The sequence below is a fragment of the Nematostella vectensis genome, chromosome 13 (genome assembly GCF_932526225.1).
Source record: "Nematostella vectensis chromosome 13, jaNemVect1.1, whole genome shotgun sequence".
Classification (NCBI taxonomy): domain Eukaryota; kingdom Metazoa; phylum Cnidaria; class Anthozoa; order Actiniaria; family Edwardsiidae; genus Nematostella; species Nematostella vectensis.
The window spans coordinates 419,071-706,294 of NC_064046.1; the positions used below are offsets into that span (position 1 = coordinate 419,071).

At 40.7% G+C, this 287,224-nt stretch overlaps 15 protein-coding genes and 1 long non-coding RNA gene across 36 annotated transcripts in view; 8 read left to right on the forward strand and 8 right to left on the reverse strand.

Annotated features, from left to right (window-relative positions):
* Positions 1-354: 354 nt before the first annotated feature.
* On the forward strand, positions 355-18,622 carry LOC5521470 (guanine nucleotide-binding protein G(s) subunit alpha). Its single transcript, XM_001641206.3, has 13 exons — positions 355-655; positions 753-828; positions 975-1,029; positions 1,153-1,272; positions 1,537-1,634; positions 5,710-5,764; positions 10,948-11,021; positions 11,144-11,202; positions 14,012-14,082; positions 14,982-15,031; positions 15,536-15,666; positions 15,907-15,974; positions 16,694-18,622. Exons 1-13 carry the CDS (start codon positions 517-519, stop codon positions 16,838-16,840), a joined length of 1,143 nt encoding a protein of 380 aa, XP_001641256.1. The 5' UTR covers positions 355-516; the 3' UTR covers positions 16,841-18,622.
* A 10,763-nt stretch (positions 18,623-29,385) lies between these two features.
* On the forward strand, positions 29,386-67,287 carry LOC5521472 (Golgi apparatus protein 1). Of its 2 annotated transcripts, XM_032366610.2 has the most exons (30): positions 29,386-29,642; positions 29,771-29,851; positions 31,474-31,536; positions 32,160-32,362; positions 33,071-33,100; positions 33,912-33,998; positions 34,066-34,296; positions 35,604-35,861; positions 37,232-37,282; positions 38,407-38,551; positions 39,233-39,578; positions 40,677-40,778; positions 51,658-51,805; positions 55,585-55,722; positions 56,474-56,560; positions 57,049-57,111; positions 57,607-57,717; positions 58,117-58,205; positions 58,317-58,431; positions 59,467-59,559; positions 60,600-60,671; positions 61,338-61,403; positions 61,725-61,804; positions 62,609-62,652; positions 62,986-63,116; positions 64,331-64,438; positions 64,550-64,651; positions 64,888-65,008; positions 65,468-65,571; positions 65,855-67,287. In XM_032366610.2, the coding sequence occupies exons 1-30, from the start codon at positions 29,522-29,524 to the stop codon at positions 66,020-66,022; spliced, it is 3,558 nt and encodes a 1,185-aa protein (XP_032222501.2). In that variant the 5' UTR covers positions 29,386-29,521; the 3' UTR covers positions 66,023-67,287. The 2 variants fall into 2 exon arrangements, with proteins under 2 accessions (XP_032222501.2, XP_001641258.2); XM_001641208.3 differs by lacking the exon at positions 29,771-29,851.
* Positions 67,288-67,689: 402 nt separating this feature from the next.
* On the reverse strand, positions 67,690-73,954 carry LOC116604396. Its single transcript, XM_048721019.1, has 3 exons — positions 72,824-73,954; positions 71,688-72,518; positions 67,690-68,075 (listed from the first exon to the last, which is right to left on the reverse strand). Exons 2-3 carry the CDS (start codon positions 72,303-72,305, stop codon positions 67,770-67,772), a joined length of 924 nt encoding a protein of 307 aa, XP_048576976.1. The 5' UTR covers positions 72,306-72,518; positions 72,824-73,954; the 3' UTR covers positions 67,690-67,769.
* Positions 73,955-74,046: 92 nt separating this feature from the next.
* Positions 74,047-81,938, reverse strand: LOC5521473 (protein LSM14 homolog B). Its single transcript, XM_001641330.2, has 7 exons — positions 81,694-81,938; positions 81,408-81,583; positions 80,471-80,969; positions 80,014-80,177; positions 79,700-79,821; positions 76,381-76,684; positions 74,047-75,263 (listed from the first exon to the last, which is right to left on the reverse strand). Exons 1-7 carry the CDS (start codon positions 81,812-81,814, stop codon positions 75,240-75,242), a joined length of 1,410 nt encoding a protein of 469 aa, XP_001641380.2. The 5' UTR covers positions 81,815-81,938; the 3' UTR covers positions 74,047-75,239.
* Positions 81,939-82,563: 625 nt separating this feature from the next.
* On the forward strand, positions 82,564-89,930 carry LOC5521597 (type 2 phosphatidylinositol 4,5-bisphosphate 4-phosphatase). Its single transcript, XM_001641209.3, has 7 exons — positions 82,564-82,731; positions 86,441-86,625; positions 87,275-87,381; positions 87,497-87,611; positions 88,156-88,202; positions 88,522-88,646; positions 89,034-89,930. The coding sequence occupies exons 1-7, from the start codon at positions 82,596-82,598 to the stop codon at positions 89,138-89,140; spliced, it is 822 nt and encodes a 273-aa protein (XP_001641259.2). The 5' UTR covers positions 82,564-82,595; the 3' UTR covers positions 89,141-89,930.
* Positions 89,931-90,518: 588 nt separating this feature from the next.
* Positions 90,519-91,815, forward strand: LOC5521474. The gene has a single exon (XM_032366749.2). The coding sequence runs from the start codon at positions 90,534-90,536 to the stop codon at positions 91,284-91,286; it is 753 nt and encodes a 250-aa protein (XP_032222640.1). The 5' UTR covers positions 90,519-90,533; the 3' UTR covers positions 91,287-91,815.
* A 789-nt stretch (positions 91,816-92,604) lies between these two features.
* LOC125559168 lies at positions 92,605-95,801 on the forward strand. Its single transcript, XR_007306401.1, has 2 exons — positions 92,605-92,725; positions 95,458-95,801. It is a non-coding gene; the product is annotated as an uncharacterized LOC125559168 (long non-coding RNA).
* Positions 93,323-95,942, reverse strand: LOC5521475 (protein SPATA45 homolog). The gene is made up of 2 exons (XM_001641331.3): positions 95,573-95,942; positions 93,323-94,165 (listed from the first exon to the last, which is right to left on the reverse strand). The coding sequence occupies exons 1-2, from the start codon at positions 95,925-95,927 to the stop codon at positions 94,116-94,118; spliced, it is 405 nt and encodes a 134-aa protein (XP_001641381.3). The 5' UTR covers positions 95,928-95,942; the 3' UTR covers positions 93,323-94,115.
* A 2,258-nt stretch (positions 95,943-98,200) lies between these two features.
* On the forward strand, positions 98,201-128,579 carry LOC5521478 (adhesion G protein-coupled receptor L4). Of its 2 annotated transcripts, XM_001641212.3 has the most exons (24): positions 98,201-98,375; positions 98,458-98,494; positions 107,904-108,059; positions 108,553-108,657; positions 108,736-108,909; positions 109,752-109,804; positions 110,162-110,332; positions 110,966-111,046; positions 111,407-111,506; positions 116,062-116,196; positions 117,072-117,165; positions 117,686-117,794; positions 118,175-118,224; positions 118,425-118,551; positions 118,930-119,036; positions 120,146-120,248; positions 120,705-120,858; positions 121,073-121,139; positions 125,195-125,261; positions 125,587-125,675; positions 126,787-126,913; positions 127,252-127,293; positions 127,508-127,570; positions 127,993-128,579. In XM_001641212.3, the coding sequence occupies exons 1-24, from the start codon at positions 98,322-98,324 to the stop codon at positions 128,080-128,082; spliced, it is 2,355 nt and encodes a 784-aa protein (XP_001641262.2). In that variant the 5' UTR covers positions 98,201-98,321; the 3' UTR covers positions 128,083-128,579. The 2 variants fall into 2 exon arrangements, 1 of the variants encoding a protein (XP_001641262.2); XR_004291042.2 differs by lacking the exons at positions 125,195-125,261; positions 127,252-127,293; positions 127,508-127,570; positions 127,993-128,579.
* A 1,087-nt stretch (positions 128,580-129,666) lies between these two features.
* LOC5521479 (sodium- and chloride-dependent transporter XTRP3) lies at positions 129,667-146,169 on the reverse strand. Of its 9 annotated transcripts, none has more exons than XM_048721008.1 (12): positions 144,809-144,974; positions 141,705-143,810; positions 140,671-140,732; positions 138,624-139,461; positions 137,428-137,820; positions 136,797-136,885; positions 136,341-136,454; positions 135,218-135,586; positions 134,533-134,740; positions 133,180-133,336; positions 131,842-132,004; positions 129,667-130,685 (listed from the first exon to the last, which is right to left on the reverse strand). In XM_048721008.1, the coding sequence occupies exons 4-12, from the start codon at positions 139,390-139,392 to the stop codon at positions 130,344-130,346; spliced, it is 2,604 nt and encodes an 867-aa protein (XP_048576965.1). In that variant the 5' UTR covers positions 139,393-139,461; positions 140,671-140,732; positions 141,705-143,810; positions 144,809-144,974; the 3' UTR covers positions 129,667-130,343. The 9 variants fall into 9 exon arrangements, with proteins under 9 accessions (XP_048576965.1, XP_032222666.2, XP_048576964.1 ...); XM_032366775.2 differs by having other exon boundaries at positions 138,624-139,406; positions 144,809-144,973; XM_048721007.1 differs by lacking the exons at positions 141,705-143,810; positions 144,809-144,974 and adding an exon at positions 145,886-146,169 and having other exon boundaries at positions 138,624-139,406.
* A 5,321-nt stretch (positions 146,170-151,490) lies between these two features.
* Positions 151,491-172,951, reverse strand: LOC5521598 (sodium-dependent neutral amino acid transporter B(0)AT3-like). 7 transcript variants are annotated; one of them, XM_048720945.1, is made up of 12 exons: positions 172,758-172,949; positions 172,405-172,506; positions 167,326-167,376; positions 159,584-159,981; positions 158,363-158,841; positions 157,850-157,960; positions 157,094-157,295; positions 156,071-156,276; positions 155,689-155,890; positions 154,814-154,973; positions 154,189-154,351; positions 151,491-153,687 (listed from the first exon to the last, which is right to left on the reverse strand). In XM_048720945.1, exons 3-12 carry the CDS (start codon positions 167,352-167,354, stop codon positions 153,295-153,297), a joined length of 2,343 nt encoding a protein of 780 aa, XP_048576902.1. In that variant the 5' UTR covers positions 167,355-167,376; positions 172,405-172,506; positions 172,758-172,949; the 3' UTR covers positions 151,491-153,294. The 7 variants fall into 7 exon arrangements, with proteins under 7 accessions (XP_048576902.1, XP_048576906.1, XP_032222655.2 ...); XM_048720949.1 differs by lacking the exon at positions 167,326-167,376 and having other exon boundaries at positions 172,758-172,951; XM_032366764.2 differs by lacking the exon at positions 172,758-172,949 and having other exon boundaries at positions 172,405-172,617.
* A 5,533-nt stretch (positions 172,952-178,484) lies between these two features.
* LOC5521481 lies at positions 178,485-227,654 on the forward strand. 4 transcript variants are annotated; one of them, XM_048720868.1, is made up of 33 exons: positions 178,485-178,693; positions 183,083-183,159; positions 184,018-184,048; positions 184,364-184,437; positions 184,797-184,895; positions 185,212-185,328; positions 186,300-186,531; positions 187,143-187,230; positions 188,885-189,139; positions 189,385-189,561; positions 196,984-197,120; positions 197,800-197,954; positions 198,922-200,413; positions 202,140-202,513; positions 204,338-204,511; positions 204,911-205,026; positions 205,662-205,772; positions 207,118-207,458; positions 208,307-208,575; positions 209,172-209,336; positions 209,550-209,633; positions 210,801-210,926; positions 211,568-211,789; positions 213,591-213,854; positions 214,252-214,786; positions 217,459-217,799; positions 218,067-218,291; positions 218,830-219,094; positions 219,649-220,849; positions 221,094-221,310; positions 223,397-223,565; positions 223,931-224,235; positions 224,996-227,654. In XM_048720868.1, exons 2-33 carry the CDS (start codon positions 183,136-183,138, stop codon positions 226,448-226,450), a joined length of 9,840 nt encoding a protein of 3,279 aa, XP_048576825.1. In that variant the 5' UTR covers positions 178,485-178,693; positions 183,083-183,135; the 3' UTR covers positions 226,451-227,654. The 4 variants fall into 4 exon arrangements, with proteins under 4 accessions (XP_048576825.1, XP_048576823.1, XP_048576824.1 ...); XM_048720866.1 differs by lacking the exon at positions 178,485-178,693 and adding an exon at positions 182,788-182,936; XM_048720867.1 differs by lacking the exon at positions 178,485-178,693 and adding an exon at positions 182,796-182,926.
* A 543-nt stretch (positions 227,655-228,197) lies between these two features.
* LOC5521599 (colipase) lies at positions 228,198-229,967 on the reverse strand. Its single transcript, XM_001641334.3, has 3 exons — positions 229,765-229,967; positions 229,296-229,421; positions 228,198-228,984 (listed from the first exon to the last, which is right to left on the reverse strand). Exons 1-3 carry the CDS (start codon positions 229,855-229,857, stop codon positions 228,844-228,846), a joined length of 360 nt encoding a protein of 119 aa, XP_001641384.1. The 5' UTR covers positions 229,858-229,967; the 3' UTR covers positions 228,198-228,843.
* Positions 229,968-233,691: 3,724 nt separating this feature from the next.
* Positions 233,692-240,962, reverse strand: LOC116604427 (proton-coupled folate transporter). Its single transcript, XM_032366751.2, has 6 exons — positions 240,695-240,962; positions 238,702-239,014; positions 237,318-237,863; positions 237,041-237,124; positions 234,652-234,811; positions 233,692-234,157 (listed from the first exon to the last, which is right to left on the reverse strand). Exons 1-6 carry the CDS (start codon positions 240,923-240,925, stop codon positions 234,058-234,060), a joined length of 1,434 nt encoding a protein of 477 aa, XP_032222642.1. The 5' UTR covers positions 240,926-240,962; the 3' UTR covers positions 233,692-234,057.
* Positions 240,963-241,337: 375 nt separating this feature from the next.
* LOC5521600 (pyruvate dehydrogenase [acetyl-transferring]-phosphatase 2, mitochondrial) lies at positions 241,338-244,912 on the reverse strand. Its single transcript, XM_032366750.2, has 2 exons — positions 243,578-244,912; positions 241,338-242,760 (listed from the first exon to the last, which is right to left on the reverse strand). The coding sequence occupies exons 1-2, from the start codon at positions 244,593-244,595 to the stop codon at positions 242,165-242,167; spliced, it is 1,614 nt and encodes a 537-aa protein (XP_032222641.1). The 5' UTR covers positions 244,596-244,912; the 3' UTR covers positions 241,338-242,164.
* Positions 244,913-245,775: 863 nt separating this feature from the next.
* The window catches only part of LOC5521603, a 69,747-nt gene continuing 28,298 nt past the window's right edge, over positions 245,776-287,224 (forward strand). The window contains exons 1-54 of one of the 2 annotated variants that reach the window (XM_048720713.1): positions 245,776-245,959; positions 248,498-248,641; positions 248,958-249,230; positions 249,510-249,584; positions 250,008-251,093; positions 251,446-251,694; positions 252,276-252,494; positions 252,783-253,142; positions 253,480-253,671; positions 254,116-254,281; positions 255,052-255,221; positions 255,633-256,250; positions 256,415-256,633; positions 257,492-257,914; positions 258,234-258,425; positions 258,834-259,010; positions 259,470-259,646; positions 260,015-260,191; positions 260,422-260,592; positions 261,172-261,342; positions 262,399-262,575; positions 263,230-263,406; positions 264,036-264,212; positions 264,910-265,092; positions 266,241-266,378; positions 266,804-266,980; positions 267,104-267,112; positions 267,565-267,763; positions 268,451-268,603; positions 268,832-269,124; positions 269,290-269,331; positions 269,574-269,759; positions 270,142-270,324; positions 270,482-270,577; positions 270,681-270,782; positions 272,227-272,322; positions 272,909-273,001; positions 273,237-273,416; positions 273,861-274,052; positions 275,032-275,073; positions 275,256-275,632; positions 275,998-276,286; positions 277,235-277,525; positions 278,605-278,741; positions 279,064-279,202; positions 279,830-280,105; positions 280,906-281,193; positions 281,513-281,533; positions 281,650-281,896; positions 282,235-282,361; positions 283,340-283,628; positions 284,738-285,034; positions 285,914-286,192; positions 286,792-287,060. In XM_048720713.1, the coding sequence (XP_048576670.1) occupies positions 248,545-248,641; positions 248,958-249,230; positions 249,510-249,584; positions 250,008-251,093; positions 251,446-251,694; positions 252,276-252,494; positions 252,783-253,142; positions 253,480-253,671; positions 254,116-254,281; positions 255,052-255,221; positions 255,633-256,250; positions 256,415-256,633; positions 257,492-257,914; positions 258,234-258,425; positions 258,834-259,010; positions 259,470-259,646; positions 260,015-260,191; positions 260,422-260,592; positions 261,172-261,342; positions 262,399-262,575; positions 263,230-263,406; positions 264,036-264,212; positions 264,910-265,092; positions 266,241-266,378; positions 266,804-266,980; positions 267,104-267,112; positions 267,565-267,763; positions 268,451-268,603; positions 268,832-269,124; positions 269,290-269,331; positions 269,574-269,759; positions 270,142-270,324; positions 270,482-270,577; positions 270,681-270,782; positions 272,227-272,322; positions 272,909-273,001; positions 273,237-273,416; positions 273,861-274,052; positions 275,032-275,073; positions 275,256-275,632; positions 275,998-276,286; positions 277,235-277,525; positions 278,605-278,741; positions 279,064-279,202; positions 279,830-280,105; positions 280,906-281,193; positions 281,513-281,533; positions 281,650-281,896; positions 282,235-282,361; positions 283,340-283,628; positions 284,738-285,034; positions 285,914-286,192; positions 286,792-287,060 (11,433 nt within the window). In that variant the 5' untranslated portion in view covers positions 245,776-245,959; positions 248,498-248,544. Of the gene's footprint in view, positions 245,960-248,497; positions 248,642-248,957; positions 249,231-249,509; positions 249,585-250,007; positions 251,094-251,445; positions 251,695-252,269; positions 252,495-252,782; positions 253,143-253,479; positions 253,672-254,115; positions 254,282-255,051; positions 255,222-255,632; positions 256,251-256,414; positions 256,634-257,491; positions 257,915-258,233; positions 258,426-258,833; positions 259,011-259,469; positions 259,647-260,014; positions 260,192-260,421; positions 260,593-261,171; positions 261,343-262,398; positions 262,576-263,229; positions 263,407-264,035; positions 264,213-264,909; positions 265,093-266,240; positions 266,379-266,803; positions 266,981-267,103; positions 267,113-267,564; positions 267,764-268,450; positions 268,604-268,831; positions 269,125-269,289; positions 269,332-269,573; positions 269,760-270,141; positions 270,325-270,481; positions 270,578-270,680; positions 270,783-272,226; positions 272,323-272,908; positions 273,002-273,236; positions 273,417-273,860; positions 274,053-275,031; positions 275,074-275,255; positions 275,633-275,997; positions 276,287-277,234; positions 277,526-278,604; positions 278,742-279,063; positions 279,203-279,829; positions 280,106-280,905; positions 281,194-281,512; positions 281,534-281,649; positions 281,897-282,234; positions 282,362-283,339; positions 283,629-284,737; positions 285,035-285,913; positions 286,193-286,791; positions 287,061-287,224 lie in introns of both variants that reach the window. The other variant, XM_048720712.1, reaches the window with a different exon arrangement.

The following is a 287,224-nucleotide window of genomic DNA, read 5'->3' on the forward strand; positions in this document are numbered from 1 at the left end:
TAGAAAATTATTAATGCTTTGTAAGCCTAGCCTACTATATTCAAAATATTGATTAGAAAGCTAAAACTAAATAAAATATGCAAATATTCGAAATAATAAAAAAAATTACAATAAATTAGTAAAAATGATAATGACATGTAAACAACAATACTAATAACAACAAAACAAATAACTCCAAAGGATATCAACTCATGCATGAAGAAAGAACGAGATACTAACATAACTCTCGGCGATAAACTGAGAGGTTTTTTAAAAATCCTTGACAATTATTTTAAAATTGTGATTCATAAAAAGAAAAAAAATCTTTCTGGCTCTTAGATGAGGCTGTACCCAGAGTGCTGTGCGCGGTAGCGTTGCGCGAGGCCTGGGAGCTAGCCTGGCCGGGCGTGTCAAAGTTGACGGCGCTCTCTGTTGCTGTTACAAAGTTTGCAGCTTTCACCCTCGCCAAAAAGAAACTTTTTATTTGGGTGTACAACGGGGGTTTTTTCCCTCGTTTTGGCGTCGCACTTTTGTGCGATGGGGTGTTTTAGAAACAGCCTAACCGAAGAGGAGAGAGAAAACACGAAGAAACAGAAAACAACGAACAAAAAAATTGAAAGGCAATTGAAGGAGGATAAGATTGCATACCGTGCGACTCATCGTCTTCTACTGCTTGGTAATTCTACCGATCTCACTGGAGGTTTCTTTCGGCTTTTACCTGCTATTTGTGTGGTCTGATCTTAAGGGTAATACCTTATTTTTGTCGTGTTAAGGTGCTGGCGAGTCAGGGAAAAGTACAATCGTCAAGCAAATGAGAATTCTGCACGATGTCCACGGCTTTACAGAACTGTGAGTGCTTGTCGAGTTTGCGATTGAGCGAACTATTGTTACCTTCGCTTCGTGCGAACAGCCGCGAAATTCTACATTATAACACCACACAACGCTACAGGGATGATTCATCGACCTAATACTTCTATTTGCTTCGTTTCTCGCAGGGAAAAGAGGCAAAAAATAGAGGATATCAAGAAGAACATTAGAGATGCAATATTGGTAAGACTAACCTATTTACTCGTCTCCCACCCACATTTCAAACGCTCTTCGCTCGTAGATATCTCTTGTGTTCGCTTATTTTCGCTTCTAACGTCTTTCAATGTATTCTTCGTTGGTATGTAGACCATTACTGGCGCTATGAGCACTCTCACGCCGCCAGTAAAGCTTGCAAATCCAAACAACCAGTTTCGCTTGGATTATGTCCATGAAGTCGCTACGGCTCCAGATTTCGACTATCCGCCGGTAAGAAGGATTGTTTGATATTTTTATGCCCTGTAGTTTGATTTCGAGTTGGGTTGTTCGTGTGATTTGTCTTGTGTTTAATCTATAGTCGGCCTAACCAACACCGAAATCCTATTTCGTAGCTTTATATAGCGTAATTATGAAGGTATGGTTTGAAAGCCAAGCGAACGCTGCACAGAACAAACAAAATACAGTGTTTCTGCGTTCTGGCGATGTGGCCTCGAATTCTTACTAATTCCCGCTTATTCGGGGCTTGTTTTGTAGGAATTTTACGAGCATACTAAGATCCTATGGCAAGACGCTGGTGTATTGGAGTGCTACGAGAGATCCAACGAATACCAGCTCATCGACTGTGCTCAGTAGTAAGTTTTTCTTGTTATTTAGTCTGTTGGGTCTTTTTCTCGGGCCAAATCCACAAGGACACCTTAATTTCGCTCTCTAATCGTCAGCTTGGGACAAAAGCGTGCTTTCGTTCGATTGTCGATCGAAGATTCTCATGTTTTGCGAGAAGAGAGCGAAGTAACTAGGTGAACGTGTTCGATGGAAGACCTCTGTATGTTTACAAATTAAGTTAGCCGGGCGAGAGATCACAAGAACTAGTATTTTGTACGACTATTGCCGGTACTAAGCTGGCTTGTCGATGTCATGGTTATTGTTATATACCCCTTCTACTGAATACTCTAATATTTTGGTTAAACCGGCTTCAAACCGTCGTTCTATAACGCTTTGCTGTTGAGCATGTCACGCTTCGCGTAGGGAAGCCGTATCCTCACTATTCGTTGTATGTTATGGCCGTGGCTCGCGTTTCTAGCCCCCAAAACGAATCGACTCAGCCCTTAAAAAAAGACGCTAAATCGATCAAAATGGACGAATAGTCCTCGCAGTGGCTTTTAATACCGAACACACTCACTGTATTTGTGAAATGAGACCAAATCGCCAGGAGTGTGAATAAATGTTTCGCCCGGGGTCGAGCCGAGACCGACTAGCGAGCAATTTGATAACACTCAAGCCAGAACTCGGCTCCATACACTTTCTCAATTCACCAAAAACTATCACTCCTGCCTGGTTGCGGTGTCTAAACCATGCCAGTGTAGTTGAAAGCAGTATTTTTACTAGGAGAAGTGCCGGTTGTGGGAGCGAAGTTTAAATGGTCGCTTGGGCAATTTTGATTATTGTGTTTAGTGTTGGTTTCCATGAGAAGGTTTTACAGTAGGCTGTGTGCGCACGGCTCAGAATTCCTCTCTCCTGTACTCGGTATTTCTCGCGTAATTTATCTCCCCAAAACAACAGAATTGTCATATTCAAATCGCCAATAATCTGTGGCTGGTATGTTTTTGGTTCTTGTTTGGTAATTCCTAAGCTGTGAGTGCGTTTATGTGAATGTAGTGTGCGTGTGTGTGCGGTTATAAATACGACTGCAACCCATTCGACTGCCGCTACCAACTTACTGCACTTTGGCAAGCGCCAAGCGCACTTTCCCTACATTCACAGACATACCTAGTTCATGTTTAGCAAGGCGAATGAAAGGCAGAAAATCTCAACGTCTAACATTTAGTTTCTGTTCTGCAGTGTGATACATAGGCTAGTGAAATAGTAATGGCCACATTTGTGAATTTGAACTGTATTCTGTGTTAAAAAAATCTCATGAAGGAAATTGACTTTACTTTTAAAAGAAAACTATCCAGACAATTTCTATTAATGTTTTTTTTAATGTCCAACGTTGTTTTTATTTCTTGTACCCAAATGTATTATGGTGGCACAAAATATTCTGATTTCTAAAATTAAAATATCTGTAGATTTCTGAAATTCCATATAAATACCAGGTTTTTCCTACTCAAAACTCGCTGTATTTTTTGCTTGATAGTTTTTTTGGTACTGTATATTATAATCATAGAATATATTAAGGTCTTTCCTGCCTAAAAATTCAAAATCACAAAAAGAGTGGATTATGTGATGTTGTGATAAATTTGTTAGAATAGGCACAAGATTTTAACATCATTGCCTAGTTACACAGGAAAACAAAAACAAAAAGAGGACTATGTAGTATGTGCTCTTACATGATTATTGCCCATCTCACAAGTTCTGACAATTTAATGTCCAAATATGTATGCATGAAATATGCATTTCTTTTCGAAAAAGGAAAACATTGATTCATAGTTGGAAGAAAATTAAAAAGACTAAAGTTGTCCAACATTAAAGATCAGACATTTCAATTTTCAACATAATATAGAAAAAACTTCTAGAATTCACAAGGTAATGTGCAGTATTAGGAGAGGACTACTCAGTTTTTTCTTCATCCCATGCGAGGTAATCCATGGGGGAGGCATCAGGGGTAATTAGCCAATGTGTAGCCTAAACTATAACTTACTCAACCGGTAGGTTATATTTGATGAGACAAAGTTTGTCTGCTCATTGTTGAGAAATAAGGACATTAAATGCTACTTGGAAAGAAATGTACTCTATTTCAAAACCATGAGATTGAATTGTACATCACAAGGGGTGTTTCTATGTAACATCACAAGGGGTGTTTCTATGTCACATCACAAGGGGTGTTTCTATGTCATATAACAGGGGTGTTTCTATATCTCATCACAAGGGGTGTTTCTATGTCATATGACAAGGGGTGTTTCTATGTCACATCACAGGGGGTGTTTCTATGTCACATCACAGGGGGTGTTTCTATGTCATATGACAAGGGGTGTTTCTATATCTCATCACAAGGGGTGTTTCTATGTCATATGACAAGGGGTGTTTCTATATCTCATCACAAGGGGTGTTTCTATGTCATATGACAAGGGGTGTTTCTATGTCACATCATAAGGGGTGTTTCTATGCTACATCATAAGGGGTGTTTCTATGTCACATCACAAGGGGTGTTTCTATGTCATATAACAGGGGTGTTTCTATATCTCATCACAAGGGGTGTTTCTATGTCACATCGCAAGGGGTGTTTCTATGTCAGATTATAAGGGGTGTTTCTATGTCACATCACAAGGGGTGTTTCCATGTCACGTCACAAGGGGTGTTTTCATGTCACGTTACAAGGGGTGTTTCTATGTCACATCACAAGGGGTGTTTCTATCTCACATCACAAGGGGTGTTTCTATGTCACATCATAAGGGGTGTTTCTATGTCACATCACAAGGGGTGTTTCTATCTCACATCACAAGGGGTGTTTCTATGTCACATCATAAGGGGTGTTTCTATGTCACATCACAAGGGGTGTTTCTATCTCACATCACAAGGGGTGTTTCTATGTCACATCATAAGGGGTGTTTCTATGTCACATCACAAGGGGTGTTTCTATGTCACATCACAAGGGGTGTTTCTATGTATATAGGATGTCTTGTAAGGGGTGTCTCTGACTGAAATCAGTTTTTCGTGTCAATTTCACAAATTGCATCTCAGACATGCCTAAATACCATCTTAAAATAAGTTCAAGAGCTGCTTGACAAGCCTCCCATTCTGATCTTTTGCTCAAATTATCACTTTTAACGACCCTTTTAGCCTCTTTTGTCATTGATCCTTGTTGGATTCTTGTTCCCTATTATAATTTGCTTTTAGAACAAAACGCCTTGAGTTGATTTTTTTTTTTTTAATTGTTTTGTGACGAAATGTAATTTTAAAAGCTTCCCTATAAACATCTGTTTTGGTTGGTAGGAAAGAGTTGTGAAAAGTATTCTGATTGGTTAGGTTCACAGTGAGTCATGAATGAGTGACGCCCGGCCCAAAAAAAAGGGCAAAATTTTGAAAGAAAATTCTTAGAGAAAGTTAAAATTCATTTTGCTTTTTTGAAAGTGAGATGCAACTTGGTTGCCCGCACGACAATAACTTGCTAAGGTTTGAAGAAAAAATTTCAATAAGAAAAAAAATTCATGTGTAGAAAACACAGGGATAAAGGGGTTACTATGAATGATCTAAAGAACACCCCTATCTAATAAACACACTCCAAAGCCTACAAGTTTGTATTGAACGCCCTCTAACAATCGCCCCTATCAATTAAACACCCTGCTCTGCTCTATTCCAGCTTAAAAACGAATGACATAGGATTTCTTGTAGTATAAATCCAATTTAATTGCCTTCTTGCTTAATCAATGTGTAAGCCAGTAGCATCTTGCTCAATGTCAATGCTCTATCAATTTTGTGTGACAAAGTTATTCTTGTCTGGTATCTTCTTGTATAAGCAACAGCATTTGGGTCATATTGTTTGCCTCGGCCTGCTTATTCTTTTTGAAAATTAGCGAAGAGCCAGGCAAAGATTGTGACCTCACATTTCCAATTCTAATCCAATTCTAATCAGAGTGGGTGTTGCTATGGTGGGATACTAGTTGGTATCCAGTTTACCAGTTTTATGTACCAGTTCTATACATTCTATGAAACAATCTTCAAGCAAAAGTAATAACAGTACTAACACTAAATACTTTTGCTTGTCATCAGCTTTCTAGATCGGGTGGACACAATCCAGCAACAAGATTACCTACCAACAGAGCAGGTACTAGTCTTACTAGCCCTACCACTCTACATCAATACACATTTTCTTATTACCCCCTATACACTTGCTTGTATGACACACGTCTTCACTATACACTTGCTTGTATGACACACATATTTCCCCTATACACTTGCCTGTATGACACACATATCTTCCCTATACACTTGCCTGTATGACACACATATCTTCCCTATACACTTGCCGGTATGACACATTTCTCCTCTATACACTTGCCTGTATGACACACATATCTCCCCTATACACTTGCCTGTATGACACACATATCTTCCCTATACACTTGCCTGTATGACACACATATCTCCCCTATACACTTGCCTGTATGACACACATATCTCCCCTATACACTTGCCTGTATGACACACATGTCTCCCCTATACACTTGCCTGTATGACACACATGTCTCCCCTATACACTTGCCTGTATGACACACATGTCTCCCCTATACACTTGCCTGTATTACACACATGTCTCCCCTATACACTTGCCTGTATGACACACATAACTCCCCTATACACTTGCCTGTATGACACACATGTCTCCCCTATACACTTGCCTGTATGACACACATGTCTCCCCTATACACTTGCCTGTATGACACATGTCTCCCCTATACACTTGCCTGTATTACACACATGTCTCCCCTATACACTTGCCTGTATGACACACATGTCTCCCCTATACACTTGCCTGTATGACACACATGTCTCCCCTATACACTTGCCTGTATGACACATGTCTCCCCTATACACTTGCCTGTATTACACACATGTCTTCCCTATACACTTGCCTGTATGACACACATGTCTCCCCTATACACTTGCCTGTATGACACACATGTCTCCCCTATACTCTTGCCTGTATGACACACATATCTCCCCTATACACTTGCCTGTATGACACACATGTCTCCCCTATACACTTGCCTGTATGACACACATGTCTCCCCTATACACTTGCCTGTATGACACACATATCTCCCCTATACACTTGCCTGTATGACACACATGTCTCCCCTATACTCTTGCCTGTATGACACACATATCTCCCCTATACACTTGCCTGTATGACACACATGTCTCCCCTATACACTTGCCTGTATGACACACATGTCTTCCCTATACACTTGCCTGTATGACACACATGTCTCCCCTATACACTTGCCTGTATTACACACATATCTCCCCTATACACTTGCCTGTATGACACACATGTCTCCCCTATACACTTGCCTGTATGACACATTTCTCCCCTATACACTTGCCTGTATGACACACATGTCTTCCCTATACACTTGCCTGTATGACACACATGTCTCCCCTATACACTTGCCTGTATTACACACATATCTCCCCTATACACTTGCCTGTATGACACACATGTCTCCCCTATACACTTGCCTGTATGACACATTTCTCCCCTATACACTTGCCTGTATGACACACATGTTTTCCCTATACACTTGCCTGTATGACACACATGTCTCCCCTATACACTTGCCTGTATGACACAGGTCTCCCCTGTACACTTGCCTGTATTACACACATGTCTCCCCTATACACTTGCCTGTATGACTCACATGTCTTCCCTATACACTTGCCTGTATGACACACATGTCTCCCCTATACACTTGCCTGTATGACACACATGTCTTCCCTATACACTTGCCTGTATGACACACATATCTTCCCTATACACTTGCCTGTATGACACACATGTCTCCCCTATACACTTGCCTGTATGACACACATGTCTCCCCTATACACTTGCCTGTATGACACACATGTCTCCCCTATACACTTGCCTGTATGACACACGTCTCCCCTATACACTTGCATGTATGACACACATTTCTCCCCTATACACTTGCCTGTATGACACACATATCTTCCCTATAGACTTGCATGTATGACACACATGTCTCCCCTATACACTTGCCTGTATGACACACATGTCTCCCCTATACACTTGCCTGTATGACACACATATCTCCCCTATACACTTGCCTGTATGACACACATGTCTCCCCTTTACTCTTGCCTGTATGACACACATGTCTTCCCTATACACTTGCCTGTATGACACACATGTCTCCCCTATACACTTGCCTGTATGACACATATCTCCCCTATACACTTGCCTGTATGACACACATGTCTCCCCTATACACTTGCCTCTATGACACACATGTCTCCCCTATACACTTGCCTGTATGACACACATGTCTCCCCTATACACTTGCCTGTATGACACACATATCTCCCCTATACACTTGCCTGTATGACACACATGTTTCCCCTATACACTTGCCTGTATTACACACATATCTCCCCTATACACTTGCCTCTATGACACACATTTCTCCCCTATACACTTGCCTGTATGACACACATGTCTCCCCTATACACTTGCCTGTATGACACACATGTCTCCCCTATACTCTTGCCTGTATGACACACATGTCTCCCCTATACACTTGCCTCTATGACACACATTTCTCCCCTATACACTTGCCTGTATGACACACATGTCTCCCCTATACACTTGCCTGTATGACACACATGTTTCCCCTATACACTTGCCTGTATGACACACATGTCTCCCCTATACACTTGCCTCTATGACACACATTTCTCCCCTATACACTTGCCTGTATGACACACATGTCTCCCCTATACACTTGCCTGTATGACACACATGTCTCCCCTATACTCTTGCCTGTATGACACACATGTCTCCCCTATACACTTGCCTGTATGACACATTTCTCCCCTATACTCTTGCCTGTATGACACACATGTCTTCCCTATACACTTGCCTGTATGACACACATATCTTCCCTATACACTTGCCTGTATGGCACACATATCTCCCCTATACACTTGCCTGTATGACACACATATCTTCCCTATACACTTGCCTGTATGGCACACATATCTCCCCTATACACTTGCCTGTATTACACACATGTCTTCCCTATACACTTGCCTGTATTACACACATGTCTTCCCTATACACTTGCCTGTATGACACACATGTCTCCCCTATACACTTGCCTGTATGGCACACATGTCTCCCCTATACACTTGCCTGTATTACACACATATCTCCCCTATACACTTGCCTGTATGACACACATGTCTCCCCTATACACTTGCCTGTATGACACACATATCTTCCCTATACACTTGCCTGTATGACACACATATCTTCCCTATACACTTGCCGGTATGACACATTTCTCCCCTATACACTTGCCTGTATGACACACATATCTCCCCTATACACTTGCCTGTATGACACACATATCTTCCCTATACACTTGCCTGTATGACACACATATCTCCCCTATACACTTGCCTGTATGACACACATATCTCCCCTATACACTTGCCTGTATGACACACATGTCTCCCCTATACACTTGCCTGTATTACACACATGTCTCCCCTATACACTTGCCTGTATGACACACATGTCTCCCCTATACACTTGCCTGTATGACACATGTCTCCCCTATACACTTGCCTCTATGACACACATGTCTCCCCTATACACTTGCCTGTATGACACACATGTCTCCCCTATACACTTGCCTGTATGACACACATATCTCCCCTATACACTTGCCTGTATGACACACATGTCTCCCCTATACTCTTGCCTGTATGACACACATGTCTCCCCTATACACTTGCCTGTATGACACATTTCTCCCCTATACTCTTGCCTGTATGACACACATGTCTTCCCTATACACTTGCCTGTATGACACACATATCTTCCCTATACAATTGCCTGTATGGCACACATATCTCCCCTATACACTTGCCTGTATTACACACATGTCTCCCCTATACACTTGCCTGTATGACACACATGTCTTCCCTATACACTTGCCTGTATGACACACATGTCTCCCCTATACACTTGCCTGTATGACACATTTCTCCCCTATACTCTTGCCTGTATGACACACATGTCTTCCCTATACACTTGCCTGTATGACACACATATCTTCCCTATACAATTGCCTGTATGGCACACATATCTCCCCTATACACTTGCCTGTATTACACACATGTCTCCCCTATACACTTGCCTGTATGACACACATGTCTTCCCTATACACTTGCCTGTATGACACACATGTCTCCCCTATACACTTGCCTGTATGACACACATGTCTCCCCTATACACTTGCCTGTATGACACACATGTCTCCCCTATACACTTGCTTGTATGACACACATGTCTCCCCTATACACTCGCCTGTATGACACACACGTCTCCCCTATACACTTGCCTGTATGACACACATGTCTTCCTGTACACTCGCCTGTATGACACACACGTCTCCCCTATACACTTGCCTGTATGACACACATGTCTTCCCTATACACTTGCCTGTATGACACACATATCTCCCCTATACACTTGCCTGTATGACACACATGTCTCCCCTATACACTTGCCTGTATGACACACATATCTCCCCTATACACTTGCCTGTATTACACACATGTCTCCCCTATACACTTGCCTGTATGACACACATGTCTTCCCTATACACTTGCCTGTATGACTCACATGTCTCCCCTATACACTTGCCTGTATGACTCACATGTCTCCCCTATACACTTGCCTGTATGACACACATGTCTTCCCTATACACTTGCCTGTATGACACACATGTCTCCCCTATACACTTGCCTGTATGACGCACATGTCTCCCCTATACACTTGCCTGTATGACGCACATGTCTCCCCTATACACTTGCCTGTATGACACACATGTCTCCCCTATACACTTGCCTGTATGACACACATGTTTCCCCTGTACACTTGCCTGTATGACGCACATGTCTCCCCTATACACTTGCCTGTATGACGCACATGTCTCCCCTATACACTTGCCTGTATGACACACATGTCTCCCCTATACACTTGCCTGTATGACACACATGTTTCCCCTGTACACTTGCCTGTATGACACACATGTCTCCCCTATACAATTGCCTGTATGACACACATGTCTTCCTGTACACTCGCCTTTATGACATGCTTTATACACTATGTATGTACGATATATGTGTTACTTATCCATATTATGTCTCACTTTCGCATGTGTGTTGCTTATTTATGTTTCTCTCTTTGTGTTCCAGGACCTGCTAAGATGTCGTGTATTGACATCAGGGATTATAGAAACAAGATTTGAAGTTGACAGAGTGAAGTTTCAGTGAGTAAACAACAACCTTATAGAAATTTACTCAGGGTGGGGTGGGTTGTTGTGGGGTTGGCTGCTTGATAAACTTGGAGGTTGGCGTGATTGTTTGACGGAATAAAATTTTATTTTAATAGCATGTTTGATGTGGGAGGCCAAAGAGATGAAAGAAGGAAATGGATACAGTGCTTTAATGGTATGTACAAATGTAGTTAAGCTGTTTTTTAAGTTCTTAAAAATGCAAATATTACCACTACAGAACATCCTTTAGTTTTCTATTGCCTTAAAAAGAACGTGACACAAAATTCTCTTTTGCTTATTTTTACAAATTGACGAGTTAGTATAGTAGCGTTATATCCCAACAATAATTCCTCCAATTTTCGATACTTGATTTAAACGGAAACCTGATTTTTTAACCTTTTAAAATGATCAATTTTGGCAAATTTTCGCATAAAACCGGCGACATCTAATAATATATCTAATTTGCAAATTACTTGTGACGTCAAGAGTTGTACAAGTGGGTGATGAACATTAGACATTCCCATACAAAATAGGACGCTCCCACCCAAAATACACATATAATTGATCGTGGAGCCCGAATCTTCCCCAGAAAATAGCTGAGTGTAACCTGAGCAAGGTATCCAAATGGAATCTTGCAGCAATTGGAGTAGTGATTTTTATTAATATTTTTTATAAGCTTTTGAACACAATTTGTGCACGAATCACCCAACGTTTCGGCAAAAGTCACTCGATCACAATTGTGATCAAAGCAATAAGATATACGCTGGAAATAATTGCGAAACGATGTTACAAGGCAAAAGTAATGCATCTATATTTCCGCAAAGCAGAATGCATATTTTGAAAGCGTTTATGCTTTCAAATAATACAGAGAAAAACATGTTTATAATTTGTTATGTCCAATTTATTGCGATTTGTCACAAGAACAAAACATGCTCTTAGAAAAACATTTTTATGCACTAAACAATGCACTAAATAATAAAACCTATAGATTACAAGGGAAGCAAGCTATAAATCATCTACACAAAGAGATAAAAACGTCAAAATATCAAACTCAAAGAGAAACGACTGGAAATCTAGAATCTAAAAAGTAGGTTGAGATGCAAGGACTAAAACTCATCAGTGAGTGAACGGCAAAAAAAAAACTCGGAAAAAAAAAACAAGCCAAAATAATCCGGTTGAAATTCATCTGCTTGAATGAACCGATCGACTCGAACTGGTAAACACTCCAGAGATGTTTTACATTCCATTTACTTCAAGGTTTCAATTAAACCCCTATCTTAGTGATAAAAAAAGTTGTTCTTGGATCCATTGTTTGAACATTGTAATCATCTTTCTTTACCAAGTCTTGAAAAGCGAGGAAATAAAAAAAATACAAGAGATATGCTTGCCTCATCTTTACAAATTTACAGTGTCTTAAGCCAAGTTCGACTGGAACCCCATCAAGTGTGTACAACTCTTGATGTCAGCCAATCAAAAAAAAGTCGCCAAGACAAGACATTTTCAAAACACGATTACAAATATTCCTATAATCAAAACGCGCAAAGGCATTTTTAAAACCAAACATCGATATCTATATTTTGTTATAAAAGCTTATGTATTTTTCGTGTCATGGTCTCTTTAAGCCTCTCCAACTGCCCTTTAGTTGGCTATTGCCCTAGATCTGTCCTTTAGTTGGCTATTGCCCTAGGCCTGTCCTTTAGTTGGCTATTGCCTTAGGCCTGTCCTTTAGTTGGCTATTGCCCTAGGCCTGTCCTTTAGTTGGCTATTGCCCTAGGCCTGTCCTTTAGTTGGCTATTGCCCTAGGCCTGTCCTTTAGTTGGCTATTGCCTTAGGCCTGTCCTTTAGTTGGCTATTGCCCTAGGCCTGTCCTTTAGTTGGCTATTGCCCTAGATCTGTCCTTTAGCTGGCTATTGCCCTAGGCCTGTCCTTTAGCTGGCTATTGCCCTAGGCCTGTCCTTTAGCTGGCTATTGCCTTAGGCCTGTCCTTTAGCTGGCTATTGCCCTAGATCTGTCCTTTAGCTGGCTATTGCCCTAGGCCTGTCCTTTAGCTGGCTATTGCCTTAGGCCTGTCCTTTAGTTGGCTATTGCCTTAGGCCTGTCCTTTAGCTGGCTATTGCCCTAGGCCTGTCCTTTAGCTGGCTATTGCCCTAGATCTGTCCTTTAGTTGGCTATTGCCCTAGATCTGTCCTTTAGCTGGCTATTGCCCTAGATCTGTCTTTTAGTTGGCTATTGCCCTAGGCCTGTCCTTTAGTTGGCTATTGCCCTAGGCCTGTCCTTTAGCTGGCTATTGCCTTAGACCTGCCCTTTAGCTGGCTATTGCCCTAGATCTGTCCTTTAGCTGGCTATTGCCTTAGGCCTGTCCTTTAGCTGGCTATTGCCCTAGATCTGTCCTTTAGTTAGCTATCGCCTTAGGCCTGTCCTTTAGTTGGCTATTGCCTTAGGCCTGTCCTTTAGTTGGCTATTGCCCTAGATCTGTCCTTTAGCTGGCTATTGCCCTAGATCTGTCCTTTAGTTAGCTATCGCCTTAGGCCTGTCCTTTAGTTGGCTATTGCCCTAGATCTGTCCTTTAGCTGGCTATTGCCCTAGATCTGTCCTTTAGTTGGCTATTGCCCTAGGCCTGTCCTTTAGTTGGCTATTGCCCTAGGCCTGTCCTTTAGTTGGCTATTGCCCTAGGCCTGTCCTTTAGCTGGCTATTGCCCTAGATCTGTCCTTTAGCTGGCTATTGCCCTAGATCTGTCCTTTAGTTAGCTATCGCCTTAGGCCTGTCCTTTAGCTGGCTATTGCCCTAGGCCTGTCCTTTAGCTGGCTATTGCCCTAGGCCTGTCCTTTAGTTGGCTATTGCCCTAGATCTGTCCTTTAGCTGGCTATTGCCTTAGGCCTGTCTCTTGATTGGCTATATTTTCCTAATGTTTCAGTGACATTTTAGTCATGGCTATTTTAAAAAAAAATTAACCCTAACCTATTTTTGGTCATTTTGTTTTCAGATGTTACAGCTATAATATTTGTGGTTGCGTGCAGTAGTTACAATTTGGTACTCAGAGAAGATGCTAGCCAGGTAAATAGTTTAAGGTTGTCTTTTTTACGTAAATATACACCTGCAAACACTATTTTTGTAAACTAGCATTATTGATGTTTTGTTTCATGCCAATAAAACCTGCACAGCTTGATAAAGGTAAAGCATAGATATATATTGATTAGTGCCAATTAATGGTATTCTACATCTACTATGTCGTTCAGTTTTACATTTTTTCGAAGTTTAGAAAACACTGGATTATGCAGGATTTTGAAATATTTAAAAAAAAGCTATATAAATTGATTAATGACAAAAGATTCTGAAGCTCTGTGATCAAACCTTTGATAGCAAAATATTTTCCTAGTTACTTTCCTATGTAGGGAGGAAAATAATTTAAAAATGCTTCCTAATACTTTTCCATGTCTAATGAAAAAGGCTTTCTAGTACTTTTTAATGTCCAATGAGAATTTTTCAAGTCCTGCGGTATTTTAATAAAGCAAGGTAATGTGAAAAAGATGTAAAAAATGAAAATGGCTGAACACTGAGCTATCTACTATACAGCACCTTACAAGTAGATTAGCCATGTTGCTATCATTTGGTGTATGACTTAGTATTGATTGGGAAGAGTGCAGAAATAGACATTATGCAACTGACAATTTGTACTGAATTAAATGTTAGAAGAGATTGATAGACGTAGGTAATGCACAATTCCGGTCTGGACCTGTATTTCTGGAGTGAGCTAAAAAAAACATTTACTTGATGTTGACAAACCCTCTTATTATTTTTGCTTATAGAATGAGCATTTTTGATAAATAACGTAAAAAGTACATTAATTAAAAACCCAGACAGTCCTTTTTTTGAAAAAGGTTAATTAAAAACTATGATTGACCCCTGGCCCTTAAGCCAACAAGCTCCTAAACATGTTAAAAATTCTCTTCCAGAATCGGTTGAAAGAGTCACTTGAATTGTTTAAAAGTATTTGGAATAACAGGTAGGGGACGTCACTTCCATGGCCATAATAATAATTGTATCAATTCTATAATAATCATTTTATTATTATTTATTTAAATCATCTTATGCGCTTAATTAGCTCACTTCCCTTTCCATAGTTCCTTGTTTTTAGTAACTAGGACCGCAGTGTCTCTGATTTATATCTTTAGGGGCTATACTCAATGGATTTATATCTTTATGGGCTAAATTCAATATTTTTTAAGGGGTAAAATAAATGATTTATATATTTTAGGGGCTCAAGTCGATAAATTTATATCTTCAGTAACTTTTTAGGGTCTAAAATCAGGGAATTGGTATATTTTTAGGGTCCCAGTGCCAAAATCAGCAAATTTTGTTAATTTATTTAGAGGCCTTTTATAAATGATAAGCACTTTTATATTTTAAACATTTTGCTATTTTTTTCCTAAATTTTTTTAATGCTTCGCTTCAGCCACCTTCAAACTTTGTTTCTTCAGATTCGTGAATAAATGTTTTTTTTTTCCAGATGGCTCAGGACCATCTCTGTAATTTTATTCTTAAACAAGCAAGACTTGTTAAAAGATAAAGTCCGTGCAGGCAAATCAAAGATCGAAGATTACTTCCCTGATTTTGCAAGATACAGAACGCCTCCAGATGGTAAGTGGCACTGTACATCGAAACAGTAGAAATAGTTGCTTCAGTTTGTTCGGAGTGCGCGTGCACGGTATTAAGTATTTCACCCGCGCTTTCTTAGGGAGGCATTGGCCAGCTTTACTTGCCCTAACAGTCGGTAACGCCACGAACACCTCGCTGAAGTGTTGAATGAAAAATACGGGTGTCTGTTATTTTGGTGCAGAGAAGCCTTTCGCAGGGGCTCATTCTTTGTTTGTTTTGTAGCCACGGCAGAGCCGGGAGATGAAGAGGCAGTAACGAGAGCTAAATATTTTATTCGAGACGAATTTCTTGTAAGTATCTCACAGAATTATCTTTTCTTATGTTACTGTACATCCTTACCCTTGATTCACCTCACCACGAATTACGTTAGCGTACACTTCACTTAACCTTTTTCAGGGGCGCATCTAGCTTTTCGCTAAAGGGGGGGGGGGGGTTGGCTCAGTGACAAAGGGGGGAGGTGGTAAAAAAGGGGGGTTTAAACACCCTAAACCCTCCCCCTAGATCCGCTACTGTTTTTCACCTTTCCTTTAAGAGCCCTTTTTAGTCACACCTTTGTTATTGTTTTCATTTAATATTGGAAGGCACACAATGTGTTGAAATCTCAAAATTACCAAATTCAATCGAAACTATCGTACTGGCTACCCAAATCAGCCGATGGAAATGGATGCTTTGCCAGGATGACAAAATGACCGGCTGGCAGAGGTTGTTTAACTCACTTGACCGGTCCATGAATTACTTGACCATGCTTCATCGTACTTTAATTAAATGACCTCAACATACCATGCTACGGTTAGCTCTCACTAAGACGCGAGCGTAAGCGCAACACAAGTGAGAATCGGTAAAACACAAGCGCAAGCGCAAGAAAATCAAGCAGTTGCGTTCTCTTGCGCTTGCGTTCCAGTGAAAATCGATAAATGACGTGCGTCGCGCTTACGTCCAAGTGAGAACCAGCTGTTAATAAGGAATAGAAGCTCTTCAGTTTATCAAGCCCTTGTAATTCATTCCCCAGCGGATCAGTACCGCGAGTGGTGACGGGAAGCATTACTGCTATCCCCACTTCACATGCGCTGTGGATACAGAAAACATAAGACGGGTGTTTAATGACTGCCGGGATATCATTCAGAGAATGCACCTCCGGCAGTACGAACTCCTGTGACGTCATCACCTCCCACCGTCCATCCCCTCAAATGGCGGCCTGTAGTTACTCGCCCTCAATATGCCATTGTCCAGGGCAGTATTCAAGAGTAATGATGGCCTTACTGTACCTCCCGGACACGCCCACTCAGCCGCTGATTAGGAATTTTTCTCATGAATTTCGAGCTCTCGTTGTTGCTTTTTAGATAAAGTATCTCTAATTTATTTCTCTTATGAAGTCAAACAGTCGAAGGACGAAATTCGTTTAGTAGTTCATAGCTAGACCCGACAGGCCATTTAGAGAACGTGGACGCAAAGTGGGCAACTCCGCGCGTGAATTACTGCCTTGGAACATTAGACTGCCTTGGGACCCGTCGCGTTCACCCTAACTATCATTACGGCCCATCTAAAGCACTTGAGCTCTTGTGCCAGACAGGCGTTGAAGGCGCTCTAAAAACGGCCCAATTTGCGCCATGGGCCTGTTTTTAGTATCGTCTTCAACCAACACCTCCAACAATCTTTATGTTTGTTCTTGGTGGGGTCGAATACTTTCGTCAGGTTTCGTTGGACCGTCTTTCGCGTTTCCTGTCGCTAAACATTTCAATGAATTCTTGCGTTAGCAACAATAGAATAAATAGTTATCATTTACTTCTTATATGGCATGTGTGACGTCACAATGGCCTGTGTGGGCCGCGAAGGGTGACGAGGATCTTTGGCTCCCGTGATCCTTTTCGACCCCATTTTGCCGGAAACGATTTTTTGAAAATCGGCAAAAGTTAACAGGCATTTGCAACAGAAGAAAATGGCTTGTGATTGGTGCGCGTGTGCTCAGTCTGACACTTGATTGGTTAAAAGTATTTGCACGTGACCGGTGATTGTTTTCGTGAGATGTCTAAATTGGAGCCGCGCAACCGTCACGGCTTATTATAAAGTATTAACGATATTATAACAAACAAGAGAGAATAGAAGAATTTAATGTCAAGTAGATGTTCCCATGGAATTTTCTGAATATTTTTAACCTGTCGTTACTGTCACTTCGGTCACGAATGCGCCAGGTAGCCATGGAAACCAGTGACGTCACACTGCTACTGCCTCATATCATTGCCTTGATTACTGCCCTTTGGAAGTGTGAATAAGTACATACGATATAATTAGATTTATATTATAAACATGAAAGGACATTTTAACTCGATTAGTGATAGCAAATCAATGGTTAGCCTAGGTCATCGTCCAACTTCGGTGGATTCTCCGAACAGCTTCGTTTGATCGAGATTTTTTGGCCATTTAAGGCCGTTCTTCAGAGACGAAAAATCCTTTCCTGGAGTTTGGTTTGTAGTTCCTAAAGAAACCCCTTCCCTGTCATGTTTAAATGCCTAAAAAAATCAAAATACTAAGACGAATGTACAAAGCCTGGCCAATTTCTTGTCGTAGTCGTCGTGTTAATAGTGTAGAGAAAGTAGTTATGTGTTTTGTGGTAGTTTAGAAATGGTACCTAGTAGAAAACAAAGTAGCGGAAGAATCATGAACAAAGCCTGACACATTAGGTCAACCAGTCTCCCTTCTCCTTTGAGGCGCGTCGTCGATGGAAAGGCCTCTAGGAACTCCAACAAATGTATATTGGTAATAAACATCTTCTAATTTTTGGGAAAGCGAAGCGGACCTTCGGGATATTCGCTCACTGTCCACCCTTCCAATAGAAAGCACGTGTCTTTCACGTGTCTCTGTGATTAATAAATACTAACGTAAGGCTTCAACTCTCAACTGTCATATTAAGTTTTATGTCAAAAATAAACATTACTCCGTACTGCTGTGTGGTGGTGATGATGATGAACATTACTCTGTATTGATGGTGATGATGAACATTACTCCGTGGTGATGATGTTAAACATTACTCCGTAGTGATGGTGATGATGTTAAACATTACTCCGTAGTGATGATGATGAACATTACTCCGTAGTGATGATGATGAAACTTACTCCGTAGTGATGGTGATGATGTTAAACATTACTCCGTAGTTATGATGACGAACATCACTCCGTAGTGATGATGATGAACATTACTCCGTAGTGATGATAATGTTAAACATTACTCCGTAGTGATGGTGATGAACATTACTCCGTAGTGATGATTATGATGAATATTACTCCGTAGTGATGGTGATGGTGATGAACATTACTCCGTAGTGATGATTATGATGAACATTACTCCGTAGTGATGATGATGGTGATGAACATTACTCCGTAGTGATGATGATGGTGATGAACATTACTCCGTAGTGATGATTATGATGAACATTACTCCGTAGTGATGATGATGGTGATGAACATTACTCCGTAGTGATGATTATGATGAACATTACTCCGTAGTGATGATGATGGTGATGAACATTACTCCGTAGTGATCGTGATGAACATTACTCCGTAGTGATGATGATGAACATTACTCCGTAGTGATGGTGATGATGAACATTACTCCGTAGTGATGATGATGATGAACATTACTCCGTAGTGATTATGATGAACATTACTCCGTAGTGATGATGATGGTGAACATTACTCCGTAGTGATGATGATGATAAACATTACTCCGTAGTGATGGTGATGATGAACATTACTCCGTAGTGATGATGATGATGAACATTACTCCGTAGTGATGATGACGATGATGAACATTACTCCGTAGTGATGATGATGAACATATTCCGTAGTGATGGTGATGAACATTACTCCGTAGTGATGATGATGATGAACATTACTCCGTAGTGATGGTGATGAACATTACTCCGTAGTGATGATGATGATGAACATTACTCCGTAGTGATGATTATGATGAACATTACTCCGTAGTGATGGTGATGATGAACATTACTCCGTAGTGATGGTGATGAACATTACTCCATGGTGATGGTGATGATGAACATTACTCCGTAGTGATGGTGATGATGAACATTACTCCGTAGTGATGGTGATGATGAACATTACTCCGTAGTGATGGTGATGATGAACATTACTCCGTAGTGATGGTGATGATGAACATTACTCCGTAGTGATGGTGATGATGAATATTACTCCATAGTGATGGTGATGATGAACATTACTCCGTAGTGATGGTGATGATGAACATTACTCCGTAGTTATGATGATGAACATTACTCCGTAGTGATGATGATGATGAACATTACTCCGTAGTGGTGGTGATGAACATTACTCCGTAGTGATGGTGATGATGAACATTTCTCCGTAGTGATCGTGATGAACATTACTCCGTAGTGATGATGATGAACATTACTCCGTAGTGATGGTGATGATGAACATTACTCCGTAGTGATGATGATGATGAACATTACTCCGTAGTGATTATGATGAACATTACTCCGTAGTGATGATGATGGTGAACATTACTCCGTAGTGATGATGATGAACATTACTCCGTAGTGATGATAATGATGAACATTACTCCGTAGTGATGATGATGATGAACATTACTCCGTAGTGATGATGATGAACATTACTCCGTAGTGATGATGATGAACATTACTCCGTAGTAATGATGATGAACATTACTCCGTAGTGATGGTGATGAACATTACTCCGTAGTGATGATGATGGTGATGAGGAACATTACTCCGTAGTGATGATGATGATGAACTTTACTCCGTAGTGATGGTGATGAAAATTACTCCGTAGTGATGATGATGATGATGAACATCACTCCGTAGTGATGATAATGATGAACATTACTCCGTAGTGATGGTGATGATGAACTTTACTCCGTAGTGATGGTGATGAAAATTACTCCGTAGTGATGATGATGATGATGAACATCACTCCGTAGTGATGGTGATGATGAACATTACTCCATAGTGATGGTGATGATGAACATTACTCCGTAGTGATGGTGATGATGAACATTACTCCATAGTGATGGTGATGATGAACATTACTCCGTAGTGATGGTGATGATGAACATTACTCCGTAGTGATGGTGATGATGAACATTACTCCGTAGTGATGGTGATGATGAACATTACTCCGTAGTTATGATGATGAACATTACTCCGTAGTGATGATGATGAACATTACTCCGTAATTATGATGATGAACATTACTCCGTAGTGATGATGATGAACATTACTCCGTAGTGATGATGATGAACATTACTCCGTAGTAATGATGATGAACATTACTCCGTAGTGATGGTGATGAACATTACTCCGTAGTGATGATGATGGTGATGAGGAACATTACTCCGTAGTGATGATGATGATGAACTTTACTCCGTAGTGATGGTGATGAAAATTACTCCGTAGTGATGATGATGATGATGAACATCACTCCGTAGTGATGATAATGATGAACATTACTCCATAGTGATGGTGATGATGAACATTACTCCATAGTGATGGTGATGATGAACATTACTCCGTAGTGATGGTGATGATGAACATTACTCCGTAGTGATGGTGATGATGAACATTACTCCGTAGTTATGATGATGAACATTACTCCGTAGTGATGATGATGATGAACATTACTCCGTAGTGGTGGTGATGATGAACATTACTCCGTAGTTATGATGATGAACATTACTCCGTAGTGATGATGATGATGAACATTACTCCATAGTGATGGTGATGATGAACATTACTCCATAGTGATGGTGATGATGAACATTACTCCGTAGTTATGATGATGAACATTACTCCGTAGTGATGGTGATGATGAACATTACTCCATAGTGATGGTGATGATGAACATTACTCCGTAGTGATGGTGATGATGAACATTACTCCATAGTGATGGTGATGATGAACATTACTCCGTAGTGATGGTGATGATGAACATTACTCCGTAGTGATGGTGATGATGAACATTACTCCGTAGTTATGATGATGAACATTACTCCGTAGTGATGATGATGATGAACATTACTCCGTAGTGGTGGTGATGAACATTACTCCGTAGTGATGGTGATGATGAACATTTCTCCGTAGTGATCGTGATGAACATTACTCCGTAGTGATGATGATGAACATTACTCCATAGTGATGGTGATGATGAACATTACTCCGTAGTGATGGTGATGATGAACATTACTCCATAGTGATGGTGATGGTGATGATGAACATTACTCCGTAGTGATGGTGATGATGAACATTACTCCGTAGTGATGGTGATGATGAACATTACTCCGTAGTTATGATGATGAACATTACTCCGTAGTGATGATGATGAACATTACTCCGTAGTGATGGTGATGAACATTACTCCGTAGTGATGATGATGATGAACATTACTCCGTAGTGATGATGATGGTGATGAGGAACATTACTCCGTAGTGATGATGATGATGAACTTTACTCCGTAGTGATGGTGATGAACATTACTCCGTAGTGATGATGATGATAACCACCACTCCGTAGTGATGATAATGATGAACATTACTCCATAGTGATGGTGATGATGAACATTACTCCGTAGTGATGGTGATGATGAACATTACTCCGTAGTGATGGTGATGATGAACATTACTCCGTAGTGATGATGATGATGAACATTACTCCGTAGTGATGGTGATGAACATTACTCCGTAGTGATGGTGATGATGAACATTACTCCGTAGTGATGATGATGATGAACATTACTCCGTAGTGATGGTGATGATGGACATTACTCCGTAGTGATGATGATGATGAACATTACTCCGTAGTGATGATGATGATGAACATTACTCCGTAGTGATGATGATGATGAACATTACTCCGTAGTGATGATGATGAACATTACTCCGTAGTGATGATGATGAACATTACTCCGTAGTGATGATGATGAACATTACTCCGTAGTGATGATTATGATGAACATTACTCCGTAGTGATGATTATGATGAACATTACTCCGTAGTGATGATGATGAACATTACTCCGTAGTGATGATGATGAACATTACTCCGTAGTGATGGTGATGAACATTACTCCGTAGTGATGGTGATGAACATTACTCCGTAGTGATGATGATGAACTTTACTCCGTATCGATGATGATGAACATTACTCCGTAGTGATGATGATGATGAACATTACTCCGTAGTGATGATGATGAACATTACTCCGTAGTGATGATGATGATGAACATCACTCCGTAGTGATGATAATGATGAACATTACTCCATAGTGATGGTGATGATGAACATTACTCCGTAGTGATGGTGATGATGAACATTACTCCGTAGTGATGATGATGAACATTACTCCGTAGTGATGACGATGATGAACATTAGTAATGATGATGGTGATGAGGAACATTACTCCGTAGTGATGATGATGATGATGATGAACATTACTCCGTAGTGATGATTATGATGAATATTACTCCGTAGTGATGATGATGAACATTACTCCGTAGTGATGATGATGATGAACATTAGTGATGATGATGGTGATGAGGAACATTACTCCGTAGTGATGATGATGATGATGATGAACATTACTCCGTAGTGATGATTATGATGAATATTACTCCGTAGTTATGATGATGAACATTACTCCGTAGCGATGATGATGAACATTACTCCGTAGTGATGATTATGAACATCACTCCGTAGTGATGATGATGGTGATAAGGAACATTACTCCGTAGTGATGATGACGATGATGAACATTACTCCGTAGTGATGATGATGAACATTACTCCGTAGTGATTATGATGATGAACATTACTCCATAGTGATGACGATGATGAACATTACTCCGTAGTGATGATGATGATGAACTTTACTCCGTAGTGATTATGATGATGATCATTACTCCGTAGCGATGATGATGATGAACATTACTCCGTAGTTTTGATGATGAACATTACTCTGTAGTGATGATTATGATGAACATTACTCCGTAGTGATGATGATTATGAACTTTACTCCGTAGTGATTATGATGAGCATTACTCCGTAGTTATGATGATGAACATTACTCCGTAGTGATGATTATGATGAACATTAATCCTTAGTGATGGTGATGAGGAACATTACTCCGTAGTGATGATGATGATGATGAACATTACTCCGTAGTGATGGTGATGAACATTACTCCGTAGTGATGATTATGATAAATATTACTCCGTAGTGATGATGATGATGAACATCACTCCGTAATGATGATGATGAACATTACTCCGTAGTGGTGATTATGATGAATATTAATTCGTAGTGATGATGATGATGAACTTTACTCCGTATCGATGATGATGAACATTACTCCGTAGTGATGATGATGATGAACATTACTCCGTAGTGATGATTATGATGAATATTACTCCGTAGTGATTGTGATGAACGGTAGGGAAGGGGCTCCATATAAAAGTAGAGACGGGGTGATCATCCTTTTTTTCGGGAAAAAACTTCTACTAGGTGTTATCTCTTAGGGCGTGTCACACTCGTAAAGAAACCTGCAGGTCATTTATATTGAAAGAAGGCGAAGATACCACTGAAACACACATACTTATAATCTAAAGCAGGGGCAGCGGAGAGGTCCCACTGAGGGGGTGGGGGTGGGGATATGGGGATTGATGGTTGAATGGATTGTGTTTTTGAGGGAGAGAGGGTTGCCCGGTTTTGACTACTGAATACAAAAGTGAAGAAGTTTTAAAAATGTATAATATCGCCTTTGGGTGTATGCAAGACGCGCGTTATATAAGAATGGATAATCAATTTTCATTACCGCAATTCACTCCTTTTACGTTTCTTGTTAATTTGACTTTTAATGGCGCTTTAACTCAAGTACAACTAATCCAAGATGGCGGACTACAGGAACTTATGGTCTTGTACATATCACTATAAAGGGTTGTACCCGAGAATCTATGTATCGTAACCCGCGGTGGTTCATGGGTAAGGTATAAACGGCTGAATCCTTGTATCTGAGAGCTTGTATCTGAAAAATGTGAATAATCGTAAGATCAAAAACAAGAATTCTTTAGCTTTTAAAACCTGGATTTGTATTTTATTTACGCTTATTTACTTTATACCCATGAAGCACTGCGAGTTACGATACTCAGGTTCTCCGAGTGCAACCTTTGTTGAAATAGGGTTATGGAAACCTCAACACAGGGATACCATGACACTCCCATTCCATAGTTTCAACTGATCGAGCTGACGTAGTGCAGTCTAGATGTTTAAATACCGAACAGCTCAAGAAAGACGAGCTCTGTCTTCATTCTTATTGGCTGGATCGTGAACGACATTTCCACTTCAGAACGAGCCAGCTCCACGTAACGCCAGCTAGTTTCCGACAACACCCTACGAAACATCTCCTCCGACCCGATCTCAAACGAGAAGACTATGAACACCCTAGTGCGGGAGCTCTTCATAAAAGCCTTGACTCCGAGGATGAAATCCCTGAGCCCTCTGTAGCCGGGGTCCATGAGTCCCTTCTCCAAGAAACTCACGTCTCTGTCAGGGGTGATGTCGGGCTTGAAGGGGATGAATGGGTGCGACCAGAAAATAATATCAAACGTTTTTCCCGCTAGCCCTGGCGCTTTAAACACATCCCCAGTCGCGGTTCTCACTTGGTTGTCCACGCCGTGCAACTTAGCATTCTCTGCAGTATTTTTCACGGCGGAGGGATTGACGTCTGTTGCCCAGACCTGACACTTTTTGCTGTAAAGTGCCGCCATAATGGAAGTCAGACCCGTTCCACAGCCAATCTCAAGAAGGGCAAACGCCTCTCCCGGTTTTTTGTCCATTTCTTCCGCGAGAACTCTCAGGAGCTCCGTGGTGGAAAACGCCGCACCTTGCTCCGTGAGTTCGGTATCAAACACGGTGGGGTACTGCCAAAGGCTTTTGCTCATGACAGTGATCTTTCGCTTGTCTTGTGTCCGTGCCTTCATCTCTTCTATAAGCATATTTAGAGGGCTCGGGCCGGCAGCGCCGTTTTCCATGTCAAGCAGTTTTGACAAGTTCTCGCACACGCTTCTGTACAGGTGAGACTAGCGACTAGTTCAGGCTGCTTTAAGTTGAGACGCAGGGCGAGACGACGCTTATCAAACATTTATATAGCCGTTGAAAATAGTTTTCGGTCCCAAAATGAGTAATCAATTTGACTCCCGTCGTGCAAGGTTGGACGTCTAAACACTTGTGTGAGATTTTCAGAGAAAATTCTGACATAAATAAGAAACTTTTGATATTATTTTATTTACACAGCAATAAAGACAGCCGGGGTCCTTTTTTCTCAAGTCGGGTTGTATGGGTTGACAAAATTTGAGACCCGCGGATTCGATAATTCTTTGAGAAAGAAAATTGGTTCTGTCTGTGAAAAATTAAGGTCAAATTAGCTGAACAATAAGATAAAATCTCAACAAAAAACTATATTTGTTCACATAGGTTAGTGCACTTGTCTTTGCCCCCCCCCCCCCCCCCCGGGGGCAGCATGTGGCATAGACGTGGAGAAAATGGAGATTTTGCTAAAGATAATGCTCTACATATAGGGGCCAAAAGAAACATGACATTTGTTTTCCTTGCGTAAACGAATTCTTCATTCTCATCAATTCTAGAAGGGTGCGGGCTGCGTCCGTGCTTTTTCCTATCTCTGTCCTCCGCCGCTAGCAAGTAACTCGCATTCGCACTATGGAAAATCAAAGCCAATCATTTCTACTTAGACACGATTTTGTGTGCCCATGTTTCCCATTTGAGTAGATATGAAACGGCCACAAATCGAAATGAAAAGTGCATTATAGACACGAGTCACAGTTGGGTGCTCTCTGCTCTCGTTTATTTAGATTTCTCACAATCATAAATATTAGTATAAATCCACTCAAATACTATCACGAATCTCGCAAATTGATGGGTTCTCGTACTCACTATCTATTGAGCCATAGATAGTATAAGCCGAAGTTTTCGCGCCAAAAGCGGTTACTTATTACTGAGAATTATTAAAGTCGTTTTTTTTTTCGAAGTACTATCTATTGACTCATAGAAAACTCGAACTCGTAGTCTAAGACCCCGTCCAAACGTATACGGAATCGAATGAATCCGCAACTTTTTCTTTTCGGATACGGCTATCGTCCACACACGACGATAACGCTGGCGTAACTTTTTAAATCCGCAAACGAAAGCGGAACGAAATGGATACGCTACGATTCGGTATACGTAGGAACGGTCGAATCCGAAACTTTTCGATTACAGAATCCGTGTGGACGGTTGAGTTCGTAATTTTTCTATTACGATGATGTAAAAATCGTAGCCAGTCTCTAACCGTAGAATAAACAAGATGGCATCCCAACGTGTAAAGCTAGCTAAAACGATTACGGAATCGCCGTATACGTAGCCGTAGCAGGCCTCGAATTAATTGGGGGGAGGGGGGGCACGATACAGAAACATTAAGAAAACAATGAGGGAACAGCCACGCCCCTGCTGTTCATTTCCTAAATTTTTGAAAATATTGGGGGGGGGGGGGGGGCACGTGCCCCCAGTGCCCCACCCCCTGCTACCCCCCTCCCCCCTTCCATGGGTAGCTGATTTCAGAGTGACACTAAAGGACGACTGTGCAGGAGACTATCAACTTAATGATATACAGATCCGTGATAAATCGTAATCCCCATTTCATATACTTGCAGGTAACTTCAAAGAACGCGCGCTCATATTATATTGGTTCGCAATCTCGGAATAATGGACAGAATTCACAGCTAAAGATACGGGATAAAGATTCCTTTTGAAAATGACTCTCAAAAACAGGAAACTGGCATTTTATGCCCGAACAAATTTATCTATAATTAATATCTGATGGCAAGTTTAGCTATAATTAATATCTGATTCATTTTTTACGGCCTAAAACCAAACCGCCTGTGTTTTGACAATTTCCCTCCAAATTGATCTTACAACGGGCTCTACAAATTAAATTTCGCTGCAATTTTATTGGGGTCATGAAAACCTGGACCGGCTCTCGGGGATATTTATTTACCAATGGGCAACCTGTGGTATATAAGCACTTGCAATAGCCAGTTACCCCCATAAAAGCTAGACCAACAAAAAAAAAGTGAACTTTAGAAGCACACTAGCATACACACATTGGCACCAGTCGGGCCAAGACGGGACGCTAGCACAGTCTATTACCCGTGCAGTTCGGCAACCATGGACAGCTGTTTCGTCCTTATTAGGACTCGTCAGCATGGCATAGCCGGTTTGCCTCAGTTAAACTTCATCGGCAAAAAAACTGCAGGGCGACTTCGACTCGAGCGAAGTGCTTTAAACCACAGCTTAGATCCATGTGGGATCTAGAGCTGCGACCGGGCTAGCGTGATGCCAATTGTGCGGATCACGCATGCGACCAGTTTATTTTGCCGATGAAGTTTAACTGAGGCAAACCGGCTATGCCATGCTGACGAGTCCTAATAAGGACGAAACAGCTGTCCATGGTTGCCGAACTGCACGGGTAATAGACTGTGCTAGCGTCCCGTCTTGGCCCGACTGGTGCCAATGTGTGTATGCTAGTGTGCTTCTAAAGTTCACATTTATGTATACATACTCGCAAGGATAGTTTGGCTATCCGACGGAGTTTTAGACTAGCAAAGGTCGCATGCGTGATCCGCACAATTGGCATCACGCTAGCCCGGTCGCAGCTCTAGATCCCACATGGATCTAAGCTGTGGTTTAAAGCACTTCGTTCGAGTCGAAGTCGCCCTGCAGTTTATTTTGCCGATGAAGTTTAACTGAGGCAAACCGGCTATGCCATGCTGACGAGTCCTAATAAGGACGAAACAGCTGTCCATGGTTGCCGAACTGCACGGGTAATAGACTGTGCTAGCGTCCCGTCTTGGCCCGACTGGTGCCAATGTGTGTATGCTAGTGTGCTTCTAAAGTTCAAAAAAAAGTCAAATTTCTTGTTCTAAACCGATTTGATTAAGAAAACGGTACATGACAAATTTCGATTTGGGAACAATCAAGGATTTGTTGTACAAATCATCAAATCTTATTTTAGTTGTAGTCTAATTATTCTTCTGTTAACCCTCACCAAATCCTTGCTCAATATTAAAATTCGCCAAAAGCTAAGACAAGCTGTACGTACCCAGTAAAACAAGAAGGACAGCGAAATAACGTGATAAATTTTGAGAGACCAGTTGATTCGAGTTGTATGAATATCAAGACAAATTTGGACGACAATTGTGCCCGAGGGTAATCTCATGGCTGATGGTTTGGGCTTGCTGTGTCATTTATTGACTCAATGAAATGAACCGAGAACTGGGAACTTAGCATTGAACCTTACATACAGACTTGCCCTGTAACTACTTCCGGGGCCTTTTCACTTCCGGTCCAGCTGTTCTGTTACCATGTTCCCGATGACTAATTATACGTGGCTATATGATCCTCGCATGTGTAAAGCTCTTTTTCTACTAATATGTTTATGCTTTTTATGCCAATCCAAAGTGTGCTATTTTAATTGGTGATATACAAATATACATTAACTGATTAAAGATTCTACGTGGCTTGCTAAACGAAGCGGAAAATTCTTGGGAAAAGCGGTGTCGTTTTCGCCTTTTATACCGGAAATACTAAAAAAAGTGGAACTTGTTTTGGAACTTGTTCGGTTGCGCAGTTTTTTACTACGTGTAGAAGGTGTTTAGTTTTAGCTTCTTGTCAAACGTAGTCTTTTCTGATTGGCCAAAGTACCGAGTACCAGGCCCTCTCCTTGAACTTACATCTTCTAACACTTCCAAAATGGCGCACGAAGTCGGTCTGTTTTCTTTATTGTCATTTCTTTTTATACTCGCTTTAGTTGTGGCTGCTCCACCAAAAAAAAAACCCACTGATGGTAGTGGCCCAGCATTAAATCTTAATGGTAAGTGTTGAAATCAGCTGCTTATTTAGCCACCAATGCCTTTGAGTGACAACTCTCTATACAGACTCAGCGATGAAACTACTTTCATTCTCAATGTCTCTCTCGTTTCTCCCAATATTTACTCACAGCTCCCCTAAATAGAAATATCCAACAAGGTGGTGAAAATGGTGGCCATAACCAGCCCAAAAATGAAGGGTCAGACACTGGAGGTAAATTAGCGAGAGGCCATGTACGGGTTGCTCTTTGTTTGCGGGTGAATTCGCCCATTCATCTCCTGTACTGTAGTTTGCATTGACAAGGGTTTTATAAGATGTGTATACCATTACACAGAGGCCAAAAAAGCACACGGCTTTTTCTTATTTTATCACATTTTGATGTAATCAAAATTTCATTTATTACCTCAAAAGCCAAGGCTTATCTTGGAGGGTCTTGTATCAACGATAATATACTAACTAGTTAAGTAGAACAGTGACTTTTAATGCACATTTAAATAACTTAATGTAATTCCCTTGAATTGCACTGTGCACCCCTTCTCTGCATAGTGGTGCGCGCTGTTTGTTTAAATTTTTCAGTTTAAAGTGCTGGCATGCACCAAGGTTGTATAAGAAGTCAAAGCAAAGGGCGCAGATTTTACTTAAAAGTTGTTGGTTACCCCCACTTTTTATTTGCGAAAAAAATGATATACTGAAAGAAGAAAAAAGTTGGGTAGCAGAAATTTGTTTATTTTCTCTTAAAAGCTGTAAAATACTCCAAAATGGTGCTTTTTACCATATAAATAGTGGTGAAAACTGCGTCTTTTTGTGCAATCTCCTAAAGTGTGATTTGTTTTTGTTTAGGAGATCGATTTTGGCAACTCAACAATCAGAACTTAATTTTCTAAAGACTAGAGGCACTTTTTTGAAAACTAAGAGTTGGGATTATTCCTTACACGTTTAGTAAAAACGTGTTAAATCTACACCCCTCTGTTGTAAAAACAAGTTCGGTACCCCCATTTTTTAAATTTTATTTTTTGAAAGCCCTTAATTTCAATATTGTTCATGCCAAGTTGTCAAAAATTCTGGATAGTAGAACTATTTCAAGGGAATTACCTTTACAGAAATGACAAGAAAAGGAGATAAATGCTTTTACAATAGATACAGCAATAACCTTACATTGATTTTATCATCTGTTATTTTGACTTATTTTATCATGGCTTATTTAGAAACAAGACTAATTTGTAATCACATTTATAGTCCCTAATAAAAGTTTTTTTTATTGAGCCTAGAGAGAGGCTGTTTGGTGTCTTGTATAAACACTTTAACAATGTTTTTATAGCTATTCCTAGCATAACACAACTATTCCAGGTAGTCCAGAACCTCATATCAGTCAATCAATCAATCAGTCGTTCTTTCTAAAAAAATAAAGCTCTTGGAGCAACCTCTATTAAAAACAACCAGTGAATATGTTTGCAGATACTTTAACATTTGACTAAAACACCACAATTTTGTTTGAACCCAGCTTCCTACATAGTCACCCACAGGGAGCCCAATAATACACACTTCTTGACTACCTGGAATAGTGGTGTTATGCTAGGAATAGCTGTAAAAAAACTTGTTAAAGTGTTTATACAAGACACCAAACAGCCAACCTAACTCCTGGTCCTGGCATTTCGCTGTCCAAAAGACTATAACACTTGTTTGAATAGCTTGAAGAAAAAGTAGTTAAAACATGTAACAAAGAAATATTGTGTGTACTATCCTGAAAATTTCTTGCTGCACCACAGCCCTGTATTGACTTCATCATAATTTTTTTTATTTCCCAAAATATCCGCCTTCTCTATTTCTCTTCACAGCTCATCAAGTTAATCTAGATCAAGCTGGTGGAAATGCTGGTCATGATCACCTTGCTAACAAAGGTAAACTTGTATTAAAGGTCAATTAGGCATCCCTGTAGCTTGAGTACTTCATTGCATAGAAAAACTCCAGCAAATACATGTCACAGCTTGTGTATATTTTTATGTGTCTGATTCCAGAGCAATCTTTTTAGCTGATTCATTGGAAAAAGTAAATAAATAAAAATCCCAGAAATGTTGTGGTATGCTGAAACAAATTTTCAATACATCACAGGCTCATGAGGGATGTAGACAATGGGGTTTAGTTTCAGACAGTGGTAACCCTGGTTCCAGAGCCTCAAACTTCTCTCTATTTAGTGGCCAGCGATCTCTCTATTCAGTGGCTCAGTCTCAACCTCGCTGGCCACAAAATAGAGAGAAGTTTGAGGCTCTGGAACCAGGGTACACAGTGGTTATTGAATAATGTCTTTTATTGGTTGTAGGATCCTTTGGGGTTCAGTCACCCTCAGTGATCTAAAAACCTGATAAAAGCCAATAGCCCATCAGTACAATACGAAATTCAGTAAAAATTAATAAACCATTACAATTCCAGGTATTTATCACTGGTTATATATGATAATCATAGTTCAAGATGCTGTACAGTATACTGCGAGTTCCTAGGAAATTTTGCACATTCTTTTTAACAGTCCACAAGCAGCCAGAGAAAACTAATATCAACAGACAGGAAGATAAAAGGCCCCATAAAAGACCCAAAGAGAAAGATTTGAATGCTGGCGTGATCCAGCTTGGTGAACACCCAGACTGTGCAGATGATGTCCAAAGACTTTGTCACGAAGTGCCCAAGGGTAACAACTTTGCCATATTGGTCTGCATTCAGGATAAAGCAGTGGTGAGTTTGTACCCTAAAATGTCACATATGCTTGTTGCAAAAAGGAATTTTACCATAAGGGATAGCAAAATGGGTTTGGCCTACATTAATTTTGACCCCTAAAGGATAGCAAAAAGGTGAAGTTTCTAGATTTATCAGTTTTCTTAATTTTCTATGTGTGTCCCAAGGATAGGAGCCACCTAATGGATTGCACCCCTTGATGTATTCAAAGGGTGCTATCTTTTTTTTATAACTATCAAAAAAGAAAAGAAAATCTTACGAGGTTTGACAGAAAGTTTGGTTTGTATTGTTTGGGTGACTTTTTTTTTGGGGGGGGGCTCTTCCCCCCCCCCCCCCCCCTGGAGTTAATGGCTAAATTGGGGTTATTGGGATGTGGTTTGATTGTCTATAATATTTTTTAGTCCAGTCAAGGTCAATAAAAAACCCTATTTACTTATTGGCTATTTTTAAGCAAAACAATAAAGATGCATAATTCTCTCAGGGTTCTTTTGCTAACTTACTGGAGTTCCAACTAAAACAGTTAAAGAGAATTCAAAGCCTTTTATTTGAAAACCGGGATAAATTTTTAACTTACTGTACATACAGTAATAAAAGGTTACAGTTCTTTGGGAAATTGGCGGGTGCAAAAATCAAACTCTTCCTTTTTCCACTGCTCAGGAGGTGGAAGGAAGGTGGTTATAATACTACTAACACCTTTCTGCTTTTTAGGAGGATGAAATTTCAAATGAGTGTCATAATGTAAGTTAAACAATTCATATATTTTACATTTAAACATTTACTTTGTATCCCATTCAACAACTCTAAATCTTCCTTTTTACCCAAACCTCACCATCAAAATCTACTCTGTACACCACCCTCACACATCTAGATCACACCTCATTACAGGGCATCTGATAGGGTGCGGAAAAAAGCCAAATTGTGCGGAAATTTGACAGCAAATTCTGCGGAGAAAAGAGCAAATTGTGCTGAATTTTTTTAACATCTCGCAAGCTTTAAAAATGTATGCTTGCGTGAACACAAACTTTATATCTCAGTGAAAGATAATCATCGCCAGAATGAGAAAAAAACATGAACAGAAACAAAAATTAAGGTAATTTTCCGCAATGATATATGAAAATTGCGACCGAATAAAATAAAAATACACAAGTTTGTACAGTAATCCTTCCCTTTTCTACATAAATAAAAAATCTGGCTTTGCTCTAGTTTGTCTAGGCTTCTGAGTCCAATAACAAGTGTTAGTTTAATTCTATCCATGCGAATTACAAGATAATCGACAATATGTGAGAAACGAATGCACCAAGTCACACAGTCTAGTCACTGTATACAAAGTCTTGCTTGCTGGACTTTCACTACATGTAATTGTTTACAACTTGCTTCAAAGTCTGCAGCTTCACTTGTTTGGCTAATATTCTTTGTGGTGCTTTCTACAGTGCCTCAAAATGCTAGTAGTGATGATGACCGAAAAGGCAGTCATCATTCCTGCTTCCTAACTAGCTACATATATGCTGTCCCTTTTTCCCTTTTTAAACTCTTTTCCTATTTTGTGCAGCTTCTTTGGCATTACAAGAAAAACCTAACCTGCGATGAGAGATTTGAAAAAGCTGCCCAGCAGATGTGTGCATCAGATCTTCAAAGGGTAAGTGTTGACAAATCCAGTCAGTCCGCGCTGATTTATACTCATTGTATTAATACATGTTTCCCAGCTTCCATATTGCCAAAGTCAGCTTGAGAAATATCCTGGTCAAGGAAAACTGGTGCCTTGTCTTCTCGAACATCGCCAGAACGTCACTGATACTCGCTGTAAGCACATGATGACCAAGATGCAGGCTATCGTCTTCAGCAATTATCATCTTATTGATGGCTTCTTCAAGGAATGCCAGGCAGACGTTGAGAGAACAAAATGTGGAAGAATAGAAGAAAAAGAAGAAGACGAGGTACTGCTATAAGAGTATTGAGGGCCTTAAGATTAGCAATGCATTGATAAGTACCACAAAGGTTAAGCTGTATCCTGTTAACTATTTTAAAGAAGGCTGCACTCTAGAATTCTTGTGTTGTAACAAGTAGCGGTTCTTTGGTAACTTATAACTGGATAAATTCTGGTTTCTGGAAGCCATGTGAATTTTAACAGGCACATAAACAATAATTCCAACAACAACAAAATGGAAGAGACACTGCTTGCATGTTTGGCTAAGAGAGAAGTTTATTTGCCTCAACAAAAAAAGGTTCATGAATAACTAAAATTTGACAAATAAAGCTTCTCTGCCACCGGGTGGGTTGGAGGGAAAGAAAAGACTGTCTAAAATACTAATGAAAATATATGTGCTTACAACACTCACTACCTTGTGCTTTAGAATAGAACACCTATGAACTATTTACACAACCCCATATAATATGGGAGCTAATGTCCATCACAGAGCTGTCACTGTTAAGCAATTAGCACCTTTAAGCCGGAACTGGAGGAAAGGAGGGGAAATGATAAGGCATTTTAAACCTAAATTTGTTTTTATTTACAGCCTATTTTGTTCATATATATGTTACCCATAGATCAGTGTGGGCTACAACACATGGATTGCCCAAGTGCAACCTTGTTTAAAAAATAGGTGTATGCCTTGAGTAAATAGAGAAAATGGATAAAAGAGATGCATGCAAAAAGTATAATGCTGTAGATCTATTCTACATAAAGCCAGGGTAAAAGATCTTGTTTCATTTATAGCCAAATTTGTTGTTGCATATCCTCCAAGAATAAAAAATTCCTTTCTTCGTTTGGGAATAGCACGTAGTCAGTCAAACCAACCAATCAAAACCAGACAAACCGCCCCCAAAGCTTGTGTCTGACTACGCGCTATTCCCAAACGAGACATGGATTTTGGATTCGCTGAGGTCGTGCAACAACGAATTTGGCTGTAATAATGGAAAATTTTTTTGTTGTTTGGCTCCTGCAGTACATAAACCTTTGCTTTTGTATTAAAGCCGCATTGTCACCAGTTTACTTCCGGTCGATTACGCAACAATCTCCGATGATTTTTAACGGAAAACGCGAAAAATATTTCAAAATATTGAAAGCAGTGTGTCTATTGGAAGTTTCTTTGAGGATGTGATCGATAATTTAGAGCGGATGGCCTGTTAAATATATCGGGTTCTAATAGATTCTTTTGTCTTTTAATGGTTGAGGTTTCCGTCGGACCTCCGGAAGTAAACTGGTGACAATGCGGCTTTAAGTATTGTATTTTTAAATCAATAGGATGTGCATACCCAGAATGCAGTTATTGAATGCCTTGAGAAGCATGTTGAAGACAAGCAGGTTCAACTAAGTCCAAAGTGCAAAAAACAAATCTACAGGATGGCGGAGCTGTCTGCAGATGACTACCATCTGGACAGACCACTGTACTATGCTTGTCGGGATGACCGGGAAAAGTTCTGTTTGGAAACTCCCGCGGGAGAGGGTAGGGTCTACAAGTGCCTGGCAAAACACAAGTTTGAAAAGATGATGTCGCCAGAGGTAGAGTAAAGTTTTTTTTTTTTTTTAATGGATATTTCTCCTGTCACTCATCATTGCAGCCATCATCCAGCCTCCTCTGATATGGTTCGTCCACTCTCTCTCCACCCCCCCCCCCCCCTAGGTCTGCCCTTGCAGTTGACAGATCATGAAAAGAGTTCCTGTATCTCTAGAGATTTAAGGGCCTATGGTACTATCTCATTGCTACCAAACTCCGTTGCTTCGGAAGGGAAAAGCGCTACTTTCGGTTTAATAGACTAAAATCGCCGCGCGTCTTCCAGCTTGGTTCCGTGGCCCAGTGGTTAGCACCTTTGTCTCAGAAGCAAGCGCTCCGGGTTCAATCCCTGGTAGAGTTCTTTTTATTTTTATTTTCTTCGAAACTCCAGTTCTTATTTTCTTTGTTCTTTTTTTCCAAGAGATTAAAATAAACTTTTGACATTTTGTAGAAGAAAATGTCATTTTTATATGTTTTTCGAGAATAAAAATAGATGGCGAAAAAACAAAGTGGCGGCCATTTTCGCACAAGAAAAGCACGTTAATTTTACAACAATTTTACAACAATTGTGAATTTTTTTTCACTCAAACCATTGATATTACCATTCCTAACAACTTAGCGCATGGAATTTTTGATTTTTGTAGAATTGAACAAGTTATTACCGATTATGTGGTTTTCAAAGAACATAAATATTCACCATTTCTCGCGGTATCAAAATTTCGCAAATCAGACGTGTGAAGTTTAAGAAAATAGTGATGTTAAAATATTTCTGCAAAAAAATATATGGTAGATTTGAACAGTAGCTTCTCCGACACGTTTTAATGTTCTGGGTCACGTGACCATGGGAGGGGTCAGATGACGTCATCACTTGTGTCATTTGTGTCTAAAACACTTATGTTGAAAGTTCCAAGAGATTTGACAAAAAACAGAAGCTTTTATAAAACAAACAAATTTCCCTAGCAACGGACTCAAAAGTTAGTACCATAGGCCCTTAATCAGGGAGTGATAATGAGTCCATTAATCAGGGAGTGATAATGAGTCCATTATGTGCGGACCAAATATCTCTCCACCCCCTTGGTCGGCCCTTGCAGTTGACAGATCATGGCAAGGGCTCCATGTATCTCTAGAGATTTTTTATAGTCTTTTATATGGACCTATTTGAAGTCATCCTTATGCTTAAATCAATGCCGGACAGTATTATCATGTATGTCTCAAAACTGAACAATGAAATGTAGTGAGACAACACTCCAAATCGCTGATTATTTTGTCGAAGACATGACTTTTTCAACAAAATTAAGTTTGTTGTCATGTTTGGTAGGATCATATGTGTGTAATTTAACTTGTAGATAATTTGGTCAAATTTTGTGTTTTTTTTTAGTGTCAGGAGATGCTGACAGTGCGCCAGCAGATAGTCTCCCATGATGTCAAGGTAAGATTTTTATGTATTTTATTTATTTATAAGGCTTCTACCACTATTGTCTATAACACATAAATATGAATAGCTATAAGGATAACAGAACAGAGCATGACTCCAACTCAAGTGTTACCCTTAAGAAACAAAATACTGTATCATAAATATCAGTGGCATAATTTCAATTTTAGTAAAGATATTGAAACTAACCAGCTTCCCCAGGAATGGCTGGCTAGCAGTGTGAGAATGATAACAGGCATTAAGTGGAAACATCTTAGGGTCCTGACCCCGTACGCAGTTCTGCTCAAGGTTAAACCAATCAGCTATCGAGCTATGATTTGGGGTTTGCATGGCGCAGATCTGCGCGGTTTGAGCCAATCAGACGTTATAGATCTCGGTCACATAAAGGAGGTGTTGACATACAAAAACCCGTATTTAGCGTGCTATCGGAACCCATGTGAACTTCTACCTAGCGCAGAGCAGCTTATGCCCTTGTCCCTGCCACTTGGTTTAGTTTCGAGAAACTATAATAATAAAAGAAGACCTGTGGATATAATGTCGCTCCTTTTTAGCTTATTGTATTTTGTCAAAGAAGGTGTTTTCGTTCAGACTTTCAGAGGTTTTGTTTTACCTTTTGTTTGAGAATTAACAAAGGCTTTGACCTCTGTTGACATGTAATAACCAGATATTTATGTCATACAGAGTAGTCTGGTTTTTGTATGTCAACACCTCCTTGATGTGACCGAGATCTATAACGTCTGATTGGCTCAAACCGCGCAGATCTGCGCTATGCAAACCCCAAATCATAGCTCGATAGCTGATCTTGAGCAGAACTGTGTACGGGGTCAGGACCCTAAGATGTTACCACTTAATAGGTTTTTTTTTCCAGTTTAGAGTTGATCTCTGTTGCAACAGTATTAATAATAGCAAATACTGTATAGAACAGAGGCCAAAGACTGGTCAAAAGCCAAGTAAGATCTGTATGACACACTCGGATGATCATTGGAGTCCATTTATAGTATAACCTTTATGTTTACAAACTATCAAACACCTTTTGGTCTTGGAACTAACATTTACCATTTTGCAGTTTGCACTGACAACATTTATTTACTAGGTGCATGCTAACTTATATTGTTTTGTAGGCTGACTATGGACTACTGACATCATGCCAGAAAGACTTCTTAAAATACAAGGATCAATACCACTGTGACGAGGCCGCGGAAGGCAAGACAATGCATGGAGGATTGGCGGTCATGATACTTTGCCTGGAAAAGGCAATTACTGATGGTAAGGCATGATTCTTTGCCTGGAAAAGGCAATTACTGATGGTAAGGCATGATACTTTGCCTGGAAAAGGCAATTACTGACGATAAGGCATGATCCTTTACCTGGAAAAGGCAATTACTGATGGTAAGACATGATTCTTTGCCTGGAAAAGGCAATTACTGATGGTAAGGCATGATTCTTTGCCTGGAAAAGAAAATTACTGATGGTAAGACATGATTATTTGCCTGGAAAAGGCAATTACTGATGGTAAGGCATGATTCATGATGGAAAAACCTTGTGTATGCATATTGCAAAGAGATACTAATGAAGGCATGATTTTTTCTCTATGGTCATCGGTTCCTTGCATCCTGGATTGATTTCCATATTCAAAACACTAATACGTGATAAGCAAAATGCAAATCTCTGCTACAAATTTCAGTGACACAGTAATACAAAAATACTCATCAAAATATTTGATATAAAATTAAGAATTTCATATATTGATTACTGTTACTTGATACTGTAAGCATCTCAAAGAATTCTCCACATTGTTTGATGTAAAAAGAGCCTATTTGAAAACACTTATCTTTTATGTTTCATAAATCACAATCCTCACCTAAGTATAAAAGCTAAGAAAAGTAAAGATCCTTAAGTGACTATGGACAAACATGCATTGCCTATACTTTTATTTTCCATCTCTAGGGAATAAAGTTAGTGAGAAGTGCCAGTCGGAGCTATTTGAGACACGTCAACAGCTAATGGAAGACTACTCCATTAATCCTGAGATCGTGTCTGAGTGTGACCAAGAGATCGATCAACATTGCAAACACGGGACAGAGAAAGAGGGCAAAACTCTTGACTGCCTGATGCGGCTTGCAGAGGAGGGCGAGGGCAAAATCCGCGCCCGCTGCACTAAGGCCTTACATAACCTGGTCAAAGAGACAGGAGCAGGAGGTGACTACCGTATAGACCACACTCTGTATATGGCTTGTGAACCTGTGGTACAAACAGCATGCAAAGACAAGGGCAAGAAAGAAGGAGATGTCATGTGAGTCTGAAAAATCAATTAAAACAAGGTTAAAGTGAGATGTTTTAAGCCCCTGTATAAACAGAGTAGTTTTGCTGATGTTTCAAGTGTTAGCACTTTGTTTTTTGCTCCTACTAAGGACTAACGCTCAAAACATTTCAATCTTGTGTTGATTTATTTTCTGTCTGTCAATCTGAGTGTTGTAACAACTTGTTTTCTCATACTATAAGGTGTTGTCTTGCCCGTCCGTCCATCTGAGTGTTGTAACAACTTGTTTTCTCATTCTGTAGGGTGTTGTCTTGCCCGTCCGTCCATCTGAGTGTTGTAACAACTTGTTTTCTCATTCTGTAAGGGTGTTGTCTTGCCCGTCCATCCATTTGAGTGTTGTAACAACTTGTTTTCTCATTCTGTAGGGTGTTGTCTTGCCCGTCCATCCATCTGAGTGTTGTAACAACTTGTTTTCTCATTCTGTAGGGTGTTGTCTTGCCCGTCCATCCATTTGAGTGTTGTTACAACTTGTTTTCTCATTCTGTAGGGTGTTGTCTTGCCCGTCCATCCATTTGAGTGTTGTAACAACTTGTTTTCTCATTCTGTAGGGTGTTGTCTTGCCCGTCCATCCATCTGAGTGTTGTAACAACTTGTTTTCTCATTCTGTAGGGTGTTGTCTTGCCCGTCCATCCATTTGAGTATTGTAACAACTTGTTTTCTCATTCTGTAGGGTGTTGTCTTGCCCGTCCATCCATTTGAGTGTTGTAACAACTTGTTTTCTCATTCTGTAGGGTGTTGTCTTGCCCGTCCATCCATTTGAGTGTTGTAACAACTTGTTTTTTCATTCTGTAGGGTGTTGTCTTGCCCGTCCATCCATCTGAGTGTTGTAACAACTTGTTTTACTTTTTTTGTTTTCTTTTACTTTTTTTTTGTTTTCTATTTATTTTGTCTTTTTATTGTCTATATATTGTATTGTATCTGTATATTACATATATATTGTAATGAATTTTCAATTATTATTTTAACATAATATTAAAACTGTAAAGCGCCTTGATCTATTGGAGAAAGGCACTATATAAAACTATACTATTATTATTATTCTCATACTGTAGGTGTTTTCTCATACTGTAGGGTGTTGTCTTGCCTGATGGAGCACCTGAATACTGACGCCATGAATCACGAGTGCCGTGAGCAGCTTCTTCACCTACAGTTCTTTATTGCAAGAGACTTCAGGTATTGAATACACTCTTATATCTGTAATGGCAATGGAGGGGCAGGTTCTTTATTGCAAGAGACTTCAGGTATTGAATACACTCTATATCTGTAATGGCAATGGAGGGGCAGGTTCTTTATTGCAAGAGACTTCAGGTATTGAATACACTCTTATATCTGTAATGGCAATGGAGGGGCAGGTTCTTTATTGCAAGAGACTTCAGGTATTGAATACACTCTTATATCTGTAATGGCAATGGAGGGGCAGGTTCTTTATTGCAAGAGACTTCAGGTATTGAATACACTCTATATCTGTAATGGCAATGGAGGGGCAAGTTCTTTATTGCAAGAGACTTCAAGTATTGAATACACTCTTATATCTGTAATGGCAATGGAGGGGCAGGTTCTTTATTGCAAGAGACTTCAGGTATTGAATACACTCTTATATCTGTAATGGCAATGGAGGGGCAGGTTCTTTATTGCAAGAGACTTCAGGTATTGAATACACTCTATATCTGTAATGGCAATGGAGGGGCAGGTTCTTTATTGCAAGAGACTTCAGGTATTGAATACACTCTTATATCTGTAATGGCAATGGAGGGGCAGGTTCTTTATTGCAAGAGACTTCAGGTATTGAATACACTCTTATATCTGTAATGGCAATGGAGGGGCAGATTCTTTATTGCAAGAGACTTCAGGTATTGAATACACTCTTATATCTGTAATGGCAATGGAGGGGCAGGTTCTTTATTGCAAGAGACTTCAGGTATTGAATACACTCTTATATCTGTAATGGCAATGGAGGGGCAGGTTCTTTATTGCAAGAGACTTCAGGTATTGAATACACTCTTATATCTGTAATGGCAATGGAGGGGCAGGTTCTTTATTGCAAGAGACTTCAGGTATTGAATACACTCTATATCTGTAATGGCAATGAAGGGGCAGGTTCTTTATTGCAAGAGACTTCCGGTATTGAATACACTCTTATATCTGTAATGGCAATGGAGGGGCAGGTTCTTTATTGCAAGAGACTTCAGGTCTTGAATACACTCTTATATCTGTAATGGCAATGGAGGGGCAGGTTCTTTATTGCAAGAGACTTCAGGTATTGAATACACTCTATATCTGTAATGGCAATGGAGGGGCAGGTTCTTTATTGCAAGAGACTTCAGGTATTGAATACACTCTTATATCTGTAATGGCAATGGAGGGGCAGGTTCTTTATTGCAAGAGACTTCAGGTCTTGAATACACTCTTATATCTGTAATGGCAATGGAGGGGCAGATTCTTTATTGCAAGAGACTTCAAGTATTGAATACACTCTTATATCTGTAATGGCAATGGAGGGGCAGATTCTTTATTGCAATAGACTTCAGGTCTTGAATACACTCTTATATCTGTAATGGCAATGGAGGGGCAGGTTCTTTATTGCAAGAGACTTCAGGTATTGAATACACTCTTATATCTGTAATGGCAATGGAGGGGCAGGTTCTTTATTGCAAGAGACTTCAGGTATTGAATACACTCTTATATCTGTAATGGCAATGGAGGGGCAGATTCTTTATTGCAATAGACTTCAGGTCTTGAATACACTCTTATATCTGTAATGGCAATGGAGGGGCAGGTTCTTTATTGCAAGAGACTTCAGGTATTGAATACACTCTTATATCTGTAATGGCAATGGAGGGGCAGGTTCTTTATTGCAAGAGACTTCAGGTATTGAATACACTCTTATATCTGTAATGGCAATGGAGGGGCAGATTCTTTATTGCAAGAGACTTCAGGTATTGAATACACTCTTATATCTGTAATGGCAATGGAGGGGCAGGTTCTTTATTGCAAGAGACTTCAGGTATTGAATACACTCTTATATCTGTAATGGCAATGGAGGGGCAGGTTCTTTATTGCAAGAGACTTCAGGTATTGAATACACTCTTATATCTGTAATGGCAATGGAGGGGCAGATTCTTTATTGCAAGAGACTTCAGGTATTGAATACACTCTTATATCTGTAATGGCAATGGAGGGGCAGGTTCTTTATTGCAATAGACTTCAGGTCTTGAATACACTCTATATCTGTAATGGCAATGGAGGGGCAGATTCTTTATTGCAAGAGACTTCAGGTATTGAATACACTCTATATCTGTAATGGCAATGGAGGGGCAGGTTCTTTATTGCAAGAGACTTCAGGTATTGAATACACTCTTATATCTGTAATGGCAATGGAGGGGCAGGTTCTTTATTGCAAGAGACTTCAGGTCTTGAATACACTCTTATATCTGTAATGGCAATGGAGGGGCAGATTCTTTATTGCAATAGACTTCAGGTCTTGAATACACTCTATATCTGTAATGGCAATGGAGGGGCAGATTCTTTATTGCAAGAGACTTCAGGTATTGAATACACTCTTATATCTGTAATGGCAATGGAGGAGCAGGTTCTTTATTGCAAGAGACTTCAGGTATTGAATACACTCTTATATCTGTAATGGCAATGGAGAGGCAGGTTCTTTATTGCAAGAGACTTCAGGTATTGAATACACTCTTATATCTGTAATGGCAATGGAGGGGCAGGTTCTTTATTGCAAGAGACTTCAGGTCTTGAATACACTCTTATATCTGTAATGGCAATGGAGGGGCAGGTTCTTTATTGCAAGAGACTTCAGGTCTTGAATACACTCTTATATCTGTAATGGCAATGGAGGGGCAGGTTCTTTATTGCAAGAGACTTCAGGTATTGAATACACTCTTATATCTGTAATGGCAATGGAGGGCAGGTTCTTTATTGCAATAGACTTCAGGTATTGAATACACTCTTATATCTGTAATGGAAATGGAGGGGCAGATTCTTTATTGCAAGAGACTTCAAGTATTGAATACACTCTTATATCTGTAATGGCAATGGAGGGGCAGGTTCTTTATTGCAAGAGACTTCAGGTCTTGAATACACTCTTATATCTGTAATGGAAATGGAGGGGCAGATTCTTTATTGCAAGAGACTTCAAGTATTGAATACACTCTTATATCTGTAATGGCAATGGAGGGGCAGATTCTTTATTGCAAGAGACTTCAGGTATTGAATACACTCTTATATCTGTAATGGCAATGGAGGAGCAGGTTCTTTATTGCAAGAGACTTCAGGTATTGAATACACTCTTATATCTGTAATGGCAATGGAGAGGCAGGTTCTTTATTGCAAGAGACTTCAGGTATTGAATACACTCTTATATCTGTAATGGCAATGGAGGGGCAGGTTCTTTATTGCAAGAGACTTCAGGTCTTGAATACACTCTTATATCTGTAATGGCAATGGAGGGGCAGGTTCTTTATTGCAAGAGACTTCAGGTCTTGAATACACTCTTATATCTGTAATGGCAATGGAGGGGCAGGTTCTTTATTGCAAGAGACTTCAGGTATTGAATACACTCTTATATCTGTAATGGCAATGGAGGGCAGGTTCTTTATTGCAATAGACTTCAGGTATTGAATACACTCTTATATCTGTAATGGAAATGGAGGGGCAGATTCTTTATTGCAAGAGACTTCAAGTATTGAATACACTCTTATATCTGTAATGGCAATGGAGGGGCAGGTTCTTTATTGCAAGAGACTTCAGGTCTTGAATACACTCTTATATCTGTAATGGAAATGGAGGGGCAGATTCTTTATTGCAAGAGACTTCAAGTATTGAATACACTCTTATATCTGTAATGGCAATGGAGGGGCAGATTCTTTATTGCAAGAGACTTCAGGTATTGAATACACTCTTATATCTGTAATGGCAATGGAGGAGCAGGTTCTTTATTGCAAGAGACTTCAGGTATTGAATACACTCTTATATCTGTAATGGCAATGGAGAGGCAGGTTCTTTATTGCAAGAGACTTCAGGTATTGAATACACTCTTATATCTGTAATGGCAATGGAGGGGCAGGTTCTTTATTGCAAGAGACTTCAGGTCTTGAATACACTCTTATATCTGTAATGGCAATGGAGGGGCAGGTTCTTTATTGCAAGAGACTTCAGGTCTTGAATACACTCTTATATCTGTAATGGCAATGGAGGGGCAGGTTCTTTATTGCAAGAGACTTCAGGTATTGAATACACTCTTATATCTGTAATGGCAATGGAGGGCAGGTTCTTTATTGCAATAGACTTCAGGTATTGAATACACTCTTATATCTGTAATGGAAATGGAGGGGCAGATTCTTTATTGCAAGAGACTTCAAGTATTGAATACACTCTTATATCTGTAATGGCAATGGAGGGGCAGGTTCTTTATTGCAAGAGACTTCAGGTCTTGAATACACTCTTATATCTGTAATGGAAATGGAGGGGCAGATTCTTTATTGCAAGAGACTTCAAGTATTGAATACACTCTTATATCTGTAATGGCAATGGAGGGGCAGGTTCTTTATTGCAATAGACTTCAGGTATTGAATACACTCTTATATCTGTAATGGCAATGGAGGGGCAGGTTCTTTATTGCAAGAGACTTCAGGTATTGAATACACTCTTATATCTGTAATGGCAATGGAGGGGCAGGTTCTTTATTGCAAGAGACTTCAGGTATTGAATACACTCTTATATCTGTAATGGCAATGGAGGGGCAGATTCTTTATTGCAAGAGACTTCAGGTATTGAATACACTCTTATATCTGTAATGGCAATGGAGGGGCAGGTTCTTTATTGCAATAGACTTCAGGTCTTGAATACACTCTATATCTGTAATGGCAATGGAGGGGCAGATTCTTTATTGCAAGAGACTTCAGGTATTGAATACACTCTATATCTGTAATGGCAATGGAGGGGCAGGTTCTTTATTGCAAGAGACTTCAGGTATTGAATACACTCTTATATCTGTAATGGCAATGGAGGGGCAGGTTCTTTATTGCAAGAGACTTCAGGTCTTGAATACACTCTTATATCTGTAATGGCAATGGAGGGGCAGATTCTTTATTGCAATAGACTTCAGGTCTTGAATACACTCTATATCTGTAATGGCAATGGAGGGGCAGATTCTTTATTGCAAGAGACTTCAGGTATTGAATACACTCTTATATCTGTAATGGCAATGGAGGAGCAGGTTCTTTATTGCAAGAGACTTCAGGTATTGAATACACTCTTATATCTGTAATGGCAATGGAGAGGCAGGTTCTTTATTGCAAGAGACTTCAGGTATTGAATACACTCTTATATCTGTAATGGCAATGGAGGGGCAGGTTCTTTATTGCAAGAGACTTCAGGTCTTGAATACACTCTTATATCTGTAATGGCAATGGAGGGGCAGGTTCTTTATTGCAAGAGACTTCAGGTCTTGAATACACTCTTATATCTGTAATGGCAATGGAGGGGCAGGTTCTTTATTGCAAGAGACTTCAGGTATTGAATACACTCTTATATCTGTAATGGCAATGGAGGGCAGGTTCTTTATTGCAATAGACTTCAGGTATTGAATACACTCTTATATCTGTAATGGAAATGGAGGGGCAGATTCTTTATTGCAAGAGACTTCAAGTATTGAATACACTCTTATATCTGTAATGGCAATGGAGGGGCAGGTTCTTTATTGCAAGAGACTTCAGGTCTTGAATACACTCTTATATCTGTAATGGAAATGGAGGGGCAGATTCTTTATTGCAAGAGACTTCAAGTATTGAATACACTCTTATATCTGTAATGGCAATGGAGGGGCAGATTCTTTATTGCAAGAGACTTCAGGTATTGAATACACTCTTATATCTGTAATGGCAATGGAGGAGCAGGTTCTTTATTGCAAGAGACTTCAGGTATTGAATACACTCTTATATCTGTAATGGCAATGGAGAGGCAGGTTCTTTATTGCAAGAGACTTCAGGTATTGAATACACTCTTATATCTGTAATGGCAATGGAGGGGCAGGTTCTTTATTGCAAGAGACTTCAGGTCTTGAATACACTCTTATATCTGTAATGGCAATGGAGGGGCAGGTTCTTTATTGCAAGAGACTTCAGGTCTTGAATACACTCTTATATCTGTAATGGCAATGGAGGGGCAGGTTCTTTATTGCAAGAGACTTCAGGTATTGAATACACTCTTATATCTGTAATGGCAATGGAGGGCAGGTTCTTTATTGCAATAGACTTCAGGTATTGAATACACTCTTATATCTGTAATGGAAATGGAGGGGCAGATTCTTTATTGCAAGAGACTTCAAGTATTGAATACACTCTTATATCTGTAATGGCAATGGAGGGGCAGGTTCTTTATTGCAAGAGACTTCAGGTCTTGAATACACTCTTATATCTGTAATGGAAATGGAGGGGCAGATTCTTTATTGCAAGAGACTTCAAGTATTGAATACACTCTTATATCTGTAATGGCAATGGAGGGGCAGGTTCTTTATTGCAATAGACTTCAGGTATTGAATACACTCTTATATCTGTAATGGCAATGGAGGGGCAGGTTCTTTATTGCAAGAGACTTCAGGTATTGAATACACTCTTATATCTGTAATGGCAATGGAGGGGCAGGTTCTTTATTGCAAGAGACTTCAGGTATTGAATACACTCTTATATCTGTAATGGCAATGGAGGGGCAGATTCTTTATTGCAAGAGACTTCAGGTATTGAATACACTCTTATATCTGTAATGGCAATGGAGGGGCAGGTTCTTTATTGCAATAGACTTCAGGTCTTGAATACACTCTATATCTGTAATGGCAATGGAGGGGCAGATTCTTTATTGCAAGAGACTTCAGGTATTGAATACACTCTATATCTGTAATGGCAATGGAGGGGCAGGTTCTTTATTGCAAGAGACTTCAGGTATTGAATACACTCTTATATCTGTAATGGCAATGGAGGGGCAGGTTCTTTATTGCAAGAGACTTCAGGTCTTGAATACACTCTTATATCTGTAATGGCAATGGAGGGGCAGATTCTTTATTGCAATAGACTTCAGGTCTTGAATACACTCTATATCTGTAATGGCAATGGAGGGGCAGATTCTTTATTGCAAGAGACTTCAGGTATTGAATACACTCTTATATCTGTAATGGCAATGGAGGAGCAGGTTCTTTATTGCAAGAGACTTCAGGTATTGAATACACTCTTATATCTGTAATGGCAATGGAGAGGCAGGTTCTTTATTGCAAGAGACTTCAGGTATTGAATACACTCTTATATCTGTAATGGCAATGGAGGGGCAGGTTCTTTATTGCAAGAGACTTCAGGTCTTGAATACACTCTTATATCTGTAATGGCAATGGAGGGGCAGGTTCTTTATTGCAAGAGACTTCAGGTCTTGAATACACTCTTATATCTGTAATGGCAATGGAGGGGCAGGTTCTTTATTGCAAGAGACTTCAGGTATTGAATACACTCTTATATCTGTAATGGCAATGGAGGGCAGGTTCTTTATTGCAATAGACTTCAGGTATTGAATACACTCTTATATCTGTAATGGAAATGGAGGGGCAGATTCTTTATTGCAAGAGACTTCAAGTATTGAATACACTCTTATATCTGTAATGGCAATGGAGGGGCAGGTTCTTTATTGCAAGAGACTTCAGGTCTTGAATACACTCTTATATCTGTAATGGAAATGGAGGGGCAGATTCTTTATTGCAAGAGACTTCAAGTATTGAATACACTCTTATATCTGTAATGGCAATGGAGGGGCAGATTCTTTATTGCAAGAGACTTCAGGTATTGAATACACTCTTATATCTGTAATGGCAATGGAGGAGCAGGTTCTTTATTGCAAGAGACTTCAGGTATTGAATACACTCTTATATCTGTAATGGCAATGGAGAGGCAGGTTCTTTATTGCAAGAGACTTCAGGTATTGAATACACTCTTATATCTGTAATGGCAATGGAGGGGCAGGTTCTTTATTGCAAGAGACTTCAGGTCTTGAATACACTCTTATATCTGTAATGGCAATGGAGGGGCAGGTTCTTTATTGCAAGAGACTTCAGGTCTTGAATACACTCTTATATCTGTAATGGCAATGGAGGGGCAGGTTCTTTATTGCAAGAGACTTCAGGTATTGAATACACTCTTATATCTGTAATGGCAATGGAGGGCAGGTTCTTTATTGCAATAGACTTCAGGTATTGAATACACTCTTATATCTGTAATGGAAATGGAGGGGCAGATTCTTTATTGCAAGAGACTTCAAGTATTGAATACACTCTTATATCTGTAATGGCAATGGAGGGGCAGGTTCTTTATTGCAAGAGACTTCAGGTCTTGAATACACTCTTATATCTGTAATGGAAATGGAGGGGCAGATTCTTTATTGCAAGAGACTTCAAGTATTGAATACACTCTTATATCTGTAATGGCAATGGAGGGGCAGATTCTTTATTGCAAGAGACTTCAGGTATTGAATACACTCTTATATCTGTAATGGCAATGGAGGAGCAGGTTCTTTATTGCAAGAGACTTCAGGTATTGAATACACTCTTATATCTGTAATGGCAATGGAGAGGCAGGTTCTTTATTGCAAGAGACTTCAGGTATTGAATACACTCTTATATCTGTAATGGCAATGGAGGGGCAGGTTCTTTATTGCAAGAGACTTCAGGTCTTGAATACACTCTTATATCTGTAATGGCAATGGAGGGGCAGGTTCTTTATTGCAAGAGACTTCAGGTCTTGAATACACTCTTATATCTGTAATGGCAATGGAGGGGCAGGTTCTTTATTGCAAGAGACTTCAGGTATTGAATACACTCTTATATCTGTAATGGCAATGGAGGGCAGGTTCTTTATTGCAATAGACTTCAGGTATTGAATACACTCTTATATCTGTAATGGAAATGGAGGGGCAGATTCTTTATTGCAAGAGACTTCAAGTATTGAATACACTCTTATATCTGTAATGGCAATGGAGGGGCAGGTTCTTTATTGCAAGAGACTTCAGGTCTTGAATACACTCTTATATCTGTAATGGAAATGGAGGGGCAGATTCTTTATTGCAAGAGACTTCAAGTATTGAATACACTCTTATATCTGTAATGGCAATGGAGGGGCAGGTTCTTTATTGCAATAGACTTCAGGTATTGAATACACTCTTATATCTGTAATGGCAATGGAGGGGCAGGTTCTTTATTGCAAGAGAATTCAAGTATTGAATACACTCTTATATCTGTAATGGAAATGGAGGGGCAGGTTCTTTATTGCAAGAGACTTCAAGTATTGAATACACTCTTATATCTGTAATGGCAATGGAGGGGCAGGTTCTTTATTGCAAGAGACTTCAGATATTGAATACACTCTTATATCTGTAATGGCAATGGAGGGGCAGGTTCTTTATTGCAAGAGACTTCAAGTATTGAATACACTCTTATATCTGTAATGGCAATGGAGGGCAGGTTCTTTATTGCAAGAGACTTCAAGTATTGAATACACTCTTATATCTGTAATGGCAATGGAGGGGCAGGTTCTTTATTGCAAGAGACTTCAAGTATTGAATACACTCTTATATCTGTAATGGAAATGGAGGGGCAGATTCTTTATTGCAAGAGACTTCAGGTATTGAATACACTCTTATATCTGTAATGGAAATGGAGGGGCAGGTTCTTTATTGCAAGAGACTTCAAGTATTGAATACACTCTTATATCTGTAATGGAAATGGAGGGGCAGATTCTTTATTGCAAGAGACTTCAGGTATTGAATACACTCTTATATCTGTAATGGCAATGGAGGGGCAGATTCTTTATTGCAAGAGACTTCAAGTATTGAATACACTCTTATATCTGTAATGGCAATGGAGGGGCAGATTCTTTATTGCAAGAGACTTCAAGTATTGAATACACTCTTATATCTGTAATGGCAATGGAGGGGCAGGTTCTTTCTTGCAAGAGACTTCAGGTATTGAATACACTCTTATATCTGTAATGGCAATGGAGGGGCAGGTTCTTTATTGCAAGAGACTTCAGGTATTGGAATGTAATGGGAAGCAGAGGTGCATTGTGCTGTGGCCTAGAATTGAATTTAGCTGTTAACTCAGGATGTTTTATCGTCTTGATTTGGGATTTGTGTCTTAAATAAGTTAGTGTCAGTCTTCCATGTGTTTCTTGTCCTGCTAACCTAGTGTAAGACTGACAGACTCAGCTTGTACGTACATGGTACATCAAACAAGGGCTGTGTGCCCCAGTTATTAGGCTAATTACCAGAGGCAAAGTTACCTCCAGCATCTTTGGTAAAGGCTCTTTTTAGTTCGGAATAGTAAAAGGCAAGGGTTGTCAGTCTCTATGAATGTAGTACAAACTGGGGATGGAAGCATGTTGGTGTCTTCATACAACAATACCCCAAATGATCTAATAAACGCCAGGGCGTTTATTAAATTTTGATGGTAGCAGGGGTGTGTTCAATAGATCAGTGTTTTTTAGAGAGGGGGGGTTATATTAAACTATAACAATAAACCATACAAAGTGCAGTCGGGGGTTTCTAATTTCAGCCATGATCACGTTAAAGTATAGTCTGTGTAGCAAGTGTTTCTCGACATCGAACAAGTCTCACCCAGTAGAAGCCAAGCTCAGATTAGGCAAAAAGGCAAAAAAAAATATTTATATTAATGGAATTCCTATGTGGTTTGTTTTTAAGCTTGAAGGGAGGGTAGGGAGGCGTTAAAAAGGGGGGGGGTGTTCAATACAAACTTGCACAGTATGCTTGGGGGGTGCACTTATTAGATAGGAGGCATTCTTCAGATAAGGGGCGTTTATTAGACCATTTACAGACTGGTTGGTGTAACCAGCTTATTGGGATTGAGTGCACAAGACAGGTGTGAGAAAACATTTTTTTTTTCATCAAGATAGGAAAAGCCCCATGGATTTGGTTGTAGAAGCTTTATTATACATTTTCCTATACTTGGTCACAATTTTTATGGATACTTGTGCTCTATTGATTTCAGCCTAGATCCTGCATTGTACAAAGCTTGCAAGAACGATGCCCATAATGTCTGCCATGCCAAGTCTTTCTCCGAAGATTCTGATGAAGTTCCCAATGGCATGATCGTTTCTTGTCTGTACAGAAACTCATTTGAAGGGAGCCCGAGCAAAGTATGTCTCATAAATTCTCTACTTACAATGTGTCTTACATGAAGCTTTTGAATACTCTTCTAAGTTGCGAAAAGACACATTCTTATTACCCCTGCATGAGCTTCTTGGTTTGTTTTGGTGTGTGTCTTTGTTGCCTCACTTTTCTTGGTGTGTGCCTTTGTTGTCTAACTTTTCTTGGTGTTTGTCTTGTAATCTCACTTTTCTTGGTGTGTGTCTTTGTTGCCTCACTTTTCTTGTTGTGTGTTTTTGTTGTCTCACTTTTCTTGTTGTGTGCCTTTGTTGTCTCACTTTTCTTGGTGTGTGCTTTGTTGTCTCACTTTTCTTGTTGTGTGTTTTTGTTGTCTCACTTTTCTTGGTGTGTGTCTTTGTTGTCTCACTTTTCTTGGTGTGTGCTTTGTTGCCTCACTTTTCTTGTTGTGTGTCTTTGTTGTCTCACTTTTCTTGGTGTGTGTCTTTGTTGTCTCACTTTTCTTGGTGTGTGTCTTTGTTGTCTTTATTTTCTTGGTGTGTGTCTTTGTTGTCTCACTTTTCTTGGTGTGTGTCTTTGTTGTCTCTATTTTCTTGGTGTGTGTCTTTGTTGCCTCACTTTTCTTGGTGTGTGTTTTTGTTGTCTAAATTTTCTTGGTGTGTGTCTTTGTTGTCTCACTTTTCTTGGTGTGTGTCTTTGTTGCCTCACTTTTCTTGGTGTGTGTCTTTGTTGTCTCACTTTTCTTGGTGTGTGTCTTTGTTGTCTCTATTTTCTTGGTGTGTGTCTTTGTTGTCTCACTTTTCTTGGTGTGTGTCTTTGTTGTCTAACTTTTCTTGGTGTTTGTCTTCTAATCTCACTTTTCTTGGTGTGTGTTTTTGTTGTCTCACTTTTCTTGGTGTGTGTCTTTGTTGTCTCACTTTTCTTGGTGTGTGTTTTTGTTGCCTCACTTTTCTTGGTGTGTGCCTTTGATGTCTAACTTTTCTTGGTGTGTGTCTTTGTTGTCTAACTTTTCTTGGTGTGTGTCTTTGTTGCCTCACTTTTCTTGTTGTGTGTTTTTGTTGTCTCACTTTTCTTGGTGTGTGTCTTTGTTGTCTAACTTTTCTTGGTGTGTGTCTTTGTTGTTTCACTTTCTTGTTGTGTGCCTTTGTTGTCTCACTTTCTTGGTGTGTGTCTTTGTTGCCTCACTTTTCTTGGTGTGTGTCTTTGTTGTTTTTATTTTCTTGGTGTGTGTCTTTGTTGTCTCACTTTTCTTGGTGTGTGTTTTTGTTGTCTCACTTTTCTTGTTGTGTGCCTTTGTTGTCTCTATTTTCTTGGTGTGTGTCTTTGTTGCCTCACTTTTCTTGGTGTGTGTTTTTGTTGTCTAACTTTTCTTGGTGTATGTCTTTGTTGTCTCACTTTTCTTGGTGTGTGTCTTTGTTGCCTCACTTTTCTTGGTGTGTGTCTTTGTTGTCTCACTTTTCTTGGTGTGTGTCTTTGTTGTCTCTATTTTCTTGGTGTGTGTCTTTGTTGTCTCACTTTTCTTGGTGTGTGTCTTTGTTGTCTAACTTTTCTTGGTGTTTGTCTTCTAATCTCACTTTTCTTGGTGTGTGTTTTTGTTGTCTCACTTTTCTTGGTGTGTGTCTTTGTTGTCTCACTTTTCTTGGTGTGTGTTTTTGTTGCCTCACTTTTCTTGGTGTGTGCCTTTGTTGTCTAACTTTTCTTGGTGTGTGTCTTTGTTGTCTAACTTTTCTTGGTGTGTGTCTTTGTTGCCTCACTTTTCTTGTTGTGTGTTTTTGTTGTCTCACTTTTCTTGGTGCGTGTCTTTGTTGTCTAACTTTTCTTGGTGTGTGTCTTTGTTGTTTCACTTTCTTGTTGTGTGCCTTTGTTGTCTCACTTTCTTGGTGTGTGTCTTTGTTGCCTCACTTTTCTTGGTGTGTGTCTTTGTTGTCTTTATTTTCTTGGTGTGTGTCTTTGTTGTCTCACTTTTCTTGGTGTGTGTTTTTGTTGTCTCACTTTTCTTGTTGTGTGCCTTTGTTGTCTCTATTTTCTTGGTGTGTGTCTTTGTTGCCTCACTTTTCTTGTTGTGTGTTTTTGTTGTCTAACTTTTCTTGTTGTGTGTCTTTGTTGTCTAACTTTTCTTGGTGTGTGTCTTTGTTGCCTCACTTTTCTTGGTGTGTGTCTTTGTTGCCTCACTTTTCTTGGTGTGTGTCTTTGTTGTCTATATTTTCTTGGTGTGTGTCTTTGTTGTCTAACTTTTCTTGGTGTGTGTCTTTGTTGTTTCACTTTCTTGTTGTGTGCCTTTGTTGTCTCACTTTCTTGGTGTGTGTCTTTGTTGCCTCACTTTTCTTGGTGTGTGTCTTTGTTGTCTTTATTTTCTTGGTGTGTGTCTTTGTTGTCTCACTTTTCTTGGTGTGTGTTTTTGTTGTCTCACTTTTCTTGTTGTGTGCCTTTGTTGTCTCTATTTTCTTGGTGTGTGTCTTTGTTGCCTCACTTTTCTTGTTGTGTGTTTTTGTTGTCTAACTTTTCTTGTTGTGTGTCTTTGTTGTGTAACTTTTCTTGGTGTGTGTCTTTGTTGCCTCACTTTTCTTGGTGTGTGTCTTTGTTGCCTCACTTTTCTTGGTGTGTGTCTTTGTTGTCTCTATTTTCTTGGTGTGTGTCTTTGTTGTCTCACTTTTCTTGGTGTGTGTCTTTGTTGTCTAACTTTTCTTGGTGTTTGTCTTCTAATCTCACTTTTCTTGGTGTGTGTTTTTGTTGTCTCACTTTTCTTGGTGTGTGTCTTTGTTGTCTCACTTTTCTTGGTGTGTGTTTTTGTTGCCTCACTTTTCTTGTTGTGTGCCTTTGTTGTCTAACTTTTCTTGGTGTGTGTCTTTGTTGTCTAACTTTTCTTGGTGTGTGTCTTTGTTGCCTCACTTTTCTTGTTGTGTGTTTTTGTTGTCTCACTTTTCTTGGTGTGTGTCTTTGTTGTCTAACTTTTCTTGGTGTGTGTCTTTGTTGTTTCACTTTCTTGTTGTGTGCCTTTGTTGTCTCACTTTCTTGGTGTGTGTCTTTGTTGCCTCACTTTTCTTGGTGTGTGTCTTTGTTGTCTTTATTTTCTTGGTGTGTGTCTTTGTTGTCTCACTTTTCTTGGTGTGTGTTTTTGTTGTCTCACTTTTCTTGTTGTGTGCCTTTGTTGTCTCTATTTTCTTGGTGTGTGTCTTTGTTGCCTCACTTTTCTTGTTGTGTGTTTTTGTTGTCTAACTTTTCTTGTTGTGTGTCTTTGTTGTGTAACTTTTCTTGGTGTGTGTCTTTGTTGCCTCACTTTTCTTGGTGTGTGTCTTTGTTGCCTCACTTTTCTTGGTGTGTGTCTTTGTTGTCTATATTTTCTTGGTGTGTGTCTTTGTTGTCTCACTTTTCTTGGTGTGTGTCTTTGTTGTCTCTATTTTCTTGGTGTGTGTCTTTGTTGCCTCACTTTTCTTGGTGTGTGTTTTTGTTGTCTAACTTTTCTTGGTGTGTGTCTTTGTTGTCTCACTTTTCTTGGTGTGTGTCTTTGTTGTCTCACTTTTCTTGGTGTGTGTCTTTGTTGTCTCACTTTCTTGGTGTGTGTCTTTGTTGTCTCACTTTTCTTGGTGTGTGTCTTTGTTGTCTTTATTTTCTTGGTGTGTGTCTTTGTTGTGTCACTTTTCTTGGTGTGTGTCTTTGTTGTTTCACTTTCTTGTTGTGTGTCTTTGTTGTCTCACTTTTCTTGGTGTGTGTCTTTGTTGTCTCTATTTTCTTGGTGTGTGTTTTTGTTATCTCACTTTTGTATGTGTCTGTGTTGAGTCTCACACTTCTTGTGTGCATCTGTGTTGTACAGATATCTGATGACTGCTCCTCGCATGTACGCCGTGTGATGCATCAGCGCGCCCTAGATGTTCACCTCATTCCAGAGGTTCAGGAGGGATGTATGAGGGACTTAGGGCAACACTGCAGTGCTAATATTGAGAAAGGACAGGTACTACCAACCTGCTAATTACATAATAGAGAGCTTCAGATAAAATTTTTAAATAATAAAATAAATTTTTTTAATGCGAACGACATCAAGAACAGCGTTCATGCTCACAAAATGCTGAAAACAGTATTGAGGTCCCTGACAGCAAATCTACCTAACAGCATTTTTCCTATTTTCACATTCTATATGTGTGGTCACAAACATCATATCGTTTTTTCAGCAGTTTGTGAGCGTGTGGGCTGTTCTTGATGCTGTTTGTATTGACTTGCTTGAGCCCTCTAATGTTTGGAACCCAAGCTTATTACCTTGGTTTTGGTCGCTGTAAGCATTTTCCAGAAACTTTATTATCTAGTCACAAGAACAAATTTCCTTTTTAAATCCTACATACTTATGGTTTATTTTGATAAAAATGAATTGATGTAATATTAAAAACTATGATTGTTTTGAAAATATAATTATCCTTGCATTCTTCGAAGATCAAGAAATTAAAAGGAGCTCTTTCTCTTGTAGATGGATTGAATTTCACAGTAATTCAAGTGGATTTAGTTTGGTCCTGAAATATATACATCTCATTTGCATTGATTTTGGTGGCAGTGAAAGCCTCATATCCCATATTAGTGTATTATCGCTATAACATCTCATATTATTATTCCTGTGATATGTCATATTATTGCTGTATTGCTGTAAGAATCTCCTATTATTATTACTGTAAAATCTCATATTATTATTATTGCTGTTTGAATTGTTTCCGTAGGAAGTGGAGTGCTTGCAGACGAATCTTGAAAAGCTATCAGAAAAATGCCGAGCTGTGATTCGTAATTTCACAGAACAGGAAGGAGAGGTCAGTGCATTAATTGTTAATTTTACCGCTGAAAATATAATAACCATTAACCGAAATGTGATAACAACCTTAAATGAAATGGCAATCAAATGTTCAGATATTGACACTACTGTAAAAGCCAGGGCAACGTTATTACAATCTTCTCTAATTTTGGCAGGAAGATCTTTAGGGGTGCATTCCCCTTTTGTTTAGATCCTTTTAAAACATTCACTGCAATGCATTGTCCAAATTTTTCATTTCTCACTTTATTATAAAAAGTTTGGCCTCTTTCAAATCCCTCTTTCCCTAAAAAATGATAGGGGATATTTAGTGTTATTTTACCGACACTGCGAGGATTTTTTATACCAAAAGGGGGTTGATTTTCAAATGTTTTGTTTGTATTTGATAGACAACTGGTATACAGAGTAGATATTATTTTATGGAATTTTGAATTTGAAACTTTACTATCTTCATTTTCAAATAATGCTTACTTGCTGTCATGTTTTCAGGATTATCAACTGGACCAGACATTAGTGCGTATGTGTTCAGCGATGGTGCCAAAATTCTGCGAGGTAGGTGCCCCTTTGCTGGTAATAGCCTGGTGATGAGCTTTCAGTTTTTTTCGTGGGCATCCGAAAGATTTCATTTAAGATTTCATATAATAAACAGAACATTACATGGCTGCTTGCTGAAGATATAATCACTTGCTTGCTGCTAGATGACATTGACATTTGAAGATAAAGTTTGTATCAGCATGTGACCATTTATTTATCTATTATGTTGTTGGTATATGTGGTAAATAATGTTTATCTTGCTCTTGATAGATGTGGTATATGATGTTTATCTTGCTCTCGATAGGTTTTGGTATATGATGTTTATCCTGCTGTTGATAGGCGTTGTATATGATGTTTATCTTGTTGTTGATAGGTGTGATATATAATGTTTATATTGCTGTTGATAGGCATGGTATATGATGTTTATCTTGCTGTCGATAGGTGTGGTATATGGTGTTTATCTTGCTGTTGATATGTGTGGTATATGATGTATATCTGGGTCGTGTTTTACAGGAAGTGATCACTAAAGGTGACAGCGAGGGTGTATTGCCATGCCTAATAGAACACAAGAATGACGTAGGCATGGATGACAAATGCAGGGCTTCTATTCATCATTGGCAACTGGTGAGATTAAGCCCTGGAACCTTATCTACATGTTAAAATATTTGAAATATTAATCTTAATATATAATAATAATATTAATATTTAAAATATTAATAGTAATAGACTCATGGCCTTTGGGACTAACACAATAATGCCTTCATAGATATACCTTCAAAAGATGCTTCTTTATAACAGTAACAGTCAAAGGGTTTCTCTTGCTCTATGAAACATTTCTGTTTTACTATTCACAAATGATAATTGGCTTCCATTTTAGTGGTTAATAGTTGCACTTGCTTGCCCATGTTAACATGGCTCAGATTCTGAACGCGGTTCTTGGCGCCTCGGCAACTCTCGGATTTACGCATCACTACCCCTGGTATAGTTGCCTATTGCTAAAGTGAGTTCATATCTCATCTCTAGATCGAGATGAAGGACTTTACATTCTCGTCCAAGTTCAAAAAAGCATGTAGGAAAGATGTAGAAAAACACTGTCCAAATGCGGAAACAAAGTAGGTTTGGATCTCATATAATATCAATGCTGGAATAGAGTTAATCTCGTTAAAACATCTTCACAAATGTTTCCTGTATACTTATGTGATTTTGCGTTTGTTTGGTCTAAGACATGCTGTCGTGAAATGCTTAAGTGAAAAAGTTAGAAATGCAGTCATCAATGATAAAAGTCATGTAATCTCCGAGAAATGCCGTGGTGAATTGCGGATTGCTGAGACTGAGGAGGTAAGTTTCATATACTGATAAAGTAGATATACTAGTGAAAAAGGATTTTTAGATATGCAATGGTATACAAGGTAGATATGCAGATGATACTGAAGGTGAAGGGGTATACGCATACACGCAGGCACAGGCGTCATGTCCTGTGTCCACAATCAGACAAGGGGAATACGCATACACGCAGGCACAGGCGTCATGTCTTGTGTCCACAATCAGACAAGGGGAATACGCATACACGCAGGCACAGGCGTCATGTCCTGTGTCCACAATCAGACAAGTGGAATACGCATACACACAGGCGTCATGTCCTGTGTCCACAATCAGACAAGGGGAATACGCATACAGGCAGGCACAGGCGTCATGTCCTGTGTCCACAATCAGTGAAGGGGAATACGCATACACGCAGGCACAGGCGTCATGTCCTGTGTCCACAATCAGTGAAGGGGAATACGCATACAGGCAGGCACATGCGTCATGTCCTGTGTCCACAATCAGACAAGGGGAATACGCATACACGCAGGCACAGGCGTCATGTCCTGTGTCCACAATCAGACAAGGGGAATACGCATACAGGCAGGCACAGGCGTCATGTCCTGTGTCCACAATCAGACAAGGGGAATACGCATACACACAGGCGTCATGTCCTGTGTCCACAATCAGTGAAGGGGAATACGCATACACACAGGCGTCATGTCCTGTGTCCACAATCAGTGAAGGGGAATACGCATACACGCAGGCACAGGCGTCATGGCCAAGGTCAAAGGAAATTACCTGAAAGTGTCGGGCCCTGATGGCTGGCTTGGCGAGAGATCATAAGGCCTGGAAAAGTGCAGTCATTTGAACTCTATGTGACTCCATAGAACGTCACACCCGCCCATAAGTGGAAGCAAAACGTAAACAAATAGTGAGTGAGTGACCAATGTTATCTCAAGCGTTTTACAATTTAAGGGGCTGGATCTGTAACATGAATCGACTGTCCACTCCTAATATTAAAGTGCATTGACCTGTAAATTAATTAAAACTCTTAAATTTCCTCATCAGGGAGAGAACATCAAATTCAACCCTGAGCTCTATGGCGCATGCAACGTGGACGTGGAGACTCACTGTAAGGGTATCAAGGAGGGACAAGCCCAGGTGATGCATACAAATTAGCAACCACAGGTAGCCCAGTGTGCTAGCATGTGGGGCCTGTCAACACAGGGGGCCCAGTGTGTTAGCAGGGCCTCTCACCACAGGTGGCCCAGTGTGCTAGCATGTGGGGCCTCTCAACACAGGGAGCCCAGTGTGTTAGCAGGGCCTCTCACCACAGGTGGCCCAGTGTGCTAGCATGTGCGGCCACTCACCGCAGGTGGCCCAGTGTGTTAGTGTGTGGGGCCACTGACCACAGGTGGCCCAGTGTGTTAGCATGTGAGGCCACTCACCACAGGTGGCCCAGTGTGTTAGTGTGTGGGGCCACTCACCACAGGTGGCCCAGTGTGTTAGTGTGTGGGGCCACTCACCACAGGTGGCCCAGTGTGTTAGCGTGTGGGGCCACTCACCACAGGTGGCCCAGTGTATTAGCGTGTCGGGCCACTGACCACAGGTGGCCCAGTGTGTTAGTGTGTGGGGCCTCTCACCACAGGTGGCCCAGTGTGTTAGTGTATGGAGCCACTCACCACAGGTGGTCCAGTGTGTTAGCGTATGGAGCCACTCACCACAGGTGGCCCAGTGTGTTAGCGTGTGGGGCCTCTCACCACAGGTGGCCCAGTGCGTTAGTGTGTGGGGCCTCTCACCACAGGTGGCCCAGTGTGTTAGTGTGTGGGGCCTCTCACCACAGGTGGCCCAGTGTGTTAGCGTGTGGGGCCACTGACAACAGGTGGCCCAGTGTGTTAGCGTGTGGGGCCACTCACCACAGGTGGCCCAGTATGTTAGCGTATGGAGCCACTCACCACAGGTGGCCCAGTGTGTTATTGTGTGGGGCCACTCACCACAGGTGGCCCAGTGTGTTAGCGTGTGGGGCCACTCACCACAGGTGGCCTAGTGTGTTAGCGTATGAAGCTTCTAGCCACAGTATGCTAAGTAGTTGAGTCAAGTCCAGAAAGTGCATGAGGCAACATAACATTATTGTGCTTCTGATGTCTTTGCATAACATTGTAGCTCCAGATTTGCTTAAGAATAATTTATTGTTTTATCAGGTTCTTGAATGCCTCAAGGACAACTTTGACATTTTGACCACAGAATGTCAGAAACAGCTGTTTGCCAAAGAGGTAAGTGCTTGGACACACGTGTGTACTAGGAATACGGAAGGCAAGCACCTATTAGGAAATATTTGTATTTATACTCTTCGCTTTCTTGTTCAAACAAGTAAGAAAGTTTTTTTTTTTTTTCATTTTCCTGTACGCACTTCTTTTTGTTCTTGAGGTAAGTCTCCACCCGTCCCTCAGGTCGTGGTATTGCTTGGGTTTGTTAGCCTTGTGAAAATAATAATTGTTTGATGTTGTGGAATTAAACAAATCATTCCCATCTCTTGCCATTATTTTGATATGTTTTTAAAATCCTGGGATTGTAATTCGTATTATAAGGGTTTGGGGGTTAAAAAATCATTCCTATCTCTTGCTATTATTTTGATATGTTTTTTTAAATCCTGGGATTGTAATTCATGTTATAAGGGTTAGTGGTTGCCTGCCTTAGGATGTGTTTTCCCTTTGAATGGAGTGGATGGTTTATTATTATTTTTTATTTTATTAGCTTCGCCACAATAGACAGGGTGGCCGCAACAGCATGGCCATTTACTGCGGACCCTTTAAAAACTACATAATTACAACAGATAAGACTTTTTACAACAAGTTACAGGATGGCGAGACTACGGCACGAATTACACTTGATACAGACAGTCGATCTGAGAGGGTTTCAGGTTGTTTTGTTTTCTGCAGGAAACGGAAGTGGAAGATCCTGAGATTGACTTCCAGCTTATCAAGAGCTGTCAGTCCACCATTCAGGTAAACATTTCCACAGAATTAAAGGATATCACTTAAGAATATAAGTAGCAGCTACCTCGATCTTTAGTTAATGCTGTTTTTTTTTGTGCTTGGCACAGCCAACAGAGGCGGTAGAATAGTAGGTATCTGCACGGACACTGGAAATAGGAATATTGGCCCAGATACCTGGGGGAGGGGGTAGAGTGGCAGATATAAGCACAGCCACCGGTAGGGAGTGGGGTAGAGTAGATATTAGCCAGTTTCTGGTGCTTTCCACAGACACATTTATGTGTCCATTTTTGTAACAACGACTAACTCTCATTCTTCTGTTTATATTCTTAGCATCTGTGCTCTGATGTTGATCCTAAAGACTTGCTCAGATGTCTGGAGAAGCACAAACGCAACCCACAAATGACTAAAAAGTAAGTCTTGCATTCTTTTTCAATTCAAGGGATTGAGAAGAGAAAATAGGCATTAAAGGTCTTGTCAATGACCCCTGTATTGACCTCCTCCTGCGGTGGCTTATTTCAAACTCTTTTCTTGTAATTGACAAAGGGTTTTTACCCTCATACCACGGTTGTTTGTACATCTACTATAAAATTTAGTGTCTGTAAGGTTGTGTTAGCTTATATTTTGTTGATATTTTGCCTTGAGGTTCCTTCTCGTTCTTGAGATATGATTGAGCAAAGTTGCCATAAATCATGAAAAAATTAGCAATTTCGCCGAAATTGGTCAATTTCAGACAAATCAAGAGTCTTACAATTCGCAATATCTCAAGAACGGACTATCTACCAAACAGTTCTAAATCTTATTTTGGTTTATATTTGAAATGGAACATCTATGCAAAAATCAAAGAATATAAGCCTTTGCCTTTTTTTTTTTTGCTCCTGTTCTTTTTATGATTTTGCTCAATGCAGCTTTAGAGGGAGACTTGAAAAGGCGTTGTAGATTTTGAGGTGTTTGTGCCACTAGATCGCCGCGAACACGGATAATTGAGGAAAAACGATTGATACATTGTCACATTTAATGGAAAGTGCTTTGATTTATCAGTGAAAAGTTTAATGAATGGGGTATATAATTCTGTTTGTTTAGCATTGCCTAAAATGGCTTAACTTTAAAATAAATATGCAAATATTTATGAGAATATAATATATAAAATATAATAAATAGTATCTTATCATGAAATTGTCGAATTCATAATTCCTGATAAACCTAATTGGTTCCAGGTGTCGCGAAATCGTTTTAAAGAGACAGAAAAAACAATACGAAGGTAGGTCTGGTGCGAATTTGTAATGCAATGACCTAACAGTAGTATTCTACTTCATACTTACTCTCTCTGAAGAAAATATGCTCCGCCATCATGGATAATGCTCTCCCCTGGGGGGAGAGGGGGAAGTCTTTTCTGCCTCTCCCCCTGCCCAGCGCATTTTTCTTCCACCTCCCTCTGCTGAACACATTATCCAAGATGGCGGCCGGGTTATGCGAACTTCTTGTTTAAGGCGTTTTCGTGTCCGAAAAACTATAAAAGCCTACAGGTAGGCTATTGGCTGCTGGGTCCTCGGCACAGTTTTCCACACAGCTTTATCTGACTTATTCTGTGCAGATTACAAACTCGACCCTGAGCTACAAAGTGCGTGTAAACGAGAGATCAAGAAGTTCTGCTTTAACCACATCACTAAGGATATAAGCCAACGAGATGGTGAAATGGTGAACTGTCTCAAGAAACAGCTCCCGGTAAGTCTAACCGCCACCAGAAACCAGAAATCAACTATTGTAGCCAACCGTGCTGTCATGTATACGATAAAATCATTGTTATGTACATGTAAAATGCTTGAATTAGAGCCTCCCTTTACCTAAATCCCTAAAAAAGGATTGTACAGGGTGGATCAAAAGTTCGTGCACTTTTTTAATTGAGTAAAAAAACAAGTCTACAACACAGCAGCATTACAAGTGTTGCTTATGATGAAAATACTTTATTGTATTTTGTGAATACAAAAGAATCAATAGCCAGAGTAGCTGTCTTTGTTATTTATTACAATTTTTATGCGCTTAGGTACGAAGTGAAAACGTCCCTATAATGTATCAACATTTTGCCAAGAATGGAGGTACCTCTAGTTATTTTACCGTCGTCGGCGATGGATCACTGCATCAAAATACTCTAAACACTTTCTATCGGTTCTTGGTCATTCGTCCCTGTCTATGGAATTTGGCAACATTTGATAAGTAACTTTAGCTTTGTGAACAGGAGTTCCGTTTTGTATGGATGTTGTTTCGATTCGCACTGAACACCCAAGTAGCTGATCTTTGGCATGGGAATTCCTAGAACTCCGCTTGTATTTTGCTTAGATAATTTTATTTCGGACGACTTTTGTCAGAACTGCAGGTCTCCCCCCTGGCTTTGTCTTAAAGTCGTACCGTGAACACCAATTCTTGGCGCAGCGCTGTGACCTTTGGATAATTTTAGCTATATACGTGCTATGTCTCTCAATAATAAGGCTGATGACCTCAAAATTGATGCCTTGGTTCTGTCTGTCTTTGGGCCCTGTCACGTTTCTTCCATTTTACGTTTTCTGACGCTCCGTGCACGTGAAACCTCGGCAAATAGAACTCTCTTTTCACATCAGCAAGAAAAATGACGCGAAATGTGAATTTCTGACTTCGCATGCGTGCATGCGGGAAAAAGTTAAATTCTTCAAGATCTTAGGACTTTTTTTTAGGAATACTAACCACTATTCGTTACTTCTTTAAACTGGAAATAAGGTTTGTGGTCAAATATTCAAGTTTGAAAGAATAAAATCAACGCATTTTTAAAAGTCGCACGAACTTTTAATCCACCCTGTACATGGTGTGGTGTTAAATTATCTAGTTCCTCCATCCGCGAGAGATGGCTTGTTTCCTCACCGCATTATATATATGATTACTAATTCCTTCTGGTTCCGTTTTTGCAGAAGGAAAATCTTGGTCAAAGCTGTGAGATGTACATTCGCACCGTCATACATGAAGAAGCTATGGATTATCGCCTAGATCCTAAGCTATCAAAAGCTTGCAAGGATGAGGTGATTGTTATGATTTTTTTGTCAAAACAGGGCACTCGCATGAGTGACAGGGCATCTTCATACCAGTATTCCACACACAAGCTTATTTTCTGTTTCTCGTGGGCTTCTTAGGTTAGCCAGTATTGCCAGCACATCGAGCCCGGGCATGGAAAGGTTGAAGAATGTTTGCGAAACAAGCTTGAAAAACTCAAAAAGGATGGAAAGTGCTACGTGGTATGTTATGAGTGCGCTTTACTTGGAATGGCCATGCATAATCCTTGTCAAGTCAGTCTTATATCAACCGGATTGGTAATGATTAACACTATTTAAAAAAATGTTTTCAATATAATGAACGGTATTTGTTATCACCCCTGTCACCTTATAGGAGGCAAGAAGGGGTTCATGTGACGTATGCTGGTGAATGACTTGGATTTGGATGGCATGTAATGTGTGTGCCATTATGTTTTTAGGAGGTAATTCGGACAATGCGTGAAGGCAAAACCGACGTCTACGCTGACCCTGTGTTGTTCGATGCTTGTATAAACGACATAAAGCACTTATGCGAGGATGTCGACCCAGGCCACGGACGGGGTATGCTTATACTAGTACGGCACCTTATGTACTTGGAATTTGATAGGCGATTTGTTCTGAGAAGTCACGCAAACTCGCGCTCTCTCAGAAAACACTATTACAATATTCACACTATAGCATATTTATGCGTATCGCACAGTATCAAGTTTGTTGTGCCTATTTGTGCGCCCTTTGGGCATTTGAGTGCGCTGCGGCCCTGATCTAAGGGAGTATCCATGGCTTATTGGTACTCCCCTTGGAATAACATCGCTGAGATCGCTTAGGGGTTTGATATCTTTAGCCTTAGTAACAAAGGCAGCCGATATAGTCTCGCGGCGGTCTTCTATACTAAAGATAGCATGTCAGCTAAGCACTTATCTCACGATGACGGGTGCTATACTTGTGCTATAGTCGATACCTGTAGGATGTTCACCATCCTTCCCGATGGATGTATAAGTAACCCCCCTCTCTCTCTGGTAGTGATGAACTGTCTGATCGGCGTCAAGGCAAGCAAGAAAAACAGGCTCAGTAACAAGTGTAATTTACAGCTCAAAGCTCGCCTCATAATGTGGGACTATGCCAATGTGAGTACACGGTGAGGGGAGGGAAGGGGGGGTAGCTATAACAAGTGTAATTTACAGCTCTAAGGTCGCCTCAAGATGTGGGACTTTGCCAATGTGAGTACACGGTGAGGGGAGGGAAGGGGGGGTAGCTATAACAAGTGTAATTTACTGCTCTTTAATGCTGTTTTGCCGGTTTGAAACAATTTCCCATCGTGCCTCGCGACACTACAATATTGTGCACACCTCACCCACGTTTTAGTTGACCATCGATGCTAATTTAACGAGCCTTTCATTTTAATCACAGATCCAATCACCAGAGTCGTTCAGCGATCTAGCTGCCGCCATCACCCTGTCGCCGTCCAAGAATTACTTCTTCATGGTCTTCGCCATCGCCCTCTCCTTGATCTTTGTCGGGGGTCTAGTTTTCGGTAGAATTTCCAAGAGAGTCAAAAGAGAAATCAAGGATCGTTGAGATTTGACAAGCTCGTAATAGGAATTTGGAGTTATCTCAAACCTAATTCTTTTTAGAATTCGCAATCTCTGAGGCGCACCATCAAGCGCAGATAATGGACATGTCGGCCTTGAGTCAGAAGAAAGATGTAACGCAATGACGTCCCTCCAGTCTTGGAAAAGAGAGGTGTATTATTGTGAATAGTTCAGAGGAGGGGGGGGAGGGGGGGGGCAAGTAGCTCTACAAATCGCTGTGAGGTTTTCATTGTTTGCAATTATCAAAGCTGACGTCTGTTTTGTATCATGAACTTCGATTTTCATTATTCTGCGAACTCTCGTTAACTGCTTATTCGCTTTCTGGCTTCTGTCGTTTTAACTAACGAAAATACATTTGGTGCTTTTCGATTGTCCAGCGCATTGCGGGCAAGTGCCGTGATTGGAAGCCATTTTGTACTGGCCAATGAAAACGCATCGGAGATGCGAAGGAATTAGGAACGTCCGCTATAATTCGCATAATATTAAGCGATTGTTTTATTTTCATTAAATATGACTCAGGGAGGGGGGATACGTTTAAATTTAACCTAAGTAACATTGTACAATTTGGACATAAAGTCCGTAGATCCGACTTGACGGCCATGTGCTTATCTGTCTCTTGGTTTATATGAACCTGCTGTTAAATGAACTTTATGGTGTGTTACGTTTTACGTGATCCACTTGGCATATTATTAAAGTAGTGCAAGGTCATGCCCCCCTTGGCCTGGTTCCTCTGTATCGAGGCCTGGTTCCTCTGTATCGAGGCCAGGTTCCTCTGTATCTAGGCCTGGTTCCTCTGTATCGAGGCCTGGTTTTTCTGTATCGAGGGTTCCTCTGTATCGAGGCCTGGTTCCTCTGTATTAAGGCTTGGTTCCTCTGTATCGAGGCCTGGTTCCTCTGTATCGGGGCCTGGTTCCTCTGTATCGAGGCCTGGTTCCTCTGTTTCGAGGCCTGGTTTTTCTGTATCGATGGTTCCTCTGTACCGAGCCCTGGTTCCTCTGTATTAAGGCTTGGTTCCTCTGTATCGAGGCCTGGTTCCTCTGTATCGGGGCCTGGTTCCTCTGTATCGATGCCTGGTTTCTCTGTATCGAGGCCTGGTTCCTCTGTATTAAGACCTGGTTTCTCTGTATCGAGGCCTGGTTCCTCTGTATCGAGGCCTGGTTTCTCTGTATCGGGGCCTGGTAGCTACCCCTCTATAAACGTACTAATGTAAACTATTCGGAATCGAACAAATAAACTGTCTTCTATATTTCAGCTACTGCCTCGTGTCCTTTTTTTTTTTTGGGGGGGGGGGGGGGTGCAATACAGAGACATGAACAAAATATTCGGGGGGGACTGGTCATTATCGTAAAATTTTTGAAAATATTTGGGGGGCAGTGCGGCCCTGCCGTATTGTATTTTTGGGAGGTAGGGAAAGACGGGACGAACCGCAGAAATGGATGGGTTCGAAAGCGAGGATTTTCAAACAGTTTAGAAACAAAGGGAGTACTTCTCACATACACATTCGTGTGGGGGTACTACTCGGGTATAGCTACATGTTAAGGGGTGGGGGTGTTCTAGCAATGGGGTGCTAATTTCTTGCTTGCTTAAGAGGTTTTCGACAAAATGGTCACTGAAATATTTTTAAAAAAGTAACAGTTATCAATACCCATAGCATCTAGATATATTTCTTTATCTTCGTTTGTTTGTCTTACATCTTTATTTGTCAGATGTCGAGAGCCCGACCTACTTCCTTGCTACAAATCCATGTACCATGGATTTTGTACCATCCGTTTTCGGACCCTCCCCATCCCATGTGCATCCCATCCCATCTCCTGCCTCTCCGTCACCCAATTACCCACCCTCGTACGAGTCTTGTACTTGAAGGCCACTGCGTAATGCTGCGCCCCCTTAATCCATATTCCCACAATGGCCGGATACCCCTGCTTAATTGCGTCTCTCGCTTCGTTCCGGATCCACGTCTGGACCCACCCCGCCACTGACAAGCTTGTAGTGTATTTAGAAATACTGGCTCCTCCACCCTGTCTGGCTTGGTACCAATTCTATCTTGTCCATATTCCAAGGTATTGTGTATCCTCCGCCTAAGAGGCAGACTGTATTGACCTCTTCGAATCGAAAGGATATACAGTCGAACCTCTATTAAGCGGTCACCCTCGGGACTTAGCTTAGTGACCGCTTAATAGATGTGAACTTTAGAAGCACACTAGCATACACACATTGGCACCAGTCGGGCCAAGACGGGACGCTAGCACAGTCTATTACCCGTGCAGTTCGGCAACCATGGACAGCTGTTTCGTCCTTATTAGGACTCGTCAGCATGGCATAGCCGGTTTGCCTCAGTTAAACTTCATCGGCAAAAAAACTGCAGGGCGACTTCGACTCGGACGAAGTGCTTTGAACCACAGCTCAGATCCATGTGGGATCTAGAGCTGCGACCGGGCTAGCGTGATGCCAATTGTGCGGATCACGCATGCGACCTTTGCTAGTCTAAAACTCCGTCGGATAGCCAAACTATCCTTGCGAGTATGTATACATAAATGTGAACTTTAGAAGCACACTAGCATACACACATTGGCACCAGTCGGGCCAAGACGGGACGCTAGCACAGTCTATTACCCGTGCAGTTCGGCAACCATGGACAGCTGTTTCGTCCTTATTAGGACTCGTCAGCATGGCATAGCCGGTTTGCCTCAGTTAAACTTCATCGGCAAAAAAACTGCAGCGCGACTTCGACTCGAGCGAAGTGCTTTAAACCACAGCTTAGATCCATGTGGGATCTAGAGCTGCGACCGGGCTAGCGTGATGCCAATTGTGCGGATCACGCCCGACTGGTGCCAATGTGTGTATGCTAGTGTGCTTTTAAAGTTCACATTTATGTATACATACTCGCAAGGATAGTTTGGCTATCCGACGGAGTTTTAGACTAGCAAAGGTCGCATGCGTGATCCGCACAATTGGCATCACGCTAGCCCGGTCGCAGCTCTAGATCCCACATGGATCTGAGCTGTGGTTTAAAGCACTTCGTCCGAGTCGAAGTCGCCCTGCAGTTTTTTTGCCGATGAAGTTTAACTGAGGCAAACCGGCTATGACATGCTGACGAGTCCTAATAAGGACGAAACAGCTGTCCATGGTTGCCGAACTGCACGGGTAATAGACTGTGCTAGCGTCCCGTCTTGGCCCGACTGGTGCCAATGTGTGTATGCTAGTGTGCTTCTAAAGTTCACATTTATGTATACATACTCGCAAGGATAGTTTGGCTATCCGACGGAGTTTTAGACTAGCAAAGGTCGCATGCGTGATCCGCACAATTGGCATCACGCTAGCCCGGTCGCAGCTCTAGATCCCACATGGATCTGAGCTGTGGTTTAAAGCACTTCGTCCGAGTCGAAGTCGCCCTGCAGTTTTTTTGCCGATGAAGTTTAACTGAGGCAAACCGGCTATGACATGCTGACGAGTCCTAATAAGGACGAAACAGCTGTCCATGGTTGCCGAACTGCACGGGTAATAGACTGTGCTAGCGTCCCGTCTTGGCCCGACTGGTGCCAATGTGTGTATGCTAGTGTGCTTCTAAAGTTCACATTTATGTATACATACTCGCAAGGATAGTTTGGCTATCCGACGGAGTTTTAGACTAGCAAAGGTCGCATGCGTGATCCGCACAATTGGCATCACGCTAGCCCGGTCGCAGCTCTAGATCCCACATGGATCTGAGCTGTGGTTTAAAGCACTTCGTCCGAGTCGAAGTCGCCCTGCAGTTTTTTTGCCGATGAAGTTTAACTGAGGCAAACCGGCTATGCCATGCTGACGAGTCCTAATAAGGACGAAACAGCTGTCCATGGTTGCCGAACTGCACGGGTAATAGACTGTGCTAGCGTCCCGCCTTGGCCCGACTGTTGCCAATGTGTGTATGCTAGTGTGCTTCTAAAGTTCACATTTATGTATACATACTCGCAAGGATAGTTTGGCTATCCGACGGAGTTTTAGACTAGCAAAGGTCGCATGCGTGATCCGCACAATTGGCATCACGCTAGCCCGGTCGCAGCTCTAGATCCCACATGGATCTAAGCTGTGGTTTAAAGCACTTCGTCCGAGTCGAAGTCGCCCTGCAGTTTTTTTGCCGATGAAGTTTAACTGAGGCAAACCGGCTATGCCATGCTGACGAGTCCTAATAAGGACGAAACAGCTGTCCATGGTTGCCGAACTGCACGGGTAATAGACTGTGCTAGCGTCCCGTCTTGGCCCGACTGTTGCCAATGTGTGTATGCTAGTGTGCTTCTAAAGTTCACATTTATGTATACATACTCGCAAGGATAGTTTGGCTATCCGACGGAGTTTTAGACTAGCAAAGGTCGCATGCGTGATCCGCACAATTGGCATCACGCTAGCCCGGTCGCAGCTCTAGATCCCACATGGATCTAAGCTGTGGTTTAAAGCACTTCGCTCGAGTCGAAGTCGCCCTGCAGTTTTTTTGCCGATGAAGTTTAACTGAGGCAAACCGGCTATGCCATGCTGACGAGTCCTAATAAGGACGAAACAGCTGTCCATGGTTGCCGAACTGCACGGGTACTAGACTGTGCTAGCGTCCCGTCTTGGCCCGACTGGTGCCAATGTGTGTATGCTAGTGTGCTTCTAAAGTTCGCTTAATAGAGGTTGACCGCTTAATAGAGGTTTCGCTATTTTCGCCCCTAAATTAGCGTAAATCGGGCTTTAATTATACGTAAGAACTTTTTATTATAATAAACAACAGTAACAATCATGTTAGCCCTAAGACGGGGCCTGGTGCATCCCAATTTGATCCAGAAATGTTTGAAACCGCCTAGTCAGTTTGTTTTTGCCTATACGGCTCTTGCGGCTTTGCCCAATTCTATGGGCATGAGCTACTTTCGCTGGCGTTATGTAAAGTAAATGAGTGCGTTAAGGTGATGTTACACGCGTCGTTTCCGTCGATATCCGTCATTTAAGCGTTTGCGCGATTTTGGAAGTCGAATAAAAAACTCGCAGTGCGTTGCCGTACCCCAAAACTCACAAATCTGACCCAGTTGCATTCATTCGGGGATATCATGAGTACATGACTGAGTGGGAACCAGCATTAGAAGATGTTTACAAACTTATGCGGGAACCAACTAACATAAAGGATCCGAATGCTGTTGCAATCGTAAGAGAAAAAGCCGACAAAACAGTGATGGATGGAGACGGTCACCCGAATACTCTAGTTGACGATTACGAAGTTATCAGGCATATTCCCAAACTGATGTCAACGTGGGTTACCAAATATCTCAAGAGACCTACGAACTGTGAGAAAGTCGTAGTCAAAGGGAAGTGGGTGAACAGAGGTGGTGGCTATGGACTCGAGATTCCTTGTGAATACATATTTGAAGGTGACAGTTTTTCTTCTAGCTGGCTAAAGCGGAAATTGGTAATCGAGGAATTTGATGCGACTGATCCGCACAAGACCACACAAGTCTCACAAGGCGATTAGCCATAGTAATTAGATTAGACAGTTAAAAATATGACGAAATATGACGTGCACTATCTGTTGTCATGCTGACAAATATTGTTGATGACCGTTTAACAGAGGTGAAAAACAATGAAATCAACCAATTGGGACCCTCCTTTGGTGACCGCGTCCGCTTAATAGAGGTGACCGCTCAATAGAGGTCAAGTTTACAGTAAACATAACGGGGAAAATTCGGGACATTGGTAAATGACCGTTGAATAGAGGGTGACCGCTCAATAGAGGGCCGCTTAATAGAGGTTCGACTGTATCTTCGTAGGATGTCGTTATTAGACTTTGGTGGAATACAACTTGGGGACCCGTCTGCGCCGTTACATCTATACAACCTTGAGCTGTATCCATACGAGGATGAGGTTGCAGCTAGCCGGTCATAGTACCCGAACACCATGGCCCATGCGACCGGTCCACACCCCACCAGACATCTCACTCCGTCCTGTGTGAACTGGTCATAGTCTGGGAACTCGCTCTCCTTGGGAACAGACCAAATGGACCAGCCGCTCCAGCCGCGCCGATCAAGAGTCAAGAAAGACGGAGAATCGTCAGACCTTAGATCTCTTTCAGGGGAGGTCTTGGTAATGGCAGGGGCATCGTCAGGGTGTTCAGCGGCTTTTACGGAAATTGCTTTCTTGTAATCATCGCTCTTCTGATTCTTCGGGGTGTTCCTGGCACGTTCAGGGGCTCCGTCGTCAGCAAAGTCGTCCATAGTTTCATCAGCATTGGGGGTGGCCATGTCAATCTCAGGGTCTTTATCATTCATGTCGTCATTGGTGTTGTCGTCGCTAGGGGGCTGTTTTTTGCAAGCTCAGGGGTCTCTATCAATCATGACGTCATCAGCGCTTGGATCGTTATTCGGGGCGGTCTTGGCAAGCTCAGGGGTTTCTTCATCCTTAGTGGGATCTAGGACATCCTCTGCCAATATCGCGGTAGCTGATAACAGCAACAAGACAAGAATCGTCGATCTTTGTCTCATCTGTTCAGTAAAAAAAGATACTGAAATTCACAGTTTAAAGTCTACAAAAGTTGCAAATATAAGGTGCAAAATCAACAGCTCAAGGACTCAACTGTGGAAATAAGCGCGCGTCCCTATAAGGGTATTTCCAACGTTCTTTTTGTTGGAAACAAAAGGCAGTTACACGGAACAAAAGGCCCTCTAAAATCTTGAAACAACAGGACCAAACAACATCAATAAACGCTGACGCATCCCGAAAAAAAGCTATTGTGGACCCTCTCTTATAGTCATTCTACCTCCAACACACTTCCATATTCGAAGCTAACCTCTAAAAATCGTGCGCTTTCTTTAAATCTTCAAACTTTGAAAGTCGAGATGTTTGCGGAACTTGAGTAGACTTGTTTGAAGGCGAGTCTTCACTGGACCTTCGGCACGAGATCTCTCTTTATTTACGCTCTTGTCAGTATTTGGTGCTTTCTGGTTGGCTGGCAATTCACCAATCAACGTTTAGTTCGTAGAGTCCGTGAATAAACACAAAAAATAAACATCGTTGCTGTTTCTTATAAAACTAAGCAGAAAAAATTGACAAAGATAATTTCTTTGAAATGTTCAACGGTTAGTCTAAATGATTTAGCTTCTTCTCTGTTACCGATTTCAGATTCAGAAGAAAAAATATTCTTTTATCATGTAGAACTTATGTTGAAATCATTTTTTTTATATAGTTTTTATTGGAGATTTTCTATGATTGATTTTACATTTTTGTTACACATTTTTCCATTATTACAAGGTTTTCCATTCATTATTTCCTTTACATTAATCGATTATAGACTTTTTTTTAACTTGTAAATTACATTTCAATTTAAAACTTTATTCTCCTTTTTTTCCAGCTCTAACCTCCCATCCCTCCCCCCCCCCCCCCCCCAAAGAAGACAAAAACAGAAGTCCCCTCTTCCCCATTTACTGAGCAACATACTTTACTAAATCAAATATATATTATTGTTCAACTGAAATCTATTTAAGACTCAATCATCTCATATAATTTGAACCATTCATGTTGAAATCATATAAAACAAAATATCGGACGTGATAGTTGCCGGTAAACAAAAGGTCTACGACATGAACTTTCAAGAAACCAGTCTCAAGATGCTGAAACTAAAAATAGGTAACGATGATAACATGTACATGGTGTAATTCAGTGCTGATAATGTATGTGCGCTAAAAGTTGAATAAAGTCATAGTTCTATCCAGCCTTTCCATCTCCGTCCGTCGGTTTAGCGTTATCCCGTTACTCAAAACCCGTTCAATTGTAGGGACTTATATTTCCTTCATTGAATTTACTGGCTCGTTGAATAGAAATCGAGGTGTGGACTCCCTGTGGACGGGTATTCTGAGGTGTCCTCTTATAATTACTTTTCTATGAATTTTTGAGGCTCAAAATTCAACAGAACAGACCAGAAAGAGATACCACTTTTCAGTTGTGCTTCCTGCTTTCTTTTCCTCGAGTGGGGGAGGGGGGGGGGATGGGCAAAACAGATACATTACGCCAACATGCAACTTGAATATTTTATTGAACCATTACTTAAATAGCATAACAAAGTTAATGTCTGTTTGGACACAATGTGAACTCCTATGGACAATGGTCATTGGCTTTGAATCTCTAAATACATTATTCAATTGAGTCGTTTTGGTCATTCTAGGTTACAAGGCATGTCAAATGGTTGCCCTATAACAGAATAACTTATCATTAAGGGTAATACTACACAGGGAACTGCCAACCTTGATAGTCGATTTGCGAGTTTATTTTGACCACGCGAACAAGTGACACGTCATTATTGACCGCACCTTCTAAGGTCATGAGAAAATCTCTCGGTTCCGCTACCAAAATGCAAACCTATGAAAACATCGGCTCCACAGGCAAAAATGCTTAAGGCTCAAAGCTGACCGACTTACCCTTGCATTGAATAGTCAGTGATAGCAGAAGCATCGAAACAAGGCAATACCCCAATGCAAGTGTTCTGGTGATTCAGTACAATATGAACAAAATAAATTAAAGCGAGAAGATCAGCTTAAGCTTGGCACCACAGGTTTTGACATAATAACAGTTGTTGCATACGACCTGATATCAGTGCAAAAAATTAAATTTTACTGTTGACAAGTAGTACTAGCTTTGTCACAAGTTTTGACAAACACTTGCACACCAAGATGTGAAATACCATAACTGCATGCTTAATTGTCCACAATGCAATACTGATACAAACAGCAAGGCAAAATAACTTTCAAATTGTTTTGTTGTTGCCATGTCGTACAAACCTTGCCAGCAGCGTGTCCCAAGCTTTACCAATATATGTAATTGAATGTTTAGCGATTTTCTCAATTGTATTTACACATGAGGGTCTTTATTTCTTTATGGATTTTAATAGCCTATTGAATTTCATCTATGCAAATACATTCCTTTTTCACCTCTCATGCGTTACCACTAGTGAGAATACCGAGCAAGTACATAGTGGTATGCATGTTTTAACAAAGTCTTTCCATTTTGTTTATTTGTATGCTATTTCATTCAAAAATCCATGGCTTTGAATCCTCAAAATACATATATCTTCTGATTTTTTTTGGGTTGGTCAAACCGTTAATTGTTATCTGTTTTTAATATTCAAACATTTAGTTACAATACATACAGTTGATACGTTCATAGAGTGAAGAAAGGGATTGCACATTATGGCAGACCTCCTGTTTTATTCATCATGCTTGGACGGACTGGTCAACCTAGGAGTGGAAAAAGTTTGGTTTCAGTTAATCATTGAAAATACAGTGGTACATATGGTACCTTCATCAAATGGCAATGCTCATGAGCTTAGTGGGGTCTTAATGGAGGTTCATAAGTCTAGACCGTTAGGTTATCGACTTTTCTGTTGTACAGTATCAACGTTGATCTAATTAATTTGTTGATAACTGTCAGAAGTACAGAATTTGATGAGAGTGGCACAGGCTAGGATGAAGAGTAATAGTGTTTTTTTTTTTATATTTTGAAGCTCTCATCAATAATATACAATTGCTTAGCTGCTTTCTGGCTCTGTCATCCAATCAAGTAATTTGGTGCTTTTTGAGTTTTTTTGATTGTAAGCCATTTCAGTACTGGCCATTGAAAACTCATCAAGGGTTTTGAATGAAAGAAGCCAAGAGGAGATTTCCCTGATGGAATTTGTAGGTTAGAAGTCACACAGTTTTGAAAACTGCAGTAAGATGAATTGATTACAGGTATTTGTTTAGCAATCCCAAGTAAGTTCTGATGAAGACCCCCAAACCCTGTGCCCAAAGACACTAATAATCAACATTTCTTGTTGTGCCCATAGACAAAGTAGCCCCAATAATTTTCATTTGGTTTTGCTACAGTATTGTCTTAAAGGAAAATCCAGTGTTCTGTTGTTTAATGACCTCATTTTAATCTTGTTTTTATAATATGACTGACACACATACAGACAGATAGAAGCAGCCAATAATATTTACAGTAACCTTCGCTTATGTAAACCTTCTGATCATCCACAAACTGAGGCTATAGTATTTCAAGATGTATTTTTTTAAGTGAATCAATATTTTCTATAAATATTTTTTGAAGAGTGTCGATGTATTAAATATTTCGTCTACGAAAAAAAAAGGATGAAATGTCTTCATCGTTGTTTCTTTAAAGAGTCCTGTATTTGAGTGACCATTCTTAAACCTTAGCATTCGCTTAAAGTGTGAGCGGTACGATTTCTGCAAGTGGCTTACTTCTCGATTGCCTCATTAAAAGTGTGAGTCTCGATTCTTGAGTGGTGAGAGTGCTAATGAGGACTCAACACTCCTGAGTGGAGGTTATGTTACTCTAGACCAGTACTGTACTTACTGCTGGTGGTCCATTAGGAAGATTCTTCTGAAGTTTTGACGTGTCATTATCCAATGGATAGTCAACCCAATCACGGTTAGGACTTGCTTCACTTGCTTCTCCCCTGAGACCCCCTCGGCCTCCTCTGCCGCCACCACCACGCCCACCACCTCGGCCACCCCTGTAGTAGCCCCTTCCCCCTCCTCTGCCTCTGTAGCCACCTCTTCCTCCTCTTCCCCTGTAACCTCCACGCCCACGTCGCATTCCACTAACGCCAAAAGTCTCAGTGTTGAGTTTCCGCTCTTCCTGCCATGAAGGATGTGCTCTGCAAAAGAAAGTAGGATCAGATTTTTCCAAAAAAGGTTTTTCTAGCTATACAATAAGAACTAGGATCAGATTTAAAAAAATGTTATTCCTAGCTATACAATAATAGAAACTAGGATCAGATATTTCCAAAAATGGTATGCCTTACTATACAATAATAGGAACTACACTAGGATCAGATACTTCTAAAAAACGGTATTCATAGCTATACAATAATAGGAACTAGGATCAGATATTTCCAAAAATGGTATTTCTTACTATACAATAATAGGAACTAGGATCAGATACTTCTAAAAAAAACTGTATTCCTAGCTATTCAATAATAGGAACTAGAATCAGATACTTCTATAAACGGTATTCCTAGTTATATAATAATAGGAAATAGGATCATATACTTCTAAAGACGGTATTCCTGGCGATACAATAATAGGAAATAGGATCAGATACTTCTAAAAACGGAATTTCTAGCTATACAATTAAACTAGTGTCAGATACTCCTTAAACGGTACTCCTAGCTATACAATAATAGGAACTAGGATCAGATACTTCTAAAAAACAATATTCCTAGCTATACAATAATAGGGACAAGGATCAGATACTTCTAAGAAAATGGTATCCCTACCTATACAATAATAGGAACAAGGATCAGATACTTCTAAAAACAGAATTCCTAGCTTTACAAACATAGGAACTAGGATCAGGTACTTAAAAAAAAAAACGGTATTCCTAGCTATAAAATAATAGGAACTAGGATCAGATACTTCTAAAAAAAACGGTATACCTAGCTAGACAATAATAGGAACTAGGATCAGAAAAATGGTATTCCTAGCCATCTAACTAAGATCGGATGCTTCTAAAATCAAAGGGCTCTGTGAGCCAACTCGTGAATGCAAATTTGTTTTTCTAGTTATTTTCTTGTGTGCATAAAAGATATACAGGATGAATTTTGAACAAATGATGCTGGGAGTACATAAAAATGTCCTTTCTTTTCGATGTGATGAAACACCAGAAACAGTTGTTTGATTATTTATTATTATCATAAAAAGTAAAGAAAAAAAGTAAAAAATTTAGACGTCACAAGTAGGGATCGAACCTCTGGTCTCTGACGCCTTAGACAAGCGACAGAACTACTATACCACGGAGGCATTGCCGAAGTAACCCCTGAGTAAAATTAGTTTTTATCCTTATTGGTAGCTCACCGTTTGAACTGCTTTTGCTAGCATGTCAAATTTCTCCCTATTCTTTCCAGAAACAGAAGTTAAATACCCGACATAATTAATCAAGCTACAGTCATATGTATTTTAAGCATGTCAACATTCTAGAAATTCGCAAAATCGTTATTGATCATTTCTTGATGAATAAGCGTGTTTGATGAGTTTTGTTTGATATTTAGTACTTAACTTATAAAAAAAGGATTATGGAAAAAACAACTTGTGTAAATCCATACTATTTTTCTTGACCTGCAAACAGAGGCTCTCTTTTATTACCCTGCAAAGAAAGGCCCTGCTAACAGAGGATTTTCCCTTGTGTTTCTGACTTTAAAAGTCGCAGCTTTGGCTATTCGCTCTTTCAGCACAAAATCACTCTTTCAGCTTAAATTCAAACAAATCTTCAAGTGCTAGAACAAGGAGAATTAAAAGCTTTGCTAGCATTTTACTTGTTTCATAAACTAACAACTTGAATTAAACTAAAACTCAGTAACGAAGGCGCATGCGCACACTCAACCAACATTGAAGACTTTTCTGTAAACACTAGCTTATATATACTTTACGGCTATAACACGTAGTGACCGTAGCGGTCACAGGTCGATGACAAGGCTCTTTTATAGTACTAAGCTTTAACCGGAAGTTGGTCATCGGAAGTTTACAGGAAGATCTAAAAATTGCTGTGTTGCGAAAGCACAGAAAGACCACAAAAAGTTTACAGATGATCGATCCGACAATACAACGATCCAGTTACACAAAGTCCCTCCAATAACTTGTAAATGCTCGCAAGCATTCACGAGTTACGAGTTAAAAACTGTATTCCTAGGTATACAATAATAGGAGCCAGGATCAGAAACTTCTAAAAACATGGATATTCCTAGCTATGCAGACATTTTGCCTGGAGGTTTCTTGCATTATATAAAACAAAATAAGCTTGTAGTATTTTTGGGTAGATGATCCGCTCTTGAGATATGATTGAACAAAGTTGCCATAGAACGGATTATCTACCAAAAAATACTAAAGCTTATTTTGTTGTATATTAGCAGGGCTTCAGGAATTATGTGCACATGCGGAAGCGCGTAATTTGGCTCAATTTTGAGAGAGAAATCATTTAAGTGCACAGCTGATGTGTTCTTTTAGGGTTCTAACCTCTATTTCTCAGAAAAAAAGAAGGATATTCTTCGTAAGAGTGTGATATTTCGAACTTAACTTTGAAAAAAAACAAATAAAATGACTAGGCGTTCTTTGCTAAACAGGGAAGGCCTAGGACTAATGATAGGATACCTTTTTTTAATTGGCTGCTGGCTAGCAGCTAATGTAAACTCGCCTAAGATATTTCTGCGCGAAAAATAAAGTTATTTTGTGCTTTCCTTCAATACAAAATGTAGTTTGGGCTATAACAAATGGATAGATTCGTTAAGGTGTCGAAGGAAGACACTAGATGCCAGAAGCATTTGGCTTCGAATATACCTACTCACGATGGTTGATATACTGTGTAATTTGGCCAGTAATTCAGTAAAGAATCCCACAAAGTTTTGATAAAAAATGTATTGCACAATCCTGCGTAATTTAGCGCATAATCATGGATTTTCCGCATAATTTAGCAAAAAAAAGCCAGCGTAATTTGAGTTTTTTTCAAATAAGACAAGAAAAATTTATTAAAAAAATCAAGCGAATATAAGTCAACACAACCATACAATTTGAACTTTGCCATTTTTTGCTCCTGTCAGCTATATGCAATAATAGACTCATCAAGCTAAATTTCCATTATACATTCAAAAAATATAAATGCTCTTTAATAGAAAACTTACTTTCTATTCTTGTCCCTGTCATTTGCCTCACAGGAGATACTATCAAAGAATGATGTGCTCTTATTGTAGTACTGTGGTTGAGTGGGGGACTGAGGAGAGACCTCTTCGCCTTCAACTTCAACCTAGAAACAAATTGACAAAGGTCAATTGACAACAGTTAAATATCAATCTAGAAACAGATGTCATTTGACAACAGTTGAATAACAATCTATAAACAGATGTCATTTGACAACAGTAAAATAACAACCTAGAAACAGATGTCAATTGACAAAAGTTCAATGTACTACTAAAATTAGGGGATGAATTAAACATGCCTCATCAGTTATTCTGAGCTTCTTTTGTAATTCTTCTTCAATTTCCTCTTTCTTAAACTTTGCATTTGCACTCTCAAAATCATATTCTCCTTCAAACTCTTTGCTAGCATCATGTCTTGGGCCACGTGAACCACCTCTACGGCCCTGAGAGCGCCTATTGTTACCTGTATGGAAGAGAAAAATGTTTAGCACCATTTTTGTTTTCATTAGTAAACAGCCAAGACATACAAAATTGTCACAACTTTGAATGCTTGTCTGTCAATTTATTCCACAGTATGTCTCTTTACAGAAAGACATTTTACAGCATGGCTAATGCCAGTGAGATGAAGTCTTTAACAATGTAATAGGGTCACTGTAATTTTGATAGCAGGGTAACCAGGGTTATAGGGTCTCACTGTAGCTTTGATAACAGGTACACAACATCCTTTTTCTGCTCGAATTTTTTTGGGTAACTAACCTCTAGTCCTATGTTCTCCGGCAGACTTTCTGTTCTGATGCTCTGTAACTCCCTCATCCTTTGTCTCAGCTTCAGGTTTTTTGCCATCCTTCTCTGGCACCTTATCTACTGAACCCTTTCTTGAAGATGGCTTCTTCTTTGCTGTCTGGGTGCTCTGCTGTGATGTTGTACCCTTCGTTTGAGTGCTTTCCGTCTTGAGTGTTGGGCTAGGAGAAACACGCAGCTCAGGTGAAGGGGTACTTGTCCTTGATAACCCCAAACCCATGTTTTGAGGGAGAGGTGGCGTTGGTATCCTCGGCATCAAAGGGGTACCTGGCGCCATCTGTGGAGGCATCTGAGGCATAACTCCTGGACCTGGGTGGTCTTGGAATGATGGTGGTTGTGGCATATGGTAGCTAGGATGCATTAGGGGGCCGCTGAAAGGGCTATATCCTGGGTTAGGCTGGTAGGGACCACTGCGGTAGGGTGAGTAACCGCCAGGAATACCAGCTGTTGAAGACTATAAAGATTTTGAAGGTTAAGACTCAAGCTTATTAATATATCTGTGTGAGTAATTGAGAAAACAAAATGTATATATCCAAACTAATCATTTACAGCTATGCCTCTCTAAAGGCAAGTGCATGATTTGGTATTGCGCATAAAAATTTAAAAAAAATCAAATTAAAGAAAAATCATCTTTGGAAGCACAGATGTATTGAACATGAATGGGGGATTTTTCACATATTTTTACAGGTTCTTTATTTAGAACCACTAATTATTAGGGTAGATATATATCATAAAAACGAACAATATAAAATTTGCTTCAAGGAACAACCTAAATGTATTAAAACTTATTAGACAAGTAATGTATATAACTTGTGTAACCATTTCTGCAAATCAAAGTCATTTCTTCAGGTGGAATAAGAGCTAATATTTCATTGGTTTCATGGTAACGAACCTGGAGAATAGCTGGGTCCTGTGGTGGTTGAGGTACGGTTTTACTGGTTTCGTTGGATTCAAGCTTCACATTCAGGTCTTTGATGTCCTGACCACGAAATACTATGTACTCATAGATTTCGTTACGTGGTGGAATTTCTACGTCAACCTTACGGCCCTCAGTACCAAAAGACCGCACTGAAAAAAATAAAAACAAACAATTCAAGATAAACTAGAAAATATTAAGGATATAGTTTTTAAGAAAGCACAGTAAAACAAGAAAAACTTTTGTCAACAAGTTGTCTTACCATTTGCAAGCGTCACGGTGGATTCTTTTGTATCGATAGCATATAAAGTTCCCACATAACGAATTTCTGCTTTGGAAACCAAGTTAATAATGCTTCCAATGTATGGAATACTTGAAGTCATTGTGACAGCTAAATTTAGGGAGCGTTTCCGAAAATGATGGCCAAGGATGGCCTGGATTCTGAGCTCCGCTCGACTTCCAAGATTTTAGTTGTCAATATGGCGTCTAATAACCAGGCTACGACTGCAATGAGCACTGGGTAATGTTTGGTCCTTGTCAATGACGTCACCTTAAAAGTGATAGGAGGTAGGGAGGGGCTAGGATTGGCAAGGGCTGGCTAGGCAATCAATTAATCAATCAATCATTTATTTTTGCACTATTTGAAGTTGAATACTACAGTCGAATACTACAACCAACCCCTTTCTTACTACTTCTTTTTCTTACCCCTAACAAATCGAACGAGGAAAAAAAACATCGACAAAAAAACACAAAAAATATTGGCGTTTACACGCCAGGGAGACTTGATATTCGCAAACGTAAAGACTTTCGTTTCCCCCTTACCTTCTTATTTTATATTTAATAAAAGTTCTGGTTGAATGGACAGTTTACTTTTGTATGGTGACCCAACGGTTCACGAACGGATCCACTCTCTCTCCTCATTGGTTTGGAAGTATTTTGAATCAGGGATCATAGGTAAATTGTTAAAAATAAGCGCCTATACACTGCAGTCTGAAATGTGTCGACAAAAAACGTCTTTTATTGTTAACCAGGGTTTTTTTTTGGGGGGGGGGAGGGGAAAAGTTATCAGGTTACGATGGTATTATTGCGTACGACGTCATAGTAGTGACGTCAGATCACATGATATCACGGAACTTTTTTCAGGGTCTCATTTCAAAGACAAACATGGCGGACAATATTGGTGGATCAAGTGCTTTACCGTCCACCAACGAGCTAAACACTAGTGAAACATCGCCCTTGCTACAGGAGGAACAGGCAGACGAACCTCCACCACCATTCCATGATGGATTTGGCTCCAACGGTACCTACTTTTTTGCATTTCTTAACAGTGTTTTGTTTATATTTCTTAGAGTACACTTCGATTCGGATATTTCGAATATAAAATTTAGTCCCTAGAACGAAAACCGATATCTCCTTCCTATATCTGATGTCCAGCATGTAATCGGTTATTCAAATGGCAAAGGTAAAAACGGCGATTTCTAGTCGGTAAGAATGCGCCTCGAACTTTGACACAAGAGCGTGTTACGAAATTGCACAAAATAGACCTATCAAGACCAACTCTGTAACCTATCTATGAGAACATCGTTCCTAATTCGGTTGTTTTCTGGTGAGTTTTATTTAGAATTGGGTTGCCTAAAATGTAAGTTTATACCGGATTTATTACCTAGTTGGAAATTTTGACACTATTTACTAATTAGTATTTTGAACCTCGTGTTTAGAGGTTGGCCAATTTGACAGCTGCTCTGCTTTTAAAAAAAGTTAATAGTAACTTCGATGTAAACTTCGTGTGCGCAAGCATCTTGAGAGATCAAGACACTGTGGCTAATTTTAAGCCAAAGGAATTAGCCACACTGATGGGGAATTAGCCACAACCAGCAAGCTATAGCGAAAAATTCAATCAAAATACCTGATTGGTCTCTTTAATTTCACAACATTTGAGCCCCGCGAAATCCTATTTCTACGGACTTTAATATTGCAAAATTCAATACCCTTTCCGTTTTGTTTCCCTTTTTTTAAATGACGACTAAGACCAAGATGATTAGTAACCCGGCCCTACCAATCGATAATTCCGATAATCAATAATAATCAAAAGTAATCGATAAAAATCAATATCAATCAATCGATTAATATCGGAAATCAATAGAAATTGATAACTTTAAACTTTGTGAGGCTCAATTTTACCATTACCGTTTAAAAACCACATTCAAGATATCAAGCTGCGCTTCTGCTGTGCCAAACCTAATTGTTTAGTATTTAATTGTATTGGCACATGAGTAGCTTGACTTCTAAATCAATTACGTGCGGTACTGCAAAAGTTCGACACTGTTTTAAACGACATTTGGAATTTGATTAAGAATTCAATAGCAGCACGTGGAAATGCATTCTGTCTGATACATTTCAGCCTTTTTTCGCTACTGTAGAAATAATGTCCTTGTTTATTTTTATCTGTCTCTGACTATAATGTTTTTTATTCCATTGCAATCAAATTTTTATTGATCGCCACGTGCGAAAATGTCTGTCAGTTTTAAATATAAGAAACTGATAAAACCCGATATTCATCGATAATAATCAATATGATTGAGTACACGTGGGCTGTGAGTAACGATTATTATTGATTTCCAATATCAATCAATAATAATCAACTGATTACTATCGCTTAATATTGATTAATTCGATTAGTTTCCAATGATAGATTTTTTTCGAGGGCCGGGTTAGTAAGTACTTATGATTCTTAACTATAGTCTCACAGCTTCGATGCATAGCATCAATCACAATATGATTTCTACAGTTTTGTTTTGTTGAATTGTTTATAGCGATTCTCAATAGATCGTGATCCTTCACCTTGACATTTTAGCAGTGCTTTTGGTTAGTTTGTGGACGTCAATCTTCCGCGTTTCCATAACAATCGTAGTTTCGCAGTCAACTTCATTTGTTTGTGAGATTGAAAATCAAAGCGTGTAGGTTGGTTTGGCTCAAATGATCAGCTAAAATTGCTAACGTTTGGAACAAAGCACGAACAGTACATGCAAAAGATTCACAGGAATTAGATGATCTCATTAGCAGGTCGCAAAATCAAATATTATCTAAACAAGATGAAATTGTCGCTGATAACTGTGGCCATTTGTTGACTTGCATGACAGCAATCAAATCTTGAAGGAAGAGTTTCAAGGCTTTCTTTGTGAGATGACATGCAAAACTTGAACCTTGAATGTTTTGTAATATGTTTTTTACCCTTTTTATGAGAACTGAACTTTTGCGTTTCTTTACTGTGTTGTCTAAAGTGTCTCTTGGGCCCTGAGTAAAGCCGACTACAACTTTCGATACAGGAAACAAATGAAGTCTGCCTTAATTGTTATGTAAACGCCTATGATTGACGTCCACGAACTAACCAAAATCACTATTAGAATGTCAAGGGGAATGGTCGCGATGTATTGAGATTCGCTATAATGAAATTCTTTGAGAAATGTGTTTTGACATGTTTGCGAAATTGATAATGATTTTGCACCTGAATCGCAAAATCTCATGAAAAATGCCAATCCTTTTTTGCGAAATTAAGTGCCAGCAAAACATTTTATGCTACCCGGAACTAGGAAACGGAGCAAAACGAGAAATAATTAATTCTTTGGGTTTTTTCTGATTTGCAATTCATCAGTACGTTTCTTGACATATTAAAAATATGATTTTGAGGTGAAAGATCGTGACTCAAAATTCACTAGTATAGGGAACGGGCATTCGTCACCATGGTGAACGTAGCTAGCAATAGAATTCGCCACATGGGGAAGGAATTCACATTTTGCGAAGTGGCGAGCGCTAGCACGCACAGAGGTAAAGATGTCTATATACCATTTTTCACAGTTGCTGGTTTTGAAGCTTGAAAGCACAGCCTTTGTTTAATCTGCAGTAGTCCTATTATGGGTGCTTCTTAAATCCCTGACTTCAACAATCGTCATCATTACCCCACGGCCTTGTAGCATGCACATCGTCACTTCACTCATTTTAGTAGACAATTGGGATCCCTGTGCTGCTTGAGATTGTATCAGATGCTACCCTGGAAGCAACAGCAGAATAGACCAGACTCGTACCCAGTAGTTATTTGCTGTTGCGGGGACATCCACAGGAACCCTGAAGCGGAGACAGAAAAAAAATAACGACTGGCAGATTACAGATCCAGGATGGCGGACAAAATCGGCAAACAAATGTTACAAATTTTTACAGACGAAGAAAGACCTATCCATACTGCATTTCTTGCTTATAAAATTCCATGTGCACATGATAACTGCAGAAATAGCCTATATACTTTCCTGGAGTTTGGAATTTGGCGTACGATCATGTGCGTGAATAGTGACTTCCTCGCTCTAGAGCTTCTTCTAGGGAACATAAAGACAATTTGTGCTCGAATTATATCTCTGAAAGTATATATTTGCGATTAATACAATCCAACCAAAGCAGTATGAGTTCAAATAAGTGCCAGAACATTCAGACCATCCAATTTCATGGAATGATGTATCGAGCTCATCATTGACATCCGCCGTATTGGATTTTACAAAATGAAAATATCGTCTAATTGAACAGCGAACGACTGAGAAGAAAACTAAATGGTTTACAATTAGTATGTGTAGGTAGGTCCTTGGAGTTGTGCGCAAAAAAACTGAAAAAAAAAAGGCCATAAAAAAGCTGCTTGCAAGATATTCGAAATACTTGCAAGATATTTCCTGAGTTCTGCCAGACGTCAAGTGAATTCCGACCCCGAAACCGCATCCTGACCGTCATGCACCGTGCGCTTATCCAACCTCCCCAAAATCCATCATGTGGCGTCTGGGTGCGAGACTGAGAATAGACATCAACGAACTGGGTGGTTTTGGCAAATGTTTTCCATATCAATCTTCAAGTATCAAATTGATCGATCCATGTTCTTTCATTCAAATATGTCCATCCTTTTATCACAATCACAGCCTTTATTCACCCTTTTTTCCTTTTTTTTGCCTATTTAAATGTCTTTTCCTTTATAGATCCCCCACCTCCACCCGGCTCACCACCCCCTGCCTACACAGAAATGCCTCCTCCTTACTCCCCCTCTACTGGTGCGATGAATGCCGAGCCATCGGTCATATGCAGGGTTTGCCAACAGATTATCTATATTAGGGGAAGGGAACACCAGAGGGTCGTCAAGTGCTCTAACTGCCAGGAAGCGACTGTGAGTACATATTATATTCGGTATTCCATATGTTAACTTTCTTTCCCATGCCGGGTGGCACATTAGACCTTTTCTCCATATGCTAGCATTTACATCATTCATCTGGCATGCCTAAAGTACTTTCTGAAATCATAGTTGGTTCAAACATTTTTATGATATTAAATGAACTCTTTTCTAAAAGACTTCTTATGACCTTTCAACTGTACTTCCTTAAAAAGCTTATTAATCTGTAGCAGGCCTTAAAATATTTTTTAATGGATGGGGGGTCAGTACAGGAACATTAAATAAAATATTTGTAAGCACAGGCATGCCCCTACTGGTCATTTTCTTTTAATTTTAAGATATTTTGGGGGAATGTACCTGGATTAGCAATACCTCTGAGTCAGTGTGAAATATTTTTTTCTCTGTTGATGTGTGGACTATACCCTCCATTCCCTTCTTTGATGGCCATGTAAATGTTATTTAATACCAGTACATATTACACCTTCAGACTAATAGCTTTTTTGCAACCTCTTTGATAGGGTTCCTATTCATCCTCCACTCTCTTCAAGTTTCTTGTCAGAGCTAAATAGACTTTTTCAAAAGTCGTACAGCTGTACAGTGTGGATCTAATCTACAGATCTAATAGCAATTTCTGTTCTTTTTTTAGCCCATAAAACCACCACCATCAGGGAAGAAGTACATTCGTTGCCCTTGTAATGCTTTGCTCACATGCAAGGTGACATCCACAAGAATATCATGCCCTAGGCCTAACTGGTGAGAACTTTCAAAGCAGACTAAACTTGGATTTATAAAGCTAAATCTTTTCATCTAATGGAGATTATTGTACAATTTAGATATAAATGCATTGCTTTTTCTTCCTGTATTTCAGCAAGAGAATAATAAACCTAGCAACCCAACCTTCAACCCTTCCAACTGTAGATGCAACCCCAAATGCCAGAGGAAGATTCAGAGTTAACTGTGGTCATTGCAATGAAGTGTTTGTGGTGAGTTTAGCTGAACTATCACCCCCAATGATATGACTGTATAAAGCTTTGAAGATATTAGCTGTTAGACCATCTTGGAACAGTTGCACAAAGCTGGTTGCATAAGTGGCATGATTCGGTTGCAAAAAAGTGTAAATTCTGCCTTCTTACTTGTTGTAAGGATTGTGTCAGTTTTCAGACACAGTGAAAATTAGAACTGATATGTAAGACACATTTTTCAGTTGGCAAAATTACAAGCGGCAACAAATAACTATCCATTACACAGTAAATAGGGGTTTTACCCATTTGATGGCGCCTATGCAACAGATAACTGTATCCAGGCTTTGTGTGCTGTTGTTAGCAACCTTTAGATTCAGTGTGCTATTATTGTTAAGCTGGAGTTTTGAATCAAAGCGGTAGAGGAGTTTCACTTTATTTCAATTATTTTAGATATACTTTTAATGCCATGTCGGTAAGTTTATGCCATTAGCCCTTTAATATTCGTTCTCTCAGTGAATCTCAATTCTTTCGGTTACTGTACTAATCTCTAGTACTCCCATTCCAGTTCCACACTACAAGTCACCTGGCCAGATGTCCACACTGCCGCCGTGTGTAAGTTAACCAGACAGAAACCAGGGTTGTCAGTAAGAATTTTAGTGAACTGATACTGAATTATACTAAATGTAACTTCCTGGAATAGCCTCCCACATTCAACTTTTTGTAGCACTAAACCCTATGCAAATGAGTAATTCACTTATTAGTTAATTAAATTCAGTCTATTCCACAATTAACATGGCTCATTTCTATTTATAAAGAATCAAGTGATATTTTTTATTTTATTTTATTTGAAACAAATGCAACACAATATTGTCATCAGACTGTTAAATATGTTTGACGTTGAGCCTACACAAAATGTAATTCTTTTTCGCAGATCCTCTGTTGGTCCAAGTTTTGCTAAGACCAGGGCCACTATATTTGCTGTTGTGGGCTTTTTGTTTTTGGCTGCGGGTGTTGGTGTCACAGTGGGAACATTAGAATATGCCGAGAAATCTGGAGGTACTGCATATACCCCACTATTTTATGCACCTGAAAAATACCTGTCGTAGTTTCACAAAGAATCCATTTCTACCCACCAATTCAAGCAAGTAACTCATTATACTTTTGACCTCATTGACAGCACTATCAAACATCAATTATGGACAATTATTTTGAAGATTTCTTGCAAACAGAATAGGTATATTTGTATTTTCAAATGTAAACAATAATAAAGGAGTAGCTGTTCAAAAATGACTTCCCTCTTTTTTCACCAAATATTCTTGTACAGTAGCATGCACTTTATGGCTTTCATTGATGGAACACATCTCATATGCATTTTCAACAATACCTGGTTTGAAGTATTGTTACTATTCTACTAAATCTAACCTCAGCTTTCTTATGTTCTAGGAATCTATGTGGTTTGGATTGGAGCCTTTGTTGCTGGTATTCTTAACCTTATCCGCAGCTGCTACTATTGCACCATGACCGTCAGTAGCATTGAGGAGGAGGTGTGAGGCCATCTACAGAGACACATCAACCAGTAAACACTAGCGAGTCACTACTATCACAAAGGCTTAGTTCCCAATAATCTTATATAGCCTCACTGCGGTCACTAAGGCTTTGTTCCCATTCACCCATTGTGCATAGTTTCTGTTCCAGTGACCAAAGATTGGTTCTTTACAAATGATGCATGTATTATTCTTGGGAACACAGTAAGGAACTCATATGATCAAAGCTAGGGATTGAAAGGGTATTGTTTACCAGATGACCTACAGAAACAAATAGACATAAGCAATTTTAACCTTTAAAAAAAAATAAGAGTAGGAAACAGTTCTTGTACATAATTATAAATTGCAACATAAAAATTTAGAATTTACAACACAGATTCCTCTGTTAGGTACAAATAGACAGGGAGGGAGACAGTCACGTTTTTTCTCTGATTTTTACTGTTTTTTAACAAATTGTATTTTCTTTTAAATAGAAAAAGGTTCAACTTTCCCACTTTGATTGTTTTTTTTATTCTTATTAATGTCATGAGCTTTCCATTATTTTGTTCTCCTATTTCCTAGCAGAAGGGAAGGGAAATACTTGCAATGCGTGCAAAATAAGTTTCTTAAAAGTCAACAAACGATTTAAATTTCAAATTGTATTAATTTGAAACCATGGATTTTATTCTGTAATTTTTGTATGTCATTTTTTCATCAGAAACTTTTTTTAAAAATTCAAAAAGCCAAAATGTAGATAGAAAGAGTGCTATGTACTGACTTGATTAAATCACAAAATAAATGGTAACTAACACAAAAAGCATAGTCCTTAAAGCAGACTAGGGTGGGGGAAGAGGGGTGAAAAATTTCTTCCAAAAATGAGTCAAAGGGATGAACCTCTGATCCTTGACCCCTATCTCCTCTCCCCTCTCAAATTTGACTGGCCATGTTTGAAACTCCTGCCCCTGTTATTATTTTTTTAGGGGGAAGGAGTGTATTGTGCACTAGCACAATTGTATTGTGCTAGCGCAATTAACTTCGCTAAGAAATCGGAGAGGCAGATTTTCTCTTTAATACTTAACCCTCCAAATAAAATAGCAAAGGAGGGGGCAAAGTATGTTTTCTCATGCTTTCAATTGAGAAAAATAGAAGGGGAAAGTTGCTGGAGTCCATGACTTTATAATTCACTTTTAGCCAAACCAATATACTAAATCTGTATATGGTGAAGTGAATAAATTGTATTGTAACACATCCACTAGCATAGAAATAAGCACATGGTCTCTAATTGAGGCCTTTATTTCTTGGGAGTATTCAGTCCCCTAGAAATCAGAATTATGCACTTGAAATAACCACCCATTCTCCAATAAGCGCCTCCCCAGGACAAAAGGAAAGCCGGCTTGTGGGCTACTTATATTCCACAATTATGCTTTTTAGTACGAACTCCGTTTCCGTTCCTGGAAAGGTGGACCCCCCCTCCATGTATGGAAGAAGGGTGACAAGCTATCGAACCCAGTCTCCTCGCGGGAATCTCGCGTTGTTTATCTACGCGGTTGTCTCGGATAACAACGATACCAACAACATGGCGAACCGAGCAGTTGCAAAGTTCTCGACTTGGACTAAAGAAACCTACATCGACCCGAAAAATATGCCCGCAAATCGTTATTATACACCAAGCCTTTACACAAGCTTCGGAGACATTCCTTCTCATGGCGCCGGTAGAGAAAAATGGTTTCACGACTATCGCCGATCAAACATTGCTGAGAGAACTCTAAGAAACGGTCAGCTCTCTATGAATCCTCCTCCAATAAGACCTACGAGTTTCTCGGATAACCCAGATCGCGTTCTTGGAAAGAGGACTATGAGAAGGGAGGCAATCCTAAACAAGCCAAGACACCACTTAGAGAATCGAATTCCTGATAGAGAGCGCGAGCGATGCCGAATAGATGATCTAACCTTCTACCATCGGCAACAATACCGTGATCCTAGTGGTTCATTGTATGAGCATCGTGTGCCTTATTATCACTACCCTACTGAAGCCGAGGAACAATTTCTACCACGAGTTAGACAGGAGCCAGACACAATGGGAAGCTATCCGAACTACCGTCGCGCAGCATCGGAAAGCGTTTACGACTTCAAACGCGGTCCCAAAGTTTATGAACTATGGCATAAGGTCTGAATATGTCTTTTTGTATACGCCAGAGGAAAATATTCAAACTTTACTCCAACCACACGAAATATGAGACAATACGAAAGCATGACAGTATGTTATTGCTCTCAATAGCTCTCAATAGTACAGGAGCTGAACGGCCCGTTGGAGTCAGGATTCATGCCGAAAATCGAAGATTGCGCAAATTAGGAAATTCCATCTTATGATAGAAATATTATACTCTTGACATTATATATCGGTGATATAAAGGAAATCGTAGTTAATCCTAGGTAATTTTTGGGTTTTCTTTTTTTTTTTTTGAGTCCCTAGCGACTTGTTGTCGTCAAGAAGCCTTTGTCATTATACGTGACGGTCTGTAACGAAATCCTAAATGGTCACACCAGTACAACAAAGTCCAACCTGCGAACTTCAGAAATTGGGATATTTCGTCGATGGCCGGGAATTTTTTCCCTCGACCCCCTCTCCCTGGCTGAGATTGATTAAATAAGTCATTTCAAGGGTTAAATAATGGTAAAATAAAATTGCTAGTGTTATTCAACGATGACCCATATTTTTCACGCTTTGTTACCTTGACTGTTACAGAAATTGAGGTTAAAATATATTATTTGTACTCCTTTCGTGATTGCCTTCAAGCAAAATCGGGAAATTCTAGCGAAACCGGGATGGTTGGATCTGATACAAGCCCACATATATAATCAAAATAAAACACACAAATTCCTTTACTTGCCTTGATCAACAGATTGAATAAGCTATCTTATAAAAAAAATTTTTGGGGAGTTAGAGAGAAGTCACTATTTATCTGGGGGAGGGGTTCCTATGTTTTATTTCGGATTGGGTGTTGCATTTTTTAGCACAGTTTGGGGGAGGGCCCGAAATTTTAATGCAGGGTTTGGGGGGAGGGGGGGGGGGTTTAATGCAGGGTTTGGGGGAGGACGTAATTTTTTGAACAGATATTCTGTACAATTTCCGGTCATCCTGAAAGTCTGGAATTTCAAATTTACCAAGACCCTACCCAAAAAGAAAAACAAATCAAATGTTGTATGCCTTTCATTCCTTCTTCTTTCACCTTCATGATTTTTGTTTGCTGGCAATAAAAATGCAGCTTCAATTTTTTTCGTTCGCGGCATTTTGGCTGAGCGTCACTACTGGACGAGAGAACCCGGAGGCTATGGTACCCAGGGTAGACGTTATCGTGTTCTCGTCAGTCTGGCAGATGCGGAGGGGGTCACCTTATTTTGATTTATTGGGGGGAGGGTCGAATTTTTTTTTTTATCAATTCATCATCGCCCAAAATGCGCAATCATTCATTATGTTTGGTCAGCGGCTATCTTTGTGACTCTCATGGCGGTAAAGTTAAACACTCGTGGAGGAATACAGCGAGAGCCAGAGGGCTGCTTTGGTTAAGTCGAATTTCATTTTCATTGTGATCAGCTGCTTGCGCCGTAGAGGTAAGCAATTTTAACAGCTAATTTTCCATTAAGTTTTGAACGATCACCTAGCATAGCTAAAGCAGACTTTACTTTTGATATGAACAAGACTGAACTTCCTTCCCAGTTTCAAGTAAATTAAGTAATCGTCCAGTCATTCTGTAAGAGCATTTTAGAACTAGGTAAGCTTTGATAGCATGCCAAATCTCTTCAATAAAGCGTTAAAAAATGATGCGATATGGATAGATAGAAGCACTATTTGTCCGGGTGACTGCTAACTCGGCAAGAATCTCTGGTTAGCAAACCCCTGGGGGAGGGGGGGGGGGAATTGGTATTCTTTAGGGCTTCTGGGTTATTTTTTGGATAACAATTTTGGTTTTTGGTGTGCAGGTATTTTTAGTGGTATTTTTTTAATTTCCCGACAAGCATCCCTATCACTTTTACCCTGAAGAACCCCTCTTGTGCAGCAAAGCCTTTTTGTTTAATAACTGTCTGCACATTATTTTTACTTCTTACTTAGTTGCCCACTGTTTCTGTTGCTAAACACATTCATTCTACAGTCTACAACATAAACAGACAAACTCACTTAACTTGCTAGTATTGAAACAAACTGCTCAATTTTATATCTGCTTGGGGCAAAACATTTATTGTAATTCAATGTAATGACACTCGTGAACATAGACAATGGCACGAGGTGATTAATTGGGTTCTCCCCAACTATGAAAGTGCGATAACTCGTAGTAATAAACATGGCACATACACCAATGGCAACAAACAGAATGTTTTCTATGGCCAAAACTATAGTAAGAAAAACATTTACCTATGCATAACATTTATAACTGCATGGACTCAAGCATTGTCTACTTCACATGATGTTTACCGCTTCAAAATTGTTTGTGGTTAGTCACATTCAGATCCATCTGTCCTTGATATGTCTTTCTCAGGATTTGTATCCTTGCCTCCACACTAGACAAAATGAGTTGACTTTCTTTTGTCCTACACAAATTGAATCCCTACTCTATTGTCTATCACTTTTATATCCATTTATTGAATGATATTTAAACAAATTTGATTGACTGTAGGTTAAGAGGAAGAGAAACAATTGTTGATTAGGATGTTGTGTTCCCTTCGGCTTCTAGTGTCACACTGGCACAGCTTTGTACTGCAGTACAGTGTCTAGTGTCAGCATCTAGCTGTACCAGGCCTCTAGGGTAAAGTTAGGCACTGAAAGTTCTAGAAAATCCATTGCTGACAAGCATGTTTTTTATTGGTCTAAGAAATGATCCCGATGTGAATTAAAGGAAATATTAGATAAATAACAAATGAGTAAAAACATAATTTTGATGTTCTTCTTTTGCTCTCTGAACCAAAGTATTATAATGTTCCTATAGTCTTTTCCTTCTTGATGCTGTCAGGACCTTTTCTTGTCCTTTGTTACTTGGCCAGCCAGCTGAGAATAACCTGAACAAATCAGATAATAAAAATTTATTTAAGGGTGTTTTTTATTTAAAAAAAGAAGCGTTGTCTAGGCAATAGTTTGGTCAAAATGCAAAAATCGACTAAGTCAAACTTAAATACAGTACTGTAAAACACATAAAGACAATAATATAAACTGGGTAGAACGAATGCCAGCCGTTTCCTAAACCAGTTTGTCCATAGCAAACGTGGTTCATCCATAACCATTTTGCCCAGAGAAATAATATGCATTTTAAATTGGCCGATAACACACACAAAACTGTTCAAGCAACTTGGCAATGACTCGTGTGGGGTTGTCTACCATCAGCGTGTCATAATTGCTTGACTTGTCAAGTTCGAAATATATTGATATAAAAAAACAGAAGTCAGTCTCAAACTGTATCACTAATCGTACCCGAGCTACTGAAATGGAAAATGAATAGTTTCTTGAAACATTATCTATACATTTCAGGGATTGATTTGGTGTAAGTTTTGTTGGGATTCGAAATTAAGGCGAAAGTTTTGTTCTGAGTTTGTGTCGCTTACAGCTTCACAAGTGAAGCACAACACTCGTCTTGGTTACCCTGGTTGTTTTTGTCGCTTTTCCTATAAACCAGTAATAACATCGATAACTGCGTACAAAACTTTTGTTAGCCTTTGCAAGTTACCAGTTCAAATTTGTCTCACCACAACATCAACTCATTGCCATTGGTCAGTGACATGCTGGTGGTACAAAACCCCACTTGAGTCATTGCCAAGTTGCTGGAAAAGTTTTGTGCATGTTATTGGCAGTTTAAAACCCATAATAAATCTATGGAAGAAACAGCTATGGTTATGGTCACAGCGGTTATGCCATGCACAAACTGATCTATTGATGAACCGGTTTATGGAGGAAACAGCTAGCTACCTGTTCAACTGTAGTTATTGGAATCTTTGTCAGAATAGCATTTTTTTATTATGCATAGTTTGAACAACTCTGATTTCTTGGTAAGAAAATTATAGAGAAATACTTTATTACTGAAGAGGAGAGAAAGGTGCTGGTTTTTGAAATTTTGGCCCCTTTAAATGCTGTGTTGCTATTGGTTGGATTATTTATTGCAGCAAACAGCAAACAAATTCGGGCCGTTCTCTTATATAACTCTCTTGACAAGCTGTTTTAGCATGTACTCGAGAGAAAGAGTCTCCTCGTAACAACTGCCCAATTACAGAAGCTTTTTGTTTGGTTTTAGTTTAAAAAATAAGCAAATAATTTTTGGGATTCCTGAAACCAAATGCTTATTCTTATTTTTCTTTTCAAGGAGCCATACCATGGCATCGGAAAGAAATCCTTAAGGTTTAAAAGCCAATTTTAAAAGACAAGTTGCAACTACAAAATTCCCAACCTAGGGATATGCACGAACCGTTAATACTCACTTTTTTCGGGGAAATGGCGTCTTTCTCGGTGGAATTCTGGCTCAGCTGTTGCGAAGTCAAGACGACTTTCTTGATGTTGGTTTGAAGCTCCTTTGAACACTGAACTATTGAAGCCATTCGGATCGTGTTTTCTGTCTGCTCGGGTCCAATCTTGCTTGGAATTCAGCTCAACAGTGCACCAAGATTCGATATTCATCGTGTTGACGAAATAAACTTTAACTTTACGATATGTGAGGGAGATAGTTGTGGTTTGTTTCTCTTTCATAAAGTTTTCTCCTTGACTAGTTGTGTTGCTATAACAACGCGAAATGTGCTGGAATGTTATCGCGGGCTCACCCACAGGTAGCCCATCCATAAAGGCTAGCCCATGAATTCAACTATAGAATTTATAACTAGAAGTTTCTAATAGAAAGTGAATGCTCGGAGGACGGGACGAACATGTTTCAGTACAGGCGTTCTCGAAAAAGACCTCTGATCAGCATGAAGTCAAAATACAAATCAGCCGACTGGGAAGCCTGTGGTGTGGACACGAAAAATTGCATCCACTATATGAAACTCGCGCATGCGCTAGAACACCGCTGATCGATATGAAATCAATATACAAATCAGCCGGCAGGGAAGCCTGTGTGGACACGAAAAATTACTATATGAAACTCGCGCATGCGCTAAAAAAACAGAGATCAGCATAAAATCAAAATACAAATCAGCCGACTGGGAAGCCTGTGGTGTGAACACGAAAAATCATATGCGATACCAAGATTAGACTTGCTCTCCGGTCGCTGCGCTCCCTCCGAGCAAAAAGCTATAACCAGTATTTTTTTCCTGCTAAAAAATGCTATGTCACAAGTCTATAAAGATATTGCTGTTTTTAATGTATATATTCAGGCAGGCGTTTACGCAAGAAGACTACCTCATGTTTGAGTCGCGCGCCGCAAATCCAGAGAGAGACACTCAAGATAAGGAACTACTTTAAAGTTCTCCATCCAAGAACTCTATACAAAAGTCGTTTTTTTCGGCGCATAAAAAGAGAACCGAGTAATGAGAAACTGCTGGTAGTCTATCTGCTAGTCACTGGCGTCTTTAGTGGTTAATAAAGGAAGAGTGTCGTCTTGTTAGCCGCTTTCGTAATCTTACACTTAAAGGCGGCCTTGTTATATCCTTGATATTTTTGTGATAATAATTCTCATTTCCCCGTGTACCTGCCGACCGATAGGAGCGATGCCGCAACTTCCTCTGAGTCGCGCGACTGGATATCTTGATGTTAGAAAGAGTCTTTGACATCCTCTATCCTAGCAAAATAACAAGTGCGGGACCGCGGTCTTCTCAAAAGTCACGTGACCCATACTTGATCCCGCGCACGACCCGCATGTGACCCGCGACCTGCTCATGATCCACACTTGATCCCGCGCACGACCTGCATATGATCCGAGGCGAAGTGTGATAGCCTGGGCTACCTTATCAAGTTAGAGGTCAAGGGTTAGATTCCGGTTATTTTTCAGAGGTGTAAAAACCTGGCTCTCTAAAGTTAATCCCTCGTTTTCTCGAATAACGCCGTATTGTCGGAGGTCTTGTCTCTTCGCACTTAAATTTCCTGTATTGGGGACGTAAAAGAACCGCTGGCCCGTGACAGTGAGATACTACAGTGCTTGACGTACTAACTCAAGCCCGTGTAATAAGCGCTAAACAAAATAAAAAAAAAGACATTCACATTTTCATTCTAATTTCTTGTCAAAATTTGTATTAGGATATAATGCACAAAATAAGCCACATTCTGCTAGAAATATATTTGGACAGAAATGACAAAAGTTATCGGTAAGAAATAAAAGTTATGAGAGTTCATTTGTTCATTTTTTTGCATATTATTAATATATTTTATACTTAACTATTTTGGTGTCCATACAAACCACACTCATCATTTCCTCAATCTCATTTCGTTTCGTTATCCGTAATTGCTTTCCTTTTGTTGCCCTTTTCGGGCAACAAAAGACATAATGAGTTCAATAATAAAATATGATACACAAATGGCTGAAAAATATTGGAACAGAGTGTCATTTTGAACATCTTGGCAAACTATTACATTATTTGTTTTTTTCTTTAAAACATCTGCGTAGATGGTTTTCCCCAGATGTCATGCGAATGTTAATATGGCTTAAAAAATAAACGTCGAGATAAGATTAGTACAGAGTAAACTAAAATCATTCGGAGATATCCAAGGTTCATTATTTGCAACTTATATCTGCTTCTTATAGAGATTCATTTTACGTCATAACAGCGCGCGTGTTTTTCTTAATTTTATATCTGATGATTTTGCGCATTGTGTTTTGATCATTACGTGAGAAGCGTTTTGACCTCACTTTACGTCTAGCAAAGAAACTGCGTCATTGGTTAAATACTTTTCCATCACTCATTGGTTGTTATTTGGCGCCAAATGTACCTCATGCCATTGGTTGATTTATGAGCATTGTTGTTTCGTCGTCATCATCTGGCGCCAAAATCCACCACCTCATTGGTCAGGTCAATCATCATATGTCACATGTCAATCATCCTTACAGCTGATTGGCTAAAGATATGCAACGTTGTATGGTAGAAGAATGGGGGATACTTCTTTTAGAAAATAAACTGATGCCTTTCCCGTAACGATAATGGCTATTTCTCATGAATATCACATGAGGATGTAATTAATCCAACCAAAGTGTTCAAATTTGTCGATAAAAAGCGGTGCGTGTAATTGACGCAGAAAACCTGGAGGATGAACACGATAACTCTACGTGCCGAATTGATTCTCGTTTTCTCTTTTCTTTTGGTAAAATTAAGAATTTATGATTTCGTGCTTTTCATACTTTTATGTATTTCCAATTTACAAGTTTGAATTTGCTTTGTCTTAGTGCTTGCAAGGCGTCCAATGCGTGTCCAAATCAAATGGTAAGTGCCCCATGTATTTGTATCTCTCTGTACATCTATATGGAAGTTGGCCCAGAAAATTGATATTTTATCAAGAAAATATATTTCAAAGCATACAAGCGGTGTTTATATGCCCCGATCTTGTACGGCCTGCAAAAGAAATGAAAAATCGTAGAAATAACAAAAATAACACAAACGTAGTGCACACTCTTCATGCTGTCACTCATTGTATTATTCCGATGTTTCGCCATTAGCTTCGTGATCACAATTTAAGATTCTACATCCGCTTCTCCATTGGTAGAAATATAAGAATAAGGACTGAAAGAGCAGAGATATAAGAATTAAGACTGAAAAAGAGCGGGTAAGCGGTTTGTCAAAATATTAAAGTGATTCTTCGAGATTGTAGCTTAACAATTAGCTCCCAGGCACTAAGATAAATTGAGAATATATTCAACAATTCACTTAAGCTTCGTCTGTGCATTGAATAATGATTTCGTTTTTTTTTTAATGACCATTCGAGTCACCTCAGAGTAAATAAGCTCTGTTGTTTGAATACATTTTGATTTTTAAAATTGCTGAAAGTGTTATCGTGGCGTATTTTTTCCTGTAATATTTTGTAAATTTTTCGATCCCAAACAAATAATTTCTCCCGGGATCTTAATGCACAATACGTTTTAACAATCAAAATGTCATTGGCTGTCATTAGGTGATTTTTGCCTCGCAGAATATCGAGATACAGCGGCAATGTTTAGTGCGGTGATAGTGGGATGAAGAATTCCCAAACAAACCACGAAGTAATTTTTCTTCCCTTTCTAAACGGAAACAAGCAAAGCAAGTTATACTAACAGCATGAGGCAATCACGCAGAATATTAAAATATTAAAATTAAAAGAGCAATCATACGGCAACGCCTAAAGACAAAGAAGCCTTCTGAAACAGTCTCGAGTAGAAAAGTTGATGGTAGGCATTTTATAATTTATATTAATGATAAAAAATGACCATTAACTGTGAAGTAAAATAATTTTGAAGTAAAATAATTTTCCAAAACGTTAAATTAGAAGTTTTTAGAGCTGGCACGGCTCGCTTAGTTCGTTAAATGCGTGATGCGAAAGACTGGAAGTAATTCGAAATCGACTGTATACAGGCGATTAGTGAATTAATAAATTATTTGTGACGTTGACTAATAAATTTTTGATAAGGGAAGATCTGCTATTTTCAATCACAATTTCCAAGTTATTTTACTGTTCTCCTCATCGAGAAAAATACACTTTTAATTTTTGCACTGTTTTACAATAAGACATACTTTTCTTTAGTGTTGTTTTTCCCAAAATGATTAACAAGGATTGGACTCGAAATTACTTTTGCGTTTTTAATGAGAGATGTGTTTTTTTTCTACATTATCCCTAGGGGAATATGCTATTTTGGGTTGATCAGTTGTATTGTACTGAATTGCACATCTTTTGTAAAAGCTATAAACTTTTTATTTCAAATTCCAATTGTGAAGGCAGGTTATTTTCTTGTTTAATTTTGAGATCTATCTCTTTCAACTTGTAAAATCTTGTTTTGAGAGGCATGCCCAAGTCAAACCTTTATGGATGCGAAAACTCGCTTTATTATCGAAGCTTCTTCCGGTCCCTCGGAGAAAACAATCGCTCAAAGTTTGTCGATTGTTGACATAGTCTTACCGGTTGTATTTTTCTAAGGCGTATTGACAGCTAACAAAGTGCGAAAAAGAAACATCATCAACTTGAGATTGCTTGTCCATACAGTGTAATACGCCGTTGGCCTTATGGAAGTTGAATTCAGATAACTATCCTCTTCTCCTTGATGAATGTAATTCAGTAGTAAGGGGATATAACAGGGCCGCAACAGGCCTCGAGATACTGGGGGGGGGGGGGGGGGGGTACAGTACAGAGACCATACGAAGACTGTGGCAGTGGGGGGTGGTTACAGTACAGAGACCATACGAAGACTGTGGGAGTGGGGGGTGGTTACAGTACAGAGACCATACGAAGACTGTGGGAGTGGGGGTGGGTACAATACAGAGACCATACGAAGACTGTGGGAGTGGGGGGTGGGTACAATACAGAGACCATACGGAGACTGTGGGAGTGGGGGTGGGTACAATACAGAGACCATACGAAGACTGTGGGGGTGGGTACAATACAGAGACCATACGAAGACTGTGGGAGTGGGGGGTGGGTACAATACAGAGACCATACGAAGACTGTGGGAGTGGGGGGTGGGTACAATACAGAGACCATACGAAGACTGTGGGAGTGGGGGGTGGGTACAATACAGAGACCATACGAAGACTGTGGGAGTGGGGGGCGGGTACAATACAGAGACCATACGAAGACTGTGGGAGTGGGGGCAGAGGCACGCCCCTACTGTACGGCTCTTAATAAAGAAACAAAAATAAGCAAATAGCTGTATGAAACTTAATGTTTACATTTCTATCCCATTTTGGTGAATTTTCCTTTCCTGAATAAAGGAAAAATAGCAAAATTGACTGACGTAAGATGAAACGGAAGGCAAATGATGCGTATACAAAGTAAAGGCCTTGCTAAACTAGGCGACATGTCGAGCGCGACATGTTTCTAGTTAAGTCACCACCAAAAACATGTAGTACGAGACAAATTTTGTAGAGCGCGACACGAAAATGTTTCTCGACTATCTACAAGATTTGGGGCGCGCTATCATGTCTATTTGGGTGGCTAAACTAAGAGACATATCGCACGCTACATGTCGCGCTCGACATGCCGCCTAGTTTAGCCAGGCCTGCTCGATATGCTCGTACTCCCAGCGGTCTTAAGGCCTGGCTAATTTAGGCGACATGTAGCGTGCGACATTTTTTCTTAGTTTAGACACTACCAAAAACATGTAGCGTGCGACACGAAAATGTTTCTCAACTATCCGAGAAATGCGCTACAATGTCTCTGTGGGTGGCTTAACTAGGAGATTTACAGGCGACATGTATCGCGCGACGTCGCGCTCGACATGATGCCTAGTTTAGCCAGGCCTTTACATTCCACCGCAGAAGATCTTTCGTGACTTTCGCGGCCAAACAGAAAAAGCGCAGGATCATCGTGCATGTTTTCTCGAGGTTATTGACTCGTAGGCCTCCCAAGATGTTAATATTTACAGTTTACTTGTGAACACCATGGTTATCAAAACCCTGAAAAGTGATGACACAACTTCTTCCTGTAGGGGAACTAGATACACGTTTTTATAATAACGTCTTATTTTCAGTTGAGGCTCGGTCGTTCCTATTTTTAGAGTATTTTAAGGCGGAAATGTTCTTTGATTTTAAGTGTATAAAAATATAGCACCCAACGAACTATTAGAAGAGAACAAGTGAGTATAAGATAGAAATAATATTATTCAAGGTTTAATTGTCACGACAATTTCATTCTGCATTTTAGAAAACTAAAAAAAAAGCAATATTTTTTCTGCTATCCGAGCCTCGGCATGTTCTAAGTAGTTCTTAAAATTCGCGAAATCTCAGGCTGGACGTTCTTATAAAAATGGTTCTTATAAAAATAATAGAGTTAGAGACGAGCTGAAGTTTTAGATTTCTTAAAAGTCTGGTTAAGAATAACGTTCTTATAAAAAAGGTTCTTATAAAAATAATAGAGCTAGAGACGAGCTGAAGTTAAAGATTTTTTAAGGGTCTGGTCAAGGATAATTGAATTTGTACCGAGAAAAAAAGACAGCATATGCCGAAACGTATTAAAAATACAATTCACGGCGAATTCCTGAATTATCTTTTTTGAATAAAAACTACATTTTTATCCTAGCATCCAAATTTATGCATTTCATGACAGTTACAAAACGGCGTTGCGTGGCCAATACAGATTTAGTATATCTAGTTAGAGACGAAGGAAAATAGCTTTATTATGTTCGTTTCTCTACTACTTTTGTGAGAATAAAAATAAACGATGAAAAAGAAGCACACTCATATTGATACACATACGGACTGGAAAACAGGATATAATTCGTTCTTTTTAAGTTGTATCCGATATAAATGCCACAACATTTAATTTTCCTAGGATTCATGTTGCACTTTAAGTAGTCTGCCACCCAGTCTAAACATTGGGCAAATTCTGTCGATCTTGCCGAAGAGGGAGTTACATCTAATTGTTCCAAGAAATAAAACCATGTAAAGCTGTGCTACAACATCTGTCAACCTAGGCATCCAGGTTGATGAAGAGTGTTCCTCTGTTGTCAATTTTACGACAAATCTAAGATAATTTATTGGCAATTGCTTGCTTCCATTTTTGTAATGTCGTTATTATATTTTTCTCAGACCAACGGAATGAAGAGGAAGGGGGCTTCAGTAAGTGCTCTTACTCCTCTCAGACAGGCGTCTGTGGATACTCACCTACATTAAGCCTTACTTGAAATATGGGAACAAATCTAATGAATTCGATGAGTCCATGAAACTAGAAATAAGTGGCCGTAAATTACAAAGCCGTCTTTTAAAAACACGTCTCTCAGTTCAAAAGTTAAAGCTACAAATGAAAGCCTTACTTGAAATATGGGAACAAATCTAATGAATTCGTTGAGTCCATGAAACTAGAAATAAGTGGCCGTAAATTACAAAGCCGTCTTTTAAAAATGCGTCTTGTAGTTCAAAAGTTATAGCTACAAATGAAATTATTTTGAATAGATTTGAGGCCAAATGGTCGGGCTTATACTATAAAAATATGTTTTGTAAAGAGATGAAGACAAGGAAAAGTTGATATCGACTTATCTAAAGATGTAATGTAGGCCACGGAAACTTTTTTCCTCTTTCCATTTGTCATTTGAGCCGAAAGAGTCATATTCTATAGCTAGAGTTGCAGTATTTTGGAAAGCACACACCTACGTAAGTTTGGGTGCAAGGCCATAGACGGAATGTGGCGATGCTAATATTTAAGTTATGATTTAACAAAAGTTATAATCTTTTATTACACTTTTGTTCAATGTGTACTTAATTTTCGGTCAATATTGCCTTTCTAGCGACATGATACATCGTGAAAGTGTTTGGCTTGGTTGAGTAATTTCTAAATTCGATCCTGGCATAAGTAGAAACAAATGTAAAAAAATGTTACGTCGGTTTTACATTTTAAATTAAACGTTTCCAAGATTTTTTCGAGGATTTAATGGAGCTTGTTGCTTCTATGATGGTTCTTAGAAGCAAAAGCATGATTCATAGAATGTGAAATCAGCTTGTATCTTAAGTATAAAATGACGAAAATTTTGTCTACGAGCTGAGAACATTTCCGAGAGATGATTTTCTTCTCTGGTGTCTGTTTCGAAGAGCCTTCTCACAATCTCGAATTTTGCCGCATTAGAAAGTTTATCTTATTGAGCAATTCCCTAGTGAACAAAAACCGGTGTGAACAATTTGACACTCATTAAGTTTTGAATGAAAAATTGCGATATTGTTTGTCTCATAGTTATTGTAGTCTGCGATTTGCGCAAGAAAATAGGCTGTTGTCATGGGAATGTTTCCCATTTCTTTTCGCGTTGTCTGACACGTTTGTTTTCCCAATAAAATAAAATCTTACCGATTTCCTGCTTCCGCAATTTTTATTAAGCAGGTCTGACAATGCGAAGGAGCATCAATCTAGATAGACGCGAATCTTACTATGTCTGGCTTTATTACCAAGTTATTTCAGCTTCCAATGCTAAGAAAAGAGCTATTAGTATTACTGTCAGCAACATATTGATGCCAAAGTATCATATTTGTATTGTGGATCAGTTAAATAAAGTTTTCTGTGAAGCATCCGATCGTGTTTTACTTGTAGAACAATTACAAGAAAGTTGGCGATGAAGATTTTTAGATAACAAATTTTAACGAGAGGGAAGAAATTAGTTTCGTGTTTATCTCTTTTGCGTGGGGAATTTCCAACGATCAAATTTGAATTCTCAGTATATGCTTTATAATTTAGTCTACCAGGTTATCGCCTTGAGTGAACATGTAATAGAGACCATGTGTGTTTGAGTTGATATTGAAGATTTTAATAGCTTTTGTGACTGTCATCTCTTGGTGAAGTATTTCTTTTAGTGTTTAAGAGTTTGAAAATTGAAACAGAGAAGGAGATAAGGAAATTGCTGGGAATTAAGACTTGACTTTCAAACAAAGTCTTTCGTTTTAGTGTTTTATGAATAAACTATGAGAATGCCGTCATTTAGGAATGCGCAATTTAAAAAAAATAGTTTTTAAAAGGGAAACCCAAGCGAGTTTTAGAAAAAATTGGGAACCTTGCCTTTATGACCTTTTTGCGTTAATTTTTTTGTTTTTGTTTTTAAGAAAAAGCCCGAGGAAAGTGCTTGAAGTCGAGTTTATGGGAATATTAAAATATCGTCAATTTTTAGCAAAAACAAGTGTTAAAGAAAAGTGCTCGCGGTATGAGGCATTGTCTTAAGTATTTTTGGTACTTTTCATCTATCAAGAAGAGATAAAAAGATAAAAGTGCTAAGTGGGCAATCAAGTTTGTGGTGAAATATTTTAAGCTTTTAATCTTTTAAGAGCAGCAAACTTTAACAGGGCAGACTTTCTTATAGGAAATCACCAGTAGATTCATTTGGCAGTTAAGTGTGTTTGTGGCGCGATGGCGGCTAATTTTATAGAATAGTTTTTGAGGGCAGGATTTCCAATCAAAAAGTAATTCCAGACATTGAATTCTCTTTGTGCATTGTTATATATATATATATTTTTTCTCCTTTCCTCCGATGGCTTTTGTGTCAATTCATCTAAAACAGACTTCCCGAACGGAAACAATTCCATACCTCTTTTTGTACACTTCTACAATATCTATTATTTCCATTGTTCTTTGCACCACACTTCAGCTCGTTTAGCATATTTTTTAGACAGCGTTTATGTTATCGATACAGCAAGCTGGTTGTGAGGTAATGTCTCCGTGTAATTCTTCAAGCAGGCGGGCATGTAACGAAGGCAATTTCCCACACACGGCAGGGGTTCACACTAAAACTTTCGTTTGATGCTAATGGTAATATTTACTACCAATGACTTTTACAGGCAGTGCGCCATATTTTCCATCCATATACTCGACAGATACAAAGTTATAAAATGTATAACATTTTTAAAAGTTTCAAGAATTTGTTTTTCTCAGACAAGAAATGAAAACCTCACAATAACCTCACAATAACGAAGCCCCAGGCAATTCACCCCTTGAAATAACCATAAACACAGTGTGAAAGACCCCTCCTTAGGGGCGTGGAACTTTCTGGAATCACACCTTATGAATTGTTTGCTTTTCTACTTTTGAAGTCTTGTGGCGCATGAAAAAAAGAAAGGAAAAACACTCGAAAGATAACGCACAAACCCAGATGTTTTAGTATCCTAAGGCCATTCAAATATTTTGTTTTAAAATGGAAATTCTTTGCCGACACCTGCTAGACGTGAGAAAAAGGTACACAGCATTAAAACTCAACGAAAATTTCGCTCAAATTTGTTGTGTCATCGTTTGTACACTGTAATGCTGACTCTAAGTAAACAGGTACCTCTTTAACGACCACTTATTAGCGACCACATCTATAACGACCACCTCTATAGCGACCACATCTATAGCGAGCACCTCTATAGCGACCACCTCTATAGCGACCACCTCTATAGCGAACACCTCCATAGCGACCACATCTATAACGAACACCTCTAAAGCGACCACCTCTATAGCGAACACCTCTATAGCGACCACCTCTATAGCGAACACCTCTATAGCGACCACATCTATAACGACCACCTCTATAGCGACCACCTCTATAGCGACCACACCTATAGCGAACACCTCTATAGCGATCACATCTATAGCGATCACATCTATAGCGAACACCTCTATAGCGACCACCTCTATAGCGACCACCTCTATAGCGACCACCTCTATTGATACCAAGTCTATAGCGATCACATCTATAACGAACACCTCTATAGCGACCACATCTATAGCGAACACCTCTATAGCGATCACATCTATAGCGAACACCTCTATAGCGACCACCTCTATAGCGAACACCTCTATAGCGACCACCTCTATAGCGACCACCTCTATAGCGAACACCTCTATAGCGACCAAGTCTATAGCGATCACATCTATAACGACCACCTCTATAGCGACCACCTCTATAGCGACCAACTCTTTAGCTACCACCTCTATAGCGACCACCTCTATTGATACCAAGTCTATAACGACCACCTCTATAGCGACCACCTCTATAGCGACCACATCTATAACAAACACCTCTATAACGACCACCTTTATAGCGACCACCTCTATTGATACCAAGTCTATAGCGACCAAGTTTATAGCGACCACCTCTATTGATACCAAGTCTATAGCGACCACCTCTATAGCGACCAAGTCTATAACGACCACCTCTATAGCGACCACCTCTATTGATACCAAGTCTATTGCGATCACCTCTTTAGCGACCACCTCTATTGATACCAAGTCTATAGCGATCACCTCTATAGCGACCACCTCTATTGATACCAAGTCTATTGCGATCACCTCTTTAGCGACCACCTCTATTGATACCAAGTCTATAGCGATCACCTCTATAGCGACCACCTCTATTGATACCAAGTCTATTGCGATCACCTCTTTAGCGACCACCTCTATTGATACCAAGTCTATAGCGATCACATCTATTGCGACCAAGTCTGATACGATCACCTCTATAACGACCACCGTTATAGCGACGGGACGCTAGCATAGTCTATTACCCATGCAGTTCGGCAACTATGGACAGTTTTTTCCTTTTTATTAGGACTTCAGCATTGCACAGCCTGTTTTCCTCAGTTAAACGGTCGTTTGGTGATTTTTTTAAATCTCAGTTGTTGTTTCAGCTAGTCTAGAAATTTTACTGTTTTCATTAATTATGACATAGCGAATATGAATCGGAAGTTCTTTTTTTGACAAACATGAAGTATTACCGTCTACTTTCAGCGTGATATTGGTCTATCAAAATGCTTCAAGGATTTTGAATGAGGGAAACCAAAAGACGATTTTACCTGTTTAAAATCTTCCGCGAAAGTTCGCAGCTATATGAATACCGCAGTAATAGAGGATGGCTCCAAATATGTGGCCATTAAATGGATGAACCACTATAATAGACGACTTGCTATTAAACAATTTTTTTTTCGGTCGCGCGGCAATACCAAAAAGCAACTTCCTTAGCGCTTGCGGCCAAGCCATAAAACTTCTTTGCTGCGTATTTTGAAAATATTTTAAAAATATTTAAAAATATTTTATTTTTTTGTCGTTCTCTGGCATGACGCGCAGCTATTTTTGTGTTTATTTTTGGCTTGAAAGTCCCCTGTTTCTCAGGAAGGATTATCTCCTCGCGCACCCAGGGGTATTGTTAAAAGAAAGGGACGAGGGCAATTGGCTAACAAAGTCTATTTTCTTAATTCTCCTCAGAATGCATCTACAGGGGGACCGTCTACGGGGCGGAGACTGGTTCAATCATATGGAGATGTGGACTTGAAGATGTTGTCTACAGAACCACTGTCAATTGCTCTATAGGAAAAGTTCATCATTGTTCACTCATTAGGCAGCGCTTTACCAAGCCATCAGGTACTGCTTTGGCATTCGGCCCATCATTTCAATGAGGCTCTGACCCCATTATCAAAAGCTTTATATGTACATTAAGTGTTCTGTGTAGTGGTGCTGCTGACCTGACCTGGAGGCTCAGCTTGTAACGGACCTCGTGTCCTATGCTATTGCCTCTTTCGGGGTGAAAAATTAAGAAAAAATAAATAACCATCACTACCACCATCACCATCACCTTAACCACCTCAACCATCATCACTACCACCATCACATCACCTTGACCACCTATCATCACTACCACCATCACCATCACCTTGACCACCTTAACCATCATCACTACCACCATCACATCACCCTGACCCCCTTAACCATCATCATCATCATCATCAACAACAACATCGCCACAAACAATAACGAAAACCACAACGACCAGCTGACTCTGCAAAAATGATCTCCAATCCTTCCACCGGCGTAATTTCCGATTCATGATTTAAAAAGATAATATTTTCTTTGTCAGAATGCCAAGGAGTGATTCATCGAGGAAACTGGATTTACAAGAAATCCGAAAATAAGTGCGCTAGAGAACCCGGTCCGTTTAGTGAAGAAAAGGAATGTCAAAAGTGTGAGTTGCACTCATTTACGTTATACAGCTTATTTTGCTGTTGAACCTATTCTTCTCTAATTTAACTTGGCGGTTTAGGTGTGACAGTTTACGAGAGAAGTCCTTGCAATTGCACAATTGATAAGGGACAAAAGGTCGACATCTCTTGTCCCAAATGGAAGCCGTTGCTGTCGCAGTACAATTTCACTTACAATGCCAAAATACATGCCACACAATACCGACGCGATTTGCTCGGCTGGTGCGGCAGCAAAGGTATCGTTAATCATCAAGTAACGCCATTTAAACCCGTATTGTCACCAGTTTACTTCCGGTCGATAACGTAACAATCTCCGATGATTTTTAACGGAAAACGCGAAAAATATTTCAAAATATGGAAAGCAGTGAGTCTATTGGAAGTTTCTTTAAGGATGTGATCGATAATTTAGAGAGGATGGCCTGTTAAATATCTCGGGTTATAATAGATTCTTTTGTCTTTTAACGGTCGAGGTTTCCGTCGGACCTCCGAAAGTGAACTGGTGACAATGCGGTTTTAAACCCTCAGAACAAGTCCTACCTACCCCTGAGTAACCATTTCCTTATTCACATATTACGCCGCCATTTTATTTCCTCGCACATGACCTTGTGACTCTAACCACTTTTTATGCGAGTAACGTAGATACTTTGAATTATTTATTGTTAAGAAAGTAAAATACCTTTATCTTGAATGGTAATTTTGTGGTCTGTAACCATATTATTTTTGTACTCAGCAAACAATAAGTTATTGGCTGATCGACATTCTCACACTTTTGGAGAATTTAATGTTTTTATTACTTTCATTTAAAAATAATACTTCACTTTTAATGTGCAAAGGCCTAGGCTAAAAATATAGTCAATAATTTAGTCTTTTCTCGATTGCCTTTATAAGCCTTTTTTATGAAACTCTCTCGTGGTTATATTCCCTTTGCATCTAATACTTTCCCACTCAGCTCGACCTTTAATAACGTCCAACTAATCGCCCTTTTCTCCCGAACGCTCGGTCCCAAAATAGTCCACTTAATTTCACTTACGTCTTTGTTGTCACTTGATGCTTGACTTTTTTCTATTTTGTTACCCAGAAACGCACGATGAAATAAAGGGCGCCTTGAGGGATCAAATAGATAGCTGCAAGGTATGTGTAAATTGTCCATGCACCCTTTTCTATGAGGACCAAGCATATAGCTGCAATGTAATGTGTATATGACCCTTGCGGCCAAAGTTTTTGTATATGGCCCTTGCGCGCAAAGTTTTTGTATATGGCCCTTGCGCGCAAAGTGTGTGTATATGGCCACTGCGCGCCCCTTCTATGTGGGCCATGCATATCTTGTGCGTGTCATGTGAGTGTCGTGCTGGTTATACGTGGATTTTTTCAAAGATCTTGTGTTCTAATCTACAAGTGTGGAACTTTTTTGGGCTTAGGATCCCGGGTCACACAAGGTGTCAAGTGCGGAACTTCATAACATTGTATTGTTTATTTATTTAATGATAGCATACCTCATGTCAACTCCAAACCGTGGAGACTATCTACCAGATGATAGAGAACATAACGTCTCAACCAAACGGGGACCAGTTGGCTCCCATAGCGCAACAAGTGCAGTTTGTGGGTGACGCCGTGGGACTCTTAAGGAGAAAGGACGCACTGGACTATGACGTCATCATTGTAAGCTCATACTACAGGGCTGCCACGGGTTCTTAAAATCCTTAAGGTCGTGTGATTTAGAAATGTCCTTTTCCAGGTCTGGAAAGTCACGGAATTAGAATAAATGCCCACCAAAGTCATTATTAAGTCATGGAAGCAATGTTTGACGTGAGAGTTGATTTAAGAAGATTACGAATGAAGCTTTTTTTATGAAGGATCATGGTCAAGGTTTTTTCTGAAATCGTAGGAACCCGGTTCTGAATTCCGTGGCAGTGGCGAATCCAAGGGAGTTATGTGGATTGCCATCTTTTAAAAGCGAATGCTTTGTCCTAAGGATTAGACTTTTGACAAGGACTTTGGTTGGTTTCATTTTGAATCAGCTTTTAAAAATACCCTGGATCTGCAACTGCTGAGGAAAATGAAAAAAAGAGGTTGGGTAAAAGGAAAAAAGGCCATGGTATGGGGGGGGGGGGGGGGGGGAGGGGGAGTAGAGTTTGTGGGACACGCAGTTGGCCTCTTGAGGAGAAGAGACCTCGGGCATCATTCCATGTGGTAAAAATGGGATGTGAGTTTGAGGAAGTCAGATAAGGGCAAAAGGGAGCAACGTTACTATCGTACTTTCTGATGATTTTCTTGTTCTTCTTTTTCTGTCAGCCCCTAGCAACATCTCTCCTGCGTTCCAGTGACAACATTGTGAACACGTTGCATCAAAACTTCAGTGAGAGGAACGATTTGGTATGTTCTCTGTTTGAATACTTTTTTTTCAATAATTAGTTTAGAAGGTAATCATAAGAAATTCCAAACAGAAACATTAAAGAGAGTTGGATACGTAACAAACAAATGGCAAATAATGTGATGTGACTTTTGACACGAAAACATTACACGCCCCATTAAGGGCCTGTTTGACGTTTATCTCAACAAAGTCTCCTTCCCCTGTTTCCTCTGCTATCCTCGTGTCGAGAATTTCCGCACTAGAATAATTTTGAAAGCATGAAAACTGCTTGATTTGGAGCAGATTAAGCAATGTCTCGATTTAATAATATCTAAATATAATTTCCGGTCACACCGTAGAGTTTTATTCTTCATCTCTTTCAGTCCCACAAGCTCATTGGTCACCTCGAACACGTGACACCTTTAATGGTCAAGGCCCTCGAGAATAGCGAAAAGCAGTTCACATTCACATCCCGAAACATCGGTAAAGACTAACTTCCTACAACAGGGGCGATTATTAGTTATTTTGTATGCAATATTTTTTTGATCTCAATTATACCTTCTCTGTCACATTGACGAAACATTAATATATGCTGTAATAACATAGGCGGTGTAAAAAGCCGCAGCTGCAAATTCACTGCTTCTTAGCTATAGATGGAATAGTCAAGTAACTTGTTTTCGGTCTCCGTCTTAACTTCCCTTTAGTAACCATGCTCCAAGCAATGTTTTTTAATAACACAATTCACGGGTGGCCTAGTGTGTTAGCGCGTCGGCCTCTCACCGCTGTGGCCCAGGTTCGAATCCTGGCTCAAACTGGGGATTTTTTCCGGGTTCCTGCCTTGAATCGAATTTGTCACAAGTGAGTTGAAGCTATTCTCCCGTGTTTCCAGACTTCTCAGATAAGGACACTAAACCGGAGGTCCCGTCTCTTCAAGCTGTACTACACTAAACCTGAACCGAAGGGACGTAAAAGAACCACTGGGGACGCAATAAACCCTCTGGCAGTGACCACCCCCAGTGACAGTGCTTACTAACCGAGGTTACACTTGAGTTGGAGCCGTGCTCTGTTGTGTCAACCTTACCGCTATTTCATATGTGTAATAGTGGTAGAAGCCTTATAAATCCTAAATCCTAAAAAACATACTAATGCCTCAAATGGCAGCACCTCAGTTTCAACGTCGCCTGGAAAGCTTTTACCCGGCGAGAGAGCCAAGGTCTGCGGCTTTGTCGTCATCGTAGTGTTAGGGTTGGCTCTGAACATGTCTGTCATTCTCCTGGTGGTGTTCAAGAAAGTCCCTAGAAAGAGCATTACTTTTTTCGTCGTCAATACGGCGGTGGCCGGCTTACTGTCGCTTTTACTGGAACCTCCGCTCGTGATCAGTAGCCTTATATCACAATCATTTAACTGGTGGATGCGAGGAATCATTACGATCGCACTCTGTAAATGGTTCATTTTCCTAGATAGCTCGCTGAGCTGGGTTTTACTGCTAATACTATTTATCATATCACTGGAGCGGTTTAGGGCGGTCTCATCGACTGTACAGTTGTCGTCCTTATCGCGCCGAAGCCTTGCCTTGCTGGTCGCCCTTCCCTGGGTAATGTCGCTAGTGATTAACACTGCATCTCTTACCCAATGTGAAATAAGAGACAAAGGAGTTTCGTTTGAATGTATGTGCAGTCAAACCGAAGCCACCTCGATCATATACCTTGTGATGAATGGGCTGTATCTCACGTTTGTATTGGCCATCTTCTCTATCAACTCGGTGATCGTACCAAGACTGGTTAACACTCAAGGAGCCATCGACCTACCCGCTATCCAGCAAGAAAGGCGTGTCAAGAAATTCCGCTCGGCTGTTAACATGGTTCTAAGCTCACTGCTCCTCTATATTCTCTGCGTATCACCGCTAATTATATATTTTACAGTTTTCCAGTTCGAGTTCTTGATAAACTATAGTCCAAATAGTCCGAGTAGTCCAAGCGCATTATCTTACTTCCTTCTTCTTTTGATTTTTCGCATGAATTCTGCGCTCAGTTTGATTACATATTTTGTGTTCCTTGAGGATTTTCGATCAGTATTGCGTTCTGCGATTTCTAGAGTAGGAATATATATAGCGGAACGTGAAAATAGACAACCATTTACAAGACCTAGGCGGACTGTTAGAGGAAATATAAACCTTGGAGAACTAAATGAAAGGAAGCGAGCCGGCGAAAATACGAGCGCGGAAAAAAGAGAGAGATGAAACTATTGATTTGAATGAAGATAGTAAGGTAATTCAAAACACTTCACTTTAAAAGCAGAACATGTCGAAAAAATAAACTTGTAGATTGTATCATGTTTTATTTTCTCTTTTTTTTTCTTTTGCTTCTCTGGCTGACTTTTCTGTTAGCAGATAACGAGGGATTAATATACTTTGTTATACATAATTAAAAAATTAATTGAAGTTCAAAGATTTTCTGGAAAATTCACTTTTACATTTGTATTTAGACTTTATTCATACCGGGTGATGAGAACTTAATTAAGATTTGGAGAGTTATCGGTAAGCTCATTTTATATAAAAATCACATACAGGCAACAAGCCAAGCTGTTATTGAAGATCGCACAGCCAATATAATAATGAGTCACAACTTGTGAAAACTGCAATAAGTTTATACAAGAGACCATTATATAAGAAAACAAATCCCCGTGGCCCATGATGTCGTCCATGAAAGCTATTTTTAGATTGCGCGAGCATGTCAATCATAGCATCCATATATGGTTTATCGCGCCATATTTGGTTATGTGCACCACGAGCATGTCACTCAAGTCACCCTTGTCACTGGACTAAGATTTACTTCATTATAATTTTTTTTTATTAGTGAAATATCTGTCTTAATAACCACAATATCGGTGTGAATATAATGGTATTAAGTTCTTGATGTGTCTTTTTCATTAAAAGGGAATTGGAAGAGAAGTGTGTGTTGTAAACACAGATTTCTGATTGATTGTTGTTTTATAATTGCGAATCAGCTGTGAAAACTTTTACTGGGGAAGTTAATCCCCGAACCTAAAATCACGCACTCTATGCATTTCATCGCCAGAAAGGGTTGGCTCCAGCGTACTCTATGGAAAATCATTTTCACAGCGTTTGTAAAAAAAAGGAAGGTATTTTCGGTCAAAAAGATTTCCATAACAGCTTCTGCTTCTGCTCGAGATGTGATTGCGCGATCGCGCGTAAGACTCGTGTTGCTAGGATACGTAAGCGCTAGCCAATTAGAGGCGTATCTAAAATAACTGCTTGTTTTAAAAATAGCTTTCACGGACGACATCATTGGAACATACCCTAATACGGGGGATTTGTTCTCTTACATCATGGTCTCTTGGCTCATAGTGATGAAGTGTGGGGACACTTGTAGTTGAGGTGGTTTAATTGGTAGTTCATATATAGCTCACATGCGCCGCCATCTTGGTTGAGAGACAGCTAGTGCCCAGTCTCAATGTGCTACAGTGCCACAGGCATCTCATGACACATAGACTCTACTAGAACAAGCGCAGATCGATTGGAATACTTCGGTTGTACGACTGATTGCACTTCAGCACCAATATTGCCTTATATAGCTGATTTAATGTAGCTTACCTCCTGAAGATAACCTTGTATTAGAAATCGGGGTCATGTAGTTAAGCTATCGGAAGATTTGACCACATTGGGTTGATATGCACCACAGACAAAACAATGGGAAACAAAACAATAGGACGGGGACACAATAGAACAATGAGGTAATCCAGGCAACCCTTAGGCCTTACGAGTGGGCTTCTACACCTCTCAGAAATTGCACGTGTTTGGCTGCTTCGCATTTCAAAGAGCTCTCTCATCCAAAGAGCATTCCCATATTATCCCATAATTTCAAAAAACCCAAATAGTCGTGTTCGTGAACCAGAAGAATGAATACAATACACCAAAAACTGGAAAAAGGCAGAGTCGAATCCCATATTATCCCAGACATTTTACTGTTTTGCGCTCATAACATAAAAGAGAACCTTTACATCAGCTCATCAACAAATGATTGTGCAGTAATTTCTCAAATATGTGCCTCCCGACAGAGCCAAAAAATGGCCAGTTTTCCCCAAATAAGGTCTGGTTAACTTCGGTAAGCTTGAATTTTTGCATAGAGGTTGCTTATGTTATGCAAACCAACATATCAAAAAGTTTTTTTTATTTGTCTTCAAGATATGAGATTTGAAGTGCAATTTTCAAATGTTCAAAGTTTGAATTCTCCTCGTTTTTAGGGGGAAGTCGCGCTCTGATCAGAAATTAAGCCAACTTTGCTAACTAATATCTTTATTTAATATCTTCTAAATTTCTTTAAAATTTGGAAGCTTTTGGTTAGAGGAAGTCCTTGTATGCGGAAATTTGAGCTTATATATTGAGAATTGGAAAATTTCATTTCATTTTTTTGCTCTATCGTGCCTCCCTCGAATAATCCCCCCACCTGCAATCATCATCATCATGGTTGTCTCTCGAGCCAAGGAAGACGATACGTTGAATCTCATCTTATTTGTGGACACGCATGTGGCTACGCAGACCAAAGTCCGATGCACAGATGCGGTTGCAGATGGGGACGCCAGTTGTCGGGACAGAGGCAGAAGCAGCTCGGTGACGCCGGTCACGTGCAGCCGTAAGGCGACTACGACAGTCACCCTCAAAGGACTGCACCGCATTACTTGTGAGGGCACGCCAGCAAGTTCTATTGGACGCCGCCGCCTCGAGCTGTCGAGGCAGGAGCAATAGAAAATAAGAATAAGCAATAGAAAATAAGCAATAGAAAATAAGAATAAGCACCTTACGCACCCAATGAAACGCCTCGCCTAAGGACGAGGAAAGCTGTGTTACTTTTAACGTTACTTCTCGTTTCGTTACTTCCCTACTAACGCCACAACTACTAACGTTAGACAGATGGTACCACCCGCAACAACCTTTTATCATTGAAAGCTTGATTTGTTATCTTTACGTGACTTTATAAAATGCACCGATATTATGAATTAATTTTAGCGAATTTTACAGGAATGGCTGTCACCTCCACAAACTTCACCCCATCACATACCTCCAAAGTTGAGGTTTTCGATGCAAACGGGGGTCGTACGGCAAAGCTGACGCTATATGGACCTGGCAAAAGTCAAAATAGGACTTGCTCGGGAGGTACAGTAGTCGCAAGGGAGAATTTCAATAAAAATAATATATTCTTATTTGGAGGTGAAATATTTCTATAAATTCAGTAGGCTGCTTGATGGTATCTTGTCCGTGTTATACAGGTTGTAATGGCGGGGTTGGTATTGTGTCATACATATCTTGTTCGTGTTATACAGGTTGTAGTGGCGGGGTTGGTATTGTGTGTTCGTGTTATACAGGTTGTAGTGGCGGGGTTGGTATTGTGTCATACATATCTTGTTCGTGTTATACAGGTTGTAGTGGCGGGTTTGGTATTGTGTGTTTGTGTTATACAGGTTGTAGTGGCGGGATTGGTATTGTGTCATACATATCTTGTTCGTGTTATACAGGTTGTAGTAGCGGGATTGGTATTGTGTCATATATATCTCGTTCGTGTTATACAGGTTGTAGTGGCGGGGCTGGTATTGTGTGTCCGTGTTATACAGGTTGAAATGGCGGGATTGGTATTGTGTGTTCGTGTTATACATGTTGTAGTGGCGGGGTTGGTATTGTGTCATACAGATCTTGTTCGTGTTATACAGGTTGTAGTTGCGGGATTGGTATTGTGTCATACATATCTTGTTCGTGTTATACAGGTTGTAGTGGCGGAGTTGGTATTGTGTCATACATATCTTGTTCGTGTTATACAGGTTGTAGTGGCGGGGTTGGTATTGTGTCATACATATCTTGTTCGTGTTATACAGGTTGTAGTGGCGGGATTGGTATTGTGTCATACATATCTTGTTCGTGTTATACAGGTTGTAGTGGCGGGGTTGGTATTGTGTCATACATATCTTGTTCGTGTTATACAGGTTGTAGTGGCGGGGTTGGTATTGTGTCATACATATCTTGTTCGTGTTATACAGGTTGTAGTGGCGGGGTTGGTATTGTGGTCTTGAAGAATGTCAGTCATCTGTACCCTATTGACGTTGATCCCGAATTTTTGGATCGTGTAACAAGGTAGGATGTCAACCATAAAGCACCGTTATCATCGTCACCATAATTGTCCGTCGCCATCACGCCGCCATTTCACGTTCCCGCTCAATACCGAATCAAGCAAACCATACATTTCCATCGGCAAATCCAAGCGAGTAAATAAGATATAATTAATCAAATATTAGCCATCAAGTATCAGCCTTTATTCGTGGATGGTTAATTTGGTCATGTTTTTTTTTACGAATAAATCGGGTTTTTTTTTATTATTTATTTATTTATTAATAAACACAAAGGAGTGGTTGATTGAAATTCTTTAAAAGGCGGCGTGATAGCGGTACGCACTTTGCTGCTCAAGCAAGAGGGCAAGTTGTCCGCCGCCAGGTGAGGTCCAAAATCTGCCTCTCTTCTCTCTGTACCTCTCTTTCTCCTCTACTCTCTATGTCAGGGACTGTGTATTGCTCTTAGCTACGGTGTACGTTGAAGGCGAGGTTCCGATAAAAGAACATTTGACTCTTTACGTAATTAATAATAATTATTATTGTAGTAAGGATGAGCCTGCGGTACGTCTGGTCTCCTCTGTGCTCTCAGCGGTCGCGGTGATGGGCGGCAGATCAATACACCATGTTAATGGCACCTTCGCGTTAAGCACCGATGTAAGTGAACTCACCGAGACTTATACCATATACCTGCTTGTACATAATGTCTTTTTCATGCGTATTCACCACCACCATCATCGTCACAATCATTACTATCATAATCACCACCACCATCATCACCATCATTATCAACACCACCACAATCATCATCATCACCATTATCGTCATCGTCGTCATCATCAACATCGACATCATAATATTTATCAACCTCACATTGGTTACAAAACTTAACGTAATGTTAAAGTTATAATGTAAAACTCTTTAAATAAAGAAAATTACATTGTGTTGTGTTGTGTTTTATTGTCATGTGATATTTCTAGCGCAAAAAAAAAGAGAGACATTTTAGTTCTGATCACATTCAAACTATCTGTTCCCAGAACATTAACAAAGAATCTACCTACTGTGTGTATTGGGACAAGAAAATTGCGTAAGTGTGAATATAAAACGTCTGTAAGGAAGGCATTTGGCCTTTCGTCTTTTTGTGTGAACTCTGCTAAAAAAACAACTAGGATAGCCTGCGTAGCAAGCTTTTCTGTGGAGTTTCACCAGAAATAAAGAACACGCAGGCTAAAACTAGGATCAATAGGGTTAATAGATTAGTCACCTGAATACTGTACAATGTTGTAGCTCTCCCAATCACGGGGCGTGGTCGAGTGAGGGTCTAAAGTTAATCCTCAACAAGCAGAACATTACAGAGTGTTGGACAAGTCATCTCACGAACTTTGCCGTACTTGTGCAGACTGTCCATTTAGAGGTGAGAACTCATGAGACGAAAAAATGGACCGACAGGCAGAAATAGAGACAGTGAGAAACAAAGACTGACAAACAGACGCGTAGACAGACGGACAGACCCACTAAAGACAGACAGACTGTAAGAGAGATAGACAGACATAAAGACTGACAGACTGAAAGACTGACAGAAAGACAGACAAAAAGACTGACAGAAAAACTAACAGAAAGACAGACAGACAGAAACACAAACTCACAAATGGACGAAAAGACAGAAACACAGACAAACAGACAGCAAAGCAATATATAATGACCCATGTGCTATAATGACACACACAGATAAGCCAAACCAAAGTCCATGTGTTAAAACTATAATGGCTGATCGCTTATCATCATTACTTAGATCCCGGCCATCCACGCCCTGGCCCTTGAGATGATAACCTACATCGGTTGTACAATAGGGCTTATATGCCTTTTTGTGTCTGTTCTTATATTTTCCTTGCTATTCAGGTAGGTATCATTGCCATCATCGTCACTATCACGAGGCATCATAGCAAAAAAAAATAATAATAATAAAATCGTCGTCATCATCATTACCATGATGATAGATGTATCTCATCACGTGTCCTCACCGCACCCTACTCAATGGTCGAATTGTTTTGCGTGGTGTGACGTGTAGCGTGTATATGTCGTGTGAAACTGTCATTTCGTTATTGGATCTGGTCCAGTTTTGTGATCAGCATTCTGGCTCGCAGCAAAGAGTCAAGTGTGTATTGCATGCGCATACGCGAACATGTGCCAATCAGCGAACTTCGCGGCAAAAATTGAAACCCTCGTTTCAGCGCAGGTGATGTGCTCCCTTGCAAAAATCTCGGATTCCTTATGTCCCAGTAGACTTAATGATGTCCTAGGGAATTATCCCCAAATCATTTTTTCTGTAATTACTATCAGTAGCCCTTTGCAGCCATTTTCGCGCATGCGTATGCAACAAAGAGTGGACTCTTTTTTCCCGCGAGCCAATCAAAATGTCAAGCGCAAAGAGAGGCCAGGCGCCCGTTTCTCGAAACACCCGAGAATTCTCGGCCCGAAAACTTTATTTTGCATTTTTGCTCAAAATTTCGCATGTTTTTCTTCTGGAGAACCGCTTTCATGTTTTAGAAACAGTTTAAACTTTCACTCGTTCGTATTTCAAATGATTATGTTCAATAGGGCTATTTTCGAATTTTGCTGAAGCCAAAAAGTTACCCGAAAAGTCTCGGGTGACTGCGAGGTCCCGAGAACTTTCTTAATATTTACGCCTGTGAATTTCGGGCCCGATAAATTCGGGAAAGATCAAAATCTATAAAACCAAAAAATGGATTATCCTTCACATGAATCTTTGTGGTAAAATACATGTTTGACGATATTACAACACATTTAGATACCATAAATTTTATAGGAATTAGCCAGCTTTTCAAATTTAAGGAATAAAACGTTTTCGAGCCCGAGAATTCTCGGGTGTTACGAGAAACGGGCCCCAGGTCTGGACTGATATGGGGTCCTGCGTAAGAGTATTTTCAGCGCTTAGCACTGTTGTTTATTATTTGAGGTTGTGATTGACGTCTGACTATGTCCCGCAGGAGTCTGTCGGGATTACGTCATCGTATCCACTTGAATATCTGTGTTGTGCTCGCCGTGGCCCAAATCGTGTTTTTGGCGGGAATCAACGCTACGGATAATAAGGTCAGGATCTTTATTTTGGCGGGAATCAACGCTACAGATAAAAGGTCAGGATCTCTATTTTGAATGTTGCACAAATCGTGTTTTTTTTTTTGTTTTTTTTTGCGGGAATCAACGCTACGGATAATAAAGTCAGGATCTTTTTTTTAATGTTGCACAAATCGTGTTTATTTGCGGGAATCAACGCTACGGATAATAAGGTCAGGATCTTTTTTTTTTTAATGTTGCACAAATCGTGTTTTTGGCGGGAATCAACCCTACGAATAATAAGGTCAAGATCTTTATTTTGAATGTTGCACAAAACTAGGTGACAGCACCAAATTGACAAAGTGTCAATCGATATGAGAGTGTCAGGCAACTTTTGCAAGATGTATGCAACGAGAAGTTGGTAGTAACTGGTAGCGCTGGCTTGCCTGATTGCTTACTTGTCTAAATGCCGGATTTTTATGATATTTCCAGGCTGGCTGCACCATAGTAGCGGTGCTACTGCATTACTTCTACACAGCGGCATTCGCGTGGATGTTCGTAGAGGGGGTGCATTTGTATTTCATGGTGGTTCATGTCTACAATACCCAGACGCTTAAGATTAGGTACTACATGCTGTTCGGCTGGGGTACGTATACACAAAGTTGTTTTGTGATCCTTTTCGTAAGAGATCAGAGCCAGTTACGCTCGATTTTTATGATTCACAAGGTGTTCGAAGTAAACCTAGAGATCTACGAGATCTTCGATTGTATCATGTACTTCCCATTCTGATGTATCTCTTTAGTTTTTTATTTTCCGATTTTAGCAACGTTGGTGTTAATGACTTGTTGTATATTTGCCAGGCTTTCCTTTTGTTTTCGTCGGTGTTTCGTTGGCCTCTGGATTTGAAGGATATGGCACTGACCATGCGTAAGTTTTTAGCCTCATCTACAATGATTGCCTTTTTTAAATGATAATCCCCCCTCCTTCATCTGAATTACCACCTGAGATAATATTTTTAGCCCCGCCTCTTTTCTCGCTGCTATCAGGCCTAAGAACCCTCACTGCCGTCAGGCTTAAGAACCCTTACTGCCATCAGGTCTAAGAACCCTTACTGCCATCAGGCCTAAGAACCCTTACTACCATCAGGTCTAAGAACCTTTACTGCCATCAGGCCTAAGAACCCTCACTGCCATCAGGCCTAAGAACCCTCACTGCTATCAGGCCTAAGAACCCTTACTGCCATCAGGCCTAAGAACCCTTACTGCCATCAGGCCTAAGAACCCTCACTGCCATCAGGCCTAAGAACCTTTACTGCCATCAGGCCTAAGAACCCTCACTGCCATCAGGCCTGAGAACCCTTACTACCATCAGGCCTAAGAACCCTTACTGCCATCAGGCCTAAGAACCCTCACTGCCATCAGGCCTAAGAACCCTCACTGCCATCAGGTCTAAGAACCTTTACTGCCATCAGGCCTAAGAACCCTCACTGCCATCAGGCCTAAGAACCCTTACTGCCATCAGGCCTAAGAAACCTTACTGCCATCAGGCCTAAGAACCCTCACTGCCATCAGGCCTAAGAACCCTTACTGCCATCAGGCCTAAGAACCCTCACTGCCATCAGGTCTAAGAACCTTTACTGCCATCAGGCCTAAGAACCCTCACTGCCATCAGGCCTAAGAACCCTTACTGCCATCAGGCCTAAGAAACCTTACTGCCATCAGGCCTAAGAACCCTCACTGCCATCAGGCCTAAGAACCCTTACTGCCATCAGGCCTAAGAACCCTCACTGCCATCAGGCCTAAGAACCCTCACTGCCATCAGGTCTAAGAACCTTTACTGCCATCAGGCCTAAGAACCCTCACTGCCATCAGGCCTAAGAACCCTCACTGCCATCAGGCCTAAGAAACCTTACTGCCATCAGGCCTAAGAACCCTCACTGCCATCAGGTCTAAGAACCCTTACTGCCATCAGGCCTAAGAACCCTTACTGCCATCAGGCCTAAGAACCCTCACTGCCATCAGGCCTAAGAACCCTCACTGCCATCAGGTCTAAGAACCTTTACTGCCATCAGGCCTAAGAACCCTCACTGCCATCAGGCCTAAGAACCCTCACTGCCGTCAGGCCTAAGAACCCTTACTGCCATCAGGCCTAAGAACCCTTACTGCCATCAGGCCTAAGAACCCTCACTGCCATCAGGCCTAAGAACCCTCACTGCCATCAGGCCTAAGAACCCTCACTGCCATCAGGTCTAAGAACCCTTACTGCCATCAGGCCTAAGAACCCTTACTGCCATCAGGCCTAAGAACCCTTACTACCATCAGGCCTAAGAACCCTTACTGCCATCAGGCCTAAGAACCCTCACTGCCATCAGGCCTAAGAACCCTCACTGCCATCAGGCCTAAGAACCCTTACTGCCATCAGGCCTAAGAACCCTCACTGCCGTCAGGCCTAAGAACCCTTACTACCATCAGGCCTAAGAACCCTTACTGCCATCAGGCCTAAGAACCCTTACTGCCATCAGGTCTAAGAACCCTCACTGCCGTCAGGCCTAAGAACCCTCACTGCCATCAGGCCTGAGAACCCTCACTGCCATCAGGCCTAAGAACCCTTACTGCCATCAGGCCTAAGAACCCTTACTGCCATCAGGTCTAAGAACCCTCACTGCCGTCAGGCCTAAGAACCCTTACTGCCATCAGGCCTAAGAACCCTCACTGCCATCAGGCCTAAGAACCCTCACTGCCATCAGGCCTATGAACCCTTCATCAGGTCTAAGAACCCTTACTGCCATCAGGTCTAAGAACCCTCACTGCCGTCAGGCCTAAGAACCCTTACTGCCATCAGGCCTAAGAACCCTCACTGCCATCAGGCCTAAGAACCCTCACTGCCATCAGGCCTATGAACCCTTCATCAGGTCTAAGAACCTTTACTGCCATCAGGTCTAAGAACCCTCACTGCCATCAGGCCTGAGAACCCTCACTGCCATTAGGCCTAAGAACCCTCACTGCCATCAGGCCTGAGAACCCTCACTGCCATTAGGCCTAAGAACCCTTACTGCCATCAGGCCTAAGAACCCTTACTGCCATCAGGTCTAAGAACCCTTCATCAGGCCTAAGAACCCTTACTGCCATCAGGCCTAAGAACCCTCACTGCCATCAGGCCTAAGAACCTTTACTGCCATCAGGCCTAAGAACCCTCACTGCCATCAGGCCTAAGAACCCTCACTGCTATCAGGCCTAAGAACCCTTACTGCCATCAGGCCTAAGAACCCTTACTGCCATCAGGTCTAAGAACCCTCACTGCCATCAGGCCTAAGAACCCTCACTGCCATCAGGCCTAAGAACCCTCACTGCCATCAGGCCTAAGAACCTTTACTGCCACCAGGCCTAAGAACCCTCACTGCCATCAGGCCTAAGAACCCTTACTGCCATCAGGTCTAAGAACCCTCACTGCCATCAGGCCTAAGAAACCTTACTGCCATCAGGTCTAAGAACCTTTACTGCCATCAGGTCTAAGAACCTTCACTGCCATCAGGCCTAAGAACCCTCACTGCCATCAGGCCTAAGAACCCTCACTGCTATCAGGCCTAAGAACCCTTACTGCCATCAGGCCTAAGAACCCTTACTGCCATCAGGTCTAAGAACCCTCACTGCCATCAGGCCTAAGAACCCTCACTGCCATCAGGCCTAAGAACCCTCACTGCCATCAGGCCTGAGAACCCTCACTGCCATCAGGCCTAAGAACCCTCACTGCCATCAGGCCTAAGAACCCTTACTGCCATCAGGCCTAAGAACCCTTACTGCCATCAGGCCTAAGAACCCTTACTGCCATCAGGCCTGAGAACCCTCACTGCCATCAGGCCTAAGAACCCTCACTGCCATCAGGCCTAAGAACCTTTACTGCCATCAGGCCTAAGAAACCTTACTGCCATCAGGTCTAAGAACCCTTACTGCCATCAGGCCTGAGAACCCTCACTGCCGTTAGGTCTAAGAACCCTCACTGCCATCAGGTCTAAGAAACCTTACTGCCATCAGGTCTAAGAACCCTTACTGCCATCAGGCCTGAGAACCCTCACTGCCGTTAGGTCTAAGAACCCTCACTGCCATCAGGTCTAAGAACCCTCACTGCCATCAGGCCTAAGAAACCTTACTGCCATCAGGTCTAAGAACCTTTACTGCCACCAGGCCTAAGAACCCTCACTGCCATCAGGCCTAAGAACCTTTACTGCCACCAGGCCTAAGAACCCTCACTGCCATCAGGCCTAAGAACCCTTACTGCCATCAGGTCTAAGAACCCTCACTGCCATCAGGCCTAAGAAACCTTACTGCCATCAGGTCTAAGAACCTTTACTGCCATCAGGTCTAAGAACCTTCACTGCCATCAGGCCTAAGAACCCTCACTGCCATCAGGCCTAAGAACCCTCACTGCTATCAGGCCTAAGAACCCTTACTGCCATCAGGCCTAAGAACCCTTACTGCCATCAGGTCTAAGAACCCTCACTGCCATCAGGCCTAAGAACCCTCACTGCCATCAGGCCTAAGAACCCTCACTGCCATCAGGCCTAAGAACCCTTACTGCCATCAGGCCTAAGAACCCTCACTGCCATCAGGCCTAAGAACCCTCACTGCCATCAGGCCTAAGAACCTTTACTGCCATCAGGCCTAAGAAACCTTACTGCCATCAGGTCTAAGAACCCTTACTGCCATCAGGCCTGAGAACCCTCACTGCCGTTAGGTCTAAGAACCCTCACTGCCATCAGGTCTAAGAACCCTCACTGCCATCAGGCCTAAGAAACCTTACTGCCATCAGGTCTAAGAACCTTTACTGCCACCAGGCCTAAGAACCCTTACTGCCATCAGGCCTAGGAACCCTTACTGCCATCAGGCCTGAGAACCCTCACTGCCGTCAGGCCGAAGAACCCCTCACTACTATTGATGCAACGCTTTCTTTTACTTAGTCAATCGCAAATATATATATTTTTTAAGATGCTGGATATCCATTGAGACGGGCCTCATTTGGGCTTTTGTTGTACCAGTTATCATCTTTAACTCGGTAAGTAAGCCTAGAACCCCATGTAACCTCGATGCTTGAGTTATCATCTTTAACTCGGTTACCTCCTGTAACCTCAATACTTGAGTTATCATCTTTAACTCGGTTACCTCCAGTAACCTCAATACTTGAGTTATCATCTTTAACTCGGTTACCTCCAGTAACCTCAATACTTGAGTTATCATCTTTAACTCGGTTACCTCCAGTAACCTTTACTTGAGTTATCATCTTTAACTCGGTTAGTAAGCCTAGAACCACCTGTAACCTCGATACTTGAGTATTCCTTGCAAGTTGCACTGTGGTTTTACTGAATTATTTTATTTTCCAGATTAATATTGTAATTCTTGTGAAAGTTTTGTACATTCTCGTGTCCATTGAAGAAAGTCCATTGACTCCAGAGGAAGGCAAGCGAGCGAGGTAATTACCTCTAATTAAACACTACAAAGCTCAACACTACAAAGCTTACCAAACGCCAAAACATCTTAACCCTCACCCCTTCTTGTTACCCTTCCCCTTCCCCTTCCCCTCACACTACCACTCCTTCACCTCTTCTACCCCTTCTCCTCACCCCTCCCTGTTATCCCACCCCTACCCTTTCCCGTTCTCCTCACGGGCGGATACAGGGGGGATGAACTGGTGGATATCCACCCCCTCTTTGCGTAAAAGGATTGAAAAGTCACTTTGCTTGAAAAACATAAATGTCTGAGGGACGGGAGGTACTGTCCATGTACCTGCTTGACTTTGCTGACGCGACAAATCCAATTCAGCGTTGTATTGTGACCTACCAAGAAACACTGGATCAGTTATTAGCCGTCTATCCGGCCATTATACTTCCCCATTTTGAAATCCTGGATCTTACCCTACTACTTCTCTTATCCCCCCCTGTTACCTTTCCTATTACGCGATCTCTTTCCCTCCCTCTTCTCTTCCCTCTACCCGTCCACTTACCTCTTTGCTACCCGTTCCTTTTTCCCTACCCTTCCTTTTCCCCTACCCTTCCTTTTCCCCTACCCTTTCTTTTCCCCTACCCTTCCTTTTCCCCTACCCTTTCTTTTCCCCTACCCTTCCTTTTCCACTACCCTTCCTTTTCCCCTACCCTTCCTTTTCCACTACCCTTCCTTTTCCCCTACCCTTCCTTTTCCCCTACCCTTTCTTTTCCCCTACCCTTCCTTTTTCCCTACCCTTCCTTTTCCCCTACCCTTCCTTTTCCACTACCCTTCCTTTTCCCCTACCCTTCCTTTTCCACTACCCTTTCTTTTCCCCTACCCTTCCTTTTCCCCTACCCTTTCTTTTCCCCTACCCTTCCTTTTTCCCTACCCTTCCTTTTCCCCTACCCTTCCTTTTCCCCTACCCTTCCTTTTCCCCTACCCTTCCTTTTCCACTTCCCCTTCCTTTTCCCCTACCCTTCCTTTTCCCCTACCCTTCCTTTTCCCCTACCCTTCCTTTTCCCCTAACCTTTCTTTTCCCCTACCCTTCCTTTTCTCCTTATCGCCATTCTAATTGTCGATCTACTCCTGTTGCTTGGCAGGGTGGCTATTCGTGGAGTCATCACCCTTATGCCCTTACTCGGATTGACCTGGATGTTTGGCATCCTGTGTGTCAATACCGACACCGTAGCATTCCAGTACCTCTTCGCCATCCTCAATACCTTACAGGTACGTTATTGCGTCATTACAGGCGTGTCAACTTCGACGTTATCGTACGATTTTTAAAAAAAATTTCCTGATCATTCTTTGCACCACGGTATACCTGTGGTACCTGGGCCTAGTCCCGCGCGTTCGTCCTCTCCACTTTCAGTCTTGCATTGTATGGTTGTTGATGTAATCAACCCTACATGTTTATTTTGTTTCGTTTCATTTGTTATTTGTCCTGCTTCGACGCAAACACCTCTGTAGCTCCCTTGTTTCCGGATAAGCTTGCTATCAGCAATTAAAAGAAACAGCACCGAAAACCCTCCAAAACGCTGATTTAAGGTTGTATTTATGTGTTCCAGGGTGTGTTCGTCTTTGGATTCCACTGCGTCGGAAACAGTCAGGTGATGATGATGATGATGATGATGATGATGATGATGGTGGTGATGATGATGCGGATAATGTTGATGTGTGCAGTTTGTTGATGGTGCGGATGAAGATGACGATGTAAATAATCATGAATACGATGATGGTTATTTTTTTGATGATGATTCATATGTTTTGTTGATATGGTTGTTGATTATAGTGATAGTGATCATAACGACTATCCATTTTTAGGTTCGTTCGTCTCTGAAAAAGTACGTCTCCCGCAAATGGCAAGTCTTCAGCGTGCTGAGATCGGTGAGTAAAATAACCGAACCACTTTGCTACGATAAATATCTGATAGCCCGGCTAGTATGTATTATCTTCAAATGTTCTTATAACACAATTTTTAAAGTTTTGAATTAAAATGTTTTGTCGTTTTGACCTCTGACACGAAATGCGCTTGAACTCAAACGTGAAAAGAGCTGATTTTTAGAGCATATTGTCGGCGGCTTTGATTTTTTTCCATCCCTTACCCGGCATGGGGGCAACCAATACATAATAAATAATTATCAATTGAACAATCAATAATGGATAGATTTGCCCATACTTGAATAAAGCCAATTAACAACCACATTGTTTAAATATACCAATCACGTTTTCTAAAATAAACCAATCACGTTGTCTAAAATTAACCAATTGACCAATTACATTGTCTAAAATGAGCCTGTCCCCTTTAGCGCCCTCCTCGTAGTCGCAGCACCGGTCGCACCACGCGCGGGCAAGAGACACTCGGCGAGGTAAAAAATGGTACGACTGCTGACCTATAAACGGCAGGCTCAACAGTTTACTCGATTTAAATGATAAAAGTTTAGACGTTATAATTTTGTAAAATTGTAAATAATATGATTTTGTGTAGATTAAAGAGGCCATTTAAACCTTCTCATGATAATGACAGCCATTTACAACGCCAGCGAAAGTAATCATTTGTATACACCTTTTTCACAAAAGGTTGTCAGTGCAAATGGCGATTGGTAAATGGCTTATGGGTACGTATTACTTGTAAAAAATAAAGTACAGCAATGTCAGTGCCAAATATTGGTAACCTTTAATGGGTAATTGTTTTGGTTTATCCATATTCTTCGAGACGCATGGTTACTTTCGGTCGTAGAACTACCAATCGCCATTTGCCATTTGCACTGACAACCTTTATTGAAATAGGTGTATACTGTATAGAAGAGAAAGTCTTGTAAAGAGCCTCTCTGGATTTGGATAATTCTTATCGATGGAATTACAACAATAAAATGCAATCTGTATTCATCTATAAGATGCGGGTTGTGTGCGTTCTACTGATAGAGGTTCCTGTTTTTTTTTTCTTTTTCAAGCAAACTTGGAGTAGGTAGGGGGGGTAGGTAGAGGGGAGTAGGTAGGGGGAGTAGGTAGGGGGAGTAGGTAGGGGGGAGTAGGTAGGGGGAGTAGGAAGGGAGGAGTAGGTAGGGGTGAGTAGGTAGGGGTGAGTAGGTAGGGGGGAGTAGGTAGGGGTGAGTAGGTAGGGGTGAGTAGGTAGGGGTGAGTAGGTAGGGTGTGGTAGGTAGGGGTGAGTAGGTAGGGGTGAGTAGGTAGGGGGGAGTAGGTAAGGGAGTAGGTAGGGGTGAGTACGTAGGGGTGAGTACGTAGGGGGGAGTAGGTAGGGGTGAGTAGGTAGGGGTGAGTAGGTAGGGGGAGTAGGTAGGGGTGAGTAGTTAGGGGTGAGTAGGTAGGGGTGAGTAGGTAGGGGCAAGTAGGTAGGGGTGAGTAGGTAGGGGTGAGTAGGTAGGGGGGAGTAGGTAGGGGTGAGTAGGTAGGGGGGCTGTAGCCGCGAAAAGGAGGGTGGTGGGCAGAGCCAAAAAATGGCAAGTTTTCCCAAAATAAGGTCTGGTAAACTTCGGTAAGCTTGAATTTTTCCATAGAGGTTCCTTATGTCATGTTAACCACCATATCAAAAAGCGTTTTTCTCTAATGGATTCGTCCTCGAGATATGAGGCTTTAAGTGCAATTTTCAAATGTTCAAAGTATAAATTCTCCTCGTTTGTAGGGAGAAATCGGGCTCTGATCAGAAATTAAGCCAACTTTGCTCGCTAATATCTAAATTTTATATCTCCTAAATTTCTTTAAAATTTTGAAATAAACTTTTGGTCAGAGGAACTTCTTGTATGCGGAATCTTAAGCTTATATATTAATAATTGGAAAATTTCATTTTTTGCTCTGTCGGGGTGGTGTCGCACTATAAAGGAGACAAAAAGTCACTTTCGCCAGACTCTCCTAGACCCTGTCCTTACCTTTGCAATAAACTATAGAAGAGCGATAGCTACGCTGCGATAGCTATAGCTGCGGTGAATAAAGAGCGCAGCGTATAGATTTAAAGAAATAAAAACTTTAAACATATAATGTTTATTGAGTACGTTTTGAGTTGTAAAAAAGAAAGAATGTTGATGATATCAAAATTTGCGACGCTTAAATGACTATTGGTATTTGATAACCCTTTCAACTCCGACAAGGCATGGAAACCGAAGAAAAGTAATGGATACGGTATTTACAGTTTTACTTAGCAAAATTATATACGAAATCTACAAGCAAATAAAGGCGTCTTATTTTGACCAAAATTTTTTTAATTGAAGGATGGATTTAAATTCACCGTGATTCCAGCAGATTTAATCAACTACTGGGATGAACATCCATTTGCATATGGTTTCATAGCCTACGAAACCACGCGTCACGCAAGGCGGATCTACGTGCTTTAAAGCCGCATTCTCACCAGTTTACTTCCGGAGGTCCGACGGAAACCTCAACCGTTAAAAGACAAAAGAATCTATTAAAATCCGAGATATTAAACAGGCCATCCGCTCTAAATTATCAATCACATCCTCAAAGAAACTTCCAATAAACACACTGCTTTCAATATTTTGAAATATTTTTCGCGTTTTCCGTGGTGATAATGCGGCTTTAAGAATAAAATTAAACGTTTGCCGGTTTCTCCGAGCTGCGATTTGTCCAACTTCCGGCTTAAATCGTGACGGCGATCTATATGCGCCTGCGCATACGGCTATGTCTCTTATCTGTTGCTTTTTGCCGTCGTCTGTTGTCTGTTGCTTTCCTCGAGTTCAACACCGTCGTTTTCGACTGCGTAATCATTAATATAATCCGACTTTTTTAGAGCGGAAGTGACGTTATAGCTTCCCGCCCTTCTGTGGCTGTTGCTGTACTTCCGGTAGCGTTCGTACACTGCTTTGCATAAGCCGCATTCTGATGCGATCGATCTGAGCGTTCTTTTATTAAAGCATTTGTAAAAGCCTTTCTTGAAGACCGGAAAGAATAAGCACATTATAGGGAGTATCGTCACGAAGCAGTAGAGCACGCTCGCCCAGTCAGGGTAAGGTTTGCTGGTCGTCTGGCCCTACAAAGGGAGCATTCGTATTTAACTTCATGGTATTGAAATGCTTCACGGTTCATGTTTGATCATGCCGTGATTCCCATGGGCCATTTTAAAGGCCGAAGCTTTATGATTTTTCTAATAAATAAAGCGGATAACATATGGAACCATAGAATGTGCGGTTCTTGAGTAGCATATATACAGACCTCCGTAGATCCCACACCAGAAGCCAGGAATCATGCAACTCTTCAGCCTTTTGTAATTCCGCTAAAGGCTTATTGTTGACCGACGGACTGGACTGGACGGCCTGAACGGATTGGACTAGACTGGTTAGCAGCCTGAGGTTTCTAGCTCTCGTTTAATCATGTCTACTGGCAGTGTGTTTTCTGTTTATTATGGACGTGGCTTATTAAGCTATATACCTTGCCATTTATCTCGTTCTTATTAAGTCCTGCAAGTCCGCTCGTGTTAAATCACCGCTTTTCGCATCAGTGTGAACGTGGCCTCGGTACGTGCCTTGCCTTATCCCATGCCTTGTAATTTCTCTGAATAACATTTTTTTATCCAGTGTAAACATGGCTTAACTACTCACTTTGTCTTTATTCCACGCCTTATATGTTCTCTCATGTTGAATCACCTTTTTCGCGCATAGTGTAAACATGGCTTAACCACTCACCTTGTCTTTATCCCACTCCTTGTAAGTTCTCTCGTGCTGAATCACCTTTTTCGCGTTTAGTGTAAACATGGCTTAGCTACTCACCTTGTCTTTATCCCACGCCTTGTAAGTTCTCTCGTGCTGAATCACCTTATTCGCGTATAGTGTAACAATGGCTTAACCAATCACCTTGTCTTCATCCCACGCCTTGTAAGTTCTCTCGTGCTGAATCACCTTATTCGCGTCTAGTGTAAACATGGCTTAACTACTCACCTTGTCTTTATCCCACGCCTTGTAAGTTCTCTCGTGCTGAATCACCTTATTCGCGTTTAGTGTAAACATGGCTTAACTACTCACCTTGTCTTTATCCCACGCCTTGTAAGTTCTCTCGTGCTGAATCACCTTATTCGCGTCTAGTGTAAACATGGCTTAACTACTCACCTTGTCTTTATCCCACGCCTTGTAAGTTCTCTCGTGCTGAATCACCTTATTCGCGTCTAGTGTAAACATGGCTTAACTACTCACCTTGTCTTTATCCCACGCCTTGTAAGTTCTCTCGTGCTGAATCATATCTATCATGCCTCCTACTATCACACCCAGGATTATGATGGGAGATATGAACTTCCAGCATAGCTTCCACTTCCAACCTGGCGCACTTCCCGTTAGAAGCTCAATATCTTTAGAAAACCTGCGGAGACGAAAATTAGGGTTCACTTAAAACACGAAAGCGCACTAAACAAGGGGTCGGACCGCCCACAATTGACACCTTTTAAATTTAAACCCGAAATAAAAATGGCCGTTTGTAGGATCTCGACGCAGGAAGATGAATTAGCCATACATGAAGTAAAGCCCAGGTCAGGGTTCCTAAAAAGTCGATTAGCGCAAGGCCCCCGGATTAGTTCTGTTCCCGAAACGCTGGTTAACGCTAACTCTGGGTTAGTTTGAAGGTAACCCTGCTCGCGAGATGGGTTAATTCGTCAACCTACGGTTTAGTTGGCGTAACACAGGCCTCCCAAACTTTGTAGTAGAACTAAAGTTTCATAAAATGAAGTTGCCGACAAAAAAGACGAAACACAGAAACATTGTTGGGATCAAATGTCCTAACATTTCGCTTTGTTATGCGACCTTCCACTGGGCAAAAATATAAATTTACAAGGCTTTACATGGTTTCTTAAATGTTTCTTAATTCGTTGCGATGCTGACTCGAAAATTGTGCTGGGACAGACAGAAAGTTACATGAAATTTATACTTGAAATGAATCTGTCTCGCCAGTGACACACACCAATTCGAATCCTGCAAATTACATTTTTGGCAATGAAATGGAAGTAATTACAGGCGATGTAGAGGTGTTTCGGGGCTTCTCTGCGAAAATAAAACCACCAAAGATAAATTTGAGTTGCTCTCTATTGATCTGCTGGGTATCCTGTGTGAATTTTACTCGTCAAACCAGTTTCTCACTCACTTCATCCGAGGTTAGTAAATCGGGGGATTACTTGGCTTTCGGGAACGGTGAGTCGTAGGCTAGCTAACCTACGATTAGCGGGATTAGGCGCTGATCTAGGTTTAAGTTAAAGCCGCAATGTCACCAGTTTACTTCCGGAGGTCCGACGGAAACCTTTACCGTCAAAAGACAAAAGAATCTATTAAAATCCGAGATATTAAACAGGCCATCCGCTCTAAATTATCAATCACATCCTCAAAGAAACTTCCAATAAACACTGCTTTCAATATTTTGAAATATTTTTAGCGTTTTCCGTTAAAAATAATCGGAGATTGTTACGTAATCGACCGGAAATAAACTGGTGACAATGCGGCTTTAATTGGCCTGTCAGGAACCGGTCCCAGTGCATTTGTGATACTCACTTATCTAAGCCATACACGTAGCAAAGCCCGATGCATTCACAGAAGCCAATCACCAGAAGAGGGAAACCGCTGGCCGAGTCGATGATTTCCAGGAGATAGATTCCCATCGACTGTACGAAGAGTATGTTCGCCATGCAGAACACGATACATACAATACCTAGAATAATAATGAAGACAATAAAGGAACAAGTTAACGATACACACAACACTTAGAATAATAATGAAGAGAATAAAGGAACAAGTAACGATACACACAACACTTAGAATAATAGTGGAGAGAATAAAGGAACAACGAACACACAACACCTAGACAGGATAAGTGAATAATAACACCTCAAACAATGGACAGAAAAAGTGAACAAAGTTCAAGAAACACACAACACCTAAAAAAACAGGACAATGTAAGTGAACAAGTTGACGGCAAGCAAGATTTTCTAATAGGTTACTTGGTCCCATTACAAAACTCGTGCAACATTGTCAACATTACTAGAGCATATGGCCGAAAGACCACGAAAATGTTGGGAGATGGTATTGTTTTTGCAAGAATGTCGATGAGCCAATCCTTTCTTATTGATTACATTGGAAAATACGAGTGTTGATTTAGAATAAAAATAGCTAACCACGATTTAAGCCTGATGCTTTGTTTACAGTATTCGATTGAGAGTATCTGGGTAGCTTGTTTGGCAATATACATACTTTGTTTGAATCTGTTTTGCGCAGAATCGTAAAACTTGATTATGGCCTTAAGCAACGACGACGGGAACGTGGACGACGACAATGGAGAAACAATGGAATTTGATTCTGAATTCCAAACTACAACGTGAAAAGTGTGTTTATGTTGGGCATTCGAAATTCGCGCCTTGCGTTCCCTAGAGGTTCACTCATGCTTATATATTTAGCTAATTACATTTGTCTTTCACTTGACCTTACCAGTTTGCATAACGCGTCGTTTTTTCCGGGGTTGTTTTTTCCCAGTTTTCTGCTAGTTGATACTTGAACATGTTTTATATTTTTACATTAAACTTATAATATAGTTTCCAATAAACTGGTACGCATCACTCTCACACCTTGTGTGTTGTTTATGTAGAATATTTTCTGTGCGAAGGTTCGCTGAGACTTAGCACAGAATTCCCAATTTCAGGGTCAATTGAGGGCAACAACGTTTGCCCTGTAAACTCCTTTAAGTACGTTCGCTAATGTAAAAGTGATGTCTTTAGTATATTTTTATCTGTCTCTGGCTATATTGTCTATTGCAATTAAATTGAAATTAATCGCCAAGCGCGAACGCATCTTTTTCGATTTCGTTGTCCTAGTCGTCGTCGTGAGTTGCTTAAGGTACCTACTATTACTTACCACAAACGGCTGGCCTGCTGAGCCTTTTGGGTACAAGATGGAACTCCATGACGGCGTCTACCAATACGTGCACCATTCCTGGGACGCTAGACGTGCCGAGAAGGAAGATGAGGAGGAAGAACAGAGCCGCCCACACAACCGTGGAGTCGATCATCTCAGCGAACGCCTGACTCATGCCGACGAACACGAGAGACATGCCTTCTGGGAGCTTTAGAGGAATAATAGAACAATAGAACGTGTTAGTGTGACTTATTACTGTACACGGTCTGGGCGAAGGCTTTACGTATCCAGACAAACACGAGAGACATGGCCTCCGGAAGCTTTAAGAAAATAAGAGAAAGCAATCTACGATAGGAATAAGTTTAACAATCTCGAAGGCTTGACGTATTCCAATAATACTAATGCCCGCCAGAAGGTTTTGAGAATTTACGATTGTCATGTTCATGTCGGGTGGAATTGTGTCATCCGAGAATGCTTAACACTCAAGCCAACAACAATGATATGAGAAAATTGCCTTTAGGAAAAAGTGGATTTCTTTAGAAATTGAAATTATTTAAATCTAGATATTCATCCCATTCCTATTCTTGGAACTTTTTAAGAATTCATCCCATTCCCTATTCTTGGAATTTTTCTAAGAAGAATCATTCTAATAATACGAGTAATGCTAATAATACTAGACTCTCACCTGTCCAAGAAAATACTCCCTGCTGCAGTTTTGGGTTCCCTCCGCCAGAGCCTGCACGGTAGAATTACCCTGAATATTGGAAGCGAACATGAAAGAGGCAATTTCCCGCGTGCTGTTGGATGTGAGGGCCTCGTTGCATGTGGACATTTTGTAGTGGGCACGATACCCAAAGAATGAGAACATGATAATGCTTGCCCATATGGATGTGCCAGAGTTTGCAAGGGAGCACACAATAGCGTCGCTGAACAAGTTGTTGTCGTGATTGTTGCCGCTGGAGAAGAGAATGTTACTTCCGTAACCTATCCCCATTGAGTAGAAGATTTGGCCTGCCGCGTCCAGCCAGACATCGATACTTTTTAAAGTGTCCAGCTGAAATGAGAATCGCTTTTAGATGAGCTATAGAACAGATCTATTAGACCAGTAAATACATTTGATAATTTCTAGAAAATAAGGCTACCAATGGTTCTGCTACACTGGTAATCAGACTAGTTATTAGGGACCTTTATCAAGGACGACGGCTAGGGTAACGAGATCAAAAGAGATGCGTTCGCGTTTGACCATCAATTCCAATTTAACTGCAATAAAATCAGCAAAACAATATAGCCAGAGACGGATGAAAATAAACTAAGGACATCACTTCTACAGTAGCGAATGTAGTTAGAGGAGTTTACAGTGCAAACGTGCGCGTCCTCAAATGACCGTGGAACTCGGAGTTTTCACGTCATGATTTGGTGGTAAACGGCTGAAATTTATCAGACAACGCATTTCACATGCATGCAGCTGTTCAATCCTGAATCAAATTCCATTGTTTTCTGCCCTCGTCTTCCACATTGCCGTCGTCTTTGCTTAAGGTCCCTATTATTAGACAGGTACTCTAAAGAAGATTTTGGATCTAAAGGATCGGATTTGAAAATGGTTCAAGGGGAACCTTCTAATATTCAACAAGTATAACGTAAATGTACTGGTAGTGTGGATATTTAAACCAATTTATTTCATGCTCTTCATAAAGAATACGAGGTAAGTTTTTATGCTTATGGGGATAGCGTAATCGCATACCCCATACTTGACGTTTTATCTGCTACCATTTCTGCTAAGAAATCACAAGTCTTTAACAAGTACTTACCCTATCGAAGCTGAATAACAACGACAAACCATACGTCCAGCCTTTCAGATCAACAGCGAAGAAAAAGAATATGACAAACTCTACGACGATTAGCACAAGAATCAGCCACATTAGCTAAAAAAATGAAAAAAGGGAAAAATAAAGTAAGTGGTGGCGTTGGTGTTGGTGGTGGCGAGCAAGAAAATCTACTCCAGCTGCAAAACCGGACAACTACAATAGTATAAGAAATCGTTTCGATTAATGATGATGATTATTATTTTAATGATGATCATGGTTATGCTGAGAAGAATCGTCAAAACGGCTAATAGAAATAATTTATATAGAAAAGATTATTTTGATGATGACGACGATGATTATAAAATTGACGATAACGACGAATGGTGGAGGTGAAAAAGAAATAGATAATGACACATTATCTTGACCAATTGCCACGTGACTAATACTACCACGTGTTACCTTAGATGAACGGCGTATTCCTCTCATGCTTAGCAACCAGGCGGATGTCCAGGCCATGAACACAAAGAGGTACATAAACATATTCACACCTGGTAAAAAAAGGCTATATTGATGGTGCAGTTCGGGTTCTCCGGTTTTCCTTTCTTTTTTTTGTCCGGTTTTCCTCCCGCCACAAAAGAAAACAAAAACTATTTCGATCTTAGCTGTGATCCGTGATCAGCCATGAGTCGTACGGCGGCTGCCTGAGGCGCCTTCTATGCCTTCTCGTACCCACGTTGTATCTACGCTCTCGTAACTTAGCATACCAGCTTTATTATAAATTATTATGATTATAATTTATTAATGATCTATTAAATTTATTAATAAGAAAATGCAATCAGAAATGTCTTCAGAAAACCTGAAATTTTTTTATGATCTATTAAATTTATTAAAAAGAAAATGCAAGCGGAAATGTCTTCAGAGACCTTGCCCAAAAGCTTTACAAGTTATTTAATCATCAATCTTTACTGGACACTGCTTAATGCTACTACTGATGACGTGGATATCTTTACGAGAGAAAAGGGAACTAAAAAGACGTTGCGGAGAATTCTGTTGAATATAGAGAAGTTTAACTGTAAACTATTTTTCTTACCGCTAGAGGAGTTTATGTCATCGGAGATATTCAGCGACTTCCGGTACCAAAAGTACTTCTCTGCTCCCGCCTTTGCACATTCTGTTTCGACGATCTGCGACGTTTGGTTTCCTTGAACGCTTGAGGTGATCCCACATGGCTCCCATATCAAAGTCCCTCTTAACGACTGCACAAAGTAGTACAGGCACCACGTGACCAGGACGTTGTAATAAAAAAGGACGATGGTGTTTTCGATGATAGCGGCCAAGCCTAATCCGGACAGGTTCGGTTTAAGGTCACCCCATGCTTGCACCAAGGATTTTTTTCCGAATCGCTGTCCCACGGCCATTTCAAGGCAGAGAAGAGGAGTTCCTTCAAGCATGAGCATCAGGATGTATGGAATGAAAAACGCGACTGGGATGAAAGAAAAGGAGACGAGTATGCAATGGGGTTTATTTAGAATATCGATTTTGTTTGCCAATTTTTTTTTTTTTTTGCTTTTGTTGAGCGTTTTTTTTTTGTGCCGTTCAATTACCAATTGACCATACCATGAATATCATCACCTCTTTCACCATCATCAATACCACCACCGTTCATCCTCGCAACCATCAACAACATCATCAACATGGTCACTACCACCACTATCGCAAGGACCACTACTATTATCATCATCATCATTATCATCATCATTATTAACACCACCACTATCAGCAGCAACTACCATTACAAGAGCCACTACTTTTGTCATCATTATCAGCATCATTTTCATTATCATTTTTACATAAACCTTTTATCCTTACCATTTTATTATTATCATTTTCATAATTATCATTTCATTATTATCATTTTCAAAATGATCATTTTCAAAATTACCATTTCATCATTATCGTTTTCATAATTAGCATTTCATTATCATTTTCAAAATTATCATTTCATAATTATAATTTCATCATTATCAATTTTATCATTCTAAAATTATCATAATAATTGTCATTATAATCAGGCGCGTTCTCAGGATTGGCAGAGGAGAGGGGGGGAAGGGGGGCTACAGAGTCGTAGCTATTATATGGAAAATGCATGGAATTTGAAGATTATTTGATGAGAAATGTCCCACCCTTTTGCGCCAGGGGGGGGGGGGGGGTGCGCGCATCCTGCGCACCCCCTGTGTACGCGCCTGATAATCATATCAACTTCTTTCTGATGGCTCTAAGACTCACCTCCCCCGTGTTTGTGACATAACTGAGAAAACCTCACCACATTACCGACCCCAAGCATATAAGACATCATAACGCCAAAATAGTCCAGCTTCCGTTTATAAGGGGGATCTCTGTTCAAGAGCATTCCAGGGGAGAGCAAGCTCTTCGTGCGAGCTCTATTCTGCATGTGTTGTATCTTGATCAAGTCCGCGTAGTTCGTTTCATGGTGGTTTCTCCGTGGGTGCGCTATTTTCCCCTTAATTAGTGGTGCGCCTTTTCTGTCGGAGTTGTTATTTGAATGAGATGCTTCGATAGTTAGGTCAGTAGATGTCGCTGAGAATCCACCGTTTATTTCTCCGTTTGCTATAATTCCATTATGCTGAGTTCTGCCGTGCCGAATGTCACTATTTTGCAACTCGCTCGTGCCTCTAGGACCACTGTGCTCTTTCGCTGAAGTACTGCAAAGTCCATTCCCAGAAATTCCTAGTTTGTGTGGTATTCCTAATTCATGGTTCTCGCGCTGCAAAGTTTTGTTGTGGTTACACATTCCACTCGAAGTTCCATTTGTGTTGCTATTTGCTCCACCGTTTTTGCATTTTTTGCTATTCATCCCATCACTGACACCATTCTGATTTAGCTGGCTTTGACAAGACGTCCTTGATTCACCCTGGTTCTCCTTGTTTTGTCGTATGTAAGCAGCGACGACTGGGTCGCTCATATAAGGCAGCGAATTGACTCCACCTGTACCGAGATCTCTGTCTGTGATCTTTCCACTCTCAGAAGAACTCATCTCGGCTTATTTATCTACAGGAAGTAAAGCAATATCTCTTTTTTTTTTCTCAGCTTCCAAATGTCGAATCTAGGAATAACAATTTGACGCGTGTATCATTTTCTAGATGATGTGCTTAAGTATTCCATTACTTGGTACATTTGAAACTGAAATTCGTATGGCTTTGTTTGTTTTATAAGTTGGGACTTTCAAGCATTGATTATTAATTTTGTTTTTGTCGGGAATCGAAGAAAAAGTGATATCTTCTTGGAGGAAATCGACAATAAAAGATTATCCTTTAAGACATCTTTCTAGAGCTTTATGAGATTGAATTTAGAAAGGATTTAGGAAATAATCCAATATACGATTGTGCCCTCAAGCTATGACCATATACAAAAGGAAATGAAGATTAATACTTGAATATTGATCAATAAGGAAGGGGAAACCACTTCCATGATAATGTATTTTTTTAACTTCGAGTATGCCTGTAAACTGATGCAAACCAAGTACTGGCACTTAGACATGAACCCATCTTATCTAGAACCCCAGACGTAAACAATTATTTTTAAATCAAAACTAGAAATCTCGAAAACGCGTTCTACTGCATCCGTCTAAACAGTAGCAAATGCTAAACTCCTATGTAAATAGCATTGTAAATAGCCTGTTGCAAGCTCATAGGATTCTAAGGCTTCAGCAGAATTATATAAACCTTACTTCTCATGAAATTATATAACTGCCCTTGCATGGTGATGCGAGAAACAATAAACGTTTAACACAAATATAAAATTGCCGTAGAATGATACGAATTAAAAATAGGTAAATATTCTTGTGTTTTTATATTCCCAATAATTATTTCTTTTTCTGTAGAATATTATAAGTATCTATCGCTTTCTCACATAGTACTGTATACAACCCACCTGAAATTCACATTATCAAATTCACAATCTTTAATTCCACACAGTTCAGCATTCGCCGCACCAAGCACGAAATTGCCAGAATACGATCTAAAATTGACTGTTTCTGAATATCCTATCATAATTGATAAAAAATTTAATTTGACGGACCGATATTTCTCCCACTGATATGTAATTTCGGTAGAAGCGGGATTCTTTTGTTTTAATTTCCAATTCATGTTTTTATTCGCTTGGAAAAGTGTTTTGTATCTGTGACGTTCTATAGAAAGCTTCGCAGAAAGGTAGACGCGTTTCTATTGACTTTGTTTTGAGTAACATCAATTATGGAGCAAACGATAATGGTTGCTGTGTTTTTTCGATTATTAAGACTATCATTAAAATTTACCTTTTTACATCAGAAATAGCTTGACAGGAAGGACCTTTACTGCTCGTGTCGTTTTGCACCGCCTTGAAAAAAATAGATATATAAAGCAGCACAAATATTAATGCTTTTAACTTCCTTTGCATTGGAAACGAGCGCTTCATCTCGGTCTCTACTAATAAGTCGCAGAATTAATTCAAAATCCGCTTTCACATGCTAATTGTACGTTTGGACTTTTTATTAAGGCTACACGTAATTTTTATTCTTAGTTGAGATCAAAACATAGTCTTTGAAGCTTGATGAAAATACCCTGGTAACCCGTTTTTAATACTTGTTTCCTTTGTATATTTAGCTGCTTTTTCTTATTTGTTCCTCTTTTGTTTGGATGTTAGAAAAGCTTTGCCCAACAGTCAACAAACAACTTCGACATTTCTTTTCTTTAAGACCCAATACTTTTTAGCTGTTTTTATTTATTTACTGTAAGAAGCTTAAATTAAAAGAAGACAAAATGTGCATCATATGACTTAGTTTTTTTGTGCATTGCTATGATAAAAATGTCTGCTTTCTATTGTAAAGCAAATTTAAAGACTTGTTGTTTCTTATAAATTTGCTTTTAAGCCTTAAGATTACTGATCCAAAGGTGAAATCTATGAAAAATTTATTTATTGATGTTTTTAATCCGAAGTTTGTAAATTTCCCCTCATTGTTGTCTTGAAAATCAAGGGTGGCAGGAGTAAATACTAATAGTGTCTTTATATTATTATTATTTGTAATATTAGTATTATTTTTCTATTTCCATCAGAATGATATTTTTTCTCGTTATTTTCTAAGTTTATCCTTCTCGATTCGAACGGTATCACGTGCAATTTTCCGTGCAGTATCTAGCCATGTTCATTTGAGCAGAAATCAACTTTCCCTTCTCTTATCACTTCAAGATTTCAACGAATGCTTTTTTTAAATGCATTTCACATTACTAACTACAATTAAATGGTGATGTCCACAGAAGACAAAAAATATATAATAAGGTAACATTAAGGATAATTTATCAGGCTTCTCACCTTTTTCAAATCGGCTAGAATTTGTTCGCCCTATACGCCGACGATTTGCTACGAATCATAAACAAGTCAGATCCCTTTTGGCACGAATACCGCATTGGCGTAAACGTCTCTGCCCTTTTTCCGATATAGAGTGTTTTCCCGGGTTGTCATGATGGACTCCCGCTGGCTCCCGGTTTGTTAATGCAAGAGATAATAAGAACTTCTAGCGAACGTAATTTGCTATTTTGCTGCAAATATCTTGGACCCCGATGTGGTCCAATTATCGAAAATGCTTAATAAATTCCGTTTCGTTCTGCTTTCACCTGCGCCATTCTCTACACAATTAAGGAGGACAAAAACAACCTTGTGCCGCTGGTAAAGCTGGGGACATGAATAGTAATATTCTAAATGATTTTAAAATCAGATTAAGATTCATCAACTTTACTTCCTTTAAAATATTAAACATCTTTTAATTTTATAAGGTCCAACAATATTTTGAAACCGTGTTTACTTTTAGGCCGTTGTAAACCCTATCTTGTTTAATATAAACATAATATAAACGCAGTAAATGGCCATGCTGTTGCGGCTACCCCGCCTATTGTGGCGAAGCTAATAAAAAAAATAAAAATAAATAAAATAAAAACAAATTAACAAAAACAGCAAATTTTGTCGCTGAAAGCGTTGCGGTTGTTGTTGACGCGACCAAGGTCCTGCGGCTGTTATTGTTGTTTTTAAAAGGTTCAATTATTTAGATACACCAATTTGAACAAAAAAAGACTTGCTCTATGATGAAATAACATGTTCCTCCTGAGCAATTTGTTGGATCTGCATTTTGTTAATTGTTGAGAAACCCATAAAGTTCCACTAAAGTCCTACTAATGTTTCGGCTCGACTAATGTTTCGGTCCGACTAATGTTTTGGATCGACTAACGTTTGGGCTCGACTAATGTTTGGGCTCGACTAATGTTTCGGTCCGACTAACGTTTGGGCTCGACTAATGTTTCGGCTCGACTAATGTTCCGGTCCGACTAATGTTTCGGCTCGACTAATGTTTCGGCTTGACTGAGTTTCGGCTCGAATTATGTTTTGGCTCAACTTATGTTTCGGCTCGACTTATGTTTCGGCTCGACCAAGAACAGGTTTGAGGTTTGAGTGCAACAGCGTCATCATTGTCAAAAAACTTGCTGGCTACTTTAATTCTACAAATACTCATTAAAAAGAACTCCAGTTTCAACTATTAAATCTTAAAAAAACTTGTTATAACTATTTAAAAGGTGTGAGTGGTTTTAGAAGGAAGCCACGCAGGATAATATTAATAACTATCTTTACTAAAAGAAATTAGAGTCTACATTAGCATGAAAAAAATGATCTCATCAAAAGATTCTGTGATTAAAGAGTCATCAGGTTGCTAAGAAAGTGTCTTTATTCCCGTTTCAATTCCTGAGTTGATTCTTAAACCCCTACTTGGACACCAAGGGGACGATCTTAAAGAATCTCGATCAGCAAGTTTGTTATTCTTGGAATATGAATATGCATCGGTTTATTTTCAAACTACGAACATTCTTACATTTGCAGTCCAATATTCTTGAATATTTGATATTTGATTGAAATATCTATCCGATGAAAAATGATGTTTTGCGTGATTTGGTAATTATGTTGAGCTAAGTTTTCGACTGATTCACACCGTGGGGATCGGTATTTGTTTAGAATTAATTGCTTTGTGACGTTTTTAGTTTAAAAGCTAAGACCATCGATACCTAGAAAAGCAAATTCTTTATGTATCTTAACCAGATTTGCACCATACGCATCAAAACCCCTGACCCGATTTAAACATCCGTTAATCACAATAAATTCCAAGTAAAGCCGTCACTAAGTTGAAAACTACACCGTGATTCGCCTCGGACTGAAGGTTTTTCTACCAAATATTAGTAGCAGCGAAAAGCAGGAAGACGAAGATTTGTTAAGTGATGAGTCTAGAAGGCTGACGTTATCTTCTTTTTCATTTACAAATGTATAATTATCAGTTTTAGATATGGGCTGTTCTCATTTTATTTTTAGCATTTTTTAAGGCCTTAGCAAGGGTGGAAAACTTCACTTCCCCCATTCGAGGGCTGCTCCAACTCTCGCCTGAAAGTGTATAAAAACATACTACATGAAGTATTCGAAAGAGAATTACACATATGATCAATAACAATGATAAGTTTGAATGTTAATATAAACACAATATGAAACTGCTTTTCAGAAGCATCACACTAGCAAAACACTATTTTGCTGCTATCTAAAAAAACATGCCCTTTAGAACATGCCCTTAGAATTTTGGGAAATGACGTTCTTATGAAAAGCAAAATGTTATAAAGAGTGTTCGCAAGAGCAAAACGACAGATATTGATTATATGTGGTAAGCTTTTAAATGTTGTGAATTTTGTGTACAATACTTTCTCGTCACGGATCACGCCATTAGCAAGCATAGCAAGTGCGAGTAATTGTTCATAAAAATTTCCCTCTCCGCTTTCTCGCCTACATTCACACTTCTTAGTTTATTTTTTTATTTTTTCAATCAGCGAGATATGGAGTGGCTTATGTTAGATTCAGAGATATTCGACACTAATGTCACAATAACAGAATGAGGAAGCTGATTGGCCCTACTTTAAATGAGCCGCTGTAAAAATACGTGATAAAATCCATTGAGAGAATAAAACTTTTGGTAAACGTGAATGTTTCACGGTTTCCCACTAGTTTAAAAGATTGTAAATGTACTTCATTTGTTAGCTCTTGCTCTTAAAATTAGCTCAAACCATGACAAACAAAGGAAGTATCCTTTCTGACAGGTTGTCAGGTTTATTGGAAGCGCTTACGAGAACAAAATGGGCGATTTGTAAAACGCCATTATTACTTTTATCCTATTTCTGAGACAGATCAGTTTGATTCTATATCAAAACGATTAAATTCTCGGTAAGGCTTCTTTAAGGGCAAAATGCCTAATTGTTAAAAGTGATTTTCAGTTTATAAGATTGTATCGTCAATTCCCGTAATTTGAACAGCTGAAAATAAGCCTAATTGGCTTCCGCTAGTAAAACGCAGAACGTGGAATGTATGTATTGCACTTTTTGCACCTTTTTTCTTACCGGATGGTTTGCTTGGGTCAGTGACACACTGTCCTTCACACTTTTTTAAAACTCGTCAACTCTACGAAACGCAACTCACTTTGCATGAAATGGTGGGTTAAAAATCGTTGGCTCGTGGCCATAGTCAAAACTCTCTCAGTGTTTTTATATATGTCATATCTAATTATCCCCATTCTATTATTCGAGCTGCTGGTACTTAATGAATATTAAACCATAGCATTAGTATTCATTTTTATTCAAGAGAGAATATTGTTTATCAAAAAAGGGGTTTTGACAGTATTTGGGACTATGATTTCTTGTCTTATTATTATTATTATTTTTTTGTATTTTATCTATTGTTGTCATCATGAAGGCGTGCTCCCAATTTAGTGAACTTTAGAAGCACACTAGCATACACACATTGGCACCAGTCGGGCCAAGACGGGACGCTAGCACAGTCTATTACCCGTGCAGTTCGGCAACCATGGACAGCTGTTTCGTCCTTATTAGGACTTCCCAATTTAGGACCGACAATTATTTATTTTCATTTTTCCAATGCAGTTCAGTGTAGGTGCGAAATGACAAAGCAAATTTCTATCGCATGATTATAGCCAGCTGCGTCTTCTGTTTATGCGCATGCGTCGATGGTTTTTTTCTTTAAAAATATCAAATGGTATTAGATAAACATGATACCTTTTTCTCAGTCTTTTACGTGGGAATATATCTAAATCTAGGTCTTCTTCTGAGTTTTATTTTTTGATAAGGAAAGAAAAATAACAACCATAATTTTTTAGATAGGTTTTTTGACATTCTCTTCTCTACAATCGATTCCCTGGAGACTGTGACAAACTAAAAAAAAGTTTGTTTAAAATAGACGGGATTTCAGATCCTAAAGGTCTCATCCTTCATACAAATTCGATCAAGCAAACTGATAGTTATAACATAAATGATTTGTATATAAATAATTAGTCGTGGATCTATATCCCATAGCTTTCTCCTCCCTTCAAGAATTTTAGCTTTGGACTTTGGAAACTATTCAGGTGTTATCTATAAACGCCTGATATAATAGTGACAAGGATAGAATTGCGACACACTTACCCCTTGTGGTATTTATGACTGACGTCGCGCCATTCCTCTAGTGTGAAATTTTGCGTGATGTCTTGTTAGGTTAGAGTACTAAAAAGGCTTTACGAAGAACTACCTCTAGCGATTATCCCAATCCCAATCAATTGGACAGGCAACAGATTTCTATGGAAACGTAATAACCCCGTTACAATGCTTGTATGATTTACATGATGCACGAACTTTGAATAAGAAAATGTTCGGTGCAATTTATGGAGGTGAAGCTCCATCGGCCTTATTTGTCTCTCTTATGATTAGTTTTGACGCGGACCTGAGATATAGCGTCCATCCGGTTTATAATTACAACTATTAGTTAGGTATTGGGCGCCTCTATTCTTGAATCTAAGTATTGAGTCTACAAATAAAAGCAGAACCCGCCCTGTGTCGCATACTTTTATAAACAACCCATAATGAAAATTCCTCTAGTACAACTGCTACAATTATTTTGTACAGACTAAATAGCAAATCGCAGTCTCTACTAGCCTAACGAAACTACTATACTACATTAATTCCTTCTCTTTTTTTCATAACAACTCAACCCAACCTTGCTATTGCTGCATTGCAATGATGACTCACTATTTTCTAGCCCTAAGGGTATTTTCAAATTGGACGGTGCATATAAACAAAAAAGAAGTATCGTAGCTTTAAAAAACATGGCTCCTAGTGGCCTCCAGCTGGGGAAGGTTCTTTCTCTAGCGGTATATGGCTGAAGTAGCACTTGTAATCCAACCATTTGAGCCACAAACTTCTAAATAAAAGAAAACAAAGAAACTTGAAGACTTTTTTTAAATTTTATTAAAGATGGCTTCAACCTTATTGGCTTGCTTCGTGTTGTAGTGTTTTCGAGATTTTGTACTCTTGCAAACCAGCGCCGCGTTAACTAACAATTGTGGCTAAATTTGTGGTCTACCCTCTATTGCGATGAGTAAAGGAATCGTTATAAATTATGGCTTGTTTAGTCGCTGTAGTTCGAATTAGTTTAAATTATTCATTGTATTTTTAAAACATTCCCTGTGTCGTTGTATTAGCGATCAATTCTATAGGAACCTTATGCAAATAAAACGGCAACGGCAGAAAACGATATAAAACTCAAAGAGCCAGACCAGTAACCAGGAACTAGAGAAGGGCTACGTGAGAAACCCTCTTGGGCTGCCAAGTAAACGTGTTACGTGAAAAAAATATCATACAGAGTGCAATGTCCCTATCTCTATCACTGTGTTTTTATAACAAAACGCCCAGTGAATGAAGGAGTCGCTAAGCTCTCTTATTGGTGCATACCGATGATAATACCCTTTGTGTAAGCCACAAAGCACTCCCCTTTTGTCCTTGGTTCCAACCCCCCTTTTAGCCAAAAGCTAGATCCACTTCTGCAGAAGTGTAACGCCCTCTGAAATGGACTCTGTTTGATACATTTCAGCTGTTTGTCGCCAAATCACAGCGGGGAATTCTGTTTTGAAAACCAGACATCCCCTATGTTAGAAATAAGGCTCTTGGCTTGTTTTTTGCTCTTTTGGGATTACAAAAACGAGTGAATTTTTATCGAAATTCATTGGGAATTGAGGGCTGAGCATAAGGCATTTTGTCTCCTTGCAGTCGTCGTCTTGGTGGCGTTTAGTAAGTACTAGGGACCTTTAGCTTATTTTGCATGCCTGCACTGCATCATGGGAGTCTTGGAAACACCTTGACAGACAGGCGGGCAATCTCCTCCCCCAGAATCATAACATTTTTTTATAAGTCTCTTTGCCCCGAAGCCAAACAAAACATTTCCAGGTCCAAGGAACCCAGAATAAGCCTGAAAACAATTTTTTAATAAGATTGGATAGCAAAGATGGCCCACATTGGAGAGTATGAGGCCATTCACTAAATAATTCCTTTCCACTTGGTGAAGCCCAGACAAGGAATTATCCCATTGAATCAACCTCAGCGTGCAAACATCCATAAGCACAGCATTAATTATGCCTAATAGACTTTATGATGTGCTAAGGCACTCTCAAGATGTGAAAAAGCAGTAATTTTTAAGCAAATTACAAGCAAAACTGTTGTAAGCAACAGGCTGTAGCAGTGCCGTCGCTACAAAGAAAAGGCACCGCAGTGCATTGTTGGAAACTTTAAGGTTTTTCTTACAATTTTGCTCAAAAGTACCCAGGAGTGGAAGGGTTAAGCAACGACGACGGCAACGTGGAAGACGGCATCAGATTTGATTCAGAATTCAATAGCAGCACATGAAAATGCGTTCTGTCTGATAAATTTCAGCCGATTTCCACCAAACCACGACGTTAAAAGTCCAGATTTCACGGTCAATTGAGGACGCGGACGTTTGCACCGTAAATTCCTAACTACGTCCGCTACTATTTTTATCTGTCCCTGACTATATTGTTTTGCTGATTTTATTACAATTAAATTGAATCGATTTTTAAACGCGAAAGCATCTCTTTCGATTTTGTTGTACTAGCCGTTGCCGTCGTCCTTGTGCATGGTACTATCTCGTTGCTACCAAACTCCGTTGCTTCTAAAGGGAAAAGCGCTACATTCGGTTAAATCGCCGCGCGGCTTCCAACTTGGTTCGGTGGCCCAGTGGTTAGCACCTTTGTCTCGTAAGCGCGCTCCGGCTTCAATTCCCGGGAGAGTCCTTTTTATTTTTATTTTGTTCGAAACTCCAGCTCTAATTTACTTTGATCTTTTTTTCCAAGAGATTAAAATAAACTTTCGACATTTTGTAGAAGAAAATGTCATTTTTATATATTTTTCGAAAATAAAAATAGATGGCGAAAAAACTTATAAATTATGGCTTGTTTAGTCGCTGTAGTTCGAATTAGTTTAAATTATTCATTGTATTTTTAAAACATTCCCTGTGTCGTTGTATTAGCGATCAATTATATAGGAACCTTATGCAAATAAAACGGCAACGGCAGAAAACGATATAAAACTCAAAGAGCCAGACCAGTAACCAGGAACTAGAGAAGGGCTACGTGAGAAACCCTCTCGGGCTGCCAAGTAAACGTGTTACGTGAAAAAAATATCATACAGAGTGCAATGTCCCTATCTCTATCCTTGTGTTTTTATAACAAAACGCCCAGTGAATGAAGGAGTCGCTAAGCTCTCTTATTGGTGCATACCGATGATAATACCCTTTGTGTAAGCCACAAAGCACTCCCCTTTTGTCCTTGGTTCCAACCCCCCTTTTAGCCAAAAGCTAGATCCACTTCTGCAGAAGTGTAACGCCCTCTGAAATGGACTCTGTTTGATACATTTCAGCTGTTTGTCGCCAAATCACAGCGGGGAATTCTGTTTTGAAAACCAGACATCCCCTATGTTAGAAATAAGGCTCTTGGCTTGTTTTTTGCTCTTTTGGGATTACAAAAACGAGTGAATTTTTATCGAAATTCATTGGGAATTGAGGGCTGAGCATAAGGCATTTTGTCTCCTTGCAGTCGTCGTCTTGGTGGCGTTTAGTAAGTACTAGGGACCTTTAGCTTATTTTGCATGCCTGCACTGCATCATGGGAGTCTTGGAAACACCTTGACAGACAGGCGGGCAATCTCCTCCCCCAGAATCATAACATTTTTTTATAAGTCTCTTTGCCCCGAAGCCAAACAAAACATTTCCAGGTCCAAGGAACCCAGAATAAGCCTGAAAACAATTTTTGAATAAGATTGGATAGCAAAGATGGCCCACATTGGAGAGTATGAGGCCATTCACTAGAAAATTCCTTTCCACTTGGTAAAGCCCAGACAAGGAATTATCCCATTGAATCAACCTCAGCGTGCAAACATCCATAAGCACAGCATTAATTATGCCCTAATAGACTTTATGATGTCCTAAGGCACTCTTCAGATGTGAAAAAGCAGTAATTTTTAAGAGCAAATTACAAGCAAAACTGTTGTAAGCAACAGGCTGTAGCAGTGCCGTCGCTAGAAAGAAAAGGCATCGCAGTGCATTGTTGGAAACTTCAAGGTTTGTTTTACAATTTTGCTCAAAAGTACCCAGGAGTGAAAGGGTTAAGCAACGACGACGGCAACGTGGAAGACGGCATCAGATTTGATTCAGAATTCAATAGCAGCACATGAAAATGCGTTCTGTCTGATAAATTTCAGCCGATTTCCACCAAACCACGACGTGAAAAGTCCAGATTTCACGGTCAATTGAGGACGCGGACGTTTGCACTGTAAATTCCTAACTACGTTCGCTACTATTTTTATCTGTCCCTGACTATATTGTTTTGCTGATTTTTTTACAATGAAATTGAATCGATTTTTAAACGCGAAAGCATCTCTTTCGATTTTGTTGTACTAGCCGTTGCCGTCGTCCTTGCTTAAGGGCCTATGGTACTATCTCGTTGCTACCAAACTCCGTTGCTTCTAAAGGGAAAAGCGCTACATTCGGTTAAATAGACTTAAATCGCCGCGCGGCTTCCAACTTGGTTCGGTGGCCCAGTGGTTAGCACCTTTGTCTCGTAAGCGCGCTCCGGCTTCAATTCCCGGTCGAGTTCTTTTTATTTTCATGTTTTTTCGAAACTCCAGCTCTAATTTTCTTTGTTCTTTTTTTCCAAGAGATTTAAATAAACTTTCGACATTTTGTACAAGAAAATGTCATTTTTATATGTTTTTCGAAAATAAAAATAGATGGCGAAAAAACAAGATGGCGGCCATTTCCGCGCGAGAAAAGCACGTTAATTTCGAACATTTTACAACAATTGTAAAAAAAAAATTTTTACTCAAACCATTGATATTACCATTCCTAACAACTTAGCGCATGGGATTTTTGATTTTTGAAAAATTTAAAAAGTTATTACCAATTATGTGGTTTTAGAAGAACATAAATATTCGCCATTTCTCGCGGTATCGAAATTTCGCATATCAGATGCGTGAAGTTTAAGAAAATAGTGATGTTAAAATATTTCTGCAAAAAAATATGGTAGATTTGAACAGTAGCTTCTCCGACACGTTTTTATGTTCTGGGTCACGTGACCATGGGAGGGGTCAGATGACGTCATTACTTGTGTCATTTATGTCTAAAACACTTATGTTGAAAGTTCCAAGAGATTTGACAAAAAACAGAAGCTTTTATAAAACAAACAAATTTCCCTAGCAAAGGACTGAAAAGATAGTACCATAGGCCCTCAACGTCCCTATTGTGTAGGTCGGTGTTTTCATCCCAGAGAACACTGTAAAATCATCATCACTTTGTCGTTTGATTGGAATAAGAGGGCGCGTAGGATTTGCTGGGGGAAGGGGATGGCGTGCGCAGTCATAGGTATCATAAGGAAAAAGGATAGTATTTAACAATCCTTCAATAGGAAATGACCCACTTTTTGGCGGTCTGGGGGAGGCGCGCGCACCCTGTACCTCCCTGGTACTCGCCTGATAAGTCTTAATTCCTTACCCAGTAGATTGGAAATAATACAAAAGAAAGATAGAAGAGCCCCCTCCCCCTACCAAACAAACTCCCAGCAAACTTAGAGAAAGATTTCCCCACAAGGCATTTTCTTTTCCATTTCCTGTACCCCTTATTGAAATCTCAGTTTTTCTACTGCGTCACCCCACATGATGATCTGTCCCTGAACGAAAGTTAAACTCGTCAGTTTGAGAAACATTTTTTTTTTATTTCAAGAACAACAACGCATCCTTGCATTTCTTACCAGCTACAGAAACGCTGGATAAGTAATAAATAGTATAAAAAAGTATTGCATTTAGCCTTGAAGGCTAAAGTACAGGTCTGTTACAACAACAATACATTGCATCAGATCCTGCATTAAGTTAACACCACACCATACCCGTCATGCATTGCTTCGACATCAGAAACATTTAAAAGTGTTTGAATAATCGAACAACTTGAGGGCACTACAAATACATCAGAGAAACAATGTTCTTTTTGTCAAGGAAAATTGAGAAACGGCTAAACCATCAGCTGTAAGCTATCGCTTTTGTGCATCGTCAGACTGAAGGTTTTCCCGCCAATAGTTTTCCCGCCTCCTAAGACTGGTTTACGCATAATCGCGCGCGTTACCTAATATGGTATCTTGTGCATAAGAGTTGCCCGAGATTGTTGTTGGACGCTTTACCTTAACCTACTTCTTTCTTTTATTGAATAATTTTTGATATTTTTTAATTACCGACTGCGTAGTCGAATTTTGTGTTACCGTAAAAAACAGTATATGTACAAGAATAAATAGTAGTTAGAATTTGATTTTTTTTTTGCATGAAAGATTATATTGCGGCCATAAAAGTAATGCATCATGGGAAGCGTGCGCGTCCCTTGTAAATTCTGAGTATATACATATTGTTTAACACCACGTTTTTCTAAGATATACTAACTTTGGAAAATGCTAAACACTTTCCGAACTCAAGCTTTCTTAAATAAACACAATACAGATGCGTTTAATTAGCTGATGCCTTCAATGACAGCGAATTTATCAGAAATGTGTTTTGAGATGTCCAAGAAAAGATGATTTTTACATTAAGCAATCAAGATCACTTGTAAAATCACTCGGCCATAGCCTTATACGGGCATTTACGTAACTACGTTATACCACGCGATGCATTAGTTAAACAAACAATGCTACTCGAAATGGATTGTGTAGTTTCAGAAAATATCCACACACCCTATTGAGGGGGTCGGAGGTATGACCCCCCACCCCCCTGGAATTTCCAACCTCCTGGAAAAAAATGAATACAGTAACTCTTAAAAGGAAAAAGTGCATTTTACCCCCCTCCCCTCTGAAAATTCCTGGGCGTTTGAACACCCCACCCCCCACCCCCGGAATTTACAATTCCCTCAATGGGGGGTATGGATATTTTCTGGAACTACACATTAGTGGCTTTCTTTATCCTGAAAAGGTCTAGCGTATTACACTTGAACACAAGTGGCGCGATTCTGGCTGGTGTTAGGGCCAGTGTTTACACGGGGCTTAAAGCCCGTAGAGACTTTTGTAGCATACGAAACCTTATCAAAATCAAAATGGATTTAATTAAATCCGCTTGAATATTTCTAACGGCTCAGTTCCTTTATAAAATATCAAATAAAACAAAATAAAAAAATTGGCAGTCATATGCTAACCATACAGGCCTTTAAGAATTTGTGAACTTCATAGAACATCAAACAAAACAAAGAAGTAGTACATCAAACAAAACAAACACATAGTACAACAAACAAAACACATAGTACATCATAGTACATCATTGAAAAATGATGAGTTTGAATGTTAAATACAAAAACAAACAAACGTTGTCATGAGAGTCGGATCTACGGAGTTTAACGACTTCCTGTCAATGGTATCACGATGGTGCTCTCTGACCGACCATATGATTACCAGCTGTAGTGGTGACTTTCGCAGAAAGCGTATCGAATCAAGTGAAATTATACAAACAGCAGAGCAGTAAAAAATCTTAGATATATCCTATGGTTCCATTATTGTGATTCAGTAAGTGTCTGATATCACCATTACCGGGTCCAGAGGTCGGTAAAGTCCCGTTTGTCGTGACCATTAGCGTCGGACCTCCATTCAGCGCCTTGCCCTTCTTTCTTGTGAGTGTTTTCGCCGGCGTTTTGGCGCCTTTTTTCTTCTTTTTCTTCTTTCCGTTGTCTGCTTGGTAAAGAGGCTGGGTCTCGGAGTTGTGTGTCTCCGATAGCACGACATCTGGTAGGGTGGGCGTTCCCATCCCGATGAAGCCAAAGTAGCGGAGGAACGCAACGGCGGGAATGAAGAAGATCGAGCAAAGCGTCAGCATGATGCCCAGAAAGACGCCCCACGGGGGGAGGGGTTTGGACACTGTTTTTTTCTGGAATGAAAAATAAATAACTTGAGCAAAATCAAAATAACTCCAGCTTAGGAAAAATAATTTCAGCTTAAGCAAAATAAATTAGCTGAAGAAAACTATTTTTGGCTAAAGCAAAATAATTTTACCTAAAGAAAAATAATTATAGCTAAAGAAAATAATTTCAGCTAAAGAAAAATAATTTCAGCTAAAGAAAAATAATTTTACCTAAAGAAAAACAATTTTACCTAAAGAAAAATATTTTTAGCTGGATGAATGAAAATTCTCCCCAGAGTGAAACAATTTGTAGAGATAACCTTTCGATGCAGTATCTACGGACGGAGCTTTTCGAAAACGAAGACGTGACTCACTTTGCGTGCACGATATCAACAAGCAAATACTAGGTACACGCATGCGCTGAAAAGCTGTGGACGGGCTGTTTCAAAATGAATCAGAATCGTGTGGACCTAAATCTTTTTGAAAACGGAATGTTTTCTACTTGGGGACAGGGTCTGAGTTGCTTACCAGTTTGTCGTTCCATACGGAATACGACGGTCTCCCTTCGCTCATTCCTTTGATACTCATACCAAGCACTGCTAGAATGGCTAGTGGAGAGATCACCTTCCAGCACCATTTCCAGATAAACCGCGGTGGCTTGTTCGTCATGTACTGGATATCGTCACTAAATCTGAAGAGATACAATATTCTATGATCACTATTTTCAACAGCCATATTTTACATTATAGGCGACATCTTCATGCTCGTTGTCATCACCAACACCTCCATTACCATTATCATTATTAGCATAATCATTATTATTACCATCATCATCAACATTATAACCACCGTCATAACTAAACCATTAACAGTATCATTATCATCATAATAATCGTCAGCACCATTATCATCACCATCTTCTTCACCAATCACCATTATTTCCAATTTTGCCATCATCATAATCATCATCATTATAATCATCATCAACATAATCATCATCATTACATCATCATTATCACCATCACCATCATGATCATCATCATTACATTATCATTATCATAATCGATCATCATCATCATCTCAATTATCATCATAATGATCACCATAACCATTTCCTTTTTCCGTTCTCGCGGTTTTAGACCTCGGTCCTCACCTGTCTATTCCATATATGTAAGAAATGGCGATACATTCCACCAACGCGATAATCAGTAACGGAATGCCCGAACAGTAGCCATCCACCAGTTGTACCCAGTACTCCCCAGAGTGCTGTACCAAAGGGAACCCAAGCACGCATATCACCAACGATATAAGACCTGTTAGAACAATGATATTTCACCTTGGACGACCGAACTAGGAACCCAATTTAGCAGTAATGCTAAGCTAATAAAATGACAATTTGGTTTCACATGAATTATAATAAATTCTGAAAGCTAACAACCCTTCTATTCGACTCGTATCCGACCACGGAACACAGCTTTGTGGAGGGAGGAAAACTAACCCCCCCCCCCCGACTTTTTAGAGCAAAAGCAAGAACTAGCTAAGGCAAGTTCAAACCTCGTGCTGTCAATTTCCAATGCTCAGTGCATATACCTGCAGAAGCCGAGCAAAGATTCATCGACACTGATTATTTATTGCATGCATTTTGCATTGAATGCGGCTCAATACAAGAAGAGGTTTGAACTTAGGGCGCGTTTATGTACTCGTGATTCCGGAATGTGAATGGTTAGAATAGAAAAAGCGCGCGCTCGTTTATCCCGCGTTACCATTCCGGAATAGAATGCAGGCCATTTCACCCATTCTGCTACCTGTAGCAGAATTGCTCGAATGCTATTCTGAACATTATCTACAAACCATTTCCATTCCAGAACGATAGGAAAAAACGCGCCCTTAGACTAACCCATCTCACGTCGAAATTAGGAATCGATTTTAGAACTCAGTGGTGAAAGATACAGGTACTGCAGAGTGACGCTCTGCAAATTCTCCCCCAGGCCCCCATTAGGTTATTTTTTTTTCATCCTTGTTACAAACCTGAGACGTATTCTTTCTTCCAGTTTGGAAGGAGCTTCATGTCCCGGATGGGAGTGACCACGCCCTCCAGCATACCGAACTCCGTATCGATACCAACTGTGATAAGCATGAGGAAGAACATGACCGCCCACACCGGGGCCAGGGGCATCTTGTTAATGGCGTCCGTGAACACGATGAACGCCAAGCCCTGGCCTTGGGAGATCTATATAGACATAGGTAAGGTGGTTAGAAGGGGGTAGGTATTTAAGGGTAACTATAAACGCCAAGCCCTGGCCTTGGGAGATCTATATAGACAAAGGTAAGGTGATAAAATAGGGGGGGTGGGTACTTGAGAGCCACTAATTATTACAGACTCTCAGAGTCTCATAAAGTGTTCTCTCACCTCAAGGAACTGTGTCTTATTACAGACTCTTAGAGTCTCGTTAGCGATGACGGAGGCGTTCTTGATGACATCACTGATCTCCCCCTGGTTGACCTTGTCCCAGTCGGGCATCCCCTGGGATATTAGCCCAGTCACGTTCAACATCCTCTCGATGTCATTTCGCTTCTCTTCCAAGCAGGTATTCATCCGGTCTTGGGCCTGGAAGCCTGAAAGGGCAGGTACATATTACCAGGCCCGTACCCAGGATTTTTCTTGGAGGGGGTGGGGGGTGGGGTTGGGTGCAAAATCCAAAAAAGTGGACCTTTTTTTTTGGGGGGGGGAGGGAGGGGGAGAGAAGAGTTTTCTGATAAAAATCTGACCACCCCCGAAAGAACCAAAAGGGATTGTTTGACAGTATCTCCACGGGACGTTCATTGTCGGATTCGGCTACAAATGCAAGTCTGACCAAATCTAGCTTATGCTTTATAGTTTATAGCTTAATAGCACGTCTATTGGGAACCGAAAGTGGGCTTTAGGCCGTTGTGTGTTGGGGGGGTGCGTTCGCACCCCCTGCACCCCCCTGGCTACGGGGCTGATTACGTATGGTGAATGAGGTGGACTTAAGTTTGTTCGTGTTCGGCTTTCTTTTAAACGACTGCCATTTCAATTAAAGGCCCTTTTCTAAAAAAAAAACTCCAAAACATTCAGCTAGGTACAAATTATATGATATTTGTGATCATCCATGGGAAAAAATGGGTGGGTGGGTGGGAAATTCAGGCAAGATTCTGGCAGCGCTTTTATCCATCTATATAAATTATATATAAATCTCTTAAAATTTCTCGTAAAAAATTTCAGAAACTTTTTTTTTAACAGCGTGATGCTGTCCGTATCTTCACGCTAGTCATATCAGATAAGTAATATCAGATTAGATGTGAAGCGCATTTGGTCATGTCTCGCCATGTTAATTTGCGCTATTCAGATGCTTAAAATAGCTTCGTTTTACTACTCGTCCACTCAACTGTAGCTTCAGGTGACTAAAGTTACCTATGAAACAGAAGACCACGATGGAGGCGTAGATGGAAGTGGCGCAGTTTACGAAGCAAACCGTGATAGCGTCACGCGTGGAGTCATTCTTCATGGGGTTGTAGCTGGAAAATGCGATAAGTGAGCCGTAAGCCACGCCCAAAGAGTAGAAGATTTGTACAGCGGCGTCCAACCACACGAGCGGATCCTTCAACCGATTAAACTAAGAACGGGAGAAGAAGGTAAGAATTACCATAATATAAAAAAAATATTCGGTATTATGCTTGTAAGGACTATTTCAATGCGTTTTAAAGAGATTAATTGAGATTCCGCCACGGCTGAGTCTTTGCTTGTTCGACTACTGAAGTTAGCCGAAGTTAAAGTTTTGCCCACATTTCATTTTAGCGCATATTCGATAAAAAAGACGTCTTTCGTCGCATCAACGCGCCTATCTGTTGCCTACCTGTAAGCGGTAATCTACACGACACATACCTCTGGTACAAAAATAGTCTAAGTCCGTCCTGATAACCTTATTCACACGACACATACCTCTGGTAAAAAAGTAGTCTAAGTCCGTCCTGATAACCTTATTCACACGACACTTACCTCTGGTACAAAAGTAGTCCAAGTCCGTCCTGATAACCTTATTCACACGACACATACCTCTGGTACAAAAGTAGTCTAAGTCCGTCCTGATAACCTTATTCACACGACACATACCTCTGGTACAAAAGTAGTCTAAGTCCGTCCTGATAACCTTATTCACACGACACTTACCTCTGGTACAAAAAGTAGTCTAAGTCCGTCCTGATAACCATCCAGGTGGACTCCACGGAAGAAGAAGATGATGAGTAGAATGAGAGGCAGCGTCGCAGTAATGTAAACGATCTACAGAAAAGAGTAACGAGGAGAATGAGAACGTATTTTAAAGAGAGAACCATGATCGTGGAACACCTTAGCATGGAACACATGGTCATGGAACACCTTATCATGAAACACATGATCATGGAACACGGGATAATGGAACACATGATCTTTGGAACACAGAATCATAAACACATGGTCAAGGAACACATGATCATGGAACACAGGATCATGGAACACGTGCGAGGTAAAAGAGAGTACACTATCGTAAAATCTCCCCGTGCCTATTCTGACCGCCATTTTTTTAAATACTATCGCTCAACCGACCCCTCTGCGTCCGTACTTTCCAAAATGGCGCAATTCCAAGTTAGCGAACTCCGGGTTTTATAAGGCAGAGGTAGCCTAAACCCCTTCCACGTTACTAACCTTCCCTGTTACTTTGATTCCCTTACACATACACAACCAGACGAGGATCCATGTAGCGACCAGACAGCCCCATAGTTTCCAGTTCATCCCACCTCCATCCTCAATACCGCTAGAAATTCCTAACGTGGTGCGGTACCAGAAATACTCCGTGGGCTTAGACACGTCGCACGCGGGAACAGGTTCCATTCGCGTGATGTTCCCTATTGTCACTTTGTGCGTGGGACACGCAGCCCAAGGTAACGGCGATTGAAACGATTGTACAAAATAGAAAACACACCAACTAATGACCACATTGTAGTATAAACACACTAAGAAGCAAACGACGACAGACGCTATCCCGACCCCTCCCAGGTACGGGGAGATTTCGTTCCATACTCCTATAGAGCCTTTACGCATTCGTTGACCGATGCAGAGTTCCATGTAATATAGCGGGATTCCTTCCACCGCAAGCATGATTCCGTAAGGAATAAGAAACGAGGCTGACAAGATAAAAACATGGTTGTTAGATAGAAGGCTCAAGGCAAATAATGTAGTTAAGGTCGCACAGGCCCGTACCCAAGGGGGGGTGCAGGGGGTGCGAACACCCCCCCTCCCCCACAACGTTCGAAAGTCCACTTTCGGTTCTCAATAGACGTGCTTTTTGTAAACAAAACTATAAAGCATAAGCTTGGTCACTCTGGTATATCATCAATCCATAAGTCAGATTTTTTGTAGCCAAATCCGACAATAAACGTCCTTGGAGATACTGCAAAGGCATAAAAAAGTCACTTTTTGTTCTTTGAGGGGTAGTCAGATTTTTATCAGAGAACTCCCCCCTTCCCCCGGGAAAAATTAGGTCCATTTTTTGGGGGGATTTCGCACCCCCCCCCCCCCCCCCCAAAAAAATACGGGCCTGTCGCATCTGTTGCTTTAGAATAGCGTGCTGCCATAGCTTATAACTATGGCTAAACATAAGTTGTATGGCGGCTGCCTGAAGGCGCCTTCCCATGCCTTTAACTCGACCACGTCTGAATCTGCGCTCTAGTAATTCAGCATCTAGCTGCGATGAGAGTGATTAGCTACTCCAATTTAATTTAAATGTTCTCACCCTCACGTAACCATTCCTCAACCTATCCCACCCTACCCTGTCTTCCCTTGCCTTACCTTAAATGTTTTGATTTAATATTATTTTAATAATACAATTATTTACTTTGAATATCCTAACAATGGTAACATTCTCACCTCCTCCATTTTTGTGGCAAAGATGTGGAAACCTCCAGACATTACCCAGTCCAATAGTGTACCCAACAAGCGTTAATAAAAACTCCGTTCTGTTGTTCCATCTTTCTCTTTTATTCGCGTGTTTAAATTTTGCTTTTCTCTGTTGATAGTCCTCTTCCTCTTCTCCAAAACCATATCCATTCTGACTGATTGACCCGGACAATGCTCGTACCTCGAGTCGCGAGCCTCCCATATTTAAAAACTGCGACGAATCGCTATCCGGGAGTCCGAGGGACCCCGAGACGTTCCGATGAAGCCTTGACTCGTCCACTGTAAGGTGGTTATTAGATACTGCCATAGAGCTGTATGTCTCTCCCAGCTCGCATGGTGATTGGAAGTACGTTAAGCCATTAAAAGATCTAGGAAAGCGAAAGAGTCGCATCAGGCCACGCAAAGACAAGAAAGTCACGGGGAACGTTTAATTTTTCAAAGAGGCTGATTTTAGCACTTAAGATCATTGTCATGTAGTTGAGAAAATTAGAATAGGTGCCTATTTGTTTGGCAAGTATTTTAAGGTTTATTTTGTGGTGATACGATTGCGTGAGAACAAACGTAATTAGTGGTTAGTAGCCTGCAGGGAAAAGTAGATAGTGAACTTGCGGTTGAATGAATGCCAGAGTAGAAGGCTTGTGGTGAATGTATCTTTACGCCGTGTGATAGCTCCATTAATTACAATACAAACACACAGCACGGGATTCTTGAAATAGCTCTAAATTATCGTGATTATCGAGAATCCTCTAGATTATAAAGAGAGTCGGCATCACAAATCGCCCTACCTATACGTCTATGAAGTTTCAGCTCATTATCTTACTTGGCTGGCTATACCTCTATGAACCTACAGCCTATTTGCTAACACGGCCTAGCTATAACTCTATGAAGCTACAGCCCATTATCTAACTCGGCCTAGCTATAACTCTATGTAGCTTCAGCCCATTATCTAACTCGGCCTAGCTATACCTCTATGAAGCTTCAGCTCATTATCTAACTACACCTAGCTATACCTCTATGAAGCTTCAGCCCATTATCTAACACGGCCTAGCTATAACTCTATGAAGCTTCAGCCCATTATCTAACTCGGCCTAGCTATACCTCTATGAAGCTACTGCCCATTATCTAACTCGGCCTAGCTAAACCTCTATGAAGCTTCAGCCCATTATCTAACTCGGCCTAGATATACCTCTATGAAGCTTCAGCCCATTATCTAACTCGGCCTAGCTAAGCCTCTATGTAGCTACAGCCTATTTTCTAACACGGCCTAGCTATACCTCTATGAAGCTTCAGCCCATTATCTAACACGGCCTAGCTATACCTCTATGAAGCTTCAGCCCATTATCTAACTCGGCCTAGCTATACCTCTATGAAGCTTCAGCCCATTATCTAACCCGGCCTAGCTAAGCCTCTATGTAGCTACAGCCTATTTTCTAACTCGGCCTAGCTATACCTCTATGAAGCTACTGCCCATTATCTAACACGGCCTAGCTATACCTCTATGAAGCTACAGCCCATTATCTAACTCGGCCTAGCTAAACCTCTATGAAGCTCTAACCCATTATCTAACTCGGCCTAGCTAAACCTCTATGAAGCTAAAACCCCTTATCTAACGCCAACTTTTAATTACCACAAGGACGGACACGGGTGTAGCTTACATTTGTCAATAAACTTATAAATGCTGGTGTATTTTATGAAGACACGTCTTCGTTACACCCATCTCAGCGTGACGTCACATTCACTTTTTAAAAGAATAAGCTCTGAGACTTTAATTAAACCGATCTTGCCATCACTTATTTGTTAGTAAATTTTGAAAATGCCATATCCACATTTTACCAAATTTAATAGTTAGAAAGGAATACACTATATTTTGTTAATGTGTATACTTCTTTACGATCGATCAGAAAGTATAATATGTCTAATACTGTTCGTAAATTTCTACTTTCATCAAATCTTTTCACATTCAAATGTAAAGGCAGCTGGTTTATTATGCAGAGCGTGTTTTGATACAGAATGTAGAAGATTTTGACGATGTTTCCGGCTCGATGTTATTGGAATTCAGAAATCATATTTTCATACATTGTCATACGTTTTGTCCCCTGGTTCAGTTAAGAAAAGGCCCAGAAAATTCAATAAAGGTACACTTAGCTTGTCAAACTTTTCGATTTTCAGACGCAGCTGTAGATTAATTCAACTTTAAAGTCCAACCGTGCGGCTGCTTTCCCATCCATACAATACCGCATGTCGCTAGACATTGCACAGTTAAAGACGAAAGCCAAGCCTTTGGGATTCCCAATAACATTATCAGAACATATGAAATCCGCCTATACAACCATCGGGCTTTTGTATCGGACGACTTTTCACATGAAGGCATTCATTAAAACGCGTTAAAATGAAGTTTCGAGGACATGAGAAAATTTATCGTTCGAAAAGTAACCGGTAGTAAAAAATAACCTAGCCGTTATTCAAATGGAAAAGTTGTTTAAGGAAATTCCTGCTATTTACTCCTGCTTTTAAAGTTGTGATGTGCAATCAACAGCCAATAACTCGATTTGACGTTTAAACCTAATAGACGTTAAAACTTTGATAGCACATAGTCCATATCACATACGAAGCCAACTACAGTAGATCCATTATGATTTTCCTTTTAAATAAAGTCATGGGTTTTCAAAGAACTAGAAGTTAGATCTACTAGTCTTGAACTAAAGTTCTCGATGCACAGATTCCAAATATAATGCAATATTTTAATTTTTATACCTATGGGCGTCCTTAGAAAGAAAAATTAAAGTTAACTTTAAAACGTCAACGTTTTTTTAACTTAAATGCTCAGAATGGGCTTTAGACAATTTTTTACATCCATAGCTTAATGTAACACGCTGCATTTTACTTATGAAAAGATCCTACACTAAAACAGAAAAATAATTAATATAACCAATTTGAACACTCTGTTAGTTGGCAAACTAACCTTATTTATATCTTGTAATAAGCAGATATATGAGTTGTAAAGCGATTTTTTCTACCTGGCGAACAAAACCTCTGCGGCTTTTCTTCTTTCTTTGCAGCAGACTGTATAAAGCAGAGTCCTCAGACTTTAAGCCATAAGGATCGCTACACTCCAGTAAAACTCACCACAACCATTAGCTATGGTACCACACAAAATTGTGATTCATTTTACCAAACGGAATATCCCTAATTACGTAATTAATTAATTCATACCGAATGCTAAATTGACTGGGGATGTATATATTTTTTGTGAATGTCTAACGCAAGCTTATATAGTAAATTTTTAATAATAGCAAAGGGAGCTAAGTACCAGTGTTTTTATTAGTATGATTAAGTACCTGTCAAAATAGACTTAAAAATGCGATTTTGAAATGAGATTTGCGTGGATATAATGGGATATTTCTAAAATTGTGTCTTTGGTGCTTGACTTTGCTCTCTTGGGGTTTGAAATCAAATTCCGATTCTGGGCTATCGTTCATTATGGACTTTAGAGATATAGTACATTGAAGTATGCCATCTTGCTTGGGCATATCTTTGCCTTAGTTGCTCGCACTTAGTTGCTTGCAATTTTATGATAAAATTGAAATCTCTATCCGACAGCAAAAAAAAAATTAAATTAAGTACAGTTTATCTATAAACAGACTTAAGATATTGATGGCTCGTAATCTCTACTACTAATTATGGTCTGTCAGTCATCAATATCATTCGTCATCATCGCCGATGACCTACACTGAACCCCCCCTATCACATGCTAAAAAGTTTATCCTCCAAACAACAGCTCGAGACTAGTGATTATTTTTCTCTAATTATACAAACCGAGCAAAAATTGTGTGAGAAGTCGTATAAATGCATTGAAGCCGTACACACTCACAAATTTTGACCTTGAACGAAATTCACTTCAACTCATACTTTTTTTAAACGAGATATTTTTTTCTGCTAGAAAGAGACCTGCATTTGCTAGGTTTCCTAGCTGCTCTGTGATTGGTTCATTTCGATCCGCGAATAACTCAAGCTCGAAGGCATTTTGCACTTTGAACATGGAGTAAATAAAAGACAAAAACGCTCGAGAAAAGAAAACTTGTCTGGGAACGAGTTGTTTCAACTGTCAGCCTTTGATAAGGACATTTGTTTTTGACCTTGTCTCTGATTCTTTATTTCATCTCACTACGAATTAGCGTCTGTGCGAGCAAATTATTAATTGAACAATGATTTCGATATGAACAGCTCGCTCTTATTCATGGTTTTCCTCAGTTATGAGCGCTAACCGCTAATCCTCAGACCGGCAATAGAGTCTCTTGAGTTCAGTCTTCAGTAATTGGGGAAAAACGAGTAATATTCACAAATTGTTTACAATTTTCTTGGAATACCATATACAAACAGACTAAGGGCGCGTTTTTTCCTAACATTGTGGGAATGGGAATGGTTGGTAGAGAATGTTCAGAATGGCATTCGAGTCATTCTGCTACAGCTAGCAGAATGGGTGGAATGGCCTTTATTCTATTCCGGAATGGGAACGCAGGATAAACGAACGCGCGCTTTTTCTATTCTAATTATTCTCATTCCGGAATCACGAGTAAAAAAACGCGCTAAAACGAGCTGTTTTCTACAAGCTAACAAAACAAAATTAATGTTTTTTGTTATTAATTTGTCACTGGGACAAGTTTTTTTTACCACAACCTGCTAAATAACTTGTTTTGTAATTTCTATTTGGCACCCTTTGATAAACTGTGGCATAATGACAGATAGGTATTCAGCTTGAACCAAAAAAACCTCTCTAAGCAGACCAGGTAATATTCACCTGTTTGAAAACCTATTTAATCAGACCAGATGGACTCCTTCAAAATCTCTCAAATCCTAGTAACAATATTCCGCTTCAAGGTGAAATGAGTGAAAATTTTTTTATCGTTTTTCGTTTACCTCAAACTAATTGGTCTGAAAAAGAGTTATTCGCTTTCACAAAAAAAGCATACGCCAGACAAAACTCAGTCAAACCAATTTTGGTCATATCGGAATGGGTTTTTACAGCTGTTTTTCAGGCGGAAAAGACTTTTAGAGTCAACCTTAAAATGGTTGATAGTTAAGGCTGATTATTAAGTACGTTTGACTGGATAAGGCTCGAGTTAGGCTCGATATAAGTATATGCCTGCCCCGTCATCGTCTAATTAAACTGTCCTACTATTTATTTTGGTAAATCAAAATTACCGGCATTGCTGCCGCCTTCATATTTTTAGAATTTTTATTTCAATAAACTCGGAGAAACCATTCAACAAAGTCTGCTTTTGAGCGTTATATACTTGACGTTTTAAGCGTCATGATAATTCCATCGGTACAACCGCCATTTTGTTTCACTTGACCCCGTGGAATTCGGTAGCGTGTATCGATGAATGGATGGCTCGAGTATTCCTAGTAACTTTCTAAAAGAAGATTTGAATAGGGTACCTGAAATATCCAGAAATGCTGTTCATTTAGTCGAACTTACTTTGACGTAGAGAAAAATATTTCTATTGTTGTCACGTTAGATTGTCAAGTTACCGATAAATTTTTATTTTACTAAGGATGGCGCAAACATTGTTTTCGTTTTTTTTTCTTGGAACTGAAGATTGAGAATGAAATTGCATTTCTTGTATATTGGGCTTAACTAATCCAGTTAAGAGATATATTATGATAATCCTGGCAAACGCGAATACGTGATGAGTAAAATTCTAGAACTATCTTATGTATTTGTTAAAAATCAATTAAATATAAACACCTTGTAGGCATCATGAATTGTAAATATAACTTTACACTAGAATTTGAAATCACATGAGTTCTTGTGATTTTTTTAAACCACAGGCAATTGTATTATAGATGTAGAGAATCCTGTGAATGCTAGAAAGACTGTTCTAGCGGTGAAGGTTAGTTGTCATGGGAACACCAGGCCTTGGCAGGATTCTTAAAAATCAGTTGAAATATATCTGATTGTGGAAAAAACATATTTCTAAATGTGACTGTGATATAAGTTGAATAAACCCGGATTTCTTTAGATAGAAAGATGTCAGGATGATTGGACTTTGTTTGTTTGTTTTTTTTACAGGGGAAATCAAAAGAAACGAAAAAAGCAGTTCAACTTAGCCCGGTTCGAGTTGGTTTACAGTGACTAGTCCCCAGGCTCTGCTCCCCGCTCGCCTCCTTAATAAAATGCTAAATATGTAATGTATAAAATGTATACATATATTGCTATTATAAGTGTTTTATTTGGCAGGAAATACTGAAAAAATATACGGCAACCGGAACCATTTGCAATTTTAATTACCGATAAAAAGAGGCAGATTCTGGTTTTCTACCAATTTCAACAATGTTAGGTGAAAACAAGAAAGCATAAGAAAATATTTAATTAAATGCTTCCGATGTTGAATGCACTTGATTGCAACCCTTCTTCTGCAGCCTCCCTTGGCAGATATTATTTTTATCAAAAATAATTCATGAACAGAAAAATTAAATAAATAGATGATTGAAGCTTTATTAATCTATTAATACTTTTCTTACTCTTTTTTGTTATGTTTTATTAAACATGGAAGTACAATAATATCATTATCATTTCCAATCAGCTTATAACTCTAATCTAGTCACTATCAAGATTTAATAAATATATATTGAAGATAAAGCAAAACGAAGCTGTCCAAATGTGTTTGCGGGTTTTTATGTGTTTTTGTTTTGATTAGTAGGCTTCTCAAGTTCCAGCTAATTGCTTAATTACTCGCTTTTGAATCGACATATATGCAAAGTACTCGCTTAGTGCCTATACACAGCCTATCAACCTTAAGTAATTGGTGATTTGCGCCCAAATTTGCAGTCTTAGAAAGATACACGGTATTTAAGTACCCTTTCACGCTCTTCTAAACTTATTCAAAATATTACTTGACAGGGAAGAAAATGCGTGGAGTAGACCTCTTAATATCTTACTCTTATGCAAATTATCTCTGTCGAGCTGGAAATAAAAGTAAACAAATAAAAATTTGCGAGGAGCTTTTGAATGTAGTGTAGCTACTAAAAATAAAAACAGAATTATTTTTCCTCTCATTTTACTTTCGATTTCTCAATGTCTACGCCGCTCGCAAGATTCAACGTGTGTTATAACCTTAGCAGTAATTTCTTTTAAAAATATATTTATGTCAAAAGTATATGATTTGTGTGCTTTACTGTTTAGTCAAGGGCCTTATCTAAGGAAAAGATTAAAATCGTTCAACGAGAGATTAGTGTACTGGGCAACCTTTTAAATTATTCCCTCTTGAGATGAACGGAAAGGTTTACTGAGATTTTTAAAGTGGTGGGTGTTCCTTGAAAACTTAGTGTGTTAGGAAACCACTTGAAACAGACAGGTTGGATTCGCCTGACAGAGCGCGCAAGCAAATTGTGGACATAGACATGACACGCGTTGAAAGCTTAACAAGCAAGACAGAATAATAGCTTACAGTTACTTGTTATTTTATTATTCTTTGAGCAGCGAACCAGTAATCGTAAAAATAACACCTAGACGATTTCTCCTTAGGAAAGGACCGCGAATTCTGACGCCACTTAACCGAGATGAGCGCTGTAACACATTAGCACGATTTAATGTCTGATTAGTTACTTATCCCTATATCCGCTATTTTACAGATCATCATGCTAAAACTGACTATCTTTTGATATTTGTTATCATTTGCGTGTGTGTTTATCAGATGTGTTCGTCCTACCTTGTTTTTCCGCCGGCACGGTTATCCATTCCCGCTTATTTCCAGAAAACCCTGTTATAAGACACATTTGTTAGAATACCGGTGACACCTCCAATTCTCTTTCCCTGAGAACACATTACGTCCCATTTACTGGTCGATTCCCGCGTAATTTTTTATCGAGAAGCCAACTACGATTCATCGCTAATCTAAAATGCTAATGAATGCCGCCTTTCGGAGATCTTTTGAAAAGCTCGCATTCTAATTGTAGGTGACCGCTACAATTTCATCCCGAGCCAAGTGTAATTTATAAGCTAATTCTGGCCAATGAACGGCTTCTAGACTCACGTAGGGTGACTTATCGTTTATATTTCTGGCTGGTGGTTTGTATAATGGAAGCATGGAACTAAGGAATTGAAGAACTGATGATTTTGCAGAAAGACAAATAGTACAACAACGAAAGCTTTGTCAACAAACCTGGCTTTCTCTGAGGGTAGAAAAAAATGAGCTCCGCTTTCTAATTAATTATTCTTTATAATTCGTCAATCGTTTAAGAAAATTTGATTTGCGATTTTTTTTGAAGGATAAAATTATTAAAATGGAAATTTTGTTTGAAATTATAGCAAGTTGTCGTCGGTAGTAATTAAAACCGGTGAACTTCAAAGAGTGCTGAATAATTGATACAACGAGGTCTCTACAAGAATGCATGCGCTATGCAAAGTGTTCTGAATCCTCCTGCATATCACACGTCTGGAGGGTAATTATTGTCTGCCTTTCCTCACGCATGAGTCTTACCCAGTGGACTTATATTATAAGGCTTTATAAAGCCTTGTGGTTAGGACAAGCTAAACATTAAGAAAATAAACAACAGCCATAATTTTTGGGATGATTATGAAAGATTTTGCTAGTCACAAATTACAAACATAAAACTGATGCATATTTAAACTTCTTTTTTATGAAGCACACATATTCCGGGTTTTCCCTAAGTGTTTGTGGCAGATGCTATATCTCGGTATGGGAAAGAGTCCAAGATGATAATGACGCTGGCAATGATGATGACTAAGGCAATGATGATGACGACGATGATGATTGTAATGACGATGACTATGATGATTGTAATAAAGATGATGACGATGATGATGATGATGGTAATGATGATGATGATGACGATGACGATGATGATGTTGGTTAAAAGAATATCGACGCACAGTGAAAAAAAAGAGCGCACGCATTCAGTTCTACCTTAGTTTTAGTTGCGAGTTTTTTTTCTAGTTCTTAAGGTTGATCGCGGATATTAACTTACGTCGCGAACAACTTTTTATGACGAAGCTTTTTTACCCCAAGACAGCCTCCAATCTCTCTAATTGTTGCAGAGCATGTAGCTAAGATATTTAAGCTTTGAAAGAGACTAAAATATTCTAAAGATTGTTTGTATATTTCAAGCTATAAGTGTATTATGGAATAAATACTTTCCCTCTTTCAAACCCTTTTTTCAGCGTTTGTTGGTGCGTGATCGCGTTTCAATGCGTCCCAGAGCTTTTCGCAAGAGCTACCCCGGGGCGTGCAGTATGAGCTGTGAATTCCCATTTGGGACATAAACATCGAGGCATGGGGTTTATCATTAGTTCAGGAGAGGCAGTTATTCTAACGGCGAAGTCGCTTGCTGAGGGTTTACGTTTTTCTCGGCAGTAGCGATAAATTACTCGATCTTCCTTGCAAGGCGATTATTGGAATGTGGACAATTATCAAGAGCTTAATGGGCGAGGTATAGAAGGATACTTTAAACAGCCGTGTTTGACTAAAACTCGCTAAAAATTTAAGTCCAGTGAATTTGGAAATTATTTACTTTGCTTACTTTGTAAGCTTTTATATCTTACCGACATGCTCTACCAAAATTAGAGAGATCGGAAGCCGTCTTGGGGTAAAAAAGCTTCGTCAAAAAAAGTTGTCCGCTTCGCGAGTTTATGTCCGCGATCTACCTTAAGAGCATATGGTCATATTTATGAGTTAACTTGCGCTCTGCAAAAGCTGTTGAATATAAACATTCACGTAAACCATGAAGCAGTGCAGTGTTAGATCCTATATGATCCTAGGCAGGCCGGTGTATGTTACACCATGTGTATAATATATCCCCCACCCCTCCCCCCCTCGACGAATATTGGATACAGTCGCGCCTAAACAGCGGGAAGTGGGAATGGCCGTGAAATTAGTTTTACATCACTTCATTAGTTTGTCGCTTCAGCCCCTGCTTAGCTGGGGTATCACCGCTTAATATAAAACTGCCGCTTGATCTAATACCAACGCTTAATGTAATAAAATTCGCCGCTTGATATAATACTAATGCTTAATATAATTGTTTTTTGATCAATCAAATTAGTTTGCTTTGCAGACTTTTAATAGTATAGATTATAGATAATGATTCTAAATGATGATGATGATGATTTAGATGTTGATAATAGATGATCTTGGACGCTGATGATGGTAGTGGCAAATTTATGATGATGTGAAAGAATTGATACAAAAGTGTTAGTCTTTTGTCTCCGTTATGCTTGTTGTGCAGGTTTCTCAAGTTGACTTAAGAAGATCAGAAGCGCCGAAGATCACTTGCCCTTTAGAAGATCTTATCTCAAAGTCAAGAGTATGGTTCTCGCTTCCGTACTCTCACTTCTGATCACGTGATATCTGGAAGATCTGGACTAAAAACAACAGAAAAAGGCGCCTCGCTTTCCCAGTAGGCCAATAGTCCAGTAGGCTAATCGCCTAGTAAGCCAATAGTCTAGTAGGCCAATAGTCTAGAAGGCTAATAGTCTAGCAGGCCAACAGTCTAGTAGGCCAACAGTCTAGTAGACCAGTAGGCCAATAGTCCAGAAGGCCAATAGTCCAGTAGGCCAATAGTCTAGTAGGTCAATAGTCTAGTAGCCAATAGTCTAGTAGGCCAATAGTCCAGTAGGCCATAAGTCCAGTAGGCCAATAGTCTAGTAGGCCAATAGTGTAGTAAGCCAATAGTCCAGTAGGCCAATAGTCCAGTAGGCCAATAGTCCAGTAGGCAAATAGTCTAATAGGACAGTAGTCTAGTAGGACAATAGTCTAGTAGGCCAAATAGTCCAGTAGGTCAATAGTCCAGTAGGCCATTAGTCCAGTAGGCCAATAGTCTAGTAGGCCAATAGTCTAGTAAGCCAATAGTCCAGTAGGCCAATAGTCCAGTAGGCAAATAGTCTAATAGGACAATAGTCTAGTAGGACAATAGTCTAGTAGGCCAATAGTCCAGTAGGCCAATAGTCTAGTAGGCCAATAGTCTAGTAGGCCAATAGTCCAGTAGGCCAATAGTCCAGTAGGCCAATAGTCCAGTAGGCCAATAGTCCAGTAGGAACCCTACGGAATCCTGTGCATCTGTAAATCTAGCATAATATTGGCTAACTATTTTAAGCTTTGTCTTGGTGGCCACGGTAGCGCGCGTCGTTAATATTGTTAGTGTTTGGTGAAGTTTGCCCAGTCAGTTTTGGCTTAATACTTGGTGTTCCTTTGGCTGAAGTTCCATCCACTCTGACCTAATTTTGGAACTTCCTCTTGATGCAACGCAAATATGCATAGTAATATCGTACAGCAAGTCTCCGTCTTAAGCTGCAACCGTAGTAACATGGGACAAATCACATAATATATTTTTGCTTTAGGGATTGTCCATAAAAATAGAATGCCAGACAAAGAACTCCAAAACATTTGCTCACCACTTAATCTCGATTAGCGACGAAACAAGCAATGAAATTAATCACCAACAATAAATTACAACGACGTAGCGTAGCAAGCTGGGAACATTTACAGCCGTGTTAACTAGATTTGGAATCTGCAATATTATTGGATTAATGAAGTAGTAGCATGTTATCGTTGGTGGCAAAATTCACTGTTTTCCGGATTACACTAAGTGTTTCAACAGTTTTACAAGCAACGCCAAAGTAGTTCAATTGGAGGAGTTAAATCATGAGTCACGATGCATCTCAATAAGTAACGCGGTTTCAGCGAAATTGATTTGGGTGTGTGCCAAACAAATTGGTTAAAGAATGTCAATCACCCAATCCTTTGTTATTGTTTATCCTTAAAAAAAACAGGGGTTTATTCGCAAGGAACCTTCAAAATAACAGTGTACGAATGAAGTCTGATATGTTAATGAGGATATATGATTGAAAATATCTTGCCGGTTACTTTCTTGAATTAGCCGATGGAAATGGATGCTTTGTGTGACTCGCCACTGAGCGGGGGCATAAAATAGCGGCGTGATTGGCCTTCTTTAAAATAGTTTGACATGTTCGGTATATTTGCGGATCTGCGTAAGTTAACACTAGCGCGAGAGAATGCACCCGAAACCAAACAATCAAATTGATTTCAGTTTATTCCCCGCCTTTGTTTTAAAGGTGGATACATAAGCGGAATTTAAAGATACAATATTTTGTAGATTAAAACATCATTTTCATTCAGAATAAGGCATCCTATGGAGAGCCCTTGTTATTCTCAAGTCCAACGCAATTTGTGACAAGCATGTAACAATTTCTCAGATTTAAAGCAATAAATAATGGGCGGTTTTAAATAAGGTGATGATCCAAACATCTACCTCGAAATAGTGAGAAAGAATAAAGGAAATGGCATTTTTTAAAGCAGAATAAAGCATTTTTTAAAGCAGAATATTGTGATTATTTGTAGATATTAGCACAGTGACAGTTGTCTATTTTAACATATCTATAATTCTGACATTTTGCTTTGTCATTAAGATGTTTTTCTCGAATAACGATTAAGACTGACGTGTTCCGTGATGTCTGCACTATAACAGTAAAAATATTTTTTAACAGTTTCTTTTTATTACCATTAACCTCAAGTAAACAGTGTTTCCTCGCAAACAGTTGCTTTGACGTAACAAAACTGAATAACCTGATTTGATTCACTATGTACGGTAACAATTAACGTAGCACCGAGACCGATTATTTCTTAAGATGTTAGCGACATCTAGCTTAAGTTATGTAATTCTGTTACTTTTCCAAATAAATCTTAATTCAGGAAACTCTAATCGCAGAGGCCTCTAGTGTACAGTGCTTTAGTTTAAACTTTTGTACATACCTATATTGAGGTTTAAGCCTCTTGTCTCATTCTCTATAGCCAAGTACTTTGCAGTTAGACGTTCCCCATATCCTCCCATCTCATATCACTTGACATAAACATCTAGAAAAGACGGGAGACCATGCTTGAAATAGACAACTTCCTGCTACCGATAAAGACTCCAGGTTGGTTAGAACTGTCACCAAAAGTTATGGCCCAACGCCAGACTTGGAATGACAACACATGAGACATCTAAAATTAATGACGAACGGCCACAAAACAGAACAACAACCACAATTACTTTAAAAACATCCTGTCCGCGAGAATTATGTTATTTGAGGGATAACGATTTGTTGGCAGTTTTAAAAACATACCTTTTCTGGGAGCTAGACGTAGCGAAACGATGTGCCTGCCTTTAAATAAAATGTGTGCCTACAGCTGGTCCGTGTTAGGAGGATTTTTGGAGCAGACTTTTAGCTCTAATTGGTTGTATTATGCAGCACGAGTCACGGAGATAACAAAAGGCTGCCAATTAGAATACCGAGGCCTCTCTTCCAAACATGACTTTGCAAGCAAGCTATAAACATGTGTAACGAGAGTGTGACGTTAACACGTTCTCTGAGACCTGCTGACTCTGTCAGAAAAATGCGGTCATTTATGAAATTGTTTTAGCTTGCACTAATCGATACGGTTTTATTCAAGTTCGTTTGAATTGTGCTCGATTAAATTGTTTGCCAATATCAATGATATTATAGGAGTTCCGGACGAAGTTACTCTTCTATCGATTGCGATTTAGAAATGGAATTTTAAGAGCTTTATAGTGTGCATTGAGGCTCGACAGAAGGGATTGAAGTTGGTTAAGTGACAATCTTTGGGTGTAAAAAAAGTAGTTGCTTATTTACTATTGATTAGTTTTGAGAAGGAAATGGTTTTTACTGCTATTTTCACGCATTACAAAGTGTTAGTGTCATCTCGTTTTGGTGTTACCTGAATTGTATCAAGAATTGCAAAACCTATTCCAATCCAATTATTAAGATCCTCCTTGAGTCTAAGCCGATATGCGGGCGATAAACGTTTTTTTTAAAAATATGTTTGCATATTTACATATGCCTTTAGAGTTTTGAATCGTTGTTAACACGATTATTTATTTATGATATAGGGCATTTTGGATTTAGGTTCTATTACACTTTGTATCTGATTTTGCGAAGACAAAACCATGACATTTCATAGAGATATTCGTTATAATTTAAGGTAACCCTGTTTATTTAAATTTCGATATATTTTAATCTATCATCTGTGTTTAAAAGATCTCTGTCTTTTAAAACATACGAAGTTATCACCTTGGTTACAATTGATATTTAGTGGATTTCAAAAATAGATTGAGGTGATGCGTTGATTCGCAATTTTCTGGTATTACTGAGGATTACATAAAGTGTAACCGTATTCATGATTTGAAATTAAAGCAGAGGAGAACTAAGAAAATGTTCAAAGGGTGGTAAGGAATTTCGGCTATTTATAACCAAAAACTAGACACACAATGAGATGTGATAGGAACCAAAAGTTAATGATTTTTTTTATGAATTGGTTGAAAAATGACAAATATAAAAATATCATAAATATTATATTCTTTTTTTTATTTCTCTGTCGTATGCTTTTCATTTTCGATATTATTTTATATTCTTTCATGCCTCTGACAACACAAAAGCCAGTAGTACTTTTTGGAGACCTAGTATCAATTTGAAGGAACACCTTTATGTACGGCGTACAAAACACAGACGATAAGATAGGAGAAAATAGCTCAAGAACAATGAATATTCAAAATTGCATCTGAAAGGGATATATTAATATAGGAGCTTTCAACACGTTCCGTTAACATAGTTTTGATTTCTATCTTACGTAACCTTTCTTTTGATACACAATTAATTTATTTAAAGGGGCGGAAAGGGGGGAGCTTTTGTGTGGATAATTATGCTGCTTTATTAGATCGGTTACCAGACATTTATGCAAATACAATCAACAAAAGCAGTACCGTAAAAGCTCTTATAAGCCGCAAGGGCTTTTCCATCCGTCTTAACGGGGGGTGGAGTTTGGGGGTTTTGGAAAGGGGCTCAATAAAAAAGCAGGCTCATTTTAAAAACTCTTTCCTGATTTAACACTAGATATTTCTGCCCTTTTAAGGAGACCATTATGTATGGAGTATTTAAAGAACTTGGATCAGCCACGCTTTTGTTTTTGTTCACAAAAATGTTCCTGATGCTATGAATCAGTGTACACCTATTACAAAAAACTATGTCAGTGCAAATGACGATTGACAAATGGCAGTTCTACGACCGAAAGAACCCATGAATCCCAAAATATTTACTCTAAATTCAGAAACATATAGATAAAACATTCAACTTTCCATTAAATGTAATTATTTTATGGTTCTGACATCGCTTGAGTTTATTTACCACCTTTATTTTCACAAATAATCAATACCCATAAGCACCTTTAGGTCGTAGAACTGCCATTTGTCAATTGCCATTCGCCGTTTGCGCTGGCAACCTTTATTGAAATAGGTTTATATTTCGCTTGTCTCTATTATGGTCTCCATCTAAACCAAGCAATCACTAGCTCTCTTTTAAAAAGTGTTGGGCGTTATAGTCTTAAGAAAAGTGATGGGAGAGGTCTTACCCTAAATGGTCATTTTTGGTCATTTTAATGCCCAGCTTTCAATATGAAACCCCCATTGGAAAAGGTGGTTGAAAGAGATTTTAGTGTAATTGAAAGAGAATGGTATCCCATCGCGCTGCTATCAATGCGGCACATTATGCGGCAGACTCTATTCGGGTATCATGGGTATCGGTGACCATCCCAGGACTTCCATTACTGAGTTGTTTTGCTTGATGTTGTAACGGGATGTAACCGTCGTGCTCCTTTTTATCCCAAGCCAACATTTGACACATTCTTGATAACTGTAAGTTCTTTACTTGTACAAAAGCATTCTCCAGCAGTTCTAATACTTTAAAGATTTCTTAAACATCGCTATTTTCTTAAATTCAACTATAATGCACTTTAACTGAATCATTGCAAGTCAAGTTGTTTTGAATATTGAGTCGTCCATTCTTGGTTGTACTTATTTGCTAAATCTTAAGCGTATGGAATTGCACTGAATTTTGAATTCTTCAACCCCCTACTTACACTTCCCCAAAGCCCCAAATATTAGTTATTGAATAATCACCTTGCGCATGTTCTAATTTGGCTTAGCTGGCACAAACTCTCTGGTGCAACTTTACATGCAATAACTTGTTTGGAGCAAGCAGTCAAAACACGATTAACTCTGTTTGTATTTCCCAATCGGACCAAATGAAACTTAGCTTGTTTGTACTATCAGAACCTCCTTCTATTGTTTTTTACTTTTGTCCAACAGCATTAAAGTTACTTGGGTAAGTTTAGCTCAAACAAGTTTTCAAGTTTTTTTTTTTTTTTTTTTTTGCGGCCAAGTTCAAAGCTCAAATTTACGTGCAGATTGATGACGTCTCAGCAATACTGCTGAGACAACCAACAACGTTTTTCCTACAGACGCAATGTTTATAATAGTCATCATCATATCATCATCATCATCATCATTTTTATTACATATCAAGAAAATTTAGCCCAAAAAAGGCATTTTGGTCAAACGCGGCTATTTCCATATAAGGAATCTAATATATTTCTTATTTGGAAAAACTGCATGATTCTTGTCATTCTTAAGGTTGCTGTAGCGCAGGTGCTTCGTAAACTTTGTTACGAGGTTTTGGGTGGTTCTTTTATGGTATTGGGGGTAGCCGGGGATCGTACACGCTGAGCAAGGGTTGACCGTCTTCTTTGTTCTTTATTGCACCGCTTGAGTGTTTACAAATGGTAGAGCTACCACTGGCTAGCGGGAGATTGGCTGTACGAAGGCAAGTACTTTCGGAAGGTAGTAAAGGAACATCTCTTTCCCGGAAAGTTGACGAAGCCAACTTTAGAGAGTCCTGACTAAACCAACCTAGAGCACTGCCGTGTAGTGTCCTCGCAACAGTTACAGCACAATCCTAGAGCTAGTTACTATGCTGCTCAATTTATACTAATCGTAATTCGACTTAACGTTTTGCCACAATGAGCATATATAAATTCGTAATTTTCTTCTTCCATCAATAACGTGCTTGTCATCATAGATATTCGTATCTGCTTCTTGAAAAATATACATATATGTAAACTTGGCTCTTTGGCTCTTTGAAAATTATCTTGAATGCATTTGAAATACTTCTGAAACAACTTGTAAAGATAGAATTATACTTCAAACTCCTTTTTTTGTTCAAATGGCGAACGACAAGTTAAATAAGCTATAATATTTGCTAAGCTGGAGAAATAAAGATATTCAATTCAAAACGATATGAAAAAGAAAAGGAAACTGATATAAGACAAAACTGTAATCCATAAAAAAAACGATCGACACTGTGATCAGTAGTGATACTATACTTATCTATATTCCTACGAGTTAATCTGTGATCAATTTGCCATACACAAAGTTCTTCTTGCTACTTTATGGTAAAGCTTGAGGTTTTTTTTTCGCTGTTGTTCTTGCTCTTTTCGAGGTCTCTCTTCACTAATCTGTTTTTTTTTTTTCATTCTTGCTATTCCTTTTTTTATAGCTTCCCAAAGTTCTTCTTGTTTCTTTTTTTTTCTTGTTAGTTGAACTGATGACGTGTCCGGTTGATTTGTGTTTTGTCAACTCCTTAAAAGAAGACTTCTGTGGCCAACAGCTTACCCAGTGGGTTCTCCGCCAGTGTTACGAGGTTTTGGGTGGTTCTTTTATGGTATTGGGGGTAGCCGGGGATCGTACACGCTGAGCAAGGGTTGACCGTCTTCTTTGTTCTTTATTGCACCGCTTGAGTGTTTACAAATGGTAGAGCTACCACTGGCTAGCGGGAGATTGGCTGTACGAAGGCAAGTACTTTCGGAAGGTAGTGAAGGAACATCTCTTTCCCGGAAAGTTGACGAAGCCAACTTTAGAGAGTCCTGACTAAACCAACCTAGAGCACTGCCGTGTAGTGTCCTCGCAACAGTTACAGTACAATCCTAGAGCTAGTTACTATGCTGCTCAATTTATACTAATCTTAATTATAAACTGGTCAAACTGGTTTTTAGGATGATGTAAGAATAGAAGATCGGGTGTTGACTTTGGGAAGAAAATCAACGATGAAATAATAAATGACTTAGAATAAATTCCTTCGATAGAAATAGCAAGAGCAGTATAAAAGGAAGAGTTTGACTATAGTAATATGCAAAATTAAGTAATGTAACAGCGGTAAGATTAAGGATAAAAGTAATCATTAAACTATTATTTTAGCCTGGCAAATATAAAACCTGTTTTGCTAAACAGTAACTACGCATGCTTAGTCAAACAATGAAGAGATCCACGTAAAGCAAATAAGTGAAATGTCGAATGGAAAGTGAAAGTAAATATCTGACGTGTCGGAAACCATTTTTGCATAGATTAACAATTCCTTCATAACAACTTTATGACTTGTAATCAGAAGAGAAAAACAGTGACTCTGACCATCTTTACTCAATGAAGAAGGTCTCTGAAAAGAAACTAAGATTCCTCGTTACAAGACCCCCAAAATGTTTTCTTTATATGTTATTTAAAAAGTATTGATGTTATTGTTAATAGTGAACTAAAGGCTTTTAGCTAGTCTATAGAATTTATTTTTATCAATAAAAAGACACGTCCACCGTCTCGACGTCACTACGTGTAGTACAGGTGAAGTGACAATATTGTTTATTTACGATAACAATTTCGAACTTTCCGGAGTTGTTTGTTTTGTTTGTAAAACAACAGCAAAATTATGAGTATCACTCGTTATATGTCCCCTTTGAAGATTGGTATTCGATTGACCCCTGTATTTGAATCGTCATAGTTTTGTTTGATTCTGAGTAATTAAGTCTAATAAGATAACTTATAAGTCTTTGTACTAAAGTCGGCCAAAGTTAATGACTACGGCTCTGTAAGACCCTTGTTATACAAATTTGCTTGTTTATAAAGGCACAATGAGGAGTTGTCGTCATGACAAAGATGGATTCTTCAATTGATTGAAGAAGGCTCATTTGCATAGGGCAGGTGAGGGAAAATACCATAGGATTGCTTCTTTCGGCGCGCAACAAACCTGACGGGAAATAATCATTTAAAAGTATTCTTAAAAAGGAAAATACGTGAACTCATGCAAACATACGGACATGAAATAGTGATCCAATAAGGATGGGCACAAAGCAAGGGAAATTTTAAACTCAAGTACCTCTGATTAAGGTAATAAGAATTGTCTTTCGTTTTATTAATTTTCCACCTTTAGAAGTCTCTACCTCTGTCAATCATAACAAGGAAAGACGTTTTATGATGTAAAGCAGAGTACTTTTCTTTATCTAAAAAATATTTTCTTGAATAGATTATTTTCGAGTGCTGGCAAGATAGTTTACAAAACTTTTTAGATATCAAAATTATTTTTAAAAGGCTTAATGGATTTCTATTGATTCTAAGTGAAAAAGTGAAAAATATCAAACGTTACCAGAAGTAGGAGTTCCAGTTTGTACAAGTTATATTCTCTCCGACGAAGTTTTGCGAAATTTGTATTTACCCTCAGGAAAACCAACAGAACTTATTCTAATGGTGCCTAAACAATTTGAAGCTTTAGCGAGTGGAATATAACAATGTATTGATAAAGAATTCCATAAGGAACCATCTTCAAAAATATAGATGTAATGACATAATTTTAAAAATATCAATGTTGTGACTTTAATTTTTTAACACTTTGGAGTTACGTGCAATGACCCTAAGCATAGTTATTTCTGTTATGTAAATGCTCCGCACTGATCTCTTCGCGAGTGACGGACATGCTCCAAGTCGACCTCGGACTCCGAGTATCGAGCGAAGCGAATTTGCGAATGGCAAGAGGTCAAATAATGGCTTACTGGCTTCTTCAGCTTCTAATTTAGTAACTCTATTAGAACGACTAATTTTCAGTTGAGGGTCGGCCGTTCATATTTTTTGTTTTTTTTTTTATGGCTGGATATGTTCTTAACGATGTTCATAAATTTTAGTGTATATACCCAATAAATTATTAGGAAGAGAATTACACTATGATGAATATAGCAATGATTAGGTTGTTACTATGAGCACAATTTGATTCTGCTTTTTAGAACGCATCAGGACTAAAACAAGAAAACTTTTCTCTGCTATCTAAGCCTCGGCATGTTCCATGTTCTTAAAATTTGGGGAAATCTCAGGCTGGACGTTCTTATAAAAAGGTTCTTATACAAAAAAAAGAGTGTATTCCCACTATTTTATTTTATTTTATTTAGAGGCTTCCTCCACACTTATACATAAAAATATACGACAAAATACATAAAAAACAGACAAGAATAAGTGCAGAGAGGGAAAGGCGAACGGACACGAGGTCCCGGCGAGGCCTGCGGATACTTGAACACTTATCCATAAAATACAAAAACACAGAGACTAATCTAACAGCAATTCAGCCTAAAGGAGCGGCATTTAAGGCACGCTGTTTTCCATGTGCGGACCCGGTCGGGGTCAAAGTCAGAGTCTAGTTTGTTGAAATATAGTGTTTTTACACTGTGAGATTGCAACACTTTTGTCTCTTAGGGGCCAAAGGATAACAAATTAATGGTTATGTCCATGTATGTTGTTTTCCAAGACATTTTCATTCTTCCATGGACATTCTTGAAACCATAGAGTGCGATCGCCAAAATTTCCAAATATCGTTAGACGTCAGTATCAAAATCATAAGTACGTCTTTGTTGTCAATGCGCGAGAGATGTTGGATTACCTAAGGAGGTTTTAAAACGATTCGGCACCAATCGTGAAACCCGTTAAGATATGAGTAGCGATCCTAGTTCTACAGGCGGAGAACGTGGGGGGGGAGGGGGTAACAAAGATCGTACGCTTTTCGTGGAATCCATAATGAGGATCAGTGAAGTAAAGGTTGATTCTCACTTGGACGCGAGCGCAGGGCACGTCTGATTCTCAAACAAAGCAATACGATTATGGTGATTTTTATAATAATACTGGTCAGGTGTTTTCCGAACTACTCATTATAGCTTAATCATAAACATCTTTTTAATAATATTAAATGTATTATTATTATCCATTACTGGATAGAATAAATGGGCGCCTACTGCCGGAAGCGTATTGCGCACGGGAAATAAACATTAACAGATATTGCCTTGGCGAACAGCCCAGGGAAGCCTAACTGGCGCAGTTGGCAGAGCGTCGCTCTATAGTGCCTGTGCAGCTTACTCACCGGGTTCGATTCCCGGTACCGACTTCAGTTGAGTTAGCTATTTCTCAAATTTGCTCCAAGGGGTTTTTTCCGTGTTCTTCGGTTTTTCTCTACGGCCCGTAGCCGGGGGTTCGCAAGAACCACCCCACTGACTGAAAGTACCACTGCAAACTAGTACGAGCTACCTTAGAGAAACGGTGCGCTAAATGGGTCAACGAACCCCCTCCTTTCAAATAAGGGCGGCAAATATGTAGGGGGCAACGTTTTTTGGGGCGCGTATTTAGGGGGGGTCACATTTTGGGGGGGCTGTCATTAAAGGGGGGGTTACATTTTTTTGGGCGTCGAATTTAAGTCTGGTTTTAATATAATACTGAGCAAGAGAGTCATTCTTGAAATAAAAATTTTATCCAGTTTACAATGTTTATTGTTCAGGTACCAATCTTGTCTTTATATAAATAAATTTAGAGAAACCTTCTCATGGATGACAGACAAAGCTGCCCGTTCAAATCAGTTGAACAAAACGAATACTTTAAAATGTTGCAAAAACTAGTCTAAAATGTCCTTATTAAAATTGTTTTCTAGCGACACCAGTATTTCGTGTTTATCTCTGTGCCACTCTTAAACTAGCAAAAGTGAAGGTTCATACTTAAATAAATAGGACAAAATTGCCATGCTAGCCGATCTATATTTTAGTAAAGGTTATATTCAGCTATACTCAGTATGCATATCAAGTCTCTGTTGTTTTTTAGAGATATAATTATTGAATATAAAAATGTGGAGGTGGTGGCGGGGAGCAAATTTTTGGGCGTCCAGTCTAGGGGGGGGGGGGGGACGCGATTTTTGGGGCTTGAGGAGGGGCCAAAATTTTTGAGTCACTACGCAGCTCTTACAAGCTGCAATTTAATTGGGCAAACGAACAATAACCGCACCTCGACACAAAGAACGAGAAGAATAGAGAAAAAAGAACTCTTTTGTAGAACAAAGATAATAGGAGACAAAGCAGCTGCGTACTTACTCAAATTTTTGAGCCCAGGGTTTGGCAAAATAGCCGGCCCAACCCCCTCCCCCCCCCCCAGTAATTAATGACCGCTCCCTCTGGTGGCCAGTTAACGAGCCCTTGTCACATTCGTTGTTGTTTCTATTCAACAAAGCCACATGACAATGACGCAAAAGCTTCCGAAAATCAGTTGATGCATTGTCGCACTTGGTATTTTGCTAGGATAACAAAATGGCGGCTTAGAGAACTCTTTAAATCTGAAAACGGCTCAGAAATGCATTTGTTTGGTGTTTCAGCCATTGTTTTCTCATCACGTCTAGAACATGGTTGTTGATTTTTATGACCAGTAACTAAAGTAACTAAACAAATGGTACGCTATAGTATACTATGAATAATAATATAAATAAGACTTTGACAAAACTAGTAATACTATGCAAACTATACTATACTATACTATACTATACTATACTATACTATACTATACTATACTATACTATACTATACTATACTATACTATACTATACTATACTATACTATACTATACTATACTATACTATACTATACTATACTATACTATACTATACTATACTATACTATACTATACTATACTATACTATACTATACTATACTATACTATACTATACTATACTATACTATACTATACTATACTATACTATACTATACTATACTATACTATACTATACTATACTATACTATACTATACTATACTATACTATACTATACTATACTATACTATACTATACTATACTATACTATACTATACTATACTATACTATACTATACTATACTATACTATACTACTTAAAGTCAAGATAAATTATGAATATTGTTATGTGAATAATTATTATCGACACACATATCGATAATGCATCAAGCTCAATGTATTGGCTCTGGTACTTTTTGATATTTATTTGTTTATTAAAAAGGGGTGGGAAAAAAGGGGAAATCGCTAAGTGATGGATCTAATCGAAATTTGTTGCAGTTTCTTGGTATCTGGTCAAATAATATAAAGCCAAATATACATATTTCATTCTGTCGTAATGATATTCGTTAAGTCCATTCAACGGTTTAATCAGTTGGTCGTATTAATTATTCAAAACGTTTATCTCTCAGAACTTAAAAGTTTTCTCGGTGGAGGGCGGTTGTTGACTGATCAAGACAGTTCGCTGTAGAACTTCTGGCGACAGTGCTATGTTTTATGCCCGGTGCTGGTCATTTTAGTAAGAAGGTGCAGGAAGGTAGACTACTTTCCCACCTGCCGTACTTAACACGCTTAATTTTTATACATTTTGCAAACTTATGAATAATTTCAAACACTGACAAAAAAACATTCTCTGCTTTTTTTGGTTGGCACAAACTAAATTTCATTTTATCTCTTATTCAGCTTTTCAGTGAAGACAGGGGAAGTTGGAACTGATTTCAGGAAAGTTCACGAAAATGGGAATTTGTCCTCTGACAAAGGTAAGGAAGGTCTTTTCACTTGTCTCTCGTGCAAGGAAATGGTGCTTGCTAATTAACTGGCATTTTATACTGTTTAGATACACTGCATTTTTGTTTGTTTAAAACAAGTTGAATCATATTGATATCCCAAGTGGGATTTTCCGAAATGAGAATTTGCAGTGTGCTGAAATATTTACAAGCGAGGTTTTACAAAAAAGATCTCGGAGATCTGTTTTCAAGAAGAAAGAGTAATTTGGGAGTGCCCGTCAGCGATCGAGAAATGCATTTATTATTTCTATCTTTGGGGTTCTATTAGTCGATTTTTAACAGCTATTTTTACAGAAAAACAACAGCGACGTATTATAATACATGTATTTGGATATAGCTATAAAAAAGCCATTGCATTAATCAAGTGCAGTAATCTTCTTTTCTACTTCGCTTCGATTTTTTTATTTATAGTGATCAAACAGTTACGTTTTGTTTGTTGTTTATCAGCGGTCACATAAAACAAGTAACAAAAAGCAAAATGGGTCACCTTCTAAACATTTAATTTTGCATCTATAATTTGTTGCTTTAAAGGACTTGATTAGCGTCATCAGGCCCGTAGCCAGGATTTTGAGCAGGGGGGTTCGTTTACCCGTTTAGCGGACCATTTTTTCTTAGGAAGCTCGTCCTAGCTCGCAGTGGTACTCAATCTTCCTTCATCAGAGCGGACCTTCCAGTCGAGTGGGGTGGTTATTCCGAACCCCTCGAACACCCCCTGGCTACTGGTCTGGCCTGGCCTCTAAGAGCTGGCCTGGTCATTGACACTAAAGAGTTTTTATCAACTCCTTTGCTGTATGTCCAATGATTTGCTAACACTATTTTGTACATTTTAAGGTTGTGCTACTATTTGGAGCTATTCTAGCAGGTAAATGAATCTATTGTTTGCGACTCGCGCTACTGTTTTTAAACAATGCTAATTTATTTATTTTGTTTAATGAATGATGAATTTAATGAATTTAATCAATTGATAGCCTGCGAACCGGCTCTCTTGTGTGTTTTCGTTGTTCAGAATCCCCTGTGGCATGGTCGGCACAGGAGTCCCGACACCCCCAAACAGAAATTTCCGAATTAACCCACTGGAGAGCCGGCTAGCAGGCTAATCAATTAAGTTTGAATTACACTCACCGATGACACTCTTTTACCGCATCTTTTACTTATTATTTTATGATCAATTCCCCAGGCCCTATTTGCACGGCGACTTCGTCTACTCTGTCCTTTAATATCACAAGCGCCTACTTGCGCGTCGATCAAAAGGTGATCTTGTGTGTGAGAAAAAAGTTACGTCATATTCAGCTATTTCAATAAACGTCGGCGATGCAAATGGCGAATGGTAGTTGTAAGACAAATCGCGGCTTGTAAGTATAATTCCCCTTAAGAGTAAAGAGTAAGTTAACTTATCAAACGAGTTATTCACATTTTCCTGCTTTAAATGAAATATGATGAGTCCCTATCCATTTTTGGATAGTAGCACTGCCGTTTGCCATTTGCTCTGACAACGTATTTTAAAATAGGTTAATAGGTTTATTTAATGATACAATCCTAATCGTATAAGACTTCGTTCCTTTTGTTATTGTACACAATTGAAAACCCAATAAAAATTAATTGATTGATAGGTGAACATGACGGTGAACGAACATACGGGAATCACCGTGACGGGCTACACCTTCGACTTTGGTGACACCAAAACTGCATCGTTCACCGATAGAACAACAGTGAGTACAGCTGTACTATTAACAACGGGCAGTCGGTCATCGCCTACTCAAGACCTTTACCGTTCTATTAAATACACAACCCCCCTGGGGGGGGGGGGGGGGTCTTGCCATGCCGACTTGATAGGGATGCTCGTCGTATTTTAGGGGTCAACGTTGGACCTCAGGTATTTTTTAGGGGGTATCCGAAGAAAAAGGCTTTTCTCTTAGAAATGGTTAGAAATGGTCACTGCTTGAAACAGTCAAGGTGGCCACGCTGGCGTGCGTCGCAATGTAACTTCAGAGTATATAACCTGTTTATTTTTCATTCCGTTTGCAGCTGGTTACACATCAGTACGGTACATCCGGGATATATACCATCACGCTCTCTGTCACCGGAAATACACCGATGACTGTCTCAAAAAATGTGTCTGTAAGACATGCACTTACAAACATGGTGGGTACTTTTCTTAAAAAGCATAGGCCAACCAATTTTTTTTTACCTTTGAGGGAGAGGGGGGGGGGGGTGTTTGGGAAAAAAAATCATATGGCCGCGGTGTTACACGGAACAGCTTGCAATAACATTTCGTCTTGCAACTGTTGCGTCAATTTTTGATAGTACGTCAATTTTTAGCGCAACATGGCACAGGCCTGTTCCTATCGCCCTTGCACGTTACACGATACAATTTTAAGCGCAACATCTATTGGCAACATAAGTTTAGTACCCAGTCTTCGCGCGGTGGCTCTTTTGTAAACAAAGATGGCGGTAGAGCGGTGGACTCTTCGTCGACCTGCAAACTTTGTTTTGATGCTTTTACTAGTTGAGAAATCTGATGATGATAAAAAAGATCTCAGCAACGTAATAATTCCTTGGACAAGGAAATGAATAAAAAGAGGCAATAAAAGGCCTGAGGCCTTGCGCGAAAAGTTGATGGCGTTCATGTTACACGGGGCAACAACTTTCTGAATATTCGTCATCTTGCATTACGAGTTTTTTAATTCAAGTAAAAAACTCGCAACGTGTTGCCGAGCTAGAAACTGCGCGAAAATTTGTTCCGGTAGCCATGTTGAACGGCATCAACGTTTCGTGATGCAGCGTCGCGCTTAAAGTTGTCGTGAGCTGTGCCACCTTTAGGTCAGGCATGGGTTTGTCATTCGAATTCAGTCATTGCCAAAAAAAAACTAGAGAAACCCCAGACAGTTACATAAATAAACATAAATAAACTTATTGTTATAAATCTAGTTTTTAAACCAAACACCAAAATTTATACAAATCTATTGGTATCAAAACCGAAAACTAGACTGAAAACAAGCTGATTTTAAGAATAGTGATTGTATCAGCGATTCTAGAGTTTTGTGACCTAAGAAATCACGCATCCAAGTCTGATGAACGAGCTTTCATGCTAATAAAAATATTACCCTCCGCAGTCTATCAGTTTGAATTCTACGCTGTGCATTGTGGGATCTACGGTAGGTTTCGTCCCCACCCTAGTCCCCCCGGTCGAAGCCAATGTCTATGGCTATCTTATGAACACCAGTGCCGCTGCCTGGATAGCGGGCACAAGCATTCCGTGTACCGAGCCTGGTGTGTTCAAGCTGGCTGTGTTCGCGGATAACATTGTGAGCGCGGTGTTACTGAGATGTGCTGCTAACATCACTGGTAAGTTGGATCATTCGGTCGATTGACAAAACGTTGTCGGCTTCGCGACAAGCCCGCATGTAAGCATGGGTAAAAACCACTGAAGCGCCTAGCTGCTTAGCTGCATACAGTCGATCGACAAAAGGTTCCCGTCAACCGGCTTCGTGACTACGCGACAAGCCCGCATGTAAGCATGGGTAAAAAACACTGAAGCGCCTAGCTGCTTAGCTGCATACAGTCGATCGACAAAAGGTTCTCGTCAACCGGCTTCGCGACTACGAGACAAGCCCGCATGTAAGCATGGGTAAAAAACACTGAAGCGCCTAGCTGCTTAGCTGCATACAGTCGATCGACAAAAGGTTCTCGTCAACCGGCTTCGTGACTACGCGACAAGCCCGCATGTAAGCATGGTTAAAAACCACTGAAGCGCCTAGCTGCATATATTAGCCACCGCATAACTTCAGGCAGACGCTGTGGCGAATTATTGGCATTTTCACGGGCGTCAGTGGAATTCTTAAATGAATTTCGTTGGTTTTCGTACCTAATAATGCGTCTTGCTTCGTGTTGTTAGGCTTTTTAATGTGTGTTTATGTCAACCTGGTAACCCGATCAAACCTTTTTTTAACCTACAGCGGTAGACGCGAGTTTTAGCCTCTCAAGGGACGTCATTAGCAACGGGTCTGCAGTTACGATCACAGCCATCCTTGGTTCCCCATATTTGTAAGTGATCACGTTTTCAAAGCTTCATCACGTGATCTTGTGCATTATTTACTGGCTATGATAAACATTTTTTCACCCGTATTATCGAAGCCAATAGGGACTTTAAGATGCGACAACGGCTACACACTTTAACGCTTGGCGACAAATTCCACAATAGTTTTGATGAAATTACCTAACTTTATATTCAGGAACAAACAGAAATTAACCGTAAGCTTCATTTCTAGAATAGGAAACAGAGAAAAGTGAATTTATACTTCAACCGACAACGTACTCGCCAGACCGTAAAACTTGAAATTTCACGTCGTGTTTTGGCGGAGAACGGCTGGAAATCTATCAGACAAAACGCATTTTCACGTGCAGCCTTTCACGAGGGGGACGTTGGGGTTTGCGGTATTGCGGTATCGGCGTTAGTTTCAAACGTGCGGTGATGCGGTATTCGTGAACCCTACGGTGTGCGAGATTTTTGCTTTCAAACCGCGGTATTGCGGAATTTTTGTCGTTCTGCGGTGCGCGGGATTGTGTATTTAGATTATTTAGAGATTCTTTAGAGAAACTGCATAAAGACGTGTGTAATATGTAATAAAAACCCTATCAAAGCAGTCAAGCAGCATGTCGAAGGTGAGAATATTATAATTGTTTCTCGTGACGAAATGCAGATTTGACAGAACGGAAGAACGTATTCGAAGTAAGAGAAAAAACACACCTAAGGACAGGGGTTATTACGACTTTTAACTTTATATACGGTAAACATCACGAGTTTTCTACGAAGTTTTATCACGTTTGCGATGCAGAGTGACTTTTAGAGCTTAGTAATCGGTACAGTTCGTACCATAACGCTTGTTTTACGAACAACTATTGTCAGTATGCGGTATTCTCGATTTTTTGTGTGCGGTAATGCGGTATTGAGCACCCCCCAACGTCCCCCTCTTTCACTTCACAAATTAATTCCGTTGTTTTCTACCGTCGCCGTACTCGTAGCCGTACTCGTATCTTAAAGTCCCTATTAGCGGTGCCTATTACTTTAGACCCGTTTTCCGGAATTCAGCAATTATATGCTGGTTTATGTTGGTCATAATTAAAAAAAAAAACAGAACTGGACCGAAATGCATTATATACCGTAATATATATCTGATGATATGAAGATCAAAACTGCTGATCTTATAGGCTTACCAGGCCTTTTCTAGGTAGCGAGGGCCTTCCGTTGCTTTATCTTGGGCGGAAGCTCATTGAAAAGTTTCGCTCCCTGGAAAGCGGAACCCTGCTCAAAATTTCGGCAGTTCTTGTATCAAAAGTGTGATATGGTTTTAGTGTCTTTAGGGAAGAGACCTGTAGCATTCTTAGATATATATATATTGTCGGTGGTACGATTATTTATAAAAGAACAAATCACCCAACCTTAGAATCGAAAGAAAATGTAATCTCTGATGATACAAAAAAAAAGATAAAAGCTCACCTTACTACCCACGTGACCCTCGTCACTCACGTGACCCTCGTCACCAACGTGACCTTCGTGACCGTGCAAAGTGTGTACTTTATAGAGAACAACCCATAAGATCAAGAACACACCACATCAACAACAAAATGGGATGCATACGCTAAATGAATTCATTTGCGACCTCGAACACCTTTTGATTACTCTCTTTTTCTTACGCAGGAGAACCCTCACCATTGATGGTAGTTCAAAACTCATGACAACCAACTCCATAGATGAGACTTTTTACTCTACAAGCCCCCCGGAAGGATTTCCAATCACACTGTCTATTGATGATGGAGCGAGAATAGCTCAAAGCACCAAGTACCTGAAAGTGATAACCGGGCTGAGTCCGCCGTTTACGTTGAACCATAAGAGCAGTGTCGGCATGGGTATGCCTTTTGTTGTCAACGCCTCTGTGCAGGGACCCATGGCCACGTGAGTTCATTTGTTCTGATAGTTTGCGCTGTACAATCTCATAACTTAGCATGTATTTGATTGGTGTCGGGGAAGAATAATGATGACGATGACGATAGCGATGGCGATGACGATAACGATGACGATGATGATGATGATGATGATGATGATTGTGAAAATGACGATATGGTGATAATGATAATTAATGGTGATGTTAATTAAAATTATTACGATAGATTATGCCATGATATGTTTCCCTACTCTAGATACTCTTGTAACTTTGGCGATGGTTCACCTATCAAGAACTCCACCAATGGCTTCTTTGAGCACGTATTCTCGAGTGAAGAGGAAATATGCATTAGCTGCAATGCCACAAATCCAATCGGAGACAGACTCGATAAAACCTCCTGTGTCAATGTTATCGAGCGTGTCGAAGGATTCAAGTAAGTATTTCATACTTGTCGTCCATTACCCAGCACGTCTGACCCCAATTCCGCATTAACCACCTTTTGCATTTGCATGTACACCTTGCACCAGTAAATAAATGCATCGTAACCTGCAGTGGTTCATGGGTAATGTAACAGGGGAAATCGGGGACTATTTCCAAAGGTTTCCGAGCGGAGAAAGACTACTTTAACACACAATTTCGACGAGATTTTGCGTTGTGTAATTATCAACACGCTCGATCGCCATTACATAACTGAACATGTCCTGACAAAGGTGCCTGACTCCGGTCCAGGCCGGCGCGAGCGCGCTACATGAACGCCTAGGACTTTTCTTAACAAGTGACCGGAAATCGCGCTCTGACACGGTCCCCCCTAGCGGGAAACGGCGTCCCGACGTTTAACAGAATAAACGTTAATAATAAACAATGTCTTATACGATCTCAATGTCTACTAATAATGGCTTAAATTCCAGTTCCTCGAAACCTTTTGGTTCCGACAGTCTATAAGATAAATAATCGCTGTCAGTTTTCTTGACCAAACTGGATCCTCTACCAGACGCTGCGGCTTCTTGGAAACACGTCCTGATCTGGTTCTCTGCTCTGGTTCCGACTGCACATCAGAGACATCCGATGAGGCAAGGCTTGGAGGCCTTACCGCGTGGTTCTCCACTACCGGTGGAGCTGTGTCTTCCATTTCGTCAGCTACCTGTGGGTCTTGCTCCTCAACCTCGGCTTGAAACAGCAGCTCTGGGGGTCCCGCAGTGGGAACCCCAAACAGGTCGAGGCCATCGCTGTCTTCAGCTGAGCTGGAATCGTCCTGGGCCTCTTGTCTTATTGGTCTTGGGGGCACTTGAGGTAGTATTCTCCTACGTCTCTTGCCCTCCGGTGGCCGTCTGGGTCGGCTATTGTGATCTGGTGGCAAACCAACTGGTTGGTACGTCCTTTCAACTGGTAACAGCAAGTTCCGATGTAGAGTTCGGGCTCTACCACCCTGTTCTGGTCGCACAGTGTAGACTGGTAAGTCGGCATGGCGCGCTTCGACTATGTGAACAGTCTCTTCCCAGCGGTCACTCAGCTTATGTTTTCCTCGGATACTCAAATTGCGAACCAAGACCCGATCTCCTGGTTGGAGGGCTACATCACGAGCGCGAACATCATATCTCTTTTTGTTTCGATCAGCCGCTGCATCTTTCTCCTTAGAAGCCAACTTGTAAGCATAGTCAAGCCTTGCACGCAAACTCTCAATATAGGAAGACAAGGATTTCGTGGGTGCGATTTCCGATGCAACCCCCAATGTTACATCAATTGGTAGCTTCGGATGTCGGCCAAACATTAGAAAGTATGGTGAGTACTTTGTGGTCTGATGCCGTGTGCAATTATACGCATGCGCCATTGATGACACGTACTCCGGCCAACTCGACTTCTTATCTTCATCTAATGTTCCTAACATATCCAACAGGGTTCTATTAAAGCGCTCCGTCTGGGCGTTTCCCTGAGGATGATACGGGGTTGTTCTCGACTTGGTAATTCCTGCCAAAAGACATAAGTCGCGGATAACATTGGACTCAAAATCGCGACCCTGATCCGAGTGTAGACGCCTTGGAAACCCGTAATTAATGAGTATTTTCTCCCATAGAATCTTCGCTACAGTACCCGCCTTCTGATTACGAGTTGGGAATGCCCATGCAAACTTCGTAAACGAATCCGTAACGACCAGGATGTTTGACATACCCCTCTCCCCTCCTCAAGAGAAAGGAAGTCCATCGCCAAGAGATCCATCGGCTCATTTGCTTGTAGCGAGAGCATGGGTGCTGGCGGTGGGTCCAGTGCTTTCCGAGCAATACAACGTTGACAATTTGATACATGCGCTTCGACATCTCTGGCCATGAAGGGCCAGTAAAACCGAGACTGAATCAGATCTTGAGTACGGTCTCGACCCAAATGTCCAACATCGTCATGCAAACCCTTAAGCACTTGGGCGTGAAACTTTGAGGGCAAAACCAGTTGTAAGGATGTTTCCCCATCAACCTCTCGGCGGCGTTTCAAGGTTCCATCAATCACTACCAAGCGTTCGAATTCCTTTACTAATCTCGCTGCATTTGAGTTCAGCTTTCTTAGTTCGCGTCTTGTCGGGGGTAAACCACTAGTAACAAAAGGTAGCACTTTACTGATCACAGGGTCTGCTTGCTGTAATCTCGGCCAGTCGTTCTCTGAAATAAATGGAGTAGAAGATGGGACAAAACGTTGATGTTCCTAGAAATCTACTGCAACAGCTTCTGGTCTGGCACCAACTTGCTCGGCAACCGGGATCCATTCAGGAGTGTCGTCAGTGTCTACAACTAGTGATTGGACTATAGCTTGAAATACTTATTTGGGGCAGGTGCTCGCTTCTTCCGATGTCTGAAGGCGTTCAAGAAATGGCTTTAAGTAGTCTTCCTTATCCTCGGGGCTGGGTTCAGACCCCTCTCGTGGTATTCTTGACAGGCCGTCCGCATCACCATTTGACTTTCCTTGGCGATATGTTATGGTGATATCAAAGGGGGCTAGAGCTGAAAGCCAGCGGTGATCCGTAGGGGTCAGTTTCGCAGATGATACAAGGTAAGTTAATGGATTACTGTCCGTTAAGACATCACACTTTGCCCCATACAGATAGTCGCGGAACTTTTCTGCCACTGCCCATTTTAAAGCCAAGAACTCCCTTCTATAAGCAGAGTAGTTTCGTTCGGCAGGCGTTAGAGCTCTGCTGCCATACGCAATCACCCGCAACTTGTTATGCTTCTTCTGGTAGAGTGCAGCTCCAAGACCTGATCCACTTGCGTCTATATGCAGAATAAAAGGTAACTCGAAGTCAGGGTAGCCAAGAATAGGAGAACTTGTCAAATGTGAAATCAATGTCTCGAATGCTGACTGGCATTCACTGGTCCAAGTAAACGAGGAAGGTGGCGAGGATTGTTTATGCTTCTTGGCTGGTCCTGTAATGAGTAACTGACGCAAAGGTTCTGCAACTTTTGAGAAGTTCTCGACAAACGACCTATAGTAGCTAGCAAAACCTAAGAAGGTTTGCAGTTCCTTTGTGTTCTTTGGTGGGTTCGACAACCATTCGTGTAACGGAGCTACTTTTTCAGGGTCAGGTTCGATTCCCTCTGCAGACACTACATGACCTAGACATCTAACACGTGTCTGAAAGAGTTTACATTTGGATGGTTTCAATTTTAGACCACACTTCATGAGTCGAGTCAAAACTTCCTCGAGACGTACCATCATTTCATCGAAATTCCTCGCAAAAACAATGACATCATCCATATAGACGACGCATGTATTATAATTGAGATCTCGCAGACAATGTTCCATCAGCCGTTGAAACGTGGCCGGTGCATTTGTGAGTCCAAACGGCATTCGAGTAAACTCGAAAAGTCCGAACGGTGTTGTCATGGCGGTCTTTGGTTGATCTTTCTCGGAAATGCAAACTTGTAGATAGCCACTTTGTAGATCGAGAGTACAAAATAGCTTAGATCCCCTCAAGGACTGAAGGGTATCCACGACTCTGGGGATAGCATAGGAATCTTTGATCGTTTTACTGTTCAGTCTTCGGAAATCCACGCATACTCTTAAGGAGTTGTCTTTTTTGCGGACGAGAACTACTGGGGAAGCGAACGGACTTTTTTACTCTTTTATGACACCTGAGTTAAGCATATCATTAAGCGCATTTTTGAATTCCTCAAGTTGTCCAGGTGGAACACGCCTAGTTGTCTCTTTAAAAGGACCATCATCAGAAAGATTGATCTCATGTTCAATGACGCCGGTGCAGCCCAGATCTTGCGCATCTTTAGCGAAAGCTCCTTGCATGCGATTCAACATGATATTTACTCTCTCCTTTTGGTCAGAGTTCAGTTGGACGCCACTTAAATCAAACAGCCCGTGAAAACTACTTTTATCAATGTCCCCAATACTACCCCTATCAGGTTCGATGATTGGTTCGTGTACAGCAGAAGCTAATGAAATGCACGCTAATTTCGTTCTCCCTTTGATAACAACCGGCTCATCAGATATGTTCGTGACTTCGACTGGGATTTTACATTTCCCACCATTTCCGCTAAGCGAGATAAGACTAGTTGTAACAGTAAGATCTGGATGAAGCTTATTATCTCCGGCAGTCTCTAAGATAGCCAAACTGTCCCCTCCAGGGTAGGACTGGGTTAAACCCCATACCACCGTACGCTGATGGGCACCAATAACAATATCATGACGGAGCGTGGATTTAACTTCTACTTTTCCGTTACTTTGCTTAGTATTGAAATGTTCCCTTTTGTGGAGCGATGCATAAGCCCTTCTCCATGCAGTCGAGATTTGTACCCTTTGAACAAACTGAACTCCATGCTTTTCCTTACATCGTACATGAAATGCCTTTGCAATGTTCGTTCCAATAACTGCGGGCACGCGCTTGTTGTAATCATTGTCTGGTACCACCAATAATAAAGCACATTCCTCCAAATAAACACCTGTCTCTTCTTCCGGAAAGGAAACTTCAACCTCGATATATCCTATGTATGGGACTTGCTCCCCCCCAGCCCCAACGAGTTTGATCAAATTGTCAACAGAGTTCAACGGACAGTTCTTTAAATGTTTCTCATAAAATGATTGGGATATAGATGAAATTTGACTCCCAGTGTCCAAAAGTGCCAGACATGGACTCCCATTAACAAATGTAATACACTCATTTGCATCACCAATCAAAGACTTTAAAACGGTCATCATGTGGGGCTGGTAGTTTACTGCCTTTGGTTGCCCCTCCACAAAGGCACCTTCCTGTTTCCCGAATATGGAATGTTTGTACAATTTCTCTGTATGTGACCGGGTTCCCCACAGCGATAACATGCCGGTAAATATTCACGGGGTACCTGTGGTGACTCTGGCACAGGAGACTGGGGGGAGGACCCACCCAATGTTCTCGTCCTAGGCAAGGCAGAGCCCTGTGGTGAAAACATCTGGCTGGAATGTTGAGAGGGCCAGTACTGGTAAGATTGCTGATACTGATATGGGTGTGGTTGCCCCAAATGATAGCCTTGGGCTCCCTGTGGTTGGGGATAAAAGGTGGCTGGGGGTGGGTTCCATGAATAATTGGGTGGTGTTGTTTGGTAAACCTGGCTTTTCATGCCTGAGGTGACCTTGGGCTGGGACTGTTCAAAGTGGGACCCCTGTGGTTTCATAATATCCCTCACCTCCCTGGTCACTGCGGCAACAATTTCGGGGAGCCATGCGGGAGCCTGATTTTTTGCAGCAGAAGTCTGAGCTTGTTTACAACTGGCGCTTGTATGTGTGGGATGGCTAACTCTGTACTCCCTTTCCCCATAACGGGCAGCCTCAATCAATTCGCTAAATGACTTACATTGATCTTTCTTATGTCTCGCTTTGTCCCTTATTCCGAACAACAGACCCTCCCAAAATATTAAGCTTAGGTGTTTGCTTAGGGCGTCATCGTCCTTTAACAGTTCTGCCCCTTGTTCCTTGGCTTTACGTAATTGGGTATCAAGTCGGGATGCGAAAGCCGATACTTCTTCATGCTCCCCTTGCTTGAACTTATAAGCTTGTGAAATTAGTTCGTCCCCATGCACGGAACCATTATCCCCATAAAATTGGTCTAGGCTGTCTAGAATCGAATCTAGTGTTGCCTCAGGCCCAAAACCCACTATTTTGTTCTTTGCCTCTCCTTGAAGAGATTTCCTTATCTGCTCGGCTATTAATTCATTGGAATATATGGCCTCCTTTCGTGCACTTTCAACTTCGTACCTCCATACTCGGTACGACACCCCTTTATCGGTCTGCACAAAGCCAAAGAACTGTGAGAACTGTGGTTTCGAAAAATATTGCATCGTGGTGGTAGGTGCAACAGTTTTTGGTTCTTCCTTGATTATTATCACCTTTGAGCCCGTTACTTTGGCTTTGCACGAGTGGGCTAGAAATGCCTCAATTTTTACAAACTCCCCTTTCCATAACTCTAAACCACAGTTATACTTAGCTGTATACTTCTCCACCAGGGATTCGATAGTGATTTCTTCGGTGTCTGCCCCAAGGAGACTTACAACTCGATCGCGCTCGATTTTCATCTTTTCTTCTTCGGTAATCTCCATAATTTAACTCCACGAGCCCCACGTTGGGCGCCAAAATGTAACAGGGGAAATCGGGGACTATTTCCAAAGGTTTCCGAGCGGAGAAAGACTACTTTAACACACAATTTCGACGAGATTTTGTGCTGTGTAATTATCAACACGCTCGATCGCCATTACATAACTGAACATGTCCTGACAAAGGTGCCTGACTCCGGTCCAGGCCGGCGCGAGCGCGCTACATGAACGCCTAGGACTTTTCTTAACAAGTGACCGGAAATCGCGCTCTGACAGTAACATATTAATACCTGAATCCCGGTCTCTGAACGCCGTGTAAACATTGACAGGTACATAAACAAGAATGTTTAAGCTTTCTTAACCTGTGTTTGGTTTTATTTACGCTAATGTGTTTTGTTTATTTGATACCCATGAAACAATGCGGGTTACGAAACATAGAGTGCAGCCTTATTTGAAATAGCTGTATATATGTGCACGCGATTGGTTACTCGTTTAAAACACCCACTCCACTGACTCTCGTAACCCGCGATGCGTGCCAAGAGGCCGCAATCCTACATTATTCTACCCTTGCCCTTATATATGCACTAGAGGGTGGCGACAATCCTACATTATTCTACCCTTGCCCTTATATATGCACTAGAGAGTGGCGACAATCCTACATTATTCTACCCTTGCCCTTATATATGCACTAGAGGGTGGCGACAATCCTACATTATTCTACCCTTGCCCTTATATATGCACTAGAGAGTGGCGACAATCCTACATTATTCAACCCTTGCCCTTATATATGCACTAGAGGGTGGCGACAATCCTACATTATTCTACCCTTGCCCTTATATATGCACTAGAGGGTGGCGACAATCCTACATTATTCTACCCTTGCCCTTATATATGCACTAGAGAGTGGCGACAATCCTACATTATTCTACCCTTGCCCTTATATATGCACTAGAGGGTGGCGACAATCCTACATTATTCTACCCTTGCCCTTATATATGCACTAGAGAGTGGCGACAATCCTACATTATTCTACCCTTGCCCTTATATATGCACTAGAGGGTGGCGACAATCCTACATTATTCTACCCTTGCCCTTATATATGCACTAGAGGGTGGCGACAATTTAATGCTGCTTTTCTAAATCTCGTTTCTTGACCCGTTTCCATGACTCGTCATCCATCGGAACGCTTCCATTCTAAGTGAATGGATGCACTCGTAGCAAGAGGTTTGAGCAGTTACACCTGTCGTGACCCCGGTTCGAAGATAAAGCTTTAATTGTTAATACACGTATTGTTTCAGTTTAATAGAAAAAATCAAGCCCATAACCCTAGGATCACCGGCTGAAATAACCGCAGAAATCTTCAATGGAACCAACGTCAATATAACATTTGATTGCGGAGATGGTCCAACTTCCATACACACTCTGGCTATAAGGGGTAGGCGCTTGTCTGTTTGTCTATGAATCTTCTTTCCGTCATTTCTCTCTCTCTCCATGTCTGTCCATCTCCTTGTCTCTATGTCTGTCCATCTCCTTGTCTCCCTGTCTGTCCATCTCCTTGTCTCCCTGTCTGTCCATCTTCTTGTCTCCCTCTCTGTCCATCTCCTTGTCTCCATGTCTGTCCATCTTCTTGTCTCCCTCTCTGTCCATCTCCTTATCTCCATGTCTGTCCATCTTCTTGTCTCCCTCTCTGTCCATCTCCTTGTCTCCCTCTCTGTCCATCTCCTTGTCTCCCTGTCTGTCCATCTTCTTGTCTCCCTCTCTGTCCATCTTCTTGTCTCCCTCTCTGTCCATCTCCTTGTCTCCCTCTCTGTCCATCTCCTTGTCTCCCTCTCTGTCCATCTCCTTGTCTCCCTCTCTGTCCATCTCCTTGTCTCCCTGTCTGTGCATCTCCTTGTCTCCCTGTCTGTCCATCTTTTTGTTTCCCTCTCTGTCCATCTCCTTGTCTGCCTCTCTGTCTCTCTTTCTGTCCATTCTTTCATCTTTCTGTTCATCTTTTGTTCACTTATTCTTCTTTGCCGTTCTTAGTATGCCCGTTCTTCCCTTTCCGCTCGTCCGTCCGTCTGCCTTTCTGTCTCCTTTCTTTACTGAGTGGTATTTGTTTTTTTTTTTTTCAGGTAACATGCTGGATATCACAGTGGCGCTGTTAGCCTTTAACTACACTCGTCCTGGTGTCTACCCGATCAACATGTTTGCATCAAATGACGTCAGCAGTATGAGCAGGTTGACGTACGCGATAGTCGAGGCTCCACTAACCAACTTAAGATACAATGTAGGTGTGCACGGCAACTTGCACTAGGAAGTAACGTGGTTTTTAAGGTCTTGGTAAAGGTAAATTTGACACCACTGTTTGTTTTTGTGGTTTTTGCAAAACCTGTGTCAATAGTTCTTAAACTTTATTTTTGCAAAACCATAAATCGCATTCTAAGACGGCTAAAATGGGCCTTTGCTGTTTCCCGTAACCTGTTGACCGTGAATTCACGCCAAATCTTTGACTATTCTAGCGTTTTATTTTCAGGCAAGAACTCGAGCTTGTCGGGCGTAATCTCGCGACGGGTTTTAAGATATCGCCTTCAAATTGTCGGGATTTGATAGATAATTATGCCATGTCATAAAGTTTGTGAGGAATTTTCGATTTTCGACTAAAGATCGCTTTTATAGCACTTTTCTTGTCCAAATTTCGCCAGAAACGAGAGTTCCAACTTTGATTCGTGATATTTTGTTGACAGTGTCAAATAACAAAAAGTCCTCACACACTTTGGTAGATCATCTATCTGTCATTGAGATGCAATAACGTGCAAGTGCATGCGCAATAACGCGAAGGTGCATTACGCTCTAGAGTAAACTCCGTACTTTTAGTTTGAGGGCTCAAAACTTTTAGCTATTGCAAAAATAAAACTTGCATGATATAATTCAATCTTTTATCTTTTATTTGATATATAGTTTGTACATGTAGTGAAAATTACGGCACGACAATATTTTTTTTTTCGCGGACACGTCGTTTACGAAAGGCTGCATCCGTCCTGCTGGAGAGCGACGAAATATAAATTCGTATTTTGATATCACTTTCGTCGATATAGATGCAAGAATACTATTGTCGCCGAAAATTTTTATAAATGTTTTGAGTTCTACTGGCGTAAAAATCTTACCACCATAGCAATACATCATAGGTAGGTAGCTAAACAAGATTATGCTTGTCGGGCGAGATCACTTATTTGATTTGCCTTTGTTTTATACAGACTTCCTGGACAACCGCGTGTCTAGAAGTCAATGGTACTCTCACCATCGACGTAAGCGTTGACGGCAGTAATCCGCAGTTTCAGTATTTGTTCAACGATAGCTCCTTCAATACCACAGGCCTCCAGGTGACAAGGGTCTTCTCCACTTTTGGCCTTCACTCTTTTAACATTATCGTTCGCAACAACGTGAGTACCGTGAATACGACCGTTTACGTTATAGTGTGCAAGCCAGTACTTCTGATGAACACCTCGGAGGTCGTGAGCGCCCCTACCAATCACACCACCCCTGTCGTTTTCAATATGACCTTTGACATCGGCTCTGACTTCTCTTGTGCGTTTGACTTTGGAGACGGTACAGATTTAACTCATCATTGTTTCAACTATGTGTACTTCGAAGACAACTTGAGCACTGATGTGACGCCGTTTAAGAATCTCAAAGTTTCAGTGAACCATACGTATACCTACGAGGGTCATTACATAGTCCAGATGAACTGTTCCAATAGACTTAGCTTTACTACGGCTTCCACGGTCGCGATCGTCGAGAAGCCAATCACGGACTTTTCCTTGCCGAAGCTCTCGCCGCAGATTTACGCAGGGACAATCAACCTGATCTGGGTCATGACCGCTGGCTCGAACGTCACCTTTGATGTAAAATTGGCAAATATACATATTCATACAATAAAGCTGACCGACACAGGTGGTTTATTTGGACTGCTGGAAAGGACACATTACTTTGAAGTAGGCTTGTATGTTGTTTCTGTGAATGGGTCCAACCTTGTTTCAGCGTGTTCTGGGGAGTACGTCTTGACAATTCAAAAAGATGTCACAGAGCTTGACTTTCAAGTTACTGCTAAGGATAGTTATATTGGCCCTGATGTCCAAGGATTTGGGCCCTCTAAAAATATATTTCCCGTAGAGTACCCAATTAATATCACAGTGACTCCCAACCGTGGTACAAATTTGACGTATAACTTTACTCTTGGGTATGGTCCGGATCAGAGTCTCCAGGAACCCACCTTTGTCATCCAGTATCCGGCACCGTTGGCAGCCCCCTGGTACGAGACGTATACCATATATGTCACTGCCTACAACCTTGTGAGCAACGTGACAAAAGCCTACACCGCTATCGTTCACAAGACTGTGAAGAATCTAGTACTCACCAACGATGGCCCCACGAAACAGAATTTAACGATGACGTTTACCTTGACAATTGGAGATTTCGGCACGGACACCTGCTTCGTGTTTGACATGAAAGATGGCAAAAGTTTCCACGTCTTTGGTTCAACCCGTTGCGAATCTCTCGACCTACCAAGACCTAAGGTCTTCACCGAGATCGGAGTGGTTCCTACCATCACGTTCACTTACGTCTACTACATTATCGACGAGTATTTTGTGACCCTGAATGCCACGAATGCAGTGAGTGCAGAGACTGTGGAAGTACAGGCTGTCTGCGTGAAGCTCGTCTGCTTGTATCCTAACATCACGATGAGAGGTGGGTACTTGTCTGTTTGTATCCTAACATCACTATGAGAGGTGGGTACTTATCTGTTTGTATCCCAACATCACGATGAGAGGTGGGTACTTATCTGTTTGTATCCCAACATCACGATGAGAGGTGGGTACTTTCTGCTTGTATCCTAACGTCACGATGAGAGGTGGGTACTTTCTGCTTGTATCCTAACGTCACGATGAGAGGTGGGTACTTATCTGTTTGTATCCTAACATCACGATGAGAGGTGGGTACTTGTCTGTTTGTATCCTAACATCACGATGAGAGGTGGGTACTTATCTGTTTGTATCCCAACATCACGATGAGAGGTGGGTACTTATCTGTTTGTATCCCAACATCACGATGAGAGGTGGGTACTTATCTGCTTGTATCCTTACATCACGATGAGAGGTGGGTACTTGTCTGTTTGTATCCTAACATCACGATGAGAGGTGGGTACTTATCTGTTTGTATCCCAACATCACGATGAGAGGTGGGTACTTATCTGTTTGTATCCCAACATCACGATGAGAGGTGGGTACTTTCTGCTTGTATCCTAACGTCACGATGAGAGGTGGGTACTTTCTGCTTGTATCCTAACGTCACGATGAGAGGTGGGTACTTATCTGTTTGTATCCTAACATCACGATGAGAGGTGGGTACTTTCTGCTTGTATCCTAACGTCACGATGAGAGGTGGGTACTTGTCTTTTGTATCCTAACATCACGATGAGAGGTGGGTACTTTCTGCTTGTATCCTAACGTCACGATGAGAGGTGGGTACTTGTCTTTTGTATCCTAACATCACGATGAGAGGTGGGTACTTGTCTGTTTGTATCCCAACATCACGATGAGAGATGGGTACTTTCTGCTTGTATCCTAACATAACGATGAGAGGTGGGTACTTATCTGCTTGTATCCTAACATCACGATGAGAGGTGGGTACTTATCTGTTTGTACCCAACATCACGATGAGAGGTGGGTACTTTCTGCTTGTATCCTAACATCACGATGAGAGATGGGTACTTTCTGCTTGTATCCTAACGTCACGATGAGAGGTGGGTACTTGTCTTTTGTATCCTAACATCACGATGAGAGGTGGGTACTTGCCGGGATATTCTTATCAATGTATTGTTTGCACGATATCCTAACGTCACGATGTTTGCACGATTCGTAGTGATCTTGTTTAGTTGTGACTGCATGATCTGTTGTGTTGTAAATGTACTGATGTGGGTAAATGTACTGATTTGGCTTTCTCTTGAGTCTCTTGAATCTCCTGCTTCCTCGTTTGTGTATCACATGGCTACGATCTGAGAGAGAAAACCCCAGAAATATCACGGCCATGTATCGTTCTCGGTTTTCTATCCTTTTTATTTCTTATCATAGGTGTGGTAAACAGGCGTGTTCCCAGGATTGGCCGAGGGGGGGGGGGGGGGGGGGTGGGGGTTGCGCAGTCATATGTAACATACGGAAAAAGCATAGTATTTGAAGATTCCTAAAAAACAAAATTATCCACTTTTTGGCCGCCAAGGTGGGGGGTTTCGCGCGCACCCTGAGCACCCCCACCCCCCCCCCCCCTGTGTACGCGCCTGGTAGAGACACCCAGAAAATGCAACGATTGTGAATCGATCTTCTCTTATCTTTCTCATCTCTGATCAGTTGTGAGAGAGACCCCGAAAGTCCTACGACTGTGTATCGATTTCCTCTAATTTCTTTCCATCTAACATCAGGTGTGGGACCTACCCCCGAAAATGCTACGAGTGTATATCGATCTAACGAGATCCAGTCTATCAATGACGTCGAGATATATTGCGAAGTGTCTTCCAGAACAACTCACCAATGGAAAATCTACCGGCAGTCAGAGCAAAACCCGCAAGAATTCCTTCCCGTTGACGCTTGCGGTAAGCCATTAGACAATGCCGTGCTGACGATTCCCAGGCGTTGCCTCAACTACGGCTTGTATAGAATTGACATCTCGGTTTATATGGCCGACACAGTCGGTGTTATTACGAGAAAGTCTGGCTATCGACGTATCTCCAGTAACCCGAACCTCAAGGCAGCTATTAAGGGGAATGTTTATGTCAAGATTCCCTACGGACAAATGGTGAGTACATACTCATATTGTTCCAAAATTCTACACGTGTCCTACATGCAAAAAGTGATTCGTATGCTATGGCTCATAGGAAAATCATTGCATCTATTAAACCATTAGCATAGTGCGTTTTTTTCTTCGTTTTTATTGGAAGTTTTGTAAACAGGTTAAGCAAAAAAAACCTTTATATATATATCAAGAAAGAACTATGCCGCATCTTCAACAACAACGGACTGCGAATTACCATAGAAGCCAACAAGCGAGTAGTCAACTTCCTAGACGTCACATTCGACCTGAACCGCAACACCTACCAGCCTTTCACCAAACCGAACGCCCCACTACAGTACGTCCACCGCGAGAGCAACAACCCACCTACCATCACAAAGAATATCTCTGCCAGTATCAACAAACGCTTATCTACACTATCATCAAACAAAGAAACCTTCGACCAAGCCGCCCCGCCATACCAGAAAGCACTCGACGAAAGTGGATATAACTACACGCTGCACTACGAACCAAACACCACAAGCAAACGCAAGAACCGCCAGCGCAACAACATCGTCTGGTACAACCCCCTTTTTGCAAGAACACAAGCACCAACATCGGCCACAGATTCCTCTCACTCATAGACAAGCACTTCCCTAAAGACCACAAACTCAGAAAAATCTTCAACCGGAACACAATCAAAATCAGTTATAGCTGCATGAACAACACCAAGCAGATAATTGACAGCCACAACAAACGCATAATCGCCTCATCAATAACAACCGAAGACGCCCCTACCTCCCTCGCCACCGCCAATAACAAAACATGCAACTGCAGACAAAAGAACGCGTGCCCCCTTGACGGAAACTGCCTCCAATCATCTGTTATCTACCAAGCCACTGTAACAAGAAAGGACAACAACACCTCCGAAACCTACGTAGGACTAACCGAGAACGAATTCAAGACAAGATATAGAAACCACACCGCCTCATTCCGACACGCTAAACACAGAAACTCGACCGAACTAACAAGTACATATGGAGCCTTAAAGACAACGACATAGAACACTTTATTTCATGGAAAATCCTGTCATCTCACTCCACCTACAACAGCTCTAGCAATGTAATCTCTGCCTCAAAGAAAAACTTATCCGCCAACCCAAGCTATCAACTTTAAACAAGCGTAACGAGCTAGTGTCTTCGTGCCGCCACAGGAACAAAGCGTCGTTATGCAACAGCTGAACTATTCAATTTTATCATAACAGCCACTCAAATTTCGCGCCCTATTTTTATGTTAATTTTATACATAGACAGTATATAAGTGATGGTAGTAATATATTCTTAATAAATCTCCTGATGAGTGGGCAAACCACGAAACAGGCTTGTAGAGATGAAACGGTAGTTCGCGTGTTTGTTTATATATATATATATATATATATATATATATATATATATATATATATATATATATATATATATATATATATATATATATATATATATATGCAGACAAAATAACGCGTGCCCCTTGACGGAAACTGCCTCCAATCATCTGTCAATCATCATAGGTGCGCTGAAAGCCGTGTTATATGGTTATCTTGTAGCGCAGACTTTCCGCTTGATGAACTCGGCCTTTAGTCCTTCCCTTCTTGCCTTCCATATTCTTTTCTTTTCACATTATTTTTCATTTTCTTTCCATTTCATTTCCATCCTTTCCTATAATCGCTTTTTTTCTTTCCTCCTCAGCTTTATTCCTTTTTCCTTCTACAGGTTTACTGCTTATTTTCGATAGATGTTTTTTTTTGCAAATCTGTATTGAGTATTATTTCGTATTCTTTTTCCTGTTTTGCAGATTACACTCGATTTCAGAGACAGTCAGGATCCTGACTTCGAGAAGGGCAACTTCACGGATATGAAATTTTATGTGCTTTGTCGGAATACTTCGGAATCACAGTTTGCTAACCTGAGTCACCCACCCTCGATTCCTGTCGTACAAGCGCCAATCAGGCTTAACTTTACCTCACAGGTAGCCCAGTTTATCCCTATAAATTTGAGGGGGGGGGGGGGGGGAGGGACGGAGTAGTTCATGCGGTGACTAGACGAAGACGACCAAGAAAAAAAATAGATGTACAACATCCGCCATTTCCCCTTGAACAATAATGGTGATAAAAGTTGATAAAACTAATATGATAATACAATGCAACTCGCATAACAGTTTTTGAAGCTGTTTTTAAAAATTGGCCGACAAAACATTTCGCGATAACTTTCTAGAAACAAAGTTTGGTATGTTATTTACAAATTTCTATCTAAAATATCAGAATAGCTTTCCCAAATTAGGTGATAGAAATTGATACTTTCTCGCGCTTGGTATTTTGCTAGTTTGACAAAATGGAGGCTTTGACTTAAAAAGTCATGTTGGTTTCAGCTTGATGACCGAGGCGGCTGTCTAGGGACTGGGGCTGGCCGGATGAATTTCACAGATAATAGCACTACCGTGATGACACTGGATACCAGAGAACCCGGATGGACCGAAAACAAGACGTAAGGCACTAAGAACTCACGTGACTTTTTGGGTGGCAAACTTGCGCGCGCGTTCCCGCTTTTAGCTCCAAATTAACGAAAAAAATCAAAGGGCTTAGTTTTATTGAAATATCTTAATGTTTTCGTCGCCCTCATGCTTGCCGGCTACAGCCTGTGTTTATTTTGGCTTTGAATTTATACTCAAAATATCACGTCACTTTTTAGTCGCCTATTGCCATCTATACAGTGGTATCTCTTTAAAACGCCAACTTCCCTACGTCCCGAAATATTGGTAGCTCAAAAAAACATATTTTAACCCCCTTAGGTGGCAAAAATGACGTTAAGAATGTTCACGGGTTGCTGTTGAGAGCGACAGGGACTTCAGTTTTATTGATTTTGAATCACCATGAAGGCGGTCCCAAGGATTGTTGGTTAATAACCTTTTTCAAAACTCTGAGCGATTATAAAGTGCGGCAGCAAGCAAAGTGTCTTAGTTTAAGAAAGTGGGCCAGTGGGCATATATCTCGCTGCTTTGACTTACACGAACTTTAATTATCAGTACAGTAATACAACAAATTGAGAACCCCTATATTGGGCCAAGCTATAGTTGAAAGTGACAGTGCCTCTACCCTGCTCCTAAACCATTTTTTCCCCAGGTATATTTTCACTCTTCTCATCATCAAGACAAACAAGCACGGCACCAAAACCGGGACGTTTGACCAGACAGTGGAACTATCCTTAGGAGATCCCCCCCGACTATCAACCAAGTAAGTCCTGCAGACGGAGAATGAACATGGGAACGATGAACCAAGTAAGTCCTACAGACGAACAATGAACATGTGAGCAATGAACCAAGTAAGTCCTACAGACGAACAATGAATATGTGAGCAATGAACCAAGTAAGTCCTACAGACGGACAATGAACATGTGAACAATGAACCAAGTAAGTCCTACAGACGAACACTGAATATGTGAGCAATGAACCAAGAAAGTCCTACAGACGGACAATGAACATGTGAACAATGAACCAAGTAAGTCCTACAGACGGACAATGAACATGTGAACAATGAACCAAGTAAGTCCTACAGACGGACAATGAACATGTGAACAATGAACCAAGTAAGTTCTACAGACGGACAATGAACATGTGAACAATGAACCAAGTAAGTCCTACAGACGGACAATGAACATGTGAACAATGAACCAAGTAAGTCCTACAGACGGACAATGAATATGTGAGCAATGAACCAAGTAAGTCCTACAGACGGACAATGAACATGTGAACAATGAACCAAGTAAGTCCTACAGACGAACACTGAATATGTGAGCAATGAACCAAGAAAGTCCTACAGACGGACAATGAACATGTGAACAATGAACCAAGTAAGTCCTACAGACGGACAATGAACATGTGAACAATGAACCAAGTAAGTCCTACAGACGGACAATGAACATGTGAACAATGAACCAAGTAAGTTCTACAGACGGACAATGAACATGTGAACAATGAACCAAGTAAGTCCTACAGACGGACAATGAACATGTGAACAATGAACCAAGTAAGTCCTACAGACGGACAATGAATATGTGAGCAATGAACCAAGTAAGTCCTACAGACGGACAATGAACATGTGAACAATAAACCAAGTAAGTCCTACAGACGAACACTGAATATGTGAGCAATGAACCAAGTAAGTCCTACAGACGAACAAAGAGCATGTGAACAATGAACCAAGTAAGTCCTACAGACGAACACTGAATATGTGAGCAATGAACCAAGTAAGTCCTACAGACGAACAATGAATATGTGAGCGATAAACCAATTAGCAAAAACAAGACAATGAACCTGTGAACTGTGACCTTTTGGGTGGCAAACTCGCTCGCGCTCAATTACGAATCAATCAGAAATTTTCCGTGTCAGAAAGGGCTAATTTTCATTGAAAGACTGTATTTTTCGTCGCTCTTGTTTTGCGGCTTCAGTCATTTCTATTCTCATTTCGGCGTGATTTGGCACTCACTTGATTTTTTAGTGAGTTTAAAAGGTGTTCTTTCCGCATTTGCTAGGATAACAAAAATGGAGGCTGACAGCTTGTTGTTTACCTTTTTTTAAAGATGCGGGCAAAATTGCCAGCGCAAAGTGAACACCGATCAGAAGTTGGCTATTGTTGGAAGCTGCATCGAGTGTTTTGGTCGCTTGACCTTCAAGTGGGACCTCTATAGACAGCTCTACTGTGACTTGCTGATAACCGCTGACCCTGGTTACTTCATCAAGATCCCGGATGAAGACTTTAAAAAGATGATACTGACGTCAATCGATGGGCAGAACCTTGTGATGAAGAAAGACTCGCTTATGCCAGACACGTGCTACACGCTCAGCTATAAGGCGTACAGACCCAGTGGTATCTTTGGCGAGAGCAAATACATGTTCCTCACGAACTCACCGCCTGAGAATGGTAAGCCTGTGGTACCACAGGTAGCCCAAGCTTCATATTTGTGCCTTTCGTTTTTTGTGATCTTACGGTAAACATTTTACGAAACACAAAAAAGTGAAAAATATATTACTTGCTAAGAAGAAAAATTTAGTGTAGTATTGTGTTTATGTTCACGTTTTGCATGTTTTCTGGCCATATTGAAGCATGAGGAAGTCATAAAGAAAATTATAGCCTTAGGTTTGGTCTAGTTTTCTTAGCATTCGCCAAAATGTGACTGTTCGCCGGTAAAAAGCCGCCATTTCAAAACAAAAAGGCTAGTTTAACCGCTCGGTACTGGAACTAGTCTTGCGTTTTTCAGCACTGAAAATCCGACCTGTGTGAAAGTGTTGTTTCCAAAACCCTCATCGTTTTTCCTATATTTTTTTATATTTTGATAATAGAATTGAGCTGTTTTAGTTGTATAATGGGTTAAAATTCGCCGTTATTCAAGCAGATTTAATACTGTGATGAATATCTCATTTGCATAGGGTTTCATAGCCTGCGAAACCACGCGTCACGCAAGTCGGATCGACGGGCTTTAAGAGAAAATTCATGAAAACTACCAAAAGATAGTTTTTCTGATTTTACATAGTTTTACTGTTATAGTTTTGTATGTATATTAGAATGAAATTGCCTCGCAGTAAAAACATTTTTAAAGATAAGTTAATAGAGTAGAAATTGAGAGTTCAAAATCAATTTAAAAAGCTTCCACGAACATCACAATCATCGGTGTCTTCAACATCAATGCCATCATATCCACCCTCACTTGCGTCGTCGTCTTTTTCTCTATTTTATGTTTAATGATCTTAAATTTTTACATTTTTTTCTAGGTACGATTTCGTTTGACCGTCTGAATGGCACTGCTATGAACACCACATTTCAAATCATGATCAAAGACTGGAATGACGTTGACCCGCCAATATTCTATGAAGCCTCTTTCAAAGGGTACGCCTCCTACCAAGTGTTCTCGTACACAGATAAAGGGAACGGCTCCTTTATGCTGCCTGTGGGAGACGCCAACACGAACTACACCGTGCAAGTGCGCCTGAGAGTGATCGACAGCTTGGGGGCGGGCGTCTCAAAGTATTTTAACTTCACGGTACAGTGATACGAATTTCCATTTGAAAATAGATCGGTATGCTTGCAAGAGACACACGACAAAAGTGTGACACTTTTGTAGTTATTGAAAATAGCTTTATTTGATTCAGAGGCAGATCTAGCTTTTTCCTGAAAAGGGTTTTGACCGGGAGTTAATTTTGGAGGTGGAAGGGTCCTACTGACTTGAAGGCACAGGTTAATTGATAACCTGCAAACTAATTGAGTGTCTTGCGTGCACTCATCCCCAAGAAAGAAATACGTATTACCTATGCCAACAAAGGAACTCACCTTTTATTTTCGGCAACAATTAGGATTAGCCGTGGGAGCATGCATTAAGAGAACAAAATCAGTTATTTATCGCACAAAACATTTTCCCTAGAGAGGGGTGTTGTTAAACCTCCCAAACCCTCCCCTGAATCCCTGGTACTATTAAAGGTGTCCCCAGTAACTCGCTTTAACTGAGGGGTGGATATGGATGCTTTCTGACGAGGTATTATGCGGGGGCATGTGATTGCGGTGTGATCAGGGTTTGATACATCTAAAAGTGTAACATCATCAGGAAGATATATGGTAAATCAATGTTTCTCCCTGCCTTAGGTGGAGCCATCAGACATAAGTCCAGCGCAGACTTATAGTTACCTCGCCACACTGATATCGGATGAGAACAGTATACTTAACCAGGCCAAACAAAGAGGGGACATGATGGCCCTCAACCAGATAATCTCAGCTGCAAGCTCTCTTCTTAACCTACTTGAAGAAAAGGTAAGTACTCGGAAATGGCAACATCACTGCGGCTTGCAATGATCTGCGAGCTCTCACTGACGATTTCCAACAGCTAAATCGTTTTCAGGCTTTCTTTATTCAAAATCCCTGTGAACTTTTTCATTGGCCAGCACTGAAATGGTCTCTCCGCAAGGCGCTACCTATCGAAAAGCACCAAATGTACCCTACCGTAAGTCTTTTGTATGTGTTTAGGACAAGGAACTTATCAACAGCGGCAGAAATATCACAGCAGACGAACAAGCAGCACTGAACAAGGCTGCGGCTCATCGAGAGCAAGTAAGGAAATACTAGCTAGATATGAGTAGAGGCGAGGCCCAAGTAAGGAAATACTAGTTAGATATGAGTAGAGGCGAGGCCCAAGTAAGGAAATACTAGTTAGATATGAGTAGAGGCGAGGCCCAAGTAAGGAAATACTAGTTAGATATGAGTAGAGGCGAGGCCCAAGTAAGGAAATACTAGTTAGATATGAGTAGAGGCGAGGCCCAAGTAAGGAAATACTAGTTAGATATGAGTAGAGGCGAGGCCCAAGTAAGGAAATACTAGTTAGATATGAGTAGAGGCGAGGCCCAAGTAAGGAAATACTAGTTAGATATGAGTAGAGGCGAGGCCCAAGTAAGGAAATACTAGTTAGATAAAAGTAGAGGCGAAGCCCAAGTAAGAAAATACTAGTTAGATATAAGTAGAGGCGAGATCCTTACTGTCGTGGATCTTATCACAGGATAAACAAAGAAAAACCGGAAACATAATGGGTCACTTGATATTAATTACCAAATTAACCCAACTAAAGAGGGGAGCAACAGGCGATGTTTGAATTTGTTCCCTCGCCTACGATCCCATCTTCGTTTGTCCGGAGCGAATCACTAAGTGCGTAGAACTGAGATTTTCTCACCAGGACTTAGCCTTTTCACAGACTATTTTCAAAGTATTTCCGACAATCATAATCAGGTACGCGTATTGTGAAGTATGAATGTCCAAAGAATATTGAGAATATTGAGAAAGAGAAAGCGACTATGCCAATGTCAGCAGCAATTTCGAAAGCGAGAAAGACGAGTCCTTGGATTCAGGGTTTCAGATAGGTCGATCTTCCTTTAAAATACCCAAAGTTTCTTGCCGGGACCTACTGGCAAAGCCAACAAAGCCTGCGAAGAAAAAGCCTTCAGACTGGTATGAATGAATAAAATAGTCTGACAGTTTTGGAAAGTTCAGTGTCAACCCTAAAACTGTTTGCTTGTTAACTGAAGGGTAAATAGGTAGCAGCTGTGACGAGGGATTTTCTTTAGCAGGGGCGTGACATATTGGTGGTAATGATACAAAGATATTAAGATTATTTCCTTATAGTTTTTAACCATACTGAGGGGGGAGGGGGGCACGAGATCCCCCCTGCTACTGCCCATGATAAGGCGATGGATTTCTAAAACTTCACACCTTTTTATTATATTATAGCTAAGGACATCGTTTTCGACCGTTCTGACGGACATTTACGCGTACACGGTAGCAGATGTGCAAATGTTGTCGAGCTCCGTCGCTATGGTTACTGAGAAATATACTGAGATTACAAATACTGCGCAGGTGAGTCTTGAATAATTAAAAATGATTTTTGTATTTTTATAGTTTTTGGGATTGCGATCTATGAAATCCAAGATATTAATACTGCCTACATTTGGACAATTAAAAAAATCCAATCTATCCCATCCCGCTGGAGCTAGCTTTCAGGCGTGTTCGAGGGGTCCGGAGCCAACCTTGCTCATAGAACGAGATGAGTATGACTCCGGTTGACCCCTTCGCTGGTGATAAAGAAGAAGATAATTTTCTGTGTTATATAAAAAGTTTCTAGATGGATCTAGTGACCTATTACCAGAGCTAAGGATGCCGATTTGAACTAAATTGATCCGTGGTCAGTGAATTACTACTCTGGACCCCACCCTGAGTTTTCGACACGCATTAAGTAACCGAGCTATTGGCTTTTATCGGCTTTTATAATCACCGAGGAACAATTATGCCGATTATGACGTTAGCTCTGTAGTCAAATGATCATTTAAAAAAAAAATGGCCAGTCTGTTCCAACCCAAAAACCATTAAATCGTAGCTCTCTGAGAGCTAGAGAGACTCTTTTATAATCTCTCGTCAATTCTTTTCCTCTCCAGGGGGTCTCTAAACGGTGGATTTCGAAACATTCTGCAACTTCAATATTATATTTTGTTTGTTTGCAGGCGAAGTTAATGACATCGTTTTCCAACATGCTCGATGCTCTTACAATACAGTCCTCCCAGGATGTTGGATTTCAGGCCGTAAAAGAAACGGTGAACACGATGCTCAGCGGTATCGCTGGCCTAGCCTTGGGTGCCTCCGGTCTTGCTTCTGATAACGAGACATCGGGCCTTACCAATGTCACCGTAGGAAATACAACAGTTTTGAAGCCACTGAAAGACGCCGTGAGTAGCCTCTGGTTAAGGGTGCTGTGAAAAAATGAAAAGGATTGATTACATTTTTGGCTTCCCCCTTGCCCTTCCCCCTCCTCTTCTCCAATTTCATTTTTTTTCCTCCTCTCCCATTCCATTATCCCCGCTCCTCCTATTTCATTATCCCCTCTCCTTCCATTTCATTATTTTCCCATCATTTACCATCCAATTTCATTATTTTCCATTTTTACCCTCCCATTTCATTATTTCCCCACTATTTACCCTCCCATTTCGTTATTTCCCCTCCCCTCACCTCCCCTACCCTTTCATCATTTCCCCTTACCTCCCCTCCCATTTTATTATTTCTCCAATATTTACCCTCCCATGTCATTATTTTCCATTATTTACCCTCCCATTTCATTATCTCCCCTCACTTCCTCTCCTTTTTTATTATCTTCCCTTACCTTCCCTTCCATTTCATTATCTCCCCTCACCTCCCCTCCCATTTTATTATCTCCCCTCCCCTCACCTCCCCTCCCATTTTATTATCTGCCCGCACCTCCCCTCCCATTCCCTTATCTCCCCTTACCTCCCCTCCCATTTCATTATCTCCCCTCTCCCCCCCTCCCATTTCATTATCTCCCCTCTCCTCCCCTCCCATTTCATTATCTCCCCTCTCCTCCCCTAAGGCTGGTGACTTGGTTCTGACTACCTCGGCTTCAGCGCAGACAAAAAAAAATTAAACCTGTACAGGATAGAAGAGGGATGGAATTATCCCCGAATCGATTTTTTTAAGCAATCCGCTTAAAAGCCAGGGAGAAATGATTTTTTGGACGTCAGTTTTAGCTTTTCGCCGACATAGCAGCTGGTCAAATGGCATCCTTGGAATGTAATTGGCATAGACACCGTAGCCCCACACCACCCTAGAGCCGACTTGTCTTTGTCACAGTTTCCGCACTAACATCTGAATTGTGAGCTGTTGTGTAAAACGTAATTTGTAGAGCTAAGAGTCGATCTGGAATAGAGAGGAAAGGAGTGGTTTAGGGTAGTGTGGGGCTAGGCTGTGATATGCAGATTCCATTCAAGTATTCCGTAAACTTACGGCTCGTCCACAGGCTTACCAACTTCTCAGTCAGTCTCAAGTCAATCCCAGTAACTAGCCCGAATATTTTCACGATTGATCACCTCCTGTAATTTTCCTGTAATTGTCTTATATCCTAGAATAAAGGTCACAATAAATTCTAATTGCTTTGTGATGTGTATTTATCCAGAATAGGCGGTATTTCTAACGTTGCGGAATCCCTTAACTGCTTAAACGATAGAAATACCGCCTATTCAGAATAAATACACATCAAAAAGCAATGAAAGTTTATTGTGACCTTTTTCTAGGATATAAGACAATTATAGGACAATTACAGGAAGGAGGTAGTTACTGGGATTGACTTGAGACTGACAGAGAGGTTGGTAAGCCTGTGGCTCGTTGTAGAGAAATCAAAGTGTGAAGTCTTATTGTAGACTCTTTGTGGACGGGTATTCTGAAGTTTCTCCAAAGACGAGCGAGCACGTGGTCTTCCCATTCATTTCTTGTCCTATCTTTTCCTTCTTTCCTCTTTATGCTTTTCCTTTTTTCTCTCAAGGGACCTTAAGATTTACAATGGTGGAGAGTCGAGGACGGCGCGCAAGATCGCACCGCGCGCTACCCCATTGTTTTTTAAGCGCGCGGAGAAATACAACGTGTGCTCCGTCGTTGTCCCTCCGCCTTCGCGAGTCTAAAACCCCTTATATCAAAATGACTCCATAACATCATTCTTCAAAGTTGTTTTTTATTTCTCAGGCCGTCGATCGCTGCTTTCAAGCCATATCGTTTCTCAAAACTGCCCTCCAACTGACATTGAGTAACATGGTGGCAGGAGAGAGCCTGGTGCACTTCAAAACACCCATTTTAAACGCAACTGTTGGGCGAGTTTCTATTGCGGACATGCAAGAAGGATTCACTTTGTCGGATGGGCTGGCTTCTTTCAACTTGCCATTGCCCGAGTCAATGGGTATAGACGCTAATCTAACCGGTCCTAACCGGTTTGGGCATACCGATTTCATAGTAAGCTCTTAGCGCAATGATAAAAACCTATAAATCTTTCCTATTTTATTTTTACTCTAGATAAAACGACCAAAAGGAATTCACCCTTTCGGCGCTGGAAAGTCACGTGCGTTTTACGGGGTCAAAGTCCAACAAATCGTAAACAACCCGCGAAAGTTCGGACAAGTGTAGAAGCGTGTTTATAATTTGATGGACTTTGGCCTTGTAATACGCACGTGACTTTCCAGCGCCGAAAGGGTGAATTATTGGTCTATTTGTTAAAAAAATGCTGTTTAAGCATAGGGTGATAATAAGCTCCACGTATTCTGATGAATTGTTGTTATATCGTAACATATCGGCCGTATGCTTGGGTATCGATGCCAAATACAGTAAACAATCTTTTCTCTTTATCTTTTAGATGCCAAGTTTTCTTAAAACTCCATACGCGTGGATGAATTCCAGTTCGCAGATCAGAAGTCAGTCTGTTGGCCTTAGTATGACAAACTCCAGCGGTTCTCCGTTAAACACCAGTCACTTCGAAGACTACGTCGATATTTTCATCCCTCGCGATGCCAGCGAAGTACCTGAACCTGAAATTAAGAATATGAGACCGTACAAGGAGGGGGTGTACCGACAAGATCAGAAGTTCAACCTTTCATCTGATGAGATGTCTCTGCATATTGAGCTAAGGCCGGTCAACGCAAGTCACCAGTATGAGGCTTGTGTCCGGTACAGGGAACGTCCGGATCTGGAACAACAGCCTCCGGTCTATATCCGGAAATGGACCATCCCGGATTTCAGCAGTTGTCAAATGAGAAACATTACGACCGAAAGAAATGGAACTAATGAAGTTCGGCCTGACGAGCTAAACGTAGACAGAGACTGCACGCAAGACCCCTACACCATACACCTTTCCAACTCATTCCTCAATGACACCGGCGAATATTATCTAAGTAAGTTAATAGGTAGTATTAGATTGGTTTATTTTAATATCCGGCACCTCTACAAAAGTTAATGGGTGGTATTAGATTGATTTATTATAATATCCGACACCTCTACTAAATTTAATGGGTGGTATTAGATTGCTTTATTATAATGTCCGACACCTCTACTACAAAAGTTAATAGGTGGTATTAGATTGGTTTATCATAATGTCCGGCATCTCTAAAAAAGTTAATAGGTGGAATTAGATTGATTTATTATAATGTCCGGCACCTCTACTAAATTTAATGAGTGGAATTAGATTGGTTTATTATAATGTCCGACACCTCTACTACAAAAGTTAATAGGTGGTATTAGATTGGTTTATTATAATGTCCGGCACCTCTACAAAAGTTAATAGGTGGTATTAGATTGATTTATTATAATATCCGACACCTCTACTAAATTTAATGGGTGGTATTAGATTGCTTTATTATAATGTCCGACACCTCTACTACAAAAGTTGATAGGTGGTATTAGATTGGTTTATTATAATGTCCGGCACCTCTACAAAAGTTAATAGGTGGTATTAGATTGATTTATTATAATGTCCGGCACCTCTACTAAATTTAATGGGTGGTATTAGATTGGTTTATTATAATGTCCGACACCTCTACTACAAAAGTTAATAGGTGGTATTAGATTGGTTTATTATAATTTCCGGCACCTCTACAAAAGTTAATAGGTGGTATTAGATTAGTTTATTATAATGTCCTGCACCTCTACAAAAGTTAATAGGTGGTATTAGATTGATTTATTATAATATCCGACACCTCTACTAAATTTAATGGGTGGTATTAGATTGCTTTATTATAATGTCCGACACCTCTACTACAAAAGTTGATAGGTGGTATTAGATTGGTTTATTATAATGTCCGGCACCTCTACAAAAGTTAATAGGTGGTATTAGATTGATTTATTATAATGTCCGGCACCTCTACTAAATTTAATGGGTGGTATTAGATTGGTTTATTATAATGTCCGACACCTCTACTACAAAAGTTAATAGGTGGTATTAGATTGATTTATTATAATGTCCTGCACCTCTACAAAAGTTAATAGGTGGTATTAGATTGATTTATTATAATGTCCGGCACCTCTACTAAATTTAATGGGTGGTATTAGATTGCTTTATTATAATGTCCGACACCTCTACTACAAAAGTTAATAGGTGGTATTAGATTGATTTATTATAATGTCCTGCACCTCTACAAAAGTTAATAGGTGGTATTAGATTGGTTTATTATAATGTCCTGCACCTCTACAAAAGTTAATAGGTGGTATTAGATTGATTTATTATAATATCCGACACCTCTACTAAATTTAATGGGTGGTATTAGATTGCTTTATTATAATGTCCGACACCTCTACTACAAAAGTTGATAGGTGGTATTAGATTGGTTTATTATAATGTCCGGCACCTCTACAAAAGTTAATAGGTGGTATTAGATTGATTTATTATAATGTCCGGCACCTCTACTAAATTTAATGGGTGGTATTAGATTGGTTTATTATAATGTCCGACACCTCTACTACAAAAGTTAATAGGTGGTATTAGATTGGTTTATCATAATGTCCGGCACCTCTAAAAAAGTTAATAGGTGGAATTAGATTGATTTATTATAATGTCCGGCACCTCTACTAAATTTAATGAGTGGAATTAGATTGGTTTATTATAATGTCCGACACCTCTACTACAAAAGTTAATAGGTGGTATTAGATTGGTTTATTATAATGTCCGGCACCTCTAAAAAAGTTAATAGGTGGAATTAGATTGATTTATTATAATGTCCGGCACCTGAGTGGAATTAGATTGGTTTATTATAATGTCCGACACCTCTACTACAAAAGTTAATAGGTGGTATTAGATTGGTTTATTATAATGTCCGGCACCTCTACAAAAGTTAATAGGTGGTATTAGATTGATTTATTATAATATCCGACACCTCTACTAAATTTAATGGGTGGTATTAGATTGGTTTATTATAATGTCCGACACCTCTACTACAAAAGTTAATAGGTGGTATTAGATTGATTTATTATAATGTCCTGCACCTCTACAAAAGTTAATAGGTGGTATTAGATTGGTTTATTATAATGTCCGGCACCTCTACAAAAGTTAATAGGTGGTATTAGATTGGTTTATTATAATGTCCGACACCTCTACTACAAAAGTTAATAGGTGGTATTAGATTGGTTTATTATAATGTCTGGCACCTCTACAAAAGTTAATAGGTGGTATTAGATTGGTTTATTATAATGTCCTGCACCTCTACAAAAGTTAATAGGTGGTATTAGATTGGTTTATTATAATGTCCGGCACCTCTACAAAAGTTAATAGGTGGTATTAGATTGGTTTATTATAATGTCCGACACCTCTACAAAAGTAGAGGTGCAGGATGAGATGCGAGCACTGCCTCTTACCTAAAACACTGGTGAGTAATGACTATTCACCAATATTCACTGATTTGAGCCTGAGATACAAATGATTTTTTAACGTGTGTTTACTGCGGCCATTCCAATCATCATTTCGTGTATTGGTAGTGTGTACTATCCATTATCCTAATATAGCGAACCAATCAGAGCGGCCATTCTTATGAAGTTCCGGTAAATTAAATACTTAAGCATAATCGTATTTTTTAAGGTATTTTGTACTACGAGATCCCACCAACTGAAGACCCTTCCACCGATGCCGTCCCCACAGACACGCCCTCTCGAAAAAAGCGAGCAATTCCAGCAGGCTGCAAGGACCACAACGGAAGAATGAAAAGATCATGCGTGTTCATCCCCCCTCCACCGCCCAAACCTACGACTCCACCCAAACACGGCTCGGGGGGGTTCGCGGGGTACAGGGCTCCGAACTTGGACTACAATGGACAGCCTTTCAACACATCACAGGTCCCGCACTACAGTATAAGGGTTTACTCCTCAAATTGCTTGTTCTTCGACGAAAAAAACATGACGTGGGTCAATAACGGCTGTGAGGTAAACATTGAAAGAGAGTGGCATTATTCCGAAATCTGTAGCCCCATAATGTTTTATCCCCATCAGTCGGTATCCCTGTGTGTTATATCCCCCATCAATCGGTATCCCTGTGGTGTTCCCCTTATCAATCGGTATCCCTGTACAGTTATATCTCCCATCATTCGGTATCTATTTGCTGTTATATCCCCTATCAATCGGTGTCCCTGTGGTGTTTTATACCCATCAATCGGTATCCCTGTGGTGTTAAATCCCCATAAACTTTCGCAGGTTGGAAACCGCACACGCATTTGGAAGGTACACTGTGAGTGTAACCACTTGACCGACTTTGGGAGTGATTTCTTTGTGGCGCCTAATCCGATAGACTTCGACAAAGTGTTCAGTGCCGATCTGAGCGAAAACTTCCTGGTCATAACCACTGTCTGCGGTCTCTTTGGGTTGTACCTAATAGCAGTGATCTTCGCGCGACGGGCAGACCTCAGAGACAAAAAGAAGGTAAATCACGTGACCTCAGAGACAAACAGAAGGTAAATCACGTGACCTCAGAGACAAACAGAAGGTAAATCACGTGACCTCAGAGACAAGCAGAAGGTAAATCACGTTACCTCATATACAAGCAGAAGGTAAAATCACGTGACCTCAGAGACAATCAAAAGGTAAATCACATGACCTCAAAGACAAGCAAAAGGTAAATCACGTGACCTCAAAGACAAGCAAACAGTAAATAACCTAACCACAAAGACAAGCAAATGGAAAATCACGTGACTTAAAACTTTTTATATATATTGTAGTGAATTTATAATCATTATTATAACATAATATTAAAACTGTAAAGCGCCTTGGATCTATAGGAGAAAGGCGCTTTATAAATCTATATTATTATTATTATTTGTTAAAAACTAAATCACTTGACCTTAATTTTAGGTTTGTAGCAAGTAGAAGGCGGAATGCGTAACTTTTCTTTAAAAAATACGAGTCCTCTTGTAAGTAAGTCCTCTTGTTTTTTTAATGATTTTTTTACATTTATCTTTAGACTGGAGCTACCCCCCTACCGACCAACGCCCCTCCAGGCTCGACTTCGTACCTCCTGTCCATCCACACCGGGGTGCGTCAGAATGCGGGGACGACAGCAGATGTGTCTATCGTGCTCACAGGGGAGGAGGGCGAGTCCCAGCCCACCGTGCTCAAGGACCCGAGCAGGCCGTTATTCACGAGGGGCGCCGACAATAACCTAGTCCTGACGCTGCCCAACTCCCTTGGAAAACTGACCCACGTGCGAGTTTGGCATGACAATGATGGTAGGAGAGTAGTCCGATGAGGCAGGTGCTCCGCTCTGTCTGTGTGGAGATTCTCATTGCTGTTGTGTTTGCCGATGATAACGCTTTTTACAAGATGATGAATTTTCACTGCTGCTGTTGATGATCAATAGAAAAAGGATGATAATGGCGATACGAAAAAGGCTTATTACAAAAATAATGGTGGTGGTGATGATGATGGCGTTGATGGTGATGATGATGATGATGATGATGATGATGATGATGATGATGATGATGATGATGATGATGATGATGATGATGATGATGATGATGATGATGATGATGATGATGATGATGATGATGGTGGTGGTGGCGGTGGCGGTGGTGGTGGTGGTGGTGGTGGTGGTGGTGGTGGTGGTGGTGGTGGTTGTGGTGACGGTGGTGGTGGTGACGGTGGTGGTGGTGGTGGTGACGGTGACGGTGACGGTGGTGATGATATTGGTGGTGGTAATGATGATAGTTGAGATGATGATGATGAAAATGACAAATTTTTTTCATCTCATTGTAATAAAGACGTTTTTTATTGATAATTCCAGGCAGCTCTCCATCCTGGTACCTCAGCCGCATCAGCGTTGAAAACATGAACACCAAGGAGCGATGGTACTTCATCTGCGAGCGCTGGCTCGCGGTAGAAGAAGACGACGGCCGCGTGGATCGCATCCTTCCAATCGCAAGCAAACAAGAGCTCACACATTTCAATCACCTGTTCGTCAGTAAGACCGTCAAAGAACTCGGTGACGGTCACTTGTGGTTCTCGATCGTAACTCGCCCGCCACAGAGCGTCTTTACCCGTGTGCAGCGGCTCTCATGCTGCTTGTCTCTTCTCTACTGCACCATGATCACAAGCTGCATGTTCTACAACACGGGAGGCGAGACAAATGAGAACTACGTGATCCATATTGGTTCGCTGAGCTTCGATTTGCGCCAAATGATCATCGGGTTACAGTCTAGTCTTATTGTGTTTCCCGTGAATTTCGCTCTTGTGCACGTATTCAGGAGTATCCGGAAAGAGGAGAATGAGCCGGTTAATAAGTTCAAAGATGTTACCGCGGACGAAGGATTCGATGAGATTTCCGAGGTCCCAATTTCTGAGGCTGAACAGAACGAATATGAAGACGTTATTAATAAACCTGAAAAGGCATCGATTATCGGGGAAGAGCAAGAAGCTGTTGAAGATAAGGGGAAAGATTTTGGATCAGACGATGAACCAGGATCGGTGTCTATCGGCGATGATGGGACTGACCTTGTAAAGAATGACGAGCTTGAACCAGAAGATAAAGTAGACAATTCCACACAAGAAAGAGCAGAAAACAGAGAGGATAAGGTAAAAATTGATCCCGGTGCTAATGATAAGCCATCAGAGAATAGCCAAGGCAAAGAAGAAAAGAAGAAGAAAAAAGGACTTCATCCAAACTGGCGCTATCTTGCATGGACCACATTTGTTTTAAGCACCCTGGCTTGCTCAACATTTACAGTTTTCTACAGTCTATCCTGGGGTCCTGAGTTGGCAAACAAGTGGCTTCTTGCCTTCGTGATGTCATTCTTCCAATCCGTACTACTGATCCAGCCAATCAAAGTCCTGTGTGCCTCGATTATCTTCGCTCTGATTATCAAGAAGCCTGTCGATGTGGACGAGGAAGAAACGGAATTAAAAGAAGTCCCTAAGCACATGAGGGAGAAGTCAGTGCAAGACCTGCTTCGCGAGATGGAAGATGAGGAGGATGAGATTAAGAAAGGGTGAGGCCTTGCGTTACCAAATGCGTCAAATCACTCGTCACGCTATCCAGTTGTCCCAGTTATAGTCGGAGCAAAAGGCTTTTGCTCCGACGAAGGTCTAACGCGCGAAACGTCAGCGCAACCACTTTGTTTTACAGAGGCGTTTAACATACCTTTTCAACCTTGTGTTGATTCATACCTTTTCCATACATTAGTTTTCTCCAATTTTGTAAGAAACAATAACGGAGGTGTGCCTTTTTTTCAGTCCTCCTGATGCGTTACATTTGCTGGCCGCGCGCCAGAAGAGATTGAAGGAGATCCAGATGTCGATGATACTCAAGGAAATACTCGCCTACTTTATTTTTATCGCCGTTCTTCTGCTGGTTGCCTATGGCAACAGAGATCCTAACGCCTACCTTCTGCGGAAGACGTTGGTCGAAGAGTTTGTGAGCCTGGATGAATCTGGCGTTAGCCTTGATGAGGTACAGTGGAAGAACGGGACTATAATAGTTCTGTAATTTTAGCGATGCTGAGATTCTTACCTAAGTGATCAATGTTACCTTGTTTTAGAATGGGTATAATATATATTAGTATATAAAACTCGAGAACCTAGCAAGAACAAGTGATTTGATTGGTTGAGAAACTCGGGATAAAATGCAATATACACCTCCTAGGTGGATATTTTCCTGCGCCCCGAAATCAATCAAAATGGCGGGTGTAACAGCCGATTTGCGAGTTTTCCGAAAACAAAATTGCTCTAAAGCCCGTTTTATATACTAAAACTACTAAATTATATATAAATATATGCTAAATTATATACAAAATTACACCATTTCCATTTCGAAGGATAGTGGCTTTAAAAATATCCACTATTCACCTCAATTGAAATGGTATAATTGTTAAATAGATAGATATAAAATAAATAGATATGAAAAATAAATTTGTAAAGCTGATCGACTTTTAAGATACAACAAGGGAACAGACTTAGACTTGGTCGAGTCGAAGGCATAGAAGGCGCCTCAGCAATGGCGAAAAAAAGGCTAACTCAACCCAGGTTGGAACCGGGAATCGAACCCGGAACCCAGAGGCACGGACGCTAGAGAGCGACGCTCTGCCAACTCCGCCACCAAGGAACTCTGTTTTGTTACTCCAGTTGTCATGGTATCTCACATTGTCTTTGTATACACCTTTTGCTTTTCATTACCGAGAAATACGCATTCATTTTAGCTAAAATTACAAACATTTACGCCGATGTACTGTCATTTAAGCGAAATTAAAATCATTTGAACTAAAAGAAAATACATTAACGAACTTTACATAATCGAGTGCACACAATTGCATTTTCTTCACATTCATTTACACTATTCGATAACTAGGAATGAAGAATCTTTTCATTTGCGCGTTGATACATAACAATAGCACAAACAAAATATCAATAATACGAGAACTCGCAATCAATACAGTGAATTAAATATTCATTAACATTTTTATTTCAGCAAGTGCAAACAATAGTATTTTGTGAAAGTCATTTGCGTGCTTCTTACAAACGTTAGCGCCTCCGTACAAACAATAAGCCCTTTATGAAAAACAACATCCTAAAATAATTATTCAATTACTTCTCGTTTATTTGTGCCCTAATAATGCACATACATTCAAAATAAATGATACTAGCACTAAAAAAATTGTATTCGATCATTTCGCCGTTTTAACCCGTTTTAAGCCCAAATACAGAAACAAAAATGTTGCTGCCCTACAGTCCGTTTCTTAACTCTGTAGAACAGGTAATAAGTTGTTTGAAAGCAGCGATAAGCGCAGATATTTCACGGCCTCAAACAACAGGGATGAAGCAAGGAACAGAGGAGTACCATTAGGTATTTATCGGACAAATTTGTTGCTGGAAGCGCTTCAACGAAACATCAATACCATCAAACAGCCAAAATGTGCTGAATGGTATAGGTTCACGCAAACCTATCTACCACGCTGCCTCAACGGCGAAATGATCGAATATTATTTTTGAGCGCTAGTATCATTTATTTTACATGTATGTGCATTATTAGGGCACAAATAAACGATAAGTAATTGAATAATTATTTTAGGATATTGTTTGTCATAAAGGGCTTATTGTTTGTACGGAGGCGCTAACGTTTGTAAGAAGCACGCAAATGACTTTCACAAAATACTATTGTTTGCACTTGCTCTAATAAAAATGTTAATGAATGTTTCGTTCACTGTATTGATTGCGAGTTCTCGTATTATTGATATTTTGTTTGTGCTATTGTCAGATTGTTATGTATCAACGCGAAAATGAAAATACATTTTTTATTCCTGGTTGTCGAATAGTGTAAATGAATGTGAAGAAAATGCAATTGTGTTCACTCAATTATGTAAAGTTCGTTAATGTATTTCCTTTTAGTTCAAATGATTTTACTTTCGCTTAAATGACAGTACATCGGCGTGAATGATTGTAATTTTGGCTAAAATGCATGCGTATTTCTCGGTAATGAAAAGCAAAAGGTGTAATAACCGTGGTAGTGCACCTTTAACCTAGTTCTGTTTCCTCTTTAAAAGGTAGGGGACGGTGATTCTCTATGGCACTGGGCGCGTGAGACTTTGATAAAAAACCTGTACCCCGGCAACCTATACAACGGCAAGCCAGACAAATACACAGGTTACCTTGAAGACAGGGTCAACTACCTCGTGGGCATATCTCGACTTCGTCTTGAAAGAGTAAAAAACGGTAAGATTATTACAGCCATGCCTGCCTAGTTCCTGATGCTATGCTCAGGTTCCTGGGTTTAACCGTAACTGTCTACAGCACACCAGCATTATATGAGTGACACCAACATGTAATCGCTATATTCGTGACGGTAATCATGGAATCATAACCTTTTTTTTTGCCCCGAAATGCGGCAGGAATATACTAACAAAGTTATTCCGTCAAAAAAAATCGCGGTTTTGAGAGACTTTCGTTACCCAGACACCTAGTAATAGCCACACACGCGATACGCCATTGACACGACAACTTAACTGATCTCGAGATGTTGTGTGATTAGGTATTTTAGCGTTACTAAGCCCAATTTTCGTTTTGTTGATATGTTTTAGGTTCGTGTACCATACCGAAAGAGATGGACAGGTTCTTCGACGAATGCTATGGAGAGTTCTCTTACTCCAATTCTGATTCTGATGATTACGAAGTTGAATGGATGTTTCTTAACAAAAGTGCTGCACCATCCGCAAGGAAACGCCGCAGCATTGCTGAACAGTTCAGTTTTGTTGGTGAAAGGAAAACCTTGACGACTTATAGCGATGGGATTCCTGAGAGTAAGGGACGGTCGAGGCGAGCAGTCGACCCTATTTACGCGTCCACGTCTGGCCGACAGAAACGTCGCAAGCGAATTGGAACTGAGGTAATGATGACAGATAGCTGATAGATAGATAGCTTTATTCAATCCTTTGCAGCCAGTTTGTTTGATAACGGATGATACATAAGATTAATAATAATAAATACAATTAAAACTACTTAAAAGAACTACTATTTACAGAATAGCAATATGTACACGCTGTGTGTATGTGTGCGCTGACTGATGCCAAATTTCAAACAATCTTCTTTCAAAAAGTGTCTTTTCTCGCTCTCTCAGTCGAATTCCTTATTAGGACATTACATGCCATATTTGGAGTCAGTTGCCCCGATCTTTATTACCTTTTTTACAACCCTAGAAATGTGTTAGTCGAGAATTCTCATATAACTTTGCACGAATTCTTTTAAACTACGATTTTGGTGGCTGCAATCTTGAAAAAAACATCACAGATCTCGCCCCAGGGTTTAAAGTAAACTTAGAATAGCGACAGCCATTTATTGAATTGTTATGATGGTAAAATCATGATGATGATAATGATGTTATAACATCATTATCATCAATTACGCAAAGATACTTGATATTATTTACACACATAACATAACTTCAACCAAATCCTGCATTTCATATTCCAGACCAAGTGGCGAGTATTCAATTAATCAATTGTTTACTTTAATTGTCGAGCCATAAACCATTTGTGTACATTACACAGCAAGGCTATTGACTAGTGAGGGAATATTTGACTACGTGATAAGATACCGTAAAAGATTCACGCAGACAAATAACACTCCACTCAAATCTACCTTTCCAGACCAAGACGTACTTTGTGCTGGACTCGGCCATGTTAGAGGACGGCAGCATCCAGTCTTGTCCGACTCGTTGGATCTACCACAACTTGCTGGACCTGAAGGGCTTCCCCTACTGGGGCAAGATGAACTTCTACTCGGGTGGTGGCTATCCTGCGGACTTGGGCTACGATTACCCTACGGCCCTCACAGTAGTCGCCGATCTACACTCGCATAACTGGGTCAACTCCAACACCCGCGGAGTCTTCATTGAATTTGCCATTTACAACGCGAATACCAATCTTTTTGGGGTGGCATTTTTATACGTAGAGTTTCTGCCCACAGGTGGTGCGTTTCCTCACGGTGAATTTAAGGTGGCGAGGCTGTACAGTTACGTAGGGCCGTTTGCAAACTTTGTATTGGCAATGGAGGTGATAATGCTTCTATTCATGTTTTACTTTGTATACCGCGAGGTGAAGTCCATGTACAAGCTCAAGAAAAAGTACTTCAAAGGTTTCTGGAACTGGCTGGAGGTTGCCATGATTGTTTTGGAGTTTCTGATGCTGGGTCTCTTTTTCGCCAGAATGTGGGAGGTGGACAAGAATTTTATTGAGCTTCATCACAACCCAAAAGACTTTGTCAGTTTCCAGTACGCGCTGGCCTCAGATGAAACCCTCAATTACGTCATTGGTATTCTCGTCTTTTTTGTTACCATACGCTTTATAAAGCTCTTGCGCTTCAACAGACGTATGGCGTTGCTAGGTAACACCATCGCACTCATTGCCAAGCCTATTGGTCAGTTTTTGATCAGCTTCACCCTTGTGTTCATCTCTTTCGCTTTCTTTGGGAACATGATCTTTGGTATTGGCCTGGACAAGTTCCGTAGTTTCACTACAACCATGATGACCCAGTTGAATATCTGTCTCGGAGACTTCGACTACCTAGAGATGGAGGAAGAGAATCGCATGCTTGGTCGGATATACTTTTTCTCATTCATGTACTTCATCGTGATGTACCTGATGAACATGTTCCTGGCTATCATCAACGACTCCTTTTCCGAAGTCAAGACCAGCAATGACGACCTGAAAAATGAGTACGAGATGGTTGAGTTCATCCTGGACAGATTCAAAAGTCAGATCGGTATAAACACCCAAGCACCACCGCAGGACGGCCTCAAGACACCCTTTGGACTCGAGCCGGACGTCCCCTTCTGGAGCTACAAGCACCGTGCATCTTCCATCTGCAGCGACTCTGAATTCAGTGTGGTCACCAACAGGAAGGTGTACAAGATGGAGTTGAGTTTGTCTCAGATGGATAAAGATCTTGACGTCGTTTTGCAGAAGCTCTCCAACCATAAGCGCGACGACGCGCGGGAAGACGCGGCCATTATGAAGGCGATATGTGGAGATCACATCGATGACATGAACGCGTCTAGTGTATCTTTGAATAACTCCTACGTTGATGTGGGAAGCGTGGCTTAATTGACTCTCAAAAACTCACGGCATTTTCACATTCACTTAGAGGGAATTTTCTTCTACGCATCTATTTGAACCAAATCGCCAGAACTGAAAAAAAAGTTTAGTCCAAATAAGTCCATGTAAAGCGACCATACAAGTCTCTTAATAGAGATTCTACCTTGACATTTTGTACGACCGACTTTGGTAGAAATTAGGGCGCTTACGTATCTTTTAGAAAATCATTTGAATATTGCCGGTTTTTAAGTATCTTGCATATACAAAGGCTTAGATGTGGAAAAAGCTATATATGGAAGCTTGTATCACTTTATACCATATTTGGAAATAGCTTTATATGGAAGCTTGTATCACATTATTTCATATTTGGAAAAAGCTTTATATGAAAGCCATTCTCACTATTTTTTTATCATTTGTTGAGCACAGGTGTAACGCACATTCGAAAGTTTTCTGTTTCTTGAACGTTCTAGAAAGTTTAAAGATAACGGAAGTATTGTAGCGGCTAGCTAGAGAAAGTGAGGTTTGAGAAATCCAAAAGAATCAGCTACCGAACAAGCTTTCAGAAAAATAATTTTCCATTAAAATATGGATATCCATTCATCTTCCTTTTTATCTAGTTATCATTTCCTTAAACAAGGACCCGCACTACAAAGGGCTTAGCTCCTTCAAGATGACAACACGCCGTAACATTGCGTCGGTGGTGAGACTTTTTAGTTGTGTTAGTGTTAATAATTTGAACTAGAATTTGAGCACATTCCTGCTCTTTTGGTGGGTTATTTATCGATAGTAGCCAAGAGAAAATAAACCGAGCAAACGAGAAGAAAAGCGCTTCAGAAGCACAAGTTAGACCGCTAACCAATGATCTTATTTGCATAACGAGGGGAAAAATTAAATTTTTACTCAAACGTTCATTTTTATGTACGTAGTTTTATATATATGATGGGGATAAAAAATACAATTTTCTTAATCATGGTAGTCTACAGATGATTTCCAAAATGCTTGACTGAACTCCGGAGCTCCGCACCGCGTAGCAGTTTACTGACAACTGAGCCTTTCGTGGACCTGGCCCAGGCCCTTTTATAGTGGGAGTCCTTGTTTAAAACAATAAAGAACAATAGAGAATTGAGTGTGGTTAAACTAGGCGACATGGAAATGGAAAAGTTGTATACTAACGATGGTGTATTTGCACCGTAATAAAATGATTCACACAGGATGACCGTGCATTTTTTTTGTCCTTATACATAACTCTCGTTGGAAGGATCGTTAAAATTAACGGGTTTTGTGTGTAGCTGTACGTTGTGTACTCTGTATGTAGGGTAATAAAGCACTTCCAAGAAGGTTTCATTAATAAAATTTTATAAAAATTGGAGAGCTATTACTAGAAAACAACTAAGCGATAATGGAAAAGGGAAAAGATGAGCTGCTCGAGGACAAAGGCTGCAGATACCAGTCGGCAAAAAATAATAGCAAATGTTTATCTTATCTCTTCGCATCCTTTATCGATAGAGAGCGATGGGAAGAGATAAAATGTGTTTAAATGCGTCACTGATGAAGAAAATCATTTCATATTGTCGAACAAGACATTTTGAAGACAAATGCAAAGAGCCTCGCTTTCATTCCTGGTTTCGGCACCAGTCTGTGCTCTCCAAGCGATAGCGGAAATGGACTAAGTATGAGGCGTCTACAACGTTGAATTTTACAGCCCGCACAGCAAGGGCTTGATAGAAATCTTCAGACATAAATAGCGATCATGATCTTTTAAAGTAGCATATCTTTTATTTCAAACAAACATTTTACAAAAATTTCAAGAGTAATTTAAATATTTAAATCTCAGTCCGTCTATCCATTCTTTTATTTTGCAAAATGCGATAAGCATTTTTCTCATAACATCTTTATTTTTCTCGACATTTGACTAGCTTTTGCAGAAGGTGCGAATTTTAAACTCAGCAATCCCTATTGTAAAACTTTTTTTAGTTTTTCTATCCCTTATACTTAAATATTTACCCTTAAAGTTAAAATCATTATAGTAAATACTACTGCGTTAAATTATCACCCTAAAAACATCTATAAATAAAATACAGAGTAAAGAGAAGTTAACATAACACTCTCAAGCGTTTAGATTAAGAAAGAAAGATAGAGAAAGAAAGACTAAAGCCTCTGTTAAATAATCAAAGCTGTGAAAATTCAAACAGAAAACACTACAATAAACTAGTTACTTAATCAGATTTAACGAGATAGCGGCTAAGAAAAGCTGAATTTTCAAATAGCTGCGGCAACAACAAAACACACTTGGCAGCAATGAATACGTTTTGCCACGAGCCTGTAAATGCGAATTAGCTAAAAGCACCAGTCATTTTAACTTGATTATTAAGAAGAAGAACTTGCTGTGTTACTTCTATGCGTTATTGTCGTCGTTTCTCGAACTCTCGGTCGGAGTCTGGCACTAGTACGCACTGGTATTTGTCTCTGAGGCCCATGTTGTCCATGAATGTTAGTGCGCATGTCAGACCGGACGAGCATGGACACCGACCGTCAATTCCTGGCTATAGACAAGGAAAAGCAAGTGCATTAGCAAACAAGGGAACATTGCAGAGAAGGAAAGCATAAGAAAGAAAAGGTATGTTAAGTACTTTTCTTTATCAGTTATCAAAATATTATGAAATTATTTTTGTTGCGTAGCTCACCAGTTCTCGAGGATCAATATATGATTTTTTAGACAATTTTAGCGTTACCTTACATGACGTTCTTTTGGCCATTTTCTATACCAAGGGACCAAATACCGATACGTGTGGTAATCAGATAATCACGACAGCAAAACTTGAAAATTAAAAGGACTTTTGTCCGCTCTGCTTACCATAATTGTAGGAGTACAGTGATTTCCAAGTTGCGGTCGTCTTTTGCAGACTTTTACCTCTGACTTCATCAGCGCAACACAACACTCGTCCATCTCGCAGTCCCTTGAGGTTTTGCACTGCATCCACTGAAGACAGACGAACGAATATCTTAGCGCCTATTGCTCTAACCAATGAGGTACTTTTTAAACTGCGTGTTTCGAAGCTGTTTGTTTCCTCCAGAAAGGTCCAACCGTAACGTATCCCAAATTTTTTAACAAATTTTGGTCAAAAAGCAACACACCTTTAGATAAACCAAGACATCTGTTTTGAGCTTTTTAGTCCTCTTCTTATCACCCCTCATTATCGCTCAATTTCCCTTTTGTATTCCCTTTTAACAAGTCGGTAGTTGTTCTAAGAAATAACTCGTGTTTTGTTTTCTGTCGAGATCAACGGCGGCTTATTCTAAAGAGAAATAGCTGAATGTCTTACCGAGGTTCCCTGGTGTTTTCCTTTAGTTACAGGTGAAGCGATCACCACTGATGCAACCAGCAGACTTACTAAAACAGCCATAGGCAGATCCATTCTGATGTAACAAATCTTGGAGACACAGCAGGAGTTTCACTCTTTTAAGAGACACTTGCTAAAAGCCACACTTTTCTAGTTGACTTGGTCCCTTTTATACAAAGTTTGTTGATAAGGTGTTTCCTGGGGGCCACTCAAAACGCTTTAAATCACCGTCAGTGATTGGTGAATAATTCTCTTCCCTTTGCATATCTATTAATATATCTTAAGAAGAAAGAAACGGAAGAAAAGGCCATTATCATTTGTTTATAATTACTGTCTCTCTACTTACTTACACTTTCTATTATGACTTTGGAAACGGAAGTATTCTTTTTCTTAATAATAATTTTAAAGACGGCGGAATGGAAATTAAAAAATTATTGAAGGGGAATTTCATCCTCTTTAACCGAAAAAATGTCTTAAAATGCTGTTTGCTTTCTTTAACCCCAGAAAATATTGTGGGAAAAGGCGGGATTGTTTGTAATCGTCAGATACCATCCAACCATCACTTATGTAAACTTTTCTTAAAGGAAGTCGATAACTCTTGGTTGATTTTTATAGTACGACGCGCTACCGCGGCCACTGCATTGTTTTTTTTTTTTTTTTTTTTTTGGGGGGGGGGAGGGTTGGTTAAAAGCGGGTATTCGTACCATTGCACCTGGGGAGTAGGGACATAAAAGGGGGATAATGGTTGTGATACGGGTAGAGGTAGGTGGCAGGGGTGAGGGCGGGAGGGTATTGGGGATAATGCTAAAGTAAGTGGAGTTGGACTATAAGGAGGGTTCGGTAAAGTGATGCGGTTGTTCTTACCATGGTGTATAGGGCGAATGGGAAGGTTAAGAAGGAGGTAGTGGGTAGGGGAGGTTCGCATTCGAGTCGTGTTTCAAAGTGGGATTTCGTTGTGTTCTTTTGCGCACTTAAACATTTATTTGCCAGGCTGGTTGGATGGGAAATCTCTGCATCCTAGTCAATCACTGTCCTTATTGTCTGCCAAGGTGAACACTATAGCCTATGTCTTATTGTAGTAGATATAATAAAATCCTATAGTTTATTCTTGCGCGCGCTTTTGTTGGCTTAAACAGATTGAGATTTTTGTGGTATGGTAAAATAAAAGCCGAATTCAATTAACCACAGGGCTCCCGCACATAACGAAAATCCACTTCTAAAAACGCATAAAACTCAAGTGGAAATAATTTATCTAAAGCACTCTTATAATGTCTAACAAGGTTAACAGTAACCTACTAGCATTTTACAATGGAATCGAAATCATTTCCTTTTGCAAAATTTCCTAGGAAGGATGTCTTCTAACAGTTTTTTTTAATAAACAAAACAGACAATTTCTATCGTTACGATAATCTTTTCAACCTGCCCTTGACATTACTTTACTTTAGTTTTTTCATCCGCTCTGGTTAAGTATAATCCTTCACGTGTTATAAGCTAAAGAGAGTAAAAGCGGAAATCTGTAGTATTTTGTAGAGTAGTAATAGCGCGTAAGAAAAGGCCTCGAGTGGTTAGCTGACACGTGCTGATTAAAGGCCTGCCTACTAGTCATGATAGCTGAGCACGATTTGGCTAAATATAGTTGGCATTGACAACGCGAGTTGTCGTGGCAACGAATTGTAAATTTGGCAGAGACGCTTAGTATGATTTTTCATCATTTTTAAAGGGACCACGTCCCGAATCACGAGTTTTCCTTGGGCCAGGGTTTATTCTACAAGGGTATAGACGTGACATCTGGCTTATTTGAGGGTACATCTAACGTGGCTCGGTCGCTTTTTATAGATGGATCGTCGAATACTTTCCCTTTTCCATGTTGTATATAGGTACACGGCACCCCTCCCCCCCTCCCCCAGCAGATATGCTTATTAGTGATGTCACGCGGCTCTTTGGCGTGACGCATCCCATCCGTTGTTTATAGAGGTGTATTTCACCGACGTTTCACATCTGACTGGGGGGGACCAACCATTTAATATGTGACGGGTCGGTAATGAAGCTAGAAAAAGATAAACTAAATTCGAGCAAGACAAATTCTAAAGGAAAATATACAAAAAGCAATCCTTGACTAAAAGGCACAGACATCCTAGAAAAAAAAGATAAAAGATCAAGCCTGATCACGCATGAAAATATCTGTTATCTGAGAATTTAAGAAATAAAATAATTGTCTGTTATCGGTAATATATCAATTAGTCGGTCTCTTATCTTGTAAGAAGTCATAACAGAAGAATTGCACGATAAAAGATTAAAGAAACCCTCAACGCGAGTTATTAAAAAATAGTCTGCTTGCTGGCTCTATCCTGGGGTCATTTATCAATTTTTTTTAACGTTGGGAATCCTGTGGCTCGCAAAGTGACGAAGAGGACTGGGTCGGCTTCCTATCAGCAACGCACTTAAAAGCGAAACCGCGCTATAAAAGGGATAGGGACGCCCCCTTTTCACACCACGAGAAGTTTGACATCAGAACCAACATGGCGGACTAACCGTTAGGCAGAGCTATAGACACACAATTACGTAATACTAGAAGTTTCTAATAGAAAGTGAATGCTCGGAGGATGGGACGACGAACATGTTTCCGTACAGGGGTTCTCAAAAAAGACCGCTGATCAGCATAAAATAAAAAATCAGCCGACTGGGAATCAGCGACTATATGAAACACGCGCATGCGCTAAAACACCGCTGATCGATATGAAATCAATATACAAATCAGCCGACTGAGAAGCCTATGGTGTGGACACGAAAAATGGACTATATGAAACTCGCGCATGCGCTAAAAAACACAGATCAGCATAAAATCAAAATACAAATCAGCCGACTGGGAAACCTGTGGTATGGACACGAAAAATCGCATCCTTTATATGAAACTCGCGCATGCGCTAAAAAGACCGCTGATCTGCATGAAATAAAAATACAAATCAACCGACTGGCTAGCCTGTGGTGGGGACACGAAAAATCATATGCGATACCAAGATTAGACTTGCTCTCCGGTCGCTCCGCTCCCTCCGAGCAAAAACTCTGAATCCGTCCTTTTAAACCCACAAAACTTCCTCAACTTTCTAAACTTAATTTTTTTTTTCTACCTTTGGTAGTTTATATGGAACCAAATATTCTATTTCGATAAGAAAATCCGATACGTCTTGACAGTTCGACGGCTGAGCGACAACTGGAGGTGTCGCTGCCCTGGGCAGGCTTCTTTTATAGCGCGGTTTCGCGTTTAAACGCACTTTTCACATCTTCCCATCGCTTACTGTCGATGAAGGACGATGCAGTCCTTACGTGTATTCGCCACCGGTCACCCATCCACCAAGTAACCACGCCTGGTTGTGCTTAACTTCGCTTACTTAGAAGAACGCGGCCAACCTCACTTAATTCCACAACGTCGTAACAGTCGTCTAGGGTTTGACCCCCCCCCCCCCTCCCCCCGAGGTTAACACACGACTCGCGAAGGCTATAGTTAATGATCTTTTCTTGACGGGCCGCAGAATTCTGGAGCAATATCCCACTTAACTGCTGATGGTGATAGGTAATGATTTTTTTGCAGACGAGTGTTACGACTATATGGAAACCAGGCTGTCAATCATTCATTCATTGCTTAGCAACCCAAGGGAGTGCAAACCAGGGTACTATAGTCATCGATATGTAAAAGTGCTGAATTTATTTCTCTCATGATCAAGAGAAAAAAGGAAAATATTTTATAGCTGGTTTTTCGTCGATATATAAAATTGCTTAATATCTTTCTCTCAAAACAGACTTGGCGTTAATTTTATTTGTGACGACCTTTTTAACGAACTAGAATCTAGTGTTTTGTACATGTTTACACTGGTCTATAGCCCGTAAGTTCCCAAGATGCCATGCAGCCGATCATCACCTATTTTTTTATTTAGAAGAAAAATACAATTGCTATTTAACATTAGTTTTATGCAGGTTGATATATGATGAGAGGATCATGTGGTGCTTGGGTCCTGCTCACGTGACTTGAGAACATAAAGTGGTGTCTTTCTCGTTGAAGATCGTAGTGCATCATGGGAGAATCACTTTGGTGTTTTGGTCCTGCTCACGTGACTTGAGAACATAAAGTGGTGTCTTTCTCGTTGAAGATCGTAGTGCATCATGGGAGAATCACGTGGTGTTTTGGTCCTGCTCACGTGTCTTGAGAACATAAAGTGGTGTCTTACTCTCGGAGATCGTTGTGCATGATGGGAGGATCACGTGGTGTTTAGGTCCAGGTCACGTGTTTTGAGGGCCTAGTGGTGTCGACAGGTCCATCTCTTCCTCCACGTGTTGGGAGTTCTTCTTTGATACGTTATCCTCAGGAAAGCGTATACAACTGAAAAAATGACACCTCCTTTATAAAACCGAATTAATGAATCATCCATCATCAAATCAACTTTCTGGAATGGTGTAACTAGAAAGACGAGACAAGCCGGTAGGCGTAGAAAAAAAGTAGGTTGTCTATGTAGACGATTTGGACAGGGGGAAGTTAAAGTTTTATGAAGTATGCCACGAGGTTGAAATGGTATGTTTACGCCCCCTGTGTAAACAGATAGTAGTTTTGCTGATGTTTTGAGCGGTAGCCCTTCGCCAGTGCAAACGAGCTTTCTTCTTATACAATTTCAGCCTTGTGTTGATTTATTTCCCTAATTCTATCAGACCTAGGCAGATCACCTAGTTATTCAGGTTACAACGTTCCACACTTTCATTTAAACCTGATACAGTCTATACTTTCTTTATTTTGATTGACATGAAGATTTCCTGAAGTCGAACTTGGAATGGTCAAAGTTGTTTAAAATTACCCGTTTTCGTGTCCTTTATCATTCTTACCTTAAAATCACGAACGGAATGAACATGATAGCGGCGCTGAGGAAGAAAACAAACCCAGGCATACCAAACCGCATGGACTCGGGATAAATGGTGTTGAACAACAGGGTACCCGACAGCTCCATGAGGGTCTGGATTACTGTTATCGAGGCAAACAGGCTCCCTGTGGACAAAAAGGGAGTGAGGAGAGCTGGGGCCGTACGGCGACGGCGCCAGTGCTGAAAAGCGCAAGAATAGTTACAGTATCGCGCGGTTAAACCAGCCTCCTGGTTTTGAAATGGCGGCTTTTTACCGGCGAACTGTCATATTTTGGCGAATGCTAAGAAAACTAGGGCAAAGCTAAGGCTATAATTTTCTTTATGACTCCCTCATGATTACCCAGATCTGTCTCTTTCACACAGTATGGTTTTAATGATGTATACTAAGTCAAAACAGCGACTGAAGAGACTGAAGTCAGTATATTTACTCGAACGATTCAACACTATGATTGTTTGTTTTCGCCAGAGCACTCGCATTGACAGGACCGAAAAAATTAAATTAAATTCTGTTTCTTTATATAGATAACTACAGGTCAGATTTCAGAGGGATTGTTTGGGTATTTTTAGTCATTGGAGGGGGAGGGGGAGGGGGGTTCACAGATTTCTTCTATTTGTAGGCGCCATTTTCTTTCATGTCCTTTTTGTAAAGTTTAAGCACTATTGGGGGGGGGGGGGTATGCATAATTCCAACGAACATCACTACACAGCACCTTAGTTATAAATTTCTTCCCTCCATCCCCCACCACCCCCTCCCTGATAACCACGTTTAAAAATATTGCCGAAAAAGTAAGAAAAACATCCGGTGACTTCCAGCAGTTAAGTCCAAGTAGCCTCACCTTGTTCCTCAGGTCCTACTATAGTAGCCTCACCTTGTTCGTCAGGTCCTACTATAGTAGCCTCACCTTGTTCGTCAGGTCCTTCTATTGTAGCCTCACCTTGTTCGTCTGGTCCTACTATTGTAGCCTCACCTTGTTCGTTGGGTCCTACTATAGTAGCCTCACCTTGTTCTTCGGGTCCTTCTATTGTAGCCTCACCTTGTTCGTTGGGTCCTACTATAGTAGCCTCACCTTGTTCGTCAGGTCCTTCTATTGTAGCCTCACCTTGTTCGTTGGGTCCTACTATAGTAGCCTCACCTTGTTCGTCGGGTCCTACTATAGTAGCCTCACCTTGTTCGTCAGGTCCTACTATTGTAGCCTCACCTTGTTCGTCAGGTCCTACTATAGTAGCCTCATCTGGTTCGTCAGGTCCTACTATAGTAGCCTCACCTTGTTCGTCGGGTCCTACTATAGTAGCCTCACCTTGTTCGTCAGGTCCTACTATAGTAGCCTCACCTTGTTCGTCGGGTCCTACTATTGTAGCCTCACCTTGTTTGTCAGGTCCTACTATAGTAGCCTCACCTTGTTCGTCGGGTCCTACTATAGTAGCCTCACCTGGTTCGTCAGGTCCTACTATTGTAGCCTCACCTTGTTCGTCTGGTCCTACTATAGTAGCCTCACCTTGTTCGTCAGGTCCTACTATAGTAGCCTCACCTTGTTCGTCTGGTCCTACTATTGTAGCCTCACCTTGTTCGTTGGGTCCTACTATAGTAGCCTCATCTGGTTCGTCAGGTCCTACTATTGTAGCCTCACCTTGTTCGTTGGGTCCTACTATAGTAGCCTTATCTGGTTCGTCAGGTCCTACTATTGTAGCCTCACCTTGTTCGTCAGGTCCTACTATAGTAGCCTCACCTTGTTCGTCAGGTCCTACTATAGTAGCCTCATCTGGTTCGTCAGGTCCTACTATTGTAGCCTCACCTTGTTCGTTGGGTCCTACTATTGTAGCCTCACCTTGTTCGTCGGGTCCTACTATAGTAGCCTCACCTTGTTCGTCGGGTCCTACTATAGTAGCCTCACCTTGTTCGTCTGGTCCTACTATTGTAGCCTCACCTTGTTCGTTGGGTCCTACTATAGTAGCCTCATCTGGTTCGTCAGGTCCTACTATTGTAGCCTCACCTTGTTCGTTGGGTCCTACTATAGTAGCCTCATCTGGTTCGTCAGGTCCTACTATTGTAGCCTCACCTTGTTCGTCAGGTCCTACTATAGTAGCCTCACCTTGTTCGTCAGGTCCTACTATAGTAGCCTCATCTGGTTCGTCAGGTCCTACTATTGTAGCCTCACCTTGTTCGTCAGGTCCTACTATTGTAGCCTCATCTGGTTCGTCAGGTCCTACTATTGTAGCCTCACCTTGTTTGTCAGGTCATACTATAGTAGCCTCACCTTGTTCGTCAGGTCCTACTATAGTAGCTTCACCTTGTTCGTCGGGTCCTACTATTGTAGCCTCACCTTGTTCGTCGGGTCCTTCTATTGTAGCCTCACCTTGTTCGTCAGGTCCTACTATAGTTGACATTTTCCCCCAAAGCACTGGAGAGAACATGCCACCAAGAATTCCCACGGCGGGCGCTAAAACACATAAGCGCATTCATTTTGTTTTATCATTAACACAACGAGCAGTACCCATGCCTTTTCTAAAACATGACTTCTTTTAATGAGATTTATGGGTTACTTGAATTTTTTTTACCAAAAAGGATGCATTAATTAGGATGCGTGATAGCTACAATCGCCACAGTTATACCAAGTTTTAAATAACACTTACCAAGAAAAACAATCCACGTCTCGTCCGCGAATCCAATGGTCAGCAGAGTTGCCGCCTGCCCTAGTAACGCAATCCTACACAGGTTGATGTCACTCACTCCACACCACTTCATAGCCTTGAGACCCACGGCGGCCCCAATCCCAAATGACGAAAACTTGTACGCCATAAAATAACCGAGGATACCTGGGCCCCAGCATAGCGGCGTGCGCATGACAAAAAGAGCAAACACGGAAAATGTACCGACGGTGGATAAAAACACGACCCCATAACACGCGATTATCAGCAGAAAATTTCCTCGCCCTATCTTCCGCGTTTTTGTGAATACTTGTATTACGGGCTTGATGTTTCCTAGACTGAAAAAACAGGATTCCCTATTTCTAATACCAACTCTGGACTCTTCAACAAAGAAAATGACGTAGATCAGCGGTATGATCAGCAGGCTCAGCAAAAACCACGTGGTTATCTTGAAACCCAGGTAGTCAATCCAAAGACCGCTGGTCAGTTGACTAAGAGTCGCAGAAATAAAGAAAACCCCTTGAAGAATTGCTGATAAAGAAGATGGAAATGTAAGTTTTAGTGGTAACTCCTTTATGCAGCCACCCTGACATGGGCAAAGTGGCTGCTAAACTGCATTTTAACATATTTACATATCAGGCCTGTACCAAGGATTTTTCTTGGGGGTGGTGGGGGGGGGGGGGGGGGGGTGGGGGTGCGACCTAATTTTTCTGGGGGGTGGGGGGAGTGAGCTTTCTGATAAAATGACCACCCCCGAAAGAACAAAAGTGTTTTTTGTGCCTTTGCGCTATCTACAAGGGACGTTTATTGTCGGATTTGGCTGCAAAAAAGTCTGACTTATGGATTGATGACATACTAAGTTATGCTTTATAGTTTTTCTACAAATAGCACGTCTATTGAGAACCGAAAGTGGACTCTCGGCCGTTGTGGGGGGTGCATTCGCACCCCCTGCCCCCTTCTGCCTTCTGGCCGGGTATGGGCCTGAATATTGCATCTTTTCCTTGTTAACAGTTTTACCGCTTATATCCTTAAAAGCTAACCGAATCAAATCACAGGCAGCCCAAGCTCATTATGTGCACTTTAACGGTCAGAATTCTAAATCAAATTTGTGTTTTTATGAATAAAAATGACTCACCTGTTGATTTGTTTATTACTCGACCGAGTTTGAAGCCATTCGGCAGCAATTACACAGAGAAAAAAAATCCAGTAACCCTGTGAAATCGCTGAATGAGTCATGGTGAGTCATTTGTATTCATAAAAGCACAAATGTGAAGATTTCAAATCCTGACCGTCAAAGTGCATATAATGAGCTTGGGCTGCCTGTGATCAGATGAACGAATAAATTCGTGGAGGATACACCATTACTTACAAAGTCTGAAAGACTTCTGTTTACCCTCCGTTGTGTCAGTGACGTAACATGTTGTAGCCATGGTCATCGTAGCCTCGTTACCAGTAAGGCCATTTACCAGTCCTCCCGCGATCAACACGTACACAGGCAGCTCGAAATACAAGACCAGAAGCAAGACTAGAGTCTCGAGAATGGCTCCGACAAGAGGCGCTATAAGTCCAGGCTTGCGTCCGCGTCGGTCAGTGTACGAACCCGTGAAAGGGACGATGAATGATATGGAGAGGGCCCACACACCGAGGTAATACATGTACAGCTCGGAGGATGCGCTTTGAACCTACAAGTGAAGTTGAAATAAAGCGACCTCAAAAGTACAGCGTGACAATCTGTAAAAAGCGCTCAATCGGCGACTTGGACTAAGAAATCACGTGACACAGAAATGGCTGCGCCCGTCACGCTAGAGAACGACAAAAAAATTCTAGGAAAATAAGACCTTTCTGGTAAAGAAACTTTCCGACTGATTCAAGTTGCTTTCTGTTCTTATTTTGCCGCTAAAAGCAGGAGTTTTCAAACGTTTGAATCCATGTTAGTGTTGAGAAAATGCTTTGAAAGGGCCTTTTGGGGCACCTCCTGTTAAAAATCCTAGCTACGCCATTGTGTGGTGCGTTTCGGCGAAACAAATCCAGATACTTTTGAATTCGTATTAGTATGGACGACCCCTAAGTTATTGTTGTTTTTTTGTTTTTGTTATCTGGAGACTTCCAGCCAATGAAGTAATTCAATATATAGTGGTGGTACATGACATTCCATTAAAGTTTTTATTAATAGGTCAAAAGTTGAATGTTGAGTTTACTATCTTCTATGGCAACCCTATCATAAAAATCAGTTGCGATATGTTTCTTCAGTTGTAAAGAGATCACTTTTCAATATTATCAGATCTTGAACCTATTGGTTTTCATCCATTTTCATGTTGCGTGTGAGTCATGACAATTTTTTTTAAATTAGAGCATTGCATGACAGTAAAATAATAATTCCTTTGGACAGTTAGTTTCAACCCGTAAGTTCTTATAAAAGATTACAAATCAAACCCAACACATTGGAGTGAAAAACCTATGTTAAAACCGAACATATTTTCATGTTAGCGAGGAGGTAGACTACCCAAAACAAAATGATAAAGTTCTGATTAATAATTGATTGTGGCGAAATTATAGCACAGGTAGCCCAGGCAATGTATCTTTAAACCGATGAGAAATAACAGTGTTTGTATTAGAGTGATTCCTAAGCCGGCTATTTGCCGTGTGTTTTGTTGTGAATATCAATAAATTACATACAAACTTACAACACGACTTCTTGTTTTTTTAATGACTAGAGGTTTATAACGGTTTTTTTTTCTTGAAAAGCATATCAGCACCTTTCACCAAGAACAAGGTAGGAGGCGAGCGTAACGACTACATTTCGAATCGGCTCAATATTTTCGGGGGAAAAAAACCCTCGAACTACATTTTTTTAGTCTTCGCAGCCCCCAGCGGTCGGGAGCGCTGTGTGACTCCGACCGCTGGGGGCTTCGAAGGAGACTGCATTTTTTTCTCCCCACGCTAGTTTACAATAGTCATACTTCCAATACTTGCGCGCTTATACGAGACAGGCGCTATTCTACAGCCGCCAGCCTTCCTCGAAATTGCCCGATTTCTCCGCCATAAGTACGTTCGATGTGTGGTAGTTACGCTAGCCTCCTACTTTGTTTCTCTTATGCAGTGGGGAAGTCAGTACCCCCAGCGGCGCGTTTTTTGTCTTCCCCACGTTGTTTGTCCTTCTAACGCGATAGCCTCCCCCTATCCTTGCGCCCGTGCTAGTTACCTCGCTGCATAGAAAAAGTCGAACTCACAGCGGGTCACGAAACGGTCACGAAACTATGAAAGTCAAGGATTGACTTTCACGCGATGTTCTTTTTTTTAGTGCAAATAACATAGCCTTATCATGGAGCAATATGTCGATTTCCCTTTAAAAACGTTCTCACCTCCATTTCGAGCTCGTGGAGCGAAGAGTTTGGAGAAAACCCTCCTCCTCCGCATCCCTCTCCACTCTCCGTGAGGTTGCGATAAGGAAAGCCCTTATCTTCGCTAAAACGATGGTAAACAAACTGCAGCACTGCAAGCAAGCCAAGGAAGTACCAGTATGAATAGAAGAACACGACGGGCTCAACGCCACAGTAGCGGCGCAAACCCTTCATCTTGTCAAGTACAGACATCGCGAGTTTGCTTTTAAGATTATCTTAATTGGGTTACATAGTGATACTGAAAGACGTCAGTTAGGAATGTGTGACGCAGGGGGGGGGGGGGGCATGAAAGTAAACAACAACTAAGAAGGAGTTGATTCGGCAATGACAATGAAAAGTTTTTTATTCTTTTTTTTTGTGTGTGTCTTGGTTTGGCCAAATTGCCGATTTTGAAGCTTTTTAACAAAATGTAGCTTCAAGTATTGTTATTGCAAAAACCTACCAAAGCCTCGTTCTCATGCTAAAAAAACACAGGACCCCCACTTTCTGGTGAACGGCCTATCACCCTTGCGTGACAGAGACACAATTGATCCCTGCGTGACACAATTAACTTTAAAGGAACTACCTCTCCTCGCTAAATACTAACAAACAACTAGAAATAAAACACTGCATCAGATAAGACTTTAATTGAGTACAAAAATCACCTACCCAAAAAGACAAAGCATTAAATACAATTTTGATATTTTTTATTGTAACTACAGTATACAAAGATAAACAACAAATTCATACGAATACTATAGATAATCTAATAATTTCCGTAAAAGCTCTTTGGCATCCTCAAATGACATTTCTTTGCTTTCCCTCTTTCTATAAGTATAGAGTGCAAAGTACAAACACCAGAGATTATTCATATATCTCCACCCCACCCCACCCCAAGTACAGCTCTCCCTCTTCCGCAGAAAAGGCACGAAAAGAGCTTAACACACAATTACCACGCTTTGTTTACAAGAAAGAAAACAATAATAAAAAAAGAGATGATTTGTGAAAAGTAACAATTTTGAAATTAGAAATACTGTATGATTACATACAAGTACATGTCTCTATATTGTACGCAACATTCAATACAGTGGTACTTTTATTAAGCCGCCACCCTTGGATCAGAGACAGTTGCCTGCTTAATGGAGGTTGGTTGCTTAACAGAGGTATATGAAAAATTAGGGAATAACAATTATGTCAGGTTAAATAGAGTAGAGTCACCAAGGCACTGTATTTAAGATGCCAAGTCATTATCCTGCACATTAAACAGCAAGTTAGAATGCAGCATGTCAAGGGAAAATATTTTATTCAATCAACTTCCCAGTTGATCACGTTTTACTTTTATAAGGAGAATTGCAATAAAATTAAAGTATGTAGCTTGTATGCAAAGTATGCCAGTTTGAACATTATCTTTCTTTGTGGCCTGCAAATTGGCATATGTAAATTTCCACACTCTCAATCCACATCCACACTCTCCATCCGTTCCCAGTTGAAGAAGACCACAATCACAGAGATGTCATCACGATACATGCGCACATCTGGATAGGGTATACTAAGTGTAGTGCTTACGGCAACATGGTCATCCCCGCCAAGTGCCTCCCGCACCAAACAAGATGCAGCATTGTTCAAATCGCATGGCAACTCTTGCTCATTGAAAGTGATATCCTGTGGTAGTACCCCCTTTGAAGTGTCCTCCACTTTTTTGCAAACATGTTCTTGAACATAGTGGACGACTTCCTCATTACTTAGCATGTCCCAGAGTCCATCTGTCGCAAGGACCAGGAACTTGTCTGTGCGTTGGAGCTGGTAGGACATAACCTCAGGCTCTGCCGTTAAATATGGGGGTGTGTAGAAGTGTTCTACTTCTGACATGGGGTTTAATGAGCTCTTACTGTAAACTTTGTTCTGTGTTTTCTTGTCCCATTTGAAACGAGCATCTCCAAATGCCCGCAGAGGGGCTAAGCGCCCAAGCAGCCGCTCAAATCTGATAACTGTGGTGCTCTCTTCAGGGGGATGCTGGTTCAGTATTCGTTGCACCTCCTCTGGATTACCTGAAGGGTTAAAATATTAGTTTTATGAGAATTCCTTATACAATGGGGCAAGTCAACGTTGTCTATAAAAAAAAGTTAACAAAATAATTGAAAATTCAATGTCGAAGGCCCCTAAGATGAAGAACACATACATTAAAAAACATGATCAGTGGTTAAAACTCTAAGGCCTAGGGCAAACACCATTCTTTTCATGTGCTGTTAATGCATGCAAATGAACAATAGAATGCATGCATTCGCCTTTGGAATGGCACATTGAAAGAATTGTTTTGTTATAGACCTGAAAATAGGTTTATGCTACCCCATCATTGTCATTGCTCATGCAATAAAATATTGCAATAAAAAATTGAATAATTTCAAATGAGTCACAACAATGCTAATAACATTGTATGTACTGTTTGTCTGGAAGTGATAAACTGTATAGATCTTTAATAATAGTGAAACTGTACAAGCTCAATTTTATTGCACAAATAACAAAATACTATAAGTAAAGAGTTATCTATAGTAATACTATGTACTTGAAATGGGAGTATCCAGACAGACACGGTTTTAAGAGAGCATGTCAGTTTTGATCATTACGAGGATCCTATCATGCTCTACAGCAATTTTTTACGATGCTGTGTGGCTAGCGAAGTTCATGTGAAACAGAAAGTTTTCACATCCTCCATGGCTTACTTTTTAAAATTGTCAAGGCGGTCATGTTTTGCATTGCAAACACTAATAGATTAAATACTATAATTGTCTTGCAATTCTTTATAAAGTATTGGTGGACATTAAAGAACCACTGGGGAATTTGACTTTTTCATACATCTAAACCTACCTGCAGTGTGATCAGAAGAGAGTTGCATCGCAGACCAACACCCGTCCTCACCCTGGACACCCAGCACGGCACGGCAATCACCAGCATTGGCCAGGAATAACTCAGTCCCTTGGATATACGCTACAAGAGCACAGGCCCCAGCATTAGCAGCATCAAAGGCATGGCAACTTGAACCTTCAGGGAGCTTTGACTTACTCTCTTTCACTGCCTCATTTCTAATGTCTTGATCTAAACGGATGTAAGCTTCGCGAATACTTCTAACTGTATTTGAAACAACCTCTTCATGAAGTGCAGAGTACATGTTTTCTGAGTCTCTGCCTTGTGACAAGGAGAGCATTGCCACTTTTTTACCGTGCATTTCTACATGAGCTTCAACCATATCTTGCAGCTCGTAAAAGTACTTATTAAGACTGTTCCGACATGCTGGATCGTTAGCGTAATTATAACAATGGTCTTCGTTTTTGGTTATTGTCAGGTAGTCTGTGAGTTTGGGCATCAAGTCAGGATGTGCCAGAAGAACATGACGATGGAGGAGCGACAACGCGATGTAATCAGGTAACCTCTTGCACACATTATGCGCACAGGCATTACCGCCATGTCCGTCCATCACTCCAAAAAGGTACCCACCATCTTGATGTAGAAGTCGCACCACAAATTTTCGATCTTCCATTGGCTGATTAGAAGCTAACTGATTTGTCTCGTATCTATCTATAATCCCAGTATCAATTTTGCCACTCTTTTCTAATCTACTGATCATAGCATTTACTTCCCCATCTGAAATCATCCATGGTTCTTCTCTCATAGAAGCTGGACTTGTCCTAAATGTTCTACAACAGGAGTTTGTTTTTATTCTTCGATTCAAAAAAGAATTAATCGGTTTGCTTTCCGCAATTAGTGTGGTATCCCTTTTTGTGGAAAATCCATTCTCTGTAAAATGCCAAGCTCGCGATCTACATACCCTAGCATGCTGTTGAGCAACCGATAAAACAACTCCTCTCCTTGCTAGAAAATTTGCCATTTGTAATTCGTTAGGCTAGCATTTCTTTCTTCGTGGTGACGTCTACGTTATCCGGCGTTTTGTCGTCACCTTCACTCATGCATAAATTCGATCTTTCTGCGTCACAAACCCTCGGCATTAATCGACATTGTATGAGAATAACGCGTATCTCACGATCCCGACGTGTCCATGAAGCATTTAGTTAGAGTTACAGGGTGTAAAAGGTCTCCTATGATGCGAAATTATCTTTGTTCCATGGTCGGAACATTGAGCAGTAAACTGTGAGACAAACATAGTCCGCCATATTGGTTCTCGGCCGAGTCCTTTAGTGACGAAATCTTGCGGTAACTTTCGCCACAGGACCCCCGATTAGAATGCGGTCTGTGCGCGAGTTTTTTGCTTTGTTTGACCAGCCAATAAATTTTGCAGATATTTCATTGCTTGCGCGCTCTTCGATTCCCTAAGATTCTGGCCTCATGCACAATAAGCGCAAGGTTGAGTTCTCTTGCGGTCGCTTCCGGTTAATCAGTAACGTCGTAACGCATTGTCCAAACCAACTTTAAAGACCAGAGGAAGCACAGAAAAGACACATAAAAAGATATATATAATTTACGATATTTTTGTCCGTAAAGGAATCCTCGATCTGATCTCCGAACACTTATCGATTCGATCAAGTAGCGATCGACTAGCCCGAGTCCCTCTCATTTTTGTTGTCAGCCCCGAAATACATTTAAAGAATTTCAATTAACCACTCCTTTGTTATTGTTTATCACTGAAAATACAACGATTTATTTGCAAGAAATATACCCATATGCGAATGAAGTTTGGTACGTTATTGACGATATTTGATTGAGAATATCTTGGTTACTCGCTTGAATTAGCCGATGGAAATGGATGCTTTGTGTGACTCGGCACTGATCGGGAGCATAAAATGGCGGCGTGATTGGCCTTCTTTAACAAATACCCTATAGTACTAATCCGCCAAAAAATTCAAACTTCTCATCCCCTGTAGGAAACATTGAATCGCTCGACCAATCGAACAAGTCTCTAGTATTTGTTATAATGACCATGACTCTGACCAACCAGTAAAAGTTTGGTGGCCTAACAGGTTTTCTTCTGATCTCTGCGCATTTATTACTGACAGCTCCATGAATATTTCATTCAAAACCCTGAACAAAAATTTCGCTTAACTGTGGGAGCTTGGGCTATTAATATTGAATTGAGTAATCTTTTGTAAGGGACCTTCTCTCCAAGTGGACAGCAAAGAAACTCTCGTTTGGCCGATATTTTTTTAGTAGTAATGACTTGATATAAAGATATCTCTGGTTGGAATTTTCTGGAAAAAAGGGTTGTCTTTTAGCCAGGATTTCTACATTTTTCTAAAGGTAAGTTTTAAAAGTTAAGTTGGGATGACGTTCGTTAACTTTTAGTGTGATGGCGTCAATCCTAAATACAATTTCTATAATTTCTTGACTGTCTGTTATAAAAACCGATTTCAAATGCCGGAATGTTTCGCTGTGAAAAATGGAAATCGAGACCCTCCATGATGGTGCTTTATGTAAAACCACATCATAAAATCCATGGTAGACATAGCGGCTTTCAAATTTCATCTCTAGTATCAAAACTAAAAACAAACGTTTTCATGACTCATAAGCTTTTATGTCATTTTTTTTTAATCATGTTCGCCTCTCTTTTAAGATAAATGCATTTATTTCCCTATGTAGACTATGGCTATTTGGCTAGAGTGTTTCAAATAGTAGATATATCTATGTTCCCATTTTCGCTAAAAATTCAACAGAAACTTCAGGGCATTCTGGAGTATTTATAAAACCATTCTTCGATAATGTTTTTAAACTATTTTTGTTGAGAAGATATAATAATAAAAGTACGGCAAAATTTATGTTATTTACTGCCTATTAACGGTCAGCTGAATTTTGATTTCCCTATTTTTTTTCTTTAAAACTCCTTTATGTTAAGACTAATGATCCCAATGATCGTATCATTTGTATAGGTATATATTTTTATATCTATATTATATATTTAAAAGATCAAACAAAAGTCAAATTGAAAAAAGTATTTAAATGGCGAAATTGCATAACACTTATTGTTTATCTTTGAAAAATAAGATTACTATAGGGTTTAGGGCATGTCACCATTTCTACCGTACTTGTGATCAAAGGTTTAGACCTTGCTTTTACCGTTATCTTTTCCAGTAAGTCTTTCATTCAGCCACTTTGAAACGACTTTGAAACAGCAGCAGCTATTTTATTCGTTTACAACCAGCAGCTTCTTAGAGAGCAACTTTCAAATTACTATCGCTTGATTAGAGTTTAATAATTGGAGTTTATTTACCCGATATACATGTAAAAAAGAACAAATGGTGGATGGGCTTCTAGGTATATACTTTTCTCCCAAAACAGAATTGATAAAGTATTTGTAATATTTTTTTACAAGATTGTCATGAAAGAGATATCGTTTGCTATGTTTCATCTAGCGAACTTATAGCTAAAATCCTTTTGTGTGAGTACCAAAAAATTCAACAATACGTTTATAAAAAAATATTTTCGAGATTATCATTATAGCAAATAATTTTACTAATCGAGATATTAAATTATCATGGTTTTGTAAGAGTTTACGACCTTTCCCATGAGGTCTGAATGATGCATCCGTGTAAAGAAAGGTCATTTTGTAGTTATACTCCACCATCAGTTAGTGTAAAACGATACAATTGTTAGTCTTGCTGATTTAAAGAAAGTTTGAAGACTGTCTAAACTTCTGTTTACCACTCATAGCTTATAGGTCATTTGTTAAAAAGGTTACTTTGACGTTATGTCCACAAAGGTGTGAACGAAAACTTGTTTTCAGAGCTATAGTTTACTATCTCTCTCAAACATGATCCGGCCCTAACTCTCCATTTCCTATTTGTCTCTATTTAGCAAAGAGACACACGTCGCATTTTGCCAAACCTTAACTAAGATTATTAAGTCTTTAGTAAACTTGACAGCCATAGTCCTCGTTTCGACAAAGACGAAACCTGTTACGAAATAAACACTTAACACTTTTAACTATAACACAAAAAACAGGGAAAGGCTCCCTGCTAAAAGGATTGGCCCTACCAGTTGCTAACACACTAGAATACGGGGACCCTCTTGAATTGTTAGGTGCTACCAGCTCTTCGTGCAAGACCTTTATAAATATTTTAAAAGCTCGACCTTGTTAAAACTTGATCATTTGAAAGTTTGACCGTTATATTTTACTCAGATCACTAAAAAGCAAAAATCTTATTTTCAAAAATTTATTTTTCATTTTCCTTTTTGAGAGATGAGATTGTGCTTTAGTAAGATCGTGCACTGGCCAATATTGTTTTCGTTTATTTTATACGAGTTGTTTAATAAATACAAATTCATTGAATATGTAGAAATCATGGACCGTTCTATTAGCATTACATTTTTTCAACGACACGATAGATATATACCAATGTCTAATTGCTCTCTAAGAATTTACCTCTAAAACAAGACATAAAAAGATTATTTTATTTATATGTTATCCCTGTCAAAGGGAAAGTTTGCCGAATATTACTTTGTGTGGTAGAAATACAATTAAAGGAAATGTTTAGTATAGCGCAAATTAACATCGCGGGACATGATCGAATGCGCTTCACATGTGAATGACTTTACTCGTCAGTGTGTATTTACGGACTGCTTTACGCAGTTTACAACCATAAGTGTGGGGTAGCGTCCCCAGCGGTTCTTTTACGTCCCCAAATACAGGGAAAAGATGTGCGGCGAGAGTTAATGTCCTTATCCAAGTAGACAAGGGGCTCACAGTCCCAAATGTAGAAACCAGTTTTAAACACCTCAAAAACAATTCCAAGTCGACCTGACCTAAAATATCTTTTAACGTAAAAAATGACTTCCTTGCAGACAGTGCACACTTCTATCCTGGGCCGCGGGAGCCTCGGGCCGAGACCATGAGGGCGCTATTACTTTGTCTCTTGCTGCTGTCCACTCCGATTCTCGGAAAAAACAAAGCAAAAGTCAAGTCCAAGAAAAAAGCTGACAAGCCAGGTATGTCCGAAAACGATCAAAACAAAATATGCCTTAGGGGTTTCACAAGCGAAGTAACGTAAAGAAAAGGAAGCTGTGACGTAAGTTGCTCACGAAGCAAGTGTGTAGTGTGAAGGAAAAAGAGAAATTGAAAGTGGAGACGGAAGGAACGGAGCTTTCTTCGCCGCTTCCTTTACTTTCGTATTTTTACGCGCTTTTAAGATCAACATTTTCCCGCTTCATTCACCAAAGAAATGAGCCGGAAAGAAAAGCTTCTTTTATTCTGACTGAATTTCCTTCTTTAATTCTGAATATGCTGTTCTCTCTTTGCCCACAGCACCATTAAAATACTTAGGATGTTTTAAAGACAGCGACCCCCGGGATCTACCACAAAAGGTTCACGGTCCAGGGGGGACTGTTGCCGCGTGTGTCAAAAAATGCAAAGACATGAAATACCGCTTTGCTGGTGTCCAGTTCGCCTATTTGTGCTTCTGTGGTGATCGTCCCGGGAGATTTGGACAGCTACCTGATGAGAGCTGTGACAGTCAGTGCCGTACTCCCGGGGAAACTAAGTGCGGAGGCGAATGGGCGAGCTCTGTCTATGAGACTGGTAAGGTTTTTATGGCCATTAAAAAAAAAAAATACTGACTCGCGTGATTGTGTGCGACTCAGGACGGACGGCGGGGAGGCCCAAACTACCCCTCCCCCCTTACACTTTTCTGGGCAGATGTTTGTGTGTTTTTTTTTTCTTTTACCTAAATATGTATCAAGCGTTACATGTATAAATCGATTGCTTATTCATTTTTAACCCCTTCTAAATGACAACCCCCATAAATCAGCAAAGTTCCTCCTTTTTCTGAATTTACATAGCTTATATTTGATTTTTCAGGGTATGTCCCTGATCGCCTCAAGCCAAAGGCGAACAACATCGCGAAACGACAAAGTACCATGTACGAGGTCCCAGGTAAGGATTTATAGAACACGCAAAGAGACAAAGTAATATGTACGGATTTATACAACATCGCTAAACGACAAAGTACCTTGTAGGAGGTCCCAGGTAAGGACATATTGAACATCACGGATTTATACCGCTAAACGACAAAGTACTATGTGCAGATTTGAAAATGAAGCATTGTAAACGTATTTTCACCCTACAATTATTTATTGGGCATTTTCACGCTGAATTTGCATTTCGTGAAAATGAAAATACTCCTGTAGATATTTAACAGAACTTTTGTAAGGCGAGAATAAATGCGTAAAAACATGCGATGAGCAAAGCTCGAGAAAAATATTCAACTTTGTAGGCAAAACGTTTTTGTGAAACAGGATGCTTATAGTTATTTGCTTTGAAGTGTTTATTGAGTGCTTATTTTCTTTAATGTTTTAGAAACACGTTCCATTGTCGTGGATTTAGCTCCGCAATCCTACTATTACACTCCCGAATATGGCATAAGCCGCGCACGGCGGTCAGCGGAAGATTCCTACAACTATGGCTCCTACCAGCAGAATGCAAGTCCCAACTCATATGGGTCAAATACGGCGGCTGGCAGTGAAAGAAATAACCAATATTGGTCAAGCCCTAATAGTAACCAATATAGTCCCAATACTGGCTCCGACCAGTATGGGTCTAATACTGGTGTGAATAGCTATAACAGAGGAAACGCGGCATCAAGCACGAACTCAAATTACGGACAGACGTCAAGTTACCCGAACGGTGATAACTCGACGGTGTCTAATTCTGGATACAGCTCCTACCAGTATCATTCCAATACTGGCGCCAATACTGGGTCGACTGACGCCACACCAAGCAATGACCAATATGGGAGAAAAGCAACTAGCACAGACTCGACGAGTCATCAACAAAACAACGCGGCGAGTTATTCGCCACAGGGAAAAAGCGATAGAAATGATCAGTACAACACAGATAGTTACTCAACGTATCCACAGGCTAGCACGGCGCCTGCTCTAAACATCAACGCTGGTAACCCGTACCGAGGCTCAGATCAGAGTGGTACGAGCTCTGAAGAAAGTGGATATGCAATTAAGGTATCAGTTCAGGACGACAATTCAACTGACTCACAGACACCGCAGGCTCAGAATACTCAAACACAGGGATACCAAAATGCTGCGGATCAGAGTTTGCAGCAGTCAGCGGGTTACACCTACCCTGCGCAGGCCCCGGCACCTGCTCCATACCAGGCCCCAGCGCCTGAGACTTATGCAGCGTCTGCAAACACAACGGCAGCGGAAATTTCACAGCAAAATTACACAGCAAGTCCCACAGCAGCGTATCCTGCTTACTACCCAGCATCCTCCCCGGTCTCTTACCCAGCATCCTCCCCTGCCTCTTACCCAGCATTCTCCCCGGCCTCTTACCCAGCATCCTCCCCGGCCTCTTACCCAGCATCCTCCACGGCCGGTAATGCATCTATAGGGAGCAGCTATGTGAGCCAAGTGGACGTCACAATAAAACGTAAGTGTTTTTGTGATATCTTGGTTCCTCAAAGACGAAGGTTATCATAAAAGTCTAAAAGACAAAAAGAAACAATCCATTTTTCAGCCATTTTTATCTCTAATTAGAGAGTACCTTGGGTCTTCGCGCAGCCGTTCATATTTTTCTTGGTGTCGGTCACGAAGCGTTTCCCTTTCCCCGCAAGATCATCACGTGACCCCGCAAGATCATCACGTGACCCCGCAAGATCATCACGTGACCAGAAACACCTGCACAAAAGACTATATGCATTTCACTGGGCGAACCTAGGTTTAGATTAAAATTCATACCCCAATTCCACTTATATCATAAGTGCATGTTTTAATCTCAACAGAAACCGCTTGCCGCATTGAGCGCAAGACAGCCATGAAGCTAGCAGACTCGTTCATCCCAGAATGCACCGTGGACGGAAGTTACGCGAGAGTACAGTGCTTCGAGAACCATGGATTCGGTCGGCAGTGCTGGTGCGTCGACGAGAACGGCCAAGAAGTGAGAGGCACTAGAGTGGTAGGGTCAAGCCAGCCAACGTGCAACAGCAGCAGCAGTGGAATTGCGAGCAGCAGTACCAGCAGTGCAGCTATAGGTGAGCGGCACTACTTACCGCACATGATCCCAGCTGCGAAGCTAGGGTTACCATGGTGAGGGAAGTGGGAGGGGTGCAGGCGCTTACCCAGAATTCACTGTGGGGGTGCGAAACTATAGGTATCATATGGATACTTTGACAATCCCCCAATAAGAAATGACACACTTGAAGTCGCACAAGGAGAATGCACGCGCACTCTACGGACCGCCCCCACTAGTTCATACCTGGGGTGCCAGACATAGTGGTAAAATATAGGTATAATAAATACAAAAAGCCCAAATAGTCGTGTTCGTGAACCAGAAGAATGAATACAATGCACCAAAAAATGGAATTGGACTCTGCCGAATTTTCGTCTTTAATAAAACTTCTTCAGAGCAGACTTATTATTTGGCAGAGTCGAATTCCAGTTTTTGGTGTATTATATAGGTATAATAGATATTGAAGGTTTTTAAGAAGAAAAGCCTACTTTAGTGGTTAAGGTATGGAGTCATCAGATATCAAACTTGAGGGTGGAGGTGCGTTTGCTTGTTTGCCTGACCTACCGCAAAAAGGCAATTTATCATCACTTTCCCTAGCATTAGAGTCACACCAAGAGACCCAGTGTGAGCTAGAGCGCAAGATCGCCACCGGTGCATACGTCACTGGAGTCTTCATCCCCAAGTGTGACGAAAAGGGAAACTTTAGCCCCGCGCAGTGCTTTAACGGTAGTAGCAACTCGGAGAAGCAGTGTTGGTGTGTGGAGAAGGACGGACAGGAGATCAAGGGAACTAGGGTCCATGGTGGATCGACACCTAACTGCCGTAAGTATACATTTTACATGAAGTATATACCTGGTCTGTAAAGAGCCACTATCAACGGGCATTTTATTATCCTGCAAAAAATACCAAAAGTGGTAGAAAGCATCCGTTTGATGATAGCCATTGCTGTAAGACAATGATAATTATTATGGTTATGATATGGTCAAAATTCTGATTAACTCTTGTTGATGATAGTATGACAGAAATGATGATGACTTTGAGAACGATTATTATTAGAGGGTCATTGGGTAGAGTGTGATGCCAATCGACACATCTGTTCTGTCCCATTAGTGGAAAATGCCCCCATCCCCGTTCCATCCCCTGGCTGCAAGATCGCTCCATACGGCTGTTGCCCTGACAACACAAGTCCCGCAAGAGGACCTAACAATGAGGGCTGCCCTTCAACCACATCAACACCCGCACCCGCACCCGCGCCCGCGGTACAATCAGCATGCCTTCAGCAGCAGTCCAGAGCTAGGACAAGCGCAATGGACACCTTTGTCCCAGACTGTGAGCCGGATGGTCGCTATAGCGCGGTGCAGTGTTACACGTACCCCATGAGTGGAACAACTGTATGCTGGTGCGTGGAACAGGAATCGGGAAGAGAGATTCATGGAACGCGTTTGGAAGAAAGGCAACCTAACTGCCAAGGTACTTTAAGATAAACTTCAGTGATAAGACATAATAAGAGTCTTGGATGTGCCATTAACATTTTTGTAATGTTTCTGTATTGTGCCCCACAAATATTTCGAGGTCTGTTATATGATTGATATCGTATATGTGATAATTGAAACTGGCAAACTAAGTGCGGAGTATCGATATATTATCGACTATATTTATATAGCGTATAGTTACTTTTCCTAACCTCTCTTTTGTATAAACTTTCTTGGCCATGACAAATGCCAGAGTCCTCCCTCCCCCCCTTCACAAAACGTTCTGCAAAACCGTGAACTCTTATCTTATATGTTCCATAACATCTCTCCCCAAGCCCTCACTTCCAAGGCACCACAGCCACCACAACCACCTCTTGGAATGGTAATCTGCATCGTGACCGCCCATGGATGTTGTCCTGATAAAGTGACTCCCGCCAAGGGTCCCAACAACGAGGGATGCCCGGGGATACCACCTGTGTCCCCTACCATGACCACGCCCTCTTCGCCTAAGATCACATACCCTCCATGTACGTATAACAACTGGAACACTGGTCCAAAAGTAATGACTAATGACTTTTGACTTTACTAAAGCGTGAGTTAGAAATTGGCACTGCTTTTTAAAATATTTCCTAGGAATCGATTCGGTGGTCCGCTTGTCAAATAAGACAGAGTCAAGTTAGATTGATCTAATATATGAAAAATGGAATGGCTTGGAACTGCAGTCAATCCAACCTACAATATGAAACTGGCCACTTCTTTTTTTAAAGGATCATATAATACAGAGAAAGTTGTATTTTAAAACGCTAAGAGTTTAGAATATCCAAAACAAAAATAAAACACCATTGTCTCGCAAGTCGCATCTACGGACTTCAACTATCGCGCAAAACGAGCTAGTGAGTCCAAGCGTCGCCTGCGCCTACAATTAACATTATCATAATTTGCCGTAAATTTTTTCGTAACTTTTTTGACAGCCGCCGCCAAAGAGGTTTGCGTCACCGTGCTGCTAAACCAAGTGTATTACCTTGATAACCGTAAGGGGAACTACTACTTCGACCTCCAGGCTAATGTTGAGAAAGCAGTCAAGGAGATCTACAAGACGCACCCAGCCTTTCAAAGCGTACGCTTTACCGACGCGAGGTAAATACCATATCACTTACACTGGCCCCTCCAAATGGCCCCTCCAACTAGGTCCTTTCCCTAGCCTCTCTACTGGCCCCTCCAACTAGGTCCTTCCCATAGCCCCTCTACTGGCCCCTCCAACTAGGTCCTTCCCATAGCCCCTCTACTGGCCCCTCCAACTAGGTCCTTCCCATAGCCCCTCTACTGGCCCCTCCAACTAGGTCCTTTCCCTAGCCTCTCTACTGGCCCCTCCAACTAGGTCCTTCCCATAGCCCCTCTACTGGCCCCTCCAACTAGGTCCTTCCCCTAGCCCCTCCACTGGCCCTTCCAACTAGGTCCTCCCCCCAGCCCCTACACTGGCCCCTCCAACTAGCTCCTTCCCCTAGCCCCTCCAACTAGGTCCTTCCCCCAGCCCCTCCACTGGCCCCTCCAACTGGGTCCTTCCCCTAGCCCCTCCCCTGGCCCTTCCAACTAGGTCCTTCCCATAGCCCCTCCACTGGCCCCTCCAACTAAGTCCTTTCCTCAGCCCCTCCACTAGCCCATCCAACTAGGTCCTTCCCCCAACCCCTCCACTGGCCCCTCCAACTAGGCCTTCCCATAGCCCCTCTACTGGCCCCTCCAACTGGGTCCTTCATCTGGTACCTCCACCTGTGTCCTCCACTGGGATCCTCCTCTTGGGTCCCTATCCCTCGCCCCTCCACCATCCCCTCCCGCCAGGTCCTTTCCTTGGATTTCATTGGCGCTGTCTCAAATAATTCTTCAAATTCAATGTGTGTTTCTCTATCTAGACCTGAGCCAGGCCCAGTGCAGACTCAAAAGGAGAAAGCGCTTGCTGTCTTTTTTGTGATCTTTTTTAATCATGTGATCGTGGACCCTCTCTCCGACTTGCGTGACAGTATTGACGAGACCGGTACTTTTGCCAAGGTGTCTGTCTTCAAAAACAGCATGCGTGATTTAGGTAAGATTGCGTTACATTATTGACGAGACCGGTACTTTTGCCAAGGTGTCTGTCATCAGAAACAGCATGAATGAGTTAGGTAAGATTGTGTGACAGTATTGACGAGACCGGTACTTTTGCCAAGATGTGTCTGTCTTCAGAAACAGCATGCGTGACTTAGGTAAGATTGCGTGACAGTATTAGACTACACACCGATAATAGCGGAATCCTGTTACCTTAAATGCAAGGGAGAAGAAAACAGTCCGAGTTAACTGGAGTTATCCGGGTTAGTCTAATTGCCTGAAAATTAGTCTCTAAGAAGCTGGAAGTCAGTTCGAGTTCAAGTCAAATATTAAATGATCCGTTCCTAATGTATCTTGTCTTTTTTAAAAAAAACATACATTTATATGCAATACGTTTTATTACTTTTAGGTAAGCATTTCCAGTCGTATGGATGCCCGCCTGAGAACTATAAACCACTCTACTCAACCACTACCCAACAAGTAACTGTCAAGCCGAAACCCTGGGCCTCAACTGAACCTCCTACCCAGCCTCCCACCACGGCCTCCCCAACCACAGCCAGACCAACAATGCCACTCGGAAAAGTGCCAATTCCAGATCATCTACTGACACACATCAATTTCGATAACTTCGATAATGGAAAGGTGATGGATAATTCTGGTAGAGGCAACAATGCAAAGGCTACAAGCATTGAGCTTCAACAGCAGACCTACGGGTGCGGAATCGTTGGTTTCTTCTCTAAAGGGGATCTCGCGTTTGATGGAAGTACATTTTCTCCTAAACCCAGCAACGCCGTGACTGTGGCAGTATGGGTGAAGCTGAAATCAATAACGGGAAGACAGTCATTGTTTGATACCATAGCAGCCGGTCAAAGGCAAGGCAACTACCATTTTGAGATTGTTGATGGTGCTGTAAGGTGGTTTCATAGGAACCTAAAGGGCGAGAAGGTGTTTGAGGTCACTACAGATAAACCTGTAGTTGCGCCGTATCAGTGGACACAAATTGTTGGCACTTATGACATGACTGAAGGTACGTACGACCGTGTAGTGTATTGCGTGACAGTAACGTCACATTTAACATTGTTGCTGATAATTAGGACTTCTATTTAGGCATAGCGAGGGACGGCATATTTGCATTTGATATTCCACTCCTGATTTAGAATACTTTATTTAACATGCCATTTTAAATGTTAGGCATGGCAAAGCTCTATGTGAACACCTATATGGTAAACCAAACCCGAGGCTTCGGCGAGCTCACCACGGACTGGAGCGGACGCGCGGGCATTGGGAGCCACAAAGGCGCTCGTTACGTGGATGGTTACGTGGACGAGATTTATATTTATTCCGCTGCACTCAACGTCCAGCAGATCAAACAGCTGTCTTGCGCATGCGCACAACGGGGAGGAGGCTCAGGTGCGTGCAATATGAAAAAGTTAGTCCTTTTGGGGTTTGGTACCGAGACAGTTTTCTCAGTACCAGACTTTCTCAATTTACTAAAGATGGTCAAAACTATCGTCCATCCCTCGCGCCGTTTTTTAAACACCATTTATCACCTGTGTGATATTTCAACTAAATTTTTTATTGGATAGTTATCAAAGAAATACAAAAAAATTCGGCATTTTAGAATCCCTCTAAACAAGCCTCTGATCATGCTGACTCGACAACGGTGTGTCTATGCTCTCTTTTTTCAGTTTACAGAAGGAGTGGTTCGCTTCCCCAAATATATTTATTAATTTTAATTTTTGATATCAGGGAGTCTAGTGCAGCTTGTAAATTTCGGCTTTTAACACATAATTTTTTATGTATTTCGTGCAGCTTTTTTTAAAAAAAGCCTGCGCAGTTTGAATAACGCGGATTTGTAAAATTGTCTAGTTTGGGTTTCCTGTGTTGAAACTCTTCAGCGGTCTTCTTTCATAAACAAAGATGGCGGATGTAGTGTTTGGCGCGAATTTCAAGCTTTGTAGCAACCTAAGGCGTATTTTTGATTGTTGCCGTATTCAAAAGCGAAGTACCGAACTGCTATGATAACGGTAATAGAATGATTTATAGAATAATTTACTAATGTCCTTTTTGGAGTTTCAATCCAACAAAAAACGGACAATGAACGAGCTTTTACGCTCTCGAGCTCTCGCACTGGCCTTATTTAACTGAGAAAAAAATTAACATTTAAAGAGATTTATAGCATCGCCCAAGTAATTTATTTGCTATCTTCTACTTAAAACTTTAGGGTTTTGCTCTGATGACCGATTTTGCTCTTTTTTTTTCATTCAGGTCTTCCTTCACCGCAAACAGGGATTTCTTGCTCTGGCGGCCAGCCAACACAAACACCGACAAAAGCAACTAGCAAACCAACAACTGCAATTGTCGCAGAAACAACACCAGAACCATTTACGACCCCAGAACCTGTTACAACACCAGAACCATTCACAACACCTGAGCCTGTAACAACACCAGAGCCCATTACCTACCCCCCTGTGACCACACCCAGTTCTTGCACCCCATGTACTCCACCGTACCCATACCCATGCCTCATAATATGTCTACCACAACCAACACCACCTCCAGTAACCACACCCGAACCAGTAACCACACCCGAACCAGTAACCACACCCGAACCAGTAACCACGCAAAAGCCAGTAACGACGCCTAAGCCAACAACACCCAGTACAACCCCTAAACCTACAACTCCACCAAGTAAGTAACAAGTATAACATAGTTATTCTAACACTCCCTCTGATGGTTTCGTTATCTAGTATATTAGCATAGAGATTTATAACATAAATAGGGAAATTTTGGATTCATGCTCATGAATCAGCCAGGAAGTTATTTTGTCAAAAAGGGCTTATTTTCATTGAAATATTTTTTTTCATCACTCTGTTGCATGACAGGCACAACCATTTCTGTGTTTATTTTGGTTTTAATTTGTTACTTAAAAAGTATTGTGACTTCTTACTGTAGTTGAAGTCCCTATCAAATTAGAAACCAAGACTGTTTATTTTTTTGTCATTTGTAGCTCCTCCTTCACCTGTCAATGGTGGTTATACACCATGGACTGAATGGACCGAGTGCTCTGCCACGTGTGGGGGTGGTATCCAGCAAAGGACCAGAGCCTGTTCAAATCCTGCACCAAAGAACAATGGCACAAGCTGTGAATCACTAGGGCCATCATTTGAGACCCAAGCTTGCAATTCCAAACCATGTCCAGGTAACAAAGAGCTATGCCATGAGTTGTGCTGATCGTATCACACGCAGTGTAGCACCCCAAAAAATGTGTGTGTAGATGAAGGAGTTTGGTTGGGATTGGGGATGGCCTATGAACTTTTCCAAGCTAGTGCATGTGGTCAGCATGTATTGGGGCTTTAGCTTTCACGGCCCCTCACTTTCAGCAGCCTATTGATGGAGGAAACCATAATCCCACACAATTCAAATGATCAATTTTACAGTCACAGTAATGAGTCTATGACTATATGGCAGATCAATAGAGGAGTTGTTTTTTACCTTTTTTGGAAACTATGATTAAGTGTAATGCAGTATGAAACATTAAATCAAATATATATACCTAAAGATGTTGTGTCATAAATACTAAAGCTCCTTCGCTTTTTACCCTTTTCAGTTGATGGGGCTTACAGTGAGTGGAGTAAGTTTGACAAGTGTAGCAAATCTTGCGCTGGTGGAGTACAGATGCGGTCCAGAGAGTGTAACAACCCTGAGCCACAGTATGGCGGCAAGACTTGTAGCTATCTGGGGCCGGCCAACGAGACCAGAGCTTGCAACACTTTCTTCTGCCCAAGTAAGAAAAAACAGATGTCATAGAATTTTACATCATTTACTTTTTAAATTTTTTGCAGATTCCAGACTCAAGTTTTGAGGTTGGAATAAGATAAAGATTAAGTAAATGAAACCTTGTTTTCAACAGTTTTCTGTAACATGCAATTGTTCCATTTTAGTGTCAAATTGTTTAAAAATGATGCCAATACTCAGTAGTACCGTGCAGGGAAATAAGTGTGTCTATTTTTGACTGGAGTTTGTCATTTAAAAAAAGATTGAAGAGATCATTAAAAAAAGATTTTAAAAGATTTCATAGTATCTTGAACTAGGTGTAGTATGTATGTTTAGAATATGATATTAGGCCAAGAACATGACAGTCTGTGATCTGTGGTTACCGTGGCTACTTTTAACGAATTTGTCCATTATACATATTTTGTGTGGTTTCCATGGTTACTGATATAATGCCATTTTTGTTGCACAGTTGATGGAGGTTACTGTGATTGGTCGGAATACATGTCATGTAGTGTGACGTGTGGGGGTGGTGTACAATACAAGACACGCACATGCACTAACCCTCCACCACAGCACGGAGGCAAGAACTGCTCTGAACTTGGGCCCTCGCGCATGTCACGTGACTGCAACACACACAGCTGTCCAGGTAAGGATGCAGTGGGCTCAACATTGTGAGGGTAGTGATGACCATTAGGGATAAAAAAGATGCAATGGACAAAAATACTGTTCAGATTGATAAAATAATTTTTTTAATAAAGCGAAGAATGTAATTCTATGGTTCAAAATTCTTGATTTTTGAAAATAATAACAATGGTGTGGCTGACAATTATTTCATTAATTCTTTCAATTATAGCATTATCCCCACAATGACCCTCCCGCCCTCACCCCTGCCACCTATCTCTACCCGTATCACAACCATTATTCCCCTTTTAAGTCCCCCTTCTCCCCAGGTGCCATGGTACGAATACCCGCTTTCAACCAAAAACCAAAAAAAATTATTTCTTGTTTTTCTAGTTGATGGAGGCTACTCGCCTTACAGCAAATGGTCCGACTGTACAGAGACATGTGGTGGAGGTACACAGATTCGAACACGCACGTGCACTAACCCACCCCCTAAGCATGGTGGGCGCGACTGCTCACGGGACGGGCCAGACTTTGAGACTCGTGAATGCAACACTCAGGCTTGTCCAAGTAAGTCAAATTTACTTCTTTTTTTCCAACTACGTACATTAAATCCAAAGATAAAATTGCTTAAAGTTAGTTTTAAAATAAAATCTAGTCTTTTTAGTACTTAAGACTAGAAAATGTTTGTAAGCACACTTCTACAACCACCAGTACTTAGACTACAGAATGTATAACCACAGTTCTATAACCACCAATGATCCTGTAGCACTGAGAATGATTAACTAATGCTTTTCCAGTCGACGGCGGTTTCACATCGTACACCAACTACTCCGAGTGCAGTAAAACATGTGGGGGCGGGACCCAGGTGCGCCTACGCTCGTGCACCAACCCTGAACCGCAGTACGGTGGCAAGAACTGCACGGGATCATACAAGCAAATTCGCGAATGCAATACTCAACCATGTCCAGGTATAATTAGGACAGGGGTGTAGCCAGGGGGTGGACTTGGGGGCGCCCTTTAAGCAGCCAAAAATACAGTAAATGTATGAGACATTATCTAAAATACAGGAGAAAATGCCTTGAAAGTCCCGTTTGGGCCCCCCCTGTTAAAAGTCCTGGCTACGCCACTGTTAGGAGTTCGAAATGCCCCATGCGTGACAGATTTTGTTATGTTATAATGTGCTAGTGTATAAGAGTTGCAATGGCTCAAACAAGCAAGTTCACAAATACAATGCTTATATTTGCTCAGGTAATGGTAAGAAACCAGTGGGCGCAAAATGTGTTATGTAATGTCACGCTAGTTACGTAATGTCATGCTAGCTATGCGTTACAAAATGTAACGCTAGCTTAAAAGAATCGCCCAAGCTCGTTTCCTGGTTTATTAACGGTATAAATTTGAATTTTATACTGCTTTTTCTAAGAATTGTAGCTTTCTAGAAGTTATTCTGCTTCAAAATTTCATCCCCCGTGTTTTATGAGCAATCATCAGGAGTGTGCCATCAAAAATAATGGATCACGTTACTGACCGAAAGTGACTTCATGTTTTAGTTGATGGAGGCTTCAGCGAGTGGGGTAACTACACAGAGTGTAGTGTCACATGTGGTGGCGGCACCCAGATGCGGCTTAGGACATGCACCAACCCACAACCTGCAAATGGCGGCCGGCCCTGTCTCGGCGAGACGACTGAAACTAAGGACTGCAACTTACAACCATGCCCAGGTCTGTATATGCTACTTATGTCCAGGTCTGTATATACTACTCATGTCCAGGTCTGTATATACTACTCATGTCCAGGTCTGTATATACCACTTATGCCCAGGTCTGTATATACTACTTATGTCCAGGTCTGTATATACTACTCATGTCCAGGTCTGTATATACTACTTATGTCCAGGTCTGTATATACTACTTATGCCCAGGTCTGTATATACTACTTATGTCCAGGTCTGTATATACTACTTATGTCCAGGTCTGTATATACTACTTATGTCCAGGTCTGTATATACTACTTATGTCCAGGTCTGTATATACTACTTATGTCCAGGTCTGTATATACTACTTATGCCCAGGTCTGTATATACTACTTATGTCCAGGTCTGTATATACTACTCATGTCCAGGTCTGTATATACTACTTATGTCCAGGTCTGTATATACTACTTATGTCCAGGTCTGTATATACTACTTATGTCCAGGTCTGTATATGCTACTTACGTCCAGGTCTATATATACTACTTATGTCCAGGTCAATCCATAAAGAAAGAGTCAAAACAAGGGTTTCAAGAGGTATCCATTAGAAAAGTTGCCCCCTTGATTGGGATGTTCAGTTCCAGATATAAGCTTGTATGCTACTAGCATAAAGCACACGCACCAAACAATGAGCGCGCTGCATGACGGTAGTTGAGGTGATAGCTGAAATGGCCTATTAAATCTCTTCACTCATTAAATATACAAATTTACTCTGAGTGTCTGAGATGAGACGGAAGTTAAATGGGCTATTAGGATGATTTAGATCCATGACGCCGGTAAGATGACGCCGCCTCGCGCACGTTCGATTGCGCACGCACGCTAATTTTTGCCGGCTTCCCGTCTTGAAGAGGACGTGAAAAAGCATGAAATCGCGTCCTGAACAGGACGCGACACCGGCAAGAAAAGCGTGCGCGTGCAATCGAACGTGCTCGAGGCGGCGTCTTCTTGCCGGCGTCGTGGATCTAAATCACCCTATTACTTCAATTATTCTGACTAGTAACCGCATTAAACCATTTGTTTCCCGCAGTGAATGGTGGCTATTCCGAGTGGACACACTTTGCACCCTGCAGCGTAACCTGTGGAGGGGGGTCACAGCAGCGAACCAGGACATGTACAAACCCCCCACCCTCCCATGGAGGGGAGGATTGTTCCGCCTTGGGGCCTGGCCATGAAACAAGAAACTGCAGTACCAACCCATGCCCAAGTGAGTAGAGTGCAGCAGGAAACATAACAAGAGGGTCCATTGGGGCCAAACCTTTGGAGTCCATTGGGTGTCACATTGGGGTCCAACATTGGGAGTCCATTGGTTCTCACATTGGGTTCTAACATTGGGAGTCCATTGGGTCTCACATTGGGGTCTAACATTGGGAGGTTATTGGGTCTCACATTAGGGTCCAACATTGGGAGTCCATTGGTTCTCACATTGGGGTCTAACATTGAGTCCATTGGGTCTCACATTGGGGTCCAACATTGGGAGTCCATTGGTTCTCACATTGGGGTCCAACATTGGGAGTCCATTGGGTCTCACATTGGGGTCCAACATTGGAAGTCCATTGGGTGTCACATTGTGGTCCAACATTGGAAGTCCATTGGGTCTCACATTGGGGTCTAACATTGGGAGTCCATTGGGTCTCACATTGGGGTCTAACATTGGGAGGTTATTGGGTCTCACATTGGGGTCTAACATTGGGAGTCCACTGGACATTGGGTGTGCTTATTAATGGGGTTCTCTGTAACGGGTGTCTTTTTACCTTTATCGGGGCAAATAAGCGATTTTGTGTCCAAACAGTTTGCCAAATATTGAATCGGTGTTATGAAAATAAAATATATTTTATAAAAATATAATTTATTTCACTAGTTGACGGCGGATACACAAGTTGGTCTGACTGGTCCAAATGTAGCAAATCATGTGGCGAAGGAGTCTTCCAAAGAACGCGTAACTGTAGCGAACCAGAGCCTCAGAACGGGGGGAGGAACTGCTCACAGCGGGGCCCCGCCCTGGAGACTCAGTCATGTAACGTCATGCCCTGCCCGAGTAAGTGGTACGATCTGTAAGGGATCCAGTCGCCATTTGGTTATCCTAGCAGCTATAGGGACGATCTGTAAGGGATCCAGTCGCTATTTGGTCATCCTAGCAGCTATAGGGACGATCTGTAAGAAATCCAGTCGCTATTTGGTTATCCTAGCAGCTATAGGGACGATCTGTAAGGGATCCAGTCGCCATTTGGTTATCCTAGCAGCTATAGGGACGATCTGTTAGGGATCCAGTCGCCATTTGGTTATCCTAGCAGCTATAGGGACGATCTGTAAGAAATCCAGTCGCCATTTGGTTATCCTAGCAGCTATAGGGACAGTGAGGGACGAAAATAAATAAATAAAAATTAGCCCTTTCTGACAGGGAAACTTTTTGGCTGATTTGTACGCGCTAAATAACTTGCTTCAATTGTTGTAATTTTGGCGCTTAAAGCTGCAGAAGCGCACTCGAGTTTGTCACCCAAAAGTCGACTATTACATTTGTAAAGCTGTTTTTTTAATTGTTTTAATTCAATTTTATATTCTTTTGCGTTAATGATGGAAAAAAAGGCGAGCATGACGTGGTTCCACTGTGAGATGGTTATTGAGTGACTAAAATCGTTGCGTGACTCGTGAATCTACTTTTTTTAGTCGACGGCAACTACTCGCAGTGGAGTGAATGGACGTCGTGTACCGTGACGTGTGGGGGCGGGGAACAGATGCGATCCCGGACATGTACCAACCCCACTCCTCACTTTGGGGGCAAGGATTGCTCAGCTATCGGCGCGTCAACTGAAACCGGGTCCTGCCAAACACAGGAGTGTCCAGGTAAGGCGATGGCCGAGGTGGTGATGGTGATGATGATAATGATGATGATGATGATGATGACTACGATGATGATGATGATGATGATGGTGATGGTGATGGTGATGTTGGTGATGATGATGATGGTGATGATGATGATGATGGTGATGGTGATGGTGATGGCGATGATGATGATGATGATGATGATGGTGATGATGATGATGGTGATGGTGATGGTGATGGTGATTGTGATGATGATGTTGGTGATGATGATGATGGTGATGATGATGATGATGGGGATGGTGATGGTGATGGTGATGGTGAAGATGATGGTGATGATGATGATGATGATGGTGATGATGGTGATGGTGATGTTGGTGATAATAATGATGATAATGTTGATGGTGATGGTGATGGTGATGGTGATGGTGATGGTGATGGTGATGATGATGACGGTGATGGTGATGGTGATGATGTTGATAGTGATGTTAGTGGTGATGGTGCTGGTGATGGTGGTGATGATGATGATGTTGGTGATAATGATGATAATGTTGATGGTGATGATGATGGTGATGTTGATGATGATAATGTGATGTTGATGGTGACTGTGATGGTGGTGGTGGTAGCTATCATGATGGTTGGTGGTGATATTGTGATAATGACAACTAGGTCCAAAACTAGTGTTTTCGCCAACTAATCATGTCCCGAATATTTTTCCCAGTAAATGGAGGTTACTCTGCCTGGAGTAACTGGACCGAGTGCACAGTCACGTGTGGATCTGGGAAGCAATTCCGAACCAGGAACTGCACCAACCCTCGCCCTGCTTTTGGTGGGGCAGACTGTTCTGGTATTGGTGACCCCACCGAGGCCAAGATCTGCATCAAGCCACCCTGCCCTGAAGAGCGTAAGTTTAGCTGTAAACATTGAGCCAGCGCGAACTGTGGGCATCATGTGCGTGTGCTATTGTTATCTTATGTTGGGGGGTGTATAGGTCTGAGTTAGGGGGTATAGGTGTGTGGTTGCGTAGGGGGTATAGATGTGTGGTTGCGTGGGGGTATAGGTGTGTGGTTGCGTGGGGGGTGGTATAGGTGTGTGGTTGCGTGGGGGGTGGTATAGGTGTGTGGTTGCGTGGGGGGTGTATAGGTATGTGGTTGCGTGGGGGGTTATAGGTGTTTGGTTGCGTGGGGGGTGTAGGTGTGTGGTTGCGTGGGGGGGGGATATAGGTGTGTGGTTGGGCGAGGGGGGGTGTGGTTGCCCGAATTCCCAAACATCCCGCCAATCACAACCCGTATCTTTTGCTACAGGGATCGGATCATCAAACTATTTGGCCATGCCATGTAGCTAGTGATGAACTTTATAAAAAAATGTTACATGTGTTAAAATTGCTGTTTCTATGGCAACGGAACGGTGAACCCGTTAAATTTACTATTTGCGAAGTGGTGTTCGCTACACGGAATGTTTTAACAAATAAGCTATGGAAGTTTTATTAAAATCTATGAGGAACTGAGATATTGGCGTATTTTTTTTTCAGTCACTGTTATTTACATACTTTGAAATTCGCCCCTGATATCTGTTTTGTTGATCGTTAGTTTAAGGGGCCATTCCGAGGACTTTTTTAGCCGCCATGTAAAATATCGTCGTCGTTTTCGTATAATAAAATTAAGAATCCAGAAACATTCGGGTTAACTTTGAGCTCCATTGAAGGGTTGTAAGTAAGCGATTAGATTTTATGAAAATGGGCATTTTTATAAAGTTCATCCCTAGCTACATGGCATGGCCAAATAGTTATTGATGATCCGATCCCTGTAACAGAAAATTGTGATTGACAGGATGGTTGGGAATTCGGGAAACTGTATCAAATCTCCTTAAAGTATCTCTATTAAAACCTGTTCAAATTGATTTTAAGTTAAAATACAGTTATCTTGTTACACGATATTTGGCCGTGGACTGCTCGAAGTTGAATGAATTCTCTCTTGCTCATTTTTGTACGGCTTATAGCCATACCGTCACTTATAGAAATCTCACAATGCTTACATGTGTGTTTTATCGCAGCCTCGAACATGGGACCGGAAGTGGGTTGGTCCCGCTGTTCCAGGACCTGTGGGGGAGGGGTTCAGTGGAGAGTGGTGAAGCTGAAGGGCGGCAAGGAAGAGAACGAAACGCGCACGTGTTCGACCACGCCCTGTCCTGGTATGAGGCTAAGTAACGACAATAACCTGAAGTGATAAATAACCGGTCCTAAGGAGAAAAACTAATGGGTGTAAAATGGCATCCGCCATGACTAACTGGGAATAAGTTGTGATTATTATTAATTAGACCTTGCGTGACTGTCCAACAATGTCATGTGACTATGTTTTTTGCACAAGAAAATTTAGCCCAAAATTGTGTTTTTTTTTTCAAACGCGGCCACTTCCACATAAGGAAACTAATATATTCCTTATTTGGAAAAACTGCATTGCTTGTACTCAGAAGAGAAAAACAGTCACTGTGATCATCTTTACCCAATCGAGAAGGTCTTTGAAATAAAAACTAAGATTGCTCGTTACCAGACCACCAAAACGACAACGTTTTCTTCATATGTACCTAACTAACCGGAATTGACGTCATTGTTCCAGTTGACGGTGGTTATTCGAGCTGGAGTGAGTGGACTGGCTGCTCGGTGTCGTGCGGTGGCGGCATCAAGTCGAGGTCCCGAACATGCACAGAGCCCATCCCGATGTTTGGTGGAAGCCGCTGTGGCGAGCTTGGGAAGCCTGTGGAAACCGAACAGTGCAACATGCAGGAGTGTCCAGGTCAGCGGAAATACCCATTTATTTAGTTTTGACGTTCATGTCTGTTAATGTTTTTTAGTTTTAGTGCACGTGCAGATTATTTACTTTTCTTTTTTTTTCTTTTTATGTACTTGGGCTCATCAGCACCTAAAAGTAAGTACGACATCACAACTATTTGCCATGCATACAGCCCCATTAATCCATTTAATCGGAAACTCCGGTACTTCTGGTTATTTTGTAAATGGTACAGATTCCTTCCACTGGAAAATTTCCGGAAAGTGTGGAATTGCTTAAGAGTTAGTCCACTTTCACAGGGAATACCAGAAATTCCGGAAAATCTTGTACCATATGCAGTTTTCCATAGAATATTTGACCGAGGCCCCATCGGCCTCTATTCCCCAAGGCCCCAAAAGTAGAATTTCTGGGTACTGAAGCAAATGAAACATGAGTCACCCCGGAAATTCTGGAATATAGAAAAACTTTTTCTTAACATTATGGCATTCCGGAAAAACTGGGATCCCATTCTGGGATTTCCTATAAAATGGCAAACAACCATAGTACCTTTACCGCCTTAGGCCTTCTAACCTTTCTCCCCTGTGACGTAGTACCCTTGCGCTCTTGCCGCGAGTTCTTCGAACGTTGTCACAAGCGAACAGATGGTCTCTACTCCATCGTCGTCAGGGAGAGAGACACCGCCCGAGAACTCACGGTGTACTGTGATATGACTCGGTCCGGCGGAGGCTGGACACTAGTGGTGACCGCGGCAACCAATCAGGGCTGGTCAGCGGACAACATTAAAATGAGGTAAGCAAGATTGCTAGAACTCAATTATGTTCGCATTTTCGCAGTCTGCTTTTCTTTACGTCGCCTCAGAAGTTGTCGTTTTCGTTTGAATTAACGCTGCCAACTTGAATGAATATTGTGAATAATCAAAATAAAAAGAATTCCCGATACATTTTTTGGTTAATTATATTCCTGAGAGGCATACAAGATATCGCTTTTATACTTAAACGGACCGTTTTGGTAACGTTATAACCGAGTTGCCGCAAGATAGCCAGCCACAAAGCATTCATGTCCATCGGCTAATCCAACCGAGATATTGAGAACTTTCAATGAAATATCGTTATTTCGTATCATACCTCAATTTTGGGTGGTGATTTGAGTTTTTTTCTCAAAAGACCGTTGTATTTTCAAATTTTAATGGTAACAGAAAAATGGTTGTTATATTTTTTTAGTAAAGTTTGCCTCGTCGCAATTTCCACCTCTCAAACGAAGTCGCTTAGACCTGTGTCACGCAAAGCGCTTGAAAAACCTTCTTGTCTTGACCTGTGTCACGCAAAGCGCTTGAAAAACCTTCTTGTCTTGACCTGTGTCACGCAAAGCGCTTTAAAAACCTTCTTGTCTTGACCTGCGTCACGCAAAGCGCTTGAAAAACCTTCTTGTCTTGACCTGTGTCACGCAAAGCGCTTGAAAAAACTTCTTGTCTTGTAGGAACATCGATGACCCGACCGTGGTCGATGATTACTCGATCCTGGGCGAGGCGGACTCCATCAAGGCGATATCTGCTGGCGAGTTTGAGTACAGACTTGAGGCGAACGAGCGCGAGGTGTTTGGTGGGATTTGGAAAGCACCGCATTCATACAGGTACGGATTAACCCGCGAAATCTCCTAACTATTCAACTAAATAGCACGCTGCTCAGGTGAGAGCTATGTGCTTACTATGCTATGTGCTAACGGATCAACTCGCGAAATCTCTTAATTATTCTACTGAATAACACGCTTCTTAGGTAATGAGAATATAAAATGCTATGTGCATACAGTTGCGGACCAACTCGAGAAATCTTCTAACTCCTTTTGACTATATCTTACCAGCTTTGTGAACAACTACCCGAACCAAACCGACATCCGTGAAATGCAAAAGTTTCCTCCCACATGGGAGTACGGGGCTGAAGGGCTTGGTTATCGCATGCCATGGCTTCCTCTGGCGGACCCCAAAACGCTTCTCACCACCTCTGATCGCAAGGGGAAGAGCTGGTTTGGGACTATTGTCACGAGGAGTGGGTACGAGGGCAAGGAGTTCAAACCTTCGCCTTGGATCAAGATTAAAATGCTGAACCCAGGGCTTATCTGGTACTGGATGAGAGAGCCCTCATCTGCCTTAAAACGTGAGTTTAATCGGTTATTTATCTTATTTAAATTTTGACTGATCATGCTTTCATGTAAGCTTAACATTATGTAACTATTCTGGATTTAATGTCGTTTGACCTTGTTTGATTTATTACGGATCTAGCTCGGTTATAAACTGAATATTGATACCTTTGTAATTTCAGCGCCGAGTGCGTCAGAGCCTGACGCCATGTGCCCATCTCCAGGTGAGTACTACATGTAAGAATTTGAATTAGCCACACAGTTGTTGATGTTGTTCTCGTCCCTCGTTGACTATCTGTTCGCATTTCCAATCCATTCCATTGCGAGTGCAGATTGTATCCGTTCTTATGACTTGTTGAGTACAGCCTGTGGTCTGATTGGTTTTCATGGCCCGTCAACGTGCCTGTCACGTGTCTTGATTGCACGTTTTCGTTACGTCATAGTCAATTTCTTGTATCTGTTTCAGTGGCTGGTGGATATAACTTGTGGTCCGATTGGTCCCCATGCCCCGTCACGTGCGGTGGAGCGATGCAGCTGAGGACTAGGAACTGCTCCAGTCCCAAACCGCTGAATGGTGGTGCCGACTGCTCAAGCCTCGGAAGTGATATTGAAAGTCGGGACTGCAACACGAACCCCTGCCCTGGTGATACGGGTGAGACAGGATCAGCGTTAAAGAACATGAGTTTTTCAATATCTTTATGAGATTTTTCGCAAAGAGTGAAGCGTTCTGTGCAGTGTTTTTACTAACAAAAGTAACATATGCGCCTGGAGACGTTTTTCCCTTTTGCTCGCATTGTCTTTTTAATTCCAAAATTTTAAAACGTGTCTATTTTTGTTGAGATGAACAGACCATATGCGCCCTAATATGCGCTAAGTAAACGTAAGCTTTCGTAGGTTTATACATTCTATTCCCTTAGTATCTCGCTAATTGACCAAGGGGGATATTATTTCATTTAATGAGCATCTTTTGCGAGTCATTTGACACTCCATAATATCAAAAGATTGTTGACAAGCTTGCATTCTGGTTTCTGTAGTGAACGGAGGCTACTCGGAGTGGAGCGCATGGACTGAGTGCAGTGCTACTTGTGGCGGGGGAACTCAGATGAGGAACAGGAAATGTAACAACCCCAACCCTCAGAACGGAGGCAAGAACTGCATCGACATGGGGCTTGGCAGCGAGATTGAGAGCCGCATGTGCAACCAAAATCCATGTCCAAGTAAGCTAACAATATGTCTGTCTGTCTATCTGTCTGTCTGTCTGTCTGTCTGTCTGTCTGTCTGTCTGTCTGTCTGTCTGTCTGTCTGTCTGACTTTAAACCTTTTAACTATCTGCTGTCTTCCCCGCTAATCGGCTTTGCAAACTGTCTCTTGTAGCTAACTGTAAACCCCCTTGTGCTAATAACGGAAGCTGTGTAAATAGTCAGTGCAAGTGTCCAGAGGGATTGTACAAGGGCAGATATTGCCAGATAGGTGAGTCCACAACCATGCAAAAACAACTCTATAGTCCCCTTGCAAATGACATTTATGAAAGATCGATGGATTAAGATTAAGTTTTTAATGGTGTTATTTCTAGCCATCTGCAAGGTTCCATGTGAGAATGGCGGCACATGTATCGACCCTGTGTCCAACACGTGTCAGTGCCCGCCTAACTGGAGGGGAGCGACATGCAAGCAAGGTGAGGACAGGCACTGCCCGACACTGTCCGGACAAAGTTCACAAAGCAGCTCGAGAAACGTTCTTACTCCGAACTAGAATAATATCTAATGTAGCTGGCAGTGCGAGACACTGTCTGGACAAAGTTCACAAAGCAGCTCGAGAAACGTTCTTACTCAGGACTAGAATAATATATAATGTAGCTGGTAGTGCGAGACACTGTCCGGACAAAGTTCACAAAGCAGCTCGAGAAACGTTCTTACTCAGGACTAGAATAATATATAATGTAGCTGGCAATGCGAGACACTGTCCGGACAAAGTTCACAAAGCAGCTCGAGAAACGTTCTTACTCCGAACTAGAATAATATCTAATGTAGCTGGCAGTGCGAGACACTGTCTGGACAAAGTTCACAAAGCAGCTCGAGAAACGTTCTTACTCAGGACTAGAATAATATATAATGTAGCTGGTAGTGCGAGACACTGTCCGGACAAAGTTCACAAAGCAGCTCGAGAAACGTTCTTACTCAGGACTAGAATAATATATAATGTAGCTGGCAATGCGAGACACTGTCCGGACAAAGTTCACAAAGCAGCTCGAGAAACGTTCTTACTCCGAACTAGAATAATATCTAATGTAGCTGGCAGTGCGAGACACTGTCTGGACAAAGTTCACAAAGCAGCTCGAGAAACGTTCTTACTCCGAACTAGAATAATATCTAATGTAGCTGGTAGTGCGAGACACTGTCTGGACAAAGTTCACAAAGCAGCTCGAGAAACGTTCTTACTCAGGACTAGAATAATATATAATGTAGCTGGTAGTGCGACACACTGTCCGGACAAAGTTCACAAAGCAGCTCGAGAAACGTTCTTACTCAGGACTAGAATAATATATAATGTAGCTGGTAGTGCGAGACACGGTCCGGACAAAGTTCACAAAGCAGCTCGAGAAACGTTCTTACTCAGGACTAGAATAATATCTAATGTAGCTGGCAGTGCGAGACACTATCCGGACAAAGCTCACATCAGGCTGGTATACAAAATACCTTATTGGCTTTGCGGCATATCTTCTAAGATAGTTGACAAAGATAACCGAAGTGTTCAAATGATTCGTAAAAGATAGTAAACAAAATCTAGCTGGCATACATGTCAAATAAGGTTGAACTAGAGAATGCATGTATCGTAACCCGCAGTGCTTGATCGGTAGCGTTACATGGATTTTTCTGAGTGCAGCCTTACTTGAAATAGGTGTATGAAATACCTTACCTTTGGGTCATATGAACCTGAAAGAGATATTTGACAAAGATTATTCATAAGTGGAAAAGGTAATGAATAAAACGTACCTCGCGCATATATAAAGAATCTGATATTTACATCAAACATCACTTATGTCTTAAAAATTATATTTTACAATGCAACCACAGTGCCTATAAACCAATTACGAACTTCATTTCTATATTCGTTTGTAGCTGTCTGCACCCGTTATTGTAAGAACGGAGGAACATGCACCGCCCCAAACACGTGCACCTGTTTGCCAGGATACTCAGGAAGGCGATGCGAAAAGTGTGAGTAATGAAGTCAGGAACTTGCGTGACGTACAGCTATCTTGTCATGAACGTGTGTCACGGAATATTGTTACATTATGAGGTCATCTGTGACTTCGCTATCGTGCGAACTATTATCAACAATAGATTCACGTGTGTGATTTTGCGTAACATGCCAATCGAGATGCGACATATCACGTCTCTCTTTTTGATACTCTAAATAAAAGAAAGCCCGTACATTTTCGAATATTACAGCAAAATTCGTTGTTGCGCGACCTCGGCGAATCCAAGATCCTTGTCTCGTTTGGAAGTCAGACACAAGCTTTAGGGGCGGTTTGTTTGGTTTTGATTGTTTGGTTTGATTGACTACGCGCTATTCCCAAACGAAGAAAGGAATTTTCGATTCTCGGAGGTCGCACAACAACGAATTTGGCTATAAACCCGTTTGATAAGAAGATCCCAGTAATGAGGGGAGGTTTTTGGGTCTTGAAGGCGTTCGTATGCACGGGTGTTTTACTGCAGACAAGAGCGTTCGACGATACGTATTGTATGCTGTTGGCGAGTTACCAACAATTCGATGATTCTTTTTTTGTTTTCGTCTTTTCAGCGGAATGCGTGCCTGAATGTCTGAATGGCGGGGTTTGCGTCAACCGACAATGTCAGTGTCCTCAGGGTTACACAATGGAGGCCTGCCAAAAAGGTAAGACATCCGCCCTAGTGAACTATTGTGTATTTAACCTGTGTAACCCGACCATCTTGGCGTGATAGGATTGTACATAATTCCTCTGCGAGGAGGGCGTTTGGGTCCATGTATTTACAATGTCGGGAAATTTGCAGGGTGGGGATTACGGTAGGTGTTTTGATAAACTACCTTCGTTGGGTGGAGAGGTATTTAACTCGGAACTCTCCCATTAATCCTAATTAATTTTACGCAGTGAATAAATGCGAGTTGCCGAAGCCCACGGGGCCGTGCTTGTACGAGCTTCAGACCGCCATAAAAGGCGCTCCACTATCTGACGCGGGCTCGCCTTGTATGATGTTCCTACGAGAAGTACTGCAGAACTGTCCATCCAAAAGCACAACGTACCCAAGGAAATTGTGCGAACAGCAGTGCGGTAAGCAAGCGGGTCATGGTCACGTATTACTGTAGTCACGTCTTATAGTCACGCAATACTATAGTCTTGCCGAATAGTCACGCAACACGCAAGTCACTCCACACCGTCACGCAACACTCAAGTCACGCCATGCAGTCACGCAATACTCTAGTCGCGTCATATAGTAACGCAATATTATAGTCTCGCAATACAGTCACGCAATACTCTAGTCACGCCATGCAATCATGCAAAAGTATAGTCAGATACATAGTGGTCACAATATGGTCATATATTCATAGTCGTAACCTTATCCACTTAATTTATATTTGCTTACATCGCTTTAAAATTCCATCTAGAATGCCGGAATTATTGTATTTTTCAAAATTATAAAATTTCAAAACAATCAACAAAACAAAATTGTCGGACTTTAGTGACAAGTTGACACTGTTTCCTTGCTGCTTTCAGACGCCAAAGTAACGAATGCTTGTGAGAAGATATGGGCGCCTGACTCGTGTGCGAGTAGCGAAATGAGAGCGTATTACGACGTGACGTCTCGGCAGTGCAAACAGACCGAATTCTGGGGATGCAATGGCAACCATAACTTGTTCTCCACGGTGGATTCTTGCTCTAAGACGTGCATCACAGGAGAAAACTATGGTATGTGGGGACGTGGCTTAAATAGAATTAAAAGCTCATGTGGGGACATGGCTCAAATAGAATTAAAAGCTCATATGTGAACATGACTCAAACCGAATTTAAACCGAAATCACAGGAGAAAACTATGGTATGTGGGGACGTGACTTAAATAGAATTAAAAGTTCATATGGGGACATGGCTAAAATAGAATTCAAAGATCATATGTGAACATGACTCAAACCGAATTAAAAGTTAATGTGTGAACATGGCTCGAACTGAATTAAGAGCTCATGTAGTAAACATGTTTGTCGGAAAGTGGCTTAAACAGTAAAGTGTATGTGTAATAAATTACGATATGTGGGAACGTGGGATTCAAGGTGGCCCAGTGTGTTAGCGCGTGTGCGTATGGGGCCTCTCACCACAGGTGACCCAGTGTGTGAGCGCGTGTGCGTATGGGGCCTCTCACCACAGGTGGCCCAGTGTGTTAGCGCGTGTGCGTATGGGGCCTCTCACCACAGGTGGCCCAGTGTGTTAGTGCGTGTGCGTATGCGGGTCTCACCTCAGCTGAAACGGGTTTGATCAAGACAAGGATATGATCTTTCTGTTTGTCGGTCCGAAATTTACTTGTCAAACATATGTGGGCTTACTAGATGCTTGTGATCCTCAGTTCCGGGATGGTACATTTTTAATAAATGCGTAATATGATTTCAAAATGTGTATGTGTAGTACACCACCATGGCTTAAATAGAACTAAGACTTTTTGTAGTAAACCAAGGTATGTCGAAACATGGCTTAGATAGAGCTAAGAGTACTTGGAGTACACCACGGCATGTCTAAACATGGCTTAGATAGATGTAAGAATTCTTGGAGTAAATCACGTCGGAACGTAAATGTTGACGTCGGAGCATAGTTTTTGATCGAGCTTGTGTGAATCCGACTAAACTTGAGGGCTGAAGGTAAAAGGAAAAATTCAGTTCCTAAGTTTTTTTTATTTTTACAGGTCCGAGCCCAACGGCTGTTACTCCTGTTATACCCCAAAACCGTAAGTATATTTTTATTTCAAAATAAACATTTTTCCAGTGAACAGACAAATGCAGAATAAAAGCATTTTATTGGTTAAGTCCTGCACGGGTTTGCAACGTCACATTTAAAAACGATATCGGCTTTCGCCCAGCATTTCAGTCCCCAACAAATACCAGTTCTTTTTCATTTATCTTATTTCAGATCCTCCGATACCAACCAGCTACTACTGGTATTTCCTGGCAATACAAAACAACCACATCATGGGCGGATCCGGCAGTCCCCTTCTCCAGACCCAGGGCCCGTACCAACTCATCGATCTGGGCTACTTGTTTACCACACCCCAGTCATGGGCGCAGGCCGAGATCGCGAGCGAGGACGCGCTTCTTGACCCCATCGCTAGCCTTCCTGGTCTAACCATTGGTATGAAGGTGAAGCTGGATGCGTCGCTGCGTGACTGTACCACGCCCAGGTACATCCTGGACACTGGTGCTGCAAGTCTGGACACGCGCGGCATCTCGGTGTTTGTTAAAGGCGAGACCCTCACCGTCCAACTCACGTCTGATACTGCAATTTTCAAGGTATGCTAGGATTTCTCTCTCTGCAGCCCTCTCCTGCATGATTTTTCATGATAGCGAGGCGTTTAACACGAAAATCCAACCCTCAGTTGATTTATTTCCTTATATTTACTGTGGCCTGTTGCGTTATCTATTTAGTCACGCCATATTTTTTTATTTATTCCCTGACATTTGCTTTTGTCTGTTGCGTTACGTTATCTATTAAGTTACGCCATATTGTTAATTTATTGCCGGCCATTTGCTGTTGTCTGTTGAGTTACGTTATCTGCTTTAACGTTTAAGTAATCTGATTGCAAGCTAGCCCTGTTTAGTTACGTTATCTTTGATGTCACGCCATATTGCGTTACTCATCTTGGTGTTTTCTTCAGCTTGAGACAAGTGCCATGCTCGACCGATGGGTCTACCTCGTCATCACTTGGAGGTCCGACCTAGGCCTCACGGTCTATCGTAACGGAGAAGTTCTGGGCACCAGTACTAAGTCCCCACTTTCCGAGAGCCCGGAAATCAACAAAGATAGTCCTAACTTTATGGTCGGGAAGAGTCTGGGCAAGGGGACCAGCACGTGTGGTCGATTCTATCTGTCGTCGATGGCCATATTCAAGCAATACCTTGAGCAAGCGACAGTGAAGAAGATCTTTGCGTTCTTCTGGGTTAATAGTAAGTTTGTTTGTTTTGTAGCTACATTTATGTGGTACGAGCCTAGTTTTCACTATATAGGTAAGCCGAGATTTTTTGTAGCTACATGTACATTTGACAGGCCTATTTTTTCCTATATTAGTAAGCCGAGACTTTTTGTAGCTGCATGTATATTTGACGGGCCTAGTTTTTCCTATATTAGTAAGCCGAGACTTTTTGTAGCTGCATGTACATTTGACGGGCCATTTTTTCCTATATTAGTAAGCCGAGACTTTTTGTAGCTGCATGTACATTTGACGGGCCATTTTTTCCCTATATAAGTAAGCCGATACTTTTTGTAGCTGCATGTACATTTGACGGGCCTATTTTTCCCTATATTAGTAAGCCGATCCTTTTTTAGCTACATGTACATTTGACGGGCCTATTTTTTCCTATATTAGTAAGCCGATACTTTTTGTAGCTACATGTATATTTGACGGGCCTATTTTTCCTATATTAGTAAGCCGATACTTTTTGTAGCTACATTTATGTTGTACAGGCCTACTTTTTCACTATATAAGTAAGCCTATATTTTTTGTAGCTACATGCATATTGTACGGTCCTATCTTTTCACTATATATAAGTAAGCCGATACTTTTTGTAGGTACCTGTATGTTGTACGCTTCGTCTTGTAGTTAAGGCCGGCGTTTTCTATTGTATGATCGATCCTTTATTGGAGGTTTTAGGATTACAAAGGAGTTTCGAGAAGTGTATAAGCCCGCTCCTAAGGTCTAACAGGATTGGCTGGATTACCTCATTGTTCTATTGTATTCCCGTTCTATGGTTTTGTTTCCCATTTTTTTGTCTGTGCTGTATCAATCCAATGTGGTGAAATATTCTAATAGCTTCTACATGACCCAAGATTTCCTGTTAATTTTGATCATCTTCTGCATTGACAGTGTTTTATTTTGTTTTCTGCAATTGTTTCAGTTGTATCTCCGACGCCGCCCCCCAAGTACTACATCTACCTGAGAGTGATCAACCGATCTGGCCGACCAGCGTCCATTTTACCAGGAGATGAGCTGCCCCCGTCAGGATTTGGACCCGTCAAGCAGGGGAGCATCGTTGATATCACCAAAACAGTCCCTGGGAACATCCCTATCACATTCAGGGTATTTGATTCGGAAACGCGTGAGGGCCTGCTGGCGAACGACGCTTTCACCACCACTATAACGCCTACGCCCAGCAAGACTCGGTTCGACTTGAATATCACCAAATCAGGTGAAGTTTCGTATGAGTAGCGCTCGCTTTACAGTATTGTTACAGCGCGCCGCTAGCTAGCGTGACAACCTTGACAGTATTGTTACAGCGCGCCGCTAGCTAGCGTGACCACCTTGACAGTATTGTTACAGCGCGCCTCTAGCTAGCGTGACCACCTTGACAGTATTGTTACAGCGCGCCGCTAGCTAGCGTGACAACCTTGACAGTATTGTTACAGCGCGCCGCTAGCTAGCGTGACCACCTTGACAGTATTGTTACAGCGCGCCGCTAGCTAGCGTGACAATCTTGACAGTATTGTTACAGCGCGCCGCTAGCTAGCGTGACAACCTTGACAGTATTGTTACAGCGCGCCGCTAGCTAGCGTGACAACCTTGACAGTATTGTTACAGCGCGCCGCTAGCTAGCGTGACCACCTTGACAGTATTGTTACAGCGCGCCTCTAGCTAGCGTGACCACCTTGACAGTATTGTTACAGCGCGCCGCTAGCTAGCGTGACCACCTTGACAGTATTGTTACAGCGTGCCGTGAGCTAGCGTGACCACATTGACATTATTGTTACAGCGCGCCGCTAGCTAGCGTGACAACCTTGACAGTATTGTTACAGCGCGCCGCTAGCTAGCGTGACAACCTTTACAGTATTGTTACAGCGCGCCGCTAGCTAGCGTGACAACCTTGACATTATTGTTACAGCGCGTCGTGAGCTAGCGTGACCACCTTGACTGTATTGTAACAGCGCACCTTGAGCTAACGTGACCACATTGACTGTATTGTAACAGCGCGCCGTGAGCTTGCGTGACAACCATGACAGTGTTGTTATAGCGCGCCGTGAGCTAGCGTGACCACCTTGACAGTATTGTTGCAACGCGCCGTGAGCTAGCGTGACCACCATGACCGTTTGTTGGAGCTAAGACCAATGAGAATGCGAGGAACATGCTATCTTATTGACATCATCTTCAATAGCCATCCAGCTAGGCAAATAATTGCTTGAGAGAACTTTAAAATACGACGGTTATGTAGTGGTTATGTAGTTATTAGTTATAAGTTATTAAAATTCTTATCCGGGTTACTTTCATTTTAAGTGAAGAGAAAAAAGTACATAATCTCAGTAACAGTTACAAACGTTGCTGGGCGAAACGTTCGCATCAAGACTTCTGATAACATGCCTCCTGGAGGATTCCTTATCAACAAACAAGTCATCGCCAATATCACCAAAAAGGTATGATAACGTCAATAGTGGTATAAGAAATATAATGATGATGATGGCACTGATGATGGCAATTATGATAATGATGACAATTATAATGATGATGACATTGATGATGACAATAATGATAATGATGACGATGATTATGTTGTTAATTACTGTAAAGACGATAATGCCGACGATTATGGTAGATGATAATGGTTATGGTGATCGTGGTGATAATGAGGCAGTTAGTCGATGATGATGATGATAATTGTGATGATGATAATGATGAAGATGGCTAGATAATGATGATAGTGTGGTGACCTGTTTTTTGTTTTTGTTTTATTTTCAGGTTACATCTCCTGGTCCTATAACTTTTACTGTGATAGATGAAGACGGCAAACCCATTTATCTCAACTACCATCACAGACAGATGTTGAATCCGCGTGAAGGCTCTTGTCAGCCCATTCCTCTCACAATCACATCCACAGGTATTGTGAATTCTATAGGAGGAAAACAATTGTAGTGTTTATTATGATAATGGCGAAAATAATGGTGATGATAAAGATGGTAGTAGTTGTGGTGGTGATGGCAGAAGTAATCATTCATGCGTTCTGTGGCAAAAAGCTTTCCCATATAGGATCATATAGGACATGTAGAATATAGTAAGATTTTGAGTAATGTGGAAAATGTACTCCCTCTTATTGGTGATTTTCTATTTTGAACCAATCAAATGGAGCAGGGAAAATAATTTTTTCTCTTCTAATTTTAACAAGGTTCCCCACTAATAAGTCATATTACAAAAAAGTAATTTAATCCCTAACAATAAATATTAAAAAAAACATTAGGCAAAATGTCTCGGCCAATCAAATTGATGTTGTTGTAATGATTTTGATGATAATGATGATGATGGAAATGTTGTAATGATGGTCATGATTATGATGATGTAATGATGAAGATGATTTTGAAGATTATGTAATAATGTTGATTATGATAATGTAGTGATAATTTTGAAGATGGTGTTGGTGATGATGATGATGATGATGATGATGATGATGATGATGATGATGATGATGATGATGATGACGATGACGATGATTTTGTTTATGATCTTGCAGCTGAACCCACTCCTAAGTTCTACATCAGAATTGAGTTCAGGAACTATGCGGGGATGGACGCGAATGTGACATTCTCGGATCAAAAGAGTCTAATTGTCCGGGCCCAGAAGGTCGTCCGAATAACCAAGATCACCCCCGATAGGAACGCTGCGATGCTGTCAGCCACAGACGTTGCCAGGCAACGGTCGTTTGCGATCAATAATCATGAAAACCAGATCCTTATGCCGGACGAGCATGACACGGGGAAATTTAATGTTGTCAACATCACCAAAACTAGTACGTCAATATGAGTGCTTTGGGCTATGACGACTTTTATTTCATTAATGATGATTATCATACAATGTGTTGGTGGCGATGATAATAATGACTATGGTAACGATTATGTTGGTTAGCATTATATGTATTTTAATCATCTAAAAATGTTTTTGTTTTTCGTGTTGTTCGTAACAACAATCATCTCCGATGATTTTTAACGGACAACTCGAAAAATATTTCAAAATTGTGAAAGCAGTGTGTCTATTGGAAGTTTCTTTAAGGATGTGATTGATAATTTAGAGCGGATGGTCCGTAAAAACACCGCGGATTCTAATAGATTATATTGTCTTTTAACGGTTGAGGTTTCCGTCCGCCCTCTGGTGACAATGCAGCTTTAAATTCTAGTACTCATTAATGTCTAGTTACTTGAATTTAATTGACATTTACTAGAAGAGACGAACACCTTAACACTTAGGGACAAATTTCACAATGGTTTCGATAAAACTACCTAGACTTTATATCAGGAACAAACAGAATTTAACCGTAAGCTTCTTTCTAGGATAGGAAACAGAAAAGTGAATTTATACCCCAACCGACCACGTACTCGCCGGACCGTAAAACTTGGAATTTCACGTCGTGTTTTGGCGGAGAACGGTTGGAAATCTATCAGACACAACGCATTTTCACGTGCAGCCTTTCAATTCTCAAATTAATTCCATTGTTTTCTACCGTCGCCGTTCTCGTAGCCGTACTCGTATCTTAAAGTATCTCTTATCTCATCCCACGGTCTCAGCCTAATACTAACCTTTTTCCGTTTTCAGTCAACAAACCTCCATCCTTCAAAGACAAGCTCAAGATCATTCTCCACGTCACCAGTACAGTACCGGACGGTCGAGCTGTGGTATTCACCAGTGACAATGTCCCACCCGAGGGGTACCCCCTGAGAAGCGGGTCCACCCTGACCGTGGTGAAGTACAGCGATAAGCCGATCAGACTCGAGGCGATTGACGAGGACACCATGGCATCCTTGCTGGTAAATAAGCAGGATATGATATGGGTCGCACCAAATAAGGAAAACAAGGTTGAAGTCGTTCAAATTTCATCGCCAGGTGAGTTATGGATGAAGGATGAAATGGATTAATGATGGTGGTGATGGTGATGGTGATGATCATGATCATAATAATGATGATGATTGTGATGACGGTGATGTATTATGATGACGATGCCTATTATGTATTATGATGCAGATGATTGTTGTGTGACATTACTAGTGATAATCGATAGCAATGATATTAATCAAGCTTGAGGTTATGGTTATAATGATAAGGTTATGGTGTAATAATGATAAATTCGTCTAAACTTATTCTTATTTCAAGGTTTGGAAGTATAAACTAAACTATTTTCTGTTCTCTTTTTCTCTTTTCGCAGAAGGAGTCCTCCCACAACCTGGTATGTTCTCATCATTTATTTGGAAAAAAAAAACTCACAATGTTGTTCGTATCCAAACTCACCCTGTACCAAACTCACCATATACCAAACTCACCATGTGCAATCCCCCCTTGCAGCTGTTCCATCGGTCATGCCCAACACCTTCATCTCCTTCCTCTCCGTCATTGACGGGTTCGTACTCGGACGTCCAAGCTTTCAGGCCCACGGGGGGTACTCTGTGGACGACAATGGCATCTCCCTGGACGGTGTATCGGGGTATTTCGGCGCACACGTGGATCCGCTGACCCCTGGTCTGCAGCCTTTGATCAACCCTAAAGAAGAGTTCTCAATTGGTCTGAAGATCCTGCTGCCTCAAAGCGTCAGGTACTTATGGCGAGGGAAAAGTTGATGGTTATTTATGTTAATGATGACTAGAGTGGATGATGACTACGATTTTTTTATCGGAATGATGGTGATGATGATGATGATGGTGGTGGTGGCGGTGGCGGTGGCGGCGGCGGCGGCGGCGGCGGCGGCGGCGGTGGCGGTGGCGGCGGCGGCGGCGGTGGCGGCGGTCGCGGCTTTGGCGGCGGTGACGGTGACGGTGACGGTGATGATGATAGTTGTGTTCATGATGGTTGTTATAATCTATATGGATGATGAAGCATAAATTATACAAATAAAAAAATAATAAAATAAATATATGTTCTATCAATCAACAGATCATACAAGACATCAAAGTTTGTGCTGGATACTGGACCAAATAGATCACGCATGCGTGGTGTCTCCTTGTATCTTTTGGAGGAGAGACTGATTGTGGAGGTGGCTACTAAAGATATACTCTGGAAGGTACGAACGTGAAACATTCATACAATAATTGAATTTCCACACTGATAACACTCCCTTCATCTAAAAATATTATATATTGGATCCGTAAGTTGCAATTCTTTTAAAAGTGTAATAAATAGAAGGCGATTATCAGTGAAATGGATTGTATGCAGAGGATCTATTCCGTACCTCCGGTTCGGAAAACTAGAAGTACTTTTTTCAATCCATTTTCATCCGCTCGTTCTGAGACGTTCAAATCACGATGTTGTATTAATCTGCAACATCAAAATTCATATTAATAACCTGCATAGCTATTTTAATCAGGAAATTGTGAAAGACTTACGAGAGAGAATCACAACTCCTTGTTTTAATCATTCAGCAAGATTATCTGTTTTCAGGTATTCCGAAAAAAAACATCCGAATCCCGTCAAGAGCCTTTAAAATCCCGGTGTTCAATTGCGACATAACCACAAAGGCGCTTATTATTTTATGTTCTTGTGTTCAAGTGTTGATATGCGCGACATAAAAACATAACGACATAACAACATAACGACATAACAACATAACGACATAACAACATAACAACATATCGACATAACAACATAACGACATAACAACATAACGACATAACGACATAACAACATAACGACATAACAACATAACGACATAACAACATAACGACATAACGACATAACAACATAACGACATAACGACATATCGACATAACAACATAACGACATAACAACATAACAACATAACGACATTCCAACATAACGATATAACGACATAACGACATAACGACATAACAACATAACGACATAACAACATAACGACATAACAACATAACGACATAACAACATAACGACATAACGACATAAAGACATAACAACATAACGACATAACGACATAACAACATGACGACATAACAACATAACAACATAACGACATAATACATGGACACAACAAAATATGAGAAGAAAAAAACATGTTTTTTTCCAGACCGAGACCACCATAATCACAGGCCAATGGGTTTACGTGCTCATCACGTGGCGACTCGAGGACGGTGTCAGCCTCTACTGGGATGGCCAACAGCGCGCTACAGATAAAAGTGGAATAGGTGTCAATAACTACAACATTAACACCCTGGACGAGAACCTCAACATTGGGCGCGCTGTTGGAGGCGGTCAGCCTTCATTTGCCAGCTTCTCCATCGCTTCCTTCTCGGTGTTCTCGCGAAGTCTGCAGCCTCCAGACGCTTATCAGGTCTCCCGATATTACATTATTCATGGTAAGCATGCGCGTAACCTGGATTGGCTGAGGGGGAGGGGGGCGAAGTCATTGGTATCGGTATAACACCGACATGACGGAAAAACATGACTTAACGCTTCAAATAGGCTTATTTCAGATCTAATAAGGCGGAAAATTTCTCTAAGTACTTAGTGAGTAATAGCAAACAAAATATCAAATGCTAGTTTTTTTTTTGAAATTGATGCGACTTTTTAAAAAGTGTCATTGAAATTTGAGATTTTCGTCCCTGAGGTCATACATAGCGCAAGGATGATCAAGGAAAAAACATCTTAAAAAGCAAAAATCTGGGTATGTGCATTACAGCCTCACTATATTTGTGTTTCAAAAATCAGTCCGAAATACAAGGAACCGATGGCCATTGTAAGAAATCTCGAATTGCGAATTTTCCAGGTTTTTCCCGCGCTGTCAAACTATAGAGAACGAAGAACACTTCAATGTTCAATTTACAAAGAACTTAGAGATACTCTTTACAAATTTTATAGATTTACAGTAAAAGTTAAAAAAAAACCACCACAGCATTGTAACTAAAAACATTTATGAATGCTTTTAAATTATCTCACTTGTAAATGTTAGAGAATAATGGCCTATGCACATCTTTGTTCACGGCACTCTAATGAAATCTGTCTATATACTTTGCTATACTTCATTAGTGTAAATCTACTCACATACTATCACGAATCCTGCGATTTGATTGGCTCCCGTACTCACTATCTATTGAGCGATAGATAGCGCGTAGCGAAAAAACCGGCGTTTTTCACAAAAACAACTATCTTTATCGCATGAGATTCCATTTACAAGATATAGGCCACAGAGAGCAGGGTGGGTGGGGGAGAGGGGGGGGAAAGAAATAAAATACTCGCGACATGAGGTCACGACAAAGTAATTACAAATCACCTGAGCCAGGGCACTCAAAGACAATAGTTGATCCATCTTGACTGCTCTTGAATGTAATCAAATACGAAACATAAATTCAATTGCCGCGTCGGCTATTTAAACTCATATGAAAATCGAAACATCAAGAGTTGTGGAGCACAAAGTTGGATATTTTTTGTGCAACTATATCTTGCATTTTCTTTTTCTTCCACGCAGTTATCATTCAGCCTTCCAAGAAATACTTCATCAACCTGAAAGTCACCAATTCCTTGGGCAAGAAAGTGACCTTGATGCCTGACGATGCTCTTCCCCCTGAGGGCTTCAGCTTGGGCGCCCACGAGTGTGACGTCGTCATACGAAAAGAGCTCACCAGTCCCCTCCCGGTCGCGTTCACGGCATATGACTCGGATGGCAAGGAGTTATGGGTAAATGGCGGGTACGAGATGACGGTGACGCCGAGCAGCGTGTGGAAGCAGATGACGAAAATGCGCATCGCAAAAGTTGAAAGTGAAGGTAAAGGAAATTGCATTCCGACGCGCGCTACCGTGGTCACCTCTGAAAACCAATGAGGATGCAAAGAAATGTGCTCGCAGAGAACCACAGAATCCAGAAGCTTTTCTCGATGGAAACTGTGATTCTTCCGAGAAAACGTTTACCATTTTAAAGTTTGCATTACTAAACTGACCAAAGTTGAGATTGCAATAAGCGCCAACACCGGCAAGCATAAGGGATTATTAGAAATGTGATGGGGGGGGGGGGGGGGGGTGGATGGATGGATGCAGGTTCCTGGGGTCAGAATTTTTGATTTTTGTGGATGGGTCTGTGCAGGAATTTTTTATTTTTGTGGATGGGTCTGTGCAGGAATTTTTTATTTTTGTGGATGGGTCTGTGCAGGAATTTTTTATTTTTGTGGATGGGTCTGTGCAGGAATTTTTTATTTTTGTGGATGGGTCTGTGCAGGAATTTTTTTATTTTTGTGGATGGGTCTGTGCAGGAATTTTTTATTTTTGTGGATGGGTCTGTGCAGGAATTTTTTTATTTTTGTGGATGGGTCTGTGCAGGAATTTTTTATTTTTGTGGATGGGTCTGTGCAGGAATTTTTTATTTTTGTGGATGGGTCTGTGCAGGATGTTTTTATTTTTGTGGATGGGTCTGTGCAGGATGTTTTTATTTTTGTGGATGGGTCTGTTCCGTGAGTGTGCATGTACTTTTTCTTTATTGCTTCCCCTATACACGATTTTTTCTAACATGCTACTAGCGTCTCTGGTACCGCTTCACTCGACCGTCCATCAGACAAAAGAAAATGTTCGGGAACTATTTTACAGAATCTCTCCATCTCTCAATTTCTGGCACTGTTTGCACAGGGCTTAACCACTGATGTCTTTATTGTAGGCAAACCTGCCCCGAGAAACAAATACTACATCGACGTGTCAATAAAGAACAAGGGAAGCAGGAATATCGTGGTGTATTCAAGCGATAATCACCCGGCCGAAGGCTACTCAGTCGCCGCTGGCGTGACTGAACTGATAACCAAAAGCATAACCACGCCCGCGACCGTGCTGTTCTACGCGAAGGCAGGGAACAGGTTACTCTTGATCAATGGGCAGGACAGAGTAGCCGTCCAACCATCAAGAGCGAAGCCGGAGCCTGTTGAACTTGAAGTAGAATCAGGTGACTTTGGTGCGGGTTCCTTATGGGATGGACGTGAATATTTTTACTCGAAAATGAAGGGAGGGGGTGTCTCTCTGTACCCGCCACTTGGGACGTACGGAATCGCTATTATATTTAAATGGAAATCCGAAATACCAAATCACTCCGATCACGCTGCCATTTTCCCTCAAAATTCCGTGCATGCGAATTGTCTATTTCGGCTAATTGATATGAGCAAATGGGAAACTTTCCTTGATTATATTAAAAGTTATTTTAATATCAGACGGTTGTATTGTAACCATAACTATGGGATGGTATGTTGGCATTCTGGTAGCTTTGTTTCTGGAAATTAACAACAACCATTGTTCCATTGAGACTCACAGAATCTCTGTCTGAAGCAATTTGTTATAGCGAAATACCAATCGTGACAAAGTGTTTCGGCTGATTGGGGAAAAGATTGCGATATTTTTTATTTAATTTTGTCAATTAAGTATACATTTATATTTAAATAGTGATTCTGAGTCCTCCAAACCTGATTTGATTGTTGAACGAAAAAACTGACGAAGGATTGGCTGACTAGATCTCTTTAACAAATCATATTTACCGTTATCGTCCTTCAGGCGACACGGGTGCCCCTCAGGAGCTCCCCGCCCCACCCGTACCATTCAGCTACTATTGGAAAATGGACCAAGTTCTGGACGAATTCGTGGCCGGGACACCGTCCTTCCGCGTCACGGGTGGAGTGAAGACGTCACCAGAGGAAGGTGTCACGTTTGACGGTCTGACTGGCTGGATGGGTGCGAGTATTAGCAAGACCGACTGCCTGCTTGACCCCGGGAGGTGCACTCATGGGTTCGCCATTGGTGTTTATCTCAAACTGGGCCCAAAGGTGGGACATGGGTTTTCTTTGAAAATGCGAACAACACAGCCATTTTACTCTCCGAAATCGTAAAGAAAAATCCTAAGTTTTAATAGGGGTCTTTTTGGAAATTGTAGCTGAACCAGCCATGTTGTTGAAATAAGGATTTTGTTAGAAATTGTAACTGAAGCAGA

What these genes read in the sequence shown, in the direction of transcription:
- LOC5521599 (XM_001641334.3), bottom strand. Translation starts at nt 229,857, where the DNA reads ATGGATCTGCCTATGGCTGTTTTAGTAAGTCTGCTGGTTGCATCAGTG. An exon ending in GAAAACACCAGGGAACCTCG is followed by an intron (nt 229,422 to 229,764) that starts GTAAGACATTCA and finishes GTCTGTCTTCAG; the next exon opens with TGGATGCAGTGCAAAACCTC. An exon ending in ACTGTACTCCTACAATTATG is followed by an intron (nt 228,985 to 229,295) that starts GTAAGCAGAGCG and finishes CCTTGTCTATAG; the next exon opens with CCAGGAATTGACGGTCGGTG.
- LOC5521600 (XM_032366750.2), bottom strand. Translation starts at nt 244,595, where the DNA reads ATGGCAAATTTTCTAGCAAGGAGAGGAGTTGTTTTATCGGTTGCTCAA. An exon ending in CTCTTCTGATCACACTGCAG is followed by an intron (nt 242,761 to 243,577) that starts GTAGGTTTAGAT and finishes TTAACCCTTCAG; the next exon opens with GTAATCCAGAGGAGGTGCAA.
- LOC5521597 (XM_001641209.3), top strand. Translation starts at nt 82,596, where the DNA reads ATGGCGGACAATATTGGTGGATCAAGTGCTTTACCGTCCACCAACGAG. An exon ending in TGATGGATTTGGCTCCAACG is followed by an intron (nt 82,732 to 86,440) that starts GTACCTACTTTT and finishes TTTCCTTTATAG; the next exon opens with ATCCCCCACCTCCACCCGGC. An exon ending in CTAACTGCCAGGAAGCGACT is followed by an intron (nt 86,626 to 87,274) that starts GTGAGTACATAT and finishes TTCTTTTTTTAG; the next exon opens with CCCATAAAACCACCACCATC.
- LOC5521474 (XM_032366749.2), top strand. Translation starts at nt 90,534, where the DNA reads ATGCTTTTTAGTACGAACTCCGTTTCCGTTCCTGGAAAGGTGGACCCC.
- LOC5521481 (XM_048720868.1), top strand. Translation starts at nt 183,136, where the DNA reads ATGGGAATTTGTCCTCTGACAAAG. An exon ending in ACTTGCGCGTCGATCAAAAG is followed by an intron (nt 184,438 to 184,796) that starts GTGATCTTGTGT and finishes ATTGATTGATAG; the next exon opens with GTGAACATGACGGTGAACGA. An exon ending in CACCGGCGAATATTATCTAA is followed by an intron (nt 214,787 to 217,458) that starts GTAAGTTAATAG and finishes GTATTTTTTAAG; the next exon opens with GTATTTTGTACTACGAGATC.
- LOC5521598 (XM_048720945.1), bottom strand. Translation starts at nt 167,354, where the DNA reads ATGGATAACCGTGCCGGCGGAAAAACAAG. An exon ending in TTGCCACAAAAATGGAGGAG is followed by an intron (nt 158,842 to 159,583) that starts GTGAGAATGTTA and finishes TTATCTTGTCAG; the next exon opens with CCTCGTTTCTTATTCCTTAC. An exon ending in TACATATATGGAATAGACAG is followed by an intron (nt 154,352 to 154,813) that starts GTGAGGACCGAG and finishes GTATCTCTTCAG; the next exon opens with ATTTAGTGACGATATCCAGT.
- LOC5521475 (XM_001641331.3), bottom strand. Translation starts at nt 95,927, where the DNA reads ATGGATGGGCTACCTGTGGGTGAGCCCGCGATAACATTCCAGCACATT. An exon ending in ACGCCATTTCCCCGAAAAAA is followed by an intron (nt 94,166 to 95,572) that starts GTGAGTATTAAC and finishes TGATTTGTTCAG; the next exon opens with GTTATTCTCAGCTGGCTGGC.
- LOC116604427 (XM_032366751.2), bottom strand. Translation starts at nt 240,925, where the DNA reads ATGTCTGTACTTGACAAGATGAAGGGTTTGCGCCGCTACTGTGGCGTT. An exon ending in TCCACGAGCTCGAAATGGAG is followed by an intron (nt 239,015 to 240,694) that starts GTGAGAACGTTT and finishes CTTCACTTGTAG; the next exon opens with GTTCAAAGCGCATCCTCCGA. An exon ending in ATTCCGTTCGTGATTTTAAG is followed by an intron (nt 234,158 to 234,651) that starts GTAAGAATGATA and finishes TCATTTTTTCAG; the next exon opens with TTGTATACGCTTTCCTGAGG.
- LOC5521479 (XM_048721010.1), bottom strand. Translation starts at nt 139,392, where the DNA reads ATGAGTTCTTCTGAGAGTGGAAAGATCACAGACAGAGATCTCGGTACA. An exon ending in TGTTATTCAGCTTCGATAGG is followed by an intron (nt 135,587 to 136,340) that starts GTAAGTACTTGT and finishes TTCTCATTTCAG; the next exon opens with CTGGACACTTTAAAAAGTAT. An exon ending in TACGTGTATGGCTTAGATAA is followed by an intron (nt 132,005 to 133,179) that starts GTGAGTATCACA and finishes TCGTCTCCGCAG; the next exon opens with GTTTTCTAAAGATATTGAGC.
- LOC116604396 (XM_048721019.1), bottom strand. Translation starts at nt 72,305, where the DNA reads ATGAATGATAAAGACCCTGAGATTGACATGGCCACCCCCAATGCTGAT. An exon ending in TTTACTGTAAACTTGACCTC is followed by an intron (nt 68,076 to 71,687) that starts TATTGAGCGGTC and finishes TGGACAAGATAG; the next exon opens with AATTGGTACCAAGCCAGACA.
- LOC5521470 (XM_001641206.3), top strand. Translation starts at nt 517, where the DNA reads ATGGGGTGTTTTAGAAACAGCCTAACCGAAGAGGAGAGAGAAAACACG. An exon ending in GTTGACAGAGTGAAGTTTCA is followed by an intron (nt 11,022 to 11,143) that starts GTGAGTAAACAA and finishes TTATTTTAATAG; the next exon opens with CATGTTTGATGTGGGAGGCC. An exon ending in TCAGAGAAGATGCTAGCCAG is followed by an intron (nt 14,083 to 14,981) that starts GTAAATAGTTTA and finishes ATTCTCTTCCAG; the next exon opens with AATCGGTTGAAAGAGTCACT.
- LOC5521472 (XM_032366610.2), top strand. Translation starts at nt 29,522, where the DNA reads ATGGCGCACGAAGTCGGTCTGTTTTCTTTATTGTCATTTCTTTTTATA. An exon ending in CCCAGCATTAAATCTTAATG is followed by an intron (nt 29,643 to 29,770) that starts GTAAGTGTTGAA and finishes ATTTACTCACAG; the next exon opens with CTCCCCTAAATAGAAATATC. An exon ending in AAGAAAGAAGGAGATGTCAT is followed by an intron (nt 39,579 to 40,676) that starts GTGAGTCTGAAA and finishes CTCATACTGTAG; the next exon opens with GGTGTTGTCTTGCCTGATGG.
- LOC5521478 (XM_001641212.3), top strand. Translation starts at nt 98,322, where the DNA reads ATGAACACGATAACTCTACGTGCCGAATTGATTCTCGTTTTCTCTTTT. An exon ending in CGGCTGGTGCGGCAGCAAAG is followed by an intron (nt 108,910 to 109,751) that starts GTATCGTTAATC and finishes TTTGTTACCCAG; the next exon opens with AAACGCACGATGAAATAAAG. An exon ending in TCTTCAGCGTGCTGAGATCG is followed by an intron (nt 127,571 to 127,992) that starts GTGAGTAAAATA and finishes TGTCCCCTTTAG; the next exon opens with CGCCCTCCTCGTAGTCGCAG.
- LOC5521473 (XM_001641330.2), bottom strand. Translation starts at nt 81,814, where the DNA reads ATGACTTCAAGTATTCCATACATTGGAAGCATTATTAACTTGGTTTCC. An exon ending in AGGACCCAGCTATTCTCCAG is followed by an intron (nt 80,970 to 81,407) that starts GTTCGTTACCAT and finishes AAATCTTTATAG; the next exon opens with TCTTCAACAGCTGGTATTCC. An exon ending in GACAGGGACAAGAATAGAAA is followed by an intron (nt 76,685 to 79,699) that starts GTAAGTTTTCTA and finishes TTTCTTTTGCAG; the next exon opens with AGCACATCCTTCATGGCAGG.